Below are 288,358 nucleotides of genomic sequence, written 5' to 3' on the forward strand. Positions count from 1 at the left end.
AGCCTGCTGATCCATTGATAGGCTAGCCCTCCCCACCATGAACTGCATGAATCACAGATGAACAACTGGAATGGATACCTATGAACTTACTGCAGGAGGTTTAAATACATCATATATAGAAAAAAAGACCTAACCTCTGCAGGCCACCAAGGTTTCTATTCACATGTCACTCTTTCCTCAGTAGCATGAAGGCAATCATTCCCCAAAGATAAGAACTGAAAGGCAAAGTTATTGTACTGTCACACTGCATGCTGCCCAGCAAAACTACTGTATGTTTCCTGTTTTGGTACCAATTTATTGTGTTAGCATTCTTAGAATGCTGGACGCTATTTCAGGTGCCAGGTGTGATCCCTGACAGAAAGAAAACCAGGTATAAAACACCAACCACCTCCATCATGCATGGCTGTTAAACAGAACAGTATTTGGGGGCAGTAGTAATACAAATTATTTTAAAACTTTGTTTGACTCTGGGCAATATTCTTTTCTGCTCTTCTTTTGCTTTTCAGGAAAATGTGGATTTTTGTTTCAAAATTAACAGAATAAAGAGCATAATCTTTGTCATATAATCAATTTCATGGGATAAACCTTCATTGTTATTTGGTCCTTTTGTTTGTTCTATTGTGACCGTGTTTGCACTTCTACATTTTGCAGAATGCCAGTGGTCATTTCTATCGGGACTGAATTACATAGCATAGACTTAATAACTAAATTTCCATTAATCTAAATTCCTTGTTTCATTCCACCTTCTAACTTCTTTTCTTCTGAATAACTTGACTATCATTTATACAAGCAAAAACGTGTGTAAAGCCTGCAGCATGTTTACAAGACCATGGAGAAAATAGTCAAAGTTCCTCCTTCTCTGTCTCCTCCTTTCCCTTCACACACGTTTCAGGAGGGGAAAACAATGCTCCACCTCAGAAGCTGTTGGAAGGACAGAAACTTTAAAAGGAAAATCTGTATGTACATTCAAGTAAAGGATAAAATCTGGTTTAGACTCACCATCAAGCTGCAATCTAGGACTATCCCACTTTGCCAGATAAGCCACAATTTACAATACCATCTCTCTAAACTACGGAGAAGACTTCAGCATCTCCAAAGGTCTGATATATAAAAATAAGATACTAATACCAGTGTTTATTTTCATTCATTGAGTGGCAATGACATCTTGAACATCTGCTATGTTGTTGAGCAGTTAGAAAAATGTAGCTTCCTTAACAATGAAAAGTGGACATTTATCATTAATTACAATATTTAATATGAATTCATGTAAAAATAGTACAACTAATGTTTTCAGAAGACAATAACAATTCCCGTCAATCTCTGGCTATCAAAATGGTCTCCAGCCTTACCCATGGACAAAACACTGGATTAGGACTGTGTTTCTGACAGTTCTGTCTTTGCATAATGCCAGCCTGTAGAAACATGCTCTGAGAAGCATGTTTCACACAGGATCAGGACCAATCCCAGAGGATCTCAGACGTGGAGGTGTTTGGGGATCACAGGTGTGCTACACAGGATCCTGTTGGCCTATTTTGAAAACAACAGCAGATAGTGCAGACATTTCTTCTCCAGCATTTCTGTTTGGTTTGCCAGCTATTTGTGTGTTTACTGGAAGGTGTGCACCATTGCGCGTGTCCGTATATCTTTTATATTCCCACCTATCTTTCCTGTATTGCAAGCTGCCCAAAGCTTGGTCTCAGCCAGGCCCATCTCTCTTTCCTGTTTAACCTGAGACACCCTCCAGGCTGGTACAGGGCAACTGGCTGAAATTTCTCCTTGGTGTGGGAAAACTGAAAAAGGGCCACAGAAGACACTTTAATGCAAACAGCAGGAAAGATATTATGGGATTTTTTAACTCAATTTGTACCTTGTAGGAAATTCAGGTTCCTGTTATCTTCAGTAAGTCAACACGAATTTCCAGAGAACAGTGATAAGTGGTTCTGGGGGCTTTTCTTACAAAGGAGACTTAAGGCTTACACCAGACAAGGCACCTCTGACCTACCACCATAGGAAAATATTTCTCATCCTAGAAAACCAGGGAAAAATACTTACCACTGAGGATGGCTCAGAAAAATATGATTTTTCATTATTTGGGGCAGCATTTTAAAATGCATTTTTTTTTCGGAATTGGACTCTTTATGAAGAGTGTTAAAATCTATGGGAAGAAGAACACCTCAGTTGAAAACAGGAAATGTCAAGACTAAAAATGTTGGCATTTTCAACACAAATTAAAGTATCTCATTTGATGAAAGAAAATCAATTTGAACCTGACAAATGGATGGTGTGTTCCTGTGACTTACTCATTTTTTAAGTGTTGGCTCCAATTTTTCCCATTCTATTTTCATCATCACCGTTTTTTCTTTATAAATAAAGGAAATAAATATTTGGCCAGTGAAATTATTTGCCTATGTTACAAAATTATGTTTTCCGAAGGGAATTGTACTGTGTCGGTAACTTCAAGAAGCCTTGACAACAGCATGTGACACATGTTTGGCGTGTACATGCACACATCCACACAGACGCAGCCCATGCTTTCCTGGAGAACCCATATAAAATCTCTGATCCTTAGAAATATGGGATTTAGCTTCCGTTGTGCCAGGCTCCCAGTGGGGTCTCTCCACCTCACTGCAGCAGATTTACTGCTTGTATTAAGCTTTGCTGCTCTGCAGTATGTATGCACTTGCAAAGTTAATGCTGGCTACTGAGATACTACTGGAGCCCCGATTTAAGCAGGGGAAATATATCTGGAATTGGAAATGCTTCTGCAATCACAGTGAACTCCTGAAGTGTGCCTACTGTTTCTGTAAATTACATCTGCCTGGGAGATGTAACGCTATATGCTTTGGGACTTGTTTTATTTGGCTTGTTTGTGTAAGGCTAAGACCATAAGCAAAATCAAATAAAAGTAACTGTGAAGTTTGACTATGAAATAAAAAGCAAAGGAGAAATATTTTTTCTTTTAGTCTCCAGGTGGAGGGTCATTATCAAGATAATTATTTCCCTAACGTCTTTACTGTTCTTTGGAAAAAGCTAGTTAGAACAACCTTCCCAATATACCAACTTTCTTTTGCCCCATTAAAAAAAAAAAAAAAAAGAAAGAAAGGCAAAAATCCTTTTCCTCTAAACCCAAAAGCTACCAGAAGCACCTGGGATTGAGATTTGTCTTCAGCTTTTTAAAAGATTTTGTCAATTTAAATTCCCTTTGCACTTGTCAACAGTTAGCTTTCTCCTGTTTGCACAAGCTACCTACGTGCCATTAGCATGATGTGAATATTTTTCAGACTTCAGCCTTTACCCTGAGTCACCGTGCTGCTAAAGCACCTTGACTGTGGCATTGGATGCAGAATACAGAGTGATTTGATTAGATTCCCTTTTAAAAATCTGATATGGGTAACAGTTTTTATATTATCTTATAATGTGAAGACAAAATGAAAGCCTGAAATTAATAGGCTATGGAGAATTGCATCAGTTGCACAAGAGACAGGCTATAGACACTGCAGCATGTTATGTTTAACCTTCAGACTCTGGAAGCGTAAGAGCAGGCTGACCACATACACCAGGGCTAATGGTCATTTTCAGGCTGGTGTTTATCAACAAGGCTCACAGTGTTTCGGTACAATAGTTCATAATACATCAAAGGTTTAAGTTGGGTGAGTGGATTAGAGAACCAGGAAACAGGTGGTAATAGCCTGGAGTCCTACAGCAAGCCAGCAAAAATGCTTATTGCGTGCCCGTTCCCCGCCTCCAGACTGAGCAGCTGTGCTCCTGAGCAGTGTCAGCTCCAGGATACAGCATGTCTCAAATGCACATCCCAGGGGTGACAGAGGAATACTTTCCGTATTTCAACTGCAGTGTCTGAGCAGAAAGTAATGGAGGCTTGTCGAGAGCCACAAGAAGGCAGAACGCCATAGACGAGATCATATTGATTATTGTCAATACTGTCCCATGCGTATAAAGTGCTACTTACCACTGAACAGGCACCACACTATGAAGCTGGAAGAAAAAATAGTGGAGCCATCTCAGACCCAGAGAAATCATTCAATACTCTTACGAACATATGATGGGTCTTGAGGGGTGAGTGCAGCATGAAAAGTACTACCACCGAAACAAAACTAACTTAAGTTGTACTAAAAATAGACTTTCTTAGGTCAAATCAGCATGAAAGAACATGTCAAAGGTCATTGATGAACCATATCTCTTCATACAAGATAAATGCAAAAGTTCATGGAATTAGCTTCGGCACAAGTTACAGGATGGATCCCATGAAGTATGTCCCTTGTCAAAGCTGGGGACCTAGGAATGATTAATAAAGACTATTCACTCCTGCTTCATATTGCTTAAATTTTCAGACCAAACCATCTTTCTAGGGAACATACTGCTAAACATACTGATTAATTCAAGTTTTCTCGACTCAACCTCTTGACATGATAAATAAGGTTCATTGGTTTCAAAAATCTTTTAAGGAAAAACAAAACACTCAGCTGATAAATTCCTCAATAGCTGGAGCCTCACATTGATGACTGACCTCACAGAATCCTAAAATCACAGAATCACAGAGGCTGGAAAGGAGCCTGGATTCATGTGGTACAACCCTCCTGTGTAAAGCACAGCTAACTCTATGGCAGATTAGGTTGCCTGTGGTCTTGGCCAGACAAGGTCTGAGCACCTCCAAGGATGGAAATTCACAACCTCTCTGCACAACATGTGCAAGTGCTTTACCACTATTGGTGTAACAACTTTATTTTTTCCTTAATGCAACACATCTCCATTGCCCATTGTCTTTCATATAGCACCTTGATGACGAGTCTGGCTTCTGCGTATCCTCTAATTGTAGACACTAAATAAGATCCTCCTGAGCCTTCTTTTCCTCAGGTTAAACAATTCCAGCTCTCACAGCCTTTCCTCATATGTGAGATGCTCCAGCCTCTTCAACATCTTCACGGCCCAGCCCCAGACTATCTCCAGTATGCCCATGTCTCTCTGTACTGGGCAGCCCAGCACTGGACACAGCACTCCAGATGTCCTTGAGCAGGGCTGAGTGGAGGGGGAGGACCACGTTCCTCAACCCGCTGACCATGCTCTTGCTGACACAGCTCAGTACCTGAAAGCTACCAAGGCACATTGCTGACTCCTGTTCTGTTTGCAGTCCCTCAGGTCCTACTCTGCAGAGCTGTTTCCCAGCTGGTCAGCCCCAGCCTGTCCTGGTGCATGGGGTTGTTCCTCCACAAGGGCAGGACTTGACATTTGCTCCTGCTGAGCTTCATAGAGTTCCTTTCAATTCATTTTTCCAACCTCAACAGCATGACAGACCTGCCCTGCAAGCCTATCAACTACTCTGCCGCTCAGGCAAACCGTGTATTTACACTCATTCCCAGAAAAAATCCTAATTTGAGACCAGATCCCGAGGGGAAAAAAAAAAAAAAAAGGCAAACAAACAAACAAACAAAACCCACCACACATCTCCTACATTTGTCCATCACCTGAAAAGACATTCCTGGAAGAAAAGTCTCTGTATGAAAAGAGTACATCCAGAAATTACTCAGTGTGCATGATGCACCAAATCCAGTGCCATCACCTGAAGATCTCTCACGACCTTCAGTCATCACCACTAGCAAAGAGTGGGAAGAGGTACCGGAATAGCACTAAGAGCTGAGCACCGGCTTCATCCGTGTCATTCCCTGGTCTCCTGAGCTTCGATTTGGCTGGGACATGGAGCAGCCTGCCCCACATGTGTACCCCGTGTCCCCACCTTCCTACCTACCAGTGTTTCTCAATAGGTCAGTGCTAAGATCCCATTGCAGGTTGGGATGTAAAAGAGAACTACTGAACACTATTCTATACATCCAGAACAGCCCTACTTTTGTGAATATTGATGTCTTTCTCATTGCATTTCTCTTTTCTTAAGGTGTATCTGAGCAAATTCACTTTCTTGACAAATTGCCACCAGCCACTCAGCATTAAAAGTGGTAGCTTTTAGGCGACAATCAGCATGTTTTTTCCAAATGAATTGAACAATCAAGGTAATATAAAAAGAAAGTCATTTTTACTTAGAGTACATTTGCAGGCAAAGTGGGGGGTAGACATTAGAAATATTGAAGAGCATGAAGGTTAACTACACGTGATTTTGCACTGCTGGCAGAATATTTGTACTTCGGGGAAAAAATGAACATTTTTCAGCATAACCGTAGTGTGATTGTGATTCAATGAAACCAGGAAAGCCATGGAACAGGGAGATAATGCTGGTTTAATCTATGACTAGCAGAGACTGATTTCCGTTGAGAGTAAAGGCAGGAAAAATGCTAATGTAATTGCTTTCCTTTGGAACAATACATTCTAAGTAAAATAGCGTATCTTTATTTTCTGTAGTAGCTTTTTGTACAACTGTTAATAATGTAGGAAAGCAAAATATTTGGATGGTAGGAATAGGCAGATTTTATTTTATGATATAAGATAAACTCCTGCATAATGTAGAAACCTCTTTTCTGTATACTGTACTTCTGAAGCTAAGGTCTGACCACCTGCAAAATATTACTTTCTTGTCCTTTACAATTTAAACACTGACATGTGTAATGTCTATTATAATTCTCAGGCTCTTATTGGTGTGCCCATTTCCTACAGAGGACACAGATACAAGGGAAGAACATACATTTTAAGAAGCAACAGCCTTAAAACAATTAATTTAACAAATTTTAAATTGTTGTCATTTCTCTGTAGTTTAGAGGTCACAAGAGAGATCTGACTAGACAGGATGATTTGCCTCATCTCACAACTTAAAGCTAACTTCTACCCGACAGCCAGTTACATACCAAAATAAAAATTGTCCTGAATTTCCACTGGTGGTGCTCTGAAGGCCTGCCAGCAACCAGCACTGGGAATGCAATGGCACTGGCAATAATCAGGCCCACTTCAGGCCTAGCCTTCTGCAATATAAAAATTTCAAGCTCCCTTGCAGCCCTCCAAGTGAACCAGGGATCCTAGTCATGGTTTTAACAATAACTGAAGCTCAAGTGAAATCAATGTGACTTTGTAGTCCATAGTTTTTTATGTTTATAGTTTTGAGCAAACAAGATGAATGCACATGGGAATGTGAACAGACTAAAACAAATCATTTACATTTGAAAACATCTTTTCAGCAGAAAAAATTCAAAACACAGGTGTTTTATCTTGGTGAGATCTTCATGAAAGCAAACATCATAAGTCACCTGTAAGACTGCTGGGCTTGCAAGAAAACATTAACTGACTTTTCTAGCAGAGCACAGTTTTCTGATACTAATAAGTTTCATGTTATTTGTTGGCGTAGAAGGATGCTTCACTTCACAAATTTAAGCATCTACAGTCACAGGCTTTTTCGTTCCAACACACCAAGAATAATGCTGTACTGCACATCAAAGGCTCATTTGCATGCACTGCCTCATTATTTTACACCTGCTGAGGCCTCCAACATCTTCCTTACTGTATCAAAGAAAAATTCAGTCCTTGAAAAGGCCTTTACTACGACTGTAAAAAGACATATCCTCAGGAACGCACCTTTTTGAAATAACAGGAGGAACGTACCACATGATCTGCCTTGGATAAAGGCAGATGAAGGTCTTAGTTAAATTTTCCGAGTGTCGATAGCAAGAAACTTTTAGGAAAAATACCATAGTTTAAAGTACTACATGACATAGATTAAATAATGAAATACATGTTCTGTCTGTCTTATTCGTAAATGATTCTATATCTCAAAACAATGTTTTGGTCAAAAAAAAAAAGAACATAGAATTTCACTGGCAATTAAGCTTCAAATTATATATTCGCATCAGTCAATCTTGTAAGAAGAGGTAAATCAGAACAGCTAAAACATCTCTTCTGTTGCAGACTGTCATTTAAGTAATTCCTCCCAAGTTTTACAGTGTAATGAGTTCAGACTGGTAACAGCTCTGTCTGGATCAACACTCAGAGCTAAATTATGCAACTGTTTGATTTACATGTGGTTATTGAGCAGATGACAAAGCGGATGCATCGAGGGCTGGGCAAGAGGACAACATTGTGATCCTAGGAACAATGTCCTTCACGAGGACACGTGATCCTGTGATCCTTGGAGAAAAGTAACTGAGTTGTGTTCCCTCTCCCTTTCCTTTAATTTTTCCTTGCTTTTTATATATTTCCTCTGACTGGTCTCTTCCCTGGACAAAATGTTCACTTCCCTCACAAAGGCTTTTAAAAACACAGATGGCATCTCTATAGAAAATAGAGGTCACAGTCGTGCTTCTCCAAGGCTTTTAAACCCTTGGAGCAAAGGGGAGTGGTGTTTACCTCCTACACAAAGCTTTTTCTAGATTGATGTTTTCAATATGTTTGAGCCATAATTGAAATGCAGTAAGACTTATTGCATGTTTTAAGGTAAAAGGCAATACTGAACTGTAAAAGAAATAACAATTACCCGCTCAAAAATATCGGTTTCCAATGTATTTAGATGATTGTGGTTTTTGTTTACCAAAGTTCGAATTTTAGCAGTGGTGTCTGAGAGTTTACATAATTTCTTGTGTAATGAAAGTCCTTCACAGTTCTAGTTTTTCCTTAAGACAGGTCAATTCTGAGAGAACAATGTCAACATCAGACCTGAATTCTGATGGACTATGAGATAATTAAGCATTTAAATAAAATGTACACATTTATAAGAACATAAAATCGTATAATTATACTCTAAAGCCAGCAGAAAGAAAACCAGAAAAAAGAATCCACAGCTTATTGGTTTAATCTAACACCAAGAAGGAGGTAGGACTACAGACCATCTATGTTATCTTTTGACCTGTATGATTTGTGATTCTAATTGTGGAAAAACAAAAAAAAAAAAAGACACAAAAAACAAACAAACAAACAAAAACAACAAACAAAACCCAAAACAAACAAACAAAACCAAACCAACAAACAAAAAACCAAACACCACACGCATTGGCCAGGAGCTGCTCTGAGTGGTCACACACAGATGGTCAGGTGGGTCTCCATTGGCACACCTCTCTGCTCCACTGCTTTTCTTACTAGTACATTTTCTTCCAGCAGTATTTCACTGTATTCCTGCTACATTTGGTAATCAACAGCCCAAGCTGCCAGTTGTTTGGATACCTCTGCTGAGTGACAACTGGGAACACAGGTGAGGTATGAAGTATATATCCACAGTAGCCTATCTCTCTCAGATACCGTGTGCATGCTTGGCTAACCTGCACAGAGCATGGGACAGCCCCATCCACTAGTGAGAAGTCTCTGTCTGTGGCTGCACAAGATGAATTCTTGCTCATGATGACTCCTGAGCAGTGTCTCTTCACCATACCATGACAAACATCACTAGACTATTCTTGGACTGAAGTGTGACCTTAGACATGCTGGGTCCATACACGTTCTGTTCGTTTTGCTCAATTTTACACTGTGCAGGTCAAGCTCAAAGCTTATCCATGCAATGTTTAGGTAGAGATGAGGAAGGCTTCACTGTGGCAGACCAGATACCCTGATGCACTGGGCTGTGCTGAGGCTTAAACTTCTCCAGGCAGAAGCCCTGGAGCTCTCCTAACCCTACCCTGGAGCACACAAAAGCAGAGTGGATAGTCCAGCCTTAAGAAGAGTTTCAGAGCCACATTTAAATGACCAAGTAAGGATGGACAGGAATGCAGATAGCTCCTCCTGTACTGCCGCTGTGATTTGGTTCCAGGGTGATTCCTGATTTTGGGCATGGGGAGGCTTGTGTCCACACTGCCATCGAAAGCTGATGGGCTGCACCATCCTGCAGTGCATCCAAGAGATGCTCAGCGTGTCGCACGCAACACTGCATCGCATGTCTGTGACACTGTGAAAAGCATGTTGCTGTACCTGAGCAGGGCCATTTTCCACATGGATGGTCCATTTTACCTGTCAAGCGGCATAGCTTGGGGTTATGCTTGAACCTCTCAGCATTAGGCCACCTGCCTATGTCCTGAGGTGGCCTTGGGAGTCCCAGCCACCAGAAACCCCTCCCCTCATCAGCGATAAATGAGGTCACATTTCATTCCTTTTGAGGTCTTTCTTTGAGTCACAGACACATTGTCATTTAAAATGCTTTTAGAGTTCATATGTGAAACAATGAGAGGACTGACTCTGTGACACCCTGCCGTGCTTGTTTACCTTGTAACACAACACATGCATGAAATGCCATTGCAGCACAAGGTCATTTGGAAATGAAAAAGATAGACTTGCTGGGACACTCTTAAAGGACCCGTCTGAGCTAAGGCACCAGCATGTGGTGAAGTCCCACCATATGCCAGCTAGAGCTGTCTCTGAACCAGCCCAACTATTAATACCAAACCAACCACTGCTCTTACCTTTCTATTTTTTCCATTCTCAAAGAAAATACAGCACGTCAGTCAGAATAGGGTCCTGGAGTGAACTGAGGAGCAGTCCCTATCAACAGTGTAAACACAGCCAGTGGTTGCAACAGAGATACACATTTTGCATTGAATGAAGTAATTAATTTTAACATTCTGGAATATCTTTCTGAATATGAACTGTGACAGTGTTGCTGATGATCCACATATAACTGTTTCAGGCATGATCTGAAGGCTTTCTGGTTTCTGTCTAGCTGCTCAAACCAGCTCTCCCATGAAGTAACCTGACTCATGCCCCAGTCTATGGCTAGCTAGACAGATCATTTATTATAAAATGGTAAATACGTATTCCACCAAAATTCTAGCAGAGTCTGGATAGTAATAGATTCTCTCCTTCTTTCCTCAATTGAAGCTTTAACCTGAGGCCAAACAAATCTGCAAAATAACTCTGGAGGAATTTAATTTCCCTGTTCACTAGTTTTACTTGTATTAATTAAAAGTAAATTGTCAGTCACGTCTTATTTGGCTGGGAGAAAATACCTTAGCATACAAACCTTTTTGATTAAAATATCCTTTCTACTTCAAATAAGTTCCTCCTCCAAGAACTCCAGTTAAATTATCTAGCTATGCATACTGGATGAGCCCAACCCATTAGTATACAGGCATCAGTCAAAAACCTAAAATCCAGAATAAATTTTGTTTATTTTACCTCCTCTTGAGTTTAGTGAGATTCATATACGTTCCACAGAAATTTGGTCATTCCTTCCTGAAATTTGACTGCATGGGAGTATTTTTTTAAGTGGATCCTTTGTTCTTTGTCTTCTAGACACCTTTAAAATGCATTTTGATTTCTGATTACAGAGTGTAACAATGCCATGGGGCACCTGGTATAGATTTCCTTCCTCCTGGTCAGTTTTAGGAGTCCTAAAAGGGAAAGGGAAAATCTTGCAGAGAATTCAGACCTGGAAGGGAAATCAGTGCAGGATTGTGACAAATCCGAATTTTACATGTTCATTTATGGGTCTCCATTTCATGAAGAATTCTAATTCATGAGAAAGAACAGGCCATTTTAACACACTCTTCTCTTAAAACAAACACTGTAATATCCCAGGCAGGGACAATCAAATCTATTCTTTTTTACTAAGAAACAGTTCTTACTAAATTTGGTGGTAGGAGAGTACATTTGTGTAGTCACAAACTGAATCTCTTATTCTAAACAAAACACAATACCTGAGAAGAAAAAAGCTAAAAGATCCATACAGTTCATTCAGACTTTGCTAAAGAGCCACTAAATTTGCAAGTGTTACAGAAGCACTTAGTGGTGAGTGTGGAAGCTACTTATCATTGCAGGGCTTGCTTAACACAAATCGTAAATACTGGCAGCCTTTCAGATGCAGACTGGAAGTCAATCAGAAGGTATATACCCCAGGGAGCTTCTTACCATTAATATGCTCATGGTGTTCACTGTATATTTTTTAGGTCATCTTTCGAGCACAACAATATGCATTCACATATCTGGGCTCATGGTACGGCCAGGTTAATTGCCCTGGCTAGGTCCTCACTGTTACACATCGCTCTCAAGTTTGCAAAAATCATTACATTTCATAATGTGTTCTTTCATTCCTCTTTGTCTCTTGCTATAATTGTTTAGTTTCCAAAACTGGTAACACGTCTTAACAACTTTTCTTGGAGACCCTTCTGGTCAGCTAACCTCCGGTGGGAAATATCATGGATTTATTCCTCTTTGCTCCCTGTAGGCGTACTTACTGGGTGTTCAGGGGTATTTTAAATTCAGTTGCAAGCTGTGTGTTCACGGTGACAATGCCCTGAGCAGAAGGGACGTCATTCCATACTGTGCAGATTGTGGTTCCTCTCAGATTCTGTGGATTCACAAATCCTGCCAACAACTGTTACCATAAACTCGACATGGCTGGTGAACTTTTATTATGGCAGCATGTTCAACTCGTAGAAAGGCTGCTTTTCTAGTTAAATATCTGGAGTACTTGTTAAAGACATCTGTCTTACTGTGAATGCCTTTTTTCCCTCTAGGACAACATTGCCAGAGTTTTGAATCTTTACTATCCGATAAGTAAGTTATAGTCATAAACTTTCATGGAAACAATTGAAGAAAACTAAAACTTTTTTAACATATTATAGAGGTCAATACAGAAAAAATAATGTAAAAATTATGAATTGACAGATGAGATAATGTGCATTATATCTGTTCTCCAGTAGACACTGATCACAAAGGTTATCAGACTGAAATTTTCTTGTGTGTATGATAGACCAGGGCTGCAGTAGTCAAGTACAGCTGAATAATCCAAGCTGACATCTGTCTGGGTGCACTATCACAATTCGTTCCTTAAATTCCTAGATGCTGGTCTAAGATGTTTATTCACATCCGTGAGCACTGAATGAACAAATCCCTCACAGGACAGGTGTCCATTAGCAAAATGGCATGCCTCATTTGGCCTTAAGCATGGGTGACAGCTAATAAAAGCATATGAACATGTGTTATGCATATATGCCATAAGGCATAATCCTCTTTGCTCCATGCAGAAATATTTCCTATTACCTCAATTGTTGTAAGTGCTAGGAAGTATTTCAGTATGGACAACTATGTCCATAACATCTGTGCCCAAGCTGGAAACAAGCAAATATTGCAGAATACTATTCACGAACACCCATTTAGAGGTTACTCTGTTCCTGCCATCTATTGACAACACGAGCCATATAAAGACACTTCACCGGCACATGTTGCTTTCCTACCAGCTGTCACAGTAGCTGCTGTTGGTCCCTGGCACTGAGTGAGGACCAACAAATGGCACAGACAAAGGCTGATGTCCCTTCCTGGTGCAAAGCTACAGTCCAGGAAGGAGAAATTGTTTCTCTGAGCTACTTTCGGAAGTGAATCAAAAGTTTAGATTCTACCTAGTAAACCACCAAGTAGATTTCAGCATTTGTGTCCAATTGCTTTCCCAATGTGATAAAGAGAGATGTGCAAACACCTTCCAATATGCTCCCTTATAGGAAAGATACATCTAATTCTAAATCTTTTATATGACACTATGTTTCACCGAACAGATCATAAAAATTTAAATTACTTAAGAGGAAGGGAGAAAACATGCAAGTGATACAAAGCTTACAGAGAGCTTGTACAAATGTGACCCTGCAGCAGTCTTTTCACAGAGGTAATTGTTTTCTGTTTCCTGAAGAAGAGCTCTTATACTTCAGAAAAGCTCCAGCAGTGGACATTGATTTCAGCTGCAACTCTGCAATACAGCTAACTGTGATGAACGTGTCAAAGCTGATATCCCCATTGTATCTGAAAGCAAACTGTCTCAAAACAGCAACTGCAGAGCTCCTGGTAGGTGAGTTTTCCATTACAAAGCAAAGAACTATGTTTATCTGTAGCAATACAGTATTTTCTTCCAAGCTGGCCAAATTAACAAGCCTATGGGATTGTCTATCCTAGATATTCTGATGACAGAGAATTACTATTACCATAGGACACAAGCTCAGTAAGAAAAGAAAAGTGTAAGAAAACATCCTTCATACCATGAATTCGGTTTCTGTATCTGACCTCCCAAGTTAACAACCACTGTCTCTCAGCTGTTAGGTTTTCTAACAATCACCTTCGAGCTTTCTCCAAACCTGTCCTCAAAATTATGAAAAAGTACCCTTAACCAGTCACGAACACTCCATGGCATTGACTTCCCAGAAGATCTCCATAAATAAATGACAACAGAAAATAGATATATTGGCCTTGCCTGTGCAGTGTTCATTATGACCAATATTCTTTCACAACTTCATCACGTTTCTTCTCTGTGCAACACAATCACACACTACGCTTTGATTGTTCACACAGATCATCGTTGTCTTCTGTGTTTGAGGATTCAGTAGCAGGGTGCTGCAGCTTGTATGGCTGTTGGAAACACAAAGAGGCAGCTGATGACCAGCTCCTCCAGCAGGGCTTGACAAGCAGGTAAAGGTCAGTGTTACACAGCATAGTGGCTGGAAAGCTGCCTGACGGAAAAGGACCTGGGGGTGTTAATCAACAGCTGGCTGAACATGAGCCAGCAGTGTGTCCAGCTGGCAAAAAAAGGCCAACAGCATCCTGGCTTGTAGCAAAAATAGTGTGGCAAGCAGGACTAGGGCGGTGATTGTCCCCTTGAATTCAGTGCTGGTGAGGCCCCACCTCAAATACTGTGTTCAGTTTTGGGCCTCTGACTGAAAGAAAGACATTGAGGTGCCAGAGAAGGGCAAAAAAGGTGATGAAGTGTCTGGAGCACAAGTGTGATGAGGAGCAGCTGAGGGAACTGAGACTGTTCAGCCTGGAGAAAAGGAGGCTGAGGGGAGACCTCATCGCTGTCTACAACTACCTGAAAGGAGGTTGTAGCATGGAGGGGGTTGGTCTCTTCTCCCAAGTAGCAAGTGACAGGATAAAAGGAAATGGCCTCAGTTTGCACCAGGGGAGATTTAGATTGGGTAGTAGGAAATTTTTTTTGACAGAAAGGGTTGTCAGGCTTTGGAACAGGCAGTCCAGGGAAGTGGTTGAGTCACCATCCCTGGAGGTGTTTAGGAGACATATAGATGAGGTTCTTAGGGACATGGTTTAGTTCCAAAGTTAGGTTAATGAATGGTCTCAATGATCTTGAGGTTCTCTTCCAACCAAAATGATTCTATACTCTTGAGTATATTGTACACCTTATTGCTTGTGTTGTCTCAGCTGCAGTCTTTTCCTCAGCATCTTGGTATGCTTCTTATGTCTTTCATTCTTCATTGCCATTTTGGTTTCCTGATCCTTGGCTTAGCTTCCAGCTATTTTTCTACTCTGCTGTGTGAGTCACTGCCTATCTTGATGCCCAGATGTCACCTACAACATTGGATAATAAAGGAAAAGGGAAAACTGAGAAGTTATTTGCATTCACTTAGTAGAAGTTTAAAAGGAAAAGCTGAGAAGAGGGTCACAAGTGAGTATTCACAGAGATACCAGGACTAGCCATTAGTTTGGGATTATATGCCACTGTGGTCGTGGTGGCAATAGGGTCACTGACAAGGAAGCACCAAGAGGTGCTCTCAGGAAGCTCCTGTGTCTGCAGCCAGAAAGTGCACAGGAGGGTGAGTGGTGGTGCCTGGAGTAGACCATGTGTGGCACGAGGACCTGATGGTTCTGGTCTCCCAGGTCTTCACCAGGATTGAGCATGGATCCAAGCAGGTGGACCCAGCCAAGTGGAGAGCCTAGTGCATGAAAACTGCAGAGTGGACTACCTCTTTCCAAGAGGCTATGAATATATATGCATACATTTCCCTGAAACTGAGGCAGAGTCCAAGCCAGAATTGTGTTTGTTCAGAGCACAGAAAATGTAACTACCAGAATTGTGATTTGGAAGGCTTTCAAAATCATTCTCCTAGCTGGAGGCAGATGCTGCGAGCCACAGGGCTTAATAAAACAGTCCTGACCCAAGTTTCACAGCACTAAACTGCACACTTGAGGCCAGATTAGTAAAAACAGATGGGCAAAATATAAAGCTGCATAAACTAATTGGCGCCCTGTTGGTGGACACTTTCCATAATCAGGGGAGTTTTGAATGATATATGTTTATCTTTCCCCCTTCCTTGGGATTCAATTTCATTATACACAGTAATGAGACACCTGGCCTGGTGATTACTGGGCTGAAAATCTTTACGAGGATTTACACTTGCTGTGTGCAAGCTTTTCTACTGGTAAAGCTTAGATGTTCTACCCTGACCACTCCATGGGGCTCAACAGAGGACTGGATGTCTGGAAATCACTGTGATTAGAGTTGTTAGCATTTGGGAGGCATCTCTGCCTTGGTTGAGAAAGGCAGCTGGAGGTCACTTTTTAGCCAGGAGGAGTGGGGAAAGGGAGAAACGAAGTGGAAATAACTTCAGAGACATCACAGACAGTCTAGATAAAGGCACAGCAGCAGTGAGCAATGGGGTTCACAAGACTTCAGCTATCACCCTTGTTCAGAGGTGAGAATCCAGCCTGGTGCCCTACAGCCATTTGGGTGGCCCACCACTGCTCGGGGCAGCCGTGGTACTGTGGCAAAACCCCACAGAAATCCATGTGAAAACAGCAGATTGGGGTATAGGTTTTTGGCTTCTTAGTGATTCCCAGACCTTTCTCTTCATAGCCCCTACTCAAATAACGGACCCTGTGATGGACATTTGCAAAACTGAGTGGTCATTTTCAACACTTTAAAGGGCATTTCTCTCTTCCTGTGGCACAACCTCCATCCCGTCACATATCTGATGGTTTTCCATGGCTGGAAGTACAAGACAATTGTGTTTATGCCTCTGACCAGTTTCTTCTGCCTTTACATTCATGTTCATTGTACCTGATGGACACGAGATCCTGCTACCTGCCCTGGGATGTGTGTCAAAGCTGGAGTGGGGCAGGTCTATATCGGCTCTCGCTCCCAAACACCGGAGGGGCGGCAGGCATAAGGCTCTGGAGAGGAGGTGGCTCTGGCCACAAAGGCTAAACAAGGCTCAACACTAGCTGACTTATTGGAGACAAGCACTGAGTAATCATGTTCCTACCTGTATAAACTGGAATCAAAAGTGAGTTATTCAGTCAGTGGAAATAAATGGATTTTTCCAGCTGGTGTGGCTGACGTGTACTGTGTATATCACATTTATATATCTTCCTTTCACCAACAAGCTCCCCTTTCAATAATCAAGCTCTATAGCTATAACAATTCTACTGACTGGAAAGAAATGTGTGCTCACCACATGCACCAAGAGATAAATCCTGATACAGCACTGGGAACGCATTCCGTGCATTACATGTGCCAAAGGAGTAGGATTTATTCAGGTCATTTATGCTCCACTGGAGTGGAAAAAGGAAAAAAAATAGGCCTTGCTATAATGAACTGGACTCTTTGAGTTCTGCAGAGAATAATCCCTATGCATCGGCTAGCAGGGATTGCTATCCATCAAGGCAGCAAGGGGGTGGCTCTGTAGGACAGGTCTGTTCTGGACCCATAGCCATGTGCAGACGTTACCTCCTTCAGACCCCAACAGGTACGTACACAGAGCCCATCTCCCTGCACTGCTCATCCCTGCAGCAGCCCTCACGCCACCATGGCCAGGACTCTTCCCATCCTTCCCAGGAGCACAGGACCTCCTCCCGCACCCTGCCATGCCCTGTCCCAGATGAAAACACTTATTTCAGCTCTCTGCCCTTTCTGGATGGGTCACTCTGAGAAAGTTCAATTTTCCACAAGTTATTGCTCATCCTGCAAAAATCTCCAAAACCTGCAGCATGACCATTGTGCCATTCAGCTGTGCAGCCACAGAGCCACAAACTCTTGTGATCTAAATAGAGCAACAGGGAGAGAAAGGGGCAGAGAAAGGGGAGCACAGCAGGCCAGAGCTGCAGCTGAGACCAGAACTGGCTTCAAAAACATCACCATCCCATTCTACAAAGGAAGAGAGACTAAATTATAAACTTCTGGGAGTTGCTGCCTCCTCCTCTGTCTATGCCTAAGGCTGTGAGCTCTCAGAGCAGAAAACACCCCTTCCTTGCTGTTAAGAAAACAGCCCTACAAGGTGACTCGATATACATCTACAGGCACCTGTTTGGTATTTCACAGCTACTTTAAACAAACAGTCAGCCTATCCATACCATTGCACATCAGCAGGTTTTGTTTCTTCATCACACTTAAATTTTATTGGCATTGGGGAGGGAGCTTGAGGAAGAAGAACAGAGCAGGAAAAAAAGAGGCGGATGTGGTCTATTTGTGCTTCACCATCAAACAGAATAAACCCATCAGGACGTCACAGGTGGCTTGTCCCCACACCAGGAGAAGGGACAACAAGTCTCTGATGGGCATAGCATCAACGGTGTTTTTATCACTTACTAGCTTGCACTTTCCTCAGGAGACACTAAGTGAAGACAAAACAGCAACAAATTATCATGGAATGTAATAATGCAGGTGGGGAATTGTGTTCATGGAAATTTCAAACAGCTCTGTAGTGTTTGAAAGTGAAAACTGAATGTATTTTTCTGGATTACTGTAGTAATGTATATACAGAGCCAAAAGGATATGCTGTTTAGACTTCCATTGTGAAGGTAAAAACCAGCAGACTTCCAGGACCATGCATTTCAAAACACTTCAAGCTACACAGGAGGGTATCAATTATGTATTTGCCATTCCAGCTAGCTACTCTACATCTGTATCGAAACAGGGAACAAGAAACAAGAGCCATTACACTGTGATTAAAATAGTCCGCTCCTGGGAAGGGACAGTAACTTGAAAGAGTAAGAGAAATGGTTGTAAGAAATATCAGTCCTAAAATTGTTTTCAGAGAAAATCTTTCTCTGGCATGCTCTATTACTGTAAGTCTCATTTTATGCTGTTTTGTCCTTACCTCCATGTTTTCAGTATTTTTCACATTGAAAAGTGGGTTTGATGTTTGGTTCATTTATTTATTTATTTATTTATTTATTTATTTATTTATTTATTTATTTATTTATTTATTTTACTGGTGTGTAATTGATGGGATATGCATGCTAAGGCCATGCTTTCCCTTTTCTTTAAATGGAAGTACTGTGGGTTTTTACTTTCTGGAAGGATACTTGAAAGTAAAATGTTGTAGGAGGAAGTGAGATGAACACAATGTGATACATGGCTTTGGGGTTGGAAATGCAGTTGTATCTTTCACATGGAGGCACCTCAGGTTCAAATGTGTACAACACATGTATGTTTACATATATATGCACTCCACAACCAACAGTTCTAGAGACACAATTAGGTAAACTGTTCAGAATCACAGGGGATTTGAAATGTTGTCTTTTCTTTCTAAAGAGCATTGGAACTCAGCCTTCACACGGAATCTGCAAAACCACACCAAAGGCAAAGAGATTTTGTGGTTGGGTGCTTATCCCTAAGACAGTAAACATATTATCCAAAACAACAAATGGTAAAAATAATTAAAGAAAATATTCTGAATATTTGTGAATGTCCTGGTACTTCTGCCTTGCTGAAATCAATAGGAAAAGTAGAGCATGAGCCTGGAGCTGGGGTACAGCAGTAGCTCTAGTACCGTTGGCAGAATCCAGCTGCACTGATGAAGCAGAAGGCTTAAAATAAAAAAGAAGAGTTGTCAGCATCTTCAGATAGATAGATCTGACTAATCAGTCACTGATTTCTTTTTAATTTTTTTTTTTACCAAGCCCCCTCAAAACCATGTTAAAACTTATAAACATGCCAGTGGTGAAGTAACTGTCTTGTTCTTTACTCAGTCCCAGGCACAATGGCTTTTATAGCAATCCAGAGCTCTTCCCCAGGGCATGATGATGAATATAAAGACCCAAGAACAGGCACAGGTTAGGAGGAGATCATCCAAGTTTTCCATGGATAACTTTTGTCCAGGCCTATATCCCACCATGCTGTTTAAGGTCTGCTCTTAGAATGAGTGTCTCCACATGTTGGGATAACTAAAAAGCATCGATTTCATTAAGCAGAGCCCAAAAAGGAGTGATTAGGATACCATTACTCTTGCTTTGAGATCACCTCAACAGAAAAGTGGGGCTTTCTCAGGTGAATTTGATTATAGGATTAATAGGATCAATAGTGAAACACTGTAGTTTCTCTTGTGCCATATCCTCTATGCATGTATTACCTAGGCAAATTACCCCAGAAACAGGAGACTAACACTGTTAATCAGAATAGCATGTTAAATATTCTTGATGCTTCTGTGGGGGTGGGGAAAAAGACAAACGTAATTGTCTTGAGAAGAATATATTTCCATAACAATGAAATCTCAACATCAGTCTCCTGTTCATTTCAGCAAAGGAAAAATTAGCATACCTGCAGATATTTTGGGTCAGTGGGGATACCATTATAACCTTCTGCAAGAGCCATTTCAAGCTATATTGTTTTATGATGGCTCTGTCATTGCAATGTGACAAAATGGAACAGTTTTCAGTTTAGACCAGTAGATGGGGATTAATCAAGCTGTTATTCTTGCTGTTACATGCCACCAGAGGAGGCTTTTAACTAACCAGCTGAGAGACTTGTGAGTGTGGAAATTGTTCTTTGCATATTCATTAAGAAGGAGAATTGTTCTTCCTTAGCAGAGCAATCTGCATGAGAGCAGAGGACCAAAACATCCAGTGGAGTCAGGCGAACAGCCTGGTTACAACTGAGTCACATCTCTGGCAGTGGGAATGAGAATTTGAGTGCCCTGGGAACCTGGACTAGTCTGTAAATAATAGAGGATTTTCCTTGCAGACAAAATCCCTGCAGGGTTCAAAGTGACAGCAGGAAGTATGACCTTTTCTCCTGAACCAATATGAAAATCAAGTAAAAATAGTAGGATCTGTAGTGTGCTCCCCTCATTTGTGACATGAGAGACTATTATCTCTGCATCTGGAGAAGATAAATTTGAAAGAGACACAAAATTTCCTATCATCTTCATCAATCTCCACTAAGTTGCTGTTGGGAATTTATGGTTGGTTTTGGGGGCAGAAGAAGGGGAGTCAGGTCTCTAAAGGAGACAGTCTGGTAGACAGGAAGTCTGGACATCTGAACCAGTTGCCTGAGATAGTTACCTTCACCATGAGCCAAGGAACAGTCATCATCAAAGCACAGGTCAAGCCACCATGAAGTACATGTCTGATACCTCAGACAAGCTGTGTGAGTCTGTGTCTCTCCACCATCCCTAGCTCTCAGCACTGGCGTGGGGGCCTGTTCTGTAGATATCTAAAACTAGGTGAGATAAACACCACTTTATCCTTAAGTCCCAAAACGACCCTTGAGATCCTCAGACAAATGGTCTTCTTGTGGTCTTTTTGCAGCCTCCTTTGATACACTAGAAAGTCGTGTGCTCCAGGAGCCTGTAAGACACGATGTTCCAGGGGTGAGGTGGGGACAGAAATAGATGCCCTGGACCAAACTCTGCATAGTACGTAGAAAATCGTTGAATTCAAAGATAATTGATGATGAAGACAGGTTTAGCGCATTTGGTAGGCTTATATTTTTGTAAGCCATGGCTCAGACTGTGCCTTGAGTGTCTATTCTTCAATGTCAAATCCCCTAGGAGTATAATTTCCAGAAATGTTTAATGACTATTTAATAACAGCTGCATAAAAGATCTCTGATCATATTTTAATACTCCTAATGACAGAATTGTTCAGCGCTGAAATATTTTACGGTTATAAAAAATATATCACTCCTTTTTCAGAGAGCTGCCCTTAAAGCAAATTGGTCATGCATTGCGGGCCTCCCTCCTGCCTGAAAGGGCAGCCCGGGTACGAGCTACACGAAGCAGAGGGAGGAGTTGTGGTGTCTCTTCACAGCCATAGGAGCTCACTGAGGCAAAACCTGTGACTGGCTTTTTAGAAGGGCTGGAAAATCTTACCACTTAAACATATGCAAGTGGGCAGGTGAAGACAAGATATGGGTAATCAAATTCCTTGCTTGAGGGCACCAGCTGATCACCTCTGGGGTGCAAGGCAAGAATTTACGTCCCCAACAGCTGCCTGAAGAGCCCAGAGCAGATGCTGACACATGTTACTGGAGTGCTTGGTCTTTCCTTTAAACAGAAATTGCTGCTCAAAGGTGCGATACAAGCTCTGCAGAAGGTTTCCACCCCCCAGCTGCATCTAACCGCTCTCTCGTGAGCAGCCAAAGCAAAGCAGGCATTGAGGGTGCCACCAACATATCCTGTTTGGTTTATCTGAGCCTGCCAGAGGTACGTGGGGCTCCTCTTTATGTCTGACAGGGTTGCTCCTCTCCGCCCAGCTCAACCGGGCTGTCCTTTGCTTTGGTTTTAATCCGGGACCCAGATCCCACTAACACCCACACCTCTAAGTTAACTTGCCTTGCGAGAGATGTCCACTAAGTTCACATGAACGTGCTCATGGAGATGTGAGAATACAGTTACTTCTTCAGGGAAAGAACTGCCTAAATTAGAAAGCCCTATTTGTCTTTAGCCAGATATCACCTGGAGGCAGCTGATGGCAGGTCCCTGCTCCCAGGCTCAGAAAGGCTTGGGTATCACTACTGGCCATGCACCCCACTTTGTGCAGTGGCTGCTGGGATCCACACTTGCTCGTAGGGACATCTGTAATAATCCCAAATAGTCTCCAGTTCTAAACAGGACTACCTGCAGGTTTGACATGCTGCGATGTTTGCAGCCTTCGGGTAGATGAAGGAAATGAATTACAGCAATTCCTTTGTGAGTTAAATCTGTGTGTGTACGTCTGTATATGCATGTGTGTATGAAATAAAACATAAAGGAAGAGAAAATTTACATGAGTTTTCAGACCACTAAAAGCCAGTTTCTGGTAATCGGATTATCAGCGCAGTTGACTCAGGTTCTCAGCTTCTGTAATTTATTTGTAGTTTTAACAGCTGCCACTCTTCTTAAGATCCGGTTGCTGTGAGCTGGGGAAGCAAAATATGTTCTTAAATCACTTTGCATTCCTAAAGGGGATTGAAGTAATCCTAGATGTTGTTACATTTCCATTTTTAACTGAATTAGTGAGCCTGTTAATATGTACAGCAATTACACTTTTCCTTGCAAATAGAGATGGTTCAGAAGAAATATTTTTTAATGTATCTATCCTCATCACTATCACGAAACCATTTTCTCTATGTAAATTACATATGCACTTAAATTTCATTTGGAATGGTCTTCACGAGTTTGAGATCCTTGAATCACAGCTACCTCTCAGGAGAAAACAGTCATAAAAACTATCAGTTCATGGAGAGTATCGATAGGGAGGAAAATTCTGTTGATAGTCTTGAGGGTTTACGCCTGTTCCTGCAAGAATTTTTATAGGATACTTATGTCTATTTGGAACTGACATTTTCAAAATCTGTCTATAAAAGAACATTCCATGACAACCTGAATGTTTCAGTTTATTTATTCTGGCTGCTTTTTAAAAGGGAACCATGTCTCTTTATAATTCTAGCATTTAGAGTCAATCTGAGTTTATGTAAGAAAGCATTGTTAAGTTCATTGATTAGGTATCGATCATTTTATTTTTACCAAAGGAAAATGCAGAACTTCCTGTATCTAAAGTATTTATTTGTGCACTGTGGTTTTAGTACAAGTTGTATATCAATTCCAGAGAATTTACTTGTGTCGTTCTTTTAAGTGAGTTAATTGATTGATGTGACTGATGCAACTCATGTAATCCTGACTTCTTCCTTGCTGAGTTGCGGGAAGCAACAGGGCATAGAAATGTCTCCTTGCTGCATGTGGAGATGCTTGGTCAGTCAGCTGCACAGGAAAGTCATTGTTTTATAGATTCTTATAGTACCTTGATCTATCATCCTTTTCTAATAGCTGTCTGACAGCTTACATTTAATGAGCCTTACAAGGCAATACCAAAATGAGTATGGCTACAGTCTCATCCTTTGAACAACATCCAGACAACTATGCCCAGGATGCAGATAAGCCCCAAGCAGTTGTTCATTCACTTTTCGTCTCCCAGGGGGATGGAGGAGAGAATTAGAAGGATTAAAGTGAGAAAATTCTTGAGATGAAAAAAAGACCATTTAATAGGTAAAGCAAGAGCTGCTCACGCAAGCAAAGCAAAATAAGGAATTCGTTCACTATTTGCCATTAACTTGCAGATGTTCATCCATCTCCAGGAAAGCAGAGTGCCATCATCCATAATGCCATAACTCCAAACATCCCTCCCTTCCTCCTTCTTCCTCCAGCTTTTATTGCTGAGCATGATGTCATATGGTATGGGACACCCCTTTAGTCAGTTAGGATCAGTTGTCCCAGCTGTGTCCCCTCTCAACTTCTCATGGAGCCCCAGCCTATGATCTGGAGGGGCAATGTGAGAAAAAAAGGTCTTGGTGCCATGTAAGCACTGCTCAGCAAAACTAAAACATCCCTCTATTATCAACACTGTTTTCATCACAAATCCAAAACATAGTCCCTTAGAAGATACTATGAAGGCAATAAACTCTATCCCAGTCCAAGCCAGTACAATGAGAAAATTCAGACACAATCACAAAGAATTGTAACTGTCTGAACGGGTGCAAGCTGGTTCTTCTGTTGTAACTGAAGAGCAAAGCCTGTCTAAGCTGACCTGGCTATCGTATCTGGCAGTGAGAGGTAAGATCAGATAAGACCAAGAGTATGAGTACATCGCTTACTTAATAAAATTCCCTTTTCTTCAACACGGTGTTTGAAACGCTGAAGAAAAATGTTTATCTGTTTGGGAAACTAGTTAAGTAGAATTATGTGCTCCCAAAAGTGGAAATACAAAGCCCAAAAAGACCCCTACAGCAACAAGGAGTTTCAATCTACAAATGCCAAAAACGAAGAAATCCTGTGAGCCTCAGGAAGTCACAGTGGTACTTTACTCTTGGTGTCTATTTAGAGAAACCTGTTTTGTGTTGGACTCAATGATCCTTGTGGGTCCTTTCCAACTCAGGACATTCTATGTGCCTTTTTGGTCGCAGAATTAAAAACTCAGGATCTATACAGATATGGAGAAAAAAGAAACTCTGAAGGAAGTTTAACACAGTAAAGGATGCATGAGCAACCACTTGAGTTGTGGTTAGTTAGAGACCAGAAAAGGAAGGAGATGAAACAGTCTTTAGCACTTTGATATATCCACCACCAGACACACAAATGTTACATTCTCCACTCAAAAAATAATCTCCAATGAATTTCAAAATCTTGAACACTTCTTGTGATGGGGCATCCACAACTTCTCTGGAGAACCTATTCCAGTGTTTCACCAGTGTCATCGTAAAAAATTACTTACTTATGTCCAATCTAAATCTATCCTCTTTCAGTTTAAAGCTGTTGCCCCTTGTTCTGCAACTACAGGCCCTGGTCAAAAGTCTCTTTCTATCTTCCTTATAAGCCCCCTTTATATATTGAAAGATCACAATAAGGTCTCCCTCCATCCTTCTCTTCTCCAGACTGAACAACACCAGAGATGGTGGCTCTGTGCCCATAGTGCAGAGAAATGAGGCATGGTGGTGTCTTTTGCAAATGGAGACATTAGAGTCTCATCTAGGAAAGCAAAATGAATGGGCTGGGGGTTTTCTCATTCTGAGCAAAACAGGTGTACTTGCTCCTGCCCAGAACCTAGTCCTGAGATTCTTAGGTGGGAATGGTCCCTTCTTTCGCCCCAGACCATGGTCCTATGCTGAAAAGGCTGCCTGACCTCCTATATAGGTAGACTGTGGGACTGTCCCAGGCAATGTGTCCTCTAATGCCTGGCTACAAACCCAGATCAAAAGATCTGCATCCATCCAGAATGTGCCCGGCATCAGCTACATGAGACACACAAACCTGTGGGGAGATGATTGCTCTGCTCTTGCTTCCTTGTGGCACACAGAACTGCACAGTAATCTTCTTCAGGATACCTTGTTAGGACAGAAAGAGCATTTTTGAATAATTATTTGTGAGACAGTCCTCCTTTGGTCTGTTTGCATGGATGACATATCTCTATTTTGAAAGGGCGCTGGACAGGATTTATTTATTCATGTGGTCTCTGAAAGGATCGCTAGGTATCTCCTGCATCAAGCCACTGAGGACTTGTCCTGTCACATTGTCTAAATCAAAAGACAACTGCTAAACCTGCGTGACTTCTCTAACCCTAGTGGAGCCTTGTTGGCTTTGATGGAACAAGTGGACATGACATCAGATGCCAAGGATTTGCTTGTCATCTCCATTGTAGCTTCACTTTGGAATGCTTGCTGGGCTACAGAAATCTGTCACAGACTAATCTGCTTGGGATGTCAGGGAAGCTGGAGCTGAAGCCTTGATGTATGAATCTTCTGTGCTGATGACTCTCTGCTGAGCTTTGATGAATGCATAAAGAGTTGGCAGACGAGTGGAGTTTTTGATTAACTGTGCTAGTCTATGCACACTCAGGCTTCAGTGAGACTGTATATTGTCAGCCTGCTGTCTCCTGTGTGCTGAATTCTCATTTAAGCTTTTGTATTTAACTGGAAATTCTGATTTCTCTTTCACTATGAAGTTTAAAACGAAGTTCAAATCAGATGTAATTTACAGGAAAGACTGTGTAATAATTTCTGTCTCTGTAAGTAACTTTGAGATGGAATTATCTTTAATGTTTATAACTTCTTGTATTCACATTTACATTAATGCATTTTCTTTAACAAGATAAAAACATTTCTGCAGCACACGCATCCATATGGAGTTGTGCTCATGAATATTTTTGTCCCAGGTATCTAGTTCCTCAATTTCCGCAAAAAAAGAAGTTAACTTCTGCTATTTAAAGGGCAACTTGAATGTAATTGAATCATCCAGACACAGCTGAAGACTTAACAATTGCTAGGAAGATCAGAATTTAGATCACAACATGCAAAGATGAATAGATGCATCCTGGGCAAGTTGAACAAATATACAACAAATTATGTATTCCCAAACCAATAAAAGAAGAGAAACAGTACAATCTGCTCTTCTTGTAAAAATGCTGTTTACTAAAGCAGGGGCTAGACAGTCACCAAGATGGGGAACTATTGTCCTAATAACGGATGAACATAATAGCTAATACAACTTCTGTTCTGCTTTGCTTGTGTACTAAAAGAAAAGTGAGGCTATAGGAATGAGGACAGACATATAACACAAAAATAGTCAACATTGCAAGGTGCAAATATGGCTCCAAGGTGCCTTGCTGAGTTCTATGTTTTCATTTTGTGGTTTGCAGTTTTGTTATCCTAAATATTGGACCTGTTCTTACAGTTGTTAGTTTTCATCAAGTTTCCATCCAGTCAACGTGTCAGACTATCTGCTGGTGAAAACCAGCCTGGCATAACTACAGTGTTTTCCTCATTCTTATTAGCTGGAGCACAGCGCAATACATTGTACAGAAACTTTTCAGAACCAATGTCAGACCTCATTTTTATGGCATAACTGTGTTGACTGTAGGAGTTAATCCAGTTTACCCCCATGCAGGTGAGATGGTAGCCTGTCTCTTACTCATGAACTTGTACCTCTTGATACTTGACCTCAGCTTGTCCCTATTATTGCAGTAAAGCATTTGCCTGATGGGGAACTACATGGCCTCATCTGCTATGTTCTTGTCTACAGTCTCTCTTGCTACTATCCATTTTCTCCAATAAAATCACTATGGAGCATTAGCCCAGAGGTATATGTTATATAATAATTACTGTATGTTACTATTATTCAATAATTATATCACTGTTCTATTTTGAAACCTCTCTGTCTTAGTGTCAGGGATAGTCTGTTAGTAGGAATGCCATCTCTTTCAATTATTATTTGTGTACAGGAATCCTCTAATCTATTCTTTTAGTTCAGTTAAACAGAGCATAAAATCTGACTCAATACAACATGAAACATCACAATAGAAAAACTCGTTAAGGCAAGTCATCTTCACAGCATGATACTCCTGGAAAGCAAGAGACAAGGGTGGAATAGCATGCACTGGGTTTACCTGCCTTTCCTCACATTTCAGAGAAGCTGGTCAGCCTCTTTTCAGTTCTTTTCATTATGATGGGCAATGGCATCACTTATTGCCTCCACCCTTTACTGTTTCTAAGCCATGCAGGCAGGACTCCAGTCAAAATCTGTGATCTGGGTTCACTGCTAGTGTGGTTCTGCAGCCTGATGCAGTGACAATGTTTAAATGCGAGCGGTTGCAGCCTCTTTTACATCCCTTCAGCAGTTCTTTCTGCAGAAACCCCCAAGAGGCCTTTAGGAAGAATTGGTCACAACTGAAGGTTTTGAAAACACAATTTCCACTGTTCTTTATAGGGACAGTGCCATTTACAACTATTTCTGGCAGAATGCCCCTCTGTGACCAACAGAACCAGAAGAAACCACTGAAGTGTGGCTGAAATCTTTCTTTTATTGCAATGGGAATCTCCGAAGTTTTGAGTTAGCTGTGAGGAATTAAAGAAAGTACATTCCAAAGCCAGTTCATTTCATCTGTCTTGGGATCATAAAGAGATTAAAAGGTCTATGTCTCTTACTTTCAAAGCTTGATGTGCGTGATCCATCTGTTTTAACAGTCAGCCCGTCTCTACTGAAAGGTATGTGAACCATCAAAAGATACAGAAAAGACAGTGAAAAAAGAAAAAGGAAAATTCCCACACACTTTGAGCTAACAAAGGCTCTAGTTCACTGCTTTTGAATATAATATAACATTTCCAGTACACCAGTCTTCAGTGATTTTTATGTTGTATTTCAAAATGACTGAGCGTATTTCGGGGTGCACCCTCCCATGCTTGGGTACTCTGAGCTCTGGTAACATCTTTTTTAGCTGTTGAGCATCCTCTCCTATCTTACTCATTTTCAGTTATACCATCTACTTGGAACTTCATCCTTTTTAAACAATCTGAGTATTTGCCTACTGAAACTGTCTCTCCAAATTCTGTGATTTTATACACTAATTATGTATTTTAAAAAAGAAAAAAAAAACACATTAGAAGGCTATCTTTTTTACATTTCCCAGTACTTCGGCTACTTTGCTCAACATGCTTTTAAGAGGCTACTTTCCATAAACACTCATTTTCTTGGAGCAGCAGTCCACTCAAAAGAGTCTCAGATGAATTAGAAAATGACGTTGATCACCACGGATGTGATGCATCTTACATAAATTATTGCTCTGAAAGTAAGGTGTCAAGACATCAAAGCTGGCCATTTAGACTTAAGAGCACCTGGAGAGAGACATCTCTCTTCAGATTGTAAAAAAGGTGTTTTACTGAAGACTTCGTGGAGTAAAATATTTATAAGTTCAAGAGGTGGTTCATTCCACTTATCTCACATACTAATTTTAGCATGGGATAAAAGGACTGCTACATCTTCACTTAAAAAAAGCAGTAAGGCTGAAAAATAAAGGTAAGCAGAACCTAGCCACAGGGAGTGTTTTATGATACCTGGAGGCAAAGCAAGCTGCCCTGCCACTGCTCCCAAGAGGCATGGGGAACTGGGCCAAGCATCTCAGGACCAACAACTACACCAGGATTTTAGGTCACATATTGACAGGTGAGGATGACTTGCCAGGCCAGGTGAAAGCCATATCTGGTCCCAGCTTGGACCAGCTAACTTGGTTGGAAAACACTCAAATCCAGATGAGAGTAATTTTGTGTAGAGAAAAACACCCTGGTATGACTTCCAAGTAAAAGCCTGTGTCAACACTGCAGCTGAGACACAGGAGATCTGGGGTTCGCTGAATACCGACCAAATCCTTACAAAATCCTTAAAAGCACAAAATGGGATTTTTCTTAAGGTTATAACTCTAAAGGATTAGTGAGCCTGAGGCATTTCTGAAGCCCCATTCATAATTATCAAAGTATCACATCCCATATTCTGAATTCAGAAGTGAAATATTAGTGTCTGTGGTTTCAGGATTGTTTTCTGTACTTTCTGCTGTGGGACACAGCCATTTGACTAATTGGGTTTGAAACATTTTGTCTGAAAAAAAATGGGGTTTTTATATATTTCTGTTCCAGCACCCAGAACAAACCCAAAATATTGCAGTTATCTGTAGGAACAAAATAGTATGAAAAACCAGGGCACATGCCCTAACAAATACAGTGAACACACCTTATCTCCTATCATAAGCCTGTTTTACTGTCCATGCTAGTATAGTCTGGGCAAAAAGTTTTAAGTACCACGTGCTTTGGAGCCAGAAGCAGGCAGAAAATTTATCCAGTAGAGATCTAAAATTGTAGTCACATTTTGGAGGAAAGGCTATGGTATGTACATTCAAACTGTCCAGACTCTTGAAACCAAGTTCTCTAATGACAGAAATAGGTCCCTGAAGTCCACAAAAAATGCGCTCTTGTCTCTTGGGTTAAATCAAAGCAAATGTTTATATTTGTTTGTTACAAAGCAAATTAATTTTATTTTAGAGTTAACTGCTTGAAGACATTTTATTTTGTGATTGGCTAATACGTAAAAGAAATTGAATTAGATATTTCATTTAATTTGTTTTGGTATCCTTTTAGATGTGAAGAAATATATTTAGATTACAAACCAGAAAATTCCTTTGAACTGAGGAATAAGATCCTTTGTGTTGCAGCTATCTCAGAGGGACACTCTAAAGTGTTAAAAACATTTTAAAATCTTTTATTTAGGACTGGTTTCAATTTACTTTCCTTCTCAGGAGCATTTCAGTTCTAATGAATCATCATTTTCCAAAGGAAAAAAAAAGATCAGCATAAATTTATAAATCAGCCCCATGAAAAAAAACCCGAAGCAGTAAGTTCTGCTGTTCACCACAGCCAAGGCCTCACTGCACAGAGCTGTTTAAGGTCAACTTAATTCAGCGAGGTGTTTCACCAGCTGGTGTGAAACAGCACAGTTTCCCTGAAGACAACAGAGATACATTGATTTACAGTTGCTGTGAGTTTCCATGTAAATTTTCCAAGTTTTCCATGGCATCTTACTGGATCCACCCCTTCTGATGATTTATGTGAATGGTCCTCTAGGCAGGTCTTCAAGGTGGTCACAATGGAATATAGCTAACAAACAATTTCTATGATAAGAGATCTACTGTAAAAATCTCACATGGATTAAACAACCCACACAATTTGTCAGGCCAAAGATCCACCTCCCAGTCCTCCCCTGTCTCCAGTAACAACCAGCAGCAGATGCTTTGAGCTGAGAGCGAAGGTGGTCCTTCAGCAGATCTATCTTTTCCTTCATGGTCTTCCAAGCAAACCACCACAAGACTCTTCCTATGCTTTGGAAACGCATTCCATAATGGTAAAATCAGATAATGCACAATATGCTAAGAAACAGATAAAATATTTTTGCAGTTCTGACAGAAAATATATTTCCCACCTGTCCATATTCCCTGTTTCTGTTCTGTTAAAAAGTTGGAGCCCGGCAGCGCTGGGAAAAGCGTGTGCTTGCTCTGGGCAGCTGGAACCCCTGGGGAACAAAGGGGACCTTCCACCTTGGAAACAATCAGACCTTTGTAGCTGAAGGGACCCTCTGGAGAATGGGGCAGAGAAAAGAGACAATGGGCAGGGACCCTGCTACACCACCAGAAACTGGGAGGCCTGTGTAAAGAGCAAACAGCAAAGCCCAGGCCTCCAGATTTGAAGGAAAGCCAATTTTCTTGAATGATTCAGAGAGGACTATGCAGTGCTATTGCAAAATAATTAATAATTTAAATTTTCTTTTATCCTGAGTATTTTTGCAGAGAAAATAAGAATTTCTCTGCAAAACACTTCTGAAGTAGTTCCATCTGTAGGTGGGAATGAAACGTGATCTATTTAGAAATAACTTTAAAATTAAAAGGTATTTTAAAGGTAAATATAAAGCCAATGTTGCTTTAAGGCAAAATAGCAAAAATAACATAGTATTGGCTTAATGGAACTTGGCTAACTTCCCTCTCCTATTGAAAGGTGGTGGGTAACCTCTAATGTTAGGATATTTGGCTTATCTTGTCAAAGGAGGAACACTGAGTTAGTGCTGTTAAAAAAAAAAAGAAAGAAAGAAAAAAGTGAAGAATGAAATAGTTCAGAATTCAGAAAAACAGCAAAATGAGTTGAAGATGGTTAGATAGCAAATAGCATTATTTTCTATCAAGAGTTCTGAAAGACTGTGATTGCTTTGTGCAGGTGGAAATTATTAAAAGGAGGTATCATAAAAGTGTATAAAGTAAAGCATCTAGAAAGGAAAATACAGTTTCTCACAAGTATCTTGTGGGCTCAAAATTTCAGACATCTCAAAGAAGGTTTGTTTATTCATAGATACACAGGAACACTCAGGGATATACTAGTTAAAACATGGTCCTCTGGAAAGGGAATGAAATCTGCCCTTTGGCAAAACTAAGACAACCTTTAGTTTGTAGGAAAGAAAAGGAAACTTAAACAGCTTTACTGTACTGCTTTTGCCTATTGCTGGGTACATTATGGTTTTTGGTTTTTTTTCTTCTTTTGTAATATTTGATAGAGTGAACTGGCCAGCATACTGGATCTGTTGGCACATAATCCTGATCTAAACCAGCAATTTTCACCTTGCATTAAAGACCTGACAGGGTGCTTCCTAAATTCGACTCATCTTTGAGTCATTACACTGCACAATTTTTTTCTGTATTGGAAGGCATACAATTCTTCATTGAGTTGATATTTTCATACTGTGGATTAAATTCTAGTCTTCAGGGCAGCCAGCATGGTGCCAGTGGCTGACTGGATCTTCAGACTCCAGTTCCATCAGAGTCACATAGTGAAGCACTCTCTACCATTCCTCAACAAGCAAGACAGATCCATTATTTGGGATTCTTTAATTTTTTTTTCCATTTCATTTTCCATTTCTTTTTATTTAAGTTTATTCTGGTTTACCATCAACTTTCTATTGGTTTGTTAATTGCTATGCTTCACTTGCTTTTTTGAAGTCTGCATCAGCTTTCTTGTACTTCAGTTAAGACAGGTTTCCAGTTTCACCAGTTTGGACCTTTTCATTTCCATTCAACGAAAAAGAATGAATACAACAAATAGTGGAATAAAGTATATTTTGAACACTGAGTTTAAGCTATTTAAAAGTGAGCTTTACAGGGATTAATTACATTGGCATCATAGACACATGACAGGGTAATTTTGACTTGCCTGTGGCAATAAAATTTCACATCTCATCAGCTCACTCCCAGGAGCAGCTTTGTGCTAGGAAGTGATTGGCTTGAAACCTTCAAGTCTGTTCCTCCTTCCTTGAGGAGTCCATCAGGAAGTGCAGTCAGGGTACTTTTATTCATATTAATTCCTATGATTATGTTGTTGCTGCTCCAGGCGATCCCTAGAAGCAGGTGTGATGCAGTCTATTATTTTCTATGAACTGGATTGTAACTGCAAAAATAAAAGATTCCTCCTTCTCTAATACTTATTTCAGTTACGTTTTCCCTCATTTTAACTTACTGTAATGGCCAACTGGATATCAGACGAGTGGAAGGAAGGAAGAAAGGAAGCAAGGAAGGAAGGAAGGAAGGAAGGAAGGAACTCATTGATCTCCCTTCTTATTGTTATGTCTTTGCACCAATTATTTGACAAAGCAGTAATATCTGCAAAGTAAAAACTGGTTGTTTACCTCTTTGCCACCTTTCAGGATGATCAATTATTCAGCATCTGAGAGAGAAACACAGAGGGTGCACAGCTTAACAGATAACCTACACTTCGGGACAGCGTGCCTCAACATAGCAAAAGCAGTGAAATTAATGCAGATTTAAAAATAGTTGAGTATCAAATTTTATTGGTTTACGATTTCAATACATTTGGCAAACATAGAAAAAAAGGCTTTATGGAGGACTGGTGAAAAAAGGGAACCTTTTGTTCTCCTAGAACTAAAGTCCACTTAAATGATGGTTTAGACATCATACTGAACAGTGAGGTAATAGTATGCTTGAGTTTCTTCTGTTCCTTTAGGACTCTTGGCTGAGGACAATCTGGCCCTGACAACTTGGCATTTTCTAGTCATTTTCTCAATTTCTTCTAAAACTTCTTCTTTTGACAGGTCAATTTAAGGTGATACATAAGTGTCATCCCTTATTTAAAAAAAAAAAAAAAAAGGAAACGAGAGAGAGAGGAAAATCTGTGTGGGAATCTTCCTTAGCTTTTCTGAAATGAATACCGATGTAAAGAATTTAGGTTTGTGTTGTGGTCTTAACTTCCCTGAATACTCCTTTTACACTTCAAGCATCTAATAACCCAATACTCTCCTTGGCAGTCATCCTGCTTCTGATGTGTTCAGAACATTTATTTTTCTTTTTATGCCTTAAGTGAGTTTCCCCTAAATTGTTTTTGGCCTGCCCTATTATGGTTTTACCTTTCATTCATCCATTTATTCTGTGAACTGCTTAATTTTCCATTGACTTACCTCTGAACTTGTTGATAGCTTATTAGGCAGCAGTAAAACTGAAGGACTTGCCGGTCATTTCTATATAAAGCACTAGGTAGAAAGAGCAGAGTGACATTATTTTCTTACTGTAATTTATACAATTTTATTGGAACAATGAATATGTAATTAATCCACCATTGTTTTGTTCAGAGCTAGAAGCATAGTATAATTCAGGTTGGATAGGACCCTGGGATGTCCCCAATAGCAAGGTTGGCTCTGAGGTCAGAACAGATTACTCAGGGTTTTATCCAGTCAAGTTCTCAAAACCTCTAAAGCATGGTGAATGCACAACCTCTCTGGGCAACTTGTACCACTTCCTTACTGTCCTCATGGTGAATATATTTTTCCCCACATACAGTTATAACATCCCCCAACCCTCGTCCTCCTGCCATGGAACTTGATAACCTCCTTGTAGGCAATGACAAGCTGCTAATAAGTCCCTCCCAGTAAAGCTGCCTCTTCTCCAGGCTTAAATCCAGTTACTTAAGCCTCTCCCCGTAATGAATGTGTTCAAGTCCTTTGAGCATCTTCGTGGTCTTCACTGAACTGTCTCAAGTTTTCCAATGTCTTTCTTGTATTTGGGGACCCAGAACTGTCCAGTCATTCTTGAGCTGAACATCTTCCTCTTACCTGTGCAAACTGCTGGCTTGTGTCACTCTCAACAGTCAACCACAATTTTTGGTGTCTGAATGCTGTTCCGTTTCTCTCAATGCAGCTTCTAAGTATTCTACACTCTTAGCCAAAACTGGTCGTGGAACCTATGGTTATGTCTAAACAAGGGAGCTAGGAGTGTGCCCAAGTTACTTTGTCAACATCCCCTTGCTATGAGAGAGATGGGTTGTGCATCAGGCACTGCTTTGCATCCTGATTTCTACAGAAAAGAGCAAGGAACCTGGACAGTGGGTTGCCATATGATGTAGCTTAGTGGGTAAGTGTAGGTGCTACCCATAGGACGTGAAAATGAGTGGGGATTGTTAAGCCTCCACGTGCAGCTGCTGAAAGTACAACTCCAACAGGTCTAATGAAGAAGACAAAACAGGATGTTAGCTACTTATACCCTTGTGACACTATGAGAGGCAGTCACGGCATAGTTTCCAGGTTTTATTTAGAAATTTTCATCATAGCTTTAAGGTATGACTACCGAAAGTGAAGTGCCTTCCCTAGACAATCCTACTGATGAGTTTGTTTCCCTTTTATTATGAAGGGCACAAAAGCAATGATCACATTTACTTAGAGGCTCACTTGTTCCTGCTGCTGATTCTTCATGGAACTCTAAGTACAAGAGGAATCATCTGTGCAAGAAGATCTTTCTTTAGTGCAAATGTAATTTTCAACAAGAACAAATTATGGCATTTAGCCTCAGACGCCGAAAGGAAAGGTGTAATCTCTCCCTCTCATGGAGAGACTGTGAGGCTAGTACTTCAGGAAGTCCAGTGAAGTTGCTCCTAGAGAAAGGGCTTGAGGGAAAAGTTTCTTGACTCTCTACGAAGAGGAGAAAGGGAAGCAAAAGGTCAAGAAAAGAACAAGAGGTGGTTTCAGGTAGATGACACCAGAACACTATTGGCCACTGTTTTCATTTAAACTCCATTGAAACAGTAACAGACCACAGTGTTCTTCATGATAGATATGACTTTTACTCCTTCACATCTCTTTGCATCTCATCCCCTCCTTGACTCATCAGGAAAATTCTTCCCAGCACTGATGTAGCCATTAATGAAACTTCTCCTTCGGGGGACATGGGCTAGACGTTCCTATGTGTTACTCTGTGTTCAAAGTGACAAACAAACTCTTTCTGGATAGATGAAAATCAAGTATGCTCTTACAAGGGACGTTTTGTGTTTTCCCAGTGAAGAAAGTTCACACTGAAAAAAAACTAAACTACAAACATTTTTTTCTTCAGTATACTTTGAAAATGCTGAAATTAGAGTAAATATAGGCTGGTTCTTGACTGAAAGTTTTCTGGCTTTTTCCCTGACATACAGTCTTCTCATGATTTGCAGAAGTTATTTTTATAGATGCCAACTACTAGAGAAAGTTACACAGATTGTAAATATAACTAAAGTGCTGTCTTCACAGTATCAGTGAGGTATTTGCTGTAACTTTATTACATTGGAAATGCACTGGAGTCCAAATATCCTTTTAAATTCCAATTTACTAAGTTTTCTTCTCATGTTTGATATGCAATTTTCTTCCAAAAATCATATGGAAAATATTTCAAAGCCAACTGACTAAGAACAAGATGGAGTAGGCAGGGCAGCATCAGTAAATGATATTGGGATTTTCATTCTTTTTATCCTTACTGGAACTCAAAGGATAGGAATGTCACTTCAGAGACCTACCTACAATGAACTGGAAGGCTCAGTATTTACTGGACACTTGTCTTCCCTAAAATGGGTATCTTGTTCTCACATCACAGTGTTCATGATACTGATAGCTTAAATTGCTGCTCTTCATTTCCAGCCTTTTCATAGGATTATACAATCACAGAACAGTGGAAGTTGGAAAGCACCTCTGGAGAACATCTAGTCCTATCCTATTTCTTGAGGCATGGTCATCCAGAGCAGGTTGCTGAGGACTGTGTCCACTTGGGTTTGAATATCTCTGAGGATGACAATACATAACCTCTCTGGGAAACCTGTGTCAGTGTTTCTTCAATCTTAAGAGTGAAGAAGATATTTAAATGAAGTTTCGTGTTTTTCAGTTTGTGCCCATTGCCTCTTTTTCTTTCACTGGGCAGCAATGAGAAGAGTCTGGCTCCACCTTCTTTACTCTCAGATATTCACCCCCATCAGATATTTATTGACATGGTTTTGGCTGGGCTAGAGTTAGTTTTCTTCCTAGTAGCTGCTATAGTGCTGTGTTTTGGATTTAGTATGAGAATAACAATGATCATACACTGACGTTTTAGTTGTTGCTAAGTAGTCAAAGACTTTTCAGCTTCTCACACCATGCCAGGTGGACAAGAAGCTGGGAAGGGGCACAGCCAGGACAGCTGACCCAAACTGGCCAAAGGGATATTTGATATAATTATTATTGTTATAATCATTATTATTATGGTCTTTATTATCATTATTGTCATTTTTATTATTATCATTATTATTATTTCCCTTTCTGTCCTATCGAACTGTTGTTGTCTTACCGTCCTTTTCCTATTCTCTCCGAGCAGGGGCAGTGAAAGGCTGTGCGTGGTGTTCAGCTGCCCGACGGGTTAAATCACAACATCAATCCACACTGATACAAGCCCTTGAACCTTCTCTTCCCCAGATTGAACAGTTCCAGGCCTCGCAGTCTCTCCTTGTACAGCAAATACTCCAGTCCCTTAATCACCTTGATAGCCCTCCTCTGGACCCGCTCCAGTATGCCCATGTCTCTCTTGTACTGAGCAGCCCAGCACTGGACTCAGCCCTTCAGATGTGTCTCACCAGGGCTGAGCAGAGCAAGGTCACCTCGCTCAACCGGCTCCCGTGCTCTGCCTGATGCAGCCCAGGAACCTGTTGGCCTCCCCTGCTGCAAGGGCGTACTTGTCCTCACTGTTCCTTCTTCCCACGCACATACTGAAGATGCAGGGAAATAGTCGCGAACAGGCCAGAGCGGTCAGTAGGTGCCCTATCCACTTCCACAACCAAGGCAGCTCTAAGTACGGCGAAATTCACTTCGTGAATCACTTATTTCTAAAACCAACTACATCACAACTAACTATGAGCATTTTTTAAGACACAGCTGCTTATTCGGCACTGCTGATAAGAAAGTTTCCTTCGGAACAGACTGTTGATGCAATGTTACATATACTACTGTCTTTACATTCCAAGTTCTCTGTGCCAGTCCCTCACGAGGGTCTAGTCCACAGTACCATCTAGTGGCAGCCGGTGAGATGTCCATGTGCATCACAAAAACGCTCTCGACCATTGACATTTCTTAGCAATCTTGGTAGAGCAATGAAGTGTATGAAACACCCTCTCATGCCTGGAAATAGAGCCATGTGTGATAGCATGAGAAGAACTCACCTTGTCAGGGACTGAGTTAGACAACTGTGACAATGAAATTGCCTGTCCAGCACACTTCATAAGTATGATTACTAATTACTTTTCCCAAAGATGACCTGTTAAGAAAGTTCTTGTTTGCTTCTCTCAAAAAATAAGTGAAACTAACACTGGGTGAAGGTATGAAGAATATCTCTGAGACTTCTTTTGAAGACAACGAAGGAGCTTGCTTTCTCCCAAAATACAAAGCCAGTAGTAATTCCAACACACTCTTCTTTAGAAGGTGCTTCCACTTATATATACCTGATATTCATCTTGGGCACCTGGTTATTGCTGTTTCGTTAACTTGCTTTACAGGATCATCAAGCTAGAATGAACACTGGACAGTATATTTACACTAGACTTAATTATATGTGCTCTCAGTTGATTTATGTGTTGAACAAGAACACAGTAATGTGGATGGTCTTGATAACAAAGTAGAATAGCAATGTATTGTAACACAGCGTAAATACCCAAATTTCTGTCTCTCATACCTACACCATTCTAGAATCAGCCTGTGTAAAGCTTTCTTGGTATAGTATTGTGATTCCTTATGTGTTCTTTTTTTTTTTTTTTTAAAGGAAAAATCACCCGAATTTCCACAAATATCATACCCTGAAAACCATTCCTCAGGCAAACCGCAGCCCATAATAACAGTAATCATTGTAGTGTAGCTGTTCAAATAAGTAACACCAACTTAATTCTTCTATTTTTCTAAAACACATTAGTGAAAAATCTGTTTGTACCAAACCTACTGAAAGTGAAAAAAAAAAATCCGTTCTGTTGCTTTCTAGGCATCTTATGTAAAGGTCATAAGAATGAGAAATAAGAAATCTAGACCTTAAAGAGAGACATATCTCGAAACACATCAATTTAGTGAGCTCTGCTATAAGCAGCTTCAGTGGCCGAAACGAAGATAGAGGAAATGGAGCTGAGTGATGCAGCCTCACCCACCGGAGGAGGAGGAGGAGGAGGAGGAAGAGGAGGAGAAGAAGGAGAAGGGTGGTCTTTCAAACGGCCAAGGTTCCAAGGAAGCTTCTGATATGTGAAGAACTCAAGAGCACTAACAAAGTTGAACACCTTCAGAGAAGAACACAGCATAGGGACTCACAGGGAGTGAGCTTGTTTTCTCAGATGTGACCCACTCTCTGTCTTCAGACTCTTCCATATCTAGTTTCTTACTCACACCTTTCATTTGCAAAGGATTTTTCAAAGGATTGGATAACACTCTCAGAGACATGCTGTGAATTTTGGGGATGTCCTATGCGGGGACAGGAGTTGGACTTGTGTGTCCCTTCCAACTCAGGACATTCTATGACTAAAAATGTGAAAATTAAAAGGATTAAAAAATGTATATGTAAAACTTCATACAATAATTTTTAGCCCTAGTCAAGAGTGCATGTTTTAGTATGGTAACCAATATTAAGTACAATTTATGTAAACCCATTTTTGTCAATGAAAGACAGTCTATCAGTTTAAGAGGTCATATAACGATTCATATTTGATGCTTTTGAGCATGAAGTTCAGGGGTTTTTTCCTTCTTCAGCTCTAACAATTATGTAGATGTTTTGGGAGAAACTACTGCTCTTCTGAATGTTTTTCTCTGAAAGCTGAAATAAAGAAATGGAGGCAGAAAGACTAATTTGCACGACCAGTTCTATTTGTGCTCAGCATAACTTGCATAATTTCCCTTCCACTGCAGCATTTGGATTTTAGTAAAATTCTAAAAATATTCTGGAAAAAAAAATCTTAAATCAACTCTACAGAGTTCTCCCTTATGACTACAACAATTTGAAGCATTCTGTAACAATTACAGGTCGTTCAGTTGATAAAATTAGTATGAATGCCTTTAGCCAGGCAATCCTCTCATCTGATTTTTTCTGTTCTGGAACATTTTAACTGGAAATTCAACACCCAATGTGAAGACTTAGAGGCTAAGAAAAAAATTAGAAAGAACAAGTATTTTTCTTCTTTTATAAACAACAGAGCAGTTGACAACAACCAAAATGTACTTCTTGTTTCTGAAAGGCAGTTTATCTCAAATAACAACACAAAGTGAGTCCAACTCTTCAATAAACATGCATTCTTCTGTTTGGGAACACAGAATGATCTGTGACAGTAGACTCGCTGCGAACTTGCTAAATACATCAAACAACACATCTTCTGATGGATGACAGCACCAATATCTGATGAATACTCGATTGCTATAAAGTGCAAAAGGAAGAAACTGTTCCTTAAAAAAAAAAAAAAAAGCATTTTAAACATACTCAGATATTGCTGCACAATCTTCATTAGTTTCAAAGGTTTTGTTATTCTTTAAAGGTTTTTTCACTTTACATTTTTTGACTTTGATTTCTATTGGTAACAATTTGCACTCGCCCAAGATATGCCTTTTTCTGATCGTCAAAAGAGCATGTTCACAGAGTGGTATGTGTGTTTTCTAAGCTCTCTTTATATATTTTAGCCTTACAAGTTCCTATACCCTCGAAACTCAAAAGCAGAACAGACTCGTCAAAACACTGCTCAGACCATTAAGGCATTTCTGATGTTTTTATTTCTTATGTTTCCTGATTCATTCTTCTGAATGGCCTCTGCTTGTGATACAGTTGCACTTTGGTGGTAATAAACACTCCACAGTTCTGTCTTTTACTACCAAAAATATCATTCCTATGATATACAGTAGTAGTTACCTAGAGTATCTTTCATTTAGATTACAACATCGTGTAGAAAGAAAGCACATCATGCAATGCATACAGCCAATAAATATCAAGGAACACATGAGAAGTAATCTCTTTTTCCTCTTTAGGTCACCTGGGACCCTTCCAAAACATCAGGGTTATGACTAGAGTAATGAGAAGGAAAGATTAGTGAATCAGTCAGAAGAAAAATCAAACATACTACTTAACACACTATGAAGATAATATACAGCTCTCAATTTTTTTGTGAGGATAATATCACATCATTAAAATTCTACTAGATTTCAAGCTGCCAAACTAGCTCGAGATTTACTTAAATCAGTTTTTTGTCCTGTGCTAAAAAAGATAAACACATCAAAGCACCCAGGAAGAAAGCGCCTTTTACATTTGTAACGTAGATCAGTCTAGATGATCTCCCAAAGGACTTCTGCCCAAATAAAAATATAATTCAACATTCTAGTTATAGTTAAACATTAAGAGGGTTTTTTCGTATCACTCATTCAGAAAGAGCAGAAGCAAGCAGACAGTGTTGGTAATGCGTAAGGGCTCTAAACAAAGAGGTGAACCAAACAAAAGGAGATTTAATGAAGCTGGCCAACAGTACTTTTGCTTTCAGAAAGAAGGCTCTCGGACAGAAATGCATGAATGCATGTCCTGAAAACAAAACTCTTGACAGCGTGAGCTGAAAAACATTCTGTAGTTCTAAATCTGAGGCAGTAAGAGATGGTAAAGAGATAACAAAGCTCTGCAGCAGAGAGACGCCAGTTCTGACGGGTTAGGATACAGACAAGTTATTGTTAAAAAATTGAATCAGTTCCTGACCCTGAAACAGAAATAAAGGTAGTGTGGTAGGTCTGGAGCAGTCTCTTTTATATCTTTTTTTTTTTTTTTTTTTTTTTTAAATAGAATCAGTAAAGACTTCCTAAGTATATAAAAAAGAGGAGACTTGAAACCAGAGGCTCTAAATAATATTTGTATTTACACCTGGCAGGACGGAAGGCATCTTTGAAGCTTACAGTTAGGAGAGAATAATAACCAACCAACCAAACCAAACGAGACATGAAAATTGCCGCAATGTTCTACTAATGTTTTATTTCAGGGTTTCTACAACCCATTACAGTAGATTTTTACTTCACATAATGAGGAAGACTGGTCATGAAAACCACCTACTACATTTCTGGTCTCTACTTTCTGTGCAAGGTAGGTTAAAACATGATGTCTATTTTCCAGACATCTTTGCCCTAACATAGACAGTGTTTCTGTTTTCTGTGTTTCTCTACTTGTCCACAAAAAATAAGCTGGAGCTAGTAGGAGGCAGTAGATCCCTCAGTTTTAAGAAATACAAAAGCAAAAATCCAGTCGGTTTTATGGAAACATGTTGGATCCAAAAGTGAATGTTGTAACATGATCTTTACATGTGCCTAAGGGAACTGAAAGCACAGTTGCCCTCAGTAAAACTTGTTTCCTCTCCCAGTGATGTTTTATCAAGGAAGTCTAGTAGGACAGAATGCTTTCTCCAGACAAGTCACCTTCTAAATCCTCACAGAGCTTGTACATGCATTTATACAAGTGCTTTCTGTTTTTTTGGAAATTTTGTCATTTTCTTCCAAAATATTCTCCACAGACAACTATTTTTCAAATTTGCTACATTTTTATTCTTCAACAAATCAGAGTCAAATGTGTAAAGGAAGATGAGACAATTATCTGAAAAGTATCAAGTAAATCAATTCTGGTTTTAAGCAGGATTAAATTTTAAAAACATATGTGCATTTGTATCAAATTATTTTAGCACATATTTTTATTAGAAGAAGAACTAAAATGGGAAACTTTCCAAATAGAAGACAAAACACCAAATTTAAGGGATGAACAATTGAGTGGAACAGAGAAAAAGACTTTCTTCAGGAAGCTAACCTGGAGATGTAGCCAATCTTGACCTGCTTTCCTTCTCCCTCCCTCAAACCCCCAGTGAAAAATATCAGCAAGTGACACACAGTCTTAATTTAAATACTACTTTAAAATAAACACAAGCTCTATCACAAATACTGGAGCTAAGTTATCTGTTTTGGTTTCTAAGCAAACCAAGAAAGTCTTTTCATGCTTTTGGCCTTTAAAAATATCTTCAAGAGGTGACTCTAATTGCAGTTAAAGTTAGACACTTCCAATTCTTATGTTGAGACTTCATCATCCTTCAGTAATGCTGCTTTCTGCTGGACATCGGGTTTTCTGCTTCTTTTGGGACTTTGTCGAACTGCACACCAAATCTATGACAGCATCCCAATATGATGCACATGAATCAGTGAAATCAAACTGGAGTATCCTGCACGAAGAACAAGACTCCAGGGCCTCTCACATCACAGAGCAAAAGCGTTATTGTATCCCTCTGTTAATCTCTTAACAACTGGGTGAAAACCTCTTTCATTTGTCTAAAGAATTGTCTATCTTGGGCATTTACGTGCACATTCTTACCGGAATTTAGTACCGTTTCATAAAATGGTTTTTTTAGTGACTTCTAGATAACAACCATGATGGTAGTCTAACTGAATTTGTAACTCCACAGAAGTTTATGAAGCTCCTATTTTTTACTACCAATTCAAAGAAATATGATTACAAGTAAAACATCTTTAAAAGAGGCTGAAACATCTATCCTAAAGTTATATTCAAGTAAAACATCCAATTCCATTAACAACAGGTGAGCTTTATCATTTTCCTTTATTAAATAATGGAGGCATACAAGTAACAGTTCAAAAAGGATAATGAAAAAAAACTGATCAAAGAAAAAATGCTGACTTTGATTTCATATTCAATATTTATGAGCAAAACGTAAGAGATTTCAGCAAGTTTGAGAAAGAAATACAGCACATTACAATCTAGAGAAATAACTCAAATTAACAGTTTGCTGAATAGTGCCATCTCAACTTTTACAATATCCCACAAACATACAAAGAAGTCCTAATCAAGTAGAATTAATTTTACATATCTTAAAAAAGTAAACGGGAATTTATAAACCATTCCTTTAAAAATGTATAAGTAATGAATCTAAAGTTTTCTTTTAATAAGAAACAACTGAGACGTTTAAATGATTCTTAACTTCAAGAGTTAATTTAATGCAGTTTCAGATTACTGATTTTTTAAAAACAAAGCAGCGCCACATTGAATCCACTGGTCTTGGTTTCCTCCACAAGGTACATCAATATTTGTCACCACGCGATCTCTCTCCATGCTGGTGTAAACTGGTAAAGATATGCATTCCTCTGGAGAATACGGCCCATATGCATCCTGTCAACAGACAAGCACTTAGGTATCATTTAAACAAACCACAAAATATGAGAAAGGAATAATCTCCAATGATATGGTATCTCAAGCTGGATCCTTAGACACAGATTAGAAACTGCAGCCTTGGACACACAACTCCTGGCGCAGCCTCCAAAGGAGAAGGATTACTGACAGGGCAGAGACTTCAGAAAATTCACTAGACTGCTCCATAACTAAGCTTCTACGTTCTCTCTCCAGTTTGTTAAACTGAAAACAGAAGAGAGTACGTAGTAGGGGCGATCTTATGAACTACATATCAAAACCTTCATTCAGCCAAAAAAAAATAAAAACAAAACCAAAATTACACGCCAAAAGGTTGAGCAAAGTGGGGAGAAGGGAAGTGCTGAACAGTTCCCAGCGGGGAGAGGCCCCAGGAGCAGCCGTGCTGGAGTCTGGGCCAGCCCGTGTCCCCGGCCAGCCCCGCTGTCACCTCCTCGTCCCTCCAGCACAGCCTCCAGCCGTGTCAGCACGGCCCCGCTCGGGACCTGCCTCTGAGACAGCTGGAAGTGGGATGCGTCAGAAACTGCGCAAAAAAAAGTCTTACCCCACACTTTCCAGGATATCTTATGGACTCAAACAATGATTTCTAATATCTGTGAATTCAAATATATGAATAGCTGCCCGGTACAGAGAGAGCTACTATATCTTACCTCAGAGCCTTACAGGGCCCACACTTAGTGCAGGGTATTAAGAGGAACCCAGAAGTATGAACCACAATTTAGTTAGACCAGCACTTAAACAAACAAAAAGCCTAAATTCCCCAGTCCTTTCCATATACTTTTAGCACTTCAAGACATATAAGCATATGGAAAAGTTACATCATTAGTAAAAAAAGAAGCAGGTTTGATGACTTTTTTTTTTTTAATTCCTTTCATACTAATACTGATCACAGTCGCATTTGGGGTTCTTTGGCACTTCTGGAGAAAACTCCATTTCCATTTAGTGCCTAAACAGGAAATTATCAAGTTAACTTTAAGAGTTCAGATTTGAAATGAGTGCTTCGAACTTCTGGCTACATTAATTTTGAATTTGTGTTCTCCAGTACATGTACTTTCCTACTGTATAACATTAACAGTATTGCTACTACGAAGATTACAATTCTATTGTAAACACTACGTAGGGAAGGACTTAATCTGGAGGCATGGCTTTACCTCTCAGTCTGTATCCTGATGAGCAAGCAATGCCCTACTCTCCGCTGTCTGTACCACAACCTGTGGGCGCCTTGCACGTGGTTTCCTCTGGGGGCTTTGCTCCGGGCATTGTCCCTATGCATGACTATAGAACTGAGCTCAAAGACTCAGTCTAGATTTCCTACAGCATGTAATTTGGTTTTCAACCCAGGATGTAATTATTTAGTGTAAATAATTCAGGATTTGATTCAATAGATATCTATTAATTGTTTTCTGTCACACTCAAAATCTCCCTTCCGGACAACAGGAAAATGTCAGAAGGTTTTCAAGAAGCAAATATCAAAGCAGCACATTTGTCAGAAAGGAATTTGAAACAAAAATGAGGGTTTTTTTTTTAATGCAAATCACATCAAATGTGAGTTAGTGAAGCACGAATATTAGAAAATAACTAAAAACAGGAAAAAGGAAACAGGTAAACAATAACTGCTTCAAGTACTTTGCCTTGTATGTCAAGTGTAAACCATTTCTCAAAAATTTTGTTGCTTTTTTTGAAATCAACTTTTCACATCTTTTGACCATCAGTGTTTAAATCCTTACAGAAGGTCTGTACACTGTAAGAGTTGTAAAGAATAACATAATAATCAGAAATTTGTTGAAAGAACTCAGCTGTTCTCAGAAGGATTGTACTTAATGCCTTGGTTCATATTATCAAGGAAGCTAAAATTCTGGCCAGTGTGAGAGTAAAATGTTAATCAGAGCCTCTAAGTTTTGCCAAACCTGAGAGGCCAAAAGTTGGCCAGGTTGCCTTCAAAGACCTCTTTTTTATACCTTTTTGGGTCAAAATAACTGTTCTTGCACTTTTCTCAATCTCACTAATGTTTTAAGAAATCACATTATTTGAGGGTTAAAGCCATTCTGTCTTTTTGAACCACAAATCCTACGTCCTTGGCTTATGCACAGTCCAAAAATTCTCCTTGTCTAGACTGCCTCACACACGGGTCCATCCCCCTTAGCGACACCCTTCACAGCTTGGGATCTGCCAGTGAATTAAAATTGGAAAGGACCTTCACAGTTTAACATCAGTAAGCACCATATTAGTAGCTCAAAACCCTCTATTTATTTTAGTTTGGTTGAAAATGACCTCCAAGCACTGAATTATAAATATAGGGATTTTTTTGCACTAGATTTCATAAGAGATATTTATGGGGAAAAGAAAACCATTTCAAAACGTAAGATAATATGTTCCACTTTATGCACTCATCTCCTAAGGAGAGGATAATGAGACAAGGAGAAGCACATAATGTCCTGATTCTGCCTTGGTTTCTGAGCACAGTGTTCAATTGTGGTCCATCTTTACAGTGAAGCCCATAGCAAAACAACTTAAGGGAAAAGCAATTCAGAAATGCTCTCCTTAGAGATACTTTATATTTAAAATCTGGGCAGTTGACAAGTTTTGGCCTGTGTTTTAAAATAATAGTATTTTTTCCTAACACAAATACTTCATTTGCTATTCATTTCAAATACGAAGTACATTGGAAGAAGTTTAATTTGCTGATTATTGAACTATCTCACTTCTATGTTTTTATAGATAATGCTAGAGGTCACAGATAACTTCTGGATCTTCGAAGTTTAAAGAATATAGACTGTTATTCAGAAAAACACTTAATAATCTGTTTTTATAACAAGACAAACGTTTTTCAGAATAAAGAGAAGGTTACTTACAATCCTCATTTTCAGTGTGTGCAAGAGAAACACTTGGTGTTACCAGGTAAAACTGTGTATGTTACTTTCCTCCCCCACCCACCACAGAGTCTGTCTCTTAAGATGTCTGGGAATTCCACATTTATTCCATGCACCACCTTTCAAGGAAATTAGAAATCTGCTTATTTCTCTGAACAAAACAAACATTGTAAACTACTAAAGAACTGTAAAATCTTTCAATGGTCGACTTTGTAAGAGGTTTTGTGGTGTTTTATTTGTTGGTTTTTAATTTTCAGTATTTTCTTTCCCATCAAAGCTGGGAGCAGTAGTGGAGATGGTGGCTAGTATTTACATGTGTGTTCAAAGTCTATATCTCGACCATTATGTTTCTGATGCTGTACTATAATATAATGCTATACTTCCAGTGCTGGAAATAACAATAAGACAGGGGAAAAAAAAAGTTGAGATACAGTATTGTGTTAGCAATGGAGCTCCTTGCACGATATCTATCATAGTATAACACAAATCTCTTGGGTCCAGTGAACTTTCTTCTTTAACATTCTTCTAACCAAATCCAGTCTTCTCAGGAGAGAACTCTGCAGAGTTCCCTACATTGCCAAATCATGAATTCCTCCAGTTAACAAGTTAATTTGCTTGAGTTAATGTCTACGAGACAGGATAAAAGGTGACATTATTTTTCTTTTTTTTTATATACTGCTAATTTTATTAATTGTGATAAAAAAGTGAAAAAAACCCTGCATCCACCTGTATTTCTCATTTTTTACATTTACACTTGATTTTTGGTGTAAAAGTTTTAATATATTTCATTTTAGATCTGTATGTGGGATTCTTCCCACCTACCTGTCCCAGAGTAGCAGACTAGGCTGTCCCTAGAGCCACATCTAGACAGAGATTTATCCCAGTTAGTTACCTTGTGACGGGATTGGCTGCCGATCTTTTACCGAGATCAAAGAAGGAGCTAAGGCAACTAAGTCATACTGGACAATTAACTTTTAGACAGATAAATTTAGATGAGATGAATTCTACAATAAGTGTTCTTTTAATTATAAGTATATGAATTTGTAATTCCTACACATCCTTGAAAAAGGTCTGTGTAAGTTTTTGCTTTATTTATCAGAGACTACTATTATAATTGCAGAGCAGAAGCAGTAACAACTTCTACAGTTTGGATTACTTCACTTTCATCTTACACAGTTCTGCAAGCATTGGCATTTCTTAAAATTAGCGTAAGTAGAAGAAAGGCTTTCTTTGCTTACAGACCACATCATGTTCTCTTTCTTTTTATTGCTGTTGCATTTTAATGTTTAAAATACAAAGAAATATATCCTAGGAATGAATTCCCAAACTCATGTATACATCTATTAAATACCCTTCAGAAAATAAGCTAATGTTTTTTAAAAGACAAGGAAAAAAAGGTATGACTGAAATAAAGCCCTTGTCTAAACAATAAAAGCTAAAAAAATATTGACAAAATGATAAGTTCTTGTTTTATGTAAGAGAAGTGACTTCTTTTCCTATTAAAAAGACAGGGATTTTTATTTTGAAATAAGGGGAAAAACAGGTCAGCAACATCATACTGAGAAGCTACTACACAGAAAAAAGAGAAATACGGGTCTTGAAAGTTTAGGGCTTTTAATAATTTAGTACCTGTGGAATCCAGGCCATGTAACAAGGGAGAATAGATGACACACTGGGAGAATCATGCAGATTTTCCAAAAGTCGATTTCCATCAAAACTGCAGCCTTCCAGTTGTAAGCCACTGATCTGCCATGGAAATATAAAATATTCAAACATATATTACAGACTTGAAATGTCAGTAATGATTACACTGTGCTTTAATAAATGACAATCCTTTTTACTGTGACCAAATTTTTAAATAACAGGAAACTAATCATTGTAGTGTTCTGTGTGAGAATAGGAAACATACTTTAAAAGCAAGATCTGGACCATCCTTTGGCGTGAACTTCCTCTGACTTGGATTCACACTATTTGAAATGTTAGAGAAAAATACCTGTGAATCATTTATGAAACTGCAGTTGCCTGGCATTAGATTAACGAAAATATGATAGCAACAGCCAAGTAGACAATCATTACAATGTCTAGAAGAAGAGCAGAACAATCACTGCAATACGCAGGACTTCCTGCTTGGAAGTCTGAGCACAGCTTTCCAAGAATGGAATGTGTGATTACAGCTTCTGCAGAGGCAAACAAAAGGTATTGAAATAATATGATAGAAAATGTTATTTAATATCATTCAAGATTTCTTAGATAAACTGTTATTTGGAAAAATTAAATGAGAACCATATACACTTCTGTAAGTAACTATGCAATGCTTTATATGTAACATGTTCTAAGTGCTTTCTTTTAATTAATAAGTACTTTCAGCTTCTGAACTAAAAATTCTATTTTTTTCTTCACTGAAGTCCTGCATAAATTAATGACAATGATATCTGTTCTGGATTTCTTCCAAATAAAATTTTCAATATCTGTTGGTCATTTTATTTTCCCAGTACAAATAATAGTTGCCAGTATAAATAATAATAGTCAGTTTGGCCTGCTGAAATGAGTACTTCAATTTCAGCAATAACAAAACTTATATCAGTAATAACTTTCATTGAGGTTTTCAAAAGGGCAAATCTTAAACTAGAGGAGATGTCTAACAGAAGCTACAATCTGAAAATCATCTGTCTCTGAATTAAACACATAAAACTGAGGTAGGCTTTCACCAAATACAAGGTTCACAAAGCAGTGCTGGAACTGGGAAATACAATGGGTGTTGGAAGCTGGATGGGTGACCACGAAAACAAAATGGAGAACGGTATCATTTTCTAAGACACTTTCACTTGAAAGAAAATTTTAAAAGTGTAATAAATTATAAAAAGCGTTTAAAATATGACATTACAATGAAAATCTGTATCATAGAAGACGTAACAGAAACAATTTTGTCAGGTAATAACAGTATTCTAAAATTCTTTGTTTGACACAAAAATGTTGCAATTAAACAGTAACACAATGGGTGTTACTCTCATACAGTAACACAATGGGTGTTACCCAAGTACTGGGGGTTTTTTGTGAATACTAACTGTATACTAGCTAAGATTATGTTTTGCATTTTTAATAACTAATTCTCTTGATTGTAGAGAGGCATTGCAGTCTTCAAAAATATGCTTCTTTAAAGTCATATTTCTGTTTTAACGCAGAGCTGAGGACCCTTCCTTACAATGTGCACGATGCATATGTACATGTTCTAATGTCAAAAAAATGTTATAAAATATTTCATTTTAAAAAGTTATAGAAAAAGGCTGTGTTTCACATTGGACAGGCAGTGACCAGAGAAGTGGCAACATTCTTCGAAGAAACTGTGGATAACCTGAACCAAAACAACCTCAAATGAAAAGCTCAGAGTAGTATGACTTTTTCTCTAACTTTAACTTCAAAAAATTACTATAACAAGGCCTCTGTGCAGTGAAATAAAAAAAACCTGGTCTAGTGGAAGGTGTCCTTGCCCACGGCAGGGTGGTTGAAACTACCTGATCTTTAAGGTCCCTTTCAACCCAAACCATTCTATGACTCTCAGATATTTTGTACCATTTCTTTTCAAACCCAAAGTCTCTCCATGCAGAGAGATTTTGCAAAAAGCTGGCATTGTCTAGTAAAAGAGAAGTTTGGGTGTCAATAGTCTTCAATGATAGCCTATATACATTCCAGTGCCGCCACTTCTGTCTTGCAAGAAAAAAGAACATGAAGAAAAATATCATATACGGCAAAACCAGGTCTTACTAAAGATTATTCTGAGGCTTTCCCACAGACTCCTTCCTACTGCTCTCTGTTGTTAACATTGATACTTAAGGCCTCACTTTATTATATGCACAGGTCGTAGATTACACTTTATCTCATTACACTTCTGACTGAAAGCTTTGAAAGCTCTTATTTATCTCTATCAAAAAAATATTAGAAAGATTCGTCTCATATATTCTTCTTTCTGTCCTTCCTGAATTCTGCAGGGAATTATGTTATAGAGTTTAGTTTGATAAATATGTGAGTTTGACAAAGTTATTGAGAGAAGACTGGTCTGATGAAGAGGTTTTAAAATTTACTGCTAGGGTGTTCAAAGGTCTGGCCATCTCGAACATCTCTAAAAGAAGTTCCTACAGAAGTGGGTCACCTATTGAAAAATCTCTTTCTACTGCACACACATTTCTTCTTTTGATATTGGCCATTCCTTTGACACTGTAGTTATGTAAAATAACACCATTTGATCTCCTGGAAAACTGCAACCAATCATCAAAACTGCTTTGAAGATGAAGACCAAAATTTTGACTTTGATTCAATATTAAAAGACACTGAAAATAATAAAACACCGGAACAATGTACTTCCAGATACTGTTTGGGTGAGTACTCCAATAGCCATGTTCTCATTTCTATGTGTAGAGAAATTACAACTACTATGAAGGACATGGATTTCACAGTATCTGTAATTAGCATGCATAGTATTTTTGCAGCTCAGCTCAGAGTAATGGCTGGAGTTGACCATAATTTTAAAAACTTTAATTCTTATGAAGTATTTGGCATTTTGCAATTACTGGTACTAGTTTAGTTTCAAAAAAAGCTGCTTTTACACATTACAGAATATATTTCTTTAAAATACAATTGTAGAAAGTGAGCTGATACCATGGTCCAAAGCATCTCTGTTTCCAAAATTTCAAAATCACTGCAATTCATTTTTCCTTAGGATTTAATGGCATAATTACCCACAAAATTACACAAACTACAGCAGACATCAGGAAGCATTATTTTCACTTCACAACTTCTACAGGCCTCAATCATTAATGTCTTGATACTTCAGGATAGGTATAAGTAAAAAATACCTCTCAGGATGCCTTTTAATAATATTTCTATGAATTGCTAACAGCATAGTTTTGATTTTAATGCTAATATTATGTATTTGAATATTATAGTTCTGCAATACATTTTTGGGTTTCGCTATTTATTATTAAGCTCTACCCAAGCTCATACCATTTACTACCTCAAAAGACTCTCGCCATGCTTCTACAATAACAGAAAATGGAATGCCAAAAGGAATGACTATCTGCTTTTGTCTGACAGCACAATCAGTGCACAAAGTAAACGGATGTATTTGCATATCAATATGTGATTATATTGCAATAGCCACACATTTTCAGTACCTAAAAGCTACTGCAGGTTAAAGCAATCTGAAGGGATATTAAAGAAGGTGTAATTTGATACAGATTGACTCTAAATCACATATTCATCACATCCTACTAGGAGAGATCTACTCCACATCATACGTCTAAACGAACACCTGAATTAACACTGCTAGTTTAAGATTAGATTTGATAATCCACCCAGATCCAGGTGTATTGTTGGCCTGGTTGAGGCAGAGTTCCTCTGCCTACTTTGTAGTTACACTGACAGTTCCAGTGCTTGATACTTCTGACTTACAGACCATCACAGGGTATATTATTTCAAATTTTTGGCACAGGAAGACCATCGCAAATGTCTACAATTGCTGATATTTTTATACAATGATGCTCTCATCTTTAATCAAGAAAATAAATGGTGCTCCTCATAACAGAATTGTCTAAACTTAACATATATTTTGCACAAAGTCTGGAAAATCTTTAAATAACTCTTTCCTGAGCCCTATGTCTCCATAATACCTGTTTATTTAAACTTCAAAAATGTGACAGATTTTTTAAGAAAAAAACTTTTACCTCCAGGCAATTGAACAAAACTACTATGGTAGGGCTATAGCACTTTTAGTTTTCTCCTGTCAGCAAAGAAATACAGGTATGTCCTGAAGGTTAACTCATTTAAGATCTGAATTGGCACCTGTCTTTCTTCATTGACAAAATGAAGCTGGCAAACTCCAATTTCCTAGTTAGATATCTAAAGTCAAGTGGGATAAAATAGAGCCCCAGCTACCTCACTACAGCCATGTATTTAAGGATTTATCTATTCTGCTGACTGAATTTTTTCTGAACTCCCTGTTCTATAAAGTCAGCCCGAATTCTTGAAACTGCAGACACAACATTAACTTTACCAGTATTAAAATTCATATTGCTCATGTGAACCAAGCTTAACATGCAATCCAGAGGATCTTTATCAAACAACACACATTCAGAGGATGATTTTTCTGAATCACTGACATTTTTATGCCTTACTTACAGTCCATGTGGTATTTAGCTTTACTAATGTAGAAGTTTCACCCCAGTTCTCCACAAGCACAAGGAAGGACTTATGGAAAGAGATCTAAATATTCATCATGGCAAAGGGTTCCAAAGGTTTTCTGTACATCAAAGATTGAAGTGCAGATACTGGTGAACACTTACTAATACAGAAGTACTGAATATTGCACTTACTGAGGAAAGGATAATATTCAAATCAAGTAAGTAAACTTGACAGGATTCTTACCTTTTGCTAAAAAATAACCACTCACCTAACTGCTTTTACTATTCCCATGGCAGAGAATTGCCTCTTAAACAAAATGCTCTTTTCATTTTTGATTCCTCTTGGGACATAAGACTCGTTGTAAAGCAATCGAGAATATATATTGATCTGTTTACCTACATATAACAGTTACTGCTAACAGTGTATCCTAACTAATATTAACAAAAACTACCACATAAATTTGCACATAACTAAGTATTATAAGCTTCAATACACCTAACTGGAGTGTTGTTATAAAACTCTTTCCTCTAATTAAGTTTTAATTCTTGAGTTTTCAAGCAGCTATTGCAATCCAGCAATTTTTAAATATTGTAATATTTTTTAGCATATGAAAATACATAGACAATATTATTCATGTATGGAGTTGAGGCATTTGACATTGACTTCTGACGTTTTTCAAAAATGGTAGGATGATTTTGAAGAAGACCAGGCTTCTAGGATCTGCAGCTGATAGTTAGCCTACTAGAATGAGTGGTCTGGGATGCAAAACTCCGTTTTGGCTCAGCGCTATTGACTTAGAAGTCTTAGCTGAATCTGGAACCTCAGAACATGTGATTTGCAGGCTCCCAGGTTTATCATATCCCTACATTTATCCCAGGGAACAAGATTGCCCTGAAAGTCCCTTGGTTTATTTATCTCCAGGTTCTAGACTCCCATCTGCTTCTCATTAAATGAAGTAGGCAACCATTACTCTTATTAAAGTACTAGCGCTGAGTAATTTTCTGAATTATATTATCTAGTTCCAACAGGAATTAATTCAACAAAGTTCAAATTACTGTATTGTATAAAGGTCAGATCAGATGATTACAGGTATCTTTTCTGGCCTTACAATCTATTAAGAGTTTAGGAATATAAATTCTTATACATCTTGTATTAATAATCTTAGATAGCGTCAGCAGCCAAAACAGAACCCCAACACCTCCCACAGCCTTGTGTCTGCCTGCATTTTCACAGAATCGCAGAATGGTTGGGGTTGGAAGGGACCTCTGGAGACCACCTAGTCCAACCCAACTGCTAAAGCGGGTTCACCCAGAGCAGATCACACAGGAATGTGTCCAGGTGGGTTTTGAATGTCTCCAGAGGAGACTCCACAACCTCTCTGGGCAGCCTAGGCTAGAGCGGGTGCCCTGCTGCTTGCTTTCCCTCTCCTAGTCTCGCAATCTCTCTGCTGTAGCTGCACACGGGTACAGAGCCGCGTGGTGAGTGCCTGGTGTTATGCACCCGGGTTTCTGCAGGAGCACAGTTTGAGGTGCCGAGCTCTGTGCTGAACACAGCACCTGGAGATGTGCCCCACTGTCATGGGACCAATGCACCTGTTGGAAGATGTAGCAGAGAAAACGTATTTTGTGAATTCCCTACAAAATTAAGTATAAAACAGGTGCAGAGAGATCTGGATTCAGCCAAAGCAACTGTGCCACCTGAAATGTTAAGAAGCTAAACTAAACCATTTGAGGACTCATCGCTACTTTGCTGTCTAAGCAATCAGTAGTGACTTTATGGTTGCTGGATGTAGCCCTATATGTCCATTAAAAAGTTGTTAGGTCTTTATCATATCAAAAGCTAGTCATATTATAGTTTACTTTGGTTTGTTTACTTCCTTACAAGTCTCTTTTCAGTGATTTGACAAATGTGAACATATGGCCTTAGACTTACAAATTTACATGCCACAAGTCTTTCTGGATAACTACTTTCTGGACAACACCTAGATATTAACTAATGGAATTGCAGCTTCAATTTTTATCTAAGAGGTGGATGAAGAGAATGGAGCAAGAATAGATTTAAATTTTAAACTTTAAGTTTTAAATAAGCACTGTGACTAGAGGTAAAAAGATAACTGCTTTCCTTCTCCCATTTCTGTGGAATTTTTGCACTACCATTTTTGTAGCTCTATACATTAACCAGCCTTCGAATCTCAGGTACACCAACATATTTATAGCTCAATTTTCCAGGAACTGTATGGACAGATGACTTGGACTATGCTAATAAAACATCCTCATAAAATTCTAGTAAAACATCCTAGTAAAATACCTTAACTTGGAGTTTGCCTTCCTGTATTCGCCCCTTCCATGATGCTGTAAATTTAAGGCTGTCCACTGAACAGCTCATTACTCTGCAAGGGAAACATATATCCAGTAAATCTTAGAGACATATAACAATAAGAAATGAAATACAAAAACAAAACCAGTGCATTTTCAATGTGTACCACACTGTCTTACTTTAAAGAAAAATACATTTTAATTTCATCTAAAATTAAAAAAAAAAACCCTTAGCATTTAAACGAGTAACTCACAGCTCTTCTACTTCAGTGCAAGTAATAAAATTGAAATGACTAATGACAGCAATTGCCATAATTTGTTGCATCTGTGTCCTGAAAACGAAATAACCATCTTCATGCATAGGGAACAATGACATTAGCACACATAAACAGGTAGATTATTCTTCCCTCACCTTGCAGTTTCCTGGCGTAAGGCATTGAGAAATGTGTCTGGATGAAATAGCTCTGAAAGGTCAAGGGTGTCTGACAGCAGTTGCTGTTTCTCTGCTTTTTCTACCCAATTCTAAAAAAAGAGAGAAAAAAAAAGTTCAGGGAAATAACTGCATTCCTTCCAAGCATACTTTAAGATCATTCTTTTGTGTAAACGGCATATTACATTCAAGAAACATTTGATTTTCAATCTGCAGTCAGAGTTTTTAGAAGTACTTACTAATATTTTTTTCTTTTAATCTCTCAGTACTAGGTTGATACTGCCATTTTTAGTGTGTGGAGTTTCAAAAGATGTTTCAGATGTTTCAGTTGTATTAGTTTGAGATGTGAATTCACAGAATATGTGATAAAAACTGGCCTCTGTTATATTTGGTAATAAATTAAACTAATGGGGGGGGGGAATAACTGGCCTCAATTATCCTCATAGAGCATATGTTCCAATCTACTTCTTTCACCCTGTCTTAAATGCCGCTATGAAGCCTGTTACTAGAAGCAGCAAGCTTGGAATTTCCCATCAACGCAATGAATTATATACCAACATGAGAAAAGAGACACACATTGCACCTTGCAATCTTGATAAACCATGTGTCTTAAGTAATAAAATCTGAGTTCCATCCTCAAAACACTAACCATCTCAGAATAAGTAATTTGTTATCTTCAGATGAGTTATTTAGGGTACCTGAGTGGTTATGCGACAGTCCACACTCAGAATCCTATGTTTTGAAACTTTTATACTGTACAATTTCTTTACACAGTATAGTCACAGTCCTGACTATGGTACTGTAGTATAAATGTTAAGCTGCTGTATAGCCTACTCTATAAGTAGCTGCAAGCCATATGCTTCTGCACAGAAAGATTAATGTTTGATACGAAGCCAGAAAATAATCAGAAACTTGGATTCCACATGCTTTAACTAAACAGAGAAACACAAACCACGCTTCTTTCTCAGTACTAACCTCTGGAAGATGATGCAATTACTCTTGTCACTGAATAAAAAAATCTTGGAAGGTACACTCTCATTACACAATGCACCTGCCAGGCATCCATATCTTGTTTAAAAAGTACTTTATTGTATTCTTTTAATTACTGACAGACAAATAATGCCATAGAAACATATTGTAAATGACAAAATTTTACAAAATACCACTCAGTGAATTTTATTTTGTGTGTCAGACATATCTCCATAATGTTTCCACCATGTTCAAACATTTAATCAGTGATCTTTTTATCTGTCACATCACCCATTATGAGCCCTCAACCCAAATGATTATGAATCAGTTAGGAGATTTTTGCTTTCCATTTTCATTAGCTAAATGTACACAGTTAATGACTCTTGTCTGCGTGATTCTTTTAATGACTTTATATAATGATCTCTTTTATCAGATAGCAGTAACTCTACATTCTGGCTAGGACAGATTTGGTATATTGCTTTATTGTATAATAAGAGAATCATTTCAACTTATATTTAATATAATCAGTCTATTGCTGTCAACAAATAAACTTTCAAAGTAACTGCTAAAGACAAACACTGTCAGGAACATAGATGCTCATATTCCACCCAATTAAAAGAACAGTATGGGTGATATTAATTCTGAACTCATATAATTAAGTAGTACTAGGAAATACACGATAACAAAAACTTCCATTAAATCACAAAAGCAAAGTTTGTAATTGCTTGTGCTGCTCTACATAAAGCTGAAGACATTCATTCACTCACAGATGTTTAATAAATAATTTAAGGTTTCAATCAAAATGATAATAAAATGTATTTTACCTCACAAGTGTAAAAAATATCCTTATGTTTATTCTACTTTTTGTCTTACATGACCACACGGCAGCATGTTAGTGAAGCGCTAAGTCTCAAAAGTCAAAACTCTATTAAATGGATCGTTTATCACTAGTACATCCACTGCCACTGTCGTAACTCTTGGAAGAGATCAGGTCTTTGAGGGAAGGAAGTTTAAGCTGAGCTGTAGAAAGACTGAAGTGGTATTTGTTGAAAAGGAGAAATCCTGTAACAGATTAGCTATAAGGTCTTCATTTCCCTGTCCTATTCTGACTCTAATAAAAATGTACATTGACTTCATTTGTCAAAAAGTGATGCAAAGCTGCTTGACTTCTTACTGATCTTGGATGGTGTCTTGGTTTCGGCTGGGACAGAGTTAATTTTCTTCCTAGTAGCTGGTATAGTGCTGCGTTTTGGATTTAGTATAAGAAGAATGATGATAACACACTGATGTTTTCGTTGTTGCTGAGCTGTCAAGGACTTTTCAGCTTCTCATTCCGGCCTGCCAGCAAGAAGGCTGGGAGTGCACAAAAGGTTGGGAGGGGACACAGCCAGGACAGCTGACCCCGACTGACCGAACGGATATTCCATACCATGGGATGTCATGCTCAGCATGTAAAGCTCAGGGAAAAAGAAAGAGGCAGTGATGGTACTTGTCCTTCTAAGTAACCATGAAAAGTGATGGAGCCCTGCTCTCCTGGAGACAGCTGAACACCTGCCTGCCGATGGGAAGTAGGGAATTAATCCCTTGTTTTGCTTTGCTTGCATGCACAGCTTTTGCTTTACCTATTAAACCATCTTTATTTCAACCCACGAGTTTTCTCACTTTTATTCTTCTGATTCTCTTTCTCCCCCATTCCACCAGGGGGGAGTGACCAAGCACCTGGGTGGGCGTTAGTTGCTGGCTGGGGTTAAACCGCGCCACATGGCCACGCAGCATTTCAGTCTGAAGGCCCTTCTTTCATCACCAACTCAGTAGAAAACTTCACCTCCCCCGCCAGGTAGGCCAAAATAACCCATACATTTGTCACTTGCCAGCTGGATTACAGTGGGAAGATTCCCATCCACTCCAAGATGGTGCCAAATGTAGCTACTTGTCTCTTTGGGGCTCAGGTCGATATCCATGCCCTCCCAACTGCCCCCTCGCTTCTACCTCCCATAATACGGTCTTTAACAGGTTTGCTGCAATTCAGAATTTGTTTTCCTGCTTCAAAACAGCTAACAGTCAAAATCTAAACTCACTAAAAGCAGTTTTCATTGTGTGAACTGAGATACACCTTTGGTTAGATATGGCAGCTATAATATCTGGGAAAAGCATATAAAAGCTGAAATGGTGTATAACTTATTTTTTAAAATAAATTCACATTATATCAATAATTTACACTATACCAATAATGTGCCTACAAGTCCAAATATCCCAACCCTGAAAAGATTTATATTACAAAATAAAATTTAAAAAATCTATCATACTCACTACTTTGTAAGTGTTTATTTCAATATTTCCGTATTTCATTATTTAAATATTTCCCAAATCTTTCTGCTTACAATGAAACTAGAAATTTAAGTTTGAACTGTCCATGATACATTAATTTAGCATACAATGATTATAAATATAATATAAAAACTTATCAGCAACACCCAAAATGCTTGCAAGGCAATTCCTAGCAGGATTTTAAAACTTCAATTAATGTGAGGTTCTGTTTGGTATAATAAAAGGATTATTTTTTTCTCTTTAGAAAAATAAATCTCTAAGTGTGGTCTCAGGTGCTTCAAGTAATATTTCTTCAATTATCTTAACATCCAGGAAGCATCTATTCCATTTTCAGAGAGAAGCCTTCCTTATCTTCTATAATCCCAAAGCAAACTGAGCACCTCATACTGAACAGTGGAAGGAATAAAGAGGCAGCCAGATTTTCACATTATCATTTATACAACTTCAGGCTCCCACAACTCCTCTACAAAGAATCAGGTACTTTTCCTTCACCTGTTTTAATTCATTCCAAATTTATTCTCTTCTACACTTTTTTTTTTTTCCTTGGTGTGGTCCCAGAAGAGAACTTTTATTGAAAGAGAAATTGATACAAATCACTATAGAAGTGATTTCATTTCTGCGCCTCGATGGAAAATTGTATTCAATGTTATATGAATATGCATAGCCAGAAACCATAGAGCACAACTCTAGTTTTCCACTAGTTATAGAGAGATTCAAACTTACTAGGGAAAAAAAAAAGCAGGACCTTGGATAAGTCTGAGAGCAACCAATGGTGAGTAGCTCTGCTAGGGAAGTAAATGTTCAGCTAACCAGAGTTTAGATTAAGCAAAGGTCAATCAAGCAGTTATGCTAGAGTGGTAAATGCCATTCAGTGGTAAAATGCCAGTGGAAGTAATTGTGTTACACTGCTAAGAAATGAAACCGAGGTGTTTTATCTGGCATCGAGCACAGAGGGGACAACGCGTAGTTTCTCAGGAGCAACGGCCTTACAACCATTTGCTCCCTTGTGGTAATTTTTTTGGTATGTGAAATCCTTGAGCTATTATTCTCTTTTTATTTATTACTCTCTTTTTATTTATTACTCTCTCCTTGAGCTATTACTTTCTTTATCCTTTCCTAAATGAACATGCAAATACTGCAGTATTTCAGGTACGTGATAAGGTGTTGGCACACACTAACTTTCAAATGGTAAATCACACAGGAATTTAATTTGAAGGGTTTTTTTTTGTTTTAAAATGGTTTTATTTATTTTAACTTTAGAGCACGCTGACCAAAACTGCTGGTTAGTGCTTTAAATAAAATACTATTATTTCTTTATCTCAATTTGACATGCTTCAGAAACCTCGTTTGTTCAGAAAGCCTGAGTACTAGCACAATAGCACAGTGTTAGAACTAAAAATTCTGAGTCCGTTAGCATCAACACGCTAGCTAACACTGTGCCAGAAGCAGATGTGCAGTAAGGCGTAACTGAGGGAAGCATTAGCAAATGTGGTCTCATTCCAGTTACTTTATTAATTTATTTTTTAATAAAACAGGAACTTAACTTTCCGTGAATTGCTGTTCCTACATTTAATAAGGATGTCAGACTGATGATGCTGAATGAGAACTGTAACATCATACTGACAAGTTTTTGACTGATGTCTGCCAAAAATATCTACTTTTATATATTTCTTATATGATTACTAAACACAGAATCCAGTTAGCCAATACTCTTATGCTTCATGCCTTCTAGTATTTTCTTTCTCCACAACTAAATACATCTAGGAGCTAGATAGCATTTCCAGCTATGTAGAGTATAACTGGGTAAGGAATTACAAGAGCTGGAACTATTCCTTAGTAGAACCAGAAACTACAAAATGTGCAGAGCAAAGGGGACAAATATTCAAAGAAATTCCCATCTCCACTGGTAAGAAGTTGCAGGGCAAGGAAAACAGCGGCACATAATACTCGTTTGCAGATAACAGACAAGACTGCCTACCATAATCCATAATCCTTGGACAAAGTCAGGACGACATCAAACATAATTCCTTTGCCGAGCTCTGGAGCAAGCATGCTGAAATCTATATTGTGATGGTGCTGGTGTGACTAAACAAGGGTACTGAATACTCAATATATTAGGCACTAGGAACGATGGAATGCACTGCAGTAATTTGTTTTATAGTACCAGCTTGAAGGCTATGTTACAATAAGGAGAGCTGCTTACTTTGCTATGGCTCATTTTCTCTGGTCAAAATCCCATGAGATACAGATTTTCCATTAAGCATCTCCCTCACAGTCCTTGTTCCTCTTCTGAAGCAATGACCCCTTGGACTGCAGCCATCAGTCTCTTTTTTTTTTCTTCTCTCTACTGTTTACCAGTCATTTATTTTCTGTTAACACCCTCTCTTGAGGCTGTCAAAATTCAGAGAAAATCTCTCGGCCATGCCAGTGTCACAGAACTCTATTAGCAACTATTAAGGTTTAACCTAACTCTCTGATACGTATGCAGTGTTTATCAAGCACATTAAAGCAATCTGATCAGAAATTGTTTAACTCTGTGGGGTACCTATCCCAAAACACTCCACGATGAAATGGCAAAGAAGGAAATCTATTTTTCTACAAGGAAAAAGAGATCGCAGAAGGGAAAGAGTGGCTGACGCAACCCCAGCCCTAAGGAATGTCATGACTGCATGGCCATGCCTGTGACATGGGGTCCTGGGACGTGCCTGTGACATGGTGTCCTGGGACACACCACGCTGGCTCATGCTGAAGCTACTGACACTCCATTGAACAGAACACTGCAACACGGGATTACTGCTCAGGCTACCAAATGCTTTGTTCAACCAAGCATAACTTTATGTAATCACAGAAATTAATTAATATTTTTTTTAATTGGTGTAATAAGCTAGTATGGATTGTTGGTTGTTCCTACACAGTAAAGCCAAGGCATTTAGAGTAAAGGTACCTCAAGTACAGTATATGAGCTATTTGTAGCCCATAAAGCTTTTCTTTACACCAGAAGGTGCATTTTTTTATTGTGGCCAGCCTCAATGGAACAGCCCATCATCAAAGCTGGAGGTCTCTTTCAGATGTCCTATCACAGCTGAGATGTCAAAAAGACTACTAATTAGGCATGATACTTGCTTGAGGAATGGCAGTGTGTTTCTATTAGAAAATGGGCTTTTTAATATATATCTGCAAATGCTATTTGAGGAATAATTATACCGTATTACCTTGATCTTGACCAATTAAAATCTCAAATCAAGAGAGGAAATATTTTGTAAACTATTTCACCAAGCCAGTTTCCACTCAAACATCTACTGTTCCAAACAGAACCAGGATCCCATCTAGCTGCTTTTTAGTTAAAAAGCTGCCTTATTACTGCAAGAAATTTCTTTCTATGTATGCATGTATGACTATGAAATCACAATTATAAATTAAATGATAAAGGATTCTAAATAGATTGCTTATTATTAGTAGATACAATATCTGTGTCAATACAGTGGTGATTAGAGAAGAAGTTGCTGCAGCCAAGTTGTCTAGAAGTAAACAAAGCAGATTGATGGACTGTACCTGCAAATTGGTGTTTCAGTATTTGTTGCAGGCTTCTTTTTACTAATGGCTGGAATTCAGATTATCAAAGTCTTTGACAGCATAACATAAGGAGACTCATTTTCATATGCAAATGATGATAACATCCTTTTCTATCACTTCTACTATAATTAACCTTTTTTTGCTTGAGCTTTTGTCAGACAAGACTATCCATTTTACTCTGCTTTCTCTTTTGCAGACAGCTTTGTCCATGATAAAGGAAACAGATAAAATGAAAACCAACTTATTAGAAAATAAGCAATATACACTTTAGATTTTAACAATTTAAATGCATACAGTTTATGAATGTTTTATCATTTTATCTTTTCACATTTCTTCCTGTATAGTGAAAATGGATCTTGCAGCTTAAAGAGAAAAATCAATGAATCGTGTTATTTTATTAGATTAAATAAAGTACATCAACTAGAGCTTTAAATCTTATATAGTACATGGTACAGTTTCTTGTAACTTACGGAATATATATACTAACTTGCACCCATAGAAAAATAGAGAACATTAAATCTAGTTCTTTTAAATTTAAATCAAGGTTAGAAAAAAAGACCATTTTCTTTAAAATAAGGTAATTTCTCAGGAAGTGCACAGAGACAATTACCTCATTTTTTCTTCTTTTTTATGCAACACTTATAGAAATCTTTTTATGAGTGACCATCTTCTTCAATCAATATTCTACAATCAGAGAGCGGAACAACTGGTTACTTGTATGATAAAGGATGTTGCTGAAACTTCTGCTTACAAGGTAGCACGTAATAATTAAAAAAGAATAGACATTCTCACAAAACATGCTTAGAATTCTGAGAGTTTAATCAACAGGAGTTGACTTCCATTGAAGCAGATTACTTTTCAAAAGATTTAAGCCTGACATTTATGGAAAAGCCCATAACTTGCGGATGCATGAATTTAAAAGAGAATCTAAACCCCATTGGGATTAAGCTTCAACAGCTCACAATAAAACCAAACAAAATGCAAGCAGAGCTATCTTTCCTTTTCCAATGTTGCTTTTTAAAAACTATATCTATCCATAAAGAAAATTGTTTTTCTAAAACTTGAGATAATCCTTGCTCATTGACAACCAAAAAATATTTCCATTTAAAACAGCAAAGTTTGCAGACTTAGGGTGAAAACCCACTGCATTCTGCAGGAAAAAAATCATTTCGCTACAAGAAATAGTGATTTCAGTACCTCTTGAAAGTAAAGGCTTGAACTGGTGCACAAAACAAACCAGAAAACTTAAGGAATCCTTCCACCTCAGGTACCCAGGCATGAACACAACTTTCTGTGTCATGAGAGTACACGAACTCTCTGAGCATAAAAAAAGCTTCCGCTTCTGCTTTAGCTTCCCTGGAAGCCAGATCTTATTTCAGTGGACAGCCCCTACAACCTGCATGAGCCAAATACTTTCATCTTAAATTCTGTGTGGCTGCCTGTTTGGACAGTGTATCTTTATAAATCACTGCTACTCTATACTGGCCACTACTTAATTAATATAATCTAACTGAAACACTGATTAAAAAGGGACACGCTATGACAGTTGGATCTATCAGAGCTTCAAATTTGACCAATACATGAGAGACAAAGAAAACATCTAAAATTTTATAGTAGTTCTGGCAAATTTCCAATTTTTACCAAGCAGTTATCACTTAGATAAAAGGTCTTGAAAGATATATCCTGGCTGACAAATTCTGAACAAAGTGAAATCATGCTGCAACATGATGAGAGCTGTGGGAGCCGATTAAGGCTCAGTTTCTTAGCAGATAATGTTAGGCTGCAGTTGTGTTTTTGTTTTGATATTCATGACAGCTGAAGAGGAGAAGCCAAGAAAAGCAACAGAAAAATGCTAATTCTTCAGAATAAGGTGGATTCTTCATAGTATTCTGAACTTTGAATTATAATAATGTGTGGATTTAAAACATAATATTTTAGTTAATTTTTGTGCTTTAACATTGGAATACTAAATCTGAAGTATTCTGCACTGTACAGATACCTAAATAACAGCTGTTCAAATAGAGAGAGAGTGATGAAAGGAACAACGATAAGTTGGGGAACGCAGCCAACCTAATCCATCTGAATCAGCTACCCCTGAGACCATAAAAGACAGACCATTAAGCTACTGTCTCTGCTGCAAAATCTGCTAAGGCAATCTATCAGAAAAAACCTCTGAAATGCTATGCAAACTAGGGAGGGTTACTACTTAAAGGGGTACAAGACTTATTAAGGAGTGCTCAAGTGGGTGAATTTGATGACTGAATGTGACAATTCTGGGATTGTACAATATTTGTTATGGGATATTTAGGGGAAGGACCAAAGGTGGGGGAAGGTGGATGGCGGACGAATAAGAATGGGAAAACAGAGAGAGGTATAAAAGGGCAGGTCACACGCAGGGAGGCTGCTGGTCAGTACACCCTGGCCAGCCTTGCACCTGATCACCAGAGTCTGTTCTATCCTCCTCTTAAGCTCTGCTTTTGTTCATTTGTTGTTTTTTGCTTAGGTTTTTTGTAGGTGTTGGTTTTATTTCTATGTGAAAGTGTGTTCTGTATGTGGTGGAAGAGAATCCATTAGTGAACTCCTCTCAGCACTTGCCAGCAGGAGGATGAGAGGTCTGTGAGCTGCGTGCTGCAGACAGAGGGACTGGAAGCAAGACAGTGGAGAGACCAAAAATCCATGAGACTCGTGTAGGGTGTTTTCCTTGAGCAGTGAACCACAGGAACAGAGCAGGGCTGCTCGTGCTGCCTGGAAAGGTACCGTCCCCCTGTGCCAGTCGGTGTGTCTGCCCAGGCTATGTCTGTGCCTACTTTGGGATTCACTCTCAGCCTCTGCTTCTCAGATTTTGTGTGCATATACTGTTGCATTAGGACTGATTTATAGGCTGGTCTTCAGCATTCTTTAACTCAATAAAAATTGAGAGGACTTGACTTTCTTGGCTTTCTAACAGCAAACTTTCTGCCTATTAGCAGTGAACGAAAATTTAACCTCTTTGCCTAGATGCCTTGGGTGTGAAGGAAGAATCCTGTGTCTCCTGTTCCCAGGAGGTTTTCCAGGAGCTTCAGCATGTGATTTCCAAGAGTTCAAACCTCATCTATAACACCTTGGGTGTCCAGTCTACCTTTTTGGGGACCTAATTGTTGAAATAGTAGAAAAGTAAGAGCTCCAAAACAGAAGCAAATTCATTCTACCTCATATATTAAACCAGCAGTAAAAGAGTAAAAATCTTATACTAAGGGGTCAAACTGGTACTGAAATTAAATATTGCTACCCTAGATTTCACTCAGGAGGAGACAAGAGATAACAGCATCCCAGAGAGATACATACAAGTGTCTTGATAAAATACAAAATATAACTTTTTATATACTATATTTATATATACTTTATATATTTATATACTATATTTATATACTATATTAGTTTATAGATGCACACACATTTTCAACAAAAACTTTCATAACTTGTGCAAATAAAAACTTTCAGTGTTCATAAACATTTCCTTGATTGGAACTCTGAAAGTTGTGTTTATGATTCTGAGGTCGAACAGCCTTCATTATCAGTGTGTGCTGTGAGCCTTTTAGCAGCTGCCTGACCAAACAGCCATCCAAGGGAAGAACTGTTTTTACAGATTACTTAAAAGCAGCTCAGTCCAAAAGAATGGAAAAAATCTTTTCATCTAAAACACAAGGTCTTGTTAGAATAAAAGGAGTTGGTTTTGGAAGAAATGAAATTAAGCACTTTACCAAGTTCTTGTGGAAACAAAAAGTAAGTTCCAATTTGTAGACCTGAAACATTTTTTCAGTGTTGACATGCATCTGACATTTGCTTGGGCTGCTGTTTTGCCTTAGTATCTGTAGTTCTGGGTCTCTTCCCTCTTTCTCTTCTGATGTTATCCACAGCCATGAGAAGATACTTACCTACAGACTAGGATGGACTTAAATTCCATTATACACTGATTTATGTTATTGCTGAGCTATAATAATAAACCACGAGAGAGGGAATCTGCAGAATACATTTAAGATGTCACCATAAGGCAACTGGGAGTATAAGGACGAAAAATTATAACCAACACAAAGATCCATGATGATTCATAAGCTTCATATCTTAATGTTGATGTAACAGCAAATAAATCACTCTAGACTGACAAGCTGAAACAATATTGTAAAGTTCAACGTCAGTATTGCTAGCTGAAAATATTCAGAGCTGTTCATCTCAGAGAACTGTTCAATACACAGAATTTTTGTTTTAATTCAAAGAAAAAGCTAACATCCAAATATCAGAATTTCTACCTAGAAAGAAATAACGTATTTCCATCAGCTCTATCACCACAACATAAAACAGAGCAAACCATGGGTCTATTGCATTTTGCATATAGTGATTTGTTCACACTTAAAGTAGGCAGATTTCCTTTTTTTAATTTTGCTTTTACTGATTGGACCTCAGAAAATGTAACACCTGTTGTTTTTCTTTCTGTCATTGTGTAATGCTCTCAGAACATCTTTACACTTCTATAAATTCTGCTATAATTATTCTACCATCGGGCCTATATTTTGGGTTTCTCTCTGTCCCCATTAAATGGTTGTAACAAAGCAGTTGCATTTATTATTTTCTGCACTGGCAGCAAACATCTTGACCAGGTAGCCTTTAACTAATAACCTAAGTACAGACTTACTGCATCCTTAGTAGATGCAATCTTTCAGTACAACTTTGATGCTTCTACGTCTCCTATTTTTGTCTTGAAAAATACCTAAATGAAACCTGTCTCAAATGGTGAAGGTATAAGTCAGTATCTTACAGTGAATGAAACAGGTGGAGGTATAAGTAAACCTCAAAAAACCATGATGATGGAGTTGGTCATATAAAACTAAACCAATCCAAAATATGACCTTTATTGAAATATAAATCTGAAGAGAATTTTCAGAGTTATGAGAAAATCCTTATGGAAGTTGCTATTGAATTTCTGAATACTAAATTCATAATTAACTATGGATAAATTACATTTATAAAATCAATAATTAAAAGTCACCCAAAAAAAGTTAATTAAGAAATTATCAAGGCTAATCAAAATCTTAGTGTAATATGCATGAACATGAATAGGAATCATATTTAAGGAAAAAGATGATTCAACTGAAATGTATAATTAGAAATAACATATTCTGGTAAAATATATACAAAAATAAAAGCACAGAAATTGTATTTGAGATTTGATCTGACTAGAAGCTTGAGAAGCAAAACAGACTGACAATATATTATTAAGAATTGCTTCAAATACAACCATATTACATATTTGACATAAAAAATAATATATAAATATAATAACCAGTATCTGGTCATCTGTCACTATTTTCTACTGTCACCAACAAAAAAATTATCATGATACACTGCTTATGGATACAGCTAAACATCTACTGTAAAGCTCTGCCTTAATAATCTGTCCTTCTCTTAGAGTGAATAAGTGTTCAAAATCGTAAATGTTTTTTTCATAATAACCTTACATAAAAATGAGTAATTCAAATGTACAATATTGTCAGCAGATTGAACAATGAAAGAGGAAGATTACTATCATGGTAGTGTAGCACGTTTGTCAATAGTTTAGTGGAGTAATATATGGAAATAAAAACTTTTTGAATATGCTTGGTTGAAAATAATCTATTACTGTTAACACTAATTTCATCGTGTGACACTCTGCTACGTTATCTCCACTTTGTAAGGCAGACGTACTTCACATAGAAGCTTGAACTCTAATCTCAGGCTTCCATTTCAAAAAAATCATATAAGTAAGTAAAATCACATGCAGTTTGGTCACAAGCAAATACATGTGGAAGTCACAAACTGCAGAGTAGTCTTGAAAATTATGAACACTGTTGCCTCAGCCAGAAGTGATGCTTTATCAATAATAATGACTATAACAGTCAGTCAGTAGGGACTAAGTTCAGCTCTAGTTATATGACACATATAAGTTCTGAACATGCATTATCACCGGTTGTTATACACAGAGTGTTTCAAAAGGATGGACCCAATTTGAAACCACTGTATCTTTGAAATTGAGGCCATCTTTTTGAAACACCCTGTATATTTACACTTTATTGTTTATAATTTGAGCATTTTTGTGAAGGAAAGGATAAAGAAATATTAAGCATTAGCCAAAAGAAATGGTTTGCATAACAAGAATCTTATTAATACTTCAGAAACATCTATTTGATAGGTTGTTTAGAAAAAGAAATGCCTAGAAATAACATTCCCCTCAAATCTTCCTTCTGAATCTTACAGTCAACTCTAATGTTCACAGAAATTTTCCTCATATCCCACTGGACAAGACTGTGTTAATCAAGGTCAAAACCAGTAGCTTATTATTACTTGCCTGGAGGTAATAGAAGAACTGTCCCTCCTAAAGCAACCTTGCTCCCTGGAAGGTTCTCGCAAGTTCCTCTCTATGTATCCAACATGATGAAATCTGTTCCCTTAAATACTAATTAATTTACATAAATGACTTGTTCATTTTTCTACCTATTACCTTAAATGTACCTCTTCTGTTAATCAAAGTATAGATAGATCTACCTTAACTAAAAATTTTCTTTGCTTCTTTTGGACTGTGGACAGAGCTGTTGTCAGACTCCGCACCTTCTATTTTAGCTCCTTGTAAACCTGGAGAATGCAGATGTTTTCTGTATTTGCTTCAAAGACTAGTCTTCTATTAATTTCTACATTACCTCTATGAGAATTGCTTCACTTTATCTCTTTATACGTCTGTCTACCAGATTAAAAAGTGTGTCTTGACTTAGATGTAAAGATTCATCTGAGTAAATAAATCTAACTTTTCCCCTACAGTTCATCAGAAAGACTGACTAAAATCTAAGATGTAAATGTTACTGTATTTAAAGTTACTGACTTCAAATGCTCAGTCTGCTGTATTCACATTTCTCATCTATCTTTAATTTTTTACATGCCTTTTCATGCATCTAAAACTCTTTGGGATTTGAGTTTGGAAAGGCCTACTGTAGTGTAATTCACCTAATATACCATGGCACTGAACACCAGCATAGTGAGGTAAAATTACTCTTCAAAATTACCTGTATAGCAAGTGCTCGGGCTACAAGACTTCTAAGATATTGTAACGGGTCTTCTGGACCTTCCCACTTCGTTTGCCATGTGAGGGGACACTGAAACATAAATATATTTACTGAAAGTATCCATTTCAAAACCATAATCATTACATTTTAAGCTAGCAATTTCAATGAAATTAAAAAAATCTGGAGATCAAATATATCTACAAAGAAAAAGAAGGCAATACAAGTAATATAATGATCAAAGCATACAATCACTAATAGGAAGGTCATATTCCTGCAAATTCTTTCTGTGGCCCACAGAGATACAGTGTTGACAGAGAACTTAAAAGAACCTCTGCCATGCAATAACGAAACATCAGTAGGTTCCACAAACACTTCAAAAAGGCCTAAGTTGATTCTTTCTTGGAAAGCCACAATGTCATCTTTCAACTGCAGCTGCAGGTTTCCACTCCTTTGCTGCTGCCTCCTCAGACTTGAGCATGCAGTCGTGTGGCTCTGTGGTAAAGTGAATCTGGTACAATTCTCTGCGTGGTTACCTTCTCAACTCTAGCACAAAACCATGTCCCTAAGAACCTCGTCTATGCAACACTTTCAGGGATGGTGACTCAACCACTTCCCTGGGCAGTCTGTTCCAATGCCTGACAACCCTTTCTGTCAAAAAAAAATTCCTACTATCCAATCTAAACCTCCCCTGGCTCAACCTGAGGCCATTTCCTCCCATCCTATCATTTGCTACTTGGGAGAAGAGACCAACACCCTCCATGCTACAACCTCCTTTCAGGTAGTTGTAGACAGTGATAAGGTCTCCCCTCAGCCTCCTTTTCTCCAGGCTGAACAGCCCCAGTTCTCTCAACCACTCCTCGTAAGACTTGTTAGATTTCATCCTTATAAGGATAAATGAATTAATTGTACCTACTCCACAAGAATTTGTAAAGCACACTGAAATTGCATCTGTCAGATTCTTGTACTTAAGTGAAAGGGAATCAATGTAAATCATTACCTGGGGATTATTGCACAATACTGAAGATGCTGAGCAGAATAAACAGTTTATACTGTTTAACATTTAGAGTTGCATTTCAGGAAGGTTCACAATCTCACAGCATAGGAGCAGAACAGATTTTCAAAATCTGACGACAGAAGTTTGTAAAAAAAAGTAACTTTCAAAGTAAATACTCCATGTGAACCTCTTATAGATAAAAACCAGAAAATATCTGGATCTGTGGACACTAATTAAGAGTCAATTGAATAAACTAGAAAATATTCAAGAAAAATAATAAGCACAGTTAGCTGCATGCTTTTTGCATAATGATTTTTTTGAAAACTTTTTGTATTCAAAAATATTATCCTTGAATTTTTGCAGAATCTTTTGCTAGATATGCATTTACAGGCAGCTCACCAATCTATCATTTAGAAGGCATTCACCTAATGTTGCTAATAGATCACTCTAAATTACTCTAAGTTTAAAGTAATAGCTTAGCTAATTGTTAGTATGGAAGCATTGTTCAGATGTACACTAACATCAATTTTGCACAAATAAGGCAAATTGCTGAAACCATTAGAAGTCACACGTTTATTGAGTTTCACATTTCTGTTGGTAATCTACCAGCATCTTCAGGTGCTATAATCTTAAAAGAACTACAGTCTGGGTGCTTTCAGAATATAAGTTTTTTAAATAGTCCTTTGTTATGTAATGCGTGACCACACTGAACTAAACAAGAACAGCGTATAGAAAATACATGAAACAAATCACTTTAATATGATAAACATGGTGAGGTCTTAGCTGCTGCAAATATTGCTTCATGGTCACAATCCAATAAAGTGATCTGTGTCATGGCAGTAGGTAAGTAAGCAGATGAAATGTCAGAAATACTTTGTTCAATATATCAGGAAGCACTGAACTGATGTTTGTGAGAGATAAAAATGCACAGAATCTTTAAGTACATTTTTGTGACAGTGATCAGCTTCACAGCTCCTGTTGCTTCCAATTTAAGAGTGCAGCTAAAGCCCACAAGCAAGCCACACTCTCTCGCTCAGTAACAAGAAACATAACTATAAATACTAAAAAACAGCCATTACATGTATAATTTGTATTCACCATGACTTTTACTTAGCACCAATTTCTACCAGACAGTCAAAACGTGTTTAAAAAGGCAATGAAATTGCTAATATGAAAGTGTTAATTTATTCTAATTATACCACAATTTTGCTAACAAATGCTGTCTTGTGAATCTGAAGAGAGAATTTAATTATCATTTTAATTAAAAATTTGATAGATCAATACATGCATATCAATCTTTTTAACAGTACTTGATCCTCACATGAAGATAAACAAGATGTTAATAGGAATTATCATTCATTGTAGGGCCAATCTCAATGTCTGCACATTTGTATCAACACAATTTATCAACTGCTGCAGGTGAATCAAAACCATGGAGTTTCATGTCAATGTTTGACTATCTTTGGAATCCAGTTACTGAGCTATTAATGACAGAGCATGTAAATTTGCAGTCACTGATTGTACCAGTTTAATAACATGCCCAGTGTGATCCCAGAAAACATGGAAAAGGCACATGTAAAAATTTTGTTTGCTTTTGTTGTATAGAGTGAGATGATAGGTCAGCATGACAGGTACAGCTTGTCTGGTGTGATATGACAATAATCCATAATGAATAAATGCAGAGAGCGGATTGTGATTACAACTGCAAAAAAAACTTACAGAAACTAAAAAAATTAGGAAAAGGGACAGATTTACATGTTCTACTGGCTAATGTATTTGACTTATCTAGCATGATTTGGTGTTTGAAATGGAAATGCTATTCCACAACTTCTAATCTTAGTGGATTTGTCCTTGAGAGAAAGTTTGACGGAAGCATAATATACTCAGAAGCTTCTGCAAGTACTTGAAGCAACATTTTTCTGGGTTTTCATTCCAGAAAAACTATGGTTCTGTTTTAGAGTCACTATTAATAAAAGAACTTCATTTTACAGTCTCTATCAATAAAAGAAAAAATGGTGACATGAAAATATGTTACAGAACTTTGTTCAGTTTCCTTGGGTTTTTTTCATTGCATGTAATACAATGTCACGACAAAATGACTTACCTTCTGATTCAGCAGAGCGCTTGCTAGTCTTTGTACTTCAGAACTCAGTAATGAGGTACCTCTGATAACTTTACTTAATGAAGCAAGTGACTGATGGACACTTTGCACAAGGCGAATGGCATTGAATTGTTCCAGAGTAATGAATGATAAGATTGGAGATCCTTGTTGCTCCACAGGAGGAGACACCTTCTGATGAATCAGGTTAGAATTCTAAAAAAGAACATGTGATGTCTAGTTAATAAACTCAAGGAAACTATTACGTTATACAAAGCATTTTTTGTTTAATTTGTAATACTTCACATGACCTTGTTACCTTGAAGTAATTCAGATATCCCTCCTTTTCTGACACTGGATTAAAACTGTAATGATACTTTCAGTATTGTCTGTGTGATGTTCAATAAAGCCACCACTCTTCTGATTTGCCTCTGCCTACCCAATTACTTCAAAAGTGCTGGAATTTCTGAAAAGTCTCCATTTAGCTGAATCGCTGCTTTCAGTGTTAATCTGTCAATATAAAAAGCAGTAGTGTCCCCAGCACAACAAGCCTGTATTGGGCACTATAAACCATGCTGCCAGATATAGCTCTTGTTTTGATAAGACTAGTTCAACCTCAAAGCAAATTAAATATAAATAAATAATAAATACAAAATAAATATAATATTATGTGTAAATTCTGAGTAACTCAGGCTCTGAGATGTACTGCTGCTTTCACATTGACATTTTTATTACTTACTTCCATTCCATTACAGCCACTGAAACCCCAAATTTTTTCAATAATTTCCAGAGATGCTGCACTGAATTCCAGTTACGGAACTTAAACCTTTATTGGAAAATTATACAAGGCACGAATGCAAAAAGAAAACCCTAGACTTCGGGAGAAAAATGTTTTCCTATTTCAATTTCTAGTATTTTATTTAAGGTAAAATTAAATTTTACTTTCACTGAAGTATCTCCTAATATAAAAAATAGTTTTGACTTTTTTCAGATTAAATAAACTTCTGAATTGTCACATGGCATCTTGCTCTCCAGAACACACAGGATGTCTGCCTCCATGGTCATTCACAGGCACTGTAATTTTGTCAGAACTTTCACTTGTTTTTCTTTTCAAGCCCATACTGCACTCAACTACCAAGCAAAAATATGAGAAAATCTAAGTGAAAGAGTAATACAGATATTTTGGTTTATGACTAACTGAAAAATGAAGGATAAGGTCTTCTCTCCATTATTATAAACTTATACAACAAGGTTACTTACTGTTCAAAGCGTAAGAAACGTACAGTATTTAGATATGTTATGTTTTGTATTTTTGTCTCTGCATGCATCCTGACATCACAGTACCAGTTTGACTTCAATTTTTCTGAGGCGATAGTTTGCTGAGTATATATAAAATGTAATGTAAAACTACCACAAGCTATTGGATAATTTCTCATTAGAGTATTTAATTGCACACAAAATGAAGAACGACGACATTGCAACTTGCAGGCTTTGCTCAGTCTTTCAGATACAACTTAGTAAAAGAGAAAGCCTCTAAGTTCCTCAATACTGAGGAACTCCTATGAACTGCATACTTATTTCATCACTGTTTTTAATGCTTTCTCCTGATAATTTGTTAAAACAACCCGTCATTTTTATAGGAAAATTAAATATGAATACTGATATCAGTTTATACATTTCAAAGAATCATCACAGAATGGTTTCAGTTGGAAGGGAGCTTAAAAATCATCCAGTTCCACCCTCCATACCATGGGCAGGGACACCTTCCACTTGGCCAGGTTGCTCAGTGGCCTTGAACAGTTCCAGAAATGGGGCATCCACAGCTTCTCTGAGCAACCTGTTTCAGTGCCTCAGCACCCCCAGGGTAAAGAATTCCTTACATCTAATCTAAATCTACCCTCTTTCAGTTTAAAGCCATTACCCCTTGTCCTATTAGTACATGCCCTTGCAAAAAGTCCCTTCCCAGCTTTCTTGTAGGTCCTAAAGAGGTACTGGAAGGCTGCTATAAGGTCTCCCTGGAGCCTTCTCCAGGCTGAACAACCCCAACTCTCTCAGCCTGTCTTCCTAGGAGATGTGTTCCTGCCCTCTGATCATCTTCATGGCCTTCCTCTAGACTTGTTCCAACAGGTCCATGTCCTTCATATGTTGGGGGCCCCAGAGCTGGATGTGGTACTCCAGGTGGGTTCTCACCAGAGCAGTGTAGAGAGGGAGAATCACCTCCCTTGACCCACTGGTTATGCTTCTTTTTGATGCAGCCCAGGATATGGCTGGCTTTCTGGGCTGCAAGGGCATATTGTCAGGTCATGTTGAGCTTGTCATCAACCAACTTTCCCAGGTCCTCCTTCTCAGGGCTGTCCTCAATCCATCCTCTGCCGAGTCTGTATTTGTGCTTGGGATTGCCCCAACACATATGCAGAACCTTGCACTTGACCTCATTGAACTTCATGGACCACCTCTCAAGGCTGTCAAGGTCCCTTTGGATGGCATCTGTTCCCTCCATTGTGTTGACCGCATCACACAGCTTGGTGTCATAAGCAAACTTGCCGAGGGTGCACTCAATCCCACTGTCCATGTTGTCAAAGATGTTAAACAGTGCCAGTCTCAATACCAACCCCCAAGGAATGCCACTTATCACTGGGCTCCACCTGGACATCAAGCCTATGACTGCAACTGTTTGAGTGTGACCATTCAGCCAATTCCTCATGCACTGAATTGTCCATCCATCAAATCCATGTCTCACCAATTTAAAGAAAAGGACGTCATGTGGGCCAGGGATAAATGCTATGCACAAGTCCAGGTAGGTGACATTAGTTGCTCTTCCCTTATCAACCAGTGCTGTAACCCCGTCACAGAAAGCCAACAAATTTGTCAGGCACAATTTGCCCTTAATAAAGCCACGTTGGCTGTTACCAATCACCTCCTTATGTTCTGTGTGCCTTAGCATAGTTTCCAGGAGGATCTGCTCAATGACCCTGCCAGGCACAGAGGTGAGACTGACTGGCCTGTAGTTCCCCAGGTCTTCTTTTTTTCTTTTTTAAAAATGGGGGTTATGTTTCCCCTTTTCCAGTCAGTGGCAACTTCACTGGACTGCCATGTCTTCTCAAATATGATGGGTAGTGGTTTAGCAATTTAATCTGCCAGTTTCTTCAGGACCCACAGATGCATCGCATCTGGTCCCACAGACTTCTGTACCTTCAGGTATCTTAGATGACTTCGAACCTGATCTTCTCCTCCAGTGAGTGGTTCTTCATTCTCCCAGTCCCTGCCTTTGCTATCTGCAACTTGGGTGGTATGGCTAAAGCACTTGCCAGTGAAGACTGAGGCAAAAAAGGCATAGAGTACCTCAGCCTTCTCCATATCTTGGGTAATCAGGTATCCTGTTTCCTTCTGGAGAGGGCCTACATTTTCCCTAGTCTTTTTTTTATCACTGATGTACCTATAGAGGCGTTTCTTGTTGCCCTTGACATTCCCGGCCAGATTTAATTCTATCAGGGCTTTAGTTTTCCTAATCTGATCCCTGGCTGCTCAATTTCTCTGTGTTTCTCCCAGCCTACTTGTCCTTGCTGCCACCCTCTGTAGGCTTCCTGTTTGTGTTTGAGTTTGTCCAGGAGATACTTGTTCACCCGTGCAGGCCTCCTGGCTTTTTTACCTGACTTTGCTGGGATTCATCGCTCCTGAGCTTGGAGAAGGTGATCCTTTAACATTAACCAGCCATTTTGGGCCCCTCTTCTCTCCAGGGCTTTATCCCGTGGTTCTCTACCAAGCAGATCCCCGAAGAGGCCAAAGTCTGCTCTCCTGAAGTCCAGGGTAGTGAGCTTGCTGTGTGTCCTCCTCACTGCCGTGAGATCATGAACTCCACCATTTGATGGTCACTGCAGCCAAGGCTGCCCTTGAGTTTCACATTCCCCACCAACCCCTTGTTGGTGGTGACAACAAGGTCCAACAGTCAATGCTCTATTACTTTCCCTTAAAATCCATCATGTATATAACTCACATCAGCTTTAAAAATATCTTCATGACCTGCTTGGGAATTAAGATGAAGAACTGCTGAAGTACTGAGTGTTTTTCCTAATCATAAGAAACTGAAGATAGGCTCTAATCTTTAACATTAAATACTATATTATGCTATCAATCTTAAATGAGGTGTATTTTGAGACTTTGATAATTTTCCCTCTTTCACTTCTGTACTTGTTACTATCTAAGTACATTACAAGACTTAATATAGTCTCACTAAAGCTGCTCCAGAGCTTTTCTTCATTAACTTCCTAAACTCAAGCTTTTTCAAACTCTAATATGTTCTGAAAATTACCCCCTCAAAATGTATCAAATATAATGAAAATAAACTCATATACTTCCACTAGTTCTGCATTTGATTCAGAATTCAATTTTGGTGGTCATTGCGCATTTTGGAAATCTCCATTGACCTTTTGATGTACCTATTCTGCCTCCTCACTTGAGTCTCTCTGCCTGTTCTTTTAGATATCAGCCTCTCATTGTTTATTACATAAATTTTTCATTGTGGAAAATACAAAAAAGAATGAGCCTATATTTCTGTTTCATTGATTTTCATTGGTGAAAAAAACATTGTTCTTTTGTTAAAGCTGAGGTTCCTGATGCTTTAGATAAAAGAGCAACAACCCATTAATTTTCAGAACTATTTTTGCAATTGTGTTGCGGCACTACGCAACTTTATAAACATAAGAAAAGGCAGAACACAGCACGACATCTCACGACCACATATTCAGCAAAACTCATTTTGAAGCAGTTGCTTCCAAATTTTTATTGTGAGTGGGCCTTCTAGCTTTCACGGAGATACTAAAGGGTTTCCCTGGAACAAGGCAGAAAATGCATCCACTTTACAACAAAAATATAGCACTGGATCCTGTCTCTCTACTCATGACAGATAGTTATCTGGATATGATGTAACGCTTATGCAGCCCCATTGTGTATGCATATTTTTGTGCTTCTCTGAAAACTGTTATGTGATGGGCAACGCCTGAGTTCCACTGGACAGTGACTTCCAACTGATCCAGTGATGTGACAATGAAGTGCTTATATAGGTCCCAACCTACCCTCTGTCCTGGCAGAAGTCTATGTGGGAAGAGGACAGACACCAGGACACAGGCTGGCTGAATTATAATACTCTGATGGCCCAGCCCCAGCCAACAGGCTGTAGTGGGCCACCCTTCCACATAAAGGAAGATTTTTTTTTCTTAATTAGTGTAACATTCGTTTGACAAACTATTCAGTGATGGCTTCATTTTTTTCAGTAAAACAGTCTTTCATGCAAACTTATACTCAGCATCTGAGTATTTCTGGGTTTTTTTTTACTTAATGGTTGGTTCATGAGAGTATAATTTGATTAGTGTTAAGCTGTTATTAAATCACACTGTTATTAAATCAAACTGCAGAAGCAGTTTTAGGACAGTATTCATTACAAGGGTGTTTTCCAATGGCAAGAATTAAAATGTCTGTTTTCAAATGAAGCTAATATTGGTGAAAATGCCAAGACATTCTGTATTAGTCCAGAACAGCTGCATAGAAAGAGGAAGTTTGCTTGTGTAACTTTCAATACAGGAGTGCACTGATTTGAACCACATTTTAAGTATTTTATTTAAAGTAAAATTCAACGAAAAATTTCAAAGTCTGCATTCTGGTTGAGCTAATAAACACTGGATGAAGGGCAAGGAGTTTCCATGGTTCTGTTGTCATGGATAGACAGAGAATAATAAACTCCACAGCTACACAATTTCAGAATGTCTGAATAATTGAGAGTAACATTTAACAGGGCTTTGCAAAATGTATGCCACTAAGAGGAAAAATGGGTCCTGCAAATTTCTAGAAATATTTCTGAAAAAGTAACAACATAGAAGTCCTCAGTACTGTAGTAATATATAGGAATTATTTCCCATTTCAAAATGTCTAAACCAAAAACACCTAAAATTTCCAGTGTTACTGTTTGGCCACAAAAGCTGTGATAGCTCTGAAAACTGAGCACAAAGTACTACAATTCACAGAATCACAAAACAGTCGAGGTTGGGAGGAACTTCTGGAGATTGCCTAGTCCAACCCTCTGCTCAAAACTACAGCAGGTTGCCCAGGACTGTATCCAGTCAGATTTTCAATATCTCCAAGGATGGAGATGCCACCACCTCTCTGGGCAACCTGTGCCAGTGTCTGACCACCCTCACAGCCAAAAAACTTTTGTCTTCTGTTTAAACGGCATTTTCTTTGTTTCAATTTGCGCACATGGCCTCTTGTCCTGTCATGGGACATCACTGAGAGGGGTCTGGCTCTGTCCCCTTTATTCCTTCCCACGAGCCAATACACGCTGATAATATGCCCCTGAGCCTTCTCTTCCCCAGGCTGAACAGCCCTGTTCTCTCATCCTCTCTTCATGTGACAAGTGCTCTTGTCTCCTAATCACCTTAATGACCTTCAAAATCCTTGGAAATTGTTTCAAGGATTATTTGCTCAATAACCTTCCCAGGTGAGGCTAACTGACCTGTCATTCTCTAGATCTTCCTTTTTGCCCTTTTTAAAGAAAGGGGTGACATTTGCTTTCTTGCAGTCCTTGGGAATCTTCCCCCAATGACACCAATCTTTCAAAGATAACTGAGAGTGGTCTCACAGGGGCAGCAGCCAGCTCCCTCAGCACCCATGGGTGCATCCCACGAGGCCCTGTGGATTTGTTTATATTCAGTTTGCTGAAACACTCCCTAACCTGATCCTCTTCCACAGAGGGTAAGTCTCCCTTGCCCTGTACTCTCAAACTGCTTTTAGGGATCTGGGGTTGGTGAAGGCCAGACTTACCAGTCAGCAGAGGCAAAGAAGGCTTTTAGTACTTCACTCTTCTCTTTGTTCTTTGTGGCCAAGTCCTCATTTCCTTTCAGTAGAAGGCCTAAACTTTTCCTAATCTTTATTTTGTTGCTGATGTACCTGTACAAAACTTTCCTATTGCTCTTGTGATGGGTTAACAGCACCATACCTGCTGCTAAGTGACAGGCTGGAAAGTTGATTCCATGCCAGCGATACTCAGTTGTGATGGGCTGACCTTGGCTGGCTGTCAAGTGCCCACCAAGCCACTCTCTCATTCCCTTCCTCAGCAGGAAATCTTGTTGGTCAAGATAAAGGCAGTTTAATTTAAAAAAAAAAAAAAAAAAGCAAAGGCTGCATGCAGAAGCAAACCAAAACTAAAGGAGACAGGAGACTTGTTTTATACTTCCTACCAGCAGGCCATGCCCAGCCACTTCCTGGGCTTCAGTACATACAACAGTTGCTTTGGAAGACAAGTGCCTTAATATCAAATGCCCCCCCTGCTCCTTCTTCCCCTTTGCTTTTACTGCTGGCCGTGATGTCACCTGGTATGGAATATCCCTTCAGTCAGTTCTGGTCAGCTGTCCCAGCCATGTCCCCTCCCAACCTCACTCACCCCAGCCTACCGGCTTTAGGAAGGTTGGAAGACAGCAGTACTGCTCAGTAACAGCCAAAACATTAGTGGGTTAACAACATGGTTCTAGCCACAAGTGCACAGCACAGCACTGTATCGGCTGCTATGAGGAACGTTAACCAGCCAGACCCAGTACACCACTACAGCCTTTCACATCCCTCACCAGAATCAACTCTAGATATGCTGTGGCTTCCCTAACACCACCCCTGTGTGCTCAGGGTCTCTATACTCGATTTTCCTCCCAGCTGTCCCCAGCTGTCCCTGTTCCCTTCTTTTCAACATTTTTTTTTCCATTTGAGTTCTGCCAGGAGCTCCTTGTCCATCCATGGAGGACTCCTGCCATTACTTGGCTTCCTGCATTTTGAGACTTACCACTGCGTAAGGGCAATTCCCAATACCGACTCAGACTGAGAGAGGAATGGATTGAGAGCAGCCCTGCAGAGAACTTGGGGATATTGGTGGATGAAAGATTGGACATGAGCCGGCAACGTATGCTTGCAGACCAGAAAGCCAATCACACCCTGGGCTGCATAAAAAGAATCATGGCCAGCAGGTCGAGGACATAATTCTCCCCCTCTACTCCACTCTCCTGAGTCCCCATCTGGAGTATGGCATCCCAGAGGGTCCAGAGGACAGCCACGAAAATGATCAGAGGGCTGGAACTTCTCCCCTGTGACAACGATGAGAGAGTTGGGGTTGTTCCTGGTGAAGAGAAGGCTCTGGGGAGACCTTACCGTGGCCTTTCAATATTTAAAAAGGGCTTATAAGAAAGATAGATAAATACTTTATACCAGGGCTGTAGTGACAGGACAAGGGGCAACAGTTTTAAATGGAAAGAGGGTAGATTTGTATTGGATATAAGCAATAATTTTTTTTTATGATGAGGGTTTAGAGGCACTGGAACAGTTTGTCCAGAGCAGTTGTAGATGCCCCATCCCTGGAAGTGTCCAAGGTCAGACTGGATGGGGTTTTGAGTAACTTGGTCTAGTGGAAGGTGTCCCTGCTCATGGCAGGGGGTTGAACTAGATGAACTTTAAAGTCCCTTCCAGTCCAAACCATTCTATGACTCTATGATTCTGTACTAAAGAGTCTGAAGCTAAACATGAATGCTTCCAAAACTGAGAGGAAAAAAAGCTTTTACAGACTTCAGAATAGACAGGTTTTGTGATTTTACTTCCTCATAACTAGGAAATCATTTTAGCTCACATTCCGTGCCCATTCATGCATAATGAAAACAATGTATGACTGTTAACTTTAGCAGATATTCAACTATTTTGTGTATTCCAGTTCCCAGGTCTTTATTTAAAACTTCTGAAAACAAACATGATGCCTTCATTGAGCTATCAATAAAGAACTATAATGTAGAACTGTATAAAATATATGTAGAATTTTTAAAGATGCCTAGGCTTTTCCAAAGCTTAAAGCAAGTACTGGTGGAACAGACTATGAAAAGTAATTTTGATAAAGGGCATTATTATTCAAATTTTTTGAAACTTACTCAAGCAAATGTTCTCCAAAAAACCCTACTCGAGATCAGAGGCCATCCTACTCTACAGCAGAACTTAAAAATGTAAATAAATTGATCTGCTAACAGCATAAAAATGTTAGAAAATCAAAGAAAGTGCAAGATAATATAGGAATCTTTTTTAAGATATGGCTAGCAGTAAAAATGTAGGTCAAATACAGATGCATACGGTAACTCTACAAACAACGGAGAGAACACAGAAATATTGCATAATTCATTTTCCCCTATTTAAGTGGAAAAACAGATCGAGGAGAAAGACGAGGCCTACATCAGGTCCAGCTTCCCTTGTCAAAGAGCTCTTGGGCTTGATTATCTCCACCTGGGTGACTAAGACCATCAAGCGCCACAGGCACCACCACTGACTATGTGGCTTCAGCTTCATAATCACAGCAAATCTAGGACATGAGCTTTAAAGAATTAATGCTTTGAATTTGCGAAGCTAATGTTTAGTAATTATAAGGAACTAACCATTAGCAATATGTGCTGTTAACGAGCATTAATGTAGTGCGGTTTTGGTTTACTGTTTAAAATTGGCTTCATAAGTCTTCCAAAGACTACAATCAAAATCTCTAATTTTCTGATTGTATATGTATACATATATGCAACTGTTTTGCCTGAGCTCTTGCAAGGAAGGTTTGCAGTCCTTAAGGTATATTTAACTCTAGTTGGGAAGATATAATGGGAAGTGTCACACTGAAATATACTGCTATCTCATATACAGACTTCAACTAATTACATACATGTAAGATTGTACTTACCACCTCAAATGCATTTAATTTCCTTTTTCACTTCTTATGTTTCAGTATTCAGGATAATTCCTTAAACTTTACTTTTAATGTAGTTATTGGGAAAAATAAGTTGTCTTTTCAAATTACCTACTTTCCTACCTGATTAAGTTTCTTCCATAGGTTGAGAACAGGAGAAAGTTCAGTAGACCATATTTCTCTGTCAAATTTGCAGCCAGCAGTTACTGACCTGCTCAGGATCCGAAGCTGTGAAATGACCTGAGTGATGAGAATACAGATGAAAATCTTTAAGAAAGATAGACAAACTTCTTTTAGTACAAAAATAGAATAGCAAATACTCTCTGATTTATCTACGGACTACACTTTTCTGCATACTTAATTACTAATCATGATCTATTCAAAACACAAACAATACTCATATCAAGAGATATTACATACTTGAGCCTCATTCATATTAAGCCCAAAACAAACCAAAAAAATCCATATTTTTCTTATCACAGTCATTGCCTTTGTTCAACTATAATTGAAAAACTAATGAGGTGTATAATTAATTAAAAAGCCACTTTTCCACAAAATCTACAGACAAAACTCAAGCTCTGCCTTTAACTGGGCTCCATCTGTAATTTCAAAAAATCCCAGTTCATCAGGTCCAACTGCCTTTCATTGTTAGTAAATATGGTAACTCCACACATAAACCGATCAATTTTATATATATATATATATATACACATTTATAAAGAAAAAATAATGAAATTGAACTACTTCAGTGATATTGCAATCTGTCCATTAAACTGCATATAAAAGCCCTGGTATGTGTAGGTATTCTAGCTAAATTTTAGTTATTTTTCACAGTGTGTTTTTTGCAAGACATATTAGAGGACTTACTAATTCTCTTCTCTCTTGCTTGACTTCAAAAAATTAAACTCGATAATAAAAAATTTATTCATCGTTCAGAAGGACTGGACTATTTAGTTGTGAGACAGAATGAGGCGGGAAGCAAATTTGCTTCTGCTGGGGTTTGACTTATTTTCTATTCTTAAAGATGTGCAGTGATGTAGTGGGTTTTTTTGTTTTTCATTTTCTTTCACTGAAGCAAACAGCAGCTTCTTATTTATCAGCTCTGACAGGGACTATGAAGCACTACAATAAGATAGTACACTGAACCATTATTTTAACTTTTATAACATTTACTAGAATTTTATTCCGATGTGAAATGTCTTACAAGACAAAGAACAAAAGATAAATACATATAACATATAAATATATAAAATCCATCTCTACAACATATAAACCTATATTTAGAAAAATAAGTTTAAAAATACTTTTAATAAAGCTAAAATAGTATTATTTTCCATGAAAAGCTTACGTCTTAATATGTTAATTCTGAGAAAAATATTTTAGTTCCCTCAGAAATGACAATATAATCTGTTATCCTAGCGAATTATGCATACTCTGTAATTCCAGATCTCAGAAATGATGAAAATAAGATTTTTATTTCTCCGTTATATTTAAGGAACTAAAGTGAAATTAATTGCACATCCTAAAAAACACTATTAGTTGACAAAAGCCAGTGTCAAAGTACTTTAAGTCATGATCCTGCAGCTTGGTTTTGAAGAAGAACTACATGTATAGCTAATAAATATCTGGAGGAAGCATCTTACTGTACCACAACGTTACTTTTGTCTAGTCTGAAACTGCCAGAAAGGAGGGGAAGGAGTAGCTGCAGTCAAGGGAAAGGAGTAGGTGGAGTGAACAGAGCTTTGCCAGGAACAGGTGATGAGCCAGCTGGGAGCTCACAGGCAGGGACCAGAGGACAGACCAACACAGGTGGGGCTTTAGTACGTGTGTGCTACAGAATCCATTGAGCAAGTAGATGAAGTCTTCTTCTGACAGCTCCAGGAAGCCCCACAATCACAGGCCTTCATACCCATGGGAGACTTCAACCAACTCAGTATCTGCCATGAGGGCAATATGACAGGGTTCAAGGAATGCAGGAGATTTCGGGAATTTGTTGAAGACAATTTCTTTATACAGACAATCAATTAACCAACCAGGGGAGATGCTCTATTGAATTTGTTGAGAATGAATAATGAAGAACTGGTAGAAGATGTGAAGGCCAAGGACAGCCTTGGCTGCACCAACCATGAGATTGTGGAGTTTAAATTCCTGAGAGGAAAGCAAAGCAAGTAGCAGAATCATAACACTGGCCTCAAGAGACCAGATTGTAGCTTAGTCAGGGATCTTCTTGGCAGGATCTAATGGGCAACTGCACTGGAGGACAAAGGAGACCAGGAGAGTTGGTTCATCTTCAAGAACTAATTCCTCAAAGCACAAGAACAGTCCTTTCTGGTAAGCATGAAAAGCAAACCAAAGAACAAGCATGGCAGAAGATTGATCTGGATGAAGAGGAACATTCTAGTGATCTCAAATGCAAAAAAGTATTCCACATTAGATGAGAGCAGAGGTGGACTACCCAGAAAAGCTACAAAGATATTGCCCAATTGCTTTAGGATGGAGTGAGGAAAGCCAAATCTCAGCTGGGTTTGAAACTAGCACTGGATATGAAGGCCCACAAGAGTTTCTGCAATATTCTGGCAGCTAAAGGGAGGAAAATAAAATACAAGTCACTGCTCAGTATAGCTTGGTATGTAAAATACCATTTCATCTTCTCATTCTCAAAACTTAATTTTAAACGTTAATAATTATTTGTGTGCTCCAGTTATTGTCTATAGCAGAAAAGATTCTTGTTTAATTTAGAAAAAAATTATTTTCTATGATAAATGTTTTGGTCATGGTATCTTTATCATTCCGGTTATTCTTCCCCCTCTTCACTCTGTACTCATGCAAATGTTCTGGGAAGCAATAGAGATAATAAACACACATTTGTGCCTTCCAGATATCGTTCTTTTAGCTGTAGCTCTGGCTCCTATAATTTGTTTTTGGATAATTGCCTGACATCATTTGCAAAGAAATAAAACATTTATATCAAATATACTTTACTGGTAATTCAGTATCTAGTACTTCATATAAACTTGTATATTGATACTATGGAGCTGCAGGAAGTTTATGTGATTGCTTTGTGAATATGGAGGATGGAAAATATTAAGTATTGTATTTTTTTTTAAGTGACCTCATAGGTATAAACACTCAGCTTCCTATAGCTGAAAAGAATTTGAGAAGTAGTGACTGCAAGATCAAGTAATTAAAGTATTTTCTAATGCTGGTGTATAGAGCTAGCTAACAACTACATCTGTTTCTGCTTTGTATTTTTAATCAAAGTAGTCCAAAAATACTGGGATCTGGTTATCAAAAGTTAAGAACATAAATGAAACATAACCATAGAACCATTAAATCATTTTGGTTGGAAGATACCGTCAAGATCATCGAGTCCAACCATAACCTAACTCTAAACCATGCCCCTAGGAATTTCATCTAAAAGCCTTTTAAACACTTCCAGGAATGGCGACTCCACCACTGCCCTGGGCAGCCTGTTCCAATGCCTGACAACCCTTTCCATCAAGAGATTTTTCCTAATATCCAATCTAAACCTCTCCTGGCACAACTATTTCCTCTTGTCCTTTCTCTTGCTACTTGGGAGAAAAGACCGACATGCTCCATGCTACAACCTCCTTTCAGGTAGTTGTAGAGAGTGAGAATCAAAATAAATCAAGTTTTAACTCTCAGTGCTCTAGAGTACTGCGTCATACTATGATCTTTATCAAATGTTTAACTCTTTCCAGTTCATTCCAGTTCTTCTCCCATGTGTAACAGGTACGATGATACCACGACAGCACACTTTTCAATTTACTGTAATTTAAAAAAAAATAATGGTTTGGACTGAAAGTTTTGTACCGGTGGCTCTTTCAGCCTGAATACTTCTTGAAAATTTTAGCCTAGAACAGTCATTCACCTTCAAGAAACCGAGGAAAATACATTTTATTCATGTCAAAATATTAAGGTTGACCTCATCTTTGAGCTGCTTCAGCATCCCGAGCTTCTGTTAATGCACTGCAAATTTGATGGACATTTTTGTGTGTGTCATTTTTACATCCATGAAATCTCTCCCAATTTAGTAAAGTATTACAGATTGTAAAATAGTAACTCACATTATTGCTCAAGTATGATGACAAGTTTAATTTTAGAACTTAAATAATATTGTATTCTCACAAATCACAGTGAAGTTTCTTACACTGCTGACCAGTCTGTGCTACTTCAAATGAGCTGAAGCCTGAGAAAAGGTTTATTCAGTACTCTCAAATCAGTCGCTTTCTGAATGTTATGCAAATGAAAAGGGAAACGGATTTTTTAAATAAGATCATAGAATATTTCAGGTTGGAAAGGACCTTAGGAGGTCTCTAGTCTAATCTCCTGCCTCTCTGGATGACTTGTTCCATAGATTTACTGTCCTAATGATGAAAAGGTTTCCTCTAATACCCAGTCTGGACCCTTCTTGTTTCAGCTTATGTCCTGTAAAAACAAGAGAGTCAAATGCACAGACTGGGACAAAGAACGTATTAAGATTGTGAATGATCTGAATACAACAGGAGTGGGATGTATTTCGCTATTGGAATGACCGGGGGTATCACAAAAGTCTCCCAGGTTACATGGTATGTTTGCAGTCACTCCACTGACCTGTTTTCACCTCCAGGGAAGAGAAACAAGTTTGGAGTTAGAAGGGAAACTAGATTAAAAAAAAAAAAAGAGACGTATAAGGAATACATTCCTGGAGGCCACATGAAAGATAAAAATGGCTTTGTAAGGCATCAGGATGGGAATGAGAACACAGACTGGATGAGTGCCTAAAAGGAGACCTTGATTTAGCTGACAAAGTAAATATGATTAGGAATCTGTATTTGGTTGAGAGAGGGCACTGTACATAGTCACTGAAATAAAATTTAAAACAGACAAGCACAAATTTACCTCACCTACTTTCAGGTACTTACTTAAAGATTACTTAAAGTACAAAGATTATCACCTTAGCCTCCCTACATAATCAATAGACAGATCTTACGAGGGCTAAATGGTCATTCTGAAGTCCCTCCTACTGAGTACATAGGAAACCTAAGTTCTTCACGTAAGTATCTCAGATGGGTCTATGTTGTGTAAATGAGAATGAGGATTTTTGTTTCCTGGAAATCTAACTTAAAAAGCCAAGGAGAATTCAGGTCCTCTCAGTACACGATATATGTCTCACCATCAGGTCAACTTATTATCAACTTCAGATACCTATTCTAGGATGAGATTAATCATGCCTCAAACACAATACTTCTGTGACCACAAAGAGACACTGAAAGTGACCAGCAGAGATGCAGACATTGGGGTTTGCTGAATCATATCCTTTGCACCCTAGTTTGGAAACGTACCAAGCAGCTATGTATGTACTTATAATACTAAGGAAACTGAAAATTTAATCATAGTTGTATAAAATGGGGCACTCACAATTAAGAGTACTTTTAAAATACCTAACCTCTGAATGCCCACCTTTGTTACCTCAAAATAGTCTTTTTAATATATTATACACTAAAAGCTCTTATATGTTGTGCTATTCCAGTCCACATACACATCTAAATATTTTGAAAAAATGATAAGAGTGAAAAAATCTACCACAAAGCAGGGAAACAGTACCATCACTGAAAATGTGAGAAGGATGGAAAGAAAGGTAATCAAAACAGAAAAAAAAAAATCACCAATAATGGTCCATTTAAAGAGAGGTGAGAAGATTATGCAGAACTTGTACAATTCAGTCTTTGTAGAACCTGCGTGTTTTAAGTAAGGTAAACTAATCAAAACAGTATTTATATAAAAATTCAATAGAGTAATTCATTTGTGAACAGTGCATCTAATAAATATGAACAGCATACAGAAACTGCTACTGAATATTTTTTCCATTCTTAGTGGAAAATTCATACACTATGGCTTTTTGCATTGTCAGCACAGAAAAATATAAGTTGCATATATTAATAAAGGTGGGGTAGTCAAACTCAAAATGTCAATATTTATTTACCTAGTTATTAAACTAATTGAGCATCTCAGCTCTTTCATCTGTTGCATACTTTATGCATTTCTGTGGATATACACTGTTATGATATTGACCAACACATTACAGTAAAAAACCCATACATTTAGAGAAATTAGGAGAGATAATGAACAGAACAGAAAGCAATAAAGATAATGAATGAGCCAATGTGGCCTCATATGGAACTACCAGAAAATCATGTTAGACCTGAAAATTAAAATAAAAATTCACAGAGAAATAAAAATTAGGAAATGTCAAGATTTTAACTTTTCCTACCCTGGATCTTTGTAAAAACAGATTTCTAGGAAGACAAAACCTATTTCTGATCTTTACTCGTGCATAAGATCAGGAAAAAGTCTTGCCTTCAATAACTCACAGCTACTGCAGAAACTGCTGCTTCACAAATACAATATATAACAAACACAGGCTTACATCTAAGTCTTGTATTTATTTCATAAGCAATCTATCCTACAAATTATACAACAAAGTCAATTTTTACACTAGCATTACAATTTGAAAAAGGGGACTGCAATAAAGCCAAAAATTATATTGTGAAATTCTGTTAATGAATTTAAAAAATAATATAGGATAAATAATTTCTGAACTAAATACGATAACTGTTCTAGGAATACAAAATAGAAAAGATTTGCTAGTCAGATAACTGCTATATTTTCAAGACGATGTAACAGATAAAAGGATTTTTGTTTTTGTAGAAAAAGCTAACAAACTCCTCTCAGTAAATCTATAGACAATGTCAAAGGAGATACTCTACTGCCATCTGCCAGTTTTAAAAGGATGTAGTCTTAGCACAGAAACCACTTCTATGCTGCATTTCTCTAAATGAAACAATATGTCCCTTTACACAGTTGCTCAAGGAGATATTTCTGGTTTTATAAGAATTTACAGCTCAAACTAAAATATGAACTTATAACATAGTCACTTTGGTGAAAGCAGTAACTCAGCGCAATGCAACTATGCCTTCATTGTGCCACGAGAGGGGACGGGTCTCAGTCTGATGTGCCTCCTGACAGAACTACATGTTTCCATACTGCTCCCTGTAGTTTGGCTGCAGTAGTTCATGTAGCTGTGAAAGTTGCCTAAGGCCAAGCTGCCAATGGAACCTCTCTGACTGTCAGTCTCCCCACGTCCCTTACCCTCTTTGCAAGAGCAGGGTCCATGGAGGCTGTTAGGATGAGGGTACTCCTAACCGAATCATTCGCACTCCCTGTGGGTGAGTGAGAAACAGGGCAGGTCTACGCCTGCTCTTCTGTTGTTCCCTCTAGGTCACCTCAAAGCTGCTCATTCACTCAATAAGTAGGAATGGACTTGTTACAGAGATACATGCCTTCTTAACCAAAATATAAAGCAAACGAGGGAAGATATTTGCCACCACCTGTATCTTCTTTTATACAGAAGAGGATCATACACCTTTGATGCCAGAAGATCCTCTGTAGAGCAGGGGTTCAGCAGAGGAGGAAAGAAAATCAGCAGGATGCTGCCGATGGACAGCACAAGCCCACAGCTGACCCAGCCGGTGTTCACGTCGCACATTCTCACAAAGAACAACTATGGGCTTTACTTTGCAGAGGTCCCCAGGACACGTACCAGCTGGAGAACACAATGCTGAAAAGAAGGCTAGAAGAGGTGGTTGACCTTTGCTAATTACACACCCTGACAAAACTTAAGAAAACTGAAAAATTGTAGGCTAGAAACAGAAAACACGCAGAGTACCAATATGTTCTCATATAGATAGCACTGATCCTATGGCAGTTAATAAGGGCACTTGAAGTCCTGCACCGATTCCCTGCAGTGGTAAGGGCTGTGCTTTGCATTAGAGCACAGTACTGTGGCTCCCATTCTACTACATGGCACAGCATATTTCTTTTGTACAACGCCATAGGTATACACACAGTCCTCCCCATATTTTAAAAATTCATAAGTACTCAAATTGCTCAATTGCAGGGTAATAATAAATGCAGTTTGGCATTACTCATCGATTTCTGCTAGAGCCTATTAGTCATGCATTTGTGATGTGGGATGTATTTCATAAATGTCAGCAATTACATGCTCTGCACAGCTGATACAAGGGTTATAAAAACGTTAAATTATTTTAAGAAAATAGATTTATGTTCATCCTGACATCTACAGCAACAACATAACAAGTTCAAGAATAATTTCGATTGCATGCCTTTCAATAATTATACCCATATTGCTCTACGTGGCATGATCAGAATTACGGGGGAGCAGTGGATAAAAAATTAGGAACCAGTGCTCAGAGTCCCATTAAGGAGCTAGACTTTGAAACCGAAAATTCAGTCTGTTGATGAACACACAAGAAGCTACAGCTATCATTATACTACAATTGAACCTTGAAAAATAACCACACACCACAGCCCTACCATTTTATGCACAGTAGAACCATTGCAGTTAGATGTAGACTGTAATATTGGGTGGACAGACTCGGACTAACTTTACTTTAGCTGACTTGGGTAATAGCAGCAGTGCAGACCTGATGTGTTATCTCAAGTATGATCCTGCAATTCAAGAGTTCCACCCTCCCCTACACATGCTGTCTCTGTTGCTGTCATCAACAAGGTAAAAACCGGCATTGGAACTGTACTAAAATCATACATCTGACTACTTGCTGAAAAGACGAGCAGGTCAGCAACGAAGTTGAGAAAAAGAACCCAAGGATAAAATGCTATTACTGAAGTCAATGAAATCATTGCAATTATATTTAATGAGGCAAGGTTCACTTCTTGTCTCCTGACCCTGGTTCATACCTTGCTTGCCTTACTAGATTGCCCTACTGTTTTCCATTATTAGTTTACTATTCATTTTAACTCAGCAAGTATTCATCACAAAATTTTTTAAAAGGGCTATAAAAAAAGATAATTGGGTTTTTCTACAAAATTTCTAAGCTTCAAGCACAGACAGAACAGCAAAAGTAATTATTTTAAATGAGTCCTATATTTAGCAGCTACCCTAAGGTGTGATGAGTGATTCCTTTTGACTTCTAATGGATTTCATTAAAGACTTTGTTTCTTTTTAAGCAATTACATCTATAAAAATAGCGTATTCAGTGTGAGTTTTCTGTGCTAGTATAATTCATATGGAGTACACAGTTAGGCAACATACTTTTTGCGTGGTTTTGTAAACCTGACTGTTCAGATATCACAATATTTTTGAGTCATCCATGCATAATGTGTGAATACTATTTCTATATGTTAAGTCTCTGCTAAGGTTTCAAACTATTCAGCTGCCATTCATGACAAGTATGAAATTTCATGGCATGAATACAAGAAAATCAGTATGAGATATAGACAAGGGTCATTTCCACACACTTTTAAATACTGCCTGTAACAATGTGCATTCTAGTCCTCTAGACATCCGAATTGATTTATGTAGCAGTGATCTGCAAGATGAGATTTTACTCAGTATGAGAAATAAAACACACAAGCTTTATAATACATTGAAGAAATGCGTCAACAAATTTTTCATGGGAATTGTGTCTTAAAAGCTTGAATAAATTTCATGAGAGACTTGCTAGCTTATAAAATTTTAACTTGAATTATTATAAGAGTAACCTTCCAGTCACAGAAGACCTTTTAATACCATTATTTGTAACTGCATATCTTTATATTTAAAACTGTATATGAAAAAGCTGTATTATTAATGATGACATTACTGAAAGAAATTTCTGAAGTGCTGGTAAACAGTCAACATTGCAAATGCAGGTAGGAATTATTATTTATATTTTTACACATGTTGAGGATAGGAATGAGGTAAACTGCAGAGTTAACATTTTGGACTTCAGGAAAGCAGACACTGGGTTATTCAGGGAACTGTTCGCAGAATCCCATGAGAAGTGGGCATAAGGGAGAGGGAAAATTTGAGACAGTACAACGGGCAGCACATTACTTTCAGCTGACTAAAAAGGGGAATAAAGGAATATTTTTGAGTGAGCTTCAGAACAAATCGCCTTATTGTGCCGAAAGACCAGTATTTTCAGCACAATGACTGTTTGGGTAAGCAGGGAGTGTCTCAATGGATTGGAAGACCAAAAAAAGCATTTAATAAGGGAGGGAAGGAAGGAAGGAAGGAAGGAAGGAAGGAAGGAAGGAAGGAAGGAAGGAAGGAAGGAAGGGAGGGAGGGAGGGAGGGAGCGAGGGAGGGAGGGAGGGAGGGAGGAAAGGAGGGAGGGAGGGAGGAAGGCAGGAAGGGGGAAGGAAGGAAGGGACGAATGAAGGCAGGCAATCATCTCTGTGCATGGTTTAGGAAGGAAAAGAGAAGCTAATAATGGAAGAAAAACAATCTACCTGGAGAACACGAACATACCTGAAGTGATCATCCCTCTGTACTCTGCGCTGGTGAGGTTGCACCTCAAATCCTGTGTTCAGTTTTAGGCCCCTCCCTACAAGAAAGACACTGAGGTGCTGGAGAGAGTTCAGAGAAGGGCAATGAAGCTGGTGAGGGGCCTGGAGCACAAGTCTGATGAGGAGCGGCTGAGGGAACTGAGGTTGTTTATCCTGGAGAAAAGGAGGCCTTAACCTTATCGCTGTCTACAACTACCTGAAAGGAGGTTGTAGCATGGAGGGGGTTGGTCTCTTCTCCCAGGTAACAAGTGACAGGACGAGAGGAAATGGCCTCTAGTTGGACCAAGGGAGGTTTAGACTGGGTATTGGGAAAAACGTCTTCACCAGAAGGGTTGTCAGGCATTGGAACAGGCTGCCCAGGGAAGTGGTGGAGTCATCATCCCTGGAAGTATTTAAAAGACATGTAGATGTGCTTTTTAGGGACATGGTTTAGTGGGGGACTTGGCAGTGTCAGGTCTACAGTTGGACTTGATCCTAAGGGGTTTTTTCCAACCTAAATGATCCTAGGATTCTACTCAAATCAATGAAATCCAAATGAGATTCACTCATGGCTGCTGGTCAATATGATGGCTAGGCTGCTCTCTACTGCATATTAAAAATCATGACAATCAGAGGAAATCCTTACTGAGGTTAAGGGTGACATTATGACTGCCTTAAGAAATGGATGGAAAATTAATGGAATGACAGACTATTCCACCTAATCTCTGTCCCTGGAGAGATCATGGAAGACATCAACGTGCAATTCACTTCCAAACACTAGAGGGAAAATAAGGCAAACAGAAACAGTCAACATAGCTTTACCAAGAGCAAAGAATGCTTGACCAACCTGATTGCCTTCTGTGATGAAATGAATACATAAATGAGGGAAGAGTGGGGACACTCCTAATAAGGCTTTTGACATAATCTTTGAACACATCCCTATTTTTGAAGCTGAGGAAGTATGGACTTGAAGCATGATGTCAAAGAATAGGCTGGATGGTATCCTGGTTTCAGCTGGGTTAAAGCTAATTTTCTTCCTAGTAGCTGGTATAGTGCTGTGTTTTGCATTTAGTATAAGAATGATGACAACACACTGATGTTTTAGTTGTTGCTGAGCTGTCAAGGACTTTTCAGCTTCTCATACCAGCCTGCCAGCAAGAAGGTGGGGAGTGCACAAAAGTTTGGGAGGAGACACAGCCAGGACAGCTGACCCCAACTGACCAGAGGGATATTCTACACCATATGTGACGATGCAACCAGGTCACAATACTTGGTTGCAGAGCTGGGATGTTGCAGACTTAACTTCAGCTCTTATGGCTGTGACACCTTGTTTGAGAGAGACTGACAGCTAGAGGCAGACAGAATTCGTATGACAAAGTGTAACAAGAGTATCTGCCAGCAGGCTTGCTGCTAGCAAGCGGAGCTTTGAACTCAGTTTGGCAGGCAGCGATGACTGAAGTTCAAAAGGAAATGGAGGAGCAGAAGGTTGGAAGAAATTACCTAGAGTATAACATGATGGGAAAGGCATTCCTTTAAATATGTCAAACAGCAAGTCAGTTCTCTTGTTAACAATACAGAGAAGCACATTAAAGTTAGAATAATTGTTCGACTCTTTATGGTGCCTTCATGAATACCAGATGGATTCCATAAAGACAGTTTGAGATTAGTTAGATGGGACAGAAAAGCAGAACCAATTATTACCAAAAGAGCTGAGATAGATATCTAGGATTAAAAGAAAAAGGAGTATCTCAAAGAACCATCCTTCTCCAGTTACTTTCAGATAATAAAAATAATGGAGTTGCTAACAAGGAGAAGTGAGAGCGATTCCCATCACTCTGAGACAAAACAGGCAAAGAGAAGAATGCAGCTGGGTTTGAGTGAAATATATCTGGGAAAACTAAATTACTTCATATTCTCTACCCTACCACAGAAAATACTTTTCAGATTAGGATTATATTTGAGAATATAAAATTTGTCAGAAACAGATTTTCTAAGCAAGACATTTTCCTGCAAAGTCTGAACCATCAGAACTGCAGAGTATCACCAGCCTGGTTGAAAAGCAAATAACCTTAAAAAGGGCAAAATATAGGAGGATAAATACTCCCAGCAACTTCAGTTGAAGTGAATTGGAATCCACCTATTTGAAGTTATAAGTATTCACAGCTCAATATTATTAACTGGTATATAAAATCTACAATTAAATCATTTTATAGTATTTTATTGAAAAATTGGTAAGAACTACAGTCTCTGGAGGCTTCAACAATCTGAAGCTCAAAGGATTATTTTACACTTGTGATGCCCTTCGGCACTTTGAAGATGTGGTGGGCTGACCTCAGCTGGCCACCCAGTGCCCACCAAAGCCGCTCCATCACTCTCATCTTCAGCAGGACAGGGGAGAGATAATAGGAAAAAAGGCTCGTGGGTCGAGATAAGCACAGGGAGTGATCACTCAGCAATTACTGCCATGGGCAAAATAGAATGGACTTGGAAAAAATTAATTTAATTTATTATCAATCAAATTAGAGTAGGACAATGAGAAATAAACCCAAATCTTAAAAACGCTTTCCCCTCACCCCTCGCTTCTTCCCAGGCTCAGCTTCACTCCCAACTCCTCTAGCTCCTCCCCCCAAGTGGTGAAGTGGGATGGGGAATGGGGGTTGTGGTCAGTTCATCACATGTTGTCTCTGCTGCTCCTTCTTCCTCACTCTCTTTCCCTGCTCCAGCATGGGATCCCACTTACATGAGACAGTCTTCCATGAACTTTAGAAAGCAAGTTTCAATTAGGCACGCACAATCACCCCCAGGAGGTCCTAAAAAGGGAGCTGCAAGTTTACAGGCTTGCCTTCCACTTGCCATTCCTGGGACGGTGGACACAGAAGAATCAAGATGTTGTACTAGTATACAGAGAAACTGTAACTATCCTTTATCCTTGAATGATAATTGTCCATGAAAATGTCGAAAACAACCTATTCTTCAACCTTACTGAGACTTAGCTGTCTCACACAATAGTCTCTGTAAAGCATTATGAATCTTTAAGTGTAAAAGAATGCTGAATTCCCAATTCAAGATATCAAAAGTGTTATACACAGTATTCTATGCAGAAATTAGCGTTAAGTAAACTAAATGGTAGCCATATTGATTATCGTCGACAGTCATATTTGATGAGTCTTGGATAACCTGTCAGTTACTGAACGGCTTTTTTCACAATATGGTTTGCTATATTATTGGAGAATGTTTAGATTAATAGGTCAACTGATCATACAGAGCTACTAGTTACTGGCTGTAATCATTTGCAGGCATGGCCATTCAACAAGATTTGATGGGATCACACAACACTAAGAGAAGGCTTTAAATGCTACACTCTCTAAGGAGTGCCTATAATGACCAAATCTGTTGTGCAAAGAAAGGAGGGAGACAAAACAAGGGGTCTGCATTTTCATTTCATCTTCCTAGGTGGTTACCGGCAATAAGTCATATTAGCTGCAGATATGCTAAATCCTGCACAGAACGAGATAGCTCTTAGTGCTTTTCCAAGGTGTAAAAATACATATGCAGGCCTCTCTGTTTCAGTCCATAAAAGTTCTGTTTCTCACATATGATAAATGTTATTTTGACTAAGACATTTTATGTATGGTTCTATTAAAAATTATCAAAAAGGATTAAATTGATTCATAGGAATTCAAAAAAGAACAGAAATGTGGTCCCAAGAATAAGAGGCAAGTACACTGGAGCAAAAAGCCTACCTTGCAAGAAGATGACTGGAGACAGATCTAAATTAGAGACCCTTCTCACCCATAGGAACCCTAAAGCAAACCTCCGCATATTCTGACAGCTCTAATAATTGGTTATAGGTTAGACTGTGAGATTAAACCACTCGAATACAGGAAAGGAGTATGACTGTAACCTAGTGGTGAGGACTTTTGCTGAGTATGAGGAAAGGAGTTGCACCTCTACAGAAAATCTCTACCTGGTGTAAAACAGCTAGGATGAGCTGTGCTGCCTCCTGCAGCTGCACTGCCAGCTCAGCCATTTTCTATCGTAACTGCACCGTTCTGCAGAGGGAACATAGCAAGAGACGCGACATTATTCATGACCATATTCAACCTAAGGGGTGTTGTGTCAAGGGCTTGTTGTAACAGTATGTAAGGCAGAACCGAAGGGCTGCAGTGTACTCCAGAAATCCAGTCTCTAAAAATTTACCTAGTTCTACCTACAAAAAGCAGCTAAGGACAAAATACAGAAAAAAAAAATGTAAGCCATGCTGCTGAAATGATCACATCTATTTAAGTCAAATATTTTCTTAAAAACAAAATGGCTCTTATCAGTATGCATGCAGTTTTAATCCTCTCTGAATTACACTACAGAACATCATGAGACATAATTTCTAACAATTCAATTAGTAATTACCAATATTAAAATAATACGGGTAGTGCCTGCTGAAAAAAGGAATAGCTGTTAATATAATCAACATATGCAAGGTTACCAAAAAGAGTCCAGTTCTTTTTAGTGCTGTTTCAGGTTTATCCAAACATTAACAATGCAGGAGGCTACAGAAGAGATTTCTGCATAACTGCAAAATGCTCCACTGTCTGCAGTAAATTTCTGCTACAGCAAAGTGTTGCTGCAGCAATAGAAAATATCATTCCTATACATGAAAAAAGATATATTCATAGAAACTCTATAAAATCTACACTTCTATTATCTAAGTATTCCATCTTGTGTAGTGAAATGATGTAATAAAATGGTATCAGATTTCTTGTAATAGAATTACATTAGTTTAACTACATGGTTAATTGAATAGACCATAGTGTTACCTGTTTTAACACTTATTTTATAAGATTTTTAACTGATAACTTGCTAATAACAATTTACTTAAAATCAATGTATATTTCAACGATTATTTTAAATCTCTGAGCCTAAACACGTGGCTAAACTCGAAATTGCTGTCAGCTGGTTTAAACAACTTCAAAGTATGTATGTTACAATGTCTAATAGATGAGAAAATATGTGGGATAGTAGACATAAATTATGAGAGAATATACCACATACTTAGCACAGAATCAGTGACTATTCTGGTGCTAGTGACATGGCGACTGAGCTGGTAGCAACTTATTTCTTACTATCTTATTCATTCAGCTTTTCTCTGCTTTAGCTGGTAAAGGATTTATGAGAAACGCTCCTGTTAGAAGGCAATCGTTGCATTTCAGATTGTGAACCATGGAATCATCTATGGATCTAAGACAGCTGCCAAACTGTCAGAAATGGAATGGGAGTAGGATTCGTAGTTAGGTAGAAACACAATTTAAGAAAAATCTCCCATTTCTGTTACTTAAATAGCCTAAGACTTAAAGAAGTACCACAAATTACTACTGGAAGGAGGAAGAAATCTCTCATATGACAAGCACCTCACAGAACTGTTAACTACAGCAGTCTCATATTTTCATGATTACAATCCATAGGTTTTAGATTATAATCAATGCTATGACAGACTAGTTCAGCAGAGCACAAGGTCTGCGTATAAATGCATTCACTACCTATTTCCCTTCACACAGGAACTCTGAATCTCTTCTGATTTCGTGGAGGTTAACTAAGGACTTATTTTCCAATAACAGCATTTTCTAACAACGGTGGCTCATAACAAATTATGTAAGCAGAGCTGAAATAAATCATCAGCAATCTACAGTGTATCTGACAGAAACAAAAGTGATTAAAGTTGACGTTTATGTAAAAGATTTTAAGACAAAACCAAACAGAGCTACGTTGAGTCTGGGCACATTTTTTGGCTTTGTAATAGACGAGTTCTTGCACTCAGTGGATTACCCCATGCACCCTCATCCTACTGATTCGTCTTTATAAAGCTTTACAGTTTATGTGCTAATAAGAAAACAAATAATTTGACAATACAGCTATGGATTTAAGTGAACAGATAGGCAAATTTACCAGTACTATATCTGATATTCAACAAATGCAAGACTCAAAGGCTTTTTTATTTTTTTTTAACAGATCAAAGGTCTTATACCTATAATACATTTCTGCGTGGAGCCCTTTCTAGATGAGTGTGAACAAACAATTAGATACTTTTTCTAAAAAAAATTCAAAGTCTTGAGATAATAGGGAATTACAATTATAGGAAATTTCCAGTTGATTTTGCCAAGAAAGGTTGGACCAGATAATCCATGAGATCCCTTACAACCTGGTATTCTGTGATTCCATAATTTATTTATTTCCCCTCCCTCCATAACTTATCCTTATATAAGACAGCATGCTAGGGCTATGCATAAAATTAAAGCAAGCCTTGATATACAGACCAGTTCACTTCGTCGTGCTGACATAAGATCCTTAACTCAATCAACTTTCATGTTATCTGTTGCAATTAATTTACCAAATAAATTATACTAAACACTAGTTAGATTTGTACTGTTTAACTGTACTTATGCAGCAACAGTGTGCTCTCATTCAGACTTAGCTAAAAATCAAAACAATATAAAGAATTAAAGCTTTGCCTCAAAGTCCTAAACTTGCTCCATATTTGCACTAAAAGGTTTGAATACCCAGCAAACCTGAATAAAATTGAAGGTGGACTTTTATCTGCCTATGACCACTACCGAATTTCATCTCAGGCTGAGGTAAAACCTCTTCTTAGTCAAACTCCTCCCTGGACTCTAGGCATGAGCGGGTCAATTCAGTTGTTACACATAATGTCATTTGAGACTCTATTATCCAAGATACTGTTCTGGACAGGCAGATAAGACACAGGACTTCCAGGTCCATGATCTGCTGGATCAGGGTACACAAGCGGTGGGAATCAGTTGCTTAACACTGGATTCTGGTGCCATTTTTGCCCCTTACTTCCAGCTGTTTTCCCAACAAGATAATGTATTCATTTGGGTCCTGTGTCATATTTGGTAGCTCCCAGTAGATGTCTTAAATACACTAGGGCATCTCCAGATGATACAAGATACCAATTTTTAGGCAACTGAATTGACACCTGAGAGAAGTGATAAAATATTAGCAATGAAAAGCTTTGTCCAACAAACCAAACTACGTATTGATGATGAAGACATCCAGAGTTCAAATCACTCCAACTTTTCCCTTCTCAGACTGACAAAACAGAAGTTATAAGGAGAACAAGAGAGACACTCAGAATTTTTGGTCTCCACAAAGGGTGAGAAGAACAGCTGCCCCAGCTGTGCCATTAATAGTGCCCAGCATAATGCATGAACCAGGTCACTCACCCGGCACAACTCTAAAGCAAACAGGTAAAAAATCTTTCATCATTGCCTATTATTCCAGCAGTGGAATCACTGCATTCTCACATATTAAACATATATTCAAATCTGGACTAGACTGCAATTAAATGACAGCTGAGAACTCTTGACTATGATACAGCCATCTGCCATATCTTACAGCCGAAGCAATAATGGAAATATTTAAAATTAGTGATTTCTTTAAACCAAGACCTACAAAACCTCTGCAACTTACTTTTCATTATGTTGAGAATTTCATTATGGTGTGCCTAAGTAGCTGTATGCTATTCTCCAGTGAGAACAACATTTTTTTTTCAAAATACCGCATTTCTAACAGTAAAAATAGAATTCTGACTATTGGGAGAATTACTCACAATTTCTCATTGAGAAAAAGCATAAAATGTTACCCATATTCTGTCTATCAAACTATTGTATTAGAATTCGGTGACCAAACCTGAAACCTTAACTTGCAGTGAACAGCAGCTGTAAGTACTATCCTATCGACAGTACAGATACAACTGGTGAAACTACTTACATAAGTGGATACTCTTCAGCATGAACTGAATTATGTTATCACAAACTTTCTCAATAATTCTTTGTTTATTTAAGTCCTAAATTAATATCTTTGTAATTAAAGATAACTATTATTATATTAAAATATTCTACAGATAAAAGTCGCCATATTTAAAAAATCCCTGAATTTACTGTGACTTTATCATGGAAATTCATATTTATGAACAGGTGGTTGCATTCTCCAGCTTATACTGGATGTAGAAAACATTCAGAGAACAATGAAAAATGTAACTTCACCTGGGAACTGATCATACGTTGTGATGAATGAGCAATATTAGCGGGCAGGCCAAAAAAGTCAGGTTTGTCATCTTCTGGAAGGCTTTCGATAATATTACGATAATCCTGCATTAGAAGAAAAGAATAAACATAACTGATGGAAATTTTTCAGCTCATGAAATTAACAGTGTATGATGAAAAGAGTTTCATTAAGCGAACTGCGTAAAATGAAGATTAAAATAAGTATATAACACATGACATATTTTGGTAATTTTACTTATAAATTTCTTAATTTTAGTTATAAAGACTTTTTTTATACAGTGTTTCTACTCTAAAAGAGCAAAAAGCAACTCTGATTACTGTGATGCTATCAACTGAAAATAAAAATATGCTACAACTGTCTCTGAAAAGTAACTGAAATACTTTTGTTGAAAAGTTAAGATTAATGACAATATAAAAAAAAAGAAAAATATTTTGGCATTTGGAATTAGAATAATAGAGTATAATACGTATTTATAAAATGAAGAGCTCTCACTTCTGTTTAAATCTATGAAGATATTATCACTCAAAGAAAGTGAAATCATTTAGGTAAAAAGTTTTGAATGATCACTGGGGATGCAGAATAGCATCTCACTTCAGAGAGAACGACAGTACCAGATCTCTATACCAAACACTGAGGGAACATTATTTAGTTAGAGATATTATACCAATTTTTTTAAGTAATCAAATTTAACTATATTATTAGTGTTCTACTAATCAAAACTACTTCCAGAAAAATATTTGAGACAGAAAAGTATAAACTCTCACATAAATAATCAGATAACTATAAGAAACGGAGAGATATTAAATGCAGTGCAGGCAAGAAGAAAGGTTAATCTATTTCATTATATGATCTACAAGAACAGAGACCACCTGGTTTGTTTATTCCTTCCCTCTTTATTAACTTGGCACATCTATAGAAAATAACAGTCATATTTAAAGTAAAAAAATAAACAACTCCCAAACCTAAACAGTGAGAATCCAGGTGAAGAATGCCAAACAACAGCAATTTATTTTAACTGGCATAATTCCATTTACATCAAGTCATATTAGAGGTCTAGTATGGAGTCCTACATTAAAATGCAAATGAATCTTAATAACAGTAACAACAATAGTATGTGAAAGGATAGGGAGAGATCAGTTCTTTAGGCTCTGTTGCATTCCTTCTTGTTTACATTAAAGGAATACTACCGAAGAATCAGAATCCATATTTATTTACAAATAAAATGTCCTATACTCTCCACAGCATGTTAGCAGATTATGTCAGAATATTGATATATCTTGTAAATAAGAAGATATATTTAGATTCATATTTCATCCAGAATTTATAAGAATGTTTAGCAGTCTGTACAATAGTGCTATTATGCTAATATACTGTCATATAAAAATGTAATGATATCCTCCTTTGTCATAAATCGACTTTTACTCAATTCTTCATAGCCGTGCTGCTCTGCACCACAGTCCAATCAGATATCATAGAAAAAGAAGGTCACCAAACAGACTAGCAGAAAAGTTCTGAAACTTAAGAATTAGTGCTCCATACAAGAGTCGTAAATAAATGGAGGTAACCTTTGGATTGTAACTCTGGTTTTCTTTGTGGAATTATTTCCAAGAATAATTCTTGAAAAGAACTTATTTTAGTTTCTATATTGGTGATAGAAGATGTATACCTACCAAAATACTGCAGGAATTTGGTAAAGAGATGGAGTATGGGAAACCAGTCATCTTCTTGCCTCTAGTATTTAAACTGCCAATGACTCGTGAATTGAAAAGCTGCTCCAAGTAGGACCGAAGAACTCTCATATCAAAGTAATTATCTACACGGCCTCCATAAATTGCATTTTCAAACAAGCCATGCACAAATTCCCACTGAAAATCTTTGGAACCTATAAATTAATAAATATTAGTTTTGTATTAATGGATAGCATTGCATTATAAGCCTTTCTTGGTGTCTTTGTAGTTCTTCGGTGAAATAAAAAAAATAAACACATATCAAATAATTAATTTCTAATTGTTTTTCTTCTATATTACCAAATAATAAAAGCTGCAGAAACTTCAAAGAGTTTGTAAATATTTTTCATCGATTAACTTACTGTACTTTAAAATTAGTTATTTGAAATATTACTTAAGTCTTGAGGTGCTTTTTATTGTAGATAAACCAATTGGCTATATGCATTTCAGAAATTATACTGTTAAAATTTTAATTATGTCCTCCTTTGTCATAAATAAACAGAATTTCCCCTGTTCAAAATTTTACACATTATTTTGCAACACGGTACCATCTGGTCTCATAAAATAAACTGATTGATTGATCCAAAACCAGACAACACTCAAAATAGATAACATTGCTGGAAATGTCATCTTTCAAACACAAAGAGGTACAGGATAGGTACTTTGTAAAACACTACAAATCACACAACACAGCGCATAAAACTAAGCATGTTACTATTAGCTTCCTGGTCAGGTTGACGTTGCAATTAGATTACTCTGGCTTAGCTGTATCCCACAAGTTCAAAATAACTTATGTTCCCTCCCTTCCATCACAGTTGTCCAAAATAACTACATTGGACAATGATCTACTTATACTCTATAGCAGGGTGTCAAACTCATTGTCACTGGGGGCCACGTCAGCCTCGCAATTGCCTTCAAAGGGCCAAACGTAACTACTCCAACATTTATCCAGTCCTAAAATTACATTCGGCCCTTTGAAGGCAACTGCGAGGCTGATGTGGCCCCCGGTGACAATGAGTTTGACACCCCTCCTCTATAGCTTTCATGTGTAAGTATAAGCTTGTACAGAAAACTATTCCTTAAAGTCCCTTGAAAAAAGGAACCAGCAATTACTTTAAGGGGGGTTTCTTGGTAGTAACTGTTGTTTCCAAATACTTCAATCATTCCTTAGTAGGAAAAGTTTTCTTCACAGCAACAGTTACTGATTAGCAGTGACACCTAGCGATTCAACCTCTTTACATCCCTGTATGTTTCAAGTCTATATAACTAAGGTCCAATTACAGATGCACTAATCATCCATAAATCTCATTTAAATCAATTATCATAAATTATCTCTAAAGATCAGTTTCTAACTTTACTTCGAAATTATATAAAATGCCAAGACTTTAAAAAAAATTGCTTTTCATATTAATGAATATTAAGAACTTACTACGCTACCTAACAGAACAATGAAGTTGGCTCTTTTTAACAGTGAGTTTCAATATGAAGAATTCATTCATATTCAATTCATTTATTCAATACATGGGGGAGATCACACTGGGAAGGAATGGAGACAGAAGACTTCATCTTTCAGGCATTCCTGTATTTCTTTTTTATTCCTCTGAACTCAAGAAGCTGAGCAGAATAGTTCTTGGCAGAAAGAAATTACTGGTTTACCCAACCTCCCAAAAATGGAATTATGATTCCCCCTGTGATTCTAGCTTTGCTTACTGGTGATGAGCTTTATCTCAGTGTTGTAGAAAGATAAAGCTCTTCATACAACATCTCTTCTAATGTTAAACAGGGCAGGTCCTGCTTGAACCCAAGGTCAGATGGCACAAGGTGGCTTGAATCCATGCAGCTAAACTCTCTTTTGCCCTAAAAGAAGGTAACCTCTTACCTGCTCCCTATTGGAAAAAGTCTCCAGGCTCTGCTGTCTAACAAATCCTGCCTTGGCACTGCCTATGAGAATGCCAGTCTGCATAAGTCAAATATGGGAAAAAATAAACCTGGTCATGGAATAGTTTTGGGCCTGTACCCAGCCCGTATCAGTTTACTAATACAGACGTATCCTCAGAGTCTGGATCTACATCCAGAAAAGCCTGATGGAGCCCAAGCACAGCTGATTCAGGGTCAGACTGCTTCCGTATTCCTGTAGTTACCCAGCTAGCCAGTCATAGCACCATAGAATAGTTTGAGTTGGAAGGCACCTTCAAAGGTCATCTAGTCCAAGCCCCCTGCAATGAGCAGGGACATCTTCAACTAGATCATGTTGCTCAGAGCCCCATCATGTGTTGATATTTGGGAAAATGTTCCAATGAAGATACAAGTACGAAATTTAAATCCCTTCAAAGCAATCTTTAAACAAAATGGCCCCACTCCAAACAAAACAATAATGCAAAGTAACCAATCTAAAAAATTACCGTGAAAGTTTTTAGTATTCTAAAAATTTTAAATGAGAGACATTCAGAAAGGTTATACTACAGAGGTGAGAAATCTTTCCTTAAGAAGTGACTTACCCTCAAACAGTCCATCAATAATGTCAAAACCAGCACGGAGATCAGATAATGAAAATTCATAAAACTTGGTCCAACCCTACCATTAAAAGAAATCCAAACAATTAAATTAAACACACAATGGTGATCATGAAGTAAAATACAAATACTAGGTGGTTACAGAATACTGTATAATACTTAATATTGAATGAAAAAAGAGACAGCGTATGTCCTCTGAAGCGCATCTTTGGAAACACTCAGTGGAGGCAGTATAAAAAAATCAGTTCTACAAGTGTATTTAATTTTACATACTTATACAAACTAGAATCCATTGAGTAAGAGGAATGTAAACTTAAGATTCTTTTATCTCCTAACAGTATTTACTTCAACTAAAGCTTGCTGACATCTGTGACTAGATCACGCATTGAATTATTGTTTTATTTCTGAGAGCTTTTTGCATTTCAGTTTCCTTTGGATTTCCATAAATAATTCTGATTCTTCAAACACAGTCTGTATTACACTTTCATCATCTTACTCCTTAATTCATATCACTTCTCTGCTGACAGAAATCAATTTAATGAGTAAAGTGATTACTGCTATTATTACACCAAAAATGCTGATTGCCATATGCATATTTTAATCATTCTCCATTCGTACCTCTTTCTTTTCTTGGTGGTATTATGCTTTACGTAGTATTATTGTGTAATGTGTAATAATTCTCACAAAAACCTTTTGATGTAAATGGATGGAGTATAAACAAATACTGATATATGATATAGAACTTAGGAAATCCAGATCTCAAAGGTGTCTCCTGTTGCTGTATCTTCTTGTGGCTGTACCTTTGCATATGGATCATTTAATAAGAACAGGAGCATATGACTAGCAATGAGAACCATGCAAATGTATCAGATAACAGGCACATATCCAGTCAGGTGGATACAGTCTCAGGCCAAGCCTGCAGCTGAAGCTTCAGGATGGAAAGACGCTGCAGTCTCTCAACAGTGTTAATGCCTTTTTTTGGCAGATCTGTACATGGACACAAAACAACCTGAAATTTATTACAAAATACAAGAGCTTCTAGCTGAGATTGCCATCCAGCAATGTTAGAAACTGGTATTTTATGCAGAATATAAAATCATCTGCACATGAGACTAACACAGAGTGGAATTAAGGAGAATTAGTAATCCTATCTTGTGCTACTTGGAAAGTTGGTGGTAAATGAACACGAATTTGAACAAAGCCAAATGAGAGTTCGGGTATCAGATCAGTATATATATTTTCACCTATTCTACTTCTTGAACACCATGTTCAAAGTCTGTTTGTAAAAGAGTGAGACAACCTTCTAAACAAACCAGTAAATTCTCTTGTTCTTCCTTCTCCTTGAACAGGGTTTGTGTGCACAAAGAGGTGACAATGTCATCCCTCCTTCCCACCAAAGCCTCTCTTTTGTCACATCTCTCATTCTATCATGTATGTTTCCAAAACATTTTTCCTGTCCCAAGCAAAAAGGATTCACAGAATCTTTTCCATGGGACCTCACTCCTGCATCAGTACCAGTTAGTACATAAATCTCAAAATAAGCCCATCCTGGCAGTCACAACTTTCAGAGGGACAGGAATTTATGCTACCAAGATCTTATTTTGCAATGAATTCAGAGACAATAATGAAGGCAGGCACCAGAGGTATCCAAGTTTTACTCATCTCTGAACATGATCCAACATATACCTGATGAAGAATACTTCCAAATATAAAAGTTAATAAATGGGGTAAATTTTTTAAAATATAGAAAAAAAATATTACCTGAGGAATATAATTTCTTCTTTCTTGGCATACAGCATGAAACCATGCTAAACAAAATAGAGAATGTGCTCGAGACAAATTTCCCTTTTTACTAATTTGCTCTGGTGTCCAAGATTCATAGGTTCGCAAAAGATTCTTTTTGAGGCCTGGAGGTGCCTGCATTGGAAGGAAAAACACTGTTGCAGACAGAAAACTTGATACTTTTATGCACTGTTTTCTTAAATTCTAGCTTACAATTTATAACTTAATGAAATGACAAACAGTACTTAAAAAAAATCTGCTTCTAATAAATGGCCTAACAACAGAATGATCTTATACTGAAAACAGCTTAACTTAAACTTAGTGAAATCATAACCAGAACAAACTGACTGGAGGACTAAACTACACTAAAAGAACTTAGTGAAGGAATATACTCTATCAAAACATGTAAGCTTGAAAGTAAATTCTAATTTTTCAAGAACAAGAACTTCCTTCTAAATTTACAAGTTCAACTAACAATTATTTCTGTGATCAGAGCTAACTTGTCTCATGCCACCATTGCACTCTATTAGTCAGCATACAGATATGGTGTATACGTATGATAAAATGCCAGTTCTGTCAGTGTTAGGTGTAGTGTTCACAACCAATAGAAATAACTGCAGTTAAAATGTATACAATAACAAAGATTAAAGTACTTAAAAGTAAAAACAACTGATTAAATACCCAGCCATTTTCAAATTATTTGCAAGTGTGAAGTTGAACATAAATTTAAAGAGATTTAAATCCCATTTTCATAAGAATGTTCTTTCTTTTGAAAAATAATGTTTGTTAATGTTTCTATAAGATTACCAACAGCTGTATATGTTGCATTGCATACTTGTGGCAAATAATTGCAAAATATTGTAGTCAACTGACGATTTTTCTTTTAAACTATCTACATCTTGAGTGGTAACAGTTAAAGGACATTCCATAACCATATAATAATGAAATATTGTTAGTCAAGTCATTGGTGATCACTGTCCTTTTATGGTAGCAAAATATTTACTATAAAAGCAAAAAAAAAAGGTAATAAAAAGAATTAGAACATTGCACCAGTATGAAGTTCCAAAGATAGTGGGATCAGTAACTTCAAGAACCCAGATGAGAAGAAATCTGACAACGCTATGCAGTCCTGTAGTGTCTGTAGCACTGAAGACCTCAATATAAGCAAGAAAGTGCCTCGGAATTTTAAAAATACCTGCAGTCAATACAAATACATAACAATTTTGGCTTCCTGAAAGGCAGCAACTTTGGACATAGAAGGTCAGAGTTTCTTGGTTTAGTTGTAGGCAAAATCTCCACACTCCATAACCAATGGGTGAGTTAGTAGCACCACTATCCCTGATTCCCATAAATGATGAGAGCACTTTCCAAGAAGCTGGAGGGGCATGGTCCCAGTTATTCAACCCATTCTGAAAGCAAAGCTCTCAAATTTTAGTGAAGGCCTTTAACAATATATTCTGCTGTATGGGAGGAGAGCCGTTTTTGTTTAAAGGGACCAGTAAATATAAAGCTATGGGGCCAAAAAGAAAAATATGGAAGAGAAAGTATGATTCTGTGATCTTCAGATGAGTACATTCACCAAGAAGGAGGAATTTCCTGTTTTTCATCCATGTGCCAGCACCTGTGTAGTTTTTTTGCTTTTAGGAAACACTGATTAAATGCATAAAATAATTTGGAGCACAAAACAAAACAAATGCTTCCAGTTCAGACTTCCAATTGGAAAAAAATATCTGGAAAGAAATTTTACAAACCTTCCCTTTAAAGCACAGCTTCTGTAAATTTCCACATACACATTATAAATTATCATTAAAATCTTTCAAGGTAAATTCATAGCACTTTTTGTATTCCATCTAACTGAAATATAAGGCAAAATCAGTTATGAAAATAGTCCATATTATCCAGGCTTTATTCTATCTAAAGCTTTAGTTCACTATACATCCAAGTTAGGTCTTTGAAAACATGCAATGAAAGCTTTCCTAACAGGCCTGCCTTACTTCATAAGTTATTTTCAGACTTGATTGAAGCAAAATCGGAGTAAATTTTGGATGAACTTCAGTAGTAAGCCAGAGGCGGAAGTTTGGTTGAGGTTGCAATGTATTCAGCTCCTGTTAAAGAGATGTTATATATTGAAGTAGGTTTTGCAGGGATTTCTTTAATATACAGAACAGTATTTACAAAATTATAATAAATTAGGAAGTTGGGATTGTCTAAAAATTCTTTATCTCTTTGCACAAGTAAGGTTATTTAAACAACTACTGTTCAAGATGTCTCTTCTCCACACATTCTATATATCCGCTGTGCTTAAGTTCAAAGTTACTATCATATTTGGACTAGACGACACATTTCATTGTTACCTTACTTTGTCTTTCCCTTTTCTCAAAAACGATTATATGAATGTTAAAAAGGCACACGCATGCCACATGGTCATTGCTAGACAGATAGAAGGTAGACTTCAAAATCATGTGCATGGAATACACTTCACAGACAATCATTAGAAACTGGAAAATTAAGATTGTAGTAGCTGTTGACAGGAATTCTCCATCTTTCTTTTTTAGTTTGGTTTCCAGACTTCACAGTGATATACATGTAAAGTCACTTTGATCTAGTTAGCAAGTTAGTGATTTTACATGCCATTAGGAAGTGGGTGCTTCTGTAAAACATTAGGCATTTTAATTTCAAAGTATCAAAAGCCTCTTGGTGACTCAGACACAAGCTTAACATAAAAGAATCAATAAAAAGAAAGTCCCAGAGCTGACAAAAAAAATCCCAAAGAATAAATTTAAGCATACATAGATTTGGAGTTCAGCAAACAGTATCCCATGAAGTACCAGAAGTCCTAACAGGATAATTTTTGTTCAGTCATTGTGGCAGAAATACTCTACACTGTATGAAAATTAAAGCTCTCACACAAAGGAAGGAGCTGCTTAGACCTGAAGCATTTCACTTCATTCATGACTGAGAAAACTGCAAAGGTTTATTTTTAAATTGTTGTAATTTTAAACATCACCATGGAAATGCCTGAAATGCTTCAGAAATGTTGCATACTAATTTTGCCTAGTTTCCAATACGTTCTTGTCACCTTTTCCAATACGGGAAGCCAAGATGTAACAAGATGCAGGTTCTTTAAACACAGCCATTCTCCATTGCGTGCACAATCTTTTAAAGTTTGGATAGCCAGGTCAGCTTGGCCTTGGCCCATTGCAATCTGAAATGGAAGACACACTTGTATCAGGAATCCATCATACCTCATTTAACAGCTAAACACAAAATTGTGTTTCCAAACTAGACTGCATAAGTAATAAAGGAGGTGTGCTAAAGATAACCAGAATTTTCTCGAATGTCATAGGTTACTAAAGTAAAGATTAACAAAAATGTACTGTTTTTCTTTGTAACCTATCTAACCTGAGTTTGTTAAGAAACATCGTTACCTAGTTTCTTTATGGAAAAAAAAAGATATCATTTGGTGACAGTGATGGTATTCCCTGGGAACTCATTTAAGTATCAGTGACTGAACTGTATTACTGCAGAACTGCTGATACAATAAAAACAAGATAAATGAGAACAAATTCTCTTTTGACTGTAAGTTAGGATTTGAGTTAAGTTAGGATATTGAGATGGCTGAAAAACTAAGGCTGCTCCCTTTCTAACTGGGAAATATTAATAGCTAAACAAACAGTCTTCATTTTTTATAGTGTCATACTGCTGCTACAATAAGTTTGAATGTTCAAAGGGAAATAAAAAGATCCAAAATTTAATTTTCAGATAAATTAGTGAAAACTGAAAACAAAGGAAGGACTCGTTTTGTAGTCCAATTACTACAACAATTGATGTTGATGACTATCTGCAGAGTTACATTCACCTTAGTTCTCCCTAATTGGAAGCTCTATACAACAAAAACCCCTGAACCAAACAGGTTGAAAAGAAAGTGGTTTTAGCCAATCTAAGAAGTCTTGTCTTGGCATTACTGATATAGCAAAATATAACTATTCTGATTATTAGCACTTCATCAAACATCCCTTAAGAGGAAATCCACCCTGGCTTTTTATCCTAAAACTGTACTGAATCAAAGAAACGTGGCACCTTGCCTTTTATGATAAAACAGGGATATCCTCTGCACAAATAAAATTGAATCTAATATCTTGAAATAATTTAAAATAGCCAAAAGATAACTGAAAGACACCAGACAACACAGTAGTACACCACACAAATTTAGTGGTCTGTTCTTTATCCCATATAAGAAATGATCTAACAGAGAAGAAAAATCTTATCTTCTACGTTCTATTGAAATTGCATGAGAAAGTGCAGGAAAAAATAACACAAAATATTTTCATTAGAGGGAGAACTTTCAGATGACTTGGTTTGAGTACCGCTTCTTAATCAAATACCACAAAGTTACATTTTAAAAGTCCAACATGTAAAGGTTATTTAGAAAAACACAAAAAGCTATGTGGCAGAGTAAGAAACATGCATTTTGAAACATTCACAGATAGACGAGCTGGCAGTAAGATCTAAATCTTTACAATTTGATGGGAAAAACATATTACATCACTGCACATTCCAGGGAAGAAACAATTTCAAGGACTATTTAAAAGCAACATTAAACTTGACATTTTCCATTTCTATGCCAACCAGTGATCAAGTAGATAAAAACACCTCTTCCCTGAATATTTCAAATGATAGAAGGAAATAACATTTTACAGAAAGGTATAAAGCATATTGGTAATGAGTATTAGGAATACTAGGAAACTCCTTAGGTCACAGAATCATGTAAGTTGGAATGCATCCTGGAAGGTCTCTAGTCCAACCTCCTGCTCAAAGTAGCATCAGCTATGAACGATCAGACCAGGAGCGGAGGCTTTTTTCCAGTGGAATCTTGGGAACCTCCAAGGATGGAGAATGTGCCAGGAAATCTGTTTGACTGGTCTCATGGTGAAAAAGTTTCTCCTTACATTCAGTTGTAACCTGTCTTGTTACCATTTATGCCCATTGCTTCTTTCCATCATGCCTGATTGCATAGTCTGGGTCCATTTTCTCAGTGACCTTCTTGTAGGTATCGAAAGGCTGGTTTTAGGTTGTCAAAGAGACTTCTCTGCTGGCAGGGCAGAGTGCTGGCTCATGTCCGGCTTGTTGTCTACAAAACCCCTCCAGTCCTTTTCAGCAGAGGTCCTCCCCAGCCAGTCAATTCATTGCCTGTGTCATGGCAAGGGTATCCCTCAGGGATCAATACCAGGACAAGTGCAGTTTAAGGTCTTCATCAGTGACCAGATGATGTGACTGGGTGCATTCTCAGCCAGCTAACAGTAACACCAAAGGTGGGAGTTGGGGGGAGGGTGAGGAACCAGTATGCAGGAAGGCAGGGTTGCTACTCAGATGGACCTGAACAAGCTCGAGAACCAGGTTGTCAGTTCATGAAGTTTAAGAAGGCAAATGCAAAGTCCTACACGTGGAATGGAATTACCCCATGTACCAGTACAGGTTGGGGTCTGCTGAGGAAGCAGCTTTGGAGAAAAGGAGGCCCCAGTGGATAACAAGTTGAATACGAGTAAACAATGGGCCCTTGCAACAAAGGCCAATCCCATAATGGGCTGTATTAGCAAAAGACAGTCTAGGTAGGTGACCCTTCCCCTCCCTTGGGAACTTGTGAGATGACATCTGGAGTACTGTGTCCAGTTTGGGGCTTCCCAGTACAAGACAGACATGGTCATACTGAAGTGACTCCAAAGCAAACCACCAACATGGCCAGGGTACACTGAGCAGAGTTTGTTTAGCCACACAATCAGGAGACCATCTTGCCATCTAAAACTACCTGATTGATGAATGCAGAGAAGACAGAGCCAGACTCCGTCAGAGACATATGGAAATAGGACAAGTCAATGCACACAAATTGGAACATGGGAAATAATTATTCGATATTAGGAAAAACATACTCCTGCGATATTGGTCAAATACTGGAACAAATTGCCCGGAGATATGGTGGGATCTCCATCCTTGGAGGGGGGACCTTCCCTCTCTGAGCTGGAGGTTGAAGTAGACGACCTCCAGGAACCCCTTCCAACCTAGGTTATTCTACGAATTTACAAGCTACAGTAAATTTCTTCTTTAAAAAAAAGTTGGTTTCAACACCTCTGCATAGACCCAGTTTTGAAACAGACATAGAAAATATAGAGCAAGTTCTTAACAGTAGAATTCCTGATTAAAGTCCATTCAAGAGGAATTATCTCCACCCAGCTCAGTTTTGTGTCGAATGAAAAACGAGGAAGAAGTTTTATATCATGACAAAAAAACCCGCAACTATTATACTGGCTGGGCAAATAATTCTGGGGTTGTATGCCTATTCCTGAAATTTGAAGGCTTTCCCACATGGTTGATCTTAAACACTTTTTTCAAAAGACTTCCGTTTAAGAACTCCCATAAAAAATTGGTTAACATTTTGTATAATTTCTCAAAATATTTTAAAGAATTTCACAAAATACCAAAATATTCACGAACACTGAACACCCGATCTATGTTACAGCTGTGGATGCCCCATCCCTGGAAGTGTTCAAGGCCAGGTTGGATGGAGTTTTGAGAACCTTGTCTAGTGGAAGGTGTCTCTGCCCATGGCAAAGGGTTGGAACTGGATGATCTTTAAGGTCCCTTCTAACTCAAACCATTCTATGATTCTGTTTTCTGTTGAAGAAAGAAATATTAAAGTTCTATAAGCAGAGGAAATTATTAAGTCTAGTTCTCATTGAGTTTTGTTCATATTTCAATTATTCCACACTAAAAAAGATAATATTTCAGCATGTACAACAATTATCAGTCTCTCTTGTTCTCTTCCATCTATCTTCTCATTTTTCCCTCTTCCAAGTTAGAGGAATGCCTGTCACGTGGATTCTGCTGCTACAAGGATCACTGTGTCTCTCTTCCCCACTCTCTTTTGCCAATAGAATCAGAAGTTAGTGGTGAGACAGGTGGGAATAACAAACACATAGGTAACAAACTATGCTTTTACATGCTAACTTCCTTAAAAAACAAGGTAAAGCAGATATTACTACTGTAAAATTTTACATATTCTAGTTTTTAATGATTATGCTTATCTAAGACTGACCTGATGGTAGCACTCAGTATTTCTTTCAACACTGGCAAGTTCTTGCAACTCTTGAGAAGGGTCAGCACCAGGAGAAATGATTATCAAGATGGGCTCAATTTCCAGAGTTTCTTTATACAGGCGTTTCAAATTCAGAGGTGATGGAGATAATTCTTTTATTCCTATAATTAAAATTATTACGGAAATAAAGTGACTACACAGGATGAAGTGCTTCATTAACCACTTTAGAGGTCATCTGGCTTTCTGTTCAATGCAGACCATAAAACTGGTACTACAGTGAGAAAAAAAATCCTTACAATATGTAGTCAGAAGGCACTCTATATTGATCAAAAAGTCACAAGCACCAAAAAGGTGCCTGGTCTTCCAGCTTGACAAATATAAATGGCAGTCTTTATTTAGAGTGTAGTCTTCAAGAAAACATACAAAAAGAGCTGGAGCATAAAAAATATAAGAAGCTCTGCTATTTCCTAAAACTAGTTGCAGTGTGTATGTCTGTATGAAGAACTTCTCTCCTGTATTGTCCCAAGACCCTTAATTATTAGACTTTGACACAGTTCTTGGTACTACAATTGCTTTAGTTATTGTTTGCTTTAATATACAACTGACATGTTTAGAATGTTGACCTAGTAGAAGCAAGGCATTTATATATGAGACTAAAGCTATATGTATATCATAAACTTCAACAGTGTTAACAGAAAACTTTAAATGCATCTTTAGACTCATCCTTAAATAATGAAGTGTTAGGTGCAATGGGAAATCACAGCATAAAGCAAAACAGAAGAGCCCAAATCAGTGACATCTATGCTACACCTACTAAAAGATGGAATACACGTTTCCTTGAGAGCACAGTCTGCTTTCAGACTTGAGTTATTACCTCTGCATATAATAGTATATAATTTGAATATAACTGGTTAGGTTGGCAAAAGTTAGTATGAGGTCTGGGTTCTCTGCATGTATCTGTACAGAGACTCTAACAGATGCAGCTAAACAGAAAAAATCAATATCATTCAAAATGCTTTAAAAAATTGAACTAAACAAGACTAATGTCGGAAAATGTTTTCATTTCACATTCATTAGGCGTGTAGAGGTAATATAAGCAGAGATAAACACATAAACTGAGGCCACAAGGCAATTGATATGGGCTGGTCCTTTGACAAGTTCTGCTGCTCGCTGCCAATAAGCCCTAAACCCTGGAAGCTCCATAAAATACCGCTGAAGTTAAAGGGCTGTTCAGGGCTGGACTGAAGCCTGCTCAGCGAGTAAGACTCTTCAGGGACACTTCACTGTCAGCATCTCAAAAATGTCGGCCAAACATCTGCAGGTTGTTTCTCAATGAATCCTGCATTGGCCAAATTTGGATGCATTTTCAGAAGGCCTGCAAAAGGTTATGCTTTGAATGACAGCTGCCCAGCACACTAACTTACATGTCATTCCTCCAAACTGAGCTTATAGTAATGTTTTTCACAAATACAAACTACTCCAGATTTAACATTTCCTTCACTAACATAATAAATGGAAATAGCTAAGCTATCGGCAGAGAGGGGAGAAAGAAAATAGACAAATTAGCTAAGAAAAAAGAAAAGAAATGTGATATATATCTACAGATCGTTGACTTTTTTTCAACTACAGTCATAATTCAAGCTACTTGAGTCACTTTAAGCAATAAATGAAAAATATCAGGAAGTAGAACATGATAGCATTCTCTAGGGTGGAAATGTTTATTTTATTTAGTTTTTATGAAAGAGTGCTTACAACACTGAAAATGGAAGACAGTATTATGCCTGTAATTCGAAAATCCAACATCAAATGTTTCCTTTTGTGGATGAGGACCACAAGGAAGAAGTACTTGTGATATGTTCTGATATGTGGGCTATAAACCACCGTCCTGCACCTTAAGCACGTTTCATCTCATCAAATCCCTCTTTACTGAGTTGTATTCACTGTATTCACTGTATATTTCACTGTTGAAGTATCAAAATATGAACGTTTTGTTATTAATTTAAATATTAAAACATTAAAGTATTATTAAAACTTAATATCTACATAAGCAATAAAGATGTACTGAATCTTAACATGATATTTTAGATCAAAATTTCTTTTAAAATAAGGTCTTGGAAAGGTAAATTTTAAGTTTTATCAACATTTATTTCAGTGAAGAAAATAATTTTGAAAATCTTCACTACTGTTTCAAATCCTATGAAAGATACAGGACTAAAAATATCTGCTGAAGCCAACAGGCAGCACGGATAGACAAACCAAACTGAAATCCTTCTGACCACTAATTAACAGTACGGAATGGGCATCACGCAATGCTGCAGTTATTCGTTATTACATGCAAACGCAGAACAGACATACAAAGTCATAGAAGTAAAATAAATTGAGTCTTTTAAGTACTGTGTTATTCCTTCCAGGTGAGAAACCCTGGAGACATAAGCCACTGGTCACTGCAAAAGGTTTCACTATAGGCTCGTGATGTCCTGGTACTCTTTGCCTTGACATTTATTATTTGTCAGTGACAAAGACAGTAACAAGCTACAGACCTCCCTTCTTCCCATGTCCAACTATTCCCAAGTTCCTGAAGCAGCTTTGCTGCTACAAACAGGTGCCTGGAATATACTACAAGCAAGATAAACCAGAGACTACTGGCTGTATCATTATATTCAGCAGTGCAAGCAGAAGGCACACAGATTCCTGAGAAGCTTTATTCATTAGGAGTTTTGATAAACCATATAACTATATGTTAACTGGGGGCTACTGCTTGGCCCTGCATTAACTGGGGAGCAGAATAAAAAGCTATGATTGGCAACAGCCAAGTGTGTGTGTAGCTCCAACTTAAATAACATTTATGGCAACAACACTGATTTAAAAGACCTGCAGTTGTGAGTTAAGTGTCTAGCCAAACATATTGTAGCATTCTTGAGATGCACCATTTAGAGAATTAATACATTGTTTCTTCTATAAAACAGTTTGGTTTTTCAGAACTTTGGACACAATGTTTAGAAAAAGCAGAGGTATGTTGAGTGCACTTTTTGTTTTAAGGAAGCTCAACCCAAGTGAAATACAGAAAAACTACATTACAGTCTTGTCTGTTCCTGGCCGTTAGAATTAAAGCTACAGCCAGGATTACATTTAGAGACCTGCAAAAAAGGACTCCAGTGTTTTCAGGGTAAATCAATAAGCACTCATATTCTGGATAATAACTGTGCAGACAGACTGGGAATTCCTGACATACTTTTCTGCCTCCATGTTCGATTCGGACAAAATTTCTTAAATCTTACTATCTGAACTGACATCCTGACATAAGAAGAAAAAGCATATGTGAGAGGAAATAACTTTTCAGAAAATGTCTTAAGTGGGGGAGAGGGAAATCTAAGGGAAAAAAAGAAAAGACCTGACATATAAATACGAAGTTTGGTACAGGTTGCAGACTTCACATTTTTCTATAAACTGATGAAGCTTTCATAAAATCAATGAACAACTTTTCATAAAATGTCTCTGCTAAAGTCAATGCAATTAAACCAATTTATAGCAGCTGGAACTTGAACTCAAAGTGCTTGTTAAAATTCCTTCTGTTGGTGATCTGTACACAGAGAAACAATGTACAAAAATATTACTAAATGTATTATTACTATTCACAATTCCAATACAGAAAGCAGGAAATGTTATTATTTTTTTTTTTATTTTGGCACATAATTTTATTTTGGCCTAGGCATAATGTGACCAGAAGAGCTCTGGTCTACTTTATATGAAGTGGTCTCTGAGAGTAAAATACAGACCTCTTTAGCCTACAATGATTTTCTTTCTTCATATCTCTACTGCTTTTTTGAAGAAAATGAAAATGTAGGTAATTAAAATCAAGCCTCTTTATATACTATTTTTAACATAGCCAGACTCAAAAAACTAAGTTAAAGCAGATAAGAAAAAAAACTCAACTCAATGAGTGATATCAAATGATTTGGGAGTATACTGTCAATATGATTTTTGCCAACAGAGTGCGTTTCAGTATAGCATGTAAAATAAAGAAATAAGCATACTTTGAGTGCCCATTTATAGAAAATTCTTACGAACTTTATCTTCAAAAAAAATTATTTTAATCTTCCTTCAACCATAAATTTAAAACTATGTGTGAAAGATGAAAAAAAGAAAAAAAAATCTGGATAAAACAGAAGTGGAAGGCTTTCTTGTAGGCTATTACGGCTCTTGTGGAACTCATTTTCCTCACAAGAAATCAGTCAAACGAGATTGGAAACTTAACGGTTCCTTTTTGAACTAAATGAAACAGTTTATTTAAGAAGTTTCAGGGCAAGGACCCTGAAAAAGACATGGTAGGAAAAAATATGAAAAAATAGTCATACAAGCCTGACACCTTTTATCATTTGGAAAGCACTAATCATGATTTATGACACGATCTCAAGACAGAATCTTGCTGATATGCATGAAATATCTGTGGATGAAACCCTGCCTACAAATGGAGTTAGTGGTGTTCTGCCTTCCTCAGTGAGGTTGTAGTTCCACCAAAAACCATTTCCTTGTGGAATGCCTCCAAGGAACCGGTATCAAGATAGATCTAACCAATTTATCTAACACATTACAATTTGGAAGCCAGTGAGCAGGTGAATAAACTTACTCTGAACTCAGTTCTCTGCTGGGCTTTGAGAGGCACATACTGCAGATCGCACTTGTCATTTGAGTCCAACAGGCAGGGACATTGTCGGCGTGGGACCTGCATACTCACCATGATCAAAATACTTGCTCTATCTACTAATAATGTTTGACACAGCAGGTTAAACTTATTCCTGAAACTACTGGCCTTGGTGGCAGATATGGAACCGATTTTGACCAACAAATAATGCCCACAGACAGAGCATAAAGAGGGTGTAAGATAAACTGTCACAAAAATGCCATTAAAATGTAAGAAGCAGAGACCTAAACTTACACCTCATCTTATACTAATAAGAAATTAAATGTACATCGATAACTTAGAATTACCAGAGTCCTTGTTTTTCATATAACACTCATCTATTGCATTATCATGCAAAATCACTCATCTCAATATCATTCAAACTACTAATCTTTACAAGTACTGGAGCTGTAAGTCCAGACTTATTACCTTGGCAGACTACAAGTCAATTTTCCAGGTTCATTTTCTACCACATTAAAAACAACCTTTGCCACTTACATTTAATGTCTTTGCAATCTAGATCCTCTCCCTTATTTTAATCCCACTCCTGTCCTGACACTGTACCACATTAAAAACAACAAATTATGCCTTGTCCCTACATAATGCAGAGGGTGACTTTTAAAAGTATAGTGTCCACCTCAATGACATACGCATAATTAATCTTCTATATGCACATTGTCATTAACTGCTAAAACTACAGGATAGCTTTGGTGCACTGTATTGCAATATTAAGATTTGGAATATAAGTCCCAAACTTTGGATACCATAGACAGAGACAGAGTAGAAGCAGAGTAGAACAAAGAGACATATTGTTTCGCTCTCAATCATAAGTACCTGTAGACAGTAAAAATTGCATTACAGTCAAAGAGACTGACAAAATGACTGAAAATATGAAATCATCTTTTGAGATCCAGCTTACAAAATTTCAAACCTAATGGTTTTTAAATGGTAAATTACATTAAATGAAAGAATCTTTTTGGAACATTTCTGTCTTAAGGAAATGCTGCAGTGCAAAACTTACAGAGAATCAGCTACTCTCTTAATTACTTCAGTGTTCACGAATTCATAAAAGAATATGACAGATCTTTTATTATATTTTAAATCACTATGCAGCATAAACAAAACTATTTTAAAAGCAGTTTTTAACAATACTTTACAAGAACAAAATCAGCAAATACAGCATCTTTTCAAATCCTAAAACTTAGGGATTCCATAAGAACTACAAAATAAAAGAGAAACATAGGACAAAAAACTATTTAACTGTTGTGTGGAAAGACTCTGGTCAAAAATTAACTTACCTAGGGTTTTACATGCAAACAGAGCCATGGCGCTCTGTAGCCTGTCTGGTCGCACAGCCTGGACCACAAGTACCTTAAAATAAAATATATTCAGGGGAGATGAGTTTATAAAAGTATATTGTGACAATTTAAAAAGCAAGACTCTTCTAAGAAGGCTGAATTCTTTAAACTTCTCTTTAGAACTAATTTATTTTTCTGAATATACAGAGCTATCCGATCATTCTTTTCCAAGATAATTAAATGTAATTGTTCTCTTGTAAGCAGCTTGTCCTACTGGTAGAATCAGAAGATAGATCTACATCTAATGTCTCTTTGCAAGCTGGAAGTTCTTCTACAAAGCTTTAGAAAAAAGGTAGCTATGTGGATAGCTAGAATGCAGAAAGCACACTTAGCTTTATAGCGGTAATATAAATTCTATACATGTATTTAGGCAGCAAGTTCCTAACTGGAATACTAATATTTCTGACTTCAGTAAAATAATCAGTTTTGAAAGAATTCCCTTTGTTTGAGCACAGCATTAAGGTTTTATATCTAAATTTTTCTGAGATATTCTGCAGATGCTATTACTGTTCTTCAAAGACTATAGAATATGAACAGCTAATCAATTCAGATACAAATTAAATTAGCAGTTTCCCTACCAGCTACCTCTTTTTCAGTAAACTTCCTGCAAATGTTCAGTGCAGGCAATGGCAGGCAACTCATGTAACTTCAGGAGAAATGACTTGTTAAAATCATTACCCCTTCTCCTACTCTCTTACTTGTAGACCTGTAAACCACAATTCGGAACCTGCCATCACATTCCAGTTTCCAAGTCTGGAATATCTTTATTTAACTTCATTAAATTTTTAAGAAAGTACTACTTTTTAAGCTTGAGATTCCACTACTTGCTACCACACTATTTTTAACATACAGTTTGAAAGAAACTAACTTACAAGTGGCATATAAATCTAATCAGGTAGTTTCTGTATATTTCATCAATGGAAACATTCTTTATACTTTCTGTGAAAAGAGCTAAATACATAATATGTTGATCATTCCAAATTTATTCTCCTATAAACGCAGAATTTTTATGACAACACCTTGCATACACAAGAACTGCTCTTCTTATTTCATCAAATCAAACATGACTCAGACAAACTCCTTTGCAAAATGGTTTGTTCCTAAATTTCATGCATGCTATTTTGGAAATTCTCCTCCTCCCCCACAAAAACTCTGAACAGAGAGCCCTTAAAAGCCAACCAAAATGGAACTACTTTATCTTATACCGCATCCCTTCTTTGGACAGGCCTTCATTTTCTATGAAGCGACTTCAAAGGAAAAATCACACCATCATTTGAAAGTAAGTACTGGCACCCTTTCTTCCATAAATACAAGAGAGATGACATTTTTCTCTTCCAGAGGAGAAGGATCCCCAGGTCGAAGAAGGAACCTGTTTCTCCAAAAGTCTTGGTGACGTCTCTAATCACTAAGCTTTCAGGAAGAGTAATATTTCATGATTACTGTTCTAAAAAGCAGTGGCTGCTACTGTGATTTTCAGTCAGATGTGTGAGTTTGCACATTTAATGATGAACTAACTTAATGATGCTCAAAAAGCTGACAAATTCTGCAGTAACAAAGCCATCACGGAAGAGTTTTAATGCCTATTCATGAAATTAATTCTCTGACTATTAAAAAGGAGCTTGTTAAATTACAGGGTATGGTCAGTTGCAGACAATATGCCAAGACAAAAAAGACTCAGATAGGAGAGAAGTAAATATGTATTATAGATAAAAAAAAATAAAATCCTTAGGCTAAATAAACTAGTTGGGCTGTAAGACAATGTAGATACTGTCACTGCTTATAATTCTACCAGGCCTGAAGCCTAAATTCCCAAGATGTAAAACTTACTTTCAATGCTGAACTCATAATTATTTTTAATACATTAATACAAAAAGATTACCTGCTGAAATAAGGAAATTCTTTTTGCAATAGTAGATGGAAAGTCTTGTTCACATACAGAGCTCTGAGAAAAAGCATGCCATAGACCTTCATCTTCAAAGCAAAGTGTCTGATAGAGACTTGGGAGAGCAATCTACAAAACAAAAAATGCATACTTAACAATAAAGAAGAATAGCCACGTAGACATTGTCTATTTTAATTAATTTCCAAATACCACTATGACCCTAAACCTGTAAATACTTGTGCATATCACATAATTCAATTTACCCTCGGACTTAAAGAAGAAAAGGGTAGGTTTTAAAATCAACCTTTTTGTTTACCTATTCCCTGGAAATGCTGTCTGTATTTGCTCTATATTTTTGCTTTTACATTTCTGGGTTCTTTGTTTTTAAACTTTGGTCTCTACCCAATTATAGTCATTTCCTTTAATCATGACCCGGTTCTTTTTCTCTCAGGACATGCTACTGATTCACCCAGTTACTTTCTGTTTGACTGTTTGGTTTTTTGAACCTCTAACAATCACACTTGCCACACTATTATTGCAATTATTCCTGATCTTTGGTGAAGAGAAATGAAAAATAATGAACTCTGGATTTAGCAGCAAATGTCTTTGCCAAAGACCAGTCAAGGTTTTCCTTCTTGCCACTGAGCTACATGCAGGAGGAAAGCCCAAGACAGAATTTCAAGGACTAGTATTTTCAGTTAGTTCCCTTCAGGATCAGAGGATTTCAACACTGACTGCTGCAGCATGAATCAAAGCAAGAAAGTGGGTTTTGTGCTAGTTTGAAATTACTTGATCTGAACATAACAAACTCTGAAATACCTTTAAAGATGTGCAAGGAAGGAGATGTACATCTACTTTCTGATAAGTAGAAAACTAGTTTCCCAATTAACAGTTTATGGTTTTTAATACAATATGAAGTTGTTTGTGAAAGTCATTACATAAGCGAAATCTGCAAATTGAATGTTCTCTGCAATTTTTCCTCTGTAGATTTTTCTATCTATAGGAATTGTAGTACCTCAGGTAGGTTTACTGTATTTTCTAATCTAATTAAGAGGATAGGTTCATTCACATGCATTGAAATTCATTGTCAAATGTGGTAGAGATGTACATGAAAAGGTTCAGAAAAATGAGAAGAACTTTAATTTTTTTTTTTTTTCCAAATGGGTATATATTAAGCCATGGTTTCTGGAAGATATAATAAATAGCTTAAAATAACCAAATAGTTCCATCTGACAAATACGTACTTGAATATTCAACTCAAAATTGCTATTTGCTGAAACTAAAGGCTTTTTAAGCTAAATTCTACCCACCACGTGACAAATACCTTCAAAGACGCTACTGCCCAGGTTCGGTCCTGTTCTATCCAAGAGGGAATCTGGTCACGAATGCTTTTTTGTGAATCCTTATTGAAGCAAGTTACATGTTACATGTTACATACAGAAGTTACATACATTTTTGTGAAACATTACATTAAGTAAGAATATCACAAACCCCACGTTTTTAATAAAAATAGCATTCATAACAGGAATGTTTCTGTGGTCTTTTGCTAAGGTCAGGAAGGGCATAACAAAACAAAAGCTAACAATAATTTAAATTTGAGATACACTGTTCACATTAATGCTTGCTTAACAACTTGAGTGTGAAAATGTTTTACCATTTAGAGTATCTGTATGACATGCTCAACTTTTAGTAGTTTCTTTTCCATTTAAAACAAGTGATCCTAATTGCATATGTATAATATCCTGACTTCAAAAAATAACTCCACTGGACATATTCGCAGTCATGAAGAGGATGGCCTTTCACACAGAGGGCAATTCTGGGATAATTCACTAGGCAAAGCATCACTTCTGGACATCTCTGCACTTGTAAAGTGTGGCCACAGCTCTATTTTTGTGCTCCTTAGATGTTGGGGATGGAGGAAATTCTAAGGATGAACAACACAGCTTGAGCTCCAGTGGAATTTCTGTATTCACCGTATCATTTTTAATTAAAAAAATCTTACAGTGCCCATTAACCAGTCTGACAGTTACTGTATGGAAATGTACCTCTCAACCACTGAGCAACTTCAAGAGTAATTTTAAGGTTCAGCAGAAAAAATGAAAGCCTTCTTGTGAAAGGATAGCTCGGCTATGAGTTAATTAGTCTGAGAAGGAATAAAATTAGGAAACACAAAAGCAATTCCAGGAATAAACTTGAGATGGGTCTGCAATATATATTCCAGTTAGAACTGGGGTTGAATCACGTACGTCCACAATCTTTCCAAAACCTATGGGTTATGTGTTAGGTGGGGTAGAGGTAGGACTAGTGCTAAATTCCATCATACAATCAGATCTCGCATAGCTTGAAAATCACCTGCTGTCAGAAAATACTTGACGTTCATCAAATTCACTGACATTTCATTGAATTATAAAGACTCCACAGATGAAGGGGGACTTCTAGTTCACACTGAAATGCAAAACCTGTAGAATCATCCAAGGGCTACAGAAGCTGAGAACTTCAGGAACTTTCTAGCAACCAGCAGCCTAAGTAAGAAAATCTGAGTAACACATTGTGTTTTGACTTGCCACTTAATTGGGAATAATGAAAACTGCAGCTAAGCCTGACCGAAATGAACTAGGCTGACCCTGAATGAAAGAAGAGATGTGCAACAGAAGAAAGACTGAGCTCATGATTCCTGATTGGGCTCATGTTTCCTAAAAAACACCTTTCAAAACATCTGTCAAAATATTTGGTTCAGAGTAGGGCTATAACAGATCAGACTAGGGAAAGCTTAACTTCTTTCTCTACCCTTTACTATTGGAAGGTTATTTTAAGATTATACAGATCCAATAGAATTGAGAGACAAATAGTAAAATACAGTATGACTGGTCAGACATGGAACAGAAGCTTCTTAAGCTAGCTCTGTCACCTGGGAATATGTATAAATACATCTCCAGATGCAGAACTCTGAGGCTGAGGGAAAAAAACATGTAAAATTAGCAAAGTGTGTGCACAATCCCATCAATCCATACAAGAAGTACCACTCTTATGATTCTGGGAGAAAGAAAGATTCAGAAACACTGATTTTAGTTACAGAAGTGAGCTTAAAACCTTCTCAAATACACCACTGAAAAAAACCAAATTGCAACCCTGGTAACAGAAGGAAAAAAAAAAGGCAACAAAGGAAAAATGTTATGCAAATTAGAAAATGAGTTGCTGTGTTCAAAATGTTTTATAATATTTATATTTCTATCTGAGAAGTTATTTGTTCCTTCCGTGTACGAATATAATAATCAAACAACAGAGTAAAAATACAACCTTTACTTTTCACAATTTAAGTAAATGTTTCTTATTTCAAAATACACAAATTTATGTAGCTTACTGATTTTCGTATGGTATCTCCAATGATCACACCTGTAAATGTCTCCCATTCCTAGAGGAAATAAATAAAAAACTCAAATAAGTCACAAGACATCTTTAAGAATAGCATGCAGGCAAAACAGGAAGATGAGCAAAGCCTAAATTCTGAAAGAGTTGGAAGATATTTTTAAATCTCCAGGTTAAACTACCACTATGTCATTCCTTTTGTGGAACCCAAGTGCCCACAGTGCTTTACAAGCCCTGTCTTCTCTCAGCACCCACAGCTCCCACCCAGGGCACCAAACTACAGACAGGCAAGAAGTAACACACTTGGCTGGCAAAGACACACTCGCTGCCTGGCAGGGAATCAGCAGCGCACACAGAGCAGATAACCACAGAATCCATGTTTCAATATGGGTTCATGTTACAGTATCCAAAAGAAGCAGTTATTAGAACAAGAGGAATCATTAGTATAATAGATTGGTATTGTGAATACTTCCGTTGCATTAAGAAAGGAGAAACCTAAGTTGAATTTATCTATGACTAAAACTTTTAGACTTGGTATTTGTATCCAAGATTTGTATTTGTATCCAAGCTTTTAATCATTTTAAGATAGATTAGGTAAGTATTTAAAAACATATTAGAAATGACATAACCCTGTATTTGGAGGTGACAGAAATATACTAAAAAAACCCAGAGTATTTAAATTTTACATAATCAGTATCTAAAGTTATATGATAAAGAAATTTTTTTTTAATTGTTAAAGAAAATAGTAACATTCCAAATGAAAAAGTCAAACAACTAGTACTACTCTGATACAGACCACAACATAGCTTTTTGCATTCATCAATGTAGTCGAGTCTTGAAACAACTCTTTCAATTATAAACTGATGGATGATCCTCCCTCAATTACAAGGAAAATGCTTGCACACAGAAAGAGACATGAAAGCTCCCTAGTTTTAAAACCAGAAATCATGTAATATTTTCATGAAGAAAAGCAGAAGTATATTATGTAGAGACTCGCAAAACTACCTCCGAAATGTCTACATATATTGATTCAGAAAGACTGTGTCTCTACTAAAAGCCATGGCATCTATATCAAAACATTGAAGTTGTACTATAACATTTCTCATCACTATGCAAAAAATTCAGAAGTGCAGAAGGCTGAACTCTTTAGGGATAGGAACTTAGAATACCACATTCTCTAGCAGCATAAAAAGTGACTTCTAGCCCGATCGCATTAAAAGCTTTAAAAGAAATAACTTTAAAATAATAACCACTTCAGCTTCATTTTCCTCAATTTTGCACAAGCACTCTTTTCTTAAGAATTTAATTAAAACAACTTCTACTTCTCAGAGAAGTAAGAGAATTATTGAAATTATTTGCCTGTTTCAATTCTTGAGTATTCAAATACTGTAGTAATGTGCATTCTATATAATCTAGATTCAGCTGGTTAAGAGCTCTAATAGTTGACGGAAATGCATGCTAAACGATAGCAACCAACACATAAAGCAGTACTTACAAATAATACGTCAGAAGACTAGGCAGCCAGGCTTTAACTTAGAAAACTACCTGCAAGTTACTGCCTTTGTGACTTTATAGACTCAAGGACTAGAAAGATAACGCAAGATATTTTGAGAAGTTGAAAATAAATAATAAAGATGTATTAGGGAAGTTCTACTAATGAAGAGTAGCCAGGGTATATCTCTACCAACAAAATTAATTTGAGTTATTTTTATCAGGCAACTCCATTGCTGAAAGACTGTGGGATTTCAGTTGGTCAATCCATGTCTGCAATAAAACTACATGGTATTCATAATATCAAGAAGTTCGAACCAACCTTTCTTAAACCTTGTACCTTAAACCTATACCTGTCATATAATCATGTTCCCTTACTTCCTTCAAATGGGTTATCTGACTTTTACCTTTCATCCTATAATGGAGTCTCCTCTAGCAAACTGACATCTACTACCATTTCATACTCCTTCTGGTCTCCAGTTTCTAGTACAGAAAATTGTCTCTCCATTCCATGTAGGTATTTTAGATAATTAAATGTGTCTTGGCTCATGGTAATCACCCATGTTTAAGCAACTGTATTGAGTCGATTGTACATATTGTTTTACTGCAGGCAGACTTTACAGTATTAATTTCACTACACTTTAGACAATTATAACTTTGGCATCTACATCTCAGCCAGCTAGTCTAGTCTGCCTGTAAGGGCAATGGAGAGAAGTAAACAATTGTGGTGGCAATCCATCTGACTATTTTACAAAGTTTATTTATGGTTAAACTAATTGCTTCTTCGACAAGTCATTTTTTTCCATTTCCTACAAAGACAGTCTAGGTTAACCTGCTCAAATGAATTTTAACAGGTGTTTAAATTTTAGTTACCAATTCCATCACCACTAAAAGCACCATTTTACCAGAAACATGTAAATTCACTACAAACCTCCACGTTGGGCAAAAGCATTACCTAACACCCAAAGAGGAGAAAATGCTATTACAGAGATGTGCTGCCCTATGGAAATAGGGATAGTTTCTAAACAACAGGTAAATTCCCCACGCATCAGGCATTTCCATATTAGGTCTCATTCATCAATGTCAAAAATGTCACAAGACATCTATCAATTTTTTGGACACTATTCTATCAAAAATATAAACCATTCCAGGATGAGTCCATCATTCCTCTCACAGATAGGCCAGTATAGTGCAAAGAATCCAATACTTATGTGGCCAGAGAACAACATACAAGAAGAACACTCTCTGTACAGTGCACTCTTGAAGACACTGTTGCAAATGAGGACATTAATGATCACTGCTCCAGGGATTTCTTGGACATAGAAGAATCGATGGCTGAAATGCACAAAAGAGATAACATCATAACTTCATTACTTCACCTCCTAGGAAGACTCTTCGTTTTGTCTTCAACTGCAGGTTGCAGAATCAGACTTTCACTTAATTTCTCCCTAGGTCTTGCACTCTTTTTCTGCATTTCAATACCAAGGCACAATGCGCAAGCAACCCTTGATCACAGTGAAACAGTTGTGTATCCATCTCTTTACTTACAAAGGAATGTCTGTATTTAACTGGAAGGATGGATCAATGTTTAGCCACATGGTGGTGGGGAACACTGAAACCATGCCTGAAAAAAACCAGCAAGAACCCTCCACAAACATCTTTTTCAGACCCCTATTTAAAAGGCAACCATTTACCTGCCCTTCTCATGGTAATCTTCACTTTGAACCTAATAAATATAATGTTGGCACCCAAAAGTAACTATAGAAAAATAGTAGCATATAAACCTAAAATCCAAAGTCGGACACTCACTGACAAAATCCTTTTAACTAGTCATTTACTCTTCATATTAAGTTGGGGATTTTCTCCTCTAGCACTTACATTCTCTTGAAAAAGTTCAGGGTGCATTCCTCGTACAAAATGTAGAGCAAACATTAGCTGATCAGCCTGAAATGAAAGCAGTAAAAGTGTATTTATATGATCATCAGAAGTCACCTTTCTGCTTTTTTTACAAGTAACAAGATTTCATTAATAAAACTCCCCTAATTCCACAGCAGTGACTTAATGACGCATATCTTAATTCAAAATAATACATACCTCTGCAACTTAGAAACACTAAACCAAACACTGTATTTAAGTACATCTAGATTCAAGGGAAGAATAAAAAATAACAGGTACTTGTAATAAAGTGATCACACTAAATGGAATCCATTTTTTAAACAGTGCATAGGAAATACTTGAGATCTTACAGCAATATTTTTGAAAAATATTTTTAATTTTAAAAAAAGACAAAAAGCTGTAATCTTCTGACTTGTTTCCTAGGTCTGTTGCATCACTTGAATTTGAACCAGTCTCTGAGCACTGGAGCAAAAAACCATGAATAACCATTTACTGAAGCCATAGAATAAGCCATGCAAACATTCAAGTCAATATTTTTGAAAATAATATTGGCTTATTTAAACTGGGATTCCTATGTCCATACACAGAAACATTCACAGATGTGTTTTACCAAAGCTGTGCTGGAAAGGTAACAAAGTCATTGTGAAAAACTAGAAGTTGGTACTCTGACCTCAGATTGAGGCCTCCAATTTTCAAAGTATGGCTGTAATATGGAAGATGGATCTTACCAGATAATACAAGATATACACATATTTTCTTTCAATACAATTTTAAGCAAGCATAAGGAAGCTGGTACCTCTTCCATTCAAGAAGGTGAAACATCACTAAAAGGTATAAAGCACAAGTGAAAGGGAAGAACAGAAGAGAAACCAATGATGTGTGGGATCTGGTTAAGCCTGCAAAGCACAGACATCTCAACCAGCTGATAAACACAACACACCTGCACTCCTACAGAAATCTATTTTATTCCTGACTTCTAAAGAGTGCTGTTTGAAATTTCCATGGTGTGGTTTCCCACACCCATGACTTATGTATACCTCAAAATGACAGCCTGATTGTCCTCACCTTCAGAGAATTACCATTCTGACGAACATTAAATTACCAAGAGCACTACTGGAAAATTAATTGCATGGGACTTTTCAGAAGAGAGAGGACTGCATATGAGGAAGCATACTTTAGGAAATATGTACAGGTTATAAGGTAGACAATGAACTGTTTGAATAATATTGGCTTTCTTATCTCCAATGTCCATTATGTTTTTGAGGACAAAATTACATGAAGGCCAAATTATTTTTGTTTTCTTTTTATTATTACTGTTTTCTCATATAGATGCCTTTTTACAAGCCTGACACATCAGCTCGGAAACAGACACATATAAGAACAACCTAGAACAAAAACATGGAGTAAGGGTGTTCAAGATGTTCATCACCTTTGGGAAGTTTTCTCATGTTCAGTAAAAGTAACTTCAACTGTATCTGCATCAGTATTTTGAATAATAGAGATTATTATTTAATAATTTATCTAGTGATTAGGTTCCAGAATTATGGTTGACTGACTAAAGGAACACATGTGGCTCAGAGACCATATCCTTACTGGTTTTAATTGCCATTGGAATGACTGACCTTAGAAACAATCAAGAGACTCTATATAACTTGATTCATATGAGCTACAGCAGCTTTAAACTTGATTTGACAAACTGCAGAAATGCATGATGGTGGCCACAACAAGTTCTTGGCATAATGTATATCTCTATGGATACTGATACATAAAGTTCTTCTTTGCTGTTCTAAATAGTTCCATTTTATTAATTATTTCAATTACAAAACCATATGGTACAAAGTATCCCCAAGGATACAATTAAAGCAAATCAAGGGCATTATATTTTATTTTTGCACATATTTACTACTAGTTTTGTTACAGTGGTACTACTGGAGGGCAAACAGGCCCCAACTAGGAATCAGGATCAAACTGTGCAAAGCATTAAGGTTCTGTTTGTATTGATAAATAAAATACATCCATGAACAACATATGACACTGTGAAAAACTGCCATGGAATGGTTGAAATCCACAGCATTCAACTATTTCATCCTCCCAGACAAGATCTGACAGCAAATCTAAATGCAAATTGCCTACTATAATGGTCCCTGGATGATTCGGTATCCAAAACTCGAATGGGAATTGTTTGGAAGAATCCTACCTGGCTCAGGCCAAGCCTATGACAGCAACTATTTTGACAAATTAACAGTACGGGTGGGCCAGTTCCAGTGCTCAGGAGAATTTCTTGGCATTACTTTACTTACTAGCATAGATGAAGTCTACGTGCACACAAATATAAATATTAAACACAGCTAGACAAACAAAACCATCCTTCCCAATTCCAACATGCTCAAAAAGGTATAAACTTATAATAGAAACATAGAATCATTTAGGCTGGAAAAGACCTTTAAGATCATCCAACCACTAACCCAACACTGTCCAAGTCCCACTAAACCCTGTCTCTAAGTGCCACATCTACACATCTTTTAAACTATTTAACTCGTAACAGCTATATCATTTATGAAGACACTAGTAAAGCCTCAGTGCTCCAGTAGTCCATTTGCATGGACAAAAGGCAGAATTAGCAGCGGAGTACTGATGATGTGAGGAGCTTATTTGTCCTCTCCACTATGAGAACACAGTACTATAAGTTGGATGGACCAATAGTCTGAAGCTGCACAGTAGCACTTCCACTTTGAGTATTTTCTAAAACCCAGTCTGCTCAGCCACAGTGAAAAACCTTCCTACTAGAAATCTCATATCTGTGCCTTGCTTTTGAAATCTTACACCTTTTCTGATATATATTAGGTAAAAATAGCTGCTTTCCAACATTCAAAAGATGTGATGGCTTATTAGAAGGCTTCACAGACTCATGACTTCAAACATAGATATCAAATGTTATGAGAGTATTTCATGAAAATCCACCTGTACTTTGATACACCAAAATCCTTAGAAATAACTGGTATCTCTGTGCCCTCAACACAGGGTTGCCAGATTGGGGGGTGGGAGGGAATGTGTAAACTTTTCCAAGATCTCTCCATTCTCAGTGGTCAAATTCCAGACTTTCATGGTTCCTACTACTGCTCAAATCATCTATACAGACGTACTATGCACTCTTCAGCCTGGTACTGCGAGACAAACATCTCCTGTTATGACTGTTCCATGTGAAAATAAAAATTAAAGTTGAAAGTGAAGGGCATCTCTATCCCAGGTTTTCATCAAGAAAGCAAGAAGAGAAAAGCCACCTGATTCAAATACAGAGTAAACAAGAAATGCATTAAAAACATTACAGGTAGAAACAGGGGAACAGACAGAAACAAACAGGCTAGCAGATAGAGATTTGGGGCAGAAAGTGAAATGAGAAAGGAGAATATTACAATATGGCTTTTGTTTCCTTTTTAAAAAACAAAGCAAAAAATTAATCACACAAAACTTTGTCATGAAAGACAGGTTAAACGCTCATCATTAACAAGTGCTAGATAGAAGAATGAACAGCATAAGAGTGCTCAGGAGACTGTGAAGCCAGAATGATGCAGAGATGAGGGGCCAGAAAATGAATGAGGGCAGATATGCAGGAACAGAAAGAGAATTAGACTGAGAAAAGTATCATCCATTAGAAAACTGCTTTGTGGAGAAATGTACATAAGCAATCTTTATTCTGCCATATCCTAATTTTTAGTCCTCATTTTGCATGTTTAATATTGCAGGTGTATTCTTTGCATGTATTACATATGTACTGACACAATACTGCTTATTTGAAGTCGATCAAGTGTTGTTGCAGAAAGAATACTTACAAACTCAGTGTATTGTATAAAAGCCATAAAAAATACAATCTTACCTTAAACAAACAACGACAAACATATTCATACACCGTATGTTTCAATGAACCAATAAGCGACTTGATTCTTTCCTCAGTATTACTTGAATCCTAAAAATAAAGTCTGGATTTCAAAAATTCACACGGAAGTAAAAATCTTTTTATGCATCCTATAAATTTCACCAGATTGACACAAATAATCTGGACTCTATGTGACTCTTACTAGTCCCAAAAACATATTATTGAACTCAGCTGCAGCTATCAATGAGTAGATGATGCAATGAGAAGTTCATGCTGAAGCATTAAGAAATTAATATTTTGGCCTTGAATATTTTGACTGTGAACATTATGCAACATTATGCATAAGGTAATTACATAGAGAATGAGATAGCAGTTTCTTCTAACATTAATATCCTTGACATCTCATAGTTTTCACTTGGTAAAACACTACTTATGTGTTGACTTACTCTACATAACATTATTAAACGTGGATGTTGATGTTAAGTGCAGTTACTAAACTTCCAGCCAAATTTGGCCCAACCAACATAAACATTGTAGAAAATAGTAAATATACCCTATCCTTCAAAGCTTGCAGAGTAAAAGAATAATTATAACAGGAGGAAAAAACGGAAGGATAAAGTAAGAGGTAAAAAAAAAATAATAAATAAAAGGAAAAGGTAGGGGAGGTAACAGGTAGTATGAGATTCATCAGAAACAAGATCCTTTCTACCATGCTGGAATTTGAAGAGATAAGTTTATAAAGGAGGGTAATTTGGATTCACAAGCTGATTTGATGAATACCTTTCCCATGTCTAAAAGATAGCTTGGGAAAAATGAAAAATTGGACAGAGGAGAAGAAAAAAAGAAGAAAGCAAGGAAGGCAAAAACAGAACTTGAGCTTTAAACAGGTTAATGTAATAGACAGGAAGAAAACAAATCATGAAAGAGTGTGAAAGTAAGAACAAGAAGTCAGAAGCTCATGTTGTGGAAAAAAGGTAACAGGTAAAGAACTTTCAAGTGGGCGAGTTTGTATAGTCAAAACTATGTTCTTGGTAATGATTGGAGCTGAAGGAAAGTTGTAAGCATAGATGCCAGAATAAAGGGGAATCTAAAAGTGACATGATGAAAGGCTGCTGAATGCCTTTTTAAAGCGGAAACAAAGAGAAAAGAGATGAATTTTGGAGATGCTGAATAAAATGTATCATTACTCATTGTGGGGTTTTAGATCTAAAGAGTGAGGTGACAAGAGATAAATCTATAATCGTGTGCTTCAGTAAAAAGAATGTACTGGCCATTAGAATACAGAAAAGTGAAAACTACATTTTCAACAAGACAGGCTGCACACATGCTTACAAACTGCATAGAAGTAGATAAAGATTTGATCTTTCTTGAGGTAACTGAATCTTGTAGAAATATAGGTCTTTTCTTATTCTACTCCTTGTTGATAGAATTAGCATTATTTGCAGATTAGATCATTAATTTATTTAAATAAAGCCTTCAGGAAAGTTATAATCAACCTTGTTTTTCCTAATTCACCTTAGACAAAGAACAAGCCTGAAATTATAAATAAGAGTTACTTTCTTTGCAGATCGCACAGCAATTTTATGATTTATATGTAAGGTAAGATCATTAAAGTTCCATGTGCATGTATTCTGAATATCTAAAGCACAACAGTTCAGCATCACTACTTATTATATATTGCATCATCAGTTACTACACATTACTTTCTAAAAACGTCCAGAGCAACTAACAAATTCTAAGGATCAAAGCAGATTGATTCTTCTGCAGCATTCACAGCTTCAGGAGAAGAGAAGATACCTGCTCGCTTTGTAGAGCCCTTTGGAAAAGCCGTAGGAAAGCTGCCAGGCTAAATCGGTACATATTATTAATTTTGGACAAGTCAGAGATAATGAAGTACATCTTGCTGGCACTCTCAGCTAAAGGGAGATAGGCATCCCTCTCCTGTGGATTAAAAAAAAAAAAAAGACGTACACATATAGACAACCAGCACAATACTGCCATCTCCCGGTCACTGCACTAAGATTAACTTATCCCTCTGAAAAAACATTCGGATGATTCCCACTGCTTTAGAAAACTGAATCCTTTCTGATTCTTCAAATTGAGGGACATGCACTCAAGACTGCAGCACTAGCTTTAGATCTAAAACTTGGCAGCAAAAAACTCTAGAAATTATGAAGAACATTTTGAAAATTAATCCCTGGGGCACTGAGGCCTCTTCCCATCATAGAACACGTCCCAGAATTCAAGAGAAAATTCTAAACTGAACAAATAAAACAGAGAGGAAAACTCTGTAGTGTGTTAGAAAAACAACATGCCAGGTGAATAACATCACCAATCATCTACATTTTTGCAATAGCAGGGATATATTAAGTAAGAAAATCCATATGAGCCATCCTGTTTACAATAGCAGCCTGCAAAAATAAAGTTAAAATCTTTGGCTTGCTAGTAAGTCCTTGAGGAAAATTCCTTGAATTAAAACTGGCAGACTTTAAATTGCATAGCTGTTCACGGTATGTAAAACAAAGGAATCTGATTACTGAAAATACTTCCTGTACTTGCATATCCCAAAGATATTTTACTAAAAAAAAAAGAATTTAGTATGTTACTGATCTTATACTCCTGTGGATGTACATATCCTCTCCATATAGAAGATGACTATTTATAGCAGAAAAAAACCAGTAATAAAAGATTATAATATTCTTCTACCTTATCAAGGAAACTCTGAAGTCTGTGAGATTCAGCAAGTGATTCTTGGATGAGTGCACTACTTGCTTTAGTCTGATTCAAAGATTCAATCAGATCCTTATTTTCTAGTATATTGCCTTGCGATGTTGCAAGTGTCTGTAAAAAAAAAAAGTCACCTATGTTACATTAAAAAAAGCCTGTAAAGTAACCATTTTGGAAGCTGTTATTCTTTCTGACCTATACATAATTCTGAATCACTGTACACATCAAGAGTACTAGAAAGCAGGTGGTTACTCCAAAAACTGAGATGTTGTTTTAAAGAAGTGTAAAAAATATCCCAAGAACAAACTCCAAAAATCCAGATTGTCAGGTTCTGATACTTAAGTCGTCAGTAAGCTTTTGAGAGTGATTTATATGATCAGAGTCTTATGCGCTAATGTCCCCATGGTTAATACAAATTAGGGTATTTTTTCTCCTATTTAGCTAACAATTTAACTTGAAATTGGCTACTCGTAATGACTTCCTGTACCCAGTCATTCATAAATTAATTTTTCTTCAAAAACATTCCAATATCCCCTATACAATTTACTTCTAATTTCTGAGACGAATATTCACAATTAGAACAATTTCAGTTTTGCAGAGACTCCTTCAAAATCCTTGAGATTACTCCACATTTCCCCTGAGTTCTCCAGTGCAAACAACTGCACTTCTACTAAGAGGTGGGAAAAGCTTGAATGGTTCACTATTATTTAAGGTTTTTTAGTAATCTTCAGTAAATATACTTCAATAACAATTTTTTAGTCAGACAACACCATAAAATTGGCTTCTTTTCAGTTAATTTTTACTCTCAGGCTTCAGCTGAAAGGGAAACCTAAATAGGTTTGATATATATTTGACAGTCAATTTAAAGATTTCTCTTTTTTTTTTTTTAACACTCAGTATGCCATGTAAATATCTTAATATGCAAGATTCGTAAGGACAGCCGAGGGAAAAAAAGAGCCATGAGCTTTCCTCATCTTCATACAACTCAAAGCCAAGATTGCTGATGATCAACCAGAAGGAATAATGTAGTTGATTTTGGGATCCATATTAAGCACATTTTAAAATTAAAATAGTTACTATATAGTAAATAACCATTCTTTTTTCTTCAAGCATTTGTCTCATCTATGAACAAATGACCCAGAATGCAACCAGAAAATACTACGTTTTGAGCTGTGTGTCAAAGATTCAGATCTGCTCAACTGAATGGAGACTGTTATACTACTCTTCTGAATGTGTTCTGTATTTTAAGTAAAAAACACAGTATTTAGCAAAATGCAATGGATTGTTTCACGCTGGTCATTTACAAGCCTTATAAACTGGTGTGTTGGAGAAGCTGAGCAACTAACTGTAGGATATTTGGAGACAGAGATTTACCAGAACAGTAGAGTGCACTTAGTTTTCTAGTTGAAGAGTTCAGGACAAGATCATCTGCTTTTTCAAGGAGTCTGATTTTGCTAGGAGAAATCATGGTGTGCGTTATGAGGAAGTTATAGCATGGATGTCTTTACCCCAAGGCTTTTGGAAGAAACTCAGTACAGTACTTCAGATGGAATGCAACTGTTGCTTTAGTATTAACTTGAATTTAGCTAGATCACCTCCAGCACTGACTTCTTCGTTGACAAAGTCCATGTAGCATCTGTTGGTACCCACTGAGCTTTAGACTTCTTTATTCGGGGTCAAAGAGTATCCTGATTTCAGTGCTAACAAGAATGCCGAAGTTGAAACCAACCTCAGTGTTAATATTTAGCCACTTTTTGTTGCAGATATCTTAGGCATCAATTACTTGAAGTTTTGCAACTGACAATTCAGATTGGACAAATGTGAAAGATTTTGGAGTTCCAAGGTCACACAAAAAGTCTGTTCTAAAAAGTGGACACTTTTTTATTACCTCTCTTAACTCTCATTTTCTGGTAGGCATTAAGATGTTAAACAATGATCAACTTTGAATACAGAATTTTTTTAGAGAACAAGTTTCCCTCTGGCTATAAAAGAAATCTGCCCCATCACAGTTTTAGAAAAGGTTTAAGCTTAGTATTTGAGACTTAATAGGGAGTTTAATAGCCACAGTAAATGGGGAAATTCAAATCACAGTAGATAATTATGTGCCAGATTCTAGAATTGAGCTATTAATGGCCAGTCTAATAAAATTCAGTTTATTACATTTTGAGGAATCTGTAAAACCCATTAGCTTATGCTCAAGGCCATTGTGTTGGATATTGCAAAGTTCTCTGACACAACTACAGCCTGAGGGTTTTGAGGCAGCAGGTGAATTTCCTTCATTTGTGACATTTTAGAGGGAAGAAGGATCCATTCCTATGGGCATGAAATACAGCTTCTATGAAATCTGTGACAAGATGCAAACAAAAAAGAAAACAGTCCTCTTCCTTGGAAGCTACTTTTTCTTATAGAGGTGTGCAACTGTTTCTGAGCATAATTACTTTCACTAAAATAAAAAGGTAAACTGAAAATTGGGAATATTAATTTTAAATATCAGAAAGGAAAACGTTAACTATAAAGAATATTAAAGTTTGTTGCTAACAAGAACCAATTGTGGAGGTTTAAAGTTTGAAATGTCTCTCTCAACAAATCTTTTTGTTTTCTACTGGGAATTTTTCTTTATATTTTTTTTCCTTTTACAATAGAGAATCACCTCTCAATTTGAGAAAGTATCATTTGACATGATTCACAAGGTTAAAAATGTGGCTTTTTTTTAAACTCATAATTTGAAAAAGAAATAGTATGATTTTTAACAAAGTTTTCTCTTTTTTAATGCATTGAAATTAATGAAATTTCTAATCAACCTAAACCAGCCTATATCTAGCCCAACAATTCATACATTTTACTTTGACAATGTGTAATGTATTGAAATACTACAGTTCCATGACAGACGTATATTTTATCTACTGTACTTTCCCAAGAGCCCCAGGCAAATAATGCTTTTCTTTTCTCAAATCAAAAGTTCTGAGGGCTCGTTATTCCAATACTTCCACCATATTAATTCAAACATATAACAATATGAACACTATCTTATTGATCTAAAAGATATAAAAGAGGTAAAGTTATTTCACCTCCAAAAGAGATTCCTCAAGCTTAGCCAACTGTATTTTCTTTTCTTCTTCTTGTTGTAACAGTTTTGTCTTCTGCTCTTCCAAATCAGGCTTTTCATGCTGAATTGTTAAAGCCAAAAGCTAAAAAGAAAGGAGATTATTCAACAGGATAAAAACCACTCTAATATTTCATAATATATGTTCATTAATTATATTGGATATTAATCACATAGCAGTGTATAGTCTATATATTTGAAAGTAAATTTCTGGGGTTTACTCATTTGTACCAGACATCCAACAGCTTTAAATCTGTGTAGACATCCAGGATATCCTGCAGTGGCAAGTGTAACCCAGGAGCTACTGTGAACTATGCCCTTGCGTATAACAGCAGAGGCAAGTAAGGTGAGATACTCAAGAACATCTCAAAAGGCACTGGAGCAGTTTATTAAGGACACTGAGTCACACACTTTTATGCTGAGACCTAAACCTTTGCACCTCAATCAGAATCACAAGTGTGTTTAAATGATTGGCACTCTTCAGTAGCGTATATACCAGTATCAGATATAAAAAGAACAAGGTGATAGAAAGCATAAACTGGCAGGGTGGCAGCGAATTTCTTTCCAGCAAGCTTAACAGAAGTAAAACACCTCTCCTGGCAACCAAGAGAGAAAACAAAAACACAAAGTTTTTCGTATTTTTTTTCTGTAGTTCCACTTAAAAAGGGGATTGCTTCACTTGGTTACATTGTATGATGTCAGTTCCCTATCTCCAGTGGAGGGGGGAAATCCGCATGGTCATCCGTGCTTCACAGTTTCAATTATATCTTACTTATCCACATGTTATTTACAACCCATTCTAAGCCTCTTGTTACTTTAAAATAACTTGTTTCATACCAAATAGAGAGGGTTTTTCTTCCCTTAATTTATGTCTTTTTTTTCTCTTTTCCATCTGTAGGCTACATTTTGCTTCCTAAGCATCATAGAAAAACAAAACAAAAAACCTCCACAAAACTCAAAAGCTACTAGCACTTTGGAGGAAGTAAAATATGCAACTTTTTGATTTCATTACATTTTTCCTGTACACAAAGTATCTTGACGCCAGTATTACTTTCTAACTAGGACACTGGAGAGCAATAACAGAAATGTTTCAACAGTACCATAAATGCATCTTGAACAGAAAACAGAAGCTCAGCAATTAATCTGTTGCAACTGAAGTCAGTGAGATTGTTTCTATTTGGTCTATTGGACTCATTACTTGGTTCCAAAGTGAATAAAAACAAGATTTTAGAATTGAAATTTAATTTCAGCATCAATTTTACCATTTATATTTGTGTGCTAGAAAATATCTCCATGATCATTAATGCAAACTGCACCACAGGGCTTATTCCAGCATCTGATGTAGCTATGAATTTCTGCTATACGTACATCGCTTTTATTCTAAATGCCTACCTGTCCTCTTAAGCCACTTCCAGTTGTGGTAAAGTTGACTTCTGTAACAATAGAAGCAGCATCCGGTGGAATGAAGGGATTTGGGCTCCTTGTCGACAGAAAAAGGCGGAACTCTTCATTATAATCTATCATTTTTTCACCTATTTGTATAGCGTAGCGGGGTCCTTTAAATAATAAATAGATGTTATACTCACTCTGATTGGAACATTCTAGAATTATCTGAGAATAATGGTATTTGTGTTATACTTTATGACCAACAGATGCAAATGTGTTTTATAAAATTTATTTATAATTTGTTCAGAAAGAAAAATAAATATAAAAAATTTAAGGATAATAACCTATCCTGCATTGTTAGACAAAAAAAAGCAATAACATAGCACTAGTGTAAGAAAGATACATAGTGAGAATATTTAATACACCAGGGTAGTTTACTTATCCTTGCCCCGTACAAAAAGCATAAATGGCAAAAAATGCACTTGAAGTAAAAGCAATACTAATGAATTTTTAATGAATAGGAGACAAAACACCACAGAAGATGCACTGGAGAATCCTCCTTTTGTGTAAGAATCCTGCCATAATTTAAACATATTCATTTACATTTCCACATAGCTATATCACTCTATCAAAACACACTAGCCATAATTACATATTGACTAACTAAGATGGTTCAACATTTTCTGAAAGGGATCCAAAACCATTAGATTTCATCTCTGGATCTGTTACATTTATCTGTAGAAGGTTGATGTTGCTGTACAATAATAATTCTATTAAAATATTACTTTCTATGTTAACTGTTATAGAGAATGTCTATGAAACTAAAGATGTTGGAATATCTAGTCCTTAGATTGAAAGAAAAATATTCCATTAAGAAACACCCCCCAAAATTTGTATATTATAAATACATTTAATTCAATCACAGTATGAAAGAAAAAAAAATTAAATTTCTGATGTCATGGTTTCAACCTCTGTTTATACTCCTAATATTTTGACATTTTTCAGTATGCCTGTCCCAGAATGAAAATATACGTATGCCCTCTCACCACCCTGCTTCCACCACAGGTTTCCATTCTAGTGTGGTCAGAAAAGAATAGACTCAAAGAATCACTTGACTAGAGTAAGATCTTTCCTCCTGATACTAAAAAAGAAGGGAGAACAGAATTACAAGATTAAAAGTTTCAAAGCAAAAATGTCCTTTCCAGAGAAATTTTGAGGTGGCATTGTTGGATGCTTCTGTATTTTTAGCACTAGGAGCAGATCAGAAAGGCTCTAAGTATAAATCTCTTGCTAAAACACTGGTATAGATGAAAATCTCATACCAATTTTGCTTCTGTGCCAAGGATCAGAATAAATTTTAGGCCTATGCTGTAAAAATGTCAAACAGAAAATGGAAGCTGTACAAGGACAAATTTATTGCAGTATATATATTCACATTCTACTTAATGTTTCATTCCAAGTAATGAAAAACTGTACAGTAATCACAAGCAAAATAACGCAGAGAGGCCCCCACCTCCACATTTTGACAAAGAGAAGTGAGGGCTTGTGAAGTGAAGTGACTGAAAGGACTCCACTAGTGGCCCATTCTCCCTTTCCAAGAAACAGCTCCCTAGTTCAGACTTGCACAGACCTGGCATTAGCATAGCTCATTAACATGCAGAAGAGGATGCCTGAGTGTTAGGAGCAATTTCCATGAATAAGTTAGTATATTTTAATTTAATCTTTCTCCACAGTTCTGCAGACACATTCATCTCTTGATTCCTTGAGTAAAATCAGCTAAGATGTCTGTAATACTCTATCTCTACTTTCCAAAGCTCAGCAGAAGCTAGTGAAAAAGTTGTAAAGATGTTCCACCCAGCCTCCTACAGATCCCTGAAGTCACCACTTTGGTGGTGCTCTCAGCTTTTACCGAGGCTAAAGAAGCAAGTACATCTGTAACGGAAGAATGATTAACATTTTCTTTTTATTAAACAGACCTTTCTGATAGAGGAGATAATGTATCTAAGAACCCAACAGCATTTGCATTTGTTACTATTACTATTTATCTTTGCTAAAATGTCAATACATTTTTTTCATATAATCCTTTTTAAAGCAAGTAGATCCACAGCCATTAAATATAGAGTTACACAGAGTACATTATCTCTCCAAAGCAGAGGTACTGTAAAATGTTGAGGGTTTGTTGTTGTTGTTTGGTTGGGTTTTTTTCATTTCATTAGTTGGGGAGGCTTCTTTCATTGAATTCCACCATTTTGCTAATATCTAAGGCCCCTCCCCCATTCCAAAGTCACATCAGGCACAGACCTGTGTGCCTTTTCAGTTTCAGACAAATGAAAGAGAAACACTAACAACCAACATTCTAAAACTCTGATTTCTAACTGCACAACCAGTTGTGTAATTTCTGGCCTATTTAAGGCCCAAGTTCCTAAGTAAAACTATGTGTTTGAAATTATCACTAGAAATTAAGTTAAAATTTAAACTGTGAAGTGTTGATAAAAACATTTCATTCTAGTTCCAGTCCAAAAAATCTTTAAATATTTTTCAATATTTTTTCACATACTAAACAAGGACATATCTCCAATGTGTTTCGTGCCCTGAAGCATTAGCAGCATGTTAAAGAGGAAAAAACTACACAGTATTCATGTTTTCAGAAAAATCAGGTTTTATACGATATGAAGAGATCTAACCTACAAAAGCTTTGAGCAAGCATTTGTAAAGATCTTGGTCATTTACCTTGAGCAACAAGATCTTTTCTTAGCAACGGGTAAAGTACGGGCTCCACTCCATCCATTTCCTGTATAATAAGAGTTTTCCCAAATCTCACTGCCAGCTCAAGTGCAGTTAGAAAGTTGGTGTCCTGGGCAAAGAAAAACAATTTAAAAAAAAATGTGAATCAAAGAAATTTAAGTATTAACACTTTAATTTAAGTAAATTTGATCTATTCAGCTACTGACACACAGGCAACCTGTGTAACACGCCTGGCTCTCCAAGCGCTGCACCAGAAGAGAAAACAGGTCTACCACAGGTCTGTCAGGTGCAGTTGGAAGTCCTGGCTCGTCAACGCATCTCAAATGTTATTAGGTAGCTATATCTCAAAACCGAATCAAGACCTAAGGACAGGATTCACATTGATACTGAGATATCTAAATGCAGCCTTTTGAGTGTAGGTGTCTATGCACGTGGTGTTGAAGATTCCATTACAGTCAATGGAGATCCTAGATAATGCAGCAGCAGAACCTAAAAGGTAATCAAGCCAGTCAGCTGGCAGGGGAAGCATTAAATTACCCAAAGATATGTATCTAGTACCATCAGAGAGTATCTAAAAGGCCTGCACAGAGCTGGCAGGGATCTCTGGAACACCTACATCAGGACTGTCAAATTCATTTTCACGGGGGGCCACATCAGCCTCACGGTTGCCTTCAAAGGGCCGAATGTAATTTAGGACTGGATAAATGTAACTACTCCTGCATTTATGAGGACCTGACCTACATTCTGTTGAAGCAATATCTTGAGGCCAGGTGGGGCTCAATAAGAGACTTTTGGTTGGCACTAGATGCCACCTGTGTGCGTGCACCTGAGCCAAGACTCGTCAGCTACGTAAACAGTGACATGTAGACAATTAATCTTGGGTACCTCAATCTCAAACTGAAATCCAGCCCATTATTGCCAATGTAGATAATACAACACAAAAATCATAGGGAAGGAGTGTATATACACTCCTGAAATCCAAAGAATACAAAATACCTCTCTATTCACAAATCTTTTACTGTGTCCCTCTCAGCAGGAAATACTGGTATTCTTGAAGAGGGTAGAACAAAGAGGTAAACTTGTAAAAATAATGCCAGATGTTGACCCTCCAATTTTAAATACTCTGATCTCTGCCTTGAGTAAACAGATTTTCAGTACCATGTAAAAACCCTTGTAACCTAGAACTCTGTGAGAAATTATATGCTTCATGGAATCTAACCCCATTTTTGGCGATTGCTATCATACCACTTTAAAAACTGTTCTCTAAAATCTGGAATAGAGTGAGCTCAAGCAGAACAGAATTGTAAGACCAAGAGTAAATACTGCACCTGTTGGTTAATAACTTCCAAACGTGATTCCTTCAAATGTGTCTTCAGCCATTCAGTAGCCCGGAAAGAAGGGTCTATCAAAAATGGGCAAACTTTACTCTAGGGGGTAAAAAAAATAAATAAATATATATATATTTACTGAAATCTATTTTTTTAAAGAATAAAATTGAATGAAGTCGTTTTTAATTTCCTCAAACTAATAGTACAGTCATTTTAAAGTCTTTTTCATTAATAAGTTGTTTAAAGAAAGAATAACATCCTAATAACAAACTGAGCAACTACACAGACCTCAAACTGAAAGACAAGGAAACATGGATAATATCCAAGCATCAAAAGATAATGAGCACAAAAGCTTGAGAACTGTACTGTAGATGAGTTTGGTAAAATACCATGTCCAATCCCAGTTTTAAAAGGATACTGAAAAAATCTGTACACAAAGAAAATTATTCGAGCTGAGGGAGGGCTTGAAGAAGCTCTTCACACACAATGAGATTTTTAAGAGCTCCATCTATTCAACTAAGGAAGAAGATGAAAATAAGATTTGATTACAGCATGTAAGTAGCTTTAAGAGTACAAAACTGTATCTATTGGAAGAGTTTTTTAATCATACTGAGAAAGGAATAACTAGATCTAATATCAAGATGATAAAGCAAGATAAATTTAAATTGGAGAAGAGGCTGTAACTGATTTGAGAGAATCATCAATCATCCAAGCAAACTACCTGTGGCAAATGCAGATTATCCTCATGGCATTAAATCTTTACTTTCTAGCAGGTCTAATAAATGGCTACATTATAACTACAATATTATGTACACAATTATGCAATTGCATATGTACATTTATTATACATCTATATGATAAAACTGAATAACAAGCATAGCATTACCATTCTTTTCTCAGGTATTATTAGCTACTGGCCTTAACTGAATGGTATTTTGTAACCTGTATCACATAGTTAACCTAATGAAATATGAGGGTTTCAAATCTATATGTTTTGGAAAGTATCTGCATACAGCCTTTTCATTTTCCTGAGAAAAGAAGTATTAGAAATGATATGTCGAAGTGAACATATATAGGATATAAGCTTCCACTGATTATATTAGCGTTCATGATTATTCACACTCTAAGCCTGAATAGACTGATACCAGGTTTTGTCTGTTCGACATCTGGAAGAAAATTTTAAAAGCAAATATGATTTTCTTTAACTGCTTTTTTTTCCTTTTGCTACAGCATACCCGGAGTTACATAAGTATTTTTTCTTTGTGTGTGTTCTGTGGTGCTAATTAAATAACACAGATGAAACAGTTTAAAATTCCAAAAAGATGCCCTGTTACTGAAATTTGCAGAAATTGAAATACTTCCAGGACAAGACAAAAAAACAAATTTACCTGCAAGATGACAAGAGCATTTTCTATTGAAAGGTCATCTGAAGGTAAACCTTCACTTTTCCAAACTAACTCCTCACTTTCTGCACACAGGAACCGCCGTAAATCAAACTCTGATAAATGAAAGAGTGTGAGTTTGTGCTAGTATTTAGCATCTGCCCAATTTTTAAGCATTTACCCCTCTATATACAGTGAAGTCTCTAACACAGTGCAAGTCTGTAGATTTCCCTTGTATTTATCATTTTATTGCTTGAACTTATTACTAGCTGATGTTATTAAAAATATTTCATGGTGTCATTAACCCACACAGATAAAAATGATAAATGAAAAAGCAGAAGCATTCAGAATGCATTGGCAAATTTACAAGTCAATGTGAACACATCCATTCATGTAAATCTTTCTTTTTAAGCAAGGACTCTGGAGCTAAATCTTAAGAATTATAAATACTTCTAAACTCAGTAATAGTAGAATAATCCTAAGAAATAGTCTGTCAGTATATACAAGTATTTATTAAGAAAATGTTGCCACTTTGCATTTGGGAACATCAAGACGATTGAGACTGTTCATTGAACTCACTGGCATTTCTCATTTCCTTACTCACACACAAACACAGACGCACACACAGAAACAAAATTACTTTCAAGGCCTGCTGACTTGGTCCATTCATCCAAGCTGGTCTTCCTCTGATCCTCAGGAGCAGCAGAAAGATAGGTAATAAATGCAGCTGCTAACTGAGCTCTTTTAGGCAACGTAGCCAGTTCATCTGTTATCTCTGACACCTTAAAAAAAAGTACAGAATGTATAGGTTTATTGCAAATGAAAAGTATTTTAATATTTCTCTTCAGTTACTAAAAAGTTGGAATGAAATTCTTGCATTTCAGGTATCTATACCGAGCCAACTCACAGCAACGCACACATCAAAGTATGAGAAAATTCTTTTTATCTCGGACTACAGCATGGACAGATGTTTCTGAGAATTTAGCTACTAAAAATCTATGAATCTGATGAACAGTTCACTTTGTCACTTATAAGCAACTGGGTAAATACTGTTAGAGTAAGAAAAATAAAAATCTGTGACCCTAATCACAGTGACAGTCAACTAGTGAGTACCTTTTACAATATGTATATACATACTAAATACTGTCTATGTGCCTATTACACTTAAAAATGTGATTCACTGCAGACTTACATGATAAAATACATTTATCATATATCTTCAAATAATTTATCTGCACTACATCATCTCTGTTTTGAAATGTTCCAGTATTTTGGAGACAAATACAGTGTATCAAAATAATATATAAGACTGCCATAATTGGTTTGAAAGTCACTTTTTTACTTTAATCAAACTGACATTAAAAAAAAAAAAAGCTGATACACAAACAAAATAGCTAATTTATTACTTCCTCCTTACTTTAAAGGGCCATAAATACTGCTTTTTCACTGTCTTCAACATGAGTTCCTGACTAACATATCTGCTAGTTTGGTCTACAGCATACCATAAATAGTCTGGACTTCCCAAAGACACGGGTAATGTACCAGAGTGAAAAACTCTGAAGAATCACTTTCAGACCTGCTTAAAATCTGGGGTTCAAATATACCCAGTCCTAGAGCAATGAAAAAGCTGTAAAGCTACTTTCAGAGGAAAATCTTCCATTTCTTTCCATTATGTTGGTCAACCTACAAGAAGGATTCTAATCATGTAGGCCTTTTTCAGTATCAATAGAGAGACAGAACCATGTCTCTCAGCAGGGAGATTTTTTCCATTTTAAGATACCCAAGAAAGCTTGGTATCGCTTTCTGGAGGTGACAGCTATTTTCAGCTTGTATATATCTTGAAATTTTCCTTTCTGTTTCAGACTGAAGAGGGCCTGTGTGTCCAAAGGCTTGCCAGTTTCTCCCAAATATATCATTTGAGTAAATAAGATAAGCTCACTTTCCCTACTTTAGAAGAAGAAAAGTTTCAAATACCTAAGTGAAGACTTCAAAAGCAACCCAACATTTTGGGTAGGACTACACTCGCATTTCCAGCATCAATGCCATAAAGGAGATATGGTTTAAGACTATGTCTGTCTAATGCTTTCCCAAAATCCGTCTCTTTTGACTGTACCTCAACCAGGAGGGTCCAGCTGCTGACACGTTAATCCATAGTAACAATTATGTTATTATTGTGATTGATAACATGAAAGAATGTTAAATGTTCTATATCAAATACTGGTTTGGGGTTTTTTTTTTTTACACATTCTGTAGCTATATGATACAGGTAAGGTAACTTGTACAGTGAAGTAAAAGGAAGTCGCAGGAGGAAGAAAAGCTTTTATTTCTAATGAGAAATCAAATAAATGTACACTTAGGAGACATGCAGAAAGGCAATAACACACATTTTCCAAGCTGCAAAAATTGTATTTTCAAATTATCAGCTATAAGATGTATTTTATGAAAATATTCACTAACCTGGGTGCTCCATCTTTGGTGTTCCCTATCGAGTTGATTTATCAGCATCTCTGCAGCTTTCAATGTTTCCTGAGCTTTATTTAGTTCTGCTTCAAGTTGCGCTGCTTCTGTTGTTCTACTCTGGAACCTGTAACACAACTACTGTTTGTAATCACTATCATGAACTACAAATCTTATAGACAGTTACTTTCAAGGTGGTTTAATTGACTGAATTTGTCATTAATTCCTCCCGTATTGTTCATGAAGAACACAACGATGATTCTTTTTTATACCTTCTGCTTTTACTTGGCAGATGAGCTTGTTACATTTTTAACTAACAAATTTTAGCTGGAGGCACAGTGAGATTTAAAAATACATGTGCAATACAGACTATATGTCTGAAAATCATTTCTTCTTCTACTTAAACTGCCTGACTTGATTTTAGTGATTGTGGTTAAGTTTTGTTCTGCACCTAGTTGGGATGATAGCAGACTCAATGCCATACTATACATTTTTAACTTTTTGGTAAATTTAATCTACAAAACCTTTAAACAAGTATATTGCTAATTCACACTGATGACCCCAGTTCAAAGTGCAGTACTCTGTTTCGTAGACTACTATGAAATAAGAACATGCCCCAAACAACAGGCAAGGTTTCAGTATTATTTTCTAATGTTTAATATTAGATTAGCTTAAATTTAATTAAAATAAATAAAGCATTAATAATTCACCTTTCTAAATTAGCGTATTTCACTGTAAGATATAGTATATAGTGTCTAGTTAATCTAAGACATTAAGACAATGACAAGAATGACAAGAAGAATTCTCCCTTTTTTTTTTTTTGCAACATGACTTTTAGTAATATGTACATATGTCAGGTCGTAAAGTATCTCCTCTACCAACTACATAATAGAAACATTAAACTAAAAGACTCAGATTACACTGAATTTGGAGAAAGTAGAATGGTTCACCACAGCAATATTTATGCCACTCACTTACTCGATAAGATGCTAAGAAAAAAGGAGATAGCTAACTAGCTAACTGTCAGAAAAACAGGCTCTCCTAAAAGAAACAGAGCTGCCTTTATTCAAGCTGTAGAAGTCTTTTTTCAGTAGAAGTCTTGCATGGGAAAGTTTCCCAAGTCCTAAGGAGATATTAAAGTCCTCTTAGATTTAAAAGGCGAGAGACACACTGCTTGTCTTTGACATCTACAATGTCCACACTGAAGAATTCCAACACAGTCAGCAGTGAGAAGCAGGTACTTTTAAGGAGCATTTCATCTTATTGATGAGATGAACTATATTCTAACAGCATTCATCTTTTATCTCCACTGAGTGTAGAGATAGCCTAATGATCGCTACTTCTGATGTAAATACCTTGCAGAGCAGGGAGTTATATTTGGTTAGATACATTTCATTATTCATACTATAAAAGCAACAATGTTTTCATTTACATACTGAAATAAACAAAGCCAACATACTTATCTTTCAGTTCTGATACTTTTTGACCAACAGAGCTCAGAAGATCTTCTAACTTCCGTTTTCTGTCTTCAGTTTTCTTGAGATTACTACAAAAATGTAACATTTATTTTAAGACTATGGATCCAAAGGAAAAAAAAATAAGTAAATGTAACAGGAAAGTCTTTACATAGAGATAGTTCAGAGATAGCTCTTTCTTGTGATTTATATTAGCAAAAATCTGTTTTTACCCATAAAAGTTTTTACTGCTTCTCATCACATAGCTTTAAAAATGGAAACCAAAGACCTCATTCAAATGTTTTCTTAATGATCAGAACAAATTCTTCCAATACAGACCTGGCAAAACAATCAGCATAGATTTCTCAGGTTATGGATGGTCATAAGACTATTTCATATCTTTTTGATCCTAAGGAGAAATTGATTATGCTTGCTACTTGACTGAAAAAAGACAAACTACACAGCTCATAAAATAGCACAGATTTCACTGACACAATCCATTTTAAGCATATCTGCGATGTGCACTTCTCCCTAACACATTTCAGTTGAGACAGGTAATTTATGACTGGTCAAAAAATATCCAAGGCACAGCTTCCCAGAAAAAAAAAAAATATTGCACACTTACCCTTTCTGTCTCAGCACGAACATTTTATTACTTATGGATAAGGTACAGTTTCTCATAGCTTTCATTTCTAATAAACTTCAATTCCTCCTTGGTGGCTTTAGTTTCACCCACCATCATTGGAATCAAGAACATCTATTCTTTAACAATGTCTAACTTACGCTTCCAAGCCAGCTTTTTCTTTTTCCAAGGGCTGAATTCGTTCCAGGACATGGGAGTACTGGACATTGGCATTCACCCAAGCTGCTAATGGAGCGGCTGCAGCACTGGCTCGTTTCGCATTCTGAAAAAGCCAGTAACGGTTACAAGAAAGTCTTTGAAGTATAATGCAGATGAGATAAATATAGGATAAATAACTGCAACAGATTTATGGGTTATCAACTTAAATAAGCCAATTAGCCAGCTCCTCTACTGAACTAATCTTTTAAATTATTACTAAGAGATTATATTGTAGGTCATCTGTGTAAAAAATAATGGGTACCTTTACAACTATGACGCTTCACTGAAATTATGAAGTTTTAAATTAATGCATAATTTATTAGTGTGTTCCTTCTTGGGGAAAGACAACTTTCCTTTTAAAAATACTGATCTAGTATCTGAGAATTCCTTTTTGTAGCTACTGCTGAATCAGTTCTCAAATATCACCCATACATTTAACCATTATTAGTCCTCCTTCTTCTAATTAAGTGCGCCATTTAGACTCTTACTGCTACAAAGAGGCCAGAAGGAGACAGTTAAAATTCCTTGATCTGAGTTCTAACTTATACCAGTGACAAAATCTCTGAGAACTTGGCTCCATAATGACTTCTCATCCCACCGCTCCCCAGTCACCAACAAAATTTTAACTCTTAGAGGCACTACACAACAGAGTAATGTCTGCTACAGTTTTATCTCTTTATGCTGACAAATTCTGTAAGCAGAATTCATCACTTTTTCTCTAATTTAAATCCATTCTAAAAATCACATTGGCAAATCAGACAATCTTTTTAAAATTTTTTCCTTTTTTCTTTTTTTTTCCCCTTTTTTCATCTTTTCTTCTTCTCTTTTTTTTCTTTTCTCATTTTATGTAATGCAACTAGGAATTACCTTTGGATCAAAAGACGTTCTGTTTTTAGAAAGAAGTTCTTCAACACTCTCGCGTATTTCTTTTGGAATATTACGGGCATCAAAAGTTGCTATGTCCTCCCTCACTCCTCTTTTGGCCAAGAAACTGTAAAAAGAATTAAATAACTAAATAAAGAAGAAAAAAATGTTAATGAAAATGTTATGAAATCAGAGAATTCTGCATGTACTTTATTCCTGTATATAATAGAAAGTATTTCATATTCTAGATTACTGTTTAAGTTTAAAGCTTAAATAAAATCCTCACCTCTTCATGCTCACCCATGACGTATCGAAAATCCCCATGAGCCGCAGAACTCCTTCTAGTATGTCTCTGATTATGTCAGGGGGCATCCGTAGTGACCGGATTTCTGACAAAGACTCTGGCTTTATATTTCCAACTGCTAATTTAGCTTCATTAACCAGTGGCTTAAAACATAAAAACACATTAAAAAGATAGGAGGATACAAAAAACTGAACATTTGGCATTTCAGTTTTCATACAATTTCTTGTTCTTTTACACGTTTTATTACCTAACCAACCGCTATTGATGCATATTCATGTGCACAAGTTATTAAAAATTGACATGTGTTTATTAAGTGATAATAAATATATTTCCATATAAAACAGCATTTTATAATCCTGACATTCCCTAACTTTTCATTCAGCACTGTAATTCATACACATTATATAGATAATAGTATCAATCATTCTTCTTTGCTCTTTCATTGCTTCAAAGATCATTGGATACAAGTATGTTCTAACAAAATCATGATGCCAATTACTATCTATAGGCATGCCTGAGGATATCTTTGTAAAGGTATGTAGAAGTACAGGTCACAAAAGCTTTCTTTTTTTCATCAGGTAAACAAATCCAGACAGTCTTTGCCCTTATCAACGAAGCAAAAAAATGATAAGAAAACAGAAGAAAGTTAAAGATTATCATTAAAGACTGTGCAGACCTTGCACATCCTTCATATTTATCAAAGACCACAGAAAGAGATTTACCCTAATCCTGTAGGTCTATGTCACTTCCAATACAAGGCTATGATGCCTTGATATCTATGATATTTAAAAGGAAAAAAAGTAAGCTGCTGTACCTTTTCCTTATTTTTCAGTACGATTTTAAAATTGATGGGATGAAAAATAGAGAATAAAAGCAAAGACTGAATACATATACTTCCCAAAAATCTTGATGCTTAACAGGTGTAAGGTCTCCTGAAAAAGCAGCTTGCTAAAGTACCATTATGATATATAATTTTCAGAATTTAGTAGTAACTGGAAATATCTCATTAAACTATTTCTATTCAGCTGATAGTGCCAAGCCCTATGATATTATCAGCTTCACCACAGAGGAGTAATGTAGTTGGTCTATGTAAGATATTAGTAATGGAAAAACTTTCCATAAATTCTGCAGAACCCAACTGTAGACCTTGGCAGCATAGAAACCGCAACAGGAGGTAAAATTGGCCTGAAAATTCTTCCCATAATTAACACTTAATAGAACACAAATGCCAAAATGACAATCTAAATCTGGTAAACAGAATACTGTTTTCTAATGCATAAAATTTTAATATGAACATAATTGAGAGCAAAATTTAAGAAATGCAGGGATACATTTTGCAGAACTATTTTGCAGGGCAGGACTTGAGTAAGTAAAATAAAATCAGACTGTGAAATATTACTTTTCCTTATCAGCTCTTACCTGAACCTCTTTTAGTTCATCTTCAATTTTTCTTTTTCTTTCTTCTATTTCTGCAGCCTCTTCTGCTATCCGGTGTTTTATTTTTTCCATTTCTGTTTTTTGCTCACTAGTATTCTATAAAAAAAAAAACCAATACCATTAGTTTTCAAATTTAGACAGATTTTATTAGGTCTCTTAGTTCTTTTAGTCTATATTAGAATATAATTTGCATAATACCAATTACAATAAAATATCTGAGACTATTTGATACTAGACAGGTTGATTCAAAAAATACATAAGCATTGGGCTTAAGCTTATATTTATGCAACTAAATTATATGGAATAAGCATCTTTTGCTTTTATTGTGTCTCCTTGCTTTTCTTTACCACAGACAAGATCTGTAACTCTATTTTTGAGGCTCATTATGACTTTTTTCTCCTTGCCTCTGATTTTCCATTCCTTATAAAGATGTCAGTCCTCATCTAAAAGGATAGCAATGACAGCCTCTGTAACATTCTTTACATTTGAAAGTGATATCTTCCTGCCATTGTCTTCGTAGCTGCTCACATTTCTATTTTTTTCTTGATACCATTCTCCTTTTCTATAATGTTCATAAAAGCAGCAGTTGTGCTGGAACTACAGCCTATTAGCCTAAAAATACTAATACATTATTTACTTGTAAATTTGCACCCATCTGTCTGTAATGATAGTTATGTCCTACACATAAATTGTAAGCTGTTTGGGTTTACATTTTTTTTCCTGGATTTGTACTGTGCCTATCATACAGTGGACAGTAGCTATTAGCCACCTCCAGGACTCCTAGCAGTTCAGTACAACAAATACTTAATATATAAAACTACAATAAAAAAGAGCTTACATATCCCGAAGTCAAAAAAAACCCCAAACAAAACAGGGAATTCCAATACCAGTTACAAAACAAACAATTGAGGATAAATGCATAAAATAAAAGACTAATAGTCTAGGCTCAGTTCACCTAAAAGACACCAGACAACAAAGCCCAGAGTTTACATTTTTATATATTTTCCAGTATATAACACATTACTGCAACCAGCAACTGGCGAGCTCAGTTGAACTTGCAGCAGAAGGTAACAGATGTGTATAAGCAGAGAAAACCTTGAGATTAATAATAATCTTTCTGAGCATTTAACCCAAGCTATAGACCAGCATGTCATTGAAGATTACTTTCAGATCCATAAAACATTAACCACATAAAATTAGCTTAGACATTTCATGCAGATGTACATGTACTGAATGATAGCTCTGAATAAGAAAACCTTAAAATTCAGTTGTAGGTCAAAAGCCTTGCTCTGAAAGAAGATTAAAAGAGTCTGTATGTATTAGAGCTCTCTCTCTTACATAAACTAGAATATTTGAAGTGACATTAAAATGTTAGAGGGCAACTATACTTTATGCTAATCTAAATAATCAGAATTCTGCTGTAATTTTTCTGATGTCAGTGGGCCCATCATGTTTTATAGCTTTTGGCCTATTCTTTGATTTCGTCCTACAGTGTAACATGTGCTACCCACATGACCTGTAACTCTACTGGACAACAGCAGAGACAGATTTAAAACAGGAATCAGGGAAAATGGCGTAATAAATTCTTTGACGCCAGCAGTGAACACCCCAAGCCAATCATCATTATTCAAATTCATGTATAGTAGGCAGACAGAGGCTAAAAGTGTTAAAAATCGCCAAGAGAAGTAGACTTATAAAAATGGGAAGGAATTCAGCTTTGAGGCACTGTGAACCAAATGGTTTGAAAGAGCAGGTGTCTATTGTGCACAGAGAACGTCTTTGTCATTGAGCTTCTTTATTTAAGTTTGCTTCAGACCCATCGGACTAAGCCAGTGACAAAGAAAACAGTGCAGTGATAGCACATTCATTATGCCTTTTCCACATTTATGAATTCTGGTAGTATCAATGTAGAGACCTATTTTCTGCACCATTATTTCATTAAACTGAGAAAACACTACTAAAGAAAATTACGTCCTCAAAGAACAGAAGGTCTACCTCTGAGTTGAAGATAAGGAGTGACGAACACAGAGGTTTTATTTACCCTTCTCTGAGGTTAAGATCAGAGGACTGGACCTCACGAAATACATACTTTCTAATAGTCCACAAATTTAAGTCTTGGTATTTGTTACTTAAAATAGTCCTGCTGCTCAGTATTTTGTTGAAAGTTCCTATCTGTAATAAACATTATAAAATGGATCAGTTTGGATTTATGAAATTCTAGGAAAACTTTCAGACTAAAACTACAGCAGTAAATACTACTCAGGTGCAAAACTTGTTCTGACCCTCTTCCTACTTAATCAGTACAAATATGATTTAAGTTGTATAATCCTCTGTTCTGTTGCAAATTTTTTCAAGCTTCGGGGCTCACGCATTGCCTTAGGCAAGTTATTGTAAAATCATCAGGTTTTGTAACCCTTGAAAAAATACAAAGCACAGGCAGTTCTGGAGACCAAAATCAGAAAAACATCTCTCTTCCAATTTTGATATGATTGTATACAACACCTGCATAGATACTGTAATTTCTTGAAGGGCAGCATCAGCCTCATCCTGCTTTGTTTTGAGTAAAACACTTTGTTCTCCAGCTTTTCTGTTCAGGTCATCTACCAGGGCTTTAGCTTCATTCAGCTTTGAAACACCTGCCTATAAAAGTTAATAAAAACCAGTTATGTAGCAATGAATTTTCAAGAGATTTAAATGAAGGTTGGTTACATAGTATGCACAGACTAAGAGTGATGTAGACTAATATTATTAATTTTAAAATTTATGTTACACATTTTCTCGATATTATTTACATTTTCTTAGCATTATTTAACCCAAAAATGAGATTTGTCACTCTTAGATGTGTCACCGTAAGATCGATTACTACATCAAAAAGCTGAAAACTAAATTCTCAAAATAACAAACTTTTAATGAACAGCAACTAGTACATCTTTTTCTTCTTAATTCACCAGCACTTCAGTTAACTGATACTGACTCCATATATCTCCTCTAAAAGCAAATCTACAAAAATTACACAAATTGAAACAAACTATATTATCTATTTCTACATATTTGTACATGCTCTAAAGAACATACATGTACATAAAATAAAGTCGCAATTAGGCTTAAAATTAACTATTTTCTTTATCCCCACATTCTAAATGATTTACTTCATGGTAAACTGATAATAGAATTATTTCAAGACATATTTGAAAAAAAGATTACCTGGAAGATGTTTTGATTTAGGATACACATCTCTAATGTTCATGTAAATTATTACTTTTATTTAACCAGAGCATTTAGCAAGTAAATGAGTGTTTGTCACAAACAAATCACAGCTACTTTCTAAATAAATAATAAAGCAATGTCACACATGACAAATGTAAATCTTCTTAAATTGCTCACTACAGTGATGGAAAAATATCGGCAGGCAGAATGAAAACAGTGTAGAATAGAGGGGAACAAAGTTATTTGGTTCTGACAGATGGTTTAAGAAGGAACAAAGCTTTGCAAGTGTGGTTTCAGAACAGCAGCAAAGGGAAAAGTCACTGGGAAAAGGAGCTGAAAAGGAAGGGAGAAGAGCAAAGACAAAAGTGACACGTCCTAAAGGATGATACAGATCTTTCCAGAAATATTCTGGCACGGGGAGGGAATGACGTGTGACTGGAAAGATAACAAATGGGTTTCAAAAATAAGCATATCATGCATACAGAACAGGGGTAAAGCGACATCTGTGAGATAGACTGTATTTAGTCTGGAACTGCGTAAAGGTTTGATGTGTGGAAAAGGAATTAGAAATCAATCACAAAGCACAAAATGAGGGAAAAGCACAATAAAGGGAACCTTGGCCAAAGCTACACAAATGCACCATAAGGTTAAAGACAACAGCCTGCTGAACTAGAAGGATGCAAGAATCACACAACGCAGGTGGTTGCTCTAGAGATACAAAGAAAGGGAAGGAATATGGAGTCACATCGGGAAAAATTATACAAGCAGAGGCAGGACTTAAATTGATGGAAAGATGATGGGTTGTTTGTAACATAATTCCAATACATATGCGTGAAAAAACTCTTCCAAGAAAACATACCCAATCTGATACATCCTTGCGGAAAAAATTAACAAAAACAAGAAACCACTCCTCACTCTTTGAGGCACTTGAACAGAGAGGTGAATTAACATTCACACTACTCGTCTCCTGAAACCACAGCACGAGCCTATGCCAACAGAGGACACCCCACACAACCATGTCAGCAGCCACAGCCCGTCAATATACAAAGCATTTCCAAGTGTGAGTGTATTTGGAAAAGCTGTATGTTAAAAATATTTTAAATACATACCTGCAAGTGATTCTGCCTTTTTATCAGCTCTCTTCTTTTACTGTTATTGATGGTACTGTATGTATGAAGGAATGTCATATACCTGCTAGGTGTTGCTCCATACATTTTACATGATTCATGGATTGCCAGAAATGACTTCAGAAAACCAGAATCACCTGTACAACACAATTTATTACAAAGTTAATATTATACTCATTCTTATCTCACATTAAAATAACTAAGGAAGAGCAACAGAATGTGGTTTTTGAGGTATGATTTAAGGATATTCAAAGTATCACAAAGAATATAATTTTTTCAAAGTACTCTCAGAAAAACACATAATTATATTTCAAATACATATTCCTCAAAAAGAAATATACTAAAATTGTTTCAAACCTGTAAAATATTTCATTGATGTTCAGAAAAGCAGGCAAAATTAACTGCAGACTACTGAGGGCTAAACATGAAAGAAAATTTTTTTCCAGAAAAATTGACTTTGAGAGGAAGCCCAAGTGTTTTTGTCTTCTCCCTTGTCACTGATGACAGACAGACTAAAATGTCTTTCTGAACATTCCAGGTCCTTCACTTTGTTCAATAGAGTTTCTCAAAGCAAGCCCAATGATATTATGAAATATGCAAAATGAAAAATTGCTAAAATGTATCTACATATAAATGAATGCCTTTAGTAAGTACTGAGGCACAGATTAAGTACTATGATCATAGAATCACAGAATCATTTTGGTTGGAAGACACTCTCAAGATCAAGTCCAACCATTAACCTAACTCTGGCACTAAACCATGTCCCTAAGAACCTCATCTATACATCTTTTAAATACCTCCAGGGATGGTGACTCCACCACTTCCCTGGGCAGCCTGCTTCACTGATTCACAACCCTTTCTGTGAAGAAATGTTTCCTAATATCCAATCTAAACTTTCCCCGGCACAACTTGAGGCCATTTCCTCTTGACCTATCACTTGCTACTTGGGAGAAGAGACCAACTCCCTCCATGCTACAACCTCCTTTTAGGTAGCTGTAGACAGCGATAAGGTCTCCCCTCAGCCTCCTTTTCTCCAGGCTAAACAGCCCCAGTTCCCTCAGCTGCTCCTCATCAGACTTGTGCTCCAGACCCCTCACCAGCTTCGTCACCCTCCTCTGAACTCTCTCCAGCACCTCAATGTCTTTCTTATGATGAGTGGCCCAAAACTGAACACAGGATTCGAGGTGCGACCTCACCAGTGCCAAATACACTGGCACAATCACTGTCCTAGTGCTACTGGCCACACTATTCCTGATACAAGCCAGGATGCTGTTGGCCTTTTTAGCCACCTGGGCACACTACTGGCTCATGTTCAGCCGGCTGTCAATCAACACCCCCAGATCCGTGTCTGCCAGGCAGCTTTCCAGCCACTCTTCCCTAAGCCTGTAGTACTGCCTGGGGTTGTTGTGACTCAAGTGCAGGACCCGTCAGGATAAAGATGCATGATAGCATGAGCACTAAATTTGGCCATCATTCTGATGGGCTGGAATGCCTACTAAAAAGCAAAAAAACCAAGAAACCCCAAGTGAACCACTTACCATTTTATACTCTGTTGACTCCATGTCTTCTAAGTGTTACTTAGACTAATGCTTTAGAAAAGGTGACTAAAATTAGTATTATGCAAATGAGTGCTGGCGCTGATCTTCTAGATCATGTTTGAGACCCTATTTTTAAAATGGTTAAATTTGAAGTTTTATTATAAAAACCCAAATTATTCTGAAAAGGGGGTGTTACTTAGAAGAAAATAAAGTTATTTGAGACAAAAAAATATTAAAGTGGCACAGGTCCAGGACAAGAATAATGAAAACTTATAGACTGGAAAGTAGAAAAACTCTCGAAACATCAGATTTTGAGGCTGTGAAATAACATTCACATAGAAGGAAGACACAGAACAAAAAAAATAAGACGCGGCTTAGTCAATTTATAAAACTGAATATAGGCAGTGATTGCTTGTAACAGAAGAGGTTGCGTTTTATGAGCCAGGATGTATGTTCCAGACTAATATTCTCTTCCACAAATCGCATACCATGTGAACAATACTAAGCTCTACGAATACACTCAGAAAAACATATTCAAAGTACATACAGTATTATTTATGTCTAACACAGAACTGAGTGTTTAATAATAAGTAATAATAACTAACAGGTACATCTTAGAACTGAGTAAGTGTTTAATAATAAGTAATAATAACAGGTACATCTTAAATTTTACCTGAATGTTTTTTCTTAAGTTCCTTATGTACTTTTCCAGTCTTTTCTTGTTCTTCCAAATCACACAGAAGCATTTCAGGTATCTAAAAAAATGAACATGATTTTTTGTATGAAATTTATGAACAATGAAAATTTGAGTTAAAATTCAAAAAAACAATCTTTAATCTAGTTTTTCATTTGAAAAGACTGGATATGAGAGCTTTACTCAGAATAAGGTATTTAAGGAATTTTTAGAGCATTAAAAACATGAATTCTGCCTTTTGCTTTAACTGATAACTTCATGTTGTCACAATCAGAGGAGGTTTTGCTGGCTGTAAGAAAGAGCAACTAATTCTCAGAGGACTCTTACAATGACACAAATGTCAAAGATGTAAAAAAGATATACAACTCAACAGGAAATCAGAAAGTCTTAAGTACAATGGCAAAAATAAACAAAGTATCTTCAAAGGTTCTGGCATATGACTAAATGATAAGACTGCACTTAAAAAAAAAACACAAACAAAACACAAACAAAACAAACAAACAAAAGTAAAACAAACAAATAAACCCCACAAAACAAAACAAAAACCAAACACCATCAAACAACTCCCTACTGAAGTTAAAGTGAAATCACTCTGAAAAACTTTTTAACTGCAGATGGAGGTGGTCCCAAACATTTTTGCTAAGAATAACTGTCAGTACAACCTGACATTGAAATTGAGACACAAAGGCACGTGGAGAAGCCCCAGTAACCCAGGCATTAATGGACACTCTGTGCCAGCTGCTCCCATGGCACTCCCAGAAGAGTGACCACCTCCATGGTCCAGCTATGAAACCCATCACGGTGAGACAATGTGAGAGGCCAGTACAGACCAGACTGAGGGGGTTACTGAATAGGGGGTTTGGGACACATTATGGGATGCAGTGAAAGTATTTCAGATTGCACAAGACTTACTATGGGTTGATGAGGCAGGCGCAAGAGTTGGCTGCCAGAGGGACTAGAAGGTCAAGGCCAACTGCCTGAGAGACTGTGGGGTCTGGGAATCGAATGAGACCAAGCTGCGTGTGTCTGTGTGTGCACGTGTATGCAGATGTGTCTGTGCAGGACGTAATGGGAGGATCCTATATCCAAGCCTACTGGACAGCCTGGATGTCTAAGCCCAGTTACTGGAAGGATCCACTGCCCGTGTGCATGCAGGCACAGTGAGGCCATCTGGACCAGCAGCTGGGGTGGAGCTGCAGCCTGAGGAGCTTGTACATCCAGTTGCAGCAGCTGGGGAGAGTGGGAGATCCAGAGGCAACTACCAGAGGGGTTGCGTGCCTGTGCCCGTCTAGGAGGGAGATCCACATTCTGCACATGTACAGATTTCCCACTAATGGACCTTCATTGTGATGACTCAGAGAGGGGAACAGAGTTATGCCAATGGTGCTGTTTGTGTTTGTGATGAGGTTTCTGTTTGTGCTGTTCTGTGTGGCCAGTCACACGTGTATATGCACTGTGTATGTGTGTTTGTGTGTGTGCCTCCTGGAAATACATGCTCAGCTTCACCCCTGGTTCAAGCTGGGGCCATGAAGCTGTGGCAGCCTTGCCCCTATCAGGGTACTGGATTTGGCAATCTCTTAACATATAGAAGTAATATATATCTTTCTCAAACTTACACTGTGAACATCCTGAAATAAGCAGATTTTGATCCCAGAGAAAACACACTGACTCCTTTCCATCAAGCAAAACATTTAACAAAGATTCAAGCATAACGTAAGGTTTACAGTGCAATCTTAGAGCTATAGCAGCTCATATATATGTAGCAAACTTATTTGTAAACTAGCTTTCAGGCATACCAGTAACAGCAAATATCATCAGCATAGTTTACATTAGCATTTGTATTTTGTTCTAAATGTTGTGTTTGATCAGAATCACAGTAGTCAGCATTTTGTCCAAGTCAGTCCACAAACAAAACATAATGTTACTGGTAAAATAACAATGCTAATACTATTTAACTGTTCTGTGGAATTTTCTGTCTTTGTACAACTGCATGAATTGATTAAATAAGCACAGTAACAATTATTCTTTCACAACTTTAAATATTTTGATATTATTCACCAAAGCTCAGTTATTTTCAGAGATACTAATTTAAACAAGTAACAGGTTTTAGTTAAGGCAATTTACCTTTTTCATACTGTTTTCTGACCAGGTTTCCATCCACAAAACCTGACATTTCTTGTACAGTGCTGGATTACTTTCACAGTTTATTGTAAAATTTAAATTGGTAGGATCCATGATCAAGACAACATGCAGATTTTGTTGGATCCCTAGGAAAATGTAACATATTAAGTATTTAGTAGATACCAATCTGACTACATGATGGTAGATTTATTGCAAACACAAATCATTTACTGTCCTTCAAATAATTACCACAAAGTAATTTCTGAAAAAATATACTATTACACCACAGCACAGTAGGGCAGGAATGTTTATAAAGAGAACATAAGTAAATACACTTAATATCATGGATTTTCATTATGTATATTACAGTGTATTTTTTTAATTTAGAAGAGCTGACAGTATTTAAGTGGATAACACTAGTTCTCATTCCAATCAATACAGAAGTAGTTCCAAGGCCCTTGAGTATGACTGTCAATATCTGAATTATTTCAGCCATACTCTTCTATTTATTTGTAAAATATTTGATCTTCTTGTTGGCCTAAGGAAGAAACATACATAATTAAGAAACCTATCTGTAAACTTGCTTATGTCTACTCAGAATCCAAAGTGATTTGTAGCTTTAATTAACAAATGGAAGCAAACTCTGTTATTAGATATAAAAGCTAAATAAACCACAAAACTATGGGGACAAAAGCTTTCTTCTTTCTAATTACTTTCAATAGCAGATTTCATAACAGCTTTGTAGAACATTCATGGATACAAAACTTCAGATAGAGGAATAAATTTTAAGCTGAAGTTTCTGTGCTCTCAAATATCACACTGTCATCATTATTCCTGCCTGGTTTTTAGTAACTATCTGAAAGTTAAAAATACACACAAATTTTTCTATTATTATACTGCTTTTGTAATCTTGTAATAAATTATAACTTATCATTCTGTTCACATACGGTATGTGAAATAGTTGAAAATTGGTCCTGTAAATCCATCTTGTGAAGCTTGATCCTTCAGAGGAGACAGCAATGCTTCTAATTCTTCTATTTTATATAGCCCAGGAACTTCTCCTATTTGAAGAATATATTTAAAATGTCAGATCAAATACACTATAATTCTTCAAATTCCTTTGAACGATTTCCTTGAATTCTCTGTAGAGAGAAGTTGAGTATGGCAGTATTCAGCTCCATACTTTCAGGAGTATCATCCCATATACATCATTCTTTTCATGATATCATGAAAACAACAAATTATAGTGATTCAATTTAAATTAAACAGCCTATTTTTTTATATCACTGAAATATACTTCAAAAACTCATTCAAATCTACCCAAAGACAGTGATACGGTGTACAAAACAAATCAAACCAGACTTGTCATACACCAGAAAAATGAAAAATGAAAGACAGTAGTTATCAAGGTCCTCAGATGTAGAAGTTTAACACTGATGACAAGAATCTGATACTGTAAAGAGTCTCGGATTTGCACCTGAGACAGGAAAATCTGAGCTCTTAAACTACTGTAGTTCCAAAAAACAGTTAGTAAGTTAGACTCAGTCCTTCAATGATCTCTCTAATCAAGGAACAAAACTAGATAACAAAATAAAGTCACTCTTCTTATTTGTTATTATTTATAATCTCATCTTCAGAAAAGTGGGCTTTGCTGGTGTTTGTTTAAGTAAAGGACACAGTCTATACAATCTAGTAAAACATGTGACACCTCTCAATTTTGAATTTTATGAGAAAAGGGAAGCTGTAGAGTAGAATACATTATTATTTTGTTGTTACACTATTATAAATAACTCCTTAAGTTACTTAACTTGCAGCTTTGAGGAACTGAAAGCACGTGTACTGTAGGGCAGGTTAAATGACAGCTAAGCGAACTTCCAGTCAGTTTCTCGGGTACAAGCACTCTAGCCAAAACAGTGTAGAAAGCTAATTAACGCTTCTGGTATGGACATCGAGTTAGAAAACATCATCTAATTCTGCCTCATTGAGCTAACTCTGTGTGGTAAAAGTAGTGCCATAATCTTTATGGTCTTGTCTCACCTGAAGAGAGTAAACTGTTGATCATCTCAAGGAACGTGGAATGAACAAACTGATAGTCTTCGAGCAGCAATACCACCTGTTGTGCTTCAATGCCCGCAAGCTCCATCACCTAGAAGCAGGGAAAAAATTTAAACCTCAGTATATGGAATATATGTATTGTTCCTAAAAGACTGACAATATTTGTTTGATTATATATTACATATATATTTTTGCCACAGCATCTAAATTGTACCATAGTAGAGACAGAATATGAAAATATATACAAATATGAGAAGATATACATGAAAAAACCTTTCCAATATTCACATAAACTTAGAATTTACGAAATCCACAACACTCATAAGAACAGCTCTGGTATTCAAAAAAGTAGAGTTTCAGGAAATTAGAATAAAGAACAGTATGCACATCTAAACACTGAGAACTTCTAAGAATGTACTTGTTTCATTTACACTGTTGACATTTTGCTTTTCTTAAAATATCTCTTCACACAACACTTCTATGGCCTTCAAAATTCCCATATTCTTTTTTTTTTTTAATACACATCTACAACACTACAAAATGGAAGACATTGAGTGACTTACATATTTAAGATCATTTCTGAACTGCTTCAGCTCATAACCTCTGGAAATTTTGGGAGTAATCAGAACAGCTCCATGCATATGACTAACTAAAGAGGTAACTGTTCGACGACCTACACCACTCCGTCCTGCCAAAAGAAGTGATCCTCCGGGAAAACTCAGCACTCTGTCCACTTTAGACATATAACTGAGGACTTCTTGGAACAGTAAAATCTCTACCTCCTTTTTGTCTCGCCCATAATGAATAATACCCTATTTAAAAAAAAATAAAAAGAAAAATAAATACATTCACTAATAATAAATAAAAGCAGTAGATGTTAAAGTATCCAGCATTTAAAAGTTTAGGAAAAAAGGCTTGAAAACTTGGGAGACCACGCTGGGATTCATTACGAATAAGTTATTTATTTGACAGAATTTAGATACCTCACATACCCTTTACCAGTCATGAACAGATCACATTATCCCAAACACCAGGATACCCTAGAAGTCTGATAAATTGACATAAAAATCTACTACTGAATTAATTAAAATTAAATAATGGACCGAAACAAAGTCCGAGCTGTGTCTCTGACTACAGATTAATTAATATTGGCATAACTTGTAAGAGTGTTTTAGGCAGCTAATTGCTGCATAATTGCAGATTATGGAATTTCCTAGTGAAACACACATAATAACAGACCCTAAGATTCAATTCTGGCTTTGTTATACTTTAAAAAACCTCATAATTGAAGCCAAATGTAATTGTGCAGTCAGAGAAAAACCTAAACTCTCTGATTACTGAAGATACTGAACACTATTATTTTCCATATAGTTTATTGGTCACAAGTCGGCAATTAAGGAGAGGGAGTAGTCTCCTATGTACAAGAGCAGTCCATCAAACACTACTAGTAAGGGAAGAGAATATGACCTCACAGGTCTTATCCTGAAAATCAGTCATCCAGCAGAGTTAACACGTTTGCATTTCCTCATCATGCTCATTTTTGTACTTTGCTGTTTAAAAGCATACCAAATCTCCAAACAATACATTTTTATTTCTTCAAATAAAAATTACACTAGCAAAATACAAATTAAGAAAGTAAACATTTAATAAAATATTTTAGTACTCAAACACTACACAAAGATATATGCACATTTCTCAAAATGTTTCTCAAACCATTGTAAAACCTCAGCAAATGTGACTGATGCCATTTCGTTAAAATAACCTTGCTACATGATACTTCCTACTGCCTGCCACACAGCTTCACAAACCTTCCCTCACCTGACCAAACACAAAAGATGACTCCTCGAACAAGTAGCAGACCCCACACTAAACCTGGTGCTCACATGTCACTTCCTACAAAAAACGTCTAGAATAATTGCTGTGAATCTTTGCTGTGTACATTATTTAATTTTGTCTCACTTTTTGAATAATATCTTTCAGGTCTGTTGAGTTCAGTCTGCCAAGTGGCCTCCCATGTGGTGGCAGTGCCTGTCCCGGTGTCATGAATGCCTTTCGACAAGCTCCCCAAGTTACATAGAAGACATCTGTGACAATCAAAGGAAACATTCAAAAGTTTAGGTGCTCAGCTCATAAGCTATCTGACTTGATCAGACTGATTTGATTAAGCAGTTCCTAACCAAATGTTTCAAGTTTGTGCAGAATGCCTCAACTAGTTTACCTGCCATATTGTCCAGAACATCTGAGCCCCAATCACCTTGAAACACTTTCATCAAAACATTATCAAACACCTGGAGTTCTTTCAAGCCAACGATTTTGTCACGGAACAAACAACGTGCTTCATACACAACAATTTCCAATACATAGTCTACGGTTTGTATCGACGATCCTACAAAATGTAAGGAGAGATTTAACTTCATACGTTTAGAATAAACTTCACATTTTTCAAATTTTGCATTTCAAAATATGAGATTGAAAATGAGTAAGTGAAATTACATACCAGCAGGAGACCACCAGTAAAGAAGAAACAAGAGAAAAAAAGTAAACATTATGAATTTATGGATCATTACAAGAGAAAAGGAAACACATTCTATTAAAAAAAGTTCTCTAGTTTAGTGCCAGCATTCTAAAGAAAATGAATAAGGAGTTGCACACAAAGTAAAAATTATAAGACAAAATTCCAGGCAATGAAAACAAAAAAAGCCAGGAGATTGTTTTAAAGGGGAAGAGAAAGGCTTATAATAAATACTAAAATAACAATAAATATCCAAAAGAGTCTGTATTATAAAATGTCACTACAGAATACAAAGCTTCAATATTCTTCACAAAAGAAGGTGAGATGAGTAAATGACATGCCACATTGCTTATCCCTGAGAAATCATATGCATATGTCACCTTCAGATACAACAATGGAGTCCTTCAACAGGCTGAGATTACCCATTCATTGACTGTCAGTGTAGCTTTTCTAATTTAAGCTACATTTATATCATCTGATGATCCCAGAAAATAAAAAGAATACAAGCATAACATTCTTATCACTTTTATACTCTATAAGCAACCCTCTCTGTAACCCTTTAATTAATTAAAGAGCTAAACCACAATAACAAATAATTGCTCATGACCTAGTAACAATAGCAATTTCAAAGAGAAAAAAACTATATTAGGAAGAAGCCTATGCTGTCTATTTAGAAAAGTGCACAAAATTGAATACCTTTCCAAATTTCATCATTTCCAAAGTTAAGGAAAGAACTTTGAGATTAGACTTCAATTATCAGACATTCTAAAATTGTGAGGATATTTAGGGCATTATATAGATATTTGCGAAATTTTATAGAGATAAGATAGTTTTCTAGATGTGTCTATATATTAAAGACTGTTAACCAGGTCATAGATGATCAGTATCAGCTGTAGTTCCACAGCCACCTCACCAATTTTATACAACCAGGCAAGCCTCTGGGAATTCAGAAGACAAGAAAAAACCACATCATCCCCCAAAAAACAGAAAAAAATGGTGAGCAGTAGGGGCTACACTTCAAGTTCCCATAGTAGAGAATGCAATCCCACCCTAATAATTTCCCTTAATTGATAAATAGCACCCACACATATCTTAAAACATCACTGTTTACTATATGTTACGGAATGAACTGTTATGCATTTTTTTCCATCTACTGAAGCACAGACAGTTCACTGTTTAGAAAGAGTACCACAGGAGAATAAGTTGCATGTGAAATCAACAGTAAGACTGACAGCAATACTTATTTAGACTATTTTAGAACTGCTTTGTAAATAAAAAAGAAAAAAGAGACTTACCACCTACTAAATCATATCTGAATAAACCAAGAACCCACTGAGTAAGAATACATGGTGTAAAAAGGTAATGACTGTGATCATCCACTGTGAATTTCGCTCGTACCTAGAAACAGAACGGTGGAGTGGGGAGTGAGGTTTAAAATGTAAAGCACTTGGTAGTGTAGCTTTAGATTTTTCCAAAATACTAGATAAATTAGTTTTCTATTAGGACTATATATTTAGATATTTTATTAATGCACTCTGGGTTTTTTTTAAAGGGCAGAGATGAATTGTTTAAACTCTGTTTTCTGAGCACAAGAGATTTTGTCATAATTGGAACCTTTCTTCTGTGCCATCTTTGATGCAAACAACAACTACATATGTGATGTCACCTAGGACTGTTTATTTTTTTAAGCAATATCAAATATTGTATAAAATGCAAAGGAAATACAGAAGTCTAATATAAAACTACCTGAACCAGTAACACTTAGTCACTACAAAAGACTTCCAGAAATACTAACTCTTCCCCCATATTTGAATTTACAACTCTATCTTTAATTCAAAGAATATCTGCCTTCATCAGTTAATTGGTCCTCGTGTGATGAGATTTAAACTTAGATTTCTGAAAACACCTTAATAATGTCATATGAAACTCCTGATAACCAGTGCATGCCAACCAGTGACTACACCTGCAGTCCAGTCATAAAGATTGGGTTTGTACCTTGGTTCTGTCTAGATGGGGACACGCAGACAATCTTGGAACCTACAGTAAGTGCTTACATCCCCAAGGCATCTACCCCAGTGTTTTGCTAGGCAGAGGTCCAAAAAATTTTAAGTGAGACGAGAAGATAAACTTTTGTGTCTAAACATCTACTTCTAACTGTATAAAATTTTAGAAGATAGTCCTTGATGTGTATAAGGGAGTCCACCATTGTATCTCTCTGCTGTATTCATCATAGCATCCATAACATCTGAGCACATCAGAATCTTTAAATTATGCTGTCTCCTCATTCAGTAAATACGAAAACACTATTATCCACCTTTTATCAATCAGGAACTGAAAGTACAGATGGGTTAAGATGCTTCCCAAAATCATGCAATAAATCTGTGGGAAGGCAAGAGCACTTACCATTTACTCAGTTTCCCTCTAATACCTAGGATTCTCTGCAAACAAATAGCTTTAAAATTTAAATTATGAAAAAGATATAAACTTAGGTTTTAATACTGATAAACCTGTATATTCTCTTGTTGAAATCACAAGCTATTTTTTTTTTAACTGTGAATTCTTGATCTCCTTGAAATGACAAACTAAATTTCCATACCTGTTCATATACTTGAACCATAGATCCTGCTAGCTGATGTATTTTTGGTAAAGAACCCCAAACAGGGTGATTTTTCAGGTTTTTCTGTAGTACAGGTTCCAAGTAGGCACTATAAATAGTTTGCAGTTGGTCTCTTTCTGGATAGCTATAAAGAAAAAAAAAGTCATCATTATGGACTACCACTGTTAATTTTTTAATTAAAATTATTCAGACACTTCACTATTGACAGGGAGCTATAGATTAGTCCTTAGCTGGTTTCTAGTGCCAAGAGGAACCAAAGAGAAGGTCTCAAACTGCTAGAAAAGACGAAAGACTAGAAATGTCACATGTTCATAAAGACTAAATGCAGCAAGCAGCCTACAGAGGCTAAATCTGAGTTCTGAGAGTCAAATTAATTTCCACATACTTACTCAATTGCACAGAGACGAACAATAGAAGTAAATCGCGAGGTAAGTTTATGTCGTCCTAATGTTCCTCCAGCAGACATGGAAGCCACAATTTGGATGTTTTCTAAACCAACCCATTCCAGATTTTCATCATAAAATCCTTGATATGTAAGAACCTTTAAGAATTAAACAAATATTGCATTTAAAGAAAGGCAACGGAGTATCTTACCAAAAAAAAAAAAAAAGTGAGAAGTGTACCATTATTACTGTTCTCTATCTATCTATCAGAGGTCTATACTCCTTTCTGTTTGGTGTCAGCTGCAAACCTGCTGAGTGTACAGTCTGCCCCACTGTCCAGATCATTAAAGATGTTAAACAGGTAGTGGCCTCCGACTAGACTCTATATCACTGATCATGATCCTCTGGGCCTGGCCGTTCAGCCAGTTTTTAACACATCTCACTATCTGCTTCTCCAGCCCGTACTACAACAGCTTTTCTGTGAGGATCTTTCGGGAGACAGCATCAATGGCCTTAGTGGAATCCAGGTAGACTATATCATGATCATAGAATCACAGAATCATTTGGGTTGGAAAAGACCTTAAAGATCATAAAGTCCAACCATTAACCTAACACTGCCAAGTCCACCACTAAACCACATCCCTAAGCACCACATCTACATGTCTTTTAAACCCCTCCAGGGATGGCGACTCCACCACTTCCCTGGGCAGCCTGTTCCAATGCCTGACAACCATTTCGGTGAAGAGATTTTTCCTAATATCCAATATAAACCTCTCCTGGTGCAACTTCAGGCCATTTCCTCTTGTCCTATCACTTGCTACTTGGGAGAAGAGACCAACACCCTCCATGCTACAACCTCCTTTCAGGCAGTTGCAGACAGCGATAAGGTCTCCCCTCAGCCTCCTTTTCTCCAGGCTATACAGCCCCAGCTCCCTCAGCTGCTCCTCATCACACTTGTGCTCCAGGGCCCTCACCAACTTCATTGCCCTTCTCTGAACTCTCTCCAGCACCTCAATGTCCTTCTTATGATGAGGGGCCCAAAACTGAACACAGGATTCGAGATGCAGCCTCACCAGTGCCGAGTCCAGTGGCACAATCACTTCTCTAGTCCTGCTGGCCACACTATTCCTGATACAAGCCAGGATGCTGTTGGCCTTTTTGGCCACCTGGGCACACTGCTGGCTCATGTTCAGCCAGCTGTCGATTAACACCCCCAGCTCCTTTTCTGCCAGGCAGCTTTCCAGCCACTCTTCCCCGAGCCCGTAGCGCTGCCTGGGGTTGTTGTGACCCAAGTGCAGGACCCAGCACTTGGCCTTATTGAATCTCATATAAAATATCCGTATTCACTGCTCTCCCCTCATCTACCAGGTCTGCTATATCATCACAGAGGTTTACCAAGTTGGTCAAGCATGACTTGCCCTGGGTGAATCCACGTTGACTACACCTGATGATTTACTTGGCATTGATATGCGTGCTGAATTATAACTCATTGAGGCAAGCACTGTCTTGATTTACTTATGTATATATGCCAAATAAAAATGGTATCATTTCTGGCTGACACATATTCTGTCAAAGTACAAACAAAACATTGACAAAGCCAATAAAGATCCAGGATGTTAACTCTGAAAATATTAAATGTAGGTATTTACTATATACACTAAACTATTTCCAGTATACTTAAGTCTCTTTATAAATAACAGAAATAAGTCTTCACCTGCTGAAGAAAAGACACGAGAGTGCTTGTTCCCCATTTATCGGGTTTGGGTAGATTGATATCCTTTAAGTACAAAACAAGCCTTTCACAGTCCTTTGGTCTGTATACTCGCCCAGTGTTTGTACTGATTACAATGCAAGTTTGACTCAATTTTTGTAGAAGATGTTGAGAGGTAGTTTGTGCACTGCAGTGAATGGTAGCAATCTGAGTGGATCGGAGCTGAGAAAATGCATAATGAAGCAGCATCCTAAAAAAGAAAAAATGTGTACATGCACACAAGCCTAAGTAATACATAAATGCATTAAAATATTGTGTATCTAAAGTTACTGTATAGTTTTTGAATTAAAATGCATATAGTACATAATGTGATGGGTGATCCACGAGGTCTGCTGAATTAAACATTCTTGCCTTTATAATTGTAGTATTTTCCATTCAAGAAATTCAATAGAAGTGTAGTATACAGCTACACAAAACAAATACCTCGGCTAAATACCTTGTTTATACTGATGCAACCCATCTAAATAAGGAACCTAAGGCAACAGGATAAGCTAAATTCAGTTGCCTGTACACAGGCATCTAGTGCTGCTTGAGATGAGACCAAATTCCTCACGTGCCTTCCAGCTGTTGCTCTATGACAGCACAGGTTTTCCAAAGATCCTGTTTCATATCTAAAAGCCTCATTCCAATGTCTAAAAGCCTCACTCAGATGTCTTAAGACACATAGAACTTTCCCTGGAGATCTTCATAAGAATTTACTTATTTGCCAATACAGGTTTGTTTCATTAATAACCTAAACAAGTGATTTTCCAGCAGAAAGTCATATGATAAAACCATTATAACAAAATATTTCAAACTTTGTCAAATAGCTAGAAGTATATTTGTTTAAAACAGGAAATACTTTTTACCCCTTTCCACATCCTTCGGGACCCACAAGAAGAAATGGCTGCTTATTGTTAAAGTCTAGCCAGGGTCTAAAGTAATCTAAACCTCTCTGCATGTCAGGGGTTTGGATGACAGGAAGTGTTTGGAGATTACTGAAGTCATCAGCTGATAGATTTTCAGGTTTTTTCAGTTGATACAGCATTAGCTGTCCAGTGTCAGTGTCATAATATGTGTCCAGGGGCCTCCTCGGATCTGGTGGAGATTCTTGTGCCCAACTGAAGATCTTTAAAACAAATTAAAAAAATAGAGCTTCTGTTAAATCCATACCCCTAATGACAAGATCTACAATTTCAAGTTAAACTAAGCAATATTCAAAGAATACTTCTGTAAAATCAAATACTTAATTCTTTGATTTGATAATTTTAAGCCTGCCTTTGAAAATTCAATCATGTTATGCATATGCTTTATGATTAAGTCCTTAACTAAATAGTAACATATTACTCTTCCACATATTACTTCTTCATAATACAAAGAACATAAAATAAACTGTATTTAGCAAAGCTTTATAGAAAATGTTTTTCATATTAGGCAACATACATAATAATAATAATAATAATAATAGTCATAACAACCAGATAACTCCTTCATGTGCATCAATAGCGAATTCTAGAAGCTGAGCCTAAACCTTTACCGCGTGCCTTCTATATACACTATAGCTCCAGGCTTTCTTTTGGAAGGAATTCTCTCCAACAGAAAACCTAAGTGTGATTGTGGAGATAACTATCTCCAGGGATAGTATCTTTTGTAGACACTATGGACCAGTATAGCCACAGAGTTTTCCAACACTACTCCCTAGTCTTTGTGCCCTCAAGTATCCACACAAAGACAGAATCATACCCCAGCACATACAAGACATAACCTCAAAATAATGCTGTAAGAACACTTCCCCAGTGCGATGTAACAAAGCCCTCACATTATTATTTCAATCATTCCGAACAGAAAAAAATCTATATCTATCTATATCTATATCTACCTGTATTACATACACACACACACGGTCTGCTATAGTGGGTCCTTGCACAAAACAGTCCAGACAGAGGCCATTCTGTATCCCTTGGTGCAGCACCAAGATTGCTATCTGAACTCAATGCACTTTACAGCATTATCAGTGACATATGAAACATTCCTTTACTTCTGAGCTATTTCCCTGTAGACAGCACTGACTGAAAACCAGTTAGAGCACAGATATTCTATTATTGTAAATTTGCATTGTTAGAAGTCAGAAAGTCACCGTTCATACTACTGAGAATTTTTTAATAAACTTACTCAAAAATATTATTACCTCTTTTGCAAATTCTTGTCGTGATTTCATGTTCAGATTGCCACCAAGACCCCGTAACAAGTTAATAATAAACTGTCCACGATCAGTACATCCATGAAGATGAGACAGTCCATTCATCACAGTTCCAACCAAACTGGTTTCTACCACACAGTCATTCTGTAAATTGCAAGTTGTAATAAATTTAAATGCATGATTTCTCCTAAGTAATGTTTTGTGCGACATAAACCACTTGTTCAATGCAAATACAATTCCTTCAGAAGAAGGGAGCCAGGGAAGCATCCAGACTCCATAAGAAAATATAGCATATATAGAACAGTTATCTTGATGTATGTCCCAGAATTACAGAATCCAGATAACGTACACGGTTTAGGACTATATTTTGTAATACTGTTATTACATACTAACTTTCACCTATTAAAACATCTTTCAGTTAAGGTTTTGATCTGAATCCTAAAGTGTTAAAGTTATATTCTTAAATCCAAGACAGATTAGTGGGAGCTGTGAAAATTTACCATTCTGAACAATGGTTACTTTTTTAGATATGCCTCTATCAGTCTTTTTAAGTGTCTAGCATTACATTTCTCCCCAACCTATTACAAACTCCAGTCTACATTGTGCACAAATTTTTGCACTTTTTTTTGTTATAGTCAATAACTTAAATTTAGAAAAACAATGTCTTCACGTATTCATTTTTCAGTTTCATTCAGATCTTTCAGGTCTTTGAAAATATGTAAAGAAATGTACAGTATAGAAAATTAAAGACAGGTATTAACTTTCACAGAAATCAATGGCTTTTACTAGTTAAAATTCTATTAAATGTTTCAAAACTTTAACTGCAGAAATTCATTTTTGGAAACCGATTAGAATGGCTGTAGTATAAATCTTACGAAGAAAACAGCAATTGAAAAGCACTGAGTTCTTTTTTTACTTAAAATTTAAAAACTAATATGTTAAACTAGATAAATGGATCATCTTAACAGAAGCTGAAAATTGATTAAGAATTCAGTTACTAACCTTCTTCACAACCCAGTTTAAAGCCTTTTCAAAATAGTCCCCAATCCAATTTTCAAGGTTGTATCTGCATTCTTCTGGCTGACTTCTTAGCCAAGACTTTATCAGAGAATTAAGATCTGTATCTTCATCACTAGGTCAAAGCAAAACGAAACAAGATTCAAACAAATACAAGGCATCCACATCTTCACAGACTGGTTCAAAGTGAACAAAAAAAATCTACGAAAAGTTCAAGGAAAGACTTCAACAAGAATTTCTAACCAATATTCGGGTTCTCTTAGGGTCACACGCAAAGAATCCACCACAACTCTTTCAAAAAGTCTGAGATATATTAGCCAAAAGATTATGACAGGACAGTGTAGAAGGGACATACAACCTAAAGCAAACTCCCCCAGTGATTTGCTTCCTAAGTGTAAGCAAGTAATTAAATCACTCTATCCACTTTAGACTATCTTTCAAGAAAAGAAAAGTAGGTATATTTGCTTACTTTAACAGTATGTAATACTTCTGTGACTTACCTCAGAAAGATCATCCCCATCCGAGATATTGTAGCAGGAGAGGCACAGCTAAGGTCATGAGTTTCAAATATAAAGTTGACATTTGAGCCAAACTGAATTCTTTCTCCACTGGGCATAGTCAACAATCTGTTGTCATCCAAAACGGAATTCAAAGATTCAATCCATTCAGGATCAATATCACCATCACAAATTATCCATGAAGTAATATCTATTTCCAGACAAAAAAATAAAATACCAAACCAAATAAAAACATCTGAAGAATATCACCCCTTCCTATTTTAACACTCTAACTTAAATATAAACTTTTTAAAGATATTCCTTACATTTTTTATCTTCTCATGTCTATTTCTGCTTTCTTATCACAAAATTTGGAAAGTACATATCAGTGTTCTTGACTATGACTGTCACCAAAAGTTTTCCTTACCTTATGCACAAATAATAACACAATATACAAATGTAACTGAAGTTAAACTATTTCAGTAATTTAAGCATAATGATGTTTAGCTCCCTCACAAACTTACCTCGGGGTTCTCGTACCACCTGTCGAGCGCTGTTTGTAAGCACACCGTCAGACCATTCTCTGGTGTCCATGTCAATATGGCCTAGCAACTGATGTCGGGGCATGGCTTTGGGATTCATAGTGTATTGCTTCACTACTTTGCCAGTTTTACCAAGAGCTGTCTTTAACATCCGCCAAAGTGTTGATTTACCTGCACCACTTGGACCTACAATAACTACACCCATTCTTTGACGTAGTTGTTCGTATAATTCCAAAGCCTTCTTGATCTAGATAATAAAAGATAACATGGCTATGTGAAGTTGTAAAGCTAAATCAACCACATTCTTTTTAAATGTTTTTCCAGTTTACTTCGGATGCAGTCACTTTGTTTCTATAACTTTATTTGTTGAAAGAACACGCATTTGCAGAAGACACTAAAATTATGATATTAAAGATTATCAAGAAAGTTATTTTGCATGTTAGAAGCATTTCAATAAATTACTAATATAAAAATACCAGCCCTCTTTGGGCATATTTTTACTGAGAAGTTAACAAACCTTTAGTCACAAAACTTCATCCAGCCCTAATAAATATAAAGGAGACATAGAACTGCTTGATAAAACCAAATATTCACATATTTAATTTTTTCATCATCCAAAACATTCACTGGAGTTTGTATGTGGCTTGAACAAAACTGTATGTCATGTGTTCACATCTTAATTTTCCTTGCACTATTTTTCTTTCAATTACAACTGATCTACCATGCTTCAAACATAGTTCTATTTTTATATACATGTACTGGAATCTAACTATTAGTCATTCTCAATTTTATAAAATATTTCTTTCAAAAGTAAACAGAAATGCGTTAAATGAATCTAATATTAATCGGTTCTAATGTAGAATAACTCATATTGTTTTGTTGCTGTAGTTGATGTTTACCTGGGTGCTTATAATTTCCAAGTTTGCTTCTTCAAAGACTTGTTGTAAAGCTGTAGTTAACTCAGCATACTCTACATCTTTGAGGTCAATGCCAGGAAATACATCTTTAACCAGTGCATCAAATCGTGCGCAGTCTGCAAATGTGAGCTTTGACATGGTGTTAAGCCGCAGAGCTTGAACCACCATGTGACTTTCATTAACTGGAAATAAAAGTAAAGCAGCCAGATCAGTTTAAGCTGTTTGTTTCTTTGGAAAAAGAAATGGGCACTTGAGCCCATGCTGCTAAGATGTTGAAGGTGGAATCGTAACACAGACTACATTCCAGTTCATGTACTACTCTACTTGGAAGTTAGATGAGTGCCTTACTGTAAGTATCATTTATGCTCACAAACACGTTCTATACAAATGTAAGATGGATACAATACTGCCCAAATAGTATGCAATAGCCTAAGGATTAAAGTGTGACTAAGGTTAGTAGTATCTGACAGTTTACTTGTTAAAGCACTCATGAAAGAAATTAAGGACCTGGATTCTAGACCTTACTCTGCCAGAGACAGTTTGGTCACATCTCTCAAGTGCACCCTAATTAACTATGAATATTCCAGAAGTGAACACTCTGCACAACTCCTCTTGCATCTGAAGTACCATGGAAATATAAGTGTTTTGGGACCAGAAAGAAAACAGCCACAAGAAAGCTCTCCTCTGCCAGAAAAATAAAGATAATTATGATGGGAAAGGCACAGGGCTCTGATCTCTGTTTTTTTCCTTTTTAAATCAAATTACTTTCTCATACATTTGCAGAGAGCAGGACCTGGAACTACAGGTGAAAATCATCCTGTGTTTCTGCCCTCCTTCTGAATGCATGATTGCCCCAAACCAGAATGCACTGTAGCCCAAATTCAATACAAGGGACAAAAAGTGTCATTCCCTTTTTCCTGAGGCTTTTTCCCAAATGTTCCAGAATTTAAGGTTTAGTATACCCTTCTAGAATTTGGAAAAAGTTCAAGGTTTTTCATCCTGAACAATCCCTCAAACACAAAAAAACCTAATCATTTAAAAAAAAAATTTTTAAGTGACACAGTCTAGACCAACACATCACTATTGTTTCTACCTGTCCTTAGGCTTGTGTCTCTTTACCAGTCTGAATCTAATGCCATGCAACAATTTTAGCGATCCACAAGTAGAATAAAAACGGTCTGATGACTGATGAATAACGACAGCATCAGAGGATCAACTTTCCTAAGCCAAGTGAAAACAAGAGTCTTTGAGAATCACTCAAAATCATCCCAGAATAGAGTCCTATATCTATATTCTTATCATATAAAAGCTCAATCTAGAATATGACAATAGTCTTCTGTGATCTCCTAATAAAGGCAGACTTTCACAGATATTTTTTCTTTTCTAAATTGCCTCCAGATCCAAGCCATGGCTTCTCAAAACTCCAGTGAACAAGAAAGCTGTAGTGAATGATATCTGTACAATATCCTAAATAACCCAAAGTTTGGCATGGTCAATCTTACTTTCTTGCTTTGCTTCACTTTTCTTCAGCTGATGAAGAAGACTGCCACAGCCTCTCAAAACAGTCTTCAATGCTCGTAAACCCCAATCATAGTGCTGCTGTGGTGTCAGAAGCTCCCTAAATTTAAAAACGGCAATATTGTAATAAGATTTAGGTGACAGCACCTGAAACTTTTGTTTCACAAATGAATATGCTCATAATGTTTTTGGGGAAAACAGAAACTGGCAAGTACTTGTAGTGCCATCTGTAATGCACTTCAGAGATTCAAGCAATGACATACTGAAATTTTCAGAGAGAGTATATTCGACAGCTAATGTGTTTATTATTGTCCCCAACAACATTAATTAAAACCTCTGAACTTCGTCCTCTCTAATATGCATACTTATAACCAAACAGTCACTTGCATTTCAACAACTTCAAGATTCTAAATCCAACTCAATGCCTGTGAGCATTCATATGCTCACATTCATATTTAGTGAACATAACAGGGGAGCAGTATTTTGCCACTTTGAGATTATAACTGCATTCCAGATATTTTCACACCTGAATCTCCCAATATATTGCCATATTTTTATCTTAGAAGTTAAATTAATAACTACAGAGATGCATGGTTTACCATTCAGATTTAAGAGCTGTATGGAGCGTAAAACTTTACATGACTCCAAATCTGTGGTTTTATGTCTAGTTCTGTTTCTGACATATAGCTTTCTGCAATATCCAAGACATAAAATATTACAGAATATTAACAGAGAGTACGTGTAGGTTTTATCCCAAGTCACACTTAGACATAGACTAGGTGGAGAAGAAACAAGATGGCAGTGAGATAACAAGAAGGATCAATGCTAAAATAAAAGCAAGAGGGAAGAGAATTACAAAGGTAATATGACTAAGTGTGGGGGGGAAGCAGGGGAGGGAAGCACAATAAAACTTACCTTGCTAGATTAAAAATAGCCACTAATTTTCTACCAAGTATTTTAGCATCCTTAAAGCCTTCTGAATATAAAATCACTTCTGCAATGAGTTCGTTGTCTGGATGAGTCATAGCAACTGGCCTAAAAAGTTGTTTGAGGTTATCAGGCAGCTTTTGTCTTCCTCCATAACCTTTTCCAGCAGGATTCAGAGTGATAAAAATTCCAGAATTATGATCCATTTCAACCTAGCATTAGAAGTGGATTGTAATAGCATATTGTCATTTCAAATAGCATTGAGAAATGTTGGGTGGACTACGTTTAGTTACAGTAGTGAATTTTTAAGTTTAACTCGGTTGTTTATAGACTATTTTTATAAGAAGAAAACAAGTAAGTTTTGCTGTACCTTTTTGCCAAGCATCTCACATACAGGACTATGTTTCTTCAATGCATGTTGAATTGTCTGAATCTGCATGGATACTGCAGACAATACAGCTTCCTCAAGTCTATTGAATTCATCAAAGCAGCCCCAGGCACCACACTTCACTAAGCCCACAAATATGCGCCCCATTGACTTCACATCGATGCCCTTAAAATTAAAAATAATACTATTAAAATTCAAGTAACAACAAATTATTGAAAGGCTGTCTTCCCAGCTATTAAAAAATATGTCATTAGAAATATCCACAAATTTCTAATGGAAAATGATAAATTATTAGAAGTATTGCTAGAATATAATATTGCTTTACAAAGTATGGGCATAGATATCCATTTCCTAAATTGTACAGAACCATATTCACCTCGTCACAATTAAAGACTAAAACTTGTCTTCCAAGAAGTCCACCCAAGGCCTTTACTGATTCTGTCTTTCCAGTTCCAGCTGGACCATAGGGATTTCCTCCAAGGCCCATCTTCATGGCCTGAGTAAGAGTTAGGTAACACTTATCTGTCAAAGGTGTATAAACAAGTTTAGGGGAATTACCCTGCAGAGAAAAAAAAATTATATTGATCGGGAAAGAGAAATTATTGACGATGTAATTTCATTCATTTCAATCATAAGTCATTAATTTGAAAACATAACACGAGGATCAAGATTACTGTCTCATTAAGTATATGAATTTGCTTACAGTTATGAAGTTTTCCTAATTCTATATCAAATGTCAAAGTATTGTGCAATTTTTTTTAGAATTACAGAAAAGGGGTCAAAACAGGTGAAACTGCACACAGACATATTAGAAAGCAATTAGAAAGCAAGCATATTAGAAAATATTTATATGATACTGTAGCTCCTTTCCATACAACTTACATTTACTCCATTGATATCAAGAATGAAAATAATTACTCTATCTTTTAGTATTTTTTTATGAAACAGTATGTTAAGGACACAACGAAGTTGAAACAAATGGTAACAGTGGGGAGGCAACCAGCAGCATGTGTGAAATGAGAAAGTGTTTAACACATATATAAAAGTCACGAAGTAAAAATTAAAAATACCACACCTGATATTCGTAAGTATATTGGAGTTCAGCATCTACCATCTGAACATAACATTTTTGGTCTTTCATATAAAATCTCAGCTGCTTCTTCCAAGCCCAGTCTTCGACACTATGCACCTGAGCTTGATTCAGCTGCTTCACCACATCAATGTTATGAATGATATCGAGAATCAGAGCTTTAAGCTTGAGCTCAAGGATTCCTGATTCTGCAAATAACCACAAAAAACCCCACCATCACAGCAGCGTAGTAAGGAAGAGACATCTTACCCATTCTCAAGTTCATTTTCCTGCTTTCTATTATCTGCAGATTTTATTTAGATCTTGCTTCAACTGTATATAGAAATATTATATATTACCTAAAGCGAGCAGCATAAAATCAGATCCTGACAGAGAATGTGAATCATCATGTAACTTCAGCCATTTAGAAGTGACTTTGTCTGCCTCTACACTCAATAGATAAGAGACAGAGGCTTTTCTGGAAAGCAATTTATTCCAGGAGCGTTTACAGCTATATCCGCTTTAGTCATCGGTGTGGCACAATCTGTTAATTGATCAGCTGAGGATCTGAAAACCATACTACACACACTCTGGATATTTGACTTAGACTAATTAGTGTGATGTGGAATTAATGTTCACTAGCAGATTTGGTGCATTAAGTGTATGCACTCTAAGAACGTATTTGTAAATTTGGTTTCTTTTGAAAGAAATCCAGTTTGTGTGCTCCTACACCATTCCATGATGGGGAGTAAATGAAAGTAATTGGAGATGATCAGGCAACTCACTTAAAAATCACACCTATTATCCAAAGTAAAAGGTTATTGTAAATGTATTATACAATAGATGCAATCAATACTCTTTATAACTGATGACATTTCTCCAATGGCTTATAGAAAGAGCACAGAAAGGGAGCTTAGATAAAGAACCACATTTACAGACTGCTGAAGGTAGGTGATATGAATCCTATTCCTGTTTAACATATCAGATGTTAAATTCTAAACTAGGAGTTAATACAGTAAGCAGCTGCACAAATGTGGTGGAAGATTGTCAACATATCCAATTGATTCTTTTTAGATATGTAGGGTAAGGAGCCATCTCACCTAACTTACACTATAGAATTTTACATCTGAGATAGTCATTCAAAGCCTCCCTTCTCGTCAAAAGAGAGGAACAAACACTCAAAGGCATAATTATTCTAATCCATTTGGACTATATGAGATTCAGAACACGGTGTCTTGAGAATAGCTAGTTTATTTGTTTTGCTACAGAGGTAATCAAGAATTATTAGTTCAAATGCAGATGTATACATCTAAAATAGAAAAAGAGAATCACCTATAGAGTTATACAGAATATATTGGCATGACATAGTGTACCTCAACTGCTCTTTGGACGGTTACAGTGAATCATAACACTAGAGCGGAGTTCAGGAAGTAAAGACAAATTATCAGTAAATATATAAAACAAAAATTATAAAAAGTTAATTAAAAATTAAAGAGATTTGTAAATATATAAATGCTGCAAGATCATTTTTCATCTAAATAAAAATCCATTGTCCACTCTGAAACATTAAATACACTAATCTTGGTAGTAACAGGTGACTAAATTTATGTAACTCAACTTTATGAACTCAAATCAATACAATTTTATACAACTTCTAAATAAACAGAATGTTAAATACTATACAACTACGGGGTCATCACAAAGAATTACATATTAATTATCATTTTATACCTGTATTCCCAGTATCTTCTATACTAGTATCAATGCTAGTATAGTGTTCCAGTTTAGCCATGAGTTCTAATTCTAATTGTTGCAGATTATGGTCTTTGATAGCATTTTCAACATCTTCAGTGAACCAAATTTGTTCTGCTAGGGAAAGAATCTTTGGAAAAGAAAGCTCAAATTACATTTTATAAATACAGAAGACATAAATAAAAAGCTTTTCAATTCATTTATAATTGCTTATTATTTCTGATAGTTAAAGTATTTTACTCTATCATTTTTAAACAAAGCCACACATTTGCTGTGCTCTTAAGAAAAAATACAGCCGTATTTAAATCTGAAAAATTTAGCGAAAACTTGCAACATAATCTAACACTTCAAGTCCCTTAGCTGTACAGCATGAGGCAGCAAAATTTTTAAAGTATCTTTTCCCAGTAAACGATGTGTCAGATGGAAACTACCACACTGTAGGCATGCTGAACACATACTCAACAGGCTCAGCTGTACCTCTGACTTTTTGTGTCACTGATCTGCTAACCCAGTATTTTGCCTTCCAGTTTCTAACACTCCACTTATGTCCTAGTTCCTTTAAGTTCACTGGAAAAGCCTTGTCTGAGATATGAAGGTTCAGTCAAACTTGGAACTGGAAAGATCCGTTATCAAAAAATTTCACCAATTATGCCAATGAGAAGATTTGTAACACTAACTACATCCTGGGGGAAGGAGAGAATAACAAGCAGGGCTGTAAGGGAATGACAGACAGGATCACTGAGCAAAGGGCATGGGGTGATGTGACAGAAGAGATCACAAAAATCAATGAAAATGATGAATGAGGCTTAAGCAGGGCCACCTCCAGCACTGGCATGTCAGCAAGGAACTGCCCACAAGGCACCATTATAGAGAAATCCCTCAAATCCTCTCAGAAACTGGACATGCTGTGGTGCCTCTCTAAAGTGCCTGCACAGTAATGCAGACAGTGTGGGGAAAAAACATAATGACTTCGAGATCTGTGTGCAGTTGCAGGGCTGTGACCTTGTTGGGATCATGGAGATGTGGTGGGATGGTTCCCTTGGCTGGAGTGTCGCAATGAAGAGATACGGTTTCATTAGGAAGGACAGGAGGGGAAGATGAAGAGAGGAAGTTACTATTTACGTAAAGAGAGCAGCTGGAGTGCATAGAGCTCTGCCTGGGGATGGAAGAGGAGCCAGCTGAGACCTTATGGGTTAGAATTAAAGAGAGGACAGGTCAAAGCCACATTATAGCAGGTATCTCCTACAGGCCACCCGACTAGGAAGAACGAGTGGGTGAGGTCCTCTACAGACGGGTAGGAGCAGCTTCATATTCACAGGCCCTGGTCATCACAGTGGACATTCACCAGCCCAATGCTTGCTGGAGGGGCAACACAGCAGGACATAAGCAATCCAGGAGGTTCCTGGAGTTCATTGCTGACAACTTACTCTTCCAAGTGACAGAGGAGCCAATAAAGACACTTTATCGGACACAGTCCAGTGAAAGATGGTTACACACAAAGATGATTAAGGGACTGAAGCATCTCTCCTATAAGGAAAGGCTGAGAGAGCTCTTCAGCCTGGAGAAGAGAAGGCTCAGGGAGGGATCTTATATATTTCTATAAATACCTGAAGGGAACATGTAAACAACAGAGCCAGGCTCTTTCCAGAGGTGCCTAGTGACTGAACAAGAGGCAACGGGCACAGGAGGCTCTGTCTGAACATTAAGAAACACTTTTTTACTCTGAGAGTGACTGAGCACCGGAATAGGTTGCCCAGGGAGGTGGTGGAGTCTCCATTCCTGGAGACGTTCAAAAGCCATCTGGACATGGTCCAGGGTGAACTGGCTATAGGTGGCCCCGCTGGAGCAGGGGGTTGGACCAGATGATCTCTAGAGGTCCCTTCCCACCACAACCATTTTGTGATTCTGTGTGATTCTCTGTGCTACTGGTCAAAATTGCATGGAAGAATTTCATGTTCATGACTATTTCTCCTTATGCGGTCTGTGTGGAGAAACTATATTTTAATCAGATTCAAAAAGGGCTTTTTATATTACTAAGGCTTAGCTGCCCTGCATGTAAAATTCACTACCAACTAAGATCAAGATATACATCAAATTTAATAAACAGATGGATGTTATAGTAAGTGCCATGTAAAAGACTTGGGTATTTCAAATGTTTACAAAAGAATTATAAGAGCCCATATTTTTAAGAATTTCTCTATACTATAAATGAATAAAATGTATTTGTTTGAAATTATTTTTTTCCAAATTCATATGTACACTTCTTTATGAGACTTCAAAAAATAACATATTGGGTAAATCTAAGACTACACAGTGGCATTACTGGATCAACTACTACCTGGGAAGGAAAGAGTGATGGATCAATTGAACCTTGTGATTTTTTTCCACCATCGACACAGTCAATTAACATTTTTTTCAGGGTCTCCTTCATCTCCAAAGCCAAACTGTTTAGCCACACCTGACAAAGAGACAAAAAAACCTCAAAAGTTACATTACAAAATAATTTCTCAAAGATGCTTGAACTATACTTGGATGTGATTTTCTTACCTCCACATCATTTGACAGAAGAACTTTATTTCTAAGTGGCACAGTTTCTCCTTCTACAGACTTCATGGCAACTATGTATCTAAATTCTTCATCAAAGCTCACACTATTAATGCCTATGGATCAGAAAATAGCAATGAAGTTATGTATTGTTAAAGTCAAACATTAATTCCTTAGTGTCTAATGGCAGAAAGACAGGAAAAAAGTCTGCAACAGATTATTTAGCAATGAAGAACTTAATTTCTAAATGAATACATTTCACAAATGAAGATTAATACATTACCAGCAAAAAGTTTCTTAAGATGAGACTGGATAACCAGAGGATTTGTGGACTGTCCTAAAATTTCTAATAAGTCATCATCTCCAATGAAATAGAATCTTGGAAATGCTGAGCGCTTTTCCTATATAAAAACAAATCAGTTTTGTTAATTCAAATTCAAACTCATTGTCTGTCTTTATAGAAAACTATATTAATGTCAACTGTACCTCCAAAAATTCATTCAAAGATTTCTGACATCTCTGAAGTTGGTCAAGTATGGTAATTAAGATATTTCTTATTCCTGTCCGGGCATTCAGTGATGTTACTCTATTGTCACTCTTGATATCTGACATAATGGATCTTGACAGAAAAAAATTGAATAATTCATAAAACAACCATTACAGTTTTAAACTGAATATTATATACATGTAGTTATGTAAATAAAAATTAAAGCATGGGTAAGTCACTTATGTAACTTTCGGTTTTCAGTAGTAATGATTAAATGTTTCCGAAATTACATCAATGTCTCTCCAACATAACTGAATAACAACTCTTTCTTTCTAAAATTTCTCTACCCAAAACCAAGAAAATTCAATTCTTGACTTTTATTTCCTCCTAAAAAGTCATTTTAACTCAAATAAAGACAGATAATAATACATCTCTTTCTCAAATCTCCTCCCCTTTTATCTCCTTGACTTGTTTGGAACAAATAAACCATCTGTTTCTCCCAGAAGTCGATCTGTGAACTTTCTTAGTGAACAAAGTCCATGTCTTCAACAATAAATGATTCTTGAAAAAACAATTATATCACTTTTGCTTTTGTTGACAAGTTTGATTTCATGTTTGCTGGCCTGTTTCGTGACCTTCAGCATTTCATGTGATGCTCTTCTTCACATGCATCCCGTTACATGAAAACCACATTACCACCTTTATTCGGACCTACATCACTGCCACACATCTATATCTACTGAATTCCTGTTGCTGCCCTTCATCTCTATATATATTCCAATTGTTCCATATATCTTCACCATGAAGAATATTCTAGCCTACATATGTCAAAGATACGATAGAAAAGTCACATTCCACAACACTAACCTGAAGTCTTCATCAACTCTGTTAAAACGAGCCTGTTCTTTGGGCAGAGCTCCACGACCAAATATTGGTTCCAAATATACCCATTTCCTTTGAATTTGGTTTAAATTTTGCAGATACTCATCCAACTCAGCCAGCTTTTTTTCCCAGATAGACACTTTATCTTCAAAACCTTTGTAATATGGAGAGTCCTTGAGAGACTGTAGAAGACAGCGATGATCTCCAACTTGGTTGACTATGTCTTTCCAGTCTTTAATAAGCCTGATAGTCTTGCCTTGGCTATCTTCATAATCTGTTAATGCAAAGACAGCTCCAACTCCCCAGAGTTCAAGCTCACGCAATGCTTCTCTGATTGTGACTTCGCCTTGGGCCCGACAATTCAAATCCTATTTAAAAGCATAAATACATTTCAATTCAAACTACAAAGCTTGCAATAAATTTTTCACTCAAAAATATAATGTAAATTATATTTCTATAGTAGCAGAAATATAAATATGCATACAGAACAAGATATAGTACATAAAATAAACCATAAGATAAAATATAGTATCTTTATTTGAAATTATTCATACCTTAAGTTCTGTTGCTTTTTCTATAATGGCATCTGTCACTTTTAGCAGATCTCCAAATAACAAACCCTCAAGTGTAGTGCCTCGGGGAAGACCCAGAAGACGAAAGAGATCCAGCCAATGGTCTGGAGAAAGATGTTCTCCTCTTATATATTTCAGGAGTGGAATTATCATCTACAGGAAAAATGTCTATGTGAATCCATCTAGTCTTTATGAAAACTTTCTCTGATTACAGAGTGACATGCTATTCAAACAACAACAAAAAATTACACTCTTAAACTGAAGCCCATTTTTTTCGATTCCTGAATTTAATGTTTAGATGTATAACTCTGAGGAAAACTGATTGCTAAATGTGTGTCTATGTAAACTGTAATGACCCTCCTGTTAACAGCAAGGAACTAAAAGTTCTCAAAATAAGCAAAATGTTCAAAAACAGTACCACAAAATATTTTGTTAAATTGTAACTGGTTTTATAATAAGAACTGAAAAATGAGCTGTGGAATGAAGTATATTACCCAGTAATACCAAAACATCTTTTGTTTTATATCCCTTTCCGTAATTAGCATCTTACTTTATATTTGTCCACTTCTTTTTGCAATTTTACTGTCATTACAGAATGTTCTTCCATTTTCCTCATTTTTTCATGCCAGTTAAACAAAAATTCTTCAAATAAGTATGTTTTACTCCTGCATGAAAATCAAATATAAAAAGGTAATAACAACACAGTACTATAAACACGTGTGTGTCCATGAAAATAAAGTAACGAAATCATACCTAAAAGTAATCCAATCTTCTTTGGCTTTTTCCTGAAATCCTTGATAAAACTCTTCATACAACTCCCAGACTTCTGCACAACTCTTAATATCTTGACATACTACTTTTGATAATGAGAAGTCAGGCTCTTCCAATTTAAAATGATGGCATTCTTCACTGAATAAAAACATCATTTTATCATACATTACATTATTCCATTCTACATTTATCATTTAAGAGGTGGTATCACAAGGAAATAATTACACTTTTTTAAGAAAAGCCATTGGCTTCATTGAAGAACATTGCTGCCAACTGTAATTTCCTTATATTTCCTTCTCAAATAGAAATAATAAAGGAATACCTGGGATAACTCTCCTACACAGTGACCTTCTCCCCTATTCACAATTATTTTCCATTTCTTTCATATTTATGAGAAAAATTAATTACTTTCTGCCCCTGAAAACAAAGCTTGAAAAAAAATTGATTGTTTCTTCCTCTTAGGTAGAAAGAATATGCTAATTTTATTTACTATCAGATTTAAGTGCCAAGCTAAGAATTTAAACAGAAGACTTTGTCCACTCATGATTTGCAATAATGAGCTTAATGACAGTAAGTACCCAGTGGAAAAATCCTTTCCTTTTGCACAAAAGTCTATCAGATCGGACACCGACTCAAGAAATGGGAGAGGTCAGCTCATGCCCACTAAAGTTATAAGAGAACTGAAACAATAACTCCCCCTCCCTCTTGGACGAATACCCCAAACCTTCTCTTAGAACTTCAGAAGCCAGAATCAAGCCATCAGTGTATCGACTCCCTTACTTGAAAGCTTAAGAGACTTCTTGAATTTTTCAATCAAAAAAAATTCAAAAAAGTGCAGCTCAACGAATTCACGCTATGTAAAATGTACAAAAAGGACCCTGAAAAACTAATGAAAAACATGTAATATAAATAAAATTAAATTCCTTATATTATTTGTTTTGATAAAATTTAGTTAACATTTTCTGAGATACTATTGCTGCAAAAGATCCATACATTAATGAGTAATGTATACAAGGAAATAAACATACATGAGTTTTTCTTTCACCATTTCAAGGTCATCAAATTCTTTCTTTTTTTCCTTAATGATCTGGGCACTTTTCTCAAGCACATCCTGATCACCTGTTTCAATGACATCATCACTTGGCTTTAGCTGATCCCAACGAGCTTTAAACTTTTCCAGGTCTTGAAGATATATATTAATATGTAAAATCACATTTCCTTTCATCATTTCAATCTGTAAAGCAAGAGTTAAAATTAAATTCCTTCAATGGTTCATAATTACAACCATGATCAACTTCAAAACTTGATCAAAACTTGATAACTACTACTTGATCAAAATTAAAATAACTTCTTATAATACACTAAGAAATAGTTCATCTTTACTCTTCTTTTTTCTGAAAAAGAGAGCACTAATTTTTTATGCTGGTATTTCACACCTTTTTCTTTGGCCTATGCTACTTATTTAGCCTGCATCGTATAGCACACAGTAAAATTGCTATATTTGCATGACACATTGATATCTTCAGTAGTACTTCAAATGAGTTCAGAAATTTGCCTATGGACTGAAACTACAGAACCGTGCAGTTTAAAAAATAAAAATAAAAAAAAAAAACAAACAAGCATTGGTATTAAACACATGCTAAAATAACAAAAAAGCTATCTTTTAACTGTTAGCCCAGTTTCCTCAGTTAACCATTACATTCATTAAGCCATCTGTCTCCAGAAAGTTCTTTGCAACAGAATTATAACATTGTGACGTTCATTTCAGCATCAGTTCAACAGAAGTTTCACCTAGTTATTGTTTAAGCAGTTTAAATATTCCTTCTTTAAAGGTTCTCCCTCAATTCTGTAATGTTGGTGTTAACATTAAAGTGAGAACATTTATGGATTTAATCTAGGAAAAAAATATCTTTCTCCAGGCTTATTCAAAATAATTTTAAGATTTTTAGGTAAAATATTAATCTTTCATTGTTACCTGTTCTGCAATCATAAGCTGGTGGCTTTCCATCATTAGTTCAAATTTATCCCATGTAGCTCTTAGGTTACTGATAGTGTCCAAACCTGCACCAGCCACAGTTCGCAAAAGTTTGTTTTTATCTTCAGCCTCTTGAAAAAGGAGGAAAATCTAAATTCAAAGAGAGAAAAAAAATCTGTGTGTACATAAAAATTCACCAAATCCTGTTTATCAAAATTATAAGCAAATATATAAGAATCACAGATTGCACATGCACAGATTATATGTCTATATACACAGCTGGGTTTTTAATACTCTTTATAGAATAACATTAAAACATTGGAAAAAATAGTATTTGATGTATTTGGAGAAATTCTAAATTTTGATCTTGACATGAGATATACAGAAGTGAATGCATACTATGAAACAGATAAATGCCTCTATTTATTGCAGAGATCCACTCAACCAGATTCAAGAACAGTGAACAGCAGCAGAGCAACAGAATTCAGTAAATATGTATCTACGTTTGCTGAGTCTGGCTGGAGTGGTTCATTTTCATCATAGTAGCTCATATGGTGCTGTTTTAGATTTGAGACCAAAACAGTGCTGAATAAAGTTCAGAGAAGGGCAGCGAAGCTGATAATTCTGGAACTGTACATGTAGGCAACCAAACCAGACTTCTGCTGAGTATATGAACTGCACACGCTGCAGACACCTCCGCATACACACCTAAACCCAGATGCATTCGTTTAGAACTGAATCCCATTGCGGATATCTTCAAAAACATACAGTGGGATCAAATGCACCTTCATCAAATTTGCAGATGATACCAAGCTGAGTTGTCACACCTGATGGACAGGATGCCATCTAGAGGGCTTGGACAAGTTCAAGAAGTGGGCCCATGCGAACCTCATGAGGTTCAACAAGGCCAAGTGCAAGGTCCTGCAGTTGGGTCAGGGCAACCCCTGGTATCAATACAGGCTGGGGGATGAAGGGATTGAGAGCAGCCCTGTGGAGGACTTGAGGGTACTGGTGGATTAAAGATTGGACATGAGTCAGCAATGTGCGCTGGCAGCCCAGAAGACCAATGGTATCTTGGGTTATATCAAAAGCAGCGTGGCCAGCAGGTGGAGGGAGGCGATTCTGCCCCTCTGCTCTGCTCTGGTGAGACCCCACCTGGAGTCCTGTGTCCAGCTCTGGAGTCCTCAGTACAGCAAAGACATGGACCTGTTGGAGAGGGGCCAGAGGAGCCACAGAAATGATCAGAGGGCTGGAACAGCTCTGCTGGGAGGACAGGCTGAGAGAGTTGGGGCTGTTCAGCCCGGAGAAGAGAAGGCTCCAGAGAGACCTTACTGTAGCCTTTCAGTATGTAAAGGTGGCTTGTAAGAAAGATGGGGACAGATTTTTTAATAGATCCTTAGTGATGGGACAAGAGGTAATGGTTTTAAATGAAAAGAAGGGAGATTCAGACTAGATATAAGGAGGAAACTTTTTACAATGAGGATGTTGAAACACTGGAAGAGCTTTCCCAGAGAGGCCTCTCATAAATCTGATCTAGTTGAGGATGTCCCTTTTCATTGTAGGGGATTTGCACTAGATGACCTTTAAAGGTCCCTTCTAACGCAAACTATTCTATGATTCTACGAAACGGTGACTGAAAATACTGATGACAAACAAAATTCAAGTAGATAACCATGAAGTAACTTATATATGAAAAAATAAATATCATATGTACAAGTTGAGTTCTGAGCTAAAAACTGCAGTTCAGTATTGATAACTTGGGTTATGACAGCCAGTTTTAAAAAATGCCAGCTTAATCTGAGCAGTAGGAAGTAAATCAAATTTTAGGAGTCACAAAGATAACAAAGAGAATAAAAGAGATAATATTGTTATTTCATCACACAAATCCATGTTTTTCTCACATCTTAAGAACTGTGCAAAATTCTGTTGGTCCCTTAAAAAAGATCATTGCAAAACTAGAAGACGACTTACTGAAGGGCAACAAGGATGATCAAACTTATGGATGGGCTTATGTATAAGAAAAGATTAGGTAAACTAAAACTTCTCAATCTAGAAAAGAGATGGCTGATACAGGACACAACAAACAACCATACAAACATGTGTCATGAAGAGGAAGAACAAGTACTGATGGCTCCATATCTCTTCCCTTGTAATACTTAAATGGTATGAAGTTAACAGAAGACAGGTGAAAAAAAACAAACAGGAGTGGCCCTTCATTTAATGGGATTTAATGGGTAATTGACCTACACTTTACCAGAGGATATTTTGGATGTAAAGGGTGTATTTGCTTTCAAGAGGAGACAAGGTAAGGCTGTGGAACAGAAATCCACCAAGTGTTACTATATGCTCAGGAACCACACAGAAGGTTCTGGCTGGAGGCTAGAAGCATGAGAAAACATCAAATATTCTACCTCGATTCCATATTTTTCCATAGGCAGGTACTTTGCTGCTGGAGAGAAAATACTGTACTACATGGACTAATACATGTTTAAAGCTAGTTATATTAAATACAAGTTTCCATACTAGAACACAGTTGCATTTTTTATAGCTGTTCTAAATATGATAAAGTAGTGTCTTACCCCTTCTTTTCGTTCATGTAGGTTTAAATATTTTAAATTGTCTTCTGCTATTTCATCTACAGTCTGAGGCCTAATCACTAATGTTTCCATGGCATCAGTGAGAAATGAAGAAACATCATGTAGGTGAGCTATAAAAAGAAAGGTGGAAAACAAAACTGTCACGGAGAAAATACTTGTAGTAATAAACACGCAAGTCAGAGAAATGTACTGTGATAGAACATTGTCATAAGATATGATAAACTTGTGATGGACAAGGTATGCACCTGTTATGCCTTAAACAACTGGTTTTGCAACTTCTGGCAGGGAACAAGAAACAAGAGCTGCAGAAGCAGGATGATATCTCTTCCTTGAGGCCAACCTATTCTTTGCAAAACGAAGGTACCAACTTTCAAGATAAAGGCATCAATCATGTTTGACCAGCTAGGGGGAAATCACGAATCACCAGCTATCCCTAGAGGACCAACCGACTCACTTCTGGGACCAACTGACTCACTTCTGGAACAATCTCCTTAATTAGCATGAGGAGCAAGCACAGGGAGGAGATAAGCCACCTTCTCCTATCCCGCATGCAAATGCGCTAAAGTATTTAAAACTTCTCACTCGGGACATGGCATTGCATTGCACCCACCACCCTGAGAACTACACGGAACGTCGCTGGATCGACCAACCTTTGGAGTGGTGAAATCTTTCTTCTGATCTCTCTCTTTTTCTCACTCTCTCTCTCTAACTTTATTCTGGGCATATGAGGGTAATATCATTGTGAGTTTTGCTGTTGAAGCCTTGTTAAGTTTTGTGACACAGCACAAGATTTTGCCAAGTCACTATCTCGTATTTCCGCCGAGTTTTAAGTAATAATTAAATATTAAATATTTCTCTCGAATAATTGTCGTACCTCCCAGTTACCACACAGAATATAATAAAAGTTAACCCTGCCCTCACCCCACTGAGTGGGACGGGACAAATGTATACAAAGTATTTGCTTAAAAAATTGCAGACCCCAATCTTATACACTGCTTCAAAAAAAATTGCATGTTTGTCTTTACACAGCTTTTGAAATGTAATCCACTATGTTCAGTGTATGATATAGACCATAAGTGTCAGAGTCCCTCCCTTCTGAGAATTAAACATAAATACCTAAGGCATTTATTTATGCATTTTCAAAAATCTGTATAGGTCTTTTTTGGGTAAATGGAGAAAAACAGACGTAAAAATTGTATGTTTTTTTGGGGGGAGAGGGGTTGTTCATTTTTTAAGTACACAAATTAAAACCATCTTGCTTTAAATATTGAAAAGACTCACAAACAAAAGTGTGATTAAGCTATAACATTGTATTGTCCTACCAAGGTAGATCTTCTTGGTACTGAGAAAGGAGCTGTACAATTGCAGGAAATAATACATCTTCCAGGAAACAATCTTTCAGGTTATGGAAATAATTCACTTCCTGCACAACCCCTGTTACGTGTTTCCTGTGCTGATTGCTACATTTAAAGCACAAAGCAATGGTATTTCTCACCTTCTACACCTTACTTCATTTTTCTACCTGTTTCAAATATTGATAGATCACCCAAAAATAGGGAAATATTTTGCACTCTTTAACACTTCGCATTTTGACAATCCAAGTGAAAAGTAACTGTGGAATAAGCCTACATTATTTAAGACTCCTGATAAAGTATTACAATTTGTGAAAGAAAAATCTAATAACATTTCTTAGTTAAAACATTTCATGCTGACTCCTTCAATTACTCTCAAACATCTAAGAAATTCTCCTCCCTCAAACGTCACAGAAACTTTCCTCCAGAGAGAAGAAACAAGTAAAACAATGTTCGGATGTATTCTTTTACACCTGGAATAGACATGGCCAAACAAGTGAATGTGAAAGATGCACATGGACATCAAGGGGTCTTAGGTTAGACCTGCAGCGAAAAATTAGTGACAGATTACTCTCTCTGCAATGTGATTTCTGCAGCTCACTGTGCCCAAGAGTAAAATATCTCTTAAATAAAAAGTATTTACATTAACACAAATGTCCACAAGTACAACAGTAACAAAAAAAATATTATTCATTAAAGCTATTTACCTTGAATAGATCTTTTCAAAGAAATTACAAGAACATCATACAACTTCTGGATGAAATCATCAATTACAGTTTTCACAGGGTTGCAGTTAACAGTTAAACAATCTATCCTGATGGTGCTTCAAGACGAAAGATTAAAAAATAGTAAATATTCCGTAGTATACTTATGAGTCAATATCTCTAAGATCTATGGACATCTATGGTTTACCATGATTTTGTAGCCTAATAAGACAAAATTTCCTTCATAATTCTACAAATAAAAGTCATAGCTTATAGGGAAAATTACTCATAATATTTAAATATTTATAACCCTTAGGCACATATGTGCAGTTTTATGGGGACTAATGCTCTGCTCCTTCAAACAATGTTACTAAATTCAAATTCATAATGTCACTAAGTTTCTATACTCAAAAAGAAAAATATTTTAATTATTTGTACAGTCATGTCTTTAAATCTCTAATATCCATGAGAATGTACTAACCCAGACTTCAATAGTCCTAAGAACATAAGAAAAGCCACAGTGAGTCATATCAAGACCCTAAATCTAATATCTCACAGCGACTCTAAGTAAGATGCCTAAAGAACACTAAGAAAAGGGCTGCCTTATTTGATACCTTCCTGAGTATCCTCTCCCAATACCAATTATTTCTAGCCCATGGCACTTCACAACCACGTGTGGTTTCTGGCTATAAGACACTTCAGCCAATTTCTCTTCTATTCATCACAGTTTGTCCTTGAAAGTCTTTGCTACTCAGAATATCACCTAGCCAACAAGTTCCACCGTTCCATTCTCCTCTGTGAAATGTCATCTCTTTTTACTTGCTCTGAACATGATTCCCACCAGTTTCATTAGTGAACTCTAACCATGCAATACACTAAATTCCATGTGAATATATGTAAGAATAAAAGCCTACACTAGCATATCTTAAACTGTAAGCTGTAGGAGGTAACCAAGTGTTTAAATACAGGAATTATATTTACTAAGTCTGTTCCGAATAGCTACATATACTCCATACATACAGGACTTAGCTAAAAGAATTGTTAATATATCACTGTGTTTTGCAGTAATTCAGAATCAGCCATGAATTTTGAGGAGGTTTCCCATCATATTAAAGGAAGACATTAGAAGTTTCCAGAGAAGGCTGTGCAGATAAAATAAGTGTTTCAATATAAGTGTTTAAAAATAAAACTGAAAAACAAAAATCTAAACATTTTATAAATACATCAACATTTCAAAAACACTTGAAATGTTATCTACATCTCCATGTAAAAAGAATATTTCTATTTTACTACTACCTTTAAAGTATCTCATAGAATAAATTACTCGAAAAAAAGAACAGAGTTACACTTTACCTTGGAAGACGTTCTGCCTCTTTCCCTCTCACTTTTAATGCTTTGAAGTTTTTTTCCCAATCCTGTTTGCTAGAGAGATGTGTATTCACCAGGGTTTCCATGTCTACTTGGCCAATTACAATCCATTCCTTTTCAACATTATTTTTGATTTGATGGAGAAAAAAAAAATCCAGACTAAAAAAGTCCATTTCTCAATAACATTAAAATACTTAAATAATGTTTTCAAGCTAGATTATCTTTAACCTTCGTGCTCCTTCAATTACCTACAGATTCTCTTAGTGCAAAAATCAGGAGGTACAAATGGTTTGACATATTCACACATTTAAGGATAATCAAAACAGATCTTGAACAAGAGTAAAAAGACAGCTATAATACTGAGGTTTCAATGGGAACTGTGCATATGCTTCAAAATGGGTATGTGATTAAGTAGCTGGCTTAACATGGATGGACTTACTAAGCTTTTGCTTATATGCCCTGCAGAAAATGAGAAAAATGCACAAATGACATTGCTCAGTTACCTCTAGAATGTCTGAAGCTTAAAATGATGCAAATCTTAAAAGGAAAAAAAAAAGGTATGACTCAGTCAAACCTTGAAAATACCTTGAATTGATCAGAAACTTCCGTCAGCCTTCTGAACAAATCCTCTGCTTTACTGAAAGCAGTCAGAAATCCGTTTGCATTTCTTTCAGTCATAACAGTGAATATAGACTCTTCTTCTGCTTCACTTACTCCCCTAAACTGATTTGGAATGGAGATGAATCTCTTCATTTCTCTATAATATCTAGCTCGTACTTCTTCAAAAGGAGGTCTGAATTGCAACCGGCCTTGTCTAAAAGGTGAAATAAATCATACAAAAACTAACATTTGAATGTAATCTGTGACAGAATACTTTCTTAATACGAAAAAAAAAAATCTTACTTGAATGTTAGATCAATATTTATTTCTGGTAAATTCTCATTTAGTGCTTCCAAGCCCATCTGATATTGATGCTCCAGAGCTTTGTAAAGTTGATGATTCCAGTGCTGTCTCCAAGCTTTCATATCACACGATTTGAAACCCTAAAATTTAACAATGTTTATTTTTATTTTATTCCTAAAACCATAATTATAATCTGAAACTGAGCACAATAAAATGCCTGAATACCAGGATCTTAGTAAAATTCAAAGAAGTATCACATCACTGAAACAAGCTCCCCAGGGAAGTGGTCACAGGACCCAGCCTGTCAGAGCTCAAGGAGCTTCTGGGCAATGCTCTTGGTCATATGCTTTAGCTTTAGGTTGTCCTGCAAGAAGCAGGGAGTTGTACTTGGTGGTCCTTATGGGTCACTTCCAACTCAAGATATTCTATGATTCTAATACCAGTTTGAATGTTAAGAAGATCTAGAGCTATTAAATTTATTTTGAATGAATATAGGAATAAAAAAACCATCCAAATCAAAGCAGTCTCTATGGCAGTTCAGCGTAACAGCTTCACTGAGGTTCATCTCCCATTGGTTCACTATGAGATTCCTCAAAGTTCCTCTAAACTGCAGGGGACTTTGCTAGAAATAAGACACAGAGCTGGCTGGCTGAGAGATCTAAACCTGTACCACACCTTTTATTTTCCTATGATATACAAGCTAACTTTTAAAGAGTGTTTTAGAAAATTCTTGTATGTTTCCACAGGTCAGCATTAACTAATGAGCAAATATAACATTTTATCTTAAAGAAGATTTTCATTGCAATCTCTTACATTGCACTGTAAGAATATGTAAAGCTGTATCATACGCTCAAGTCTGTAAATGGTCAATTGTAAACCGTACAAGGATTTTCAAAAAGGGCCATATAAGTTAAAAAAGAAATTAGAGACTTCCTCCAGCTTAACAGGTTCTTATTTAATGGGATAGAGATTTTTAGGCAGGGCTTTGGAGGCAGTCCAAGGCTGCTGCAGGAAGCTACACATTTAACGTCCATGCTGCAATTCAAGGCTGCCCAGACGAACTCTTCCAGCAGAAAGATTCCAGAGACTACAAAAATTTTCAATTGTTTCACTTGAGCCTTAAGACAATTATAAATAAGGAGTTTAAAGAAACATGTACAATCCTGATGACAACAGCAGTAAGACTATACCATCTTGTAATTTTGGATGGTGAAAACAGAATACACTCGGTTAAATTTTATCACTTCTTGCCAAGGACAAAAATAAAGTGACTGAATACAGTTTAATTATTTTACCATATAAAATATTCTGTAATACCAAAACAACTTTCAAACAGATCTTAAAGAAGATATAGATTATGAACTTTGAGAAAATATGCTGACTTTGAGATTAAAATTTGTAAATCAAATTTCAAAAGAAATTACAGACCAAAAGGTGAATCGATGCACTTATTATTCATATTATCTTGAGAAGATGGAAAAAATTTATAAGAAAAATACAGTTAAAATACTGCATTTATTGACTGGGATATACCAACTAAAATAATCTGGGTTTGCATTAAAAAGGCTAAGAACACCACATCTGTCTAAGAATATAGCCCTGTTATTGCTGAAGGCTATAGGAAAAATTAAACTGACTTGAATAATACCTCAAAATAGGTTAGGTGATAGTAATATCATCCAGTTACTTGACAAGACAATATTCTTTATCAATATCTCAATCATCTTACTCAGTGATCTTAAGGGTCTTCTCCAACCAAAATGATTCTATGATTCTATTCTAAAAGCTGACAGTTGATAAGTGAACAAATAAAAATGTGGCTTTTTCATTATTTCTGGCCGAAATGTATTTTAATGCTAAATTGTATACATCTATTCTGTTCTGCCTGCGGATCACTCATATCTGTACCAATTTCTTTATTTTACCTTGCATTAATGGCTCAGACACAACTGATCTAGGTGACCTACAGTTTTCCCATTCTGTTACCTAACTCTTGTCATCTGACCAAGTGTTCTTCTTCTTCCATTACTAATATGACATTAAAAAGATTATCCTCATCCCCCTCACCTGAGATTTTACCTCACACCTGGTATCAACTAGATAGTACACAGTCAGTTTTCCTGACCTAGCTAGTAACTCCTTAACCAAAATTAATTCAATCATACTATGTTTGACTCTTAAATCTTGATTACTATTGAAATGTCAAATGTTCAGAATTTGCAATATGATAATGAAACCCTGCCTGTGACTCAAGGCTGGCAAAACCAGTTCTGAGCTCCTGGAGTCCATCTTTCCAACGCTGCTGCTGCCGAAGTAGATCAATATTCATGAGAGATATAACCTGTTAAAAGAATTTTAAAGGATAATAAACATTTATCACCACATAAATGAAGGAAAAGGTGAAGTAAGCTATAAGAGAGATTATTTCAATTTCACCTGGAAAATCTACCTTTTCAATGAAGTTTGTGTGCCACTTTCTTAGTTTTCTGTTTTCAGTGGAAAGCCGTTCAGCAGCAGCTTGGAGTTTTTGGATATAAGCTTCGAGTTCTCTAGGATTATCCCATGTTATTTGACCTTTTCCTCCAGGACCAGATTTTGAATGCTTGAAAAACATACATCTATTGTAAGGTTTAATGATGAATATAGTCTACCAGCTAGCATACAGGAAGCAATAATATGAGAAAGATGGGTTTACTCTTAGTAAAAAATGGAGGACCTCCCTCCCACAAAAAAAAGGCCCACCGATTTCAATAAATCCTAAATAAACAAAAGGTGTTGCTTTTATGGGAAGGCTACAGTTAAACTCCAGCAATAACCACATAAAAAGCAGCATAGGATATGTACAGATACCACTGAAATTTAAAATACAAAGAGGAATTTTTTCACCTTAATTATCTGTTCAAATGCTAGAGCAGACTGTAACATCATTGGCTTCTGACTCTGAATCATTTGTTGATCAATAGAATTATAAAAATGTGCCACCTGTAAAAATTAAGAGATTAAATTTACAAGAACAGATAAAAATATTCATTTGCCAGTAAACATAACAGAGGATATTTCTGAAAGTATTGCCCAATTAATATCATTACGAAATGAGAATTAACAACAATAGTAAAATGTTTACAAAAATATTGTACATATGCAAGGCTAATGGGATCCTATCTTCTAGTGATTAATTCTAACAGCAAAAAGAATGCTACTCAAACATCGGAGGCGATTATACTTACCATAAGGAAAATAGGCTCAGTCTCTGATTTATTGTAAGTGGAACAGTTCCACCATTTTATGCAAATGTAGGCATGTAGTGCCATTTCAGAGGCCTTCAAGTATCTAAGACATCCGCCAGGGCATGACACAAGGCCTAAAAAACATCCGTTAACTTCCAGATTGGCTGCTGAAGTAAGAGGGATATCCTACAACTTGGTTTACTTGTCCACACACAGACATCTGGTGCTTTTTTGAGATGCCTAAGGTTTCCACTAGGTCACCAGTCAATAATCCAGATGCCCGGGTATTTTGTAGGTCTTGTGTCACCTCTGCCTCAGTAATGCAGGTGTCGCAGATACCAGTGACACCACATGTGACACTGAATTTAGCCTGTGTATTTACATAAGAATTTTTACCAATATATACATGTTTATTCTTGCATCTTACAGTAACAGAAGAAAACTTCACATGGTATTTCAAATGAAATATAAGTGAAATAAAAACTTCTGCAGCATTGAATCCAATCAAAAAATAAACCGCCCAAAACAGACATTTCTATTAAAATGTTTATTAATATATTTTCAGTTGAAAACTAGCAACAGTGAGAACAAGCTAGTCCATTTTATGACATTTTCCTTCAGTTATAGTAATCAGAAACTGAGACTAAAACCAGGAGGCCAATTATTTACTCATCTCATTTTTTTAATATTCATACAGTAACTTCACATAGCTTAAATACTATGATTCATTTGGTTTCAAAAGAAGATACATTCCAAAATTGCAAAGCATTTCTTAATTTTTGTTCTCTTTTAAGGACTTGGTTAATTTTTTCAAGAAACAAGTCATTTCCATACAGACAAACACGGCAAAAAGCTTAACCACACCATCAGAAAAGATAATAGTCTAGGAATGTTCTACCTCTAAAGCTGGGAAGTCAGAACAGAAAGTTATTATGACATCTAATCTTATACCTGTTTGAGGATGACCGCCTGCTTACAGAACTTCTGTGCGGTGTTTGCAACATGCTGTATTTTAGCTGGTATAGCAAAGCCAAGTGCTGATAGCTGACGTACTTCTCTTAGGAGAGTCACCAAACGATCTGAATAAAGTATGTTTAGCGTCCCAAAAACGTGATCCAACTCCATTACAGGACTATTAGCTTGGATGCTAAACCAAAACCAAATTAAACATATTACTGAATATAATTTGATATTGATCCCTTCCTAGGTGCATTTTATAATAAAATAATAAACAATTCTAAAAAGCGTTATGTCATTCTATTACATTTTTCTGTGTTTATTAACATTTTAATTTACTCAGATAATTATTCTAGTAACCTTTCTCTTAATTCAGAGCCACTGAACACAAGATGAACAATGCCTATTGGTTTTGCTCACAAAGTTTTTCTGGCTTGTTAACAATAGTTAAGACGTAATTCACAGCCAGACAGCACTTCTCAAAACCACTGGGCCCATCAGACTCTCCCAAGCAGGCGCTGTACAGGCCCCACCCTTCAGCACCACAAAGGGGAAGCAATTCTCTGAGCGAACCAAACCAAGAAACAGCACTTGGATCAGTGAAACATTCTGGGATACACAATCAGATGCTAATAAGAACATCAGTCTATCCTTAGATTTTGCTCTATTTTTTTTTCTACTGTAGTAATGCTTCCACTGTCATCCTTTTAGGCTTCTTTCATAAAAACTTGAGCTTTACTCATTTTTTCACTTTTTGTCTCATCTTTTTCTAGTTCCCATATCAATTGTATTCCTCTTTGCAGTGAGCTACCTCTCTTCTTCTCCTTTTAATTCATCTCTTCACATCCTTTAAAATCCCACAATAAAAAAAATTTACAATACTAATAAATTAGATGTCTGTTATTTATTGGAGTGCTGAATCTGCTTAATTGTTATATTTTTGTGTTTTTCACAAAATAAAACTTTATATCCAAGTATCAACTCCTGTATTCTCTGAAACCACGAACAAACTCTTTTTTTCAGAGAAAGTTTGCAACACTGAGATGCAGACAGAAGCTATGTGGCCAATCAATTAAAAAATAATTGTTGAAATATATTTTAATGTCCCATAGAGTAATTTCATTATTTGGGGGAAAAGAATTCATGAGGTTTAAATCTATTTTCTTACTCTTATTTCATCTGCTCTACTTAGACTGTGGAATTTCTTGTGAATAGCAATTTCTTTGTCACTCTATATGTGTATCTATATATCACAGCTATACTCTAACTTCATCTGGTTTCTAGACATTATCACTATATGGATTACAATGGAAAACAAGTAGTGACAACAAGTAAACCAAACATGGCTTTCACTCCACGTGTTACCAGAAACTGAGAGATTAGTTATTACTGGTACACTTCAGCCTACGAACCGAGCCTGGCAGAATGATGAAATTATGATGAACTCCTCCATTTTGTTTCTCCACGCATTCTTGGTTCTGTAACATTGTTTATTTCCTTTATCAAGTTCTATTGAATTACACCACACTACAGATTTCAGCATAAATGTTATTTAAACAAGAATGTATTTACCAAAGGCCTGACTTGGGATTTGATACTTCTGATTGGATATTCCTAGACCAATCATCAAATTGTTCTTGTTCATATACTTTTAACTGTTCCAGAAAAGAATCTGCATTTCGGTGAAAAGTCTGAAATCCAGACAAGTCAGACAGAAGAACCTCTGCCAGCTTGATAGCATCATCCACCTTAAATACAATCACAAAGAATGGAAGCTTAACTTCCCAGTATTCAATTAGAAAAGAAAAAAAACACAATAAAAATCAGTATTATAAAACATTCAAATGAAATTCAAAAACAGATTAGGAAAAAAAAAAATAAAGTGAATCCTGAATCATGTCCCAGCTGTTCAAATTCCCATTACAGTAAACTGGCTCCGAATAAGTCGTCCAACACAGGTGTCTGCACTGTTAAGACAGCCCAGAGTATCGCACGTGGTCTTTAGTTACTTCTTCATACAGGTACAGATCTCACATCCCTCTTTTGTTGTATCTATAAGGTCCATGCCAATGCTCAAAGGTATTTAACTGGGATTTCACACTCGCATGTGGACAAACTAATCAAAACCCTAGTCAGTGCAATCAGCGGACATTTGAGAGCAATTAAAAAACTTAGCACAGCCTAAAGCAGACACAGAACTGAGACACATCAGCCCAACTGCTCTCTAGATCTTTAGCAGAACAAGCAGAAGAAATAATTGTGAAACCTGAGTTGCTGCTTTTGTCTCTGTAGGACACATAACAAAGCAATACCTTTAGGACCTTCACTCTTGGTCACATTCAGCTGAAATAGGCCCTTGAGATTTCTGCAAATCAGAAGTGAATGCCAAAATCTGGGCTAATAGTACTTCTGGGATAAATAACTTCTATTCTCATTCAAATCTATAGTTACTGTAAATGGCACTTATGTTTACAGAAAACATTTTGCTTTTAATTAGTCAATACTTTCCAAAAAAAGTTCCAGAGTTTCCAACTAAAGTGTAAATACAAACTAACAGAAATAACATAAGTCAAAATAGAGTCAAATATGTTTTAAACTCATGCTGTTGTAAGAAAACACAGAATTGTTTGACATTTACTTTTATTACAGTCTCTGTAGTAAATTCCCTGGCAGGCACTGACTCAAAAAAGCACTACCAAGAAATCCCTTTGATTTCAAGGGGACACTACACAGGTTAGTAATAACAAGTGAGAATTAGGATGTCAGAACTTGGCTACCTGTAAATCTTAAACACAATTTTAAAATGCAAACTGGAGGGTAACATTTAACAAAAACATCCCTTCTCAGAATTTTGGTCTTTTTTTTTTTTTTTTCCCAAAAAATAATTGTCATAAAAGCAGGTAGTTCCTTCATGTATTATGAAAAGACTGTCTTCTGGGTCAGTTAATAAAATTCAACTTAGCAAGCAGCACCACTGATAAGGAATCCTGACTGTATAACTCTTGGGAAGGTCACTGTTTTTCTGTGGGGATTTCCCCACAGAAACCTCAAATGTAACATGCTTTATGTTCTACAATAATATCGTGTCTAAACAGTAACACAATCTGTTACCTTCAGCTCCAGCTGCCGTACCCACACAATATTATTTACAACTTCAGAAAGGTTTTTGCCTGACAGTGGTCCAGAAACATCACCAGGAACACCATGGCATCGAGTTTCAAAGTCTGTCTGATAGTCTAACACAAGCAAAAGATTCATGTTAGATCAGAAACCTAACAGAAAAAGCTTAAAATTATTATTGTAGTTATAAAAATATACAAGGGATACTAAAATTATTCTAAAAGTAAATAAAGAATTCTAGTATTTGCAAAAAAAAGTAACGCAATTAAACACTTTTAAATACATTTTTACCTTTGACATAATCTTGAAGTCTTGCTAGCAATGTTTCCCTTTCAAAAAGCAATTCTTTGCTTATATTTGGATGTTTTATCAGTTCCTTATATTTCTGAAATGTCTGAAGAAGCTGTAACATGAAGTATAAAAATGTTATCTCTTTCTCCTGAAAGAAAGCTAAACAAATTCTGACACGACTGGTGGGTGCTGTTCATAAGTATTGTCTTTGGCTCTAACTACACATTCCTTTGCTCTGAGCTGACTCCTTATGAATTCAATAACTTTATCTTTAGGAAACTTTACAGACTACAAAAATACCCATACCTGCTGAGGACTGTCCTCAATTTCTGAAATAAATTTCTTCAATTTGCTTGCTATTTTTTGTTCTGCTGGTGCGATAATTCTTTCATACTGGGAGACCGCTGCTTTCCATAATGGCTAGAGATAATGAGTTCATATGTTAGTTTAGGACCATCCATATACATCATAAAAAATCACAGAAAGAATATGAATAAATTAAAAATAAGCATTATACCTCTGTGTAAGGATTATAGTGTACAGGATTTAGGCCAGCAAAGGGTTCAAACACTTGGGCAAAATGTAAGGCATTTTGTTCTCCAGCTGGTAAAAATAATGTAAGTTTTTCATGCAGTGTTCTGACAGCTAGCACCTATAATGGAAAAAAATATGTTATAGATCCAACACATTTTTACATAAAACTTACATTTAGAAGCAAAAAGCACAAGCAGCACATCCCATCCCTCTCCTTCTTACAACAAATTTTTGAAAGGCTCAGGCAAACATGGATTATGGAATGCTATCTGACTCTGAAAAGGCAATAAAAGTGTTTTAATGACCTTCTTTAACTTAAAAGAATGTTGTTTACCTAAGGAAACAAATGTGTATAATTCAAATTTTTACCTCATCAAGACGTTTGCCAAGTTTCGCCAACAATTCAGGGAAATATTTCTCATTTTTCCATGGATGTGGAGTATAACGTTGCCACAGTTGTCCAGTTAGGTACTCACAAGCTGACACCCACTGCTCACAAATCAAGATGCCAGCCTTGAGATTTTCTTTAACACTATGAAAAGCGTCCTCCCACAGCTTCAAAGATGCTAATTTTCTCTGAACATATCTACCTAGCGAGCCACCTAGAACACAAAAAAGTATACAAAAGCAATATGTTAAGTTTGTTCAAAATAATCCCTTTAAACTCTACACCAAGCTCCAAACACTTTTTTAAAAGCTAGCGTAATGTCTTAATTTCAAACCACGTGAATGTATCAACAACTGATCATTCTGTTTCAGATTTAATAAATCTCTTAAACATCTCCAAGTTAAACTGAGGCTGGTCTGATGGATTTGGATTCTGGAATCCACACACAAGCCCCTGTCTGTGCCAGCAGTGATGGCAGCAGCTGGCTGCCCCCAGCCAGCCTTCCCCCACACACACGTCTGGCTGCAGCAGATAAACTCATTGTCTTAGGCCTGTCCCAGACTGTGAGGAACAAGAGAAGAACCTCTCTGTGTGTCCTGCTCTCACCTCCACACAGACGGAATCAACTTTCAGATGAGGGTTTTTAAGGAAATAAACTTTCTTTCCCAGGAAAAAGACAAGTAGTCAAACAGAAACAAGACAAATCTAATTCACAGACTGAAAGGTATCGAACTCCATTGTGGTATTTGTCATCTTCCCAATCATGTGTGAAGAACTGGCTGAACTATTGGATACTATAAGGCAATTAATATTCATGGATTCAGGTTATCACCAGTGCCTTTAGGAGGAGGAGGCCTGTGCTCAAGGATTCACTTTTTCTCTACTGTTCATTTAATAAAGACTGCACAAAGCTTTACCTATGACATCCAAGAGATTATGCATGCGTGGCTGTGGATAAGGATCATGTTCTGTTTGTCTCCACACACCATCAAGAGTATCTCTGGTAGTCTCCACCAAATCCACAACTTCAAATAATGAAAGACTATCCAAGTTGTAATAATCCTAGAAAAAAATACCCTTAATGCAACTAGCACTGTGGAAACATTTATACTTTTCTGCAGCTGACAGTTACTTCTTGGCTTTTGTTGCTTAACAGAATATGGCATAATCCTATCAAAAAACACAAGCATTTCTGTAAGTTTATTCATTTGAAATTGTATTAATATCTGAAGTGCTATGCGAGCAAGTGCTTTACAGGTGCCTAAAATTTTGCATTATAGTTATTATCCTCTGCATTTTCACTTTTCCTGTTTATAACTTCATTCGTCAATTTCTGGTTCACAAACTGTAACGCACTGTTGTATTTCTACAGCAGCTTTTCTGATTCAATGGTCAAATCTGCTCCCAAGTAAATGCTGTACCATTGTCACTAGAAACTACATAAATGTTATTTAAAATTTTGCCTGAGAAAAAGTAACTAAAGAGTTCATATAGTTAAAATAATAGTCCCAAGCACAAACTCAGGCTGGGCGGAGAATGGACTGCGAGCAGCTCTGAGGAAAAGGACTTGGGAGTATTGGTTGATGAGAAGCTCAACATGAATCACAATGTGCACTTGCAGCCCAGAAAGCCAACCGTATGCTGGGCTGCATCAAAAGGAGTGTGACCAGCAGGTTGAGGGAGGTGATTCCGCCCCTCTGCTCTGCTCTGGTGAGACCCCACCTGGAGTCCTGGGGCCTCCAATGTAAGAGAGACATGGACCTGTTGGAATAAATCTAGAGGAGGCCACAAAGATGATCAAAGGGATGGAGCACCTTCCTGTGAAGACAGGCTGAGAGAGTTGGGGTTATTCAGCCTGGAGAAGGCTCCAGGGAGACCTTATAGCAGCCTTCCAGTACCTAAAGGGGACCTACAAGAAAGCTAGGAAGGAACTTTTTACAAGGGCATGTACTGATAGGACAAGGAGTAATGGCTTTACACTGAAAGAATGCAGAGTTACATTAGATATAAGAAAGTCTTCACTACGAGCATGGTAAGGCACTGGAACAGGTTGCTCAGAGAAGTTGTGGGTGCCCCATCCCTGGAAGTGTTCAAGTCCAGGTTAGACAGGGCTTTGAGCAACCCGGTCTTGTGGAAGGTATCCCTAGGGGGATTGGAACCAGAAAATATTTAAGGTCCCTTCCAACTCAAACCACTCTATGATTATATGTTAATATATTTGAAAAGAGTGTACATATACTGACACATTTCACAAGAATAAGGTTTTTTATTAAGCCTACAAATGTATCACTAAATGTATCACTGACCATACAAAAGAAAACATACTTTTGCAATGTCCTCAAATAGGTCTTTAAAATGAGAAGCTCTCTCTTTATTACACCATTTACTTCCATGATGAGCACATTCTGTCCACAACTGAAATTCATCTGTTGGTGTAAGTATAGCTGCAAATAAGAATGGAAAACATTTAAATATAAAATATATGAATGGTCACAAAATATTTTCAGTCAGAACATGCTTTCTAAAGTACATTTATATTATATTGTTTTATAATTACCCTTCAACTTCTGACACCGACTAGATGTAGTATTAAGTTCATACAGATACACCAGAGTTAATCACCACTGATTCTAATATATTAGGTACAACCTGTTAAATGTCACACTCTCTAGTCACTGGGATAATGAATACTAAAAACTCAACCTATAAATCAATGATTTGCTCCTAATTTAAAATTAATTATAAAAGATGTAACTGCAAACAAACCTCGCACATCATCTTCACTGAATTTTTTTCCTGTGTAATTAGGATCTGATCTTCTGAGAACAGTACTCAAGCCAGCTTCAAGCTCACTTAAAAGTTTCTGGAGTTTGGGATCAAATGTTTTACTCCATTTCTCATCCTGCGATGAAAATGTCAAAAAAATGTGACTCACATGACAGAACGACTACTATTTTCCTCCCATTAATCTCAAAAAAAAAAAAAATCAGATCAATAGTGTTACACCATCACATGGTTGGACAATGCAATAATTTATTTTTCTTAAAGTCAAGGAAAAGCATCTTATTCTTTTCACTTTTCAAATCAGAATAATACTGTGCAATTTATTTTTATCAAAAATTCCAAAGTCTATTGTTTGATTTATAAAAGTACTCTAAAAATGTGTTCAAAATTGTTTGCTAATTATTTATCTTAAGTTAAATAAATTTGGAATCTACTTCTATAGTAGAATCTGGAAATTGCTAGAATCAAATACTAAAACTTACTGTGTTTTTCTAAAATCATTTTATTAATGTAGTGACATATAAGAAAATTTTAAAATTTAAATGCTTAAATTCTGCTTGTTCAGCTTATGAAATACAGCCATGGTTATCGTTTTTGACAAAAAATCCACAAGGAAATCTATTCTTTAATGGAACACAAGGAAAAGCTTAAGAACATCTCAAAAAAAGCAAAACTGTGAAAAATGCAGCCATATAAATTAACCTGGAGTCTAGCATACCTATCTGCCACATATTACAGAAACCATAGTTTGCACGATACTGATCTCTGCATCTCAGATAAAATATAAGAATATTTAAAACAGGAAAAATACACAAGACTGGAATTACTGGTGGAAATGAGGTAAGGAGCTGTTGTCTCCATTAACCACCACTCAGTGTATTCTACATTTCTAGTCAGGCATATGTTTGACCTCTTTACTGACAGGAGGCAAAGTACCTTCTTTAACTTAGAAATTAGAACTATCATTAATTATTTAAGCTCCTAAAATATTTCATTTCTTAAACATAAAATATTTATCTTAGAATAGTTAACACGCTATGGAATTTCAACATTTCAGTATAAACACGGAACATTGAAATCAGTATATTGCTCACCTTCAGTAATACTGGTGCAAAAACTTGTCGGACAGCTTGATAAAGGGTGTTAATTGGTGAATCTAGCATAGATGACACAAGAATATTACTATGAAGATTATCTTCTGTAATTACATCAGGTCGCAGCTTAAAGAACACCAACACATTATTCTTTGAATCAGTAGCTTCAATCTGTAATAACCAAGGAGACAGGCTTTGTTCAGAAAATTGTCATTGACTGCATATTATACTAAATTATGAACACCATTTACACAAATTATTTACATCAAGAAAAAAAATTGTAAAATACTGTATTACTCCCTATGGGCTCTAATAACATTCTGGTAGTGTCTGATTTGATCAGAAAATCAAAATGTGTATTATACCCATTCCTGAGTTGAGAGGAACTTGAAATATAAATTCCAACATTAACTACCCAATGACTTTTCATTACAAAATACCTGTAAACGCCATAATTACTTAAGCTATTCGGATTTTGAAAACTCCATTTACCAATTCCTGGGGGAAAACCAGAAACTCCATCTTGTGCCTAGAGAAGAATAAGCATAAAGCTCATCTTTTTCTTTTTTGCAGTTTTCACTACATAACTTTGGGAATACTTTTCTAAACATTCTGTATTGTCCTGCTGAGTCTGTAGATACACAACTCTACTGCAATTCATAGATTTTTCAAGGACAGGAAAATTTTAAGTTGTAACATGACTCTTGTTCCCTTCACAGTCCAACTTATGCATAAAGTTCCAAAAGTTGCCACAAGAGCAATTATTGAAACTGTTTGTGGCCGAGGAGAATTTATAAAATAGAGAACATTATTAAACATCTGATGAAACAATAGCAAAAAGATACATTAGCTGAAATCCCCAGTTCTGTGCAATTGTGAATATCTGTGAAGTTTTTTTTCTGTTAAAAGAGGGCTAGTAAAAATAGCTTTCAATTTTACTGGACAATATCAATTTTACTTTCTTATCCGGTCCTTAACCCAACACCTACACACATCATTTCTCTAGGAAAATAGATACACATTATAGCCGCTATATGCATCTGATCTTCCACAGCTGCTGACAGTCACTTTGTGTATCACATAGTGGCTCAGTAGCACACCCCAAAACCTGGAACACATAAATGTTCATTGTTGCATGAACACAGCATGCACTAAACTTCACAGACTACACGGACGATTACGTCAGGAGGTAAGTTACTGGTCCACACAGCAGTTTACATGTTAGCGACTCATTACACTACCCATCGGTGCACAAAAACCCTGTCTCTAACACAACAGATGCCACGTCCGTGGTCTCACAGCAGAATGGCGGGGCACAAGCAGTCTGCCTGTGCGCTCATGAGCACTGTACGGCAGGCACTACACTGTGTCCTGATCACACAGTGACATTCACAGCACATCACACCCCACAGTGTCACTTGGATGAGCTACTCACAGAATCACAGGATCACAGAATGGTTGGGGTTGGGAGGGACCTCTGGAGATCATCCAGTCCAACTCACCTGCTAAAGCAGGTTCACCAGAGCGGATCACACAGGAATAGCGCATAGTAGATTGCACTCGTTGAACACAAACATTCAAAGCGGGACATTTCACACAATAAACCTCAGATTTCTTCACAGCTGGACACATCAATTCGCAAAATGCATGATTTAGTCAAACAGTCACCTTGGGACTTGTCAGATATCAGCCAGCACGCCCCATATTGTGCCACGTTTCCTGCACGGACATTGGCAGTGCCACATTGGGTCACCCGCACGCACCCTTGCCCGGGAACCAGCCGCACATCAGACCCCACCCGGCATTGGCAGCAAGACAGCGAGCCGCTCCGAGCCATCCCGAGCCGCTCCGAGCCATCCCGAGCCGTGTCCCAGGCTGTGTCCCACTCACACAGCGGCAACACACAGCACGCCAGAGCTACGTGTCAGCATGAGCACAATTCACTAGCAAATATATCACACGGCTGACCGCGTGGTCTTCACGGACTCTCGGGAAAGTAATTCCAGCAGCAGACACTGACACCAGCACAGATATTTGCAGTAGGATGATGCCTCCCAAGCCAGACATTAGTGTTTTATGAGCACTGATGCTGGGCGCGGCCCGCACACAGGGATGGGCGGACAGGCGGGACCCGCAGGCCCCAGCACACGGGGCCGAACAGCCCGTACCTTGTTGGAGGCGCTGAGCTCCGTGCCCGAGCGCTGCACGACGAGCAGGAACTCGTTGCCGTCGTCGAGGAAGCTGGTCAGCTCCGGGCGGGCATGGAGACCCGCGGCCGGGGCGGCAGGACCCGCAGCCGGATCCAGCCCGAAGTAGTTGGCGGCCGTGGCTGAGATAAAGCGCTTCCTCTTGTCCCCCTCCCCGGCCATGCTGGCAGGACGCGGGCCCGCCAGGCGGGATCAAGGCGGAGCTGGATCCACAACCCGCCGGGAGAACACGGAGGGCTGACGGGAGAAGACCGCAAGCGCGGGCGGCGGGAGGGACTGCGGCTCACGCCGGGGTACAGGGCCAGGCCCGAGGCCTGCCGGCGTCGCTGCGTTGCCAGGACCCGTCGCTATGGTGACTGAAAATGGCGGCCCTGGAGCTCTCGCGAGCTCGGTCCGGGCGGCGACGGGCAAGGGCTGCGCCGCGGCCGCTGGCGGGGAGCACGGCAGCGATCGACGCGCTCGGCAATCGGCTGCACGCCGGGCTGGGCGAGCCGGGCGGCGCCGGCGCGGGAGGGTGCCCTGGCGGCGCGCGCCCCCTGCAGGCCGCCCCGGGACCCCCGAGGCGGGGAAGGCGGCAGCTCCTGCCCGAGGCGCGGCCGCTCCCGGCGGCGTCCGGAGCTGCTGCCGCGCTTGCCTCTCGCCGGGAAGCACCGAAGCGATTCTCCCGCTATGTGCCGCATCCCGGTGTCACGGGCACCGCGGTACTGGGGGCGCTTCCCTCACCTCCGCGCTCCGCTACCCAGCAGCTTCCGCTGGCGGCCGCCCCGGCTGCAGGCGCGGCCCCGGGAAGCGGTGGGCGAGCGCTCCGGGCTCCGCCAGCAGCAGCGGGCAGCCGCGGAGGGACGCCTCCCAGGAACACCCGCCCCATGGCCCCGGCTCCGCGCCTGGCTGCGTGGGACAACCGCGATGAGCGATACCAACAACCAATGTAGAATAAATCTGAATCGCGATAAATCGTGATCGCGCTCCTGCCTCGCGCCGGGAGCCTTGCGGGGACCGGCTGGCGCTGCCCGCGGCGGATCCGCCACCGGCAGCGGGTGCGTGTGGCTCCGCGCAGCGCGGGCGCACCGAGCGGCCAACGCTCCCCGCCGGGGCTCCCAACACCGCAGGTCTGTACGGTGAAAAACATCTCCGCTTGCGCCGGCAGCTGCTCCTTAACGCGGACACGGGCTGCGCCGCCACCGCCCGCCGCTCGCTACCCGCACAGCCTCCCGCCAGCCCGCGGCGCTGCCCCAGCCCGCCCCGCGCCGCCGCCGGCAGGGGCCAGCGCTGCCGGCGGGACACGGCCCGGCAGCTCCCGCCGAGCGCCTGGCGGCCCGGCCCGGCCCGGCGGCGTTCCGCGGGCACCGGCAGCGAGTGGCTCGCGCTTCCCTGTTTTATTCTACAGGGAACACGCGCTGCCCTGTTGCCCCTTCCGCCACCAGCTCCTTCGAGCGTGCGGGCGCGGCCGCCCCCGCGGCGCCCAGCCCGCCTGGCTGGCCAGCGGGCAGCAGCTCGCTCCTGCCTCCGGCCGCCCGAGCACGTGGGTGGGCGGGGCCTCACGGCCTCGCCCCACCCTCTCGGAGGCGGGGCCTCGGCGGCGGTCCCGCCCCCGGCGGCGCTGTCACTTCCTGCCCAGCGGTGTCTGCGTCCGGGTCGCTCGCCGTTCCCTCAGCAGCCGCTACCGCCCGGTTCCCCGCTCCCGCCCCGGGCGCGACACCCGCCTCTGGGACCGGTGCGGCGGCGGGACCTGCCCGGCGGGGGTGGGGCGGAGCAGAGCGGGACGGGGCTCCTCTCAGCTCCTCACCGCCGGCATCGGGAAGCGGCGGCGGCCGGGGGGCGGCGAGCCCGGGGCGGCCTTGGCTGCGGGCCCCGGCAGCGGGGCGGCCCCCGGCCCGCGGCAGGACGATGCCTGTGAAGAAGAAGAGGAAGTCCTCGGGCTCGGCGGCTGCGGCGGCGGACGACACCGGCCTCAAGAAGTGCAAACTCGGCAGGTATCGTCTCGCGGCGCCGCCCGGCGGGCAGCGGCGTGTGGGGCGGCCCGGGCTGGGCCGCCGCTGCGGCCGCTGTCACGTCCCGGGCGAACGGCCGCGGCCATGGGCCGCCCCTCCGCGGGCGGGGGTCCTGGCGGCCCCGGCCGTGCGGCAGCCCCGCTCCGCACCGCGTGTGCCCGGGTTGCCGCTTTGTGCGCGGGGCCCGGGGCCGGGCTGTGCCCCGGGGCGGTGGGCACGCCGAACCGCTGTGGGGCCCGGCCGGGCTGGGCTCGGCCGCCTGGCGCAGCCCCTCGCCGTGCGGGTCGGAGCGGCTGCGTTTGGGTGGTTGGCACTCAGGGCAGAAACACCGCGGAGCTGCTCCCGGTCCGGGCTGGTGCTGCCTTGTGCTGTTACTTGCAGGGGCAGTTCCAATATTTGTCTCCGTATCCATTCTAACCTTTTGCCGGGGGTAGGCAGCTCTCCTCGTTTTAAGGTTGCCAGTACTCAGTGTCTACGTAAAATCGTATCTCTTTTTTTCTTTTTTTTTTCTTTTTTTTTCTTTTTTTTTTCTTTTTTTTTTCTTTTTTTTTCTTTTTTTTTCTTTTTTTTTTCAGTGTAATGAAAGGAGAGGCCAGCACACTCCAAAACAAAATCAGGAAGTGTTTTTCTAATAAATACAGGAGTCTGAGCATCTTGTTCATTAACTACCATAAGAAGACCAGTTATGCCATGATACCAAAAATTACCATTAGAATGTTAAATCATTAGTGTGGTGTAGCAAGAGTTTTCAGTGTGGTTATCCTGAAGTAACTGTATGCCTTCTTCATCTATTAGAACTTCTAAATAGGCCAGTAAACCAGTGGTTATGACAAGCATCCTGAAGACATAAGAAATACAAAGGACTTAGGAAATCAACACTGTGGAAATGGCTATCGCAAGAAAATGCGTCATATGGCCTTTCTCACAGGTTGACCAAGCTTGAGCTTAGAAGTACCCAGGCTTTTATTTTGCTATGACTGTTCATTTTGATGAACTGTTCCAGAGCTCACTCTCTGCAGTCATTAATGGTCTTCTAGGTTCAGTCTAAGTTTATTCATAGCCGGTTAATAACCATTCTTGTGCCTACATTATGCTTTCTGTAATACTCCTCCCTCATGGTTCTGCCTCATAGTGTATTTTAAGTGGGCGCTTGTGTTTTCTCATTCTTCTGGTTCGTAATACAGATTTTCAGTTTCCCTGCTCGTCATAGCTCTTCTCTACATCTGTTGGAGTTTCAGTTCATCTTTCTTGAACGCTGCTGACCAAAATTCTATTATCTTAATTTCTTTTATCTTAAAAAAATCTTTTGAATGCTCCTAAAAAAAAAAAAAAAAAACAACTCTACGGGAAACTAGTAGTTATTGGACCAAAAACTATGATGTAAATGAAAGTTCGTACTAGCTGATAATAATATGTTAGATACATGAGCATTTTTGACATGTCATTCTTATGTAGCAATATATTGGTAATATTCTTTAATAAAACCAGTGATTACAAATGGATACATGTTATGCTGGATAGAACCAACAAACCATTGCATACTGTGTGGCTCTGTTTCTTTCTAGTGACTCGTGTTTTTAATGGCAGTGCATCTTTAATTTTAGCTTTCAGCACATATGGCGTCATCTTGGAGAGTGTTGCTTTCTTTTCCAGTGAAGCTTAAAGCAATACCTGGGAGATAACGTTGTTCACCACCTCTCAGAACTGAACTGTTCTTTTCCTGCTTGACATATTCATTTTAAAATTGCAATGTAGGAGCTGCATAATTTTAAATCCACTCATATGATTAACTGTCACCTCATCCTTAGAAATAATCTTAGCTTTTTCTAAAAGTCTATAACTTGTATCTGAAAAGAGTGTGCATTTGAAAAGGTGCTACAACTTTTTACTGACTAAAGATGCTTTCATGTGGTCAGTGTTTTTACTAGAAGAAGTCAAATATTCTATATGTTCTTTTACAGAATGATATATTATGAAAATCCACTTCCTAGGCAAACCGGCTTGTGTGTCGCATAATGAAGACAAAATCGAGGGGAAGCTGTGTGTGCTGAGCAGTTTTATACTTACCATGGATTGCATATTACTATGCTGGCATGTGTGCCCAACATCTATAGAATTACAGATATTTAGTTACATGTTTAATGTAAACAAATTGACTCAGTTTTCTTCCCAAATTTGGATGCTTAACTATAAATAGTCTGACTTTTAAGTATGTCAAACTCTGCAGCTCCTGTTGACCTAAATGGGATGTGTGCATATGCAGCACTCTTGAAGATCATGCTGCTTATTAGACCTAACTTTAAACGCCTGTATATATAAATATAAGTAAATAATAAGGCATTTTAGTTACCGAGTAGAGATATTTTGACCATCTGTGTGGGGTTTTTTTGTTTAATATCTACAAGATAACAGTACTTTTTCATTTCAGGAAAAGTATAAATGATAGTTGCAATGAATTGGGTTACGAGAGGGTTGTATTTCAGAGTAATTTTATGTTCCAACAGGTGTTGAAACAGGATGGGAGACAGCTGCCTTTTCACAAATTCAGCTTCATTTTTGATGTATATTAACTTCATGAAACAGTTTAAATAATTTGAACTAATAATAAACAATTTGGAATTTAATTTTAAATTATTTCCCTTTTCTCATGTTAAAATAACGCTGATCATCCTTGTGTTTCTATAAGCTATTGCAGATCACAAGCCTCTGGTAAAGTAATAAGTGGAGAGGAACATTTTTCAAGCAAAAAGTGCCTGGCTTGGTTTTATGAATATGCAGGTAATATGCAATGGATTAATGTTTAAAACTATATTGTTTTGTTTAGAACAAATGAATACATCAAATGTCATTTGCATTTTGCTTTTTTTTTTATGCTGATGTAGACATGAAAAATATGTCCATATTTACTTCCTTATAACATGCGCTTGAATTAGTATAGCTTTTACTATTGCCTTTTCAGTATTTGTTCTTTTTGACTTTTTCTTCTTTTCTCTATGCTTTATAACTTACTATGGCATTCTTCAAAATAAAAAAACTGATGTTGGATAGTACAGTGTTGAACCAGGATGTACAGAATGATCTACTTCTTGATTTGAAGTGGACAGTAGAAGTCAGGACATTGAGAGATAGTTTAGACAGATGTTTATTTATCTAACTTGTCTTTTCTTGTCTAGTCACTACTTGAAGTCTGTCATAACTAGTGGTGATTAAAAGTCATTACTGGACAGTTGTCAGTGTGACATGAGCTGATGATTTACTTGCCAGCAATTGGTTTGAGTGTATTTATCAGAATTGATATTCTCCTTGGTCTTTCCACAGTAATGGACTAGTCCTTATTCTAGTTCTCATCTGCTTTCTCATTTAGGTTTGAGGCATCTTTTCTTAGGAAAATACTAATTCTCAGCTAATTTTCTTCTGATAAATACACCTGCACATACTTTTAGCTTTTTTAAGGTCTGTAAATTTTTGGTTTGTTGTTGAGTCAAGAACTGAATGTAGGGGGTTATACTTTGATAATTAACCAGTAATCAGAATATGCCAAGTTCCTACCATAAAATAGAATTCCAGGGGAATAACACAGCATAGGAGATTAAATGTTTCCATTATAAGAGAAAATTACACACAGACACACAGACACACAGACACACACACACACACACACACACACACACACATATATATATATGAATTGTACACATGATTTCTGGGCCCAAAACCTCATTCAGGCTTATACTTGTCATTACCAGGGCACCTTTGTATGTATTTCTCTTCAGAACTTAAACTTGTAATTTTTTTTAACATATGCTATGTAAGGGCTTCTCAAAACCAGATGGGAGGGTGTTGCCTTGCTTACCTAGGCAAAACGTTCTTTGCAACATTTTTCAAGAGGCAGAGGTTCATGATCTTAAATGCTAGTTGCATTTTATTTTCCTGTAAAAGTAGCCCTTCTCAATAGTTTTTATTGACTACATTCTTATCTCACAGTGAGTAATTATTCAACATACATTATCCAAACTCTTAAAAAGAATTCTGTTTACAATAACAGCAGCAGATACAGATGAGGTGGACACAGTTGAAGATTCAAGGGAAAAGAAAAAGACTGTTCTGTCTATGTATAAATAGCAAAATTTACCGAAAAAATCTTAAGGTGGCATGTTGTTTTGGAAGATACGGCCTTTACCTTTTACATGGATTCATATTCACGGTAACAGTGGTGATATAATGATCCAAGACGCATCAAAATCGCACGTCAGCAGGCTTTCTAATAATATTTGGTTGCCCAGTAGGAGTCATTTTTGGAACAGGCTTAGCAGAAATAACTGAAACCAGAGAGGGTCAGGGAAACAAAGCATTGTAAAGTGTGTTTGTATGTGCTCTTTAAATACGTTATTTTGCTGCTTTTTAGAGGCTTTCTTCGTACTAAAAGGGAAAGGTGACAGCATAACCCTAATTGTGTGGTCCTAATCAAGTTATTTTCATTGCACTTATAAACCTTTTTCTGCTTTGTACATGGCTAACATGCTTAGCATTATTCTGATTTATTGTTCTCATTCTCCTCATATTACTTAGCATCATAAAACTAACCTTACGTTATTTGAAGATTTGTTTTCTTCTGTGTTAATGCAAACCCATAGTGTTAACACCATTGAAAGAGTAATATCTGTAATAGTAGCTCAGATGGAATTGCTTTTATTGTTGATAAAATAGTTAAAGAATATTATTTGTTGAGTAAATTCAGCATGGAGTAGCAGTACCCAAGTTGTCTTAAACAATTGATCGCCATAATTATTGGAGTTGAGCCATTGTGAAACTCAAGGGCATCTTATGAAAACTCACATACACAGACTACAATAGCATGTCTGCTGTTGTGGGGAGGCAGTGCACAATATGAAAGTTCTGGTTTAGTTTTGCTTTTAAGGCAGAGTGTTACTTCATATGTCATATACATGTCTCAACATTGCAGTTGATATAATAGTTCTAACGTTTATATGTTTTAAAATATAACTTGTATGAAATACACACAACAAGAATTAGACTGTAACCCTTGTGAGTAGTGAATGTTACTGAGATTTCAGTCTGGCTTCTTTTTGGTTTTGAAGGTCCCGATGAAGTTGTGGGGCCCGAAGGAATGGAAAAGTTCTGTGAAGACATCGGTGTTGAGCCTGAAAATGTAGGTTTCTTGCACAATACTAATAATGCTTTAAAAGAGGGGGTATTGGATAAGGTTAAGTTCTGTGTAAAACTCTTAATTTCAGGAAACAAAGCATTATCTTCCTGCTTTTAGGAACTGTTCTATGATATTTTAACTGATTACATGAATTATGCATGGTTGCTGTGTGAGGTTTTTTGTTTGTTATGGTAATACTTCATTTTTTCAGAAATTGAAATTAAGGGAAAGATTGCACATAGCTGAATTATTAAATGGTAACAAATATAAAGTGCAAGCATGTACAGCAATTGCTAGAATGTTTGAATGCTTAGAGTTTTCTTCTTGGACAGCCAGAAATCAGCCTTTTCTTCCATACTGACTTCTTTCTATCCACTTGTTTTTCCCCCTAGATTATTATGTTAGTTTTAGCCTGGAAACTAGAGGCTGAAAGCATGGGATTTTTTACCAAGGAAGAATGGTTAAAAGGAATGACCTCATTACAGTAAGAGTATTTTTAAGTATATAATAGAATGTTCTAATTTTATGTTTGTACCAATAGCTTAATTATTCTTACCCTCAGTTTCTTGTACATTGGCAATAAGGCACAGAAACTCTTGCTTTTAGCTCTGGTCTTAGTCACCAACTGGAAGCAGCTACTGGTGTTCATCAAGTTGTGAATCTGATGAGTTCACTCAAATGATAAAATTTTGTCTAACCCTAAATTAAGTCAGGTTTTGGTGGCTTTTTTTTCTTACAAAAAGTATGTTACAATATCAGTCCAGTTAGCGGACACAAATAAGTAGATCTGGAGATACCCATAAGCATATCTCTGCACTAGTATTCTAGAAAACTCTTACTGATTTCCAAGCTTTATAGATTAGGACTGCATTGATAATAATTTTGGTTACTAGTGTTGTGTATTAAATGCAAGTCAGAAGCCATGCTTAATGCTTAGATTACGTAACACTTTTTCAGCTTATAAAAAAACTTCTCACTCCATCTGTTCATAAGAATTTTTGATGAGGTAATACTCTGCCTAAAGAGGTTGTTTCTTTCATTAAACTAATCAGCTTTTTGTGAGGCTTACTTCAGTTGTCACTTTTTGTTCATTCTTCTTTAAACTACTTACATTACATGAATGTTTCAAGGGTGAGTTGTTATGACGCTGCATTCAATATTAAGCATGTCAGGGAGCTCCTGTTGCAGCTCCAGCATGATGGGGAAGAGGGGCTGATTTGACTCTTGGAGTTGGCACAATTGCCCTGTGAATTGGTTTGGGAAGTTTTATTGGGCAGATACCCTCTGGTTATTTGAGACTATGGAGTAAGTGACTCTGGCCAGACTCTTCTGTGCAAATCTTATTTGATTTGGGATCAAGCTTCCAATAGATGCCTTGATGGCTTTGTGACTATGGGAAGCTCTTAAATTTAGTAAGAGCTGGAATGATTAAATTGCCTGAAAGTCAGGACAACAGAGATTAAATTCTGGGTGCATGGCCTCCAGAATCAATTTGGGTGCATAAATTCTGAGATGCAGTGAATGAATATAATTTGGCCACTTCTCTGAAGTACTTAATTTTTATGCCCAAATGGAAGCTCTGAAGAGTTAGCCAGTGTAGCAGAATGCAAGTACAAAGATGTATGAAATCAGACATCTCCTCAGAGCCAATATTGTAGAATTATTTTCTAATAATCTGCTGTGATTAGGAATCTTCTGGTTCTTTTAAGAACAGAGCTGGTTATGCTGTAGGCTAAATGTGTTCAAGACAGAAAATATGGTACTGCTGTGCATTTTTATATAAACAGACTTGTGATCAAGACCACTCGCCTAAACCTAAACTAGTTACCCTGTATGTTTTGCTTCCCCTGGGATGCTCTAATAGCAGACTGCAGACTAAGCATCTGGATGAAGCAGTGGCACTAACGTAAAGGAATTCAAGATTCATTAACCTACAAAGAGACAATAAATCTGTAGACTTGTGCTGTTTGTGCTCACTGGGAGGGAGGATCATATTATGGGATTCCCTCTGGGATGCGGGAATTTAGTTTCTCGTGAAAGGTTTGAGAGAAGTTTTGAAGGAGAAGGATTTTATGTACTTGAAGCAGTAGAGTATTATTACATTCTTGCACGGCTTTTTTATTATTTTTGCATAAAGAAATTACTTTAAAATGCATTAAAAGCCCAGAATGTATGCGAAGTCTGATATTACAGAATCTTTACTGCAAAATGTGTGCAATGTCGCATAAGGTAATTGCATGAACAGGGCTGGGTGGAATCCAGCTCCATAGTAAGACACCTAAATGTGTGGTTTATATGCAAGAGCTGTATTTCTTAAATAAACTCTTACTGCAGTCTTTGGAGATATAGTCAACATTGTGGAGCCTGGGGAGGTATTCAGTTTGCTCTAAGACCTAGTGACTGGTCACCTGAATTGCTCTTCCAGCTGGGTTGGCCAGACCTCTCCGAATGGCAACACCTAGAGTTTAGACACCTAAATCTAGTCTACAGTTAGATGCCAACATTAGGACACCTGAATCTTGAGGTGGCATTCTGTTTGTGTCTGGTTTTGTGATATGCTGATGAAGTTTGTTCTTTAGAGAGTAGGAGAAAAATAAATATTTGATAAGGTATACACGGTCAGAATTAAGGTGGATCAAGCACTAAGCAGCAGCTTATGAGACTTAAACAACTTAACTGTGAAAGTGAGGTTTCTAGTATGTCATGTTGGTAGTGCGAATTCTGCCTTATATATTTGTGTGTGTGTATATATATGGGGGTGTGTATGTTTATGAAAGCTGGGTGCCTGAATCTAAATTAAACACCTGAAGCTCTTTTCATAGTCAGTAGAGAGCAACAAGTACTGCTGGGCAATTTCTTTCATGTGTTTTAGACACCTCCTTAGAGTGAAATGAGTAGCCCTCAGGAAGTGACTGGTTTATTTGCTTTAAAGCCATTGAAGGGTAAATAACTTAAGTTGAGCATTTGACTTTATCTGGCTTAAAGGAGAAGCATAGTTATGTATTTTTCAATGGTAGGCTTTACAGACCTACAAAGAAAAAGAATCTAATTATGAAATGAAGGTGAGGGAAGTGCGATTACAATTCATGATTTTATTGAACTCCATAGAACTCACTGGTTAAACTAGGTAAATAGAAACAATTCTGTGTGTAAGGAAGTAAAGTGTAAGCAGCTGTAATGTCTGAGTACTTCTCCCTGTCTACTGTTTTGTTGGGTATTTTTTTTAACCTTAGAATTTCAGCTGAATTTTACATTAAAGTTAAGCTTTTGAAAATCAGTGGCCAGGTAAAGGGGAGAGAGAAAAATCAGATTCCAACTGAGAGAAAGATAAAGCCATAATCTCACATTTGTAGGGATAAGAGAAGCCACATGAGAGCGAGAGAGGGGCAGGAAAGTCAGATTTGTAACTTCTTGCTGTTTGCAGAATTATTACTAAAAAAAACTTATTTGGATTGGTTTTAATGATAGCCTAATATCAGCTGCTTTTCCAACAAACTTGTTGCTTGTTATTGCCTTTCTTTGTGTTGACATTTGTGAGGCTAACACAGAGCATAGTGTAAATAATTTTTAATGCCAGTATAGCATTTGATGTGTACTGAAGTCTAAACAATTTTTGGTCTCCAGACCTGCAAATCAATTGACAAAGTAAAACTATAGCATTGTCAGGACATGGAAAAGATGTCATAGAATCATAGAACAGTTTGGATTGGAAGGGACCTTCAAAGCTCATCTAGTCCAACTCCCCTGCCACGAGCAGGGACATCTTCAACAAGATCAGGTTGCTCAGAGCCCCATCCGGCCTGGCCTGGGATGTCTCCAGGGATGGGGCATCTACCACCTCTCTGGGCAACCTGGGCCAGTGTTTTACCACCCTCATTGTAAAAATATTTCTTCATGTTGAGTCTGAATCTCCCCTCTTTTTGTTTAAAACCATTACCCCTTGTCCTGTCATAACAGGCCCTGCTAAAAGGTCTGTTCCCATCTTTCTTACAGGCACCTTTTAAGCACTGAAAGGCTGCAATAAGATCTCCCCAGGGCCTTCTCTTCTCCAGGCTGAACAACCCCAAGTCTCTCAGTCTGTCCTCACAGCAGTGCTGTTCCAGCCCTCTGATCATCTTGGTGGCCTCCTCTGGCCCCTCTCCAACAAGACCATGTCTTTCCAGAGCTGGACACAAGACTCCAGGTGGGGTCTCACCAGAGTGGAGCAGAGGAGCAGAATCACCTCCCTCGGCCTGCCGACCACGCTTCTTTTTATGCAGCCCAACATACAATTGGCCTTCTGGGCTGCCAGCGCACATTGCCAGCTCATGTCCCATCTTTCATCCACCAGTACCCCCAAGTCCTTCTCGACCGGGCTGCTCTCAATCTCTTCATCCCCCAGCCTGTATTGATACCGGGGGTTGCCCTGACCCAGGTGCAGGACCTTGCACTTGGCCTTGTTGAATCTCATGAGGTTTGCGTGGGCCCACTTCTCAATCTTGTCCAGATGCCTCTGGATGGCATCCTGTCCATCAGGTGTGTCAACTGCACCACTCTGCCTGGTGTCATTCGCAAACTTGCTGAGGGTTGCTCTCTTAAGCTGTTACTTCCTTGGATCTCTGTATGCTCCAGTTATAACATGGAACCTAAATTTCAGAAGATCCTGTTGAAGATCCACTTGAAGAGAGTGGATGGGCTAGATGGAAATCACTTCCTTTTGTCTATCTAGAGGGATGGAAGATGGCAGGGGATCTCTTATAGATTAAAAGGCCTTCAAACAACTTTATGTACTACCATTAAATGCTTTTAGTTTAGTGTTTGTTTATGTCTTACTAATTTTTATTTTCAGTAAAAGACAATCGTGAATAATTATGAAACATTTGAAAAGCTGAGTAGGAGTTATTGAATTATCACTCTGTCCATGTTAGCTATGCCTCAAATGAACTCTGCCTCAATAGAAATCAAAATAGGACTGCTTTGTGATGCTATAAATGCGATGTAGGGATGTGAAGAGAATGTAGTAAGCTAATATCTAGTTTCATTGATCTTGAGGTAACCTTATTTAATGCTATGTTTGGTAAAGGCAGTTCAATAAATCACATCTTTTTCTAGTCGCTATACAGAAGTTTGGTGTTTGGTAGAAGGTTGTTCCAACTTAAAATACTGCTAGGAAGATTATTCTAAGTATGGTAACAGCAGTCATCTTGTTTATAGTGCAGCCACACAAGCAGCTGTATCCCTATGAAAGAGGAGTTTGGCAGCTCCGTGCTGCACTAATGTGAAGAAAATCAGTGGTCGAGGTGGAAATGCCTCAAATGGCTTTAGCAGAGAGATGTTCCAGTATTGGGCCTCAGAGGGTGGTGCCTGTCTCTTTGAGCATGATCTGTTTGTCTCCTTGGTTTTAAATAAGTTGGCAATAGCTCAGGAGTGTCAAGGCTTAATAATTGCACATATTCATACCAACTTTTTCAAGAGAATCTCTTCTGCATTAAAATACATACAGTCAGTAGTACAGTAGACAATAACAGGAATGCTACATTGTACTCAGATTTATGAACATTTTGAACCATTTTAACAAAATATTTTGAAGAAATGTAAACATACTGAAATTTACGTTTATCCGTGGTATGGTAAATCATCTCAGTCAAATTATACTTGACAAAATGTGTGGTAAGCCCACTTTAAGTAGCTTGTATCTTTACTACACTAACAGCATAAGCATTTAGTTTTGTGTTAAATAGGTGGATCTGTCCTCAAATGTAGAGGACAATGTTATTGCATATGAGGGTCTGAACACAGAAAAAAAGATATATGAATATAAAATGACATGCCTTTATAGCATAACAATGCTGTTTTAAGGGTTAAATGATAGGGTATGTAAAGCAATTAGATGGCTGAAGGAAAAAAGAAAGTTGGTTTTTTTAACAAAATTTTCTTCCAACCTAATGGGTGGTTTATTGCAAACTATATTAGCTCTTGTCATCTGAATATGCAGCTGAATTAGCTAATAGTTTTATTTACCTAGCACTCATCTTGGTGGGGACTCAGTGCTGCTTCAGAATCCATCAGCTGTTAAAGATGCAGATGCAGATGTGTTCTCTGGGCTGCAGGCTGCCCAGAAGGGGGACCCGTAACCAAAGGAAGTATTTATGTACATCTGCATTCCTGAGTATTGCTTCTGTCAGGCAGAATACAGGGCACGGTGGAGTTTGTTGGTTTCTGTTGTTGGTTTTGGTGTTTTAATCATGGCAGCTATTATTTTATAGGAATAAATAGTATAGCAGCTGTTCTTCTGAGTGAGGCTTTTCTGGAGGATTAGCATGTGTAAATTATAGTCTCCTCTGCCATTGTTGATGAACCTAACCCATTTTCTAATTGGAAACAAAAGTCCTTGGTAAGCCAAATACATGGAGATCTTCTTTCTGCCAAAAGGTTATTTTTGCCAAAGGGCTATCCCATCAGCTAGCAGACCTGTACATTCTCCTACAGCCTGTGGGTTTTCAGTTGAATAGCTACTGACTAATCCAGGTGATAGGCTTATCAGAGCTTGCATTTATCAGTCGTAAAACACAAGCAGACTAGCATGTTTTGCAAAGTGCCTGCTCAGTTGTGCCGCTCATAAATATGTAGTCTTGAAGTATGTGTTTAGGGTTTGCCTTTTTCCAAAGATATGAGGTATAAAGCCCTTATTTACAGCTGGATTTTACCACCTTAATGCACACCGAATACTGTTTTCTCCAAACTTTCACAGTGATTGAAAGGTGAGATAGTGCTGGGTGTGAATATAAATTGCAGAATGTGGCATAAAAATACTACTATTTGAGAAGTAAAACACAGACTTTGTATTATGTTGCTGATACATTTTTAAAAAACTTGTTTACAGAAGCCAGGCATTCATCATTTCAGCAAGCTGCAAATGTTGAGTATATTCAGTGTTCTCCAAGTTACTTTTATAATATTACTCCTGTACGTCTGATTGCATTTTGGTCATTTTAATTTTATCTTTGCTGGCATTTTTTCATTGTCTGAATGTTTTGTTTTGAATTTCTAATGTCATTTGTTTTTCTTTAAGGTGCGACTGTACAGAAAAACTACAAAGTAAATTTGACTTCTTGCGGTCACAATTGAATGACATTTCATCCTTTAAGAATATCTACAGATATGCCTTTGATTTTGCAAGGGTAAGACTACTGGAATGTTAGAGAAGTTCTTTTTTTAATTATTCAATGAGCTTGTACTTGAGGAGTTTTTTTGTCCTTGCTTTATTCAACCTTAGGATAAAGACCAGCGAAGTCTTGATATTGATACTGCAAAATCCATGTTAGCTCTTCTGCTTGGAAGAACTTGGCCACTGTTTTCAGTATTTTATCAATACCTGGAGGTAAATGTTTCCTTCACTTTCTGAATGATGGCACAGTAGTTGGGCTGTTCTGTGAACAGATCTCAGGGTTTCTGTTGTTTTGTTCAAGAATCTATCCTTATTGCTCTTCTTCCCTTGCTCTATGTGCTTATGAAACAGTGATGTTCTTACATGCATCACAAATCCTTTTCTTCATCCCTGTGCCCCACCCTCCCTTCTCTTATCAACGGCAATTAAAATTCCTTCTTAATTAAACCATAAAGGTAAATTTAAAATTGAGTAATAGAGCCCCAGTAGTCTCTTCAGCTACATGTGTGCTGAATTTCAAGTTCACTTTGTGTAGATATGGTATGTAGGTGCCTTGAGCTCTGGCTGTCTCTGGAAAATTTTGGTCAACTCCGCTCCAAGGGCCCTAGTCAGTAATGTGGATGTGTTTGGGCTGTGGAGCATGCTGGGCTTGAAACTATTCCCTGGCTTCAAATCGGTACTAATGCTGCAAAGTAGATGTCCTTATAATCATTCTGTATTGTACCCTGGAGAAAAGATTTTTGTAATTGTTCTTTCTGGAAATGTGTCTAAGCTAAGTGTGCCCCACTTCAGGGCACGACAAAAATTGACCAGTTTTTGAAGCTTCAAAGTGCTGACTTCCTGATTCCCTGGTACTTCAATTTTCCTCTGATTTTTTTTCAAGAAACCATTTTATGTAGTTTCAGAACTATGAGATATGTACTGTATGGTCTTTCAAGAGATGGAAAACCAAGGATATAGTAGCCGTTGTTACCCATTAAATTGTTTTTTGGAAACTGAAGATATAATGAGAGAAATGGGAAATGAGGTCCCACATTACCAAATGTCACTTGACATTTTAATGTCCTGAAATTATTTTCCCTAGCAATCGAAGTATAGAGTTATGAACAAGGATCAGTGGTACAATGTGCTAGAGTTCAGCAGAACTGTCCATGCAGATCTTAGCAACTATGATGAAGATGGTGCATGTAAGTATTCATAACATTTTGTTTATTCAACTATTATTTCAGTATTTTGAATTTGCATTAAAAAATCCTGAACAGAAACAATACTGTAAGGTGTAAATATTTATTTTCCAGCAATGCATAGAAAGACTGTCCTGATAACCATCTGTCTTCAAACTGCAGATATTAATTGTAGTAGAATGTCAGTGATGGTGTACTTGAGCTGACTTGTATCCAGTTGAGGATCTAGTGAAGCTGCTTGCCACATGAAACTATAGACACGCAAATAGAATTATAAACAGGAAACTCTCATTTTGTACTAATATATAGTAAATTCTGCTTAAACTAACTACAAAGTAGCTGAGCTCCTGGCGCTTGTGGCTGAACTCTACAGCTGGCTGATAGTCAACATACTGTGACTGAACTGCATTAGGCATCCTGGTTTGGCCCATGTTCTAATTATGTGAAATTTTGAAAGCCCTAGGAAGAAGGTATTAGTTCTGCTGATTTAAAATATAACCTTATTTTTATGCTTTCCGTTTAGTTCAGTGCATCTGTCAAATGTCAGGAAAGCCTTTTTCCATAGTTCCATATAGTGTTATTTGGGCACTTTTTGCCACCCTTGGATTGAAATAATTGTAGTCATCTTTGAGTCTTCATAAGTATTTGATCATAGGATTGACATGGTTGTTACCTAGACCAGTAGGTTTAAACTTTGTACTTTAAGAAAAGGTGTTTGTAAGACATGAGCAAATATAACTCCACATTTCATCCATTTGCAGGGCCTGTACTTCTGGATGAATTTGTTGAATGGCAAAAAGTTCGTCAAGCGTCATAGCAAGAATTCAAAAGAAAATGCAAAAGTTTTTTTGGTGCCCACCTGTACACAAACTAATGAGAAAAACAAAGGATTGCATTTTCATTTTTAAGAAAGACTTTACAGTAATTCTTTTTCCTTTTTTAAGGAAATTTTCTTGTTACATGTGATATGGGCATTGAACCACACCTCTTCTGAGACTGAAAGTTGGAGTTCTTGTTTTGAATCTTATGTTTATAGCATTTATTTCAGAACAATAAAGATTCAGATTTGTGACAAAGGCCTAAAAGTGAAGAATGTCCCTTGAATGTGAGTGTGGTGTCTATTTTTAAACCAAATCTTTAAGATTACCTTTCTCAGAAGTGCTCTTTGCTATGGATTTTTGAAGACCTTAATGCTTAACTGGCACTGTTGCTTGCTGATGATATGATTGTCTTATGTGACAAACACTAGAAAGAATGACTGATTTTTTTGGAGCCCTGGGTGGGAGTGTGGTAATTTGTATATTAAGTATTGGACATGGGTTGTGCCCCAGTTTTCAGCTCCTTGTGGAGATAAAGGCCTTAAACTCTTATTTTTCTCTTTTTGGTTTAGTACCCACCCAGTGGCACGGCATTTAATGGCAGGCCCTTTTAAAGCAGAAAGGTGTAGAGCGTATGGCTCTGTGTGCAGAATGGCTGAAAACTGGTTGCCTGTGCTTCAGATGATGAACAACAGATACTCTGGTACAGTAAGGCAGCTTCAAATTTTTACTACAATTTAGACTTTGGATTGCTTTGTATAAAAAGTGCAATTTATATTTTAAAAGGGAAAGCTGGAAAGACTTGGTTTCAGGCTTTGCTTCTTACATGTTTTAGACTGGAAGCATTCACAACATGACTTTATCTCCCTGTATGCTTTTCATAATGTAAGTCAAAAAGAGATTACTCAATCACCTACCTTTGGCCTGTATATAACAGGCTATATTAACATGTACCTTGTTACTCATGTATTGAGTCCAACAACTACTGCAATTGCCCTTCCAGGCTCTCAGTACTTACAGCAGCCTTTAAATACAGTAGAAGTTTGTCACTCTGCCTTCCTGCCCAGGAGCCCACATGCCACCCTCAAGAAGTCAAGGAATTGTGATGAGTAAATGTGAGAAACCAAAACAGAACGAGACAATGGAGCATTTGTAACTTCTACTTGATTATATAAATGCATTATGTAGACTGTGATGATGCCATGAGACTCCAGTCAATGATCAAGGCCTCATTGTGCCAAATATTTCAACAGCTTGAAATAAGAATAGACAATGTAAGTTAGGCATGACTTGAAGATCTTTGCCTCAGGGAAATGTCTTCTGTTTTGCACATCATTTAGTCAGACTAACAAGCATGAGTTTTCCTATCCCTAAGGAATACTTTATTCCCAAGACAATTTTTTTTTTTTTACAGGGAAGGGTTAAACAAAAAAAAAAAAAGTTGTGAGGAAAAATTAAATAATAATAAGAGGGACAAACTAGTAGTGCGTACCTCTGCTCTTGTTCTATTAAAGAGGATCACTCTTGAAGGTTACTGTCCAGACCTGCTTCCTTTGAGCTGCAGGAAGCAACGCAGTGGTGGCCCAGGGGCTGTTCTCCAAGTCACCTGGTAGTGCAGTTGAACGTTAGCTGGGTTCCACCCAGGTGGAAAAAGCACTGGGGGTGGGGGTGGGAGGGAAGTTGAGATATTTAGAAGATCTCTGCTTGGCCTCATGTAGGCTACAGCAGTTCTCCTCAATATGTTTCAAGTTGTCCATTTGCATTGCCGATTATTCAGATTTCACTCACAACAGAGTGCCTTTCATTTGGAAATTGCCCTACCCCACAGAAAGCTAGTGCCAGAATGAGATTAACTTTGAGAGTCCCAAGATCTCCTGCTAGAGTAAGGTCCTAAGATGCACAGATAAACATGCACCAATGAGCTTGTGTCAAGGGAAGTACTGCTGCGTACTAAATCTCTGCAGGGGCACTGATACTGAAACGACTTTCTCAAATTGACTACAGTCACTCTCCTTGCTTAGTATGTTTAGTCCCCATTATCACTGGGAAATTTTCTTTCCAAAAGTTTTGAAATACTGGTTAGAAGATGACTATTTTATAGTGTGATTAAAAAAAAAAATCATCTTTTTTAGGTAACCGCAAACTGTTGTGAATTCAATTTAAACCAGTTGGTCCTAGAGGATGGTATTAGAGTCTCACAGTAGGAGTGATGCATCTACCAATCCGAGGTGGTCAAGTACTTACCGTTAAGGTCTAAGACACAATGTGATGTATCATTTGTATCTCTGTTAAGGTTTTATCAGTATTCCTATAATAAATCCATGTTTCAGGGATTTATAACTTGGTTGTGTGTGTGGTGGAAAATAATCAGTTACTGTAAAACTTTGACTGGGAATGAATGTATTTAAACTACTTAATCAATATAGTTTTTCAAATTTGAATGAAATAGGATTTTAAGTTATGTTTTTGTGCTCAAAACTGCAATCAGATTTATTGTTTAAATGTGAACTAATGGCTTGTATAGTTTCATTGTGAGCTGATCACTTTTATTAGCTGTCCTCAATTAAATCACCTTACAGCTTGCTGTGGATAAGTGCCAAAAGCTGTTTGTTTATTTCATTTTTTTAAAAAATTTTGTGCATGTCCACAAGCCAAAACTGAGTTCATCTAGATGCTTTCTTTAGTCTTTGAATTTTAATTTTGCTTTGCTCAGGTGCATTTCAGTCCATTGAATTAAAAATGTGACATCTTATTTTTCAGTATTCTAAGATGAAAGTTCACAGGTGAAATATGCTGCCACAGTTATGACAAATAATAAAATTGAAGGTGAAATGTCTTCCAAAACTAAATCACAGTGGTGTCTGTCTTGATGTTACAAACTTCACTTTAATCTCACTTCCATTCCTTGGTATTAATTCTTCTTAACATGACTAATTTTTCCTGGTTTTCTTAGGTAACTAACAGTTTTCACATTTAAATCTGAAAATGCCCACCTGTTCATGGAAAAAGCCATACTGGTAGATGGGAATGTAATATTTCTCCTATGTAAAAATGTGATCTTGAATTAAACAGTCATGTATGTTCATCTGTGTCTTTAACTGTATATGTAGTTTTGATCTGATTTATCTTTACTCTGTAAACATCTAATTCTTTACTGATAACTGTAATGTCACATTTCTATATAGCGGAATTTGAATTTTGCATTTGAGATTACTATGGATACAAGCTGGGTACCAGTTGCAGGCGGCCCAAAAGACACCGTGGTCTGTTACTGTCATTGTTGAGGTTTTTTCATATCTATCAAAAGCTTTGAGCTGACATATTGATATTGACTGCACAAAAATTGCAAAGGGGAACATAGGTTTAACGTTTCTGGTGTTTTGTTCATTTTTTTTAAGGTAGTGAACAGTCCTTTCAATGCAATATGTACAAACTTGTACAGGTTTAGCTTTGTTAAGTATGATGAATAAAATGGTATATAATAGGGTAGGAATCTTTTTTTTTTTTTCCTGGGTCATGCTGCCTCTGTTAGTTTTTTTTCTGTTGTGTATGTATAACTGTTCTCAAAGTCACCAAGAGACCTAATTCCAGCAAGATGGATCAGTCTAATTTCTAACTTTTCTGAGTAATTTCTTTGCTCCTGTGTGCATATAGAGAAAATAGAATTTGATCTCAACTGGGAGCAACAGCAAAGATCATTCTTGATTATATCCTGTGTTATTATTAGGTGCTGATAGAACATAATAGTCCTGATAATTAACTGTCATGAATTATTCATTGGATGAACACTATTCCAACAACCTGTTGCAATGCATGTGAATGAAAAGAGAATGAGCTTCTCTGTCATGCTCAGCTGCCTCCCACACCTCCTCCCCAGCATGTCCTGGGTCACTTGTCTGTTTTCTGGTGCACTGTTCCATAGGGCCTTCAGAGCCCCTTACAGAAAGTACCAAAGCCAGCATCCCATCATAATTTGAGTTAGTGACACTGTTTTCCTCGCAGATACAGATGGTTCCCCTACCTGACACTTTCCAGCTGTGCCACAGCTGCCTCAGGACAGGCCTCCCTCCCCAAGGCCGTCCCTCTCCCAGACCTGCCCCTCCGTTGTCTCTGCAGGTCCACTTTGTCTTTTTTTGATAATGAAGCTCCCAATGCCATTCTGAGCCAGTAGGGTGTTTAGGTGTTTGCAGCCCAGGCGTCTTATATTAATATCTACAAATGATGGCAACAGTTCCATACTGCTCTTCAGCCTTGTCTACTGAATTACCATTCCGTATTTCTCTCTGCCTCTGTGGGAAAGGTTAATTTCTTAATCCAGGTTGGTTCCAACTGTGTTTCTGTTGAATCACCTACTACTTTATAAGTTATTAAAATGTTATGGTTGCGTCCTGTTACTCTAGAAACTATGCCTATTGATGAAGATGCTTTAAACATGTAACATTTTTCAGCTTCTTAAATTAAACTTCCCTAATTTTGACAATTGAAGAAAAAAAAAATTGTTCTGTGTTTCAGGAGTTTTGTTCATGTATGTATTTTTATCAGCTCAGTATTGAATTAGTGCTGATTATAAAATAATTTAAAGGTATTTTCAGCTGATTTAAATTCTAGCTAATATACAACTTAGTTTTTTCCTTGTTGTATTCAGAATTAATTTTTATTTTCAGTTTATTTTATTATAGTGAATTAAAGGGCTAGAATGTATTGTCAGCTAGTTTAAGTTTTTTCTGATAATAGCACTGAGGTGATTCTTTTTAATTTTTTAAATGTAAAAATATTTCAGGAAGGTTTACTGGTGCCTATTGCAGTAATTAAATGACAATAAAATTAAATGGTAGAGGTCACACTGGACTTCAGGAGTAGATGCACTTCTGTTGTCCCCAGCCACACGCAACCCCCCAGAGACAATCAGCTTCTGCCAGATTTGATCTGGAGCAAGGAACTGGTACAACAAATAACGCACCCAACGAAAGTTTGCTGAACATCTATATTATGGAAATGTGACACACCAGTGTTGGTAGCTAAAAACATTACAACAGCCATCTCAAATCTAAATGAACCAAGACTAGGTTTAACCAGCTTTAATAGGTTTGTGGGCTGAAACTGCCTTTTTGTAGTTTAGAAATCCCCAAGTTACTTTGTTTTTGCTGAGTTAGCTCTATGGGGTTTTAACCGGAAATATTTCCATGCAATATATAACACATTTGTAAACAAGGAAGTGATCGTGGTTTTACATAACAATGTAGTGCGAGTAAAATATAGATCAAATTTTTGGACGTAAAAACATGTCTTGTTATCAGCGCGTGGGTTACCTCGTTCCTTTATTTAACATTCCTAATCTGGTTTTAAAAAGACTTACTATGTCACTTCCTTGAATTTAGTTTTGCAAGTGCTCATCAGCATGAACAAGAGTTGCACCAGTGTGTCCTTTGCAATCAGAGTTGATGCTTTGTCCCACCAACACACAGAAGGTGAGCAACTGATATTAACCGAAATTCTAGAGCAGTAATATGCAAACAGAAACAGAAATTCCCATGTAACCGTTTTCTTCTGTTCTCCCCTTGCTACTGGCGAAGCTGGCAGAGATACCAAAACCACCAGCATTGTCCTTCCAGCTGCTTGCACGGGCTTTGCAGTGTGCCCAGAGACACCGACCATCACAGCCAAACAACTAGAGACCTCATGGGAGATGAGTCAGGTTTGTCTGCGCTGTACCTCGGTCACAGTGACTGCAGCCCAGAGATGCTGTGCTAGTTCTGGGAACAGCTCTCCAGTGCAAGTGGTTTGCATTTCAAAAGGATTTATGAATTGGTTCCTGTTAAAACATGATGACATAACTTTATCTCACTGCTTTGCTCTTATTCTGAAGATATTAAATAAATTACTTTTGAATGTTAAGGCAAATGCTAAGCACATCAATACTAGAAGATATTCAGTTTGAAGGCCTCATACTAAACAAACTTGTTAAATACAGCTAAGAGAGAAGTCTGACAAATGTATGACACACTGTGAGATGTGCTTCATTATCAAAATCAGAGGTGTAAATGTAGAAGTAGTTACATTTATCCAGTCCTAAAATTGCATTCGGCCCTTTGAAGGCAACCATGAGGCTGTTGTGGGCCCTGGTGACGATGACTTTGACACCCCTGATCTAAATGCATATTTTCTTTTTATATAATCATAGAAACATATAGAATAATAGCATGGTTTGTGTTGGAAGAGACCTTAAAGATCATCTTGTTCCAGTCCCCCTCCCAGCAGCAGGGACACCTTCCACTAGACCAGGTTGCTCAAAGCCGCATCCAGCCTCGCCTTGAACACTTCAGGGATGGGGCATCCACAGCTTCTCTGGGCAGCCTGTTCTAGTGCCTCACCACCCTCCTGGGGAAAAATTTCTTTCTTATATGTAATCTAAATCTACCCTCTTTCAGTTTAAAGCCATTACCCCTTGTCCCATCACTACATGCCCTTGTAAAATGTCCCTCTGCAGCTTTCTTTTAGGTCCCCTTTAGGTGCTGGAACACTGCAATCAGGTCTCCCTGGAGCCTTCTCTTCTCCAGGCCTGCCTTCGTAGGAGAGGTGGTCCAGCCCTCTGATCATGTCGGTGGCCCTCCTCTGAACTCACTCCAACAGGTCGATGTCATTAAGACAGAACTTTTTATGTACAGAAGAAAATAAACAGGGCTGTGCTAAAGGTTACTGTATTTTGGACTTAGATGAGCACTTACACAGTGCCTGTCATGTGCTGTGTGTCTCAGCTGACATTGCCATTTAGAGCAAGTTAGGAGCCAGCATCCAGATCCCTTTTGGATATCTGTGTGCACTATCTAACCTTAGAAGTGATTATATCCCTAACAGGCCCAGGCTTCTGCTGCTTCCTTTGTCCAAGTATCTGTTGATAAGTGTCCCCAGCACTGTTCCATTTGACGTTTCTGAGCAAGCAGATGCCTGGATCATGTCTAAGGTCTATGGCAGTTCAAAGAGCTGGCACTTACTTTGCTTCTGGGCAAAATATGGGAGGCGTCCCAGATTATGCCTAATTGAGTCACACACAAAAGACAGTCACAAGCAGACAACTGGTCTTCCTTTTGTCCAGTAGCTTACATGGTTTTCATGAAAACGTAGATAAACATTATAAACTTAACCATTTTAGTAGGGCTTAGATTCCTGATGACTGTAAGAAAGGGAGCGTAGGCACAGTTGCAATCAACTTTTTTCCAAATTCTCTTAAAATCACTTTTAACTCTGACACGTAAGTCCAGTTCAACAAAAGGTTTATAACTTAATATATTCAGCACAGTCCATCAGCTGAGTAAACATGTTGGATGTGAATCAGAGATGCTGAATGAGTTCATCAGACTGTTGGAAGCTGCAGCAGATGGGTCACTGGCCGCTTCCCGTGGGAGATGGCAGCACCAGCTATCGTGCAACTGAGGCTAAGCAGGTGATACGGGGTCAGCTCTGGTCCAGAAGAAAGAGCTATTACAAAACCCACTTTGGTCAGCACTGGGAATTTCCTTGGAGATCTGGCCCAGTCCATCTCAATTTAATGTTGTTCATGAAATAAGTGTCCAAGGCCTGCAGAAATCCAGAAACTGTAATAAAAAATTAATTAACAGTTTAAAGGAGCTGTCACAGGTAGGAGGATGAACTGAGAAGTTAGGCCACCAGGGAGAAAGACATGATGCTTTCAACAGGAGTGAAGAGACTAATCAAACGTTTCCTCTTCCATTCGTCATTTTTTTATGGTCTCCTGCAATTTTTTTCTTTCTTTTTAGGATATATACAGACAGGGAAAAACATTTAAGAACCTTTACCTTTTTTTTTTTTCCCTATGGTTTGTAGAAAGATAAAGTAAAACAAAAACAGGAGAAATTGCTTCACAGGAAGAATCACGTATACGCAGCCCATTTCCGCTACTCAGACTAGTCTGTTTTGGGCTAGGTTGGGTTTCTAAACACTTTGCTGCAGGGGGAATGTTGCTCAAATGTGAATTTTACTTGCTACCTATGTAGGACAAAGTGTTAAATGTTCCTATGGCTTCATCTGGTGTCTATAAAAAGAGCTGATATCAAAGAAAATCCGAACTTCATGTTGATTGCTTCTCTACATATGACTTGAAAGATCTAAGGAGCATTTCACTTGTTAAGCTTCCCAATAAATAAAAAATACAAATGGTATGTCCTGTAAATAATAGTAGTTCCTTTATCTCACGCAGATTTTTGTTTCTAAAGTAACCTTCATATTAGAAAGGTCCTTACTTTTCTGTTCAGAAGGTGAGTTTTCCCATTGTCAAAGGGACCACTGTACATGGACCAGGTTACAGCCAGGCAGGTCAGCATCCCTGCTCGGGCTGTCCAGGCCACAGCCATTGCTCCTGCTGCAGGGTAAAGCAAGACCATGAAAGTTTTGTTCTTGATGTCTATGGCATGTTCTGGAGGGGATTTTCCCCTCTGTGTTTCTATATCCTTTTGTTCCTTTGGAAACCACCTTCAAAACCTCATCTGAAATAGACTTGGTGCCAGAATGGTCATAAAAGTTAAGTAAGAAAGGTAGTCCCTTTTGGAATTCATAACTCATTTGGAGACACTTGCTGACAACTGAAATGTTTGGTATTTTTCCCAGCCTTGATGTGTCACCCAAGCACCGCGTCAGTCTTTGTTTTGACGGAGCACTATGTAATGGTGACTGTTTTTATGGTGCATCAGCCCTGTGAGAGGCAAGCCCAGAAAACCCAGAAGGCTGTTGTTCCTTGGGAAATTTCGAGAGGAGACTTCTACAGCAAATGCTGCAAAATGTGTATCATTTAACAACGTGCTATGGTTAGTTTCTAATGTGTATTCTTTATTACCTAGTATGCACATCTCCGTAAGAAAGACACTCTTTTCTATTACTTGTTCTGTAACTGAGGCTTTGATTCAGATGTCACAGTGGAACATCATGTGGGTCATGCAATTTAGAAATAATCTGGAACCACATTAGTCCCATCCTGTCTTAGTAAACCCTGTATCTCTGAATGCAGTAGGACTGCAGTTTTAACCTACTTGGGTGCTGCACAGTTTTATTAAGTATTCTTGTGGTAGCTGCCAACTTTTTCACTTCAGGAGTGGGTGATATCTATATACAGATTAATTGCAAGAGTGTTGTTTTAAGAACACCCAGTTACGCATGTCAAGTTACTATCAGGAGCAAGGCTGTGATTTGTTATTGAGCATTATCCCTTCCCAGATTATAAGTGGTTTTGTTGCCTTAAGAATGATTAAAGTTGCAAGCCTACAAACCTATAGAAATGTTTCATATCTATTTCGTGGTTTTGTCTCAAAGCAAAGAGTTGATGTATGGCACTATGCCACCAGACTTTGACCTTACCTATTCTGCTCTGACCTATTTTTCTATTGACAAGGTGTCTGTGCTTCCTTCCCGTCCAACTTTTTTCTATTCCATCCCACTTTTAACCAAGCCTTACTTTGAGTCCTGCAGCTGAGACCCAGGAAAGTTCATCTATCAGTGGTGCCCATTTTCTTTATTTAAACCTTGTACAAAATTCTTCCATTAGACCCAAAGAATCCAGACTGCTGTAGTGAGTTACTATGCTTGTACACCTTCAGAAATTTAACCATAGAAGCAGTCAATGTGTCTATGGCACTGAGAAACATGAAAACTATACTGTCCTTTGCGAAATATTGCCTGCCTGAAAAGCATGAACTTCCTGCTTTTTTTGTCTTTTATTTTTTAATGATTTATTTGTTTATGTAATTTTCTTCTGTGAGTGGATCGAATACGTGCGAAGGACAGGAGCAACACAAATGACTGCCTAATTTTAACCTCTGTGTAACACTAAAATAGTTTACCTAGTGGTTCTGGCTATGGAGGTAGATATTCTTTTACCTGGTTCTCCATGAGCGATATCTGATGCTAAACAGATTTTTTATATTGGAGCGGCAGTGAAGTGCTATGAACGTTTTCAACAAATTCATTTTTCTATTGTAAAAACAATAATGGTGTAATAGAATCATAGAATAGTTTGGGTTGGAAGGGACCTTCAAAGCTCCTCTAGTCCAACCCCCTGCCATGAGCAGGGACATCTTCACCCAGCTCAGGTTGCTCAGAGCCCCGTCCGGCCTGGCCTGGGATGTCTCCAGGGATGGGGCATCCACCACCTCCCTGGGAAACCTGGGCCAGGGTTTCACCAACCTCAGTGTCAAAAATTTCTTCCTCGTGTTGAGTCTGCATCTCCCCTCCTTTAGTTTAAAACCATCACCCCTTGTCCTGTCACAACAGGCCCCGCTAATAATAGGTGAAGGGAACCGAGGCAGCCGCCACCTCCCCACGCCACGACCCAGGTGTGCGACGCACGACGACTCGTCTTTGTCACTTCGCGTCCTGACCGAGGCCGCGCGGCGCGGCCCAGCGGTGGCACCGCCCCGCCGCCAGGGGCCGCCCTGCCCCCGCCGCTGGGCCCCGGCCCGGCGGCACCGCCCACGTGACCCCGCGCGCCCCGGCGGCGGGAGCCGCTCCCTCCCGCCTCTGCCACCCCGGCGAGTGCCCTTCCGGTTCCGGTCGGAGCGGGAGGCGGGACCAGCAGAGCCCGGCGCGGCGAGGACACTAGTCCCTTTAGTTGTGTCTATATTTGTTGTGATATTTATTTCGGCACAAGGACAGAAGGAATGAAAACAGCCTTTAAATAATGTTTATGTGGAGGACAAGCATCGCTGCAGCACCAACGTGAGGCGCTGGGTTCAGTCATTTTGAAATGTGATCCGGACACGTGGAATTCAGAACCATGTGAAGGCATGTGATCCTGATAAACCTCGTTAGATAAACCAGCTTTGTGGTTTGAGTCACTGGAGGATAAGGATAAGAATCATAGAATCATTTCAGTTGGAAGAGACCCTCAAGATCAAGTCCAACTATTAACCTAACTCTGGCACTAAACCATTTCCCTAAGAACCTCATCTAAACACCTTTTAAACACCTCCAGGGACAGTGACTCCACCACTTCCCTAGGCAGCCTGTTCCAGTGCTTCACAACCCTTTCCATGAAATTTTTTTTTTCCTAATATCCAATCTAAACCTCCCAACCTGAGGCCATTTCCTCTCATCCTATCACTTGCTACTTGGGAGAAGAGACCAACCCCCTCCATGCTACAACCTCCTTTCAGGCAGTTGCAGACAGCGATAAGGTCTCCCCTCAGCCTCCTTTTCTCCAGGCTGAACAGCCCCAGCTCCTTCAGCAACTTCTCATCACACTTGTGCTCCAGATCCCTCACCAGCTTCATCACCTCCTCTGAACTCTCTCCAGCACCTCAATGTCATTCTTGTGATGAGGGGCCCAAAACCGAACACAGGATTCAAAGCGGGGCCTCACCAGCACTGAGTACAGTGGCACAATCACTTCTCTAGCCCTGCTGGCCACTCCATAAGTAAGGTGAAACTATCATTTTTGCTGTTTTAAGTCTATAGCTTTGACTGGAAGTCATCAGAAAGTAATCTCCTGTGACCCGAAATACTTAGAACAACAGCACACACAAGTGGAGGTTTCTCAAAGCATCTTGGTACCTGACTCCTTAAACACAAATTTGTCCCTAACACACACACACAAAAAAAAAAAAAAAAAAAAAAAGTTGAAAATAAGATTTAGATTGGAAGCCAACATCCATTTTTACCTATAACTGAATGATGACCATGACCATGTAAGGAATAAAAATTACACTCTCTTATCTGAAGAGAAACAGTAGGATCTTGTCCGATTGAACTGGGATTTGCTTCATACCAGTACTTGGAAACGCTGAGAAAGAAAAAGAAAATATTAGTCTTCCACTTTTTTTCCATGTGAAATATCAATGTGCACTATGCTTTTATAATAAAGTTCCCATACTCAGTGATCTTCAGTATCTAATGTTAAGGTCCTATGATTCTTGTGGAACTCTACCACAGCTGCTAAAATAAAATAATAATTTTAAACGATCACTTTACATACTCACTGCATACTCACATATAGTAGGCTAAGCAGGTAACTACACTATAGGGACTGAAATAAACCATAAAAACAGTTTCACAGGCCAGTTGAACCACTATTCTGTTACTGTCCATATAGCCAAATTTTTCTGTTGATTTTCATCCTAAATTTTTGAATACGGCATGGCTGTTGCAAGAATGCAATAAAAATATAGTCAATGACCACCTGGGTGCTTTAAAATTTTAGTACTTCTGCAAATTTCCAAGCAGGGTTGGGATAACATTTAAGGACTTTATTGTTTTAGAAAACATTATATAATACACAGACTTGTGGACTGATATAAGTGGTCAAACCATGCTGCAGTAGGCAGAATTTCTAAGGAAATGGAACACAGTTCTTTCCCTTGGTGATGCTACTGCTGAGCTGTACAGCTTGTGATGGATATGCAACTGATTCCTGATGGAACTGGAAACACCTGGGAAATCTGTATGACTTTGTGCTTTAGGGAGGTGCTGAACAATAATGAAAACTACCAACTTAAGGGTACTGACTGGGTGATGAAGAGATTGAAAACAGCCCTGAGGAGAAGGACTTGGGGGTGTTGGTTGATGAGGACCTCAACTTGAATCACAATGTGCACTTACAGCCCAGAAAGCCAACCATATCCTGTTCTGCATCAGAAGGAGCGTGACCAGCCGGTCAAGGGAGGTGAATCTGCCCCTCTGCTCCGCTCTGTTGAGACCCCACCTGGAGTCCTGTGTCCAGCGCTGAGGCCCCCAAAGTAAGAGGGACATGGACCTGTTGGAACAAGTCCAGAGGAGGCCACAAAGATGATCAGAGGGCTGGAACACCTCTCCTGTGAAGACAGACTGAAAGAATTGGGGTTGTTCAGCCTGGAGAAGAGAAGGCTCCAGGGAGACCTTATAGCAGCCTTCCAGTACCTAAAGGGGACCTACAGTAAAGCTGCAGAGGGACATTTTACAAGGGCATGTAGTGATAGGATGAGTAGTAATGGTTTTAAACTGAAAAAGGGTAGATTTAGATTACATAAAAGGAAGAAACACTTCTTGAGGGTGGTGAGGCACTGAAAGAGATTACCCAGAGAAGTTGTGAGTACACATCTCTGGAAGTGTTCAAGACCAGGTTGGATGAGGCATTGGGCAACCCTTAATAATGGAAGGTGTCCCTGCCCATGGCAGGGAGTTTGGAACAGGATGATCTTTATGGTCCCTTATAATCCAAGCCATTCTGTGATTCCATGATTCCATGACAATAAGAAAAAGGCCCGCGATGTTTCCCCCAAAAGACCACACAAACCAGAAGAACCAGCCAATGGCTCACGAATCAGAACATTTTATTTCAAGGTCGGTTTCAGGCAGAGAGGGCGGGTGGCACGGAGCTCCCTTGTCCAGGGCTGTGAGGAGCCTCCAGCTGCCTGTGGGACCTGGCGCGGTGCAGCCTGGGGCTGTGTGTGCTGCCTTGTCCTTAGGTCAATGGCTTTGTCCAAAGCTGCAGAAATCTCTGACTGAGCAGCTGTGCAGGGAGGGGATGGGAGTGCACCATGGTCTGGTCATGTCCCTGTCTGGGCCTGTGGCTGTGAAAGGCAGGAGAATAAAACAAGGAGCAGCCACCCTGGCTCACCATGGGCAACCCCTGCCCAGGGCTCTGGCAGCCTCTTGATTTCTTAACTTGGTTTCAGCGCCTTTGTAGAAAGTAGCAAATCTCTGGCTGTGTGGTTGAGGATGGGGGTGTGCCAGGGTCTCATCCTGCCCCTGTCTGGGCCTGCAGTTCCAAAATCTGGTTAACAAATAAAGGGAGCAGCCACCCCCACTTACCATGGGCAACCCCTGCCACATCTTCTGTGAGACTCTTGATGCCTTTACTTAGTGTCAGTGTCCTTATAGAACGGCCTCTCAGGGTTTGTGGCTGAGGACAGGAGTCCGCCATGGGCTGGTCCTCTCTGTGTCCAGCTCCACGGCTGTGAAAGGAAGGATAAAAAGGAGCAGCCACCCTTGTTCACTATGGGCAGCTCCCTCCCAGGGCTCTGCCAGACTCTTGATGCCTTAGCTTAGTGTCAGAGTCCTTGTAGAAGGCAGCGAATCTCTCTGGCTGTGTGGCTGTGTGGTTTGGTCCTGCCCTGTGTGAAGCTCTGGCTCTGGAAGACAAAGGAGGAGCAGCCACCATCTGTCACACCAGGGACAAGCCCTGCCTCCCTGCCCAGGCCCAGCAGCCCTGCCCTCCCCTCCCTGCCCTCCTCCCTGCGCTCTCGCCTCAGCCCTCGCTCACCTGCCTGCCCCCCTCCAGTCTGGGCTGGCTCACCCCACAGCCCTTTCTGTACCTGTCCTGGGCACCTGTCACCAACTCTGATATGGCCACCACCAACATTTAAAATAGACTGAATAAAGTATAATAAAAAAAATCACACTAAAAAATCCTAATGGCCTGGCAATAGAAGGGACCAGAAATTTAATAATGTGTTTTAAAGTCTAATTTCTCTGATTACACTTCTTGCTATATTCTGTCTTCATAGATAGCTGGCTTCTAAGTCAGGCAACTGCCATGCCTACTTACTAATTTGCGCTTATACCCCTATAGCATTTATTTTATTAAAACCAAATTTCTAAAAGAATCTATTTCTATATCAGTTGTATTTTCTCTGTTATTTTCATAACAATATGACAGTATTGTCTGGGAGACTTATTTTTACAAAAAATAGACAACTAAATCAGTTACATGTAAAGACCATGGGAAGTTACAAGTTAGATGCCAGGGAACTCTCCAACTAACAGGATGTTCACGTAGCAACAAACACATAACGTGGAACTGGTTGCTACTGAAGCCACGAGCAGTTAGCATAGACTTTCACATGTAAGAAATATTAGTACAGACTTTCAAAGCTGTTGTAATTCTATATAGACATTCCAGCCACAAACGTCAGTCTTTCCTGCAAGTTTCCATTCAGTATTTGACTTGGTAATTGAATTATTGAAAACGACTGGTCTTAAAAATATGCCAGTGCTTACCTTTCAGTTTGGTGTCAAATATGTAGAGAACCTGAGTACCCAGCTCTCATTGCTGCCTCCACATTTTTAAAAATCCAGTTAGATGCACATCCGAATTATTAGATACCTTTGACAAGGTGACTCATTATCCTGTATTGGAAAAAAAAAAAGTAGGAAATTTATCTGTGGCCGTGAAATCCTATAATTCCAATGAGCCAAAGTTCTTAGCAGATACACCACTGCTCAGTTATCATCCCTCTATCTTGGGGCCTGGAGCACCCAACCAACAACACAAGTTTTGGTCAGAGCTGGATTATCAGCTTATTTTCATGCCGTTGAGAAGAATGAGACTGACATTTTACAGGTGATTGTTGTAGGCGTAGTTGACAGTGACCTTACAGAGTTGAAAATTTAAGCTCAAAAGGAAAATAAGTATCATATTTTTCCAGAGAAAATTCTACAAAGCTCAGGCTTCCTAAAAACTACTTGGCACAAAACTCTAATTTGGGCACAGTAGGTAGTAATCCTGTGTTGGCAGGGAGAATGATCAGGTGACTGACTACTCATGACAATAGTCCTCCCTGTCTCTTATTTTTGTGATTTCATTATGATTCTAGAAGAGGGCTCCCTCTTTCTTGGAAGAGAAGAGTGTCGACTCAAGTGCAGCATATCACACCCAAGTTTCTGTATCTCCAGGTGCTGTTTATGAGCAGAATGGATTGGCAAAAGCAAAGAGGAGTAAAATCACTCACCCCTTCTTGGCAGGCAGCTGGGCTGGGCTCTTATTTGCAGCCAGGGAGTTTCTGTCTAGCCCCGTGTTTACTGTGCACAGTCACTCAACTGTGAGCTCTCCTGGATTGCAACCACTGCAGTTCATGTTTTCTTTTTACTTTGAGAGCCAGGAGTAGCCTAGAGCACAAATCAGAGCAATGAACAAATAAAATTAGCTCTATTTTGTAAAAGGACTACAGTTATATTATTGTTACATTTCTGTGTCAAGTAATGGGCACTAATCAATGCTCCAGGTTAAAATAATTCCTGCTTTGGATTGTTCAGTTCAGCCCAAAGCCATGTGACATCCCCCCAGTTTCGATGCTGGTGCCTGGCAGCCCATTTCAGAACATTTATAGCAGTGTTTAATGCCAGGTTTGGCTTACATGTCTAAATGGAAAAATACTTTTCTTCTGATTTCCAAGGAGTAGCAAATTCACTGCTCTCTGTTTAGGGATAAACAGTCAGAATTCAAGATTTACTGCTCATTTTGCTCCTCGTCCCTCTTTTTTTGTTGGGTGTATCATTACTTTTGTTATTACCTGAATTGAGTATGTAAAATAACTACTTCTGTCATCACTTTTACTACTTTGTATTATACCCTGTCTCCTCATCCTTTGCCTGTTTATCCTTTTGGGACCTGGAACTGCAAATGATATCAGTATGGGTACACCAAGTACTGTGAAGGGCAGGATCAGACTTTGAATTTGTGAAGCTCATAGAGAGGCATCCCACCTTGTTACATGACTTTATAGCTGTGATGACAATCAAATTGCTCCTAGAAACACATTCATAATATTTATTATTTTTCAGATGTTGGCATTGTGTCAAGCACTACCACCCTTATCCAAAATAACTCTGGGAACAGCTGAGACCAAAACTGTGTTGTTTGCTTAGCTCTAGAAGTATTACAGCCAAAGAAGTGGATCCTACAAATAGAACACATTAGATCTTTCTGGGCTCCCATTGAGGCAGAGCAAACTTAATTGATAGCACAACCACAGAGCAGCTCTGAAGACATTGGTAAACACACATTTTAATATTTTTACAGTTATTCTTAGATCAGAATTTAGTGGATGTTTGTTTTTTAATAAAACGCCTGAACTTGCTTCAAAAGGATGTGTCTGATGAGAAAGGATTCCAAGGAAAATGCTGAACAATGAAAGCTTTCAGCCCAGATGAGCTACAGCTAAGGTAAAACCTGACTGCAATACCCACTGCTAAGAAATTAAGTGTTCATTATGACTCTCATTTATTGAATAATGCTATAGGTTGATAACTGAGAAGAAAAATGTTTCCTCTTGTACTTCTGCCCTTTATATTAATTACCTTGAATCGCAGTGCATTTAAGAAGATGAATTAGGGACTGACCATCGGACCCACATTATATCCTATATGCAGTATTCATCACAAAATATACCATAAGGATAAAAGCGAAGCTACTGCGCAAAACTGCCTTAGCAATCCTTCCTCTAAGCAGCATGGCTGTCAGCTTCATCACCTCAGTTACAACTCTGGATCAGTGTCCATGGATTATGAGGGGCAAATGATTCAAAATCCTAGGAAGACCAAAGATTTTATTTTATTACTGATATGTTTTTGACCCCAAACCCCTGACAAGATCAGATCGCTAGTGTTTCCAGTTCTATTTATCTAAATATTTGGAATTTCTGTGCCACCTGGGCAAATAAATTTATCCTTAAGGAAGTATCACTATTTCTTGCTGGTATATTAGCAGTGATGTAGGATCTATATAACTAAAAAAGAAAACTAAGCACCAGTGACTTCCATAGCACACTGAGAGAATGCTGAAATCATCGTTAAATAGAGCTGACTTGCAGGTACTACTCAGCATGCCAGAAAACAGAAGCCAATAGCTCTTTTTTACAATGCAAAAGCCCTGGATCCAAAATGGCTTTATTTCACTGTGACTGGGAGTTGCTGAGAGCAATTATTTCATGTAGTCATTAGTTTATTCTGGCACAATAAGTAACCGCCTGTTCCTGAGTGAAGTGAGAGCTTGTGATCTTAGAGATGGTGTACAGCAATCTGGCCTGGTAAAGATGTAAGAAATCAAATAAATCGAAATGCATCTGTATATTATTTCGTAAGACCCCGCTCAAAATGCCTTTTGGAATATTCATAAATTGCAAAATAAGGGAATTTTCACCATGTGTAATACACAGGAGGCGGAGCAGCAGCTGCTCACAATTCAAGCAGAAGTCCTCCTGGCAGGAGGACACATAGCAGGTCTCTCCTTTGCCTGTGACTCCAGCTTTGGCTTCCAATCTGTGCTGGGAGCTGTGTCCAGAGGCACGTGGTCACCTTTCTAGTACTCCAGTATTGTCACTAATGTGGGACACCTACTACAGACCTGCTTTTGGTTCAACAGCTCTATACTGTGTATCTAGCTCATTCTGTCTCACATGAATGCACATATTTTGTGAGCCTGACTGGGAGTAACTGGTGTTTGAAGCATACAGTCACTGGTAAAATTAAAACTTGTTCGATGTCTGCTTTTCTCATTAGTTGTGTGATGCTGTTTATTGGCCAGAGATTGTATAGAGCCTTCCTCATGTTTACATTCATATTAACTAAATTTGTACTGACTATGTTTTAGGTTCTATCATAGAAAAACAGAAAGCATTTTCCGGGAGTAGCTGCAACAACATTCATGCTGCTATAGCTTGCTCATCTTTGCTTGGTTATTATATGCTACCAAATGTAGAAGCTTAAATACAAATGTTCTCATCAGTTTGCCAAATCCTGCAACACCTCAAGTATTTACTATATCTTGCCTTCTGCACCTTTAAGAGCAAAGAAACATTAAAAATAAATAAAAAGAAAAAGCGACAAACAAACCAGAAAAATATTGTCTAGTTTATTGACAGAGAAAGTAATCCAGGATATCTATCAGCATGTGTGAAAACACGTTCTGTCATACTCCCCATTTCTCCGTCCAGCTTTTGGTGAAAATATTGAATAAAGCCAGACCCAGGAGGTAGGCTACTAGATGAAGTTCATAGTCTCAGTGGGAATGCTTCATGCTCCCACCTGATGATGTTCATACATTGATGACTGTGCTCTGGTGAGACCCCACCGGAGCTCTGCAGTCAGCTCTGGGGCCTCCAACATAAGAAGGAGATGGACCTGTTGGAGCAAGTCCAGAGGAGGCCACTAAGATGATCAGAGGACTGGAACAGCTCTGCTGTGAGGACAGGCTGAGACAGATGGGGTTGTTCAGCCTGGGGAAGAGAAGGCTCCAGGGAGACCTTAGAGCAGCCTGCCAGTACCTAAAGGGGACGTACAAGAAAGCTGGGACTTTTTACAAGGACATGTAGTGATAGGATGAGTGGTAATGGTTTTAAGCTGAAAAAGGGTAGATTAATGTTAAATATGAGGAAGAAATTTTTTACCGTGAAGGTGGCGAGACAGTGAAACAGGCTGCCCAGAGCAGTTGTGGATGCCCCATCTCTGGAAGTGTTCAAGGATAGGTTGGGTGGGGCTTTGGGCAACCTGATCTATTTGAAGGTGTCCCTGCCCATGGCAGGGGGTTTGGAACAGGATGATCTTTAAGGTCCCTTATAATCCGAGCCATTCTGTTATTCCATGATTCCATGACAATAAGAAAAAGGCCCGCGATGTTTCCCCCAAAAGACCACACAAACCAGAAGAACCAGCCAATGGCTCACGAATCAGAACATTTTATTTCAAGGTCAGTTTCAGACAGAGAGGGCGGGTGGCGCGGAGCTCCCTCGTCCAGGGCTGTGAGGAGCCTCCAGCTGCCTGTGGGACCTGGCGCGGTGCAGCCTGGGGCTGTGTGTGCTGCCTTGTCCTTAGGTCAATGGCTTTGTCCAAAGCTGCAGAAATCTCTGGCTGAGCAGCTGTGGAAGGAGCGAGTGGGAGCGCACCATGGTCTGGTCATGTCCCTGTCTGGGCCTGTGGCTGTGAAAGGCAGGAGAATAAAACAAGGAGCAGCCACCCTGGCTCACCATGGGCAACCCCTGCCCAGGGCTCTGGCAGCCTCTTGATTCCTTAACTTAGTGTCAGTGCCCTTGTAGAAGACAGCATATCTCTAAGCCTCTGTTGAGAACAGGAGTGCACCATGGTCTGGTCCTGTCCCTGTCTGGGTCTGCAGCTGCAAAAGGCAGGATAACAAACAAAGGAGCAGCCGCCCTCGCTCACCATAGGCAAACCCTGCCCAGGGCTCTGCCAAAATTTGATGCATTAACTTAGTCTTAGAGTCATTGTAGAAGAGAGCAAATCTTCAAGGCTGTGTGGCTGATTATGGGTGTGTGCCATGGTCTGGTTCTGCACCTGTCTGGGCCCGTGGCTGCGAAAGGAAAGATAAAAAACAAAGGGACCAGCCACCCTTGCTTACCATGGGCAACCCCTACCCAGCTTCCTGCCAAACTCTTGATGCCTTAACTTAGTGTCAGCATCCTGTAGAAGGCAGCGAATCTGTGTGGCTGTGCGGCTGAGGACAGGAGTTCACTGTGGTTTGGTCCTGCCCTGTGTGAGGCTCTGGCTCTGGAAGACAAAGGAGGAGCAGCCACCATCTGTCACACCAGGGACAAGCCCTGCCTCCCTGCCCAGGCCCAGCAGCCCTGCCCTCCCCTCCCTGCCCTCCTCCCTGCGCTCTCGCCTCAGCCCTCGCTCACCCGCCTGCCCCCCTCCAGTCTGGGCTGGCTCACCCCACAGCCCTTTCTGTACCTGTCCTGGGCACCTGTGTCACCAACTCTGTGATATGGCCACCACCAACATTCTGCCCGCTGTGACATGGCCACCACATCGCCAGGGGTTCCAGGGCTGATGGAAGGCCCAGCCCCTGGCTGCCCAGGGAAAAAGGGCCCTTGCTCTTCAGCCTTGTTCAAACACAGTGGGATGGACAAACCCCACAACTCAGGTCTATGGGGAAAACAGCCAACATGGAGAACCTGCTGTCACCCCTGTCTGTGTGGGGACAGCATCTCACCCGGGGCTGTGGTCACCGCACAGCCTCTCCCCATCCTGTCCCATCCCACCTCCCCTGTGCCTCCTCCTTGCTGTCAGGGCCGGGGCAGAGCCAGGTGGAGGTCAGCACGAGAGTGCAGACAAATACTGTGGTGTCTAAACACCGGGGAGCAATTCAGGTGTTTGATGTACTGACCTAGTGCCGCTTGGGCTCTTACAGCCTAATATCCCATGGATCTACATGAAACCGGCAGAAAGGACACAGAACATGGGAAAGATGCACTAAATGCTTATTTTAATCCTGACTGTAACACTAGAAGTGTCATCTAAAAATCTGACCCTCACCTTGGTTACTCATGAGGCTAGCTTAAGGTCTCAAAGAACGTACTGCTGCAAGTGTTAATGACCAAATTGTGGTAAGACCCAGGGATTCATTCCAGAGAAGACTCTAATCAGAAAGAGCAGATTGATGCAGTTGGGGACGAAACTCCGACCTGATGATGTTCATACATTGATGACCCACTTCCCCACCTGGCTCCTTCACCTGCTAAGCAATAGAGCCAAGTTTCCTTTAATTTTTAATTTAACTGTATGGTCTACACTTCTTGATTATGTAACACTTAACAACCAAAAGTGATTTCATGTCTTAGTCTTTCTTGTTTTGTGCCTACATGTTACTGCTGTAACTTCGTATTCATACTTAATCCTGTTTCCACTCTTTATTCAATACCTTTTTATTCTCAGGCATCTTCAAGTATAATGCTATCTTCTTTTGACCTTTTTATTGCTTCAGAAGACTTTGCCTTTACACCCTTTATGTACTTTATTTGCTTCTCTTAGGGGTTGCTCTGTCCTATACTTTTAGATTATTAACTTAGACTAAGAATATTTTCTCAAAAGATTGCACCTACCACTTCCCTGACTTTGTTGTGGTCTGTTTTCCCAAAACCAATTACTCTTATTCCAACTGCTCTTATTCCTTCTTTCTTTCTAAAAGCAAACTTATTATTTAAACAACAAAGAGAAAATAAAGCTGTTGCAAACAACACAGAGTAGCTACAGTTGTCGGGTAGTGACCTAGATGGGTATAAGATCTGTGAGTAATTTTTTAGCTTTATTTTAATCTGGAGCTTTTGTTTCATATTAATTTCAGTTATATATAAGTGGATGAAACAGTATATTATCATTAATTTCTATTGACAGTTATACTAATGGCATTTTATTTTCACTTACAAAGATCTCTAAAACATTTGAAGGTATACAGAAGAACCTTCTGAAATTCAGTAGGGATGAAACCATGAAAGTTCTATGAAATTAATACATCTGAGATATAGATAGATATTTATTTACTCAAATCTGTATTAAAAGCAACAGAGGAATACTGCCCACCTCATTTGAAAAACAACTAGGGATTTAGATTAAATAACTGAATTCCTTTCACAGAATGCTGATGCTTCTGTAAGATGCAAAATAGATTCAGTGTGAAAGCGATGAAGTCAATACACTAGGAATTTATTGAAATTTAGCAGTCAGATTAAGTGTCCGAGTGATACACATACACACACACACACACACACACAAAAATAAAAAAAAAAAAAAGGGAAGGAATGAAAGAAATGCTTTGGGTAAGAAAAACAAAGGCAACCTGTATTCTTACGAAGGCTTTCACAGGATTTGTAAGGATCAGAGACAACTTGAGTTCTGAATATCTCAAATAAACAAAGAAGAAAATAGGAAAGAAACTGCAGAGGATACCACTTACATGTCGTGGAATGCTAAAGGGCTAAAACGTGCTTTGCTGCTTAAGGAATTTAAAGGTGCTGAGTCCTTTGGCTTTAATACAAGGGATGAAGAAGTGAGAAATCACAGTTGACTTGAAATCAGTCAGCATGCTCAGAGGTTTATTCCAAGCACTGGGCTCAGCTCTGAAGTGAAGGATGCTGTGGTCCTGCTCCGAGCATCCGCACCCTGCAAGCTGCTGCTCAGCACCACGGCAGGACTGAACCCACAACAAAGCATTTGTACAGACCTGCTTTCTCCCCAGCAGGATTGTGTGCATTAAACAAGACAGAAAATGACGCAAATCTGATTAAATATTTAGAAGCACGCACTGCTGTTCTTCCTGCCTTTTGGTGCTTTGCATGTGGCAATGTTTTTCCTCTTTCCCATAAAATTGATTTCTTTGTTATTGATTCAGATTACTGTCAGTTCCTAACGTCAGTTCTGCTGTTAATAATCTCCGTGATGCCCAAACTGGGTAAAGCTTATTTGGAGGAGGGAGGTGTATTTTTCAGTTAAACCTTTAGTGTTTAACAACAAAGGAAGGCCAAGAAACGCTCTGTGCTGTGGCACTCTGAGGTTCTTACTGGCAGCAGCAAAACCACTGCTAGTGTCATGTTCTTTGTGGTGGAGTCTTCCCGCACTGACTCAGACGGCCGGTCACCTCCTCGCTAAGGTAACCCGGGGCCTTGAGCCTCTTTTCTTCTCTAGCCTGACAAGAGAGAGACTTGCTGTCTGTGCCCTCTGAATTTGTGATGTAAACAGCATATTTTGTGGTTACCATTCTTGGCAAAAGTGGTGCTTCTAGGAACAAAAACTTCTTTGCTTGCAAAACAGGAAAAAGCAGTGAGAGCCACTCAGAAGCCTGCATTACAGCACCCATACCGTATGGACTCAAAACCAATTAAGAACTGCAGTTACGCAAAAATCTGCTGATGAGTTACGCAATGCTTAAAAATGAGAAAAAGATTTACACGGCCTAATGTCAGATCTCTGCTCCATCCCCCTCTGCCAGCTCAGCATGCAAACTGAGTTTTTAACTACCCTGTACAGATTAAGAGTTGTTCTTGCAGCGAGCTATAGTACTAACCGCAGAGCACGGGACAAGGTTTTGAGATATCAGTTAGCGGTGAGACAGGGAAGAGCACATGAAGGGATTCTCGCAGCTTATTTCCTGGAGAGGTACAACCCTGCCTCAGGGCTGCCAGGTGAGATACAACAGCATGTGCAGCTCCGGAGGGAGAGCGGATCACAAAGTATTTCAATTTACTGGTGTCAGGCCAGGGTATGCTCACACTGCATTTCCTCCCATCCCAAACTCTCATCTCCACACCAGCCTTCTCAAACCTGCAATCGCGACTGTTTCCTCTGCTTCTCCCAGTCTTTTCTGATGTACCCCCATAAGTCTGTGCAGGAAACATGATTCCAGACCCCTGTCATATGTCTGCTGTGCAGCCTTGTATATACAAGACTGTTCCCAAAAAGCACAGAAAATGCAGGAGAACCATACTCCTCCATTAACGCAGCCTAGCATGGCATGTCTGGTGCCCTGCTCTGAGAAGCACATAACACAGGTGTGCACACAGAGATGCAGCTCCACCAGTCCTGTCCTGTCCCTCATGTGCTCCAGTAGTTGCCTTTCCCTTCCCTCCCCTTCCCTTCCCTTCCCTTCCCTTCCCTCCCCTTCCCTTCCCTCCCCTCCCCTTCCCTTCCCTCCCCTTCCCTTCCCTTCCCTTCCCTTCCCTTCCCTGCCACATGTTTATGCCCATGCTAAGGGTTATTCGACATAATGCGGGGCCAACTGTAACTGTGATTTTGGGGCTGTGAGAGGCCTCCAAGGCAATTTTTATGGCTGATTTATTCAAGTTGATTGTCTGGTAGAATGTATAATCAGAAATCAGCTCCAGTTGGAAGTTCAGATACTGCTGAGAAAAAGTTACACTTGGAAGCCACAAACGGGAGTAGAGGTCTCAGCAAAAATGTGATACCCTCAAAGAATATTTGAGATACCCTCAGAGGAGACTGGAGAAAGCAGCCTATGTTCAATAGCAGAAGTTAATCAAGAAAAAAACCCTAGAGATAAAAGAGAACATACAAAGACTCCACGGGAAATTTACTTCCCTTGTTTAGTACATTTTCCATGGTTCTTTACAAGAAAAAATTGTGCTCATGGATTTATGTTTTTATTTTGCATGGATTTCATGGCACTTGGGTATTCATGTTTTGTTATACCACGCCATCAAACCTGCAGACAATATAGCTGATAAAGCTTCATTTCAAGATTTACCCATAATTAGTGCAATGATTCTACCCTGAAAAACAGGACAATTAGCTGTCATTACAGAAATTTGTATTTGCTGATCTCCTTCTAAGACAAAATTTTAATAATACCGGGTGAGTGAGCTCCCTTTCTGCTTGGGAGCACCCTGCTCAGCAACTAGTGACGAAGGTGCCTGTCAGGACACGGGGTTTTGCCGCGGCCCCAGGCATTGTCCCCCCCGTCTCCAGGTTTTTCTGTCTCCATTACACACTCTCCAGGAGCAGGGCTGTCTCTCACTTCTGTGGACACCAGAAGAAAAATGCTTCCCAGAAAGAAATCCTGCCAGCCCCTGCTGGGGAAAGCAGGGTAATTTAGAAAGGCTTTTGCTGTCTGAGGGAAAGTGCTGCGGAGAGAAGTGTATGAATATAAACATCATAGTGCATTTGGATGAGTAATAGGAGCATATTCCTCTCACCTTTAATTGCAAGAAAGCTGACTTTTCTACTTGCGGTGTGTTTGAGATGGAGTTTGGCCCCGCTGGGGAGGAACGGGCCAGGGGAGGGGACACACCACAGGCTGGTCCTCAGGCTGGGCAGCACGAGAGAAGAAAAAAAAGGGGAAATCAAGATAAAAGTATTGAGAAATTATTCCTGGAAATGAGAGCTCAGGTAGGGAGGTATGGTTATGCACTGGGATGTTGCAAGAAGTAGGTCACAGACTTTCACACAGGCTGGCCGGGAAGCCATTTGAATAGCTGTGGTTTGGCTCGGGGTTGCAGACACCCCACAACCCTCCCCGGTGACTGCAGCACCTTCTGGAAAGTTCTGCCAGCCTGTTGGGGCCCTGAGCCACCCTGGCCCTCCCCACCGTGGGGCTGAGTTTACCTAAAACTGGCTGTAACTTTAGCCTTGATCCCTGCTAAGCTTACATAGCTGCCAAATTGTCTCCCGTTGCAAGGTGAATGATTTTTATTTATTTTATTTCAAGGCAAATATTTTATTTATGACTGATTTGGTAAAAGTTCTGTAGTTTCCACTTCCCAAGGACAATGCGGGGAAAAGGCCAAGATGTTCAATGGCAATGGTTTTCTTGATCATTTCAGTTCATCCTGAATAGTTTTGCCAATACCGATGTAGCAATTCGCTAGAAAAACACTGAGCTAGAATAAAGGAAGAATGTACCAAAGCGCCTGATGACACCCTTCCTCCATAGGCCCTGCCAAGAAACAAGATAAAGTTTGTTGACTCCTTACTTCCCAAAATGAAAACTGAATTAATGGGAAAGCCACAAATTCACTTATTCTTGTCACGCTTCACAACTGCACATAGCAAAATCATCAGCAGACAGGAGGGAACCCACAGTGGTGCCGTTCTGCAGCAACCACTGGAATACACCGGGAGTTAACGTGCCCTGAAAATCTTATATCTCTTTGTTGAGGGTGTACAATCACTGTCTGTCCTTTTGTTCCAGAAAAATAAGTCCTTAGTATGTGATGGGGAAGATATTATCCTGATAAGAGTCCAAAGTAGTTACTGCAAATAAATCATGGAATTACAAACAGATTGATGGAATTATTCTATGTCAGCAGACTACAAAAACAAGTTTGTAAATCATCTGTTCTTTTTCTAATATCTTTTTCCAATGTGCAGATCTGAAAATGTATTTCTCAATCGTGTTTCAAATACTATAACTGCAAATGAGAGGTTAGAGATAAAAAGACTAATCTACTGCGTTAGTCAAGAAAGTTTATATGTATCTAATAACTTTGTTGGTTCCTTACAGTAGTGAGCTGTGCTATGACAGAAATATAGGATCATATATGTAGAAAATACATTTTTATTGAAATACAACAGACAAAGGACTGATAGAAAGAGAAATTATTTAATACTCGTTAAAGGCTCTCTCGTGCAGCTGTTGACCCTAACTCTCTGTAGAACTGCATCACTCTGAAAAAACCTCCCTCCTATATATCAGACTGTCACCTTTTTCCATTTCCAAGTTTTCACATGATATGCATTGGAACCATCCAGGACCTTGCACTGTAACTCACATGTATAGGGGCATCAGTGTTCTTCTTGGGCTTCTGTTCATGAGTGATTTAGAACACCACAATTATCAGCAATATTATGTGCAGGTGTTATCTTTTGCTGAAAAGTAATATCAGCTCTGATATCTCGAACAATTAAATGTCCTCCATAACAATTATTAATTAAGCCCAGGGACTCAAAATATAACCTATATTTTTAAAATCATCTGGTAATCAAATAGAAAAAAAATCTTTTAAATGTCTGTTATTACTAGTATGATTAGTTCAAAAGCATTGTCAAAGTCATTAGTATTTAATGCAGTTTTTCAGCTCAATCTCATTTCAGCTTCTGTATTACAGAGTAGATGTTTGTGACATTGTTCTCCTGATTTGGTGAATGGCCATGAGAATCCATCCTGGAACATTTGTCATCTCGGGCAAGAACTTCTGACTTAGCTAAAATGTCCACTTCTATTAGCCAAAGTGACTGCGGGATGATTAACCTATATTTGTGGCCCAGCTACCACAGGCTGAGGACAGCACAACAGCCTGACTCAGTACTTTTATGTTCCCTTTGGCCACAAGAGCTCATCCTTGATGTCAGTACTTACGCTGCTCAAATCCCTGTATTTATAGGTAATTTTTTTTCAATGGGCATTTAATCTTGTACACTTGGATTTTAACTGTGGGCTCCATATACTAAACTTTAATCCACACTTCTGATGTTTTTCAAGCTTCTGCATAAGCTATAGACCTGGAGAGAGCACAGCCATTCATAACACGTGCTTCAGTAAGTATATTTCTAGCTTGACAACGTAGGAACTGCCATGTAGTGCTTAACAGCTGCTGTGTTGCTATAAATTTGACTGTTATATTTCCTTTATTTATCATTAATTTGTGATGACTAGTGAGATATGCGGTTTTCATATCTAGTGGTTTTAAATATCTTAGTTTTGTAGTAGGCAATAAATATTTCCTCCTTGGAATGCGAAAACTCATTCCAATAGAGGACAAAACAAAGCAAGTTCAAGGTACCTCAGAAAGCAGGGTCTGGTGTTTCATTAAATACTTGTGCTTATTCTACTTACTTCTAAGTATTTTTAATTCAGTACCAGGATACGAATCATGTTGTGTTTACTGGACTTCTTATTTCATTTTGTGACAATATAGATCATCAGCTCCAGGACACCTGAGTTTACAGATATTTCACCTTTCCAAACTTTGGGCTGTAGTTTTCTTCCCCACCTCACTTTGGTTCCTCTTTAATTTCAATAGTTTCACACTAATAAGGTTATTAGTTGTTCTTGATAGAGGCTTCAGATATTGTTATGATTGTTTGTTATGTCTATTTATGAGGGGTTTTTTACCAAGAATTGGTTAATTACGAAGTTACCTCCAGATATCTAACCAAGCAAAATTTCTTGAGCCATATCTTTCTCAAAGAAACTCTCATTTTTAACATGCTCATCTGCAGTGAATTACAACTAGAATGTACATAATTTCATGTAACTAGAGCTAGTCCTTCAAGAGAAATGGAGAGGGGAATACATGAATATGTGAAGCGAAAGTTTCAACCCATAAATCAGCTTTTCTTCTATGTCTCCTTTTCGTGGGAAAAATAAACACATCCACTAACAAGACTGCTGCTTGATTAACTCTGCTTGAGTACGGGACTGTACTTGGGACAACTTGTAGTATCTTTCATGTGAGGAGGATAAAGAAGTAATTCCATCAAATCTTTCCTCCTTGGACTCATGGCAACCATCCTCCCAAATGAATTAGTCTAATGCCCTTTATGAACAGCATACGTTGTTATCCTATCTTTGTTTTCACTGCTTCATCTGAATGCCCTGTGCTCTTAATGCCTAAATCATAGGATATTATCTAGTTTGCAAACACGGTCTCTCTTATTGCTTCTCTGTACATTTTTCAGAGCCCAGGCCTGTCTAGAATCCAAGTTTATGTAAAATGGGGTACTCCTGAAAACTTTGATTCTTCATTAGAGGATTTCTTATCTTTATAAATATGGTGTGGGAGGCAGATGAATATATATTAGGAAGTTCCTTGTCCCCCATTTAATCAGATGTTATAGTCTAAGGGCTGTAATCACTGTTTTATTTGTAACTGTTGGATTATTGCCTTTTATTAAAATGCATGACTGACCTCTCCAATACTGCTGTTGAAAATTTCATTAAATCAGGTTGAATAGCAGTAAATAATTTCAGCGTACATTCTGTGTTCTCCTCGATGCAATGCTCATTCTAATAGGTGGATCTGTTCGAGCATAGAGCTGTAGAGGTTCAACATTTTACCACTGGAAGTCAGCCCTTTATTTATCAAGATAAGGATCATTGCATTGGAATTTAACCACCTACTCTATAAGGATGACTGAAAAGTAAGATTACCCCCTGTGATGACTTTGTTTGGTTTGGTTTTGTTTGATTTGGTTTCAGTCTGAGTCAGACAACACTCAAAGTTTTTTAACAAAGAACCTCTGATACTTAGCAGCTACTCAGAGAAATCAACGCCTCTGTAGCTTCATTGCTATCAGCAAAGAACGTCCAGATTAAAGAATACTACAGTTTCTATCATCAATAATATTAGGGCTGAATCACCAGATTCTGTTGTGGAAACAGAAAATGCTTCTCTAAACAGAATGTTCCAAGCAAAAAGCTATTTGGGGCAAACCGAGCTGGGTTCCCCATGACATATTTTCAATATCTGCATAGCTTTGTCCAATGTCATGGAGAGATTTCCAAGTTCTTAACAAGATATTTCTGAATAAATGTCTGAATATCTAAAAAAAATATCATCTCACTGTCCATGAGGATTGTATTTGAAAACAAATATTTTATTTAATCAGAAAAATCTTCGACTTATCAGAGTCCTGGCACTCTGGAGCAATTCTGATAGTGAGAAAGTTGGTTGCATTTTGTCTTATATATCCAGTATAGGTTGTTTGAAAATAGTAGTGTGGATAAAATAACTATATCTTTCAGACTTTTTAACACAGTTTTTTTACTTTTGCAAAGAGATTTAGCAGTTATTCAGAGCAGTGTCCGTGTATAACATGGACTTGAAAAAGAGGACTATAACATAAGGTGGTATCATGTCAAATGGGTCACTTGGCTAAAGGATTTGAGAAAATAACAATGCACCATTGTGCCTGGCAAAGTTTAGTTCTGTATTTCTTCAACCAGAAAGACTTAGTATTTAGAAGATATTAATTTGAGCCCTCTTTAACATGCAGCTCGTTTAAGAATTCAGCCGTTTGTTGTTATGCTTCTAGTTATTATTTAATAGCAGTTGTGGAAAATCCACTAGTGACTCACTGAAAAGGCAGCTGCTCTCAACTGTCTGTGAAACACCTTATTCTTCATTACTTAGGTAAACAAGACAGAGGAGTTCCCTGCCTCAATTGTGTCTCCATTTTTTAATAATCTAAAAATACCGTCTGAGTTTCAGACTCAGACTTGAGTCGTAGTTTTATGTGACTCAAATAACCATCAAACAAGTCTTATCAAATCACAGGAGAACAGTTTCAATTCTGTTCAATTAAAGTGGGCACAATAATAATTAATCTTGCACAACTGCATGTTAGTTTTGGCAACCTAGCTACTCATTTTATGTTCCCAGGCATTTTATAACTCTCCTATACATGGTGCTCACTCACACATCTAAATTCATAATGAAAGATTTAAGACCAGCCCATTTTGAACACTTTGTCCTCTTACAAATCCTTTGCAAACAGCACATGCAAGAAATTTTTAGCCAATTTTTCATTTTTTTCCTTCTCAAATGAATGTGCTAACCATATGAATCAGTAGAGTGCCAGGTGTAAAATTACAGGGAGAAACCTACCAAAAATTGTTGCATTTGAGTTGTAAACTTGATATTTATTTGGAGCAGGAATACCAACACACTGTGATTACATAGAGATTGGACTGGGAAACCATTAGCAGTGCATACCCTTTTGTCAGATTTATTGGTTGAAGAATTAATTTGCAAACTTCATTTGAGCATCACTTACTGGAATATGGATTCTCAAATCTGTGACTGTGTTTAATGAGTTTGCTGATATTACTGGTCTGTAAATTAATATTTATTGATGATTTCACCAATATTTTTAGGATTCTTCTCTATATACATTGAATTTTCATTGACCCAGATTTGAGGACTAAATTGAGGTGCTTAACAAACTCCTGAAAATTAATGCATGGAAATTGACAGACAACTTTTAAACTGGAGTCCAATCCCTCTCAATTTTTCTGTACACCCTGCAAGAAACTACTTAGTTTGGTAATAGATGTTATGTGAGGATTAATCAGCTAATGCTTGTGAAACACTTTGAAACTAGAAGAGTAATTTTTAGAATTTTATTGTTGACTCATCACCATGAAATCTCTGAAAATTCAGCGCTAAAAAAACATTTTAGACAAATATTTTGTTCACTGAAAAATACAAGTTCAGTGCACCTGAAAATATTCACAAATCTGAACTGGGCAGAAGGAACATAATTCAGACTAGACCCACAAAAATCAGCAAACCTAGAGCAGTGTACTGGGTGTGGTTTCTCAGCAGCTCAGATCTTAAGATACTTAGATTCCTTCTGAAAGAACCTCTCTGGGCAGCCCATTCAAATATTTTACCTCCCTCATGATAAAGAAAAGTTTCCTAACACCTAAGTGGAATTTCCAATTTGTGTTCATTGCCTCTTGTCCTTTCTCTGCGCACGTCCAAGAAGAGTCTGTCTCCATCTTCTCCGCATTTTCTTCTCAGATAGTTGCAGATAGCCATAAGGTTTCCCCTTTGCTTTCTCTTCTCCAGGATGGACAAACCCAGTTTTCCCAGCCTCTCCTCCCATGTCCTGACCATCTCGGTAGCCTCTTCCCTGTACTAGGGAGTCCAAACCTGGACACACCCCTCCAGATGTGCTCTCACAAGTGCCAAAGAGAGGGGGTGATCACCTCCCTGCATCTGATGGATGTACTTGCTAATACTACCCATGGGGTTTGAACTGGCTTTGCTTAAGCCTTAGCTCCCATTAAAGACATATGAAATGTTTTCTTTTTTTCCACCTGACAAGAAAGACTAAAACAAAAAAGTCAGATAAAATAATTATTTTTTCTATTTTTTCTTGTTCTGACTGAAGAAAAATATCAGTTATTCACACAGCTTTAGAAAAAAACCCACATATTTGTCTGGTGCACAGCACATCATATATCCTATAATTTAACTGACAGTTTGCTTAGCCACATGGGGTTTTTTTTGTCATGTCAGCTTTGAATGGCAAATTGATCTTTTCTTCCTGTTATTTATTCCTTTCCTGTACATGATAATGAAGCAATGCAGCTAAAATTGCACAGTAAGGTAAAACAATCTTTATGTTTTGATAATGTTAGAGGACAGTGTGCACTTCTAGAGCTGTTTTTTTTGCTAACATTAAGGCAGTAGTAGCAAAAATCAACAATCATGTCAACTTTGATTCTGTTAAATTAGTTCACGTTCTTTCTGCCTTTTGGATTTGGAAGGTAAACAACCTATTGTATAAAAGCAAGAGTGAACTCTACAACAATAAATCTTTTCTTGGATATCAATGTGCTCAATATGCTCTGGCAGCCTAAAGTAGTCAACAAAATGCTGGTGGTCATCAGGATAAGTGCTGAGAACATGAATGATGGTGAGCATAATTTTGCCACTATATAAAACCTTCTTGTGTCCAGTTCTTGAGTACTTTGTACAATTTTGTTCTCCAAATCTCAGAAAGGATATAATGACAATGAAGAAAGTACCCAGAAAGGCAATTAAAATCATTAAGTGAATGGACCAGTGACCAAATTAGGAGCTTGGAAAAGAGGAGGTCAGCAACTTGATGTAACTAAGATTTGCAAAATCACAAAGGTGAATGGTAAGGTGAATGTAAAGCTGTTATGTACCAAATCCTACAGTATTAGAACTAGGGGCCATTGAATGGGGCTTGCAGGAGTCTGATTTAAGACAGAGAAATGAAAATGTCTTTTACAGAGTGGTAAGTGAATATCTGGAACTTGCTATTGCTGAAGACTGCGAAAGCAGCCAGCATCAGTCAAAAACTCGTCAGACTCATGTTCTCCCTAGATGTCGTCTCTTGTTGCCATTGCTAAGAGACAGAACACCGAGCTAGACGGATCATTCAGTCATTTGTATGTCAAATGGAGAAACCGAAGCAATTCAGCAAAACTGAATGAAAGCAATTGTACTTAATGGTACAATCAGAGTTTTGTGCTCTGGGAATCAGGTACTCCATAAGACAGGATTAAAAACTGGGTTGATCCCTTCTCACACAGAGGCAGGAGGAACTGATTCAGCCTTTGAGCACAACAACAAGGGGATTCATCTGGGATGTGGGTGAACCTCAAGTTCCTACTTTGCTAGCTGCATGGATTTGAAATTTTGTCTCTACTCAAATTCCCTAATAACCAAAGGTAGATACGTCATGTTGTAACATCCTCTTCAGACTGAAGACTTCTACTTTCTGGAAGTCAACTGGATTAATACTACATAGAAAAAACATTTTTTTTTGTCCAGGTATAAGTCAGAAGTTAATACATGTAATGTTTCCTAAACAGAAGTTGTAAAAAATGTTTAATTCAAAGCTATTTCAATATTTTAAAATAATTATTTCTAAAAAAGCAACCTTCAGAGAAAATCCTGATGTTTCATAATGTTTTGCTAAGTTTTTTAGACAAAGCTAAAAGATATTTCTTTAACATTCCTCTTTCCTCTGGCGGGACTAAAGGAAAAAAAAACAAACCCACAGACTTTATTTCTAAACATTTATCTAATCTTGAGATTTAAATAGTCTTGTTTGATAATAATATAAATATTTTTCATAGACAGAGTTTTCATGTCAGTTTTGAACAGGTTTTGTAAATTATCTTGCATTGAAAATAAATAAAGCAATAGCAGAACTTAATGCATGAACTCTGTGGAAGTTCCAGGGAACATTTGTCGTGGTTTGCTCTTTATCAGGAATTTCCATTTTATATTCTAAGGCAACCAAAGGACATATGATTTTTTATTAACTTGAAAGATTCTGACAGAACTATGGGCAGGTATTTTCTAACCTCTTTATAGAATAAAATACACTTTACATTTGGCCAGTGAATATTGCTCACATTTTGTGTGTATTCTTTTACAGAGGTAACATTTCTTTCTTCTTCTAGGTCTCCCAATAAACAGAACCATGTTTGCCCACCTGGAGGAAATATGTGCTGGCGATTCCCACAAGCCTCTAGTCTCCCAGTAGTGCACCGTCAATTGCTGGGAAAGACAGTAGGAAATTTAGGGTGATTAGGCAACTCTGAGCCTTTATTGGGAGATTAATCACTGGTATAAGTCATGGAATGATAACTACCTTTTAAGATGTATACATTGTTGTCACAGGGGAGTCCTTAGAAACAGCTGCTTAATGTGCCTAGTGTTGGTGAAACTTCTGAATATGGTTACCTATAGAGCTGGGCAAAAAGTAGACAACTGTACTGGATTTTAGACAAAAGTTCCAATTGATTTAGCACAATCCTTAGGTAACAAGTATGACTGCCTTCAGATAATATTCATTAGGACAAGGAAATAAACCCAATAAGCCACCATATGCAGTCTTTGGATGGCTAAAGTCCACATGGAAATCAACATCAATGGGCCACAGAAAATAACTGAGCATCTATTATCTGTAACAAGCAATTGTTTGTTATGATAATTTAAATCTAGCTAAACTAGCTAAAACAGTGACTTCTCTGCAGTATTTTCCTATGCGTTTTACGGATGTAAACTCCTGTATGATTCCTTACTCAGGTATTGACTAATAACCAGAGAAGTTTTCAGAAGGGGTGAAAATACCAGTGTGATATTTTCCCTCTGGTGCTCTTTAGCAAGAGGAGGGCTTGCTTATTTAATTGTGTCTGTGTGGAGTCCGCAACATCTAATGGTTGGCCTGTCTCTTGGGAAAGAGTAGATTTCAACATGCATCTAGCTGAAAACTAGCTCTGGATTAATAAGTTGTTTTTCAGCATATATTGACAATAGAACTATCAATTTTTATTCACATAATTGTCAGTAGTTCTAAAAAAGGACTGTGACAGAGAGAGACAGAGAGAGGGAATGCAACAAGTAAGTTAAATCACTGAAAAGAATACTTGAACACTGAAATAGAAAGCTCCGTAGGAACCTCATAGGATTATTCAGCACTGGTGAAGTCACACCTACTGTGTTGTGTCCAGTTCTGGGCGTCCCAGTACAAGAGGGACGTGGACATATTGGAGAGAGCCCAACAAAGGACCACGAAGATGATGAAGGGACTGGAGCATCTCTCCTGTGAGGAAAGGCTGAGAGAGCTGGGACTGGAGAAAAGAAGGCTCGTCAATGTCTATAAATACCTGAAGGGAGGGTGCAAGGAAGACAGAGCCAGGATCTCTTCAACAGTGCCCAGTGACAGGACCAGAGGCAATGGGCACAAACTAAACCACAGGAGGCTCCTTCTGAACATCAGGAATCACTTTTTTACTGTGAGAGTGATTGAACACTGGCACAGGTTGTCCAGGGAGGTGGTGGAGATATTTAAAAGACATCTGGTCCTGGGCAACTGGCTCTAGGTCGCCCTGCTTGAGCAGGAGAGTTGGATAAGATGACCTCCAGACATCCCTTCCAACCTCTAAGCTACTGAAGTTTAGTTTTTCAGCATGAATAAGAACAAGCATTTCTAACAAAGGACACAGCCTTAGCAAGTCTTCTGTTAACTGATAATATTTCTAAATTTACATTTCTATAACCCTTTAACCCCACTAACCGGTTTGAATTACTAGCAGACGGTCTTTAACACGGCAGTGAATCAGAGCACGCTGCCTGCTGAGGAAAGAGGAAGAGTAAGTGCAAAATGCCTGTGGTTGCTATTTGCTGGTACAGAAAAGAAAATGTTGGATGCCAAGGCTAGGAAACACATGGTTGGAACTTTTCAGCAGATGCAAGAACATAGATATTGTGATGAGAAATTAACTTCAGATACTTGTAAAAAACACTGCAGAAATTCCTCCCTTTCATTCTCTTTTCATCCCACAGCTACCATGTTCCAAACGCTCAGTATTTAAAACCACATGTCAGGAAGACTGAGTACATTTTACCAGGGACTCTGGGAGAAAACTTCATCATCTTTTCCCCATCCCATGAAATCGCAGTTGAATGCTGGTGGTTGTGTGCTAGATTCTGTGAAAAAGAGGAATGGAAGCTGCTATCTTTTTCTGAAAGTGAATACAGAAAGGTATCTATACAGCAGAGGCTGGAGTGAAAAAGGTAGAATGTCAGAGGATGATAGAAAAAGAAATGAGGAAGTCTGTAGTAATGGCTGAAAATGCTGTTAACATTATTCATATAGAGTGCTGTTACTGTGCAAACATGTTATGGCATTATATAGGCTAGAAGATGTTCAAAATATTGAAATTACATATCTAGAGAAATGAATCATGTTGAAGTTAATTTGCATTTGCAAACTGTATTATCTTCTTAATTTTTCTATATCAGTTTCTGACTGGTATTTCACAGTAACTGAAGATCCACTAATATCACGAAGACATAAATCAATGAATTTGACCATTATTGAGAAATTCCACGGTAAACACATGAGAATCCTCTAAAGAGGAGATTTCAAATGACAGCCAAAATTTGGAAATCTTTTTTTCATATTCAAAAATCTGTAAAGTATGGAACATGAGTGTGTCTAAAGTGTCACACATAAGCATACTCACTATAATGTTTTCAAAATATCTAGTTTTGATATTTGGTTACTGACGTTAAGGTACAGAATCACAGAATAACTCAGCCTGGAAGACACCTCAAGAGGTCTCTGGTCCAGCCTTCTGCTCCCAGCAGGGTCAGCCCTGAGGTCAGACCAGGCTGCTCAGGGCTCAGAGCTTTGCCCAGTTGGGGTTGAAAACCTCCAAGGATGGAGATGGCACAACCTCTCTGGGCACCATATGCTGCTGCCCAACTGTCCTCACGGGGAAAAGGCTTCTCCTAATATCCAGGATGACCCTCTCTTGTTGCAGTTAATGCCCACTGTCTCTCACCTGTGGCCCTCCACCACAAGGACATGGTCTCCAACTCCACAAACATCTCCCAGGAGCACTGGGAGCTGCTGTCAGGTCCCCCTGAAGCCGGATCTCCTCCAGGCTGAACAAACCCAGCTCCCCCCGCATGACAGGTGCTCCTGCCCCACCATCTCCGTGGCCTCCTCTGAACTTGATCCGTGTGGGGGAGTGAATTTTTAAATTATATGTACAGCCACCTTTATGTTATATTTATTTGTCACAGAAAAATATGAGATTTATTTCTGTGCCACTTACTTTTATAGTTGAAAACATGCACTTTGCTAGGTAGCACTACTAGGAATTGTCTTGAATCTTCCTTTAGTAATCTCTTACCAGTAATTCAAACCTTAATTTTAAGCTTACCACTTTCTTGTGGTACTTTCTATAAAACTGTATGCATCAGACTTCTAGTTTTTCCCCCCTTATTCCCAAGAACTTTTGCAATAAGTTGAGAAACTGCTTTTTAAAAATCCCAGCTGTATAAACAAGATGAATATGGCTGGCAAGCAAAAACCAGGCTTTTAAAACTCATACTTCCTTTCCTAAATGTTTTTAAAATGTATGGTTTTACTCCCAAATCTCCTTACAAATCAAAAATTTACAGTAAGCTTCACTTAAAGAGCCTTTCTTCCATGCACTTCTGTGAAAGACAAACACCTGTCCTTGGGGTTTGTGATGCTGTCTCCTTTGGGTAATTTCAATGCAACTTTTTCATTCATTTGACATTGTTCTGAACTATTTATGTGCATATATGGCAGGCTTTGATCCTGAAAAGAAATGTGGGATAGACATGCAGGTGGAAATTCCAGTGGGTTTTGACTTGGAAAAAGAAAAGACATCAGGAATGCAGTTCAATTAGGCTGTACTTTTAATGATTGACACATCTGGAAAATGTCTGGTAATATATCATTCAGTATAAATCAATTTCTTGTGAACTGTGTCCACAGCTCTCATATTTTTTGCTGGTGCTGAAGAGACTTCTCTCTCCTCCTCAAAATCCGCATCATTAACCTGCCCTTTGCTACATTTCTTCTTACAATACCGAGGATGACAAAGGCTTTCATGGAGTTACGTACTAGAGCCAGCACTGGTTTGAGAGGTCTGGATTCAATAACGAGAGTACTTGTTCTGATTTGTTACTACTGAAAGAGGTATAGAAGATATAGTGCTCTTAAGTAGTGATCAACAGAAAGCTGAGCCAGAAATTATGAGGAGCCTTCACTACTAATAGCAATTGTGTTAACACACATCAGAGAAAAAAGCTTGTGGAGGCAGGAAAATGGAATGTGTGTTTCTGTTGGGCTCCTATCTCTAATTTTCATAAATAATAAGTAGCCTGAACCAAAACGTTTCAGAGGACATTACCTTACTTTTTATTGCGTGTTCCTAAAGGGGCTATTTGTCCGTCCTGAAGGTGTAGAATCCACAAATTAGAAGTTCAAACTCTACTTAGGCATTTAACATGCAAAATTTCTGTTCCACCCAAACAATCAATTTAAATATTTGAGTGTCCAAATGTTTAGAAAGAAATGTAGAAACACTATACAAACAAATCATCGAATATTTTTTTCTTCCTAATGCTGATTTTTATTACCTCTACAATGAACTTTCTTTCTATGAACATGGCTATCATAGTAGAGGTCTTAAGATCTGAGAATAAAGATGCTATAGCACATTACTATAATGTCAAATTGACAGACAGGGAACATATTTTGCCATTATGGAAGAGCTAAAATTAAAATGTTTTAAAGATGTATTATATGTATTTCTGGGTTGACACAACTAATAAAATACGTCAAAATATACTAAGACCCAATTATGAGTGTCAGAGAGCCACAGTGCTACTGAGGTAGTCTTTAAATATATTTTTGTGAGTGTTTGCAAATGTAAACATCAGGATTTAAAAACCAGAAATGTAAGGTGGTGAATGTCTCAAAAAACAAATCTAGAAAATTAAGTTTTTACCTTTGAACTGGATTCTTGGTATTCCATTTTCCGTTTTTGTGCTGTTGACCAGTACCTTCCCATTAGGAATAAAATTATGTTGGCTAGACACAAACTCATTGTTTGCCTACAGTTTGCTAGCAATAGAGATAACTAGATATTTTGTACTTGATGTGAACAATCAATGAGCCCTTAGAATGCAAGAAGGCTCTGAGGGGCTGGATAAAGGTGATGTGCTCATGAATCTCAAGGAAGAACATAAGGAGGGACTGGCCGTGGGTGTTGCAAAGAAAGCTGAACTTGTCTCAACACAAAGGGGACTGGAGGCCACATCTGCTGAGTGCGTCAGCCAGCTGTGTAAATGTTCATCCCCAGTTTAATCAAGGGTGCAAAACATATTCCTGAATTAACCAGAGCAGCACGGGGGGATGTTTGTGTGCGGCCAGTGTACATGTGGCTCAGCCCCACACTGAATATAAAAACCGAAAAAAGAACTTTGAAGAGAGCAAGAGTCTCGAGCTGGGTTCAACCCATGTGTCAATTTCCAGGGACTGCGGACACCCAGTCTCATTATAATGAGGTCATGATAGAGACTGGTAATCACTTTTGTATTGTGATTCAGCCGTATGTTGAGATTGCTATATGCTGCTAGATGTAATTTTACTTATATTGTGATTTAAATACATTGCTGCATCACTACACTAAATCAAAATTCCATGAAATTTCAAATTAATTCAAGTATGTAAACTTTATATTAAACATTAAACCTTACATGTGTGGAATATCTGAAAGAGCCCAGTCAGGAAGTATTTGACTTTGACAATTGGTACCACATTTTACAAAATAATAAAGTAACCATAATGAAAGAATAAAATACTTCTACAATCTCAGAACATAATGTCTGCAGTCATTCTTCAAATATTTTTTTTTTTGTCCTCACAGGTTCCATCTGTTTCTTTCAAGAATCAAATTCAATTACAGCAACTGCTATAAATATCTTCCTCAAACGGTTAGTGCAGCCTGGATTCAGGAGCACTATCCTGATTGCAGTAAGAAGTACAACAAATGAGCCCAGTCTTGAGCAGATTAATATCTAGTGACACACCACTGCCTATGCAAAAAAATTGCCATTAAAAAGGCAACAGCTGCCAAGTTATGTCAGAGGGTTTAGCGTCCTACATTTATCCTGAAGCAGAAGAAGTTGTTGGTAGGTCATATCGAATGGTTAGACCAAAACAGGAAGCCAGTTCCAATCTGGGGGAGCGTTTGGGGTGGTAAGAAGGAGCAGAGCATGGTCTGACCTCCAGGGGAGGCTGCAGTGCTGCCTTGCATGGAGCAGCTGACTGGGACAGCCCCACTTCTCTGGGGCAGCTTGCCTGAATCCCATGAGTTTCTACCTGTGCAGGGGTTGTTTGGGCAGAGAAAACTTGGATCCTTGCACCTCTTTGAGGCATTTTCTCCTTTTCACTTTGGCCGTCAGCATGAGGTGGGAGCCCCTGTTGGTGCAAGGCCAGGTGCAGCTGTGAGCAGGAGCGCTGTCCTGGCAGGGGCTGCGCAGCGCCCGGCCGCCTTCCCGCTGCGGAGCGGCTGCCTTGCACAGCGCCACAACGCACCCCTGACACGCGATGGCTCCTGCTTTGTGCAGGCATCAGCAGAAAATGGGCCTGAAGTTCATCTCTAGAATAAGCCACCTAAACTGAAGTACCTCTGTGTGCACCCGATGCGGTCAGCAGAGCCCAGCTGTGAGGGACTCAGCACAGCAGCCTGAGCAAAGGTATCTGGTGCCATCCGAGACCCGGGAGGGAACCTCAGATACCTTCATGAGACTGTCAGATATGACACAGGACTGACAAGAGCTCTCTGTCCTTCAAGCAACATTAAGTGGCAACTGAAATAATCCCGAGGTGTCTACCTCAGTGAAAGCTGAACTGCCCGGGGTTTAGTGAATGTATTGATCTCATTGTTTCTAATGAGAGTTTAGACACGCAACACCCAGGAAGGTGCTCAGGTTTAGTTCTAATCTACAGCTGAATCTTACCTTGGATCTCAACGAATACAGAAGAAAGGTACAGCTGGTCACAGCTCCCAGCGTGGCAGCTGCCCCCAGGTCCTGCCAAGCTCATCAGGTGCTGTGCCAGAAGCTCCTTGGGCTGCACAGACAGAACGGCAGCTGATCCACAGTGCCCTTTGCCGCTGTGTGACCTGGTGGGACTCATTTGAACAAGAGCCATTGCCTCCTGGAAACATGTTTATATGTTTCTTACCTCTGGCACTGGATCCTGCTGAACACCTTCTGGGCAACCCCAGCTGCGTCTTTTTTTTTTTTTTTTTTTTTTTTTTTTTGGCCAGGAATTGGCAAAGGGATGCTGCTGTTCAACATAAAAGAGAGTCAGATTGGCGCAGCACCCCTTGCCGCCCCAGCTGAAGAGCTCCTTGTGGAAAACATTCTCAGTTATCTTTGAGTTCCTTCTTGTAGCAGGTCCGACAGATGGAGCCCCCCCTGGAAAGGCAGAGCCAGAGTGTGTGTTTTCACTCTGGGACTCCATTTACCCACCAGCACAATGGACCTCAGAGTAGCGTCCTTTCCAGAGGAAGCTGATCTAAATGTGATGGTGTAGCCTAGGCACTGGAGACATTCCCCTTGACATACAACTTGTGGTAAGAAATATTAACAAATGGATCCATTGACTGTTGCTTATTTGTCTTAAGTGACGTGTCTGCTGTTTCAGGGTTACAAAGCATTCACCACATTCAATATATAGTGCTATTTTAGGTACCAAACACAGAATGTAAATCAAACACGACACCTTTCAATTATTTGCAGTAGCAAAATGTATGTTGAAACCATGTGGTTGGCACAATTCTTGTTTCCAAATAATTAGTACCTAAATGCTACCTTAAGGCACTTCATTTCTTCTTGCCACATCTCCCATCCCTCTTTATCCACTTTTCCTTGGGGGAAAAACTGGCGTGATTGTTCCAGTTTCTACTATGCCTGTGAAAATTACCATCAGTCCAGCTAACTTCACCCACATCCACAAAATGCCAGAACTGCAGAAATTTTGCAGTGCTTGTTGAAAACTTACTGTTCAGCAGTTTTGTGGGTTTCACTGTTTTTAAAATGTAACTTGCCATGCTTGCTTGTTTGCACTAGGGTCAGCACAAGGTCTATGAACCACTGCTGACTGCTTTTACCTTCATTTACATCTCTCTTCAGTTTTTAACTCCTCCTTTTTTTACTTGTAAACCCAGATGGTGGCCTCGCTTGAGCCTGAGCCATGGATTTGATATCTTACATTGCCCAACACTGTCAGGCTTTGAAGTTGTCATTTATCATTGCAAACTTTAGAAACTTCACTTGCTTAAGGCTTTAAAGTGTCAATGTATTAAGATAACAGACAGCAACTTCCGAGGTCTGTACTTAGCTCTGTCAAGGATTTTTTTGTCTCGTCATAAAATAAAATTTAAAAAAAAAAAAAATCACAGGCTGTGTCTGCGATGCTGTTTCAGAAAAAGGAGGAATGCTACTCATTTTCATCGGCCCTTTTATGTGCTTGTTTGCACCGTCCTTCACCATTGCTGCTTCAGTTTGTGTAGAGAGGGCATAAAAATCCATGCCTCAACATAGGCTTCCAGCCACTGCTGTAATATAAATAGCAATAAAATGTGTAAGAAAACATATCGGATGGTGTATATTTACATGGCCAGGGCTCCCAAAAGAATCAACTGAATGTGTAGAAAACACGATTCAGCCACAGTTCACTCTCAGATGTCCCATTACACAGTCTTTCAGAAATCAATTTCATTTTAGCATTTTGATTTACTCCCTGTGACCAAATAGTTACAGACTCCCTGCCTTTTTGTCTTTTTGTATATTTTTCTACTCACTTGCAGAATCTGTTCAAAACAGTGGACTGTCTTTCCACTTGTTCTTTTTGTTGTCTTATGATAGCAAAAGACTCAGCTTCATGCATCTCTTCTTACACTAATCTAATAAAAGAAGCTGATTTCAGAAAAGCTGCTGGTTTTATTTTTGTTTTTCCTATAATTACTTTGTTCAGGTTTTCAAATGTTCCTTGGAAATGCCTCAGGACAGCTCTGCCAAAGTTACTGAAGGCGAAGTTTTTGAAAGAGTTTTCATTGTGAACTTCAAAGCACTTCAGAGCATCCATGTAAAAAAAAGTCACAGAGAGCGGAAAGTTAAAAATCATTCTTCCCTACCTAATCTATCATTCTCTTCATGCAAGAAAATTCTATTTACTACTGCTTTGACTACTTCACTTTAAACATTTTGAAGAACAGGGCTCCACACCTCCTTTTGTTTGATAGGCTATTGTTTGATAGGCTAACACCTTTCTTTAATTTTACTCTTGTGCCTAGCTAAATAATATTTTCTCTTCTACATTTATATCATTCAAATAGTGTCTCTGATTACTTGTTTTCACCTTTAATTACCAGTTAGATAAATTATATTTGTTAAGGGAACCCTGAAACCACTTAGGAATAATTTGGGATCATTCTCTCACAAAGAGTGATGGACTGATTATGTTTTTGCAGTAACGGTTAGGAAATTAGTTTCTCCTATTTCAGAAGCAAACATTCCAACATCAGAGCTGAGAAAGAACAGTGGTATAATGGCCTGACACACAATAAAGAACTTTTAGTTACATCTGGCAAAGGGCAATGATATATAATACAAATGGTGGTGTATAATTGTTCTCCCTTAGGTACAAGACAGTTAATCTCAGAGAATTCAGAATTTCCAGGAATGTTACCTGTGGAGTTTGAAGCTATCGATTTTACTCACAAGTTTCTGAGATACGTCTGGTGCTGTTCTGCAGAGCAGTGACACTCACAGTGTTCTCAACAGCCACGAGAACCACAAGGCAGCACCGCTGCTCCTGAGCTCCAGATAACACAAACGAAGTTCACTGTAAACTCTGCTTATCACTTAATGGGTAGCCCAACGTTAATGAAAGCAATGCTGCCAATATCGGTGCGGAAATGTTGGAAGGAAAGAAATAAGACGTATAGATAATCTGGTGGTCTGCGTTAGCAAGGAGTGCAGCACAGGGAGAACATCAGCACTACGGATTCAGTGTCCCTCCTGAAGAACCTCAGGGGACAGCACTTCTAAGTGGGGTAATTAACAGTCTTTATGCCACCATCGATGAATAGAAAAGTCTCAGTACTGATGGTGGGCAATGTAAAGGAAAGTATACAAGCTGTCTGGACAGACTTCGTCTATCCCTAATTGGTGTAATCATATTTAGCACTGACTGAGATGGTGTGAGGTAGAAATAGCCTACATAATAAATTCCCCCCAGCTTTATTTGCTTTTGCTGTTTGTCATCATAAGATAGAAGGCTCATACTGTTTGAGTAACAAATTGAGCTTTTACTCATTCAGCTTTGCTGATTATTGTCCTTTTCCTGTTTTGTCAACAAGGCAACGTCCACGGCAGGGCAGCGTGTTCTGGAAAGCGTGTTCCAGAGTGTACCAGGAAACTGCCTGAGGTTTCCCCTACAGGAGCAGCCTCCGGGAGAGAGGAGGGGGGACTTGGCCAAAACAGCACCTCTCCTGCATCCTTGCTTGCAGGCACATGATGTAAGTTTTAGCAGCAGCTGAGTTTGGAGTGACCCTGGGGAGCCAGAAATCTCCTTTAAGCTTTGAAGTATAATAATGCCCATGTTTGTCACAATGCAAGATTCATCCTGTTTTCTACCTCGTAAGTCAAAATCACATTTTTCTGTCGTTCTAAACACACAGATCCATTGCCTACCCATAGCTGGTATATTACCTCTCTCAAAGTAGTAGCTATCTCATTGATTTATGGCTGTGATCCCCTCAAAAAGCAAATTAAATTTATGTGTTTTTTGGCAGACAAATGTTACGAACTAGTCACTTTACACAGCCTGCTTTGCTAATAATAAAGAGCATTTTTAAATATTCAAAAATATTTCCTGATATTTAACATTTCTGGTTTTAGGCACATCTCAAAACATTAATTATTCTGAAAGATACATAGGAAGTCATTTTAAGGAACTCTGAAGTAAAATTTGTATTAATGCTTTAGAGTTATATTTCTTTACAGGAAATTGTATACTCAAAAACGTTATTTCTTATGAAGCAAGGCAACATTTATTAAAAATTGAAGTGTGTATGATCTATCCCAACTGTTATAAAAATGCTGTTGAACTAGTATAACTACTAAAAAGTTGCAGAATTTATTTTAAAAAATAATGAAGCTTGTTATATATTTTTATTGCCTTTCAAATAATAGAAAGGCAATTTTTATAGAAAAGAAGAGTAAATTATTGCAGAGTTATTGCCAGTGTAGGTTACTGTAAAATAATCAAAAAGTGTGGGTTGCTTCTACCCTTTTCTTCCCACAGCCTATGTCAATATTCAGAGATCATGTTTATCTGAGGATACAGTTTCAGAGCCCTTAGTGGGACGACAAATGCCTAAACCACAGTGTTGGAGAGGAAAGAAAAAGTAGCCGTCTAAGCATGTTTACTTTCAGTGGCAAGGAAGTTGTAACTTGTCCCTAAGTGGTGACTCACTGGTTGGGACTATAAAAGTAAAGGTAACTGCTCTCTAAACCATCAGGGCTTCAGACTTCACGAATCCAACATGATGCAATCAAGACTTTCAGCTCTCTTCTTTTTCCTGTTGGGTTTGTCATTGTGCCTGACAATCCCTATTCCCCTTGAAGACAGCCATGAATTCACAGAGAAAGATCTTCAGTTTGCAGAGGTACAGTACGAAATAATTTGTTTGCATGGTTTATTAAGAGTAAATTGTGTAGTTACAACTGTTTGGAAACTAGGCTTATTACTTCTTTTCCCCTTTTTAGCGCTATCTCAGGACTCACTATGATCTCCGTCCAAATCCTGCTGGCATAATGAGGAAGAGTGCCAACACAATAGCATCGAAACTTCGAGAAATGCAAGCTTTTTTTGGCCTGGAGGTGACAGGCAAATTAGATGAAGAAACATATGAGCTGATGCAGAAACCGAGATGTGGTGTCCCAGATGTGGGGGAATATAACTTTTTCCCTAGAAAACTCAAATGGTCAAAAACTAATTTGACGTACAGGTAAATGCATGAAATTTTCGGGTTTATTGCTGTTCCTTCTTTCTAGATGCCTTGTGCAGCAGGTCGCTCTGTATAGGAGGTTGATGGGAGAAGGGTGCATTTGAGTTTGAGAAAATTCATGTTGCAATTTGAAATCCTTACAGCACCACTTTTGGAAAGGTCCTCTAGACCCACCTTACAGCCCAAAGAAGTAAATATTATTTTTTTCCATTGCACTTTGTAATGTAGGAAAGCTAATGTGCTGTAAGAGAGTTACTCTTCATCTGGCCTCCATGTAGACTCTGTGGGCACATCCGTGGTGCCAAATGAAAGGATGGTGGGGACTAAGATGACACACCTCACCACTGAGCCACACAGCACTTAGTCTTTAGGTTACTCCTTAGCTCTGTTTTGGACCTGGTTTGGTATCTGCTTCATCTAAGTCTTGTCCTGGACAAATCTGCTGGTGAGGAGGTTATCCCAAAGCAGTGTAGATGCAAAACATCCTGTGCAATGCGGCGGTGAGAGCAGGGACTGATCCTTGTCCCTCTGCCGTTTCACAGTCTGGATGTAGATATCTGTGCCCGGTCAGACAAGGCCCTGACCAGGACCTCAGGCAGGTGGCTTTGGGAAGCTATGGCGCTGAAAGGTCACGCAGTAGCTGCTTCTCCCTTAATACTGCAAGGTCATTGACAGGTGTTTTCACCAGATGCAACCTGAGTTTCTTTAGCTGATTCCAAATATGAAATCACTGAACTCTTTCCGAGATATCAGTTCAGTATATGGTGATAAATATTACTCTAATGTGGATCTTTGGATCATGTTTTGCTCTTCGGATCATGTTTTGCTCCTCCAGGAAGGAAGGGTCATGAGGTATTTTATATGTCACAAAAAAAGTTTTAAGTTACTGATATGATTTGACTTAATACAGAATATATCTGTCATTTTCTAAATCTTCTGGTGCATATAAAACCAATTATAGAAAGCTGTTGGATCATTTCAGATGTCTCTGAGTGGCTTTAATGAAAATGGAAATGGTTATTTTTATTTTCTGGAATACTATATGCAGCTGCCCAGCTGTTTGGCTGTTTGTTTTTAGATAAGAACATTGCGGGGAAAGAAGCAAAAACTTTTTAATGAGATGTACAGTCAAATAAAAATATTTTGCACATTTTACTCAATTCGCACAATTTAACTGGAGATATTAATCTGTTTGATAGAATTGTGAATTACACTTCAGATCTGAGACGTGCTGAAGTAGACAGAGCTTTCAAGAAAGCATTCAAAGTTTGGTCTGATGTGACACCACTTAACTTCACCAGAATACGAAGTGGCATAGCTGATATCATGATCTCCTTTGGCACTAAAGGTAACACAGAACCAATTATTTTTATGTTACAGTTATATTGCTGCCAATAAAATGGGATAACTGATTTCATTGTTTTAAATGTTTTTTATAGAACATGGTGACTTTTACCCCTTTGATGGACCCTCTGGATTACTGGCTCATGCTTTCCCACCTGGTCCAGACTATGGAGGAGATGCCCATTTTGATGATGATGAAGCTTGGTCAGATGATTCTAGAGGTAACAGAAGTTCCTTAGATTGTTTGAAATGGTGGTAGATGGACAATTTCATCCTGTTTGATATCTGTAAGCAGTTTGTTTTACCCGTTTACTGTTCATTAGTCATTATGTTCACTGTCTGCTCATAGGAAGCTGGGTTTAATCTCCAGTCATAAATGGATGTATAACATACACCCAGCATAAATTTTAAGATACACATCTCCTAAGTGCAGTGACTAAAAAAAATGCCACAAACAAGGTGTTTTGTCAGCTTAATATTTCACTGCACTCATGGGCAGCTAGTTCTCATCATAGACTGATGGGAATTACTTTACTGAAGCCTCTAGAAAATGCATACACATAACTCAGCTGCAAAGTGGCTTCTTACATTTAATTTGAAAATCTTCACCTTGCCTATTCAGGACAGAGCTTTAATAGAACAAACCACTATTTTTTTTCAGTAATGTGTTATTTCATTCTCCTGACATTAAAGCTGATTGCTGCAAAACTAAAATCAATATGGACTCTCTACTGGAGGTGAATTCCTGAAAAAAAAAACGTTCTCGATTTGAACAGGACTAAGACTTCACTCCAGAGCTTTCCAGTGTTGCTAGAAAAATTCAAGAAATCTAAGTCTGCCTACAGAGCAACATAGAATCATAGAATAATAGAATGGTTTGCATTGGAAGGGACCTTTAAAGGTCATCTAGTCCAACTCCCCTTCAATGAGCAGAGACATCTTCAACTAGATTAGCATTGTCAAAGATTTAGATTGAACACCAGCTACGAGGTACTTAATCTATTAGGTCCTTATAAAAACAAAACCCAGAGTAGTTTGAAAAAGACGAGCAATTATATATATTTTTTCCCCTTGATCCAGTTCTCTCCTTCATTGTCTATATGTTAAAGCACAATGTTAAGGTTAGTTGATTAGTCCAAGTCCACCTTGGTGATACAAGGAGCTATGCATTTACTTTCACTGTGGTCTGTTGTAGGGTATAACTTGTTTCTTGTTGCTGCCCATGAATTTGGTCATTCACTGGGACTTGAACACTCTAGAGACCCTGGAGCTCTGATGTTTCCAATTTACACATACACTGGAAAATCTGGTTTTGTGCTTCCTGATGATGATGTGCAAGGGATCCAAGAGCTCTATGGTAAGTCTGTATAATATATAATGTATATTTCCTGTGTCATTATAACCTCTTACAGATGCACTGCACAGTTACTAAAAAGCTACAGATGTTCCAGAGCAACAGTCATGATTGTTTAAGAGCAATTCACTGGATTCTTGGCAACCACACTTCAGGAACAGAAGATACTTAGATTTAATAGTTCAGAGGGGAAAAAAAAAAAAAAAAAAAAAAAAGAGAGAAAAAAAAGGAAGTAATACTGCAGAGGACAGCTGGTCACTGTGCTGTCTCCTTTAGTGGTGGTGGTGGGAGAGAGCAGAGTCTTTGTGCTTTTTGACCTGCCTCAAATAGAAGGTAAAACAGAATCTAGAGGGAGAAACAGAAATTCTGTTTCATCATGGAAAGAATAAAACTTCTGAGGGATCTTCAAAACTTGGGATAAAGAAAGGAAGTCTATTTAACATCATTACAGCACAACTGAACAGCGAAGTCCATGAATGTATTTGGCTAAAGCAGAGAAAGGGAGAACAGATTTTCCCCAGTGCAAATGATTTGTCCATTATGCTTGTATTCATCATGCTGTTTGGGAACTCTTCCACGTCCTATTCAATATCATGATCCACAGAAAGGAAATTAATGTAGTCAAGCTTAGATTGTATGATATGATTTTAGGTGCTGGAGACAAAGATCCCAACCCAAAGCATCCCAAAACACCAGAGAAATGTGATGCAGATTTATCACTTGATGCAATAACAGGACTTCGTGGAGAAATGCTGATCTTCAAGGACAGGTAAAAAGACTGCCATATCATGGATGGTGGGTACTAGATAAAATTTGAGCAAGTGAAAATGTAATTTCAGTTTTTACTGAATTTTTGAGTAAACATAAATTTACAAATCACAAATCAATATAGATGCCTTTAAGAAACTACATCATATATATTTTTAGGCAGGATTTATAATACAATTACAGACTTGACTGCCCAGTTATATGAAGGGAAGATGATACAACTGAAGACTGGCACCATTTGTACACATTTTTCATTTCACAGGTCTTTCTTCTACATGCGCAAATCTACTAAGTTTTATTTGAATGAAGTTGTATTACATTCAGAAGCCTTACATGGGACAGCAGTGTTTCTCTTATTCTAAATGAAAAAAAAAGATTCAAGTTTGTTCTTGTTGGAGATGACCACTGTGTGAGTGACAGAAGTGGTCGTATCTAGGTGACTGTGAGGAAAGGAAAAGTCTACAGGGGGCTCTATATATTGGAAATTCTATGTTATGAAAAAAATTAATTCTCCATTAACTAATTTTTAGCATAGCACATCAAAGATACGGCTATTCTGTAGTACTACAAGAAACATAGAATTGTGGTGGATTGACCTTGGCTGGACACCAGGTACCCACCAAGCCACTCTATCACTCCCCTCCTCATCAGGAGAGGGTGGGAGAAAACAAAATGGAAAAACCTTGTGGGTCAATATAAAAGCAGTTTAATAAAAGAAAAGCAAAGTCTGCCTGTGGAAGCAAAGGAAAACAAATGATTCATTCACTACTTGCTATCAGCAGGCGATGTCCAGCCACTTCTCAGGAAGAAGGGCTTCAGTACATGTAGCAGTTGCTCTAGAAGACAAAGGTGGTACTAATGAATTCCCCACTTCCTCCTCCTTTCTCTTAGCTTTTATTGTTGAGCAGACATCATATGATGTGGAATATCCCCTTGGTCAGTTTGGGTCTGCTGTCCTGGCTGTGTCCTGTCCCAAGATCTTGCCCACCCCCAGCCATCTGGTGAAGGGGGAAGGTTGGAGAGACAGCCTTGACACTGTGTGAGCACTGCTCAGCAGCAGCCAAAACACCAGTGTGTTATCAACACCTTTCTAGCTACCCATACAAAGAACAGCACCCTTCAATGGGGAACATTAACTCCTTCTCAGGCAGACCCAATGCAAAAATATTTTTTCTTTTTCTGAACTAGGTTTTTCTGGAGATTGCACCCACAGATGGTTGAGGCAGAACTGGTGTTAATTAAGTCCTTCTGGCCAGAGCTTCCAAATAAAATAGATGCAGCTTATGAAAACCCCATCAAAGATCTTGTGTTCATGTTTAAAGGTGAGTTTTCAATTTTGTTGTTGGTAGAAAAATATACATATTTAGTCAATCTCAGTAAGTAATGTAAAGGTAATCAACAGAAGAACAAAACATCTTACCTTCACTGCTCTAAAACCAAACTCTTTTGGTTTCACTCCATGCAAATCTATGCAATTTTCAGTGTATTAGGAAATGTACAATTAATCTCAGATGCCTAGGATCATAGTTAGCATAAACAGTTTAATACCTGCAGAGTATGTGACCTAAGAATCTGTTAGTTGTGTGAAAATAGGGATGATGGCATCCTCACTTTATTTTGCTCTCAAAGCTGAGCCTTTAAAAAAGACCCATGCATACTTTGTTCTTATTTTCAGGAAAGAAAGTCTGGGCCTTGAATGGCTACGACATAGTTGAAGATTTTCCTAAAAAGATATATGAAATGGGGTTCCCGAAGGAAATGAAAAGAATAGATGCAGCTGTCCATATTAAAGACACTGGCAAGACTCTCTTTTTTACTGGAAATAAGTACTGGAGGTAAGCTGGAGACAGATTGGTGTGTCCCTAGTCATAACCTGTCCAGAAGTATCCAAAGATCAGCAGGTTGTTTCAAACCAGGCACTTGATCATGGCTCACATGCTTCCAGTCTGTGGTTTTCATTGGTGCTATAGCTGTGTAGAATGTGTCATAAAGGTGTATGCAAGACTTTTATAAACATATGGGCACAGCCTTTAAAAGCTGAAAGAGAGAAAGGAAGGAGAATAAAGTGCTCTAATCCAGGAGAGTTTGTAGTATGGTCATGTCTCTAAACAAAATTCCCATCTTGCTTCCTTAAGTTGCTGGTGTGATACAAAATGGTATCAGTGCTGTGACAGTAGGAAATATATCCCACCCTAGGGTGGCTGGTTCTTGCTGCCCATGAGTGGGGCTCACAGGCAGGTCTGATGTGTTATTAAGACATGACCATCCCTTCTGTGTATCTCTGTGCCGAAGCAGCGGCTTGCAGTGCCAATACGTCCAGGTACAATCATCTCCATATAACGCATACTTTATAGATCAGTACTGAAAATGTAGCTTTATTTGTTCTGTGTTTATTGAGCTTGTACTTAAGGTGGAAGAGCGCCCTGGTTATTGCCCTGAGTCTCATTATGGCACTAGACATAAGATACGTAAAGTTTCCTGCCTACTTCTGATGTGGGTAACTTTAAAGCCTATAAAGGGCACAGACCAAACTTCCAGGCTATTTAAATCTTCTGAATTTTTATTTTCTTTTGTGTTTAATATAGTTATGATGAAGAGGCGGAGGTTATGGAAGCAGGCTACCCCAGGCTGATAGAGGAAGAATTCGCAGGAATTGGTGATAGAGTGGATGCGGTCTATCAAAGAAATGGTACATAATCTCACAATGAATCTTTATTAAGATTAGTTGTCCTTGAAACTTGAGATTAATGTCCTGTGAGAAGTTCTGTCATTTGTAATTTTGATTTTTTTTACATCAACACTTCTATTCTGAACTGCTCAAGTTTCTGATCTAAACTGCCTCTTGGCCAAGGTGTTCTTATAAACTCTGTGTATACACATTTGGGGAGCCAAAAAGGACCTGGTTCCTTGCTTAGTGAACCTAAAGTGGTAGGCTTAATATAGAAGTGTTATAATGTGTCTGCTCCTTCAAATGGAACCTATTCCTATCCAACTCTTTAAGGAGTGTTTCCAAGTCAGAGTCTTAAACATTAACAGGCACACACTGTATTTTCTTGAACAAGTACCATATAGTAATAAAGTGCAGAGTTGACACTAGATTAAAATATCAGTTATTTTTAAACACTGATGCAGGTCTGGCAAATGGAGTGAGGACCTTTGAACATTTATCTCAGCATTCTAAATACTAAAACATTGCATTTAAAAGACTTATTAAAAAATGAAAACCAACAGGACAATTTTTATTTGAAGGATAACTTTAACATGACAACACGTTTTTCTCAGGGTTAATTCATTGTAACTTTCCTTTTCCTTAGGTTATCTCTACTTCTTCAATGGACCACTGCAGTTTGAATACAGCATCTGGAGCAAAAGAATTGTCCGTGTCCTGCATACTAACTCCATATTTTGGTGCTAATTACAGTTGAGTGCCATGTCATAGGCTGCAGAGCAGCTTGTGGTGCATGGAAATAATAATATGGGCATACAGATTTATTAAACAACAGCAAGGTTCTGTGAACAAGCACTGGCTGCCTACCATCAAATGTATACTGTATATATGGAACTATATAGCTGTATGTCAGTCTGGGACTGAATTAAATTAATAGGAACAAAGAAAAAATATTATTAGCATTTCAAGGGGCATTACACCATTAAAAGTTGGCCTAGAATTATGGTGAGATGCTGGATACATCCTGCACAATCATGAGCACTATTAATTCCCAGTAATCTGAGCATGTCTAGCGTCTTTCAAGGATCTCCTAACCTGTGGCAAGAAATAGACCTGATAAACCCAGGAGTGTTATATTTTTGAACTAATCCTTCAGGTCTTTGCGAAATTCCTGTAAACATACTGGGAATTCAGATGTGCAATGAATGAGTCAGGACTGCATGGTGCCTCCCTGAGCAGGATAACACCAGGCTGCAACACTGAAGTCAGAGAATCCAAAGGTATTTGAATTTATCCCTGGTTGAATGGGTATGTCCCCCTGGAAACAGATACCCCTGTCACCTTTGGAATGAGCAGAAGGTATAGAAGCAGTAAGGTATAGAAACAGTGAGGTATAACTCCAAAGCAGACAGAAAAGCAAGAAAAGGGGAGATCGTTCCCTGCAGAAATCATCAGCCTCTATGACAGTGGGGAATCCAGAAAGAAGCAGCAACAACAAGAGAATCGCACAGGCTGAAACCCTGCATGAAGCCACATCTGGTAACACAGCCCATGTTTTCAGCTGGTGCAAACTGAAGTAGTTCAAGTAACGTTTATAGAGGTTATGCCTAGCTGTGCCAGCAGAGAACTTGAACATTCAAATCAAAATATTCAAAAGAATACATTTTTTCATGTTGATCACTCTTTTAATATCTTTAGCAATTGTTTCAGTACAACGTACGTTTTTGGTGGGTGTTTTTCATTTTATTGTTTGTTGGTTTTTTGGTTTTGTTTTGTTTTTAATTAATGCAAATGTCATGGGACTGTGTTTATTTCTCAGATAAAAAAATATTAAATAAACTGGAGGAATAAAATGACATTGTGAAATGACTTTAATTAAAATATCCTATGCTGCGTGTCCTTCTTTGGAGCATGTCCGAAGAAAGGCAAGGAAGCTGGTGAGGGCTCTGGAGCACAAGTCTGATGAGGAGCAGCTGAGGGAGCTGGGGCTGTTTAACCTGGAGAAAAGGAGGTTGAAAGGAGACCTTATTGCTGTCTACAGCTACCTGAAAGGAGGTTGTAGCATGGAGGGTGTTGGTCTCTTCTCCCGAGTAACAAGTGATAGGGCAAGAGGAAATGGCCTCAAGCTGTGGCAGGGGAAGTTTAGATTGGATATGAGGAAACATTTCTTCACGGAAAGGGTTGTCAGGCGTTGGAACAGGCTGCCCAGGGCAGTGGTGGAGTCACCATCCCTGGAGGTATTTAAATGTGTAGACACGGCACTTAGGGACATGGTTTAGTAGCAGACTTGGCAGTGTTAGGTTAATGGTTAGACTCAATCTTAAAGGTCTTTTCCAATGTAAATGATTCTACAATTCTATGATTCAATCATAAAAGCAAGACAGATCTATTGGATAAAAGAAATCAAGAACCCTAACCTCTGCGTCTTATTCATTAGCATTTTCACTTCCAGTTAAATACATTTTTTTTCCCTGTGAGGAAATTAATTTTATAACAAAGAGAGGAAGACAGAAAGAGAGAAAATAGGAAAGAATGGTCAAATCTGCAGAATAAAAACTAAGTTGGAATCAGTCCTCATCATTACAGAAAGTATCAGAAATGCTTAGGAAATACCGTGAAATTAAGTTCCACTTTAATTTGAATGCTAAACATTAATAGCTAATTGAAACTTACTACACTGCCCTCTTCTGCCTCCTCAAAACCAACTCCTAAGTCAATCAGCCAGTCAGCCCTGCCAAGCAAAGCCCATCAACACTGAATACCTGGCAGAAATTGCCAGGCTTACCCACCAGTGGGCTAGGTGAGCTTGGTTCTGTATCTTACAGGACCTAGATTGTCAGACAAGGTAACCTAACAGATTTAGTGGTCTATTCTGATTGTAAAACTGTGAATTAATGAATTCCAGACCTTAATATATTTAAAAGAAGTGCAAGGAAATAGACCTGGAAAAAACCCTTTACAAATGAACTAAAATCAAAGTTTTGTTATAAGATATAATATTGATAAAACTGTTCAGCAAAAAGTCAGTACAATTCTCTATGCATAATATACGGAAATTGGTTCATTTATATGTCAAAATATTTTTTGACAGACATGATGTGCCTGAGAAAACAATGTTTGATATTGGGCTGCAGTTTAGCTTAATTACTCTGAAGTAAAATAAGGTTCTGGTGATGTAACCCTGGTCCTCATTATTCTCAGTATAAAGACTTGGTGGAAGATTGTGTCAAAATAATAAACAACGTTCCATAAAGGCTAGTTGTTGAGTCTGAGTTCTCTGTATTTCCAAGGTCTGACCTGAGCGTCACTGGAGCAGGGAATGCAAAGGTACACAAGGAAGCAAAGGAGATGCCAATGGATGTCTTTGATATCTACACAAATTTCTGTTAACGCTGAACTTTTGGCAGGGAAAAAAGGTGCTGCATAGGAAGCTGAATCTTCCAGAGGCTTCAGCGTGATCATCTCCAGCTGCTCCCGAGCCCAAGCAGTCAGATTCCCGTTTGCCGCTGGGCTGACTGGAAGCAGCCTTCGGCACAAGTCCAAGCACAGCTCCAGCTCATGCGTCTGCAGCCCCACCGAGAGACGTGTGCTGCCCTGCGGTCAGCTCCACCTCGGCTGAGAAAAGTACCAGGCTGTCAGTTCCTGGCATTTTGTTAAGAAAAAATGGAAAATAAAATCGCTTGTGCTACGGAAGTGGAAGGCTGAGGTCAGAGCCAGAGAGGCCCTGATGCTGCCGTCAGCCAGAAAGGAAAACCCGGTGCCGTGGGATCCATTGCTGTCTCATATCCCATATGGGATATCACCCAAGACCAACAAGGATTGAAAAGAAATGTCATTTTATTGAGATGAAGACTGAACTGACTGCTTTCCCTGAGATGTTGTGAGTGAGGAAAGGACCCTGAGAGGCTGAGCCAGCTGTGTCCCAGGTTGTAATACAAGCAAAAGTAATAACTTCCCGCCAGGTTGTTAGTTTTCATGTGGAACTACACAAATCTGCTTAATAGTACATGAACTGTCGTTGGTTAATATGCCTTTGATTTCCATTTTGATCTCTGCTAAGAATGATTGTTTGGAGGGGGAGAAAGGATAAGGCAGGAAAAGGAATCTGTCAGATGCTCCTCAGGACTAGTTTCTGTGGTGGTTACATGATCCTGAACAAGTAGGACTTACAGGATGCAACTATATCTTCCAGAAGAGAGAAAGAAGTGAACAAACACCATTTAAACTTTCCAAAGTGAGAAACTAGACAGCTGTCCTCTAAATTAAATAATAAGTTGAAAAGGTAACAAACACTGTAAGAGGTATGGTGAGCTACATGAGATTTACTGCTAGCTGAGAAAATGGAGAAGTAATTAAATTTTATCATGAAAATGCTTTTTTTCTCAGTATAATCTCCAGAAACCTGCTCTGAGGACACTAGATGGCAGTGACAGCTTTGCTCCTTAGAGCATCTGCACAGAACCAAAAATGATATGGTGGTGAGGAAGCAAATTCTCACGTTTTGTGAAGATACTAAAAAAACCCCAGTGTTAATCTGTAGAATTTAATGATTATATCCTGTTGAAATGTGGATATCTGAGTAGCAAGTTAGGATAGTAAAATGTTTAGGAAACAACTTCTAGATATATTCACTGTCCAGGCCTCCAGTTTTTCAGTCTCTTCATAGTACTTTTCTCAACGTCAATGCAATACACTTAAAACAGTTTACTCCATGGATAGTCCCAGGAATAACACAATCTCTTAGTTTAACTTTGTTCATTGGAAAATTACAGACACTCACTCATAGACATATTCCAGCTCCTCAGGAATATCAGAGCCTTTTGGGATACAGCTTGATTTCTGAAAAAATGACACAGCAGAATGCAGAAATAAGGCAAAAGTGGAGAAAAATATAAGTTGCAAAGAACTCAAGTAAAACAGCACAAATATAATAAAAAGTATCTGAAATATCATGTGATCACATCTGCTTGGAAGAACTAAGGACAATTTTTAAGCCTTTCACAGTTCATTCTGAGCTAGTATTTCCAGGCTTGTGAATATTTTACAGATGTAGAATATGGTCTTGGTCTTTGAATCCCTAATACTGCTGAGATCAGTAAGATTGTTGAGCATTTGGAGCTAGGCAGAAACTGATTTTCCTATCCTGAAAATACTTTCCTGTTTGCAATAGAAAGAAACAAGACAATTTGGAAAATTTTAAGTGAAAAATATCCTCTGGGATAGTCTATAGCCATATTGTCAATTAGCCATATTGTCAATTTACTGGGTCTGGGGGGAAGAATATACTGTTTCAGTTTTTTGTTCAGACTAATTTAAACGAGGGTCTAGAGCTCAATCTTCAGTCTTCTAGGTAAAAGAATTGCACATTCACTAATGATGTGGTGATTTCTTTCCATCTGTCCTGCTTGAGATGTTTCCTCTTTACACAAACACAATTAAGCAGTACTCTTTTGAAAGACTGACTACCAACTAATCAGAAAGATTGTCTGGGATGTAGGATCAAGTCCTTCTGTCAATTATGTTTGGGTTTTTTGTACAAAGTGGGGCATCTACACAAAATGTGAGTCCACATCGGTTTTCAGGTTTTATGATTCTGCTGTTTCTGATGAAAGAGAGAGGCCTTCCAGAGAAGACCTCACCAGTTCTCCCTAACCTGGTGCAGTGGGTACAGAGCCCATGGAGACTGTGTCTGGTCTGACATCTTTCTCTTTCCAACCTAACACAATCTTCATGTGTTTGACACATCCTTTTTACTCACAGCCTTTTGATTACACACTGCAGTTTGCATTCCTAGCCAATGCTGTTCAGGGTACCTCTGGCACTCATGTCAGCTGTCCCCTCAGCTTCGCACATCATTACCTCCTGGTCACCATGCTACAGAGAGCACTAAAGGGACTGTGCTCTACCCCTGCTTTCCTCATAGAGAATGGATGAAGGAGCATTTTGCTCTAAGAAAAATCTTTCCAGGCAGCAGAGAACCAGGTATTGCTTTCTTATTTACATGTCATATAGCAAATTTCCTACTGCCATAATAATTCAGTATGATGCAGTTCTCTGTGTATCTGAGTGAGCCACTCAAGTTGTAGCTTTTTGCATGGACTACACCAGAGTCCTACCACCAGGCAGTAGGAGGCTTATGGAGCAGTGTCCCAAGAAAGTTCACGCCCATACTGCATAGTCTCTGCTGGACCTTGCATGATCCTGTTCTCTTCTCAAAAGAGGCAGATGAGCCATTTCCAGGTTCAAGTGTTGCTTCCTCCAGCCCAAATGACATTATTGTGGTGCTCTTTAAGCTTACCATTACAGGGACTTGCACCCTAGGAAGAGAGGAAAAATATTATTTTTTGTATCTGCATGACTTCTGTTATCTAAATATATTCTTCACAGGAACATAAAATGATGCAGCTCTCTTCAGAGTGTGCCATCCTAAGAGGAACGTGGGGAAGTTTGCTGGGAACTAGATTAGTCTGGAGGGTCTGGAGTTCACAGGCTCCTTCCCACTATCTGTTTATCTAACAAACATCCTTTTCAGACTCAGCTTAGGATGTCTCCTGAGTCATGTTCCCTATTGTGCCCCATCCTGAGAGGGGTAAGTCATTCAAGCACTGTAAATCCCTGCTACACAGCAACAGCCATGAGACATTGGCAACTGTGGCTTTGGCTGGTGGAGTCAGTACTGCTGGTAGAGGGACCAAGATAATTCAGGTGGACTTGGTAGACAACCATGACTTCAGGGCCCAGCAGCTTACCATGCATAGGTATTAAATGAATGGTTCCAGACTGTTTCCAGGTGAATTAGGAGATCAGTTCCTTCCTGACCAGGGTACCTGCTGCTGTCGAGGTCATGATGGTGCAGAAAGTACCCCTCCTTAGGCCTGACTGAGGGATATTCATGTTAAAGTAGTATTTAAAATTGTTAGTAGTAGTATTGTTAGTAATGTTAGTAGTATTTTAAATTGTCAAAAATGATTGAACTGGTACAGTTTTGTTATTGTCAGGGCTGAAATTAATACCATTTGATGCATGCTTCTTGCATTACGACTAGTGATTCAAGGAAGGACTTAGCTCCAAAAGACTTCCCTTCTCTGTTCACGCTATCCAGATAATTCTCTCTCCCACTACACTTGCCACTGGCCATGGCTCTGGGTACTCTTGAGGTCAGTTGGTTCTGGCCTATGCCTGCAGGGTACCTCAATAAAAGAAGATATGCAGGCCTATGAGCAGGTGTCAGAGGAGCCCTGGGATGTGCTGTGAAGCCTTCGCCGCAGAGTACTGGGGAGGTGAAGATGTCACCACTCATAGGGGCCAAGCCTGAGAGGTTTGAAGCCAGATGTCTAACCCTTTGCAGGCCTCCAGGCTCTGGCACAGATGTGTCCTGGCCACAGAAAGGTGATAACTCATAAATCTTACCCCTGCTCCAAATTATGTGTTCTTTAGCTATAGCGCATGGGTGAGTAACGACAAGTAAATCATGCAGAGCAACACGGTGGGGTCAAAAGACAGGAGTGGTGGAGAGATGTCAAGGTAAGACAAATGCCAGAAAAATTTGGTCATGGGATGTCATGTTTGAGGTCTCCCAAGGCAAACTGCAGTGCGGGTACCCCAGGACAGTTAGAAGCTGCCTGCAGTGCCGTGGAGTGCAGCTTCAACAAGGGACAGACTGATGAAGTGACTCACCATGGCAGTGAGGATGTGACCAGGCACTTGGAGTAACTGAGCTTGTGTGTTCTCCTTCTAGCTACATATTTTGATCTACTAACTTTAGTCTATTAGATTAGACCATTCAGGCAAAAGTCATGACAGAAAACAATTTTTATGGTTCTGACAGAGCCTAGGCACAGGGTTGGTTGGTGCCACAAAGTAGCCCATATCAGAGGCTTATCTGATGGCTGAGCTATCCAGCTGTAGTTTCCAGCAATCATCCAAGGAACTTTTCTTAGGGAAAACTTGGGTGTGTCACGCGAATAATTTAGCAGAGCATTTAATTGACAAAATGCTTTGGGAACATTTTTGTAGTTCCAATGTGGAGATTCTGCTCCAAAACAAAGGAAAAGGAGCTTCAATATGATAATCAGTCCAAAAGTCAGCCTGCGTATCAGAATAGATTTCCAACAGAGGTCAACTCCAAGTTAAGAGAAGCAAAAATTAAATGAGGCTATCATAAATACCACAGAACTGGCCTGTCTACAACTGTGTTGTAAATCATGGTGCAAATAAACTTCAGGTATAAGGAAACATCAGGATCTCACCATTTCTTGGAAATAAAATGCTCCAAGCTCTATCTACAGTGACACAAAACAGTGAAATGACAGCACAGTAATATACTATGGAGATATAGAGCTATAAAAGGAGAATTAGGATGTATTGGGAAATATAAAACGAGTGATAACATCAGATTATTTCCAGTTACTTAATTTATATAACTATTATGAGCATCTAAAGTGTGAGAGCTAAGAAAGAAACGATCAGTAAGAAGCCCTGCTAGGGTCTGAACCAAACTTTGACTTCACTTGGCTTTGGTTCAGGAAGAAATTGCCCAGATAACAGCTGCTTTTCGGACTCTACTTGGGAAACTTATTCCTCCCATACAAGCAGTCTCAAGTTTAATAATGACTTGAGAGAGATACTAAAACAGCATACGTGCATTGTTTAGGGAGAGCACCCGGATCTGATACCGTTCAAGTGTTTCCACCAAATGACAGCAGAAGCCCTTTGGCAGCTTTCTGCTGGGTGCCAAGGAGGAAATACACAGCTCGTCACTTTGCATTCGGGAATTTTCTGTGTTATGTTCATGAGACTTAGAGGGTGAGTTACACGCTCTGAAACTGAGTCACTTGATGCACAAAGTAAATATCGGATGTGGACTCACTGGCCCTGTGTGAGGCTGCACAAGCGTCAGCTCCGGAGCGAAAATACTTGTTGAAAGTTCAGGCTCAAACAAACTGGTACTGTGCATACAGCCTTAAATAAAAACCAGAAATTTTAATTTTTATGGTTCCTCTTGCTCCATTCACAGCTCTCTGCATTGGATTTTTCATGGCACTCCAAAGGGTGACTTGCATCACATTGACATGTGTTTAAAGTGTGAAGTTTCTCCTTGGATCTAATAATTACAGCTTCAGAGCATCAGAATTGCCCAGCTGTCCAAATCAGAGGCCGTCTCAGACTGTTTTACTCCTCTCTATCCTTAATGGAATTAAGAAGTAAACAAAATCCTGTCACGGAATATTTCAAGATCTGCTGAAATTTGTGTTGTTTTTCTTTAGTTCTCTCTTGCATAGATACAGCCGTTCTTAATATCCATATTCTCACTTGAATCTCAAATTTTAAATAATATACTCTGCAGAAGTTTTGTGCTCTTTCTGAAAAACTGCTTCTGTATTATCTATTTTAAACTATATTCCTAGTTCACTGAAAGTGTCACTGTTCTTACATCAAGAAACAGAGTAAAGAAGAGCACCTACTTTCTGTGAGTTGCTTGTTTACATATCTTTAGCCAATCTCATTTTTGTTTTAATTTTAAAACTGAAGTTA

The 288,358-nt window shown here is 38.1% G+C and overlaps 3 protein-coding genes across 4 annotated transcripts; 2 read left to right on the plus strand and 1 right to left on the minus strand.

The window, feature by feature from the left end:
• Positions 1-43,972: 43,972 nt before the first annotated feature.
• DYNC2H1 (dynein cytoplasmic 2 heavy chain 1) lies at positions 43,973-210,797 on the minus strand. Its single transcript, XM_065630345.1, has 89 exons — positions 210,435-210,797; positions 208,267-208,437; positions 207,155-207,290; positions 206,714-206,832; positions 205,306-205,450; positions 204,370-204,602; positions 203,984-204,118; positions 203,773-203,886; positions 203,467-203,578; positions 203,167-203,291; positions 201,628-201,803; positions 200,050-200,245; positions 198,758-198,853; positions 198,321-198,473; positions 198,114-198,212; positions 195,872-196,011; positions 195,554-195,782; positions 194,954-195,081; positions 193,604-193,719; positions 191,527-191,654; positions 188,948-189,097; positions 188,001-188,206; positions 186,955-187,110; positions 186,752-186,866; positions 186,184-186,354; positions 185,615-185,997; positions 184,747-184,879; positions 184,544-184,661; positions 184,264-184,376; positions 184,055-184,174; positions 181,696-181,846; positions 179,971-180,173; positions 179,272-179,454; positions 178,878-179,060; positions 178,496-178,719; positions 177,565-177,680; positions 176,045-176,244; positions 175,128-175,392; positions 174,607-174,814; positions 174,092-174,221; positions 173,078-173,233; positions 171,759-172,018; positions 170,854-171,100; positions 169,146-169,297; positions 168,736-168,880; positions 167,435-167,537; positions 165,846-166,013; positions 165,587-165,711; positions 164,191-164,439; positions 163,610-163,718; positions 162,520-162,633; positions 161,576-161,718; positions 159,431-159,512; positions 157,202-157,356; positions 155,388-155,525; positions 152,868-152,981; positions 151,431-151,591; positions 151,148-151,271; positions 150,223-150,344; positions 149,445-149,531; positions 147,986-148,112; positions 146,169-146,310; positions 145,535-145,644; positions 144,147-144,245; positions 142,804-142,927; positions 140,080-140,243; positions 138,653-138,772; positions 135,564-135,698; positions 134,655-134,798; positions 132,858-132,947; positions 128,966-129,031; positions 125,592-125,642; positions 123,555-123,632; positions 122,228-122,359; positions 120,289-120,361; positions 114,310-114,470; positions 110,299-110,424; positions 109,214-109,324; positions 107,199-107,354; positions 105,423-105,498; positions 102,868-103,079; positions 101,176-101,280; positions 82,889-83,005; positions 73,033-73,242; positions 69,935-70,024; positions 55,980-56,089; positions 55,560-55,641; positions 48,708-48,824; positions 43,973-44,172 (listed from the first exon to the last, which is right to left on the minus strand). The coding sequence occupies exons 1-89, from the start codon at positions 210,633-210,635 to the stop codon at positions 44,014-44,016; spliced, it is 12,921 nt and encodes a 4,306-aa protein (XP_065486417.1). The 5' UTR covers positions 210,636-210,797; the 3' UTR covers positions 43,973-44,013.
• A 1,296-nt stretch (positions 210,798-212,093) lies between these two features.
• DCUN1D5 (defective in cullin neddylation 1 domain containing 5) lies at positions 212,094-228,432 on the plus strand. Of its 2 annotated transcripts, XR_010606514.1 has the most exons (9): positions 212,094-212,446; positions 215,151-215,242; positions 217,564-217,634; positions 218,024-218,115; positions 224,683-224,791; positions 224,887-224,991; positions 225,863-225,965; positions 226,724-227,067; positions 227,353-228,432. XR_010606514.1 is itself a non-coding variant. In XM_065639855.1 (8 exons), exons 1-8 carry the CDS (start codon positions 212,361-212,363, stop codon positions 226,777-226,779), a joined length of 714 nt encoding a protein of 237 aa, XP_065495927.1. In that variant the 5' UTR covers positions 212,094-212,360; the 3' UTR covers positions 226,780-228,432. The 2 variants fall into 2 exon arrangements, 1 of the variants encoding a protein (XP_065495927.1); XM_065639855.1 differs by having other exon boundaries at positions 226,724-228,432.
• A 43,781-nt stretch (positions 228,433-272,213) lies between these two features.
• On the plus strand, positions 272,214-279,571 carry LOC135985517 (collagenase 3-like). Its single transcript, XM_065628923.1, has 10 exons — positions 272,214-272,348; positions 272,449-272,690; positions 273,890-274,038; positions 274,130-274,255; positions 275,230-275,391; positions 276,040-276,157; positions 277,345-277,478; positions 277,832-277,991; positions 278,742-278,845; positions 279,471-279,571. Exons 1-10 carry the CDS (start codon positions 272,226-272,228, stop codon positions 279,569-279,571), a joined length of 1,419 nt encoding a protein of 472 aa, XP_065484995.1. The 5' UTR covers positions 272,214-272,225.
• Positions 279,572-288,358: the final 8,787 nt, after the last annotated feature.

The sequence above is a fragment of the Caloenas nicobarica genome, chromosome 1 (assembly GCF_036013445.1).
Source record: "Caloenas nicobarica isolate bCalNic1 chromosome 1, bCalNic1.hap1, whole genome shotgun sequence".
Lineage (NCBI taxonomy): Eukaryota > Metazoa > Chordata > Aves > Columbiformes > Columbidae > Caloenas > Caloenas nicobarica.

Excerpts from the sequence above, each read along its gene's own strand:
- LOC135985517 (XM_065628923.1), top strand. The coding sequence starts at position 272,226 with ATGATGCAATCAAGACTTTCAGCTCTCTTCTTTTTCCTGTTGGGTTTG. Across the intron at positions 275,392-276,039 it reads AGGGATCCAAGAGCTCTATG|GTGCTGGAGACAAAGATCCC; the intron begins GTAAGTCTGTAT and ends ATATGATTTTAG. Across the intron at positions 278,846-279,470 it reads TGCGGTCTATCAAAGAAATG|GTTATCTCTACTTCTTCAAT; the intron begins GTACATAATCTC and ends CCTTTTCCTTAG.
- DYNC2H1 (XM_065630345.1), bottom strand. The coding sequence starts at position 210,635 with ATGGCCGGGGAGGGGGACAAGAGGAAGCGCTTTATCTCAGCCACGGCC. Across the intron at positions 203,579-203,772 it reads TTGAGGACAGTCCTCAGCAG|CTTCTTCAGACATTTCAGAA; the intron begins GTATGGGTATTT and ends TTCATGTTACAG. Across the intron at positions 155,526-157,201 it reads AAAGGCAGAATCACTTGCAG|GCAGGTGTTTCAAAGCTGAA; the intron begins GTATGTATTTAA and ends TAACTTTTATAG.
- DCUN1D5 (XM_065639855.1), top strand. The coding sequence starts at position 212,361 with ATGCCTGTGAAGAAGAAGAGGAAGTCCTCGGGCTCGGCGGCTGCGGCG. Across the intron at positions 212,447-215,150 it reads AAGAAGTGCAAACTCGGCAG|CTATTGCAGATCACAAGCCT; the intron begins GTATCGTCTCGC and ends TGTTTCTATAAG. Across the intron at positions 217,635-218,023 it reads TCGGTGTTGAGCCTGAAAAT|ATTATTATGTTAGTTTTAGC; the intron begins GTAGGTTTCTTG and ends TTTTCCCCCTAG.